Source organism: Oncorhynchus mykiss, chromosome 15 (assembly GCF_057628025.1).
Source record: "Oncorhynchus mykiss isolate SJ-2025 chromosome 15, ASM5762802v1, whole genome shotgun sequence".
NCBI lineage: Eukaryota > Metazoa > Chordata > Actinopteri > Salmoniformes > Salmonidae > Oncorhynchus > Oncorhynchus mykiss.
In genome coordinates, this window is record NC_143036.1 from 86257367 (window position 1) to 86519866 (window position 262500).

At 45.5% G+C, this 262500-nt stretch overlaps 9 protein-coding genes and 1 long non-coding RNA gene across 57 annotated transcripts in view; 6 read left to right on the plus strand and 4 right to left on the minus strand.

Moving 5' to 3' along the window:
* Positions 1-11955: 11955 nt before the first annotated feature.
* Positions 11956-53232, plus strand: cd9b (CD9 molecule b). Of its 2 annotated transcripts, none has more exons than XM_036972733.2 (8): positions 11956-12520; positions 46479-46581; positions 49250-49347; positions 49445-49519; positions 50196-50297; positions 50474-50563; positions 52349-52432; positions 52700-53232. In XM_036972733.2, the coding sequence occupies exons 1-8, from the start codon at positions 12452-12454 to the stop codon at positions 52763-52765; spliced, it is 687 nt and encodes a 228-aa protein (XP_036828628.2). In that variant the 5' UTR covers positions 11956-12451; the 3' UTR covers positions 52766-53232. The 2 variants fall into 2 exon arrangements, with proteins under 2 accessions (XP_036828628.2, XP_090057614.1); XM_090201488.1 differs by lacking the exon at positions 11956-12520 and adding an exon at positions 23628-24424.
* On the plus strand, positions 24894-28455 carry LOC149978223 (uncharacterized). Its single transcript, XR_016487003.1, has 2 exons — positions 24894-27081; positions 27892-28455. It is a non-coding gene; the product is annotated as an uncharacterized LOC149978223 (long non-coding RNA).
* A 1170-nt stretch (positions 53233-54402) lies between the features above and the next one.
* Positions 54403-90754, minus strand: cwf19l1 (CWF19 like cell cycle control factor 1). The gene is made up of 14 exons (XM_090201487.1): positions 89106-90754; positions 88776-88860; positions 88624-88708; positions 88439-88540; positions 87110-87324; positions 86053-86168; positions 85846-85930; positions 83783-83917; positions 80426-80600; positions 80058-80137; positions 79731-79940; positions 75984-76103; positions 62440-62537; positions 54403-56312 (listed from the first exon to the last, which is right to left on the minus strand). The coding sequence occupies exons 1-14, from the start codon at positions 89126-89128 to the stop codon at positions 56168-56170; spliced, it is 1674 nt and encodes a 557-aa protein (XP_090057613.1). The 5' UTR covers positions 89129-90754; the 3' UTR covers positions 54403-56167.
* A 6511-nt stretch (positions 90755-97265) lies between these two features.
* Positions 97266-121882, plus strand: dmtf1 (cyclin D binding myb like transcription factor 1). 7 transcript variants are annotated; one of them, XM_036972628.2, is made up of 15 exons: positions 97266-97572; positions 100710-100816; positions 109978-110057; positions 110631-110730; positions 110837-110913; positions 111007-111164; positions 115625-115657; positions 115736-115845; positions 116333-116561; positions 116926-117077; positions 117663-117833; positions 117961-118040; positions 118146-118304; positions 120626-120923; positions 121005-121882. In XM_036972628.2, exons 2-15 carry the CDS (start codon positions 100711-100713, stop codon positions 121037-121039), a joined length of 1788 nt encoding a protein of 595 aa, XP_036828523.2. In that variant the 5' UTR covers positions 97266-97572; position 100710; the 3' UTR covers positions 121040-121882. The 7 variants fall into 7 exon arrangements, with proteins under 7 accessions (XP_036828523.2, XP_090057626.1, XP_090057621.1 ...); XM_090201500.1 differs by having other exon boundaries at positions 97431-97572; positions 111007-111137; XM_090201495.1 differs by having other exon boundaries at positions 97431-97572; positions 100710-100815; positions 109971-110057.
* A 3531-nt stretch (positions 121883-125413) lies between these two features.
* On the minus strand, positions 125414-145218 carry tmem243b (transmembrane protein 243, mitochondrial b). Its single transcript, XM_036972631.2, has 5 exons — positions 145043-145218; positions 140543-140743; positions 133315-133365; positions 131784-131888; positions 125414-125999 (listed from the first exon to the last, which is right to left on the minus strand). The coding sequence occupies exons 2-5, from the start codon at positions 140633-140635 to the stop codon at positions 125871-125873; spliced, it is 378 nt and encodes a 125-aa protein (XP_036828526.1). The 5' UTR covers positions 140636-140743; positions 145043-145218; the 3' UTR covers positions 125414-125870.
* A 1225-nt stretch (positions 145219-146443) lies between these two features.
* Positions 146444-147778, minus strand: meig1 (meiosis/spermiogenesis associated 1). The gene is made up of 3 exons (XM_090201524.1): positions 147639-147778; positions 146819-147001; positions 146444-146713 (listed from the first exon to the last, which is right to left on the minus strand). Exons 2-3 carry the CDS (start codon positions 146969-146971, stop codon positions 146585-146587), a joined length of 282 nt encoding a protein of 93 aa, XP_090057650.1. The 5' UTR covers positions 146972-147001; positions 147639-147778; the 3' UTR covers positions 146444-146584.
* Positions 147779-147903: 125 nt separating this feature from the next.
* dclre1c (DNA cross-link repair 1C, PSO2 homolog (S. cerevisiae)) lies at positions 147904-175679 on the plus strand. 6 transcript variants are annotated; one of them, XM_090201491.1, is made up of 14 exons: positions 147904-148529; positions 148672-148723; positions 148969-149016; positions 149108-149167; positions 149288-149343; positions 153627-153728; positions 165284-165356; positions 165663-165803; positions 166492-166593; positions 166815-166951; positions 167059-167113; positions 167205-167293; positions 174077-174171; positions 174269-175679. In XM_090201491.1, coding segments are annotated over exons 5-14 (1503 nt in total). In that variant the 5' UTR covers positions 147904-148529; positions 148672-148723; positions 148969-149016; positions 149108-149167; positions 149288-149341; the 3' UTR covers positions 174976-175679. The 6 variants fall into 6 exon arrangements, with proteins under 6 accessions (XP_090057617.1, XP_090057615.1, XP_090057620.1 ...); XM_090201489.1 differs by having other exon boundaries at positions 148307-148529; positions 148932-149016; XM_090201492.1 differs by having other exon boundaries at positions 148390-148529; positions 148827-149016.
* Positions 175675-198077, minus strand: hspa14 (heat shock protein family A (Hsp70) member 14). 4 transcript variants are annotated; one of them, XM_090201502.1, is made up of 13 exons: positions 197487-198077; positions 197124-197204; positions 194901-194983; positions 193130-193178; positions 192578-192680; positions 192156-192351; positions 190225-190386; positions 188740-188895; positions 188313-188415; positions 176625-176837; positions 176380-176541; positions 176196-176263; positions 175675-175836 (listed from the first exon to the last, which is right to left on the minus strand). In XM_090201502.1, the coding sequence occupies exons 1-13, from the start codon at positions 197541-197543 to the stop codon at positions 175758-175760; spliced, it is 1512 nt and encodes a 503-aa protein (XP_090057628.1). In that variant the 5' UTR covers positions 197544-198077; the 3' UTR covers positions 175675-175757. The 4 variants fall into 4 exon arrangements, with proteins under 4 accessions (XP_090057628.1, XP_090057631.1, XP_090057629.1 ...); XM_090201505.1 differs by having other exon boundaries at positions 192083-192351; positions 197487-198002; XM_090201503.1 differs by lacking the exons at positions 175675-175836; positions 176196-176263; positions 176380-176541; positions 176625-176837 and adding an exon at positions 177093-177307 and having other exon boundaries at positions 197487-198054.
* LOC118947720 (uncharacterized) lies at positions 196701-217497 on the plus strand. 26 transcript variants are annotated; one of them, XM_036972758.2, is made up of 5 exons: positions 196701-196857; positions 209557-209719; positions 210312-210413; positions 215041-215166; positions 217263-217497. In XM_036972758.2, the coding sequence occupies exons 2-5, from the start codon at positions 209564-209566 to the stop codon at positions 217395-217397; spliced, it is 519 nt and encodes a 172-aa protein (XP_036828653.1). In that variant the 5' UTR covers positions 196701-196857; positions 209557-209563; the 3' UTR covers positions 217398-217497. The 26 variants fall into 26 exon arrangements, with proteins under 26 accessions (XP_036828653.1, XP_090057636.1, XP_036828650.1 ...); XM_090201510.1 differs by having other exon boundaries at positions 196724-196857; positions 210309-210491; XM_036972755.2 differs by having other exon boundaries at positions 196724-196857; positions 210309-210413.
* A 19820-nt stretch (positions 217498-237317) lies between these two features.
* The window catches only part of shank3b (SH3 and multiple ankyrin repeat domains 3b), a 117433-nt gene continuing 92250 nt past the window's right edge, over positions 237318-262500 (plus strand). For 5 of the 8 annotated variants that reach the window (XM_090201525.1, XM_090201526.1, XM_090201528.1 and 2 more), the window contains exon 1: positions 252937-254056. Coding sequence is in view for 3 of the 8 variants with exons in the window: in XM_090201529.1 (XP_090057655.1) it covers positions 237679-237687 (9 nt within the window). In the remaining 5 variants the exon portion in view is untranslated. Of the gene's footprint in view, positions 237688-252936; positions 254057-262500 lie in introns of those variants that run through there. The other 3 variants (XM_090201531.1, XM_090201527.1, XM_090201529.1) reach the window with 2 other exon arrangements.

The window sequence follows — 262500 nt, forward strand, 5'->3', positions numbered from 1 at the left end:
AACATGAGAGTTCTTTATGGACGGTAGCCTGATCATCCTGACCCTCCTAACCCTAACCCTATAACGTTCTTCTTTATGGACGGTAGCCTGACCATCCTGACACTCCTAACCCTAACCTTAACTCTATAACGTTGTTCTTTATGGACGGTAGACTGATCATCGTGACCCTCCTAACCCTAACCTTAACCCTATAACGTTCTTCTTTATGGATGGTAGCCTGACCACCCTGACCCTCTAAACCCTAACCCTAACTCTAAACCGTATAACGTTGTTCTTTTTGGATGGTAGCCTGACCATCCTGAACCTCCTAACACTAACCTTAACCCTATAATGTTGTTCTTTATGGACGGTAGCCTGACCATCCTGAACCTCCTAACCCTAACCCTAACTCTAAACCATATAACGTTGTTCTTTTTGGATGGTAGCCTGACCATCCTGAACCTCCTAACACTAACCCTAACCCTAAAATGTTGTTCTGTTTGCAGGATAGCCTGACCCTCCTAACACACCTGATCTCTCTACACTATGATATTCAAATAGCGGTCACAAAGTTTGGATAAAGCAACAATAATATTATCACAACACAGTTTGGATAATGTAACCCTGTTATCACAACACAGTCTGGATAATGTAACCCTGCTATCACAACACAGTCTGAATAATGTAACCCTGTTATCACAACACAGTCTGGATAATGTAACCCTGTTATCACAACACAGTCTGGATAATGTAACCTGTTATCACAACACAGTCTGGATAATGTAACCCTGTTATCACAACACAGTCTGGATAATGTAACCCTGTTATCACAACACAGTCTGGATAATGTAACCCTGTTATCACAACACAGTCTGGATAATGTAACCCTGCTATCACAACACAGTCTGGATAATGTAACCCTGCTATCACAACACAGTCTGGATAATGTAACCTGTTATCACAACACAGTCTGGATAATGTAACCCTGCTATCACAACACAGTCTGAATAATGTAACCCTGTTATCACAACACAGTCTGGATAATGTAACCCTGTTATCACAACACAGTCTGGATAATGTAACCCTGTTATCACAACACAGTCTGGATAATGTAACCCTGCTATCACAACACAGTCTGGATAATGTAACCCTGCTATCACAACACAGTCTGGATAATGTAACCTGTTATCACAACACAGTTTGGATAATGTAACCCTGTTATCACAACACAGTCTGGATAATGTAACCCTGTTATCACAACACAGTCTGGATAATGTAACCCTGTTATCACAACACAGTCTGGATAATGTAACCCTGCTATCACAACACAGTCTGGATAATGTAACCCTGTTATCACAACACAGCCTGGATAATGTAACCCTGTTATCACAACACAGTCTGGATAATGTAACCCTGTTATCACAACACAGTCTGGATAATGTAACCCTGTTATCACAACACAGTCTGAAACATTCAACCGGTTTTCCCCATTAAGCAGCGAGTCGGAGTCTGAGGCCTAGCCTTCTCTGGTCTCTACTCCTCCCGTTACGGGGTCTTAGACGTCGAAGCCTCCCACCATTAGCCTCCCACCTCTGACAAACTGAAAACTCTAGTCATTGGCGACTCCATTACCCGCAGTATTAGACTTAAAACTAATCATCCAGCGATCATACACTGTTTACCAGGGGGCAGGGCTACCGACGTTAAGGCTAATCTGAAGATGGTGCTGGCTAAAGCTAAAACTGGCAAGTATACAGAGATTTTTATTAACGTCGGCACCAACGATGTTAGGATGAAACAGTCAGAGATCACCAAGCGCAACATAGCTCAGTGTGTAAATCAGCTAGAAAGATGTGTCGGCATCGAGTAATTGTCTCTGGCCCCCTCCCAGTTAGGGGGAGGGATGAGCTCTACAGCAGAGTCTCACAACTCAATCGCTGGTTGAAAACTGTTTTCTCCCAAAAGATAGAATTTGTAGATAATTGGCCCTCTTTCTGGGACTCACCCACAAACAGGACCAAGCCTGGCCTGCTGAGGAGTGACGGACTCCATCCTAGCTGGAAGGGTGCTCTCATCTTATCTACCAACATAGACAGGGCTCTAACTCCTCTAGCTCCACAATGAAATAGGGTGCAGGCAGCAGGCTGTTAGCCAGCCTGCCAGCTTAGTGGAGTCTGCCACTAGCACAGTCAGTGTAGTCAGCTCAGCTATCCCATTGAGACAGTGTCTGTGCCTCGATCTAGGTTGGGCAAAACTACACATGGCGGTGTTCGCCTTAGCAATCTTACTAGGATAAAGACCTCCTCCAGTCCTGCCATTATTGAAAGAGATTGTGATACCTCACATCTCAAAATAGGGCTACTTAATGTTAGATCCCTCACTTCCAAGGCAGTTATAGTCAATGAACTAATCACTGATCATAATCTTGATGTGATTGGCCTGACTGAAACATGGCTTAAGCCTGATGAATTTACTGTGTTAAATGAGGCCTCACCTCCTGGCTACACTAGTGACCATATCCCCCGTGCATCCTGTAAAGGCGGAGGTGTTTCTAACATTTACGATAGCAAATTTCAATTTACAAAAAAAAATGTTTTCGTCTTTTGAGCTTCTAGTCTTGAAATCTATGCAGCCTACTCAATCACTTTTTATAGCTACTGTTTACAGGCCTCCTGGGCCATATACAGCGTTCCTCACTGAGTTCCCTGAATTCCTATCGGACCTTGTAGTCATAGCAGATAATATTCTATTCTTTGGTGATTTTAATATTCACATGGAAAAGTCCACAGACCCACTCCAAAAGGCTTTCGGAGCCATCATCGACTCAGTGGGTTTTGTCCAAAATGTCTCTGGACCTACTCACTGTCACAGTCATACTCTGGACCTAGTTTTGTCCCATGGAATAAATGTTGTGGATCTTACTGTTTTTCCTCATAGTCCTGGACTATCGGACCACCATTTTATTACGTTTCCAATCGCAACAAATAATCTGCTCAGACGCCAACCAAGGAGCATCAAAAGTCGTGCTATAAATTCTCAGACAACACAGATTCCTCGATGCCCTTACAGACTCCCTCTGCCTACCCAAGGACGTCAGAGGACAAAAATCAGTTAACCACCTAACTGAGGAACTCAATTTAACCTTGCGCAATACCCTAGATGCAATTGCACCCCGAAAAACATTTGTCATAAGAAACTAGCTCCCTGGTATACAGAAAATACCCAAGCTCTGAAGCAAGCTTCCAGAAAATTGGAACGGAAATGGCGCCACACCAAACTGGAAGTCTTCCGAATAGCTTGGAAAGACAGTACCGTGCAGTATCGAAGAGCCCTCACTGCTGCTCGATCATCCTATTTTTCCAACTTGTGTGACACTCAAGTGTTTTAGTACTATATCTCTTGACACAATGATGAAAATAATCATGGCCTCTAAACCTTCAAGCTGCATACCCTATTCCAACTAAACTACTGAAAGAGCTGCTTCCTGTGCTTGGCCCTCCTATGTTGAACATAATAAACGTCTCTCTATCCACCGGATGTGTACCAAACTCACTAAAAGTGGCAGTAATAAAGCCTCTCTTGAAAAAGCCAAACCTTGACCCAGAAAATGTAAAAAACTATCGGCCCATATGGAATCTTCCATTCCTCTCAACAATGTTATGTATACAAAATGTATACGAAATGCTTCAGTCTGGTTTTAGACCCCACCATAGAGACTGCACTTGTGAAGGTGGTAAATTACCTTTTAATGGCATCAGACCGAGGCTCTGCATCTGTCCTCGGGCTCCAAGACCTTAGTGAAACTTTTGACTCCATCAATCACCACATTCCTTTGGAGAGATTGGAAACCCAAATTCGTCTACAAGAACAAGTTCTGGCCTGGTTTAGAACTTATCTGTCGGAAAGATATCAGTTTGTCTCTGTGAATGGTTTGTCCTCTGACAAATCAACTGTAAATTTCGGTGTTCCTCAAGGGTCAGTTTTGGGACCACTATTGTTTTCACTGTATATTTTACCTCTTGGGGATGTCATTCGAAAACATAATGTTAACTTTCACTGCTATGCGGATGACACACAGCTGTACATTTCAATGAAACATGGTGAAGCCCCAAAATTACCCTCGCTAGAAGCCTGTGTTTCAGACATAAGGAAGTGGATGGCTGCAAACTTTCTACTTTATAACTCTGACAAAACAGAGATGCTTGTTCTAGGTCCCAAGAAACAAAGAGATCTTCTGTTGAACCTGACAATTAATCTTGATGGTTGTACAGTCGTCTCAAATAGAACTGTGAAGGACCTCTGCGTTACTCTGGACCCTGATCTATCTTTTGACAAACATATCAAGACCGTTTCAAGGACAGCTTTTTTCCATCTACGTAACATTGCAAAAATCAGAAACTTTCTGTCCAAAAATGATGCAGAAAAATGAATCCATGCTTTTGTTACTTCTAGGTTAGACTACTGCAATGCTCTACTTTCCGGCTGCCCGGATAAAACACTAAATAAACTTCAGTTAGTGCTAAATACGGCTGCTATAATCCTGACTAGAACCCCAAAAATGTATCATATTACTCCAGTGCTAGCCTCCCTACACTGGCTTCCTGTTAAAGCAAGGGCTGATTTCAAGGTTTTACTGCTAACCTACAAAGCATTACATGGGCTTGCTCCTACCTATCTCTCTGATTTGGTCCTGCTGTACATACCTACACGTACGCTACGGTCACAAGACGCAGGCCTCCTAATTGTCCCTAGAATTTCTAAGCAAACAGCTGGAGGCAGGGCTTTCTCCTATAGAGCTCAATTTTTATGGAATGGTCTGCCTACCCATGTGAGAGACGCAGACTCGGTCTCAACCTTTAATTCTTTACTGAAGACTCATCTCTTCAGTGGGTCATATGATTGAGTTTAGTCTGGCCCAGGAGTGTGAAGGTGAACGGAAAGGCTCTGGAGCAACGAACCACCATTGCTGTCTCTGCCTGGCCGGTTCCCCTCTCTCCACTGGGATTTTCTGCCTCTAACCCTATTACAGGGGCTGAGTCACTACGCTTACTGGTGCTCTTTCATGCCGTCCCTAGGAGGGGTGCGTCACTTGAGTGGGTTGAGTCACTGACGTGATCTTCCTGTCTGGGTTGGCGCCCCCCCTTGGGTTGTGCCGTGGCAGAGATCTTTGTGGGCTATACTCGGCCTTGTCTCAGGATGGTAAGTTGGTGGTTGAAGATATCCCTCTAGTGGTGTGGGGGCTGTGCTTTGGAAAAGTGGGTGGGGTTATATCCTTCCTGTTTGGCCCTGTCCGGGGGTATCATCGGATGGGGCCACAGTGTCTCCTGACCCCTCCTGTCTCAGCCTCCAGTATTTATGCTGCAGTAGTTTATGTGTCGGGGGGCTAGGGTCAGTTTGTTATATCTGGAGTACTTCTCCTGTCTTATCCGGTGTCCTGTGTGAACTTAAGTATGCTCTCTCTAATTCTCTCTTTCTTTCTCTCTCTCGGAGGACCTGAGCCCTAGGACCATGCCTCAGGACTACCTGGCATGATGACTCCTTGCTGTCCTCAGTCCACCTGGCCATGCTGCTGCTCCAGTTTCAACTGTTCTGCCTGTGGCTATGAAATCCTGACCTGTTCACCGGACGTGCAACCTGTCCCAGACCTGCTGTTTTCAACTCTCTAGAGACAGCAGGAGTGGTAGAGATACTCTTAATGATCGGCTATGAAAAGCCAACTGACATTTACTCCTGAGGTGCTGACTTGTTGCACCCTCAACAACTACTGTGATTATTATTATTTGACCCTGCTGGTCATTTCTGAACATTTTAACATCTTGGTCATGTTCTGTTATAATCTCCACCCGGCACAGCCAGAAGAGGACTGGCCACCCTTCATAGCCTGGTTCCTCTCTAGGTTTCTTCCTAGGTTTTTCTTCCTAGTTTTTCCTAGCCACCGTGCTTCTACACCTGCATTGCTTGCTGTTTGGGGTTTTAGGCTGGGTTTCTGTACAGCACTTTGAGATATCAGCTGATGTAAGAAGGGCAATATAAATAAATGTGATTTGATAATGTAACCCTGTTATCACAACACAGTCTGGATAATGTAACAATGTTATTACAACACAGTAGTTTGTATTGTATTTGAAACATTTCAGTAATGTGATTGTGCATCAGGAATGTGATGAATAGCCCTTCTCTCCCTCCCTCCTCCTAGCCCCTGTCACATCACACCACAGCCTCTTCAGTCCTGACACTCACCACAGCCCAACTCTAAACAAGGTCTTTGTTTGGACAGACTGCTGCTTTTGGAGGCTGTTGTTGTTTTGGGAGGAACAGAGAAACACACACCACTACACACACCACTATACACACCACTACACACACCACTATACACACCACTATACACACCACTATACACACACCACTATACACACCCCTACACACACCCCTACACACACCACTATACACACACCACTATACACACCCCTACACACACCCCTACACACACCACTATACACACCACTATACACACCACTACACACACACCACTACACACACCACTATACACACCACTACACACACACCACTATACACACACCACTATACACACACCACTATACACACACCTACACACACACCACTATACACACACCACTATACACACCACTACACACACACCACTATACACACACCACTATACACACACCACTACACACACACCTACACACACCACTATACACACACTATACACACCCCTACACACACCCCTACACACACACCTACACACACCCCTATACACACACCCCTATACACACCCCTACACACACCACTATACACACACCGACACACACACCCCTACACACACACCTACACACACCCCTACACACACAAACCACTATACACACACCTACACACACACCGACACATACCCCTACACACACACCACTATACACACACCACTATACACACACCTACACACACACCGACACATACCCCTACACACACACCACTATACACACACACCGACACACACACCGACACACACCCCTACACACACACCACTATACACACACACCCCTACACACAACCCCCTACACACCCCTACACACACCCCTACACACCCCTACACACCCCTACACACACCACTACACACACACCGACACACACCCCTACACACACACCACTATACACACACACCGACACACACACCGACACACACCCCTACACACACATCACTATACACACACACCGACACACACACCGACACACACCCCTACACACACACCACTATACACACACACCCCTACACACAACCCCCTACACACCCCTACACACACCCCTACACACCCCTACACACCCCTACACACACCGACACACACCCCTACACACCCCTACACACACACCCCTACACACACCCCTACACACACAACACTACACACCCCTACACACACACCGACACACACCCCTACACACCCCTACACACACACCCCTACACACACCCCTACACACACACCACTACACACCCCTACACACACCCCTACACACCCCTACACACACACCCCTACACACACACCCCTACACACTCACCGACACACCCCTACACACACCCCTACACACACACCCCTACACACACCCCTACACACACCCCTACACACTCACCGACACACCCCTACACACACCCCTACACACACCCCTACACACACCCCTACACACACCCCTACACACACCCCTACACACTCACCGACACACCCCTACACACACCCCTACACACACACCACTACACACACCCCTACACACACCCCTACACACACACCACTACACACCCCTACACACACACCGACACACACCCCTACACACCCCTACACACACACCCCTACACACACCCCTACACACACACCACTACACACCCCTACACACACCCCTACACACACCCCTACACACCCCTACACACACACCCCTACACACACACCCCTACACACTCACCGACACACCCCTACACATACCCCTACACACACACCACTACACACACACCGACACACACCCCTACACACACCCCTACACACACACCCCTACACACACCCCTACACACACACCACTATACACACCCCTACACACCCCTACACACACACCCCTACACACACCCCTACACACACACCACTACACACCCCTACACACACCCCTACACACACCCCTACACACCCCTACACACACACCCCTACACACACACCCCTACACACTCACCGACACACCCCTACACACACCCCTACACACACACCCCTACACACACACCACTACACACACACCGACACACACCCCTACACACACCCCTACACACACACCCCTACACACACACCACTATACACACACACCGACACACACACCGACACACACCACTATACACACACCCCTACACACACACCGACACACACCCCTACACACCCCTACACACACCCCTACACACACACCTACACACACCCCTACACACCCCTACACACACCCCTACACACACCCCTACACACACCCCTACACACCCCTACACACACCCCTACACACACACCCCTACACACACACCCCTACACACTCACCGACACACCCCTACACACACCCCTACACACACACCCCTACACACACACCACTACACACACACCGACACACACCCCTACACACCCCTACACACACCCCTACACACACACCGACACACACCACTATGCACACACCCCTACACACCCCTACACACACCCCTACACACACACCACTATACACACACACCCCTACACACACCTACACACACACCGACACACACCCCTACACACACACCACTATACACACACACCTACACACACACCACTATACACACACCACTATACACACACACCGACACACACCCCTACACACACCCCTACACACACACCGACACACACCCCTACACACACACCCCCACACACACACCACTACACAAACACCTACACACACCCCACTACACACACCACTATACACACACACCGACACACACCCCTACACACACACCTACACACACCCCTACACACATACCCCTACACACACACCACTACACACACACCACTACACACACACCCCTACACACACACCACTACACACACCCCTACACACACACCACTACACACACACCCCTACACACACACCACTACACACACACCACTACACACACACCACTACACACACACCACTACACACATGCCCCTACACACACACCACTACACACACCTACACACCTACACACACACCTACACACACACCCCTACACACACACCACTACACACATACCCCTACACACACACCCCTACACACACACCACTACACACACACCACTACACACACCCACACACACACACACACACACCACTACACACACACCCCTACACACACACACCACTACACACACACCCCTCCACACACACCACTACACACACACCACTACACACACCTACACACACACACACACACCACTACACACAGCTACACAAACACCGCTACACATACACCCCTACACACATACCATCAACACACACACAAACAAACACTACTACACACACACCACTACACACACACCCCTACACACACACCTACACACATACCCCTACACACACACACCGCTACACATGCACCCCTACACACGCACCTACACACACACACCACAACACACACCCCTACACACACACCACTACACACACACCCCTACACACACAGACCACTACACACACCACTACACACACACCACCACACACACCACTACGCACACACACCCCTACACACAACCCCCTACACATACACCACAACACATACACACACCACTACACACACACACACCACTACACATACACCACTACACATACATACACCACTACACATACACACACCACTACACATACACACACCACTACACATACACACACCACTACACATACACACACCACTACACACACACACACCACTACACATACACCACTACACACACACCGCTACACACACACCCCTACACACACACCCCTATACACAAACACACACACCACTACACATACACCACTACACACACACACACCACTACACATACACCCCTATACATACACACCCCTATACACACACTCACACCACTACACATACACCCCTACATACACACCCCTACACACACACACCACTACACATACACACACCACTACACATACACACACCCCTACACACACACACCACTACACATACACCACTACACACACACTGCTGCACACACACCCCGACACACACACACACACCACTACACATACACACACCACTACACATACACACACATACACACACCCCTATACACAAACACACACCACTACACACACACCACTACACACATGCCCCTACACACACACCACTACACACACCTACACACCTACACACACACCTACACACACACCCCTACACACACACCACTACACACATACCCCTACACACACACCCCTACACACACACCACTACACACACACCACTACACACACCCACACACACACACACACACACCACTACACACACACCCCTACACACACACACCACTACACACACACCCCTCCACACACACCACTACACACACACCACTACACACACCTACACACACACACACACACCACTACACACAGCTACACAAACACCGCTACACATACACCCCTACACACATACCATCAACACACACACAAACAAACACTACTACACACACACCACTACACACACACCCCTACACACACACCTACACACATACCCCTACACACACACACCGCTACACATGCACCCCTACACACGCACCTACACACACACACCACAACACACACCCCTACACACACACCACTACACACACACCCCTACACACACAGACCACTACACACACCACTACACACACACCACCACACACACCACTACGCACACACACCCCTACACACAACCCCCTACACATACACCACAACACATACACACACCACTACACACACACACACCACTACACATACACCACTACACATACATACACCACTACACATACACACACCACTACACATACACACACCACTACACATACACACACCACTACACATACACACACCACTACACACACACACACCACTACACATACACCACTACACACACACCGCTACACACACACCCCTACACACACACCCCTATACACAAACACACACACCACTACACATACACCACTACACACACACACACCACTACACATACACCCCTATACATACACACCCCTATACACACACTCACACCACTACACATACACCCCTACATACACACCCCTACACACACACACCACTACACATACACACACCACTACACATACACACACCCCTACACACACACACCACTACACATACACCACTACACACACACTGCTGCACACACACCCCGACACACACACACACACCACTACACATACACACACCACTACACATACACACACATACACACACCCCTATACACAAACACACACCCCTATACACAAACACCCCTATACACAAACAGACACACCACTACACACACCCCTACACCACTACACACACACTGCTACACACCGCTACACACACACCACTACACACACACCCCTATACACAAACACACACACCGCTACACACACACCCCTACACACACACACCCCTATACACAAACACACACACCCCTACACACAAACCCCTACACACACACCGTTACACACACACACCAACATTCAACCTGCACTGCTCACAGATATGAGGCAGACATCGCAATCATCATCGTCAATGGTGCAGGCTAAACCTGGTCCATGATTACAGTAATACACACGCAAAGGACGGGCTATGTGTGGTATGTGTATCACAGTGCAGTGGGAAGACAGACTCTCTGGACACAACAGGAACCATTGTTCTGGACACTGTCCCTCTGTCCCTGCTTCTCTGACCCTCTATCCGTGCATGTGTGTATGGGTGTGTGTGTGTGTGTCAGGACTCAGACTAAGCAAAGAGCCAGAGAGGCTGATCTGACCTGTAATTTACAGAGAGGCTGATCTGACCTGTAATTAACAGTATGCCTTGTCAGAGTGAATCACCTCAGCCTCACAGACACATATACCGTGTTGAGTAACAACCTGACTAAATCTATAGGACTCAAATCTGACTAGTTGTTCATATTCTGTATATTGACAATAAAAAACCTAAAGAAAAAAAGAATGAAAGAGAAAGAAAGAGAAAGAGAAGGAGCGAGAGAGAGAAAGAAAAAAGTGGCAGACAATTTGTGTCTGAGGTGGGAGTGCTGTGCGCCTCTATATAGGCACCACCACGCACAGCACACAGACAGCAGAGACAAAGGGGGCTGAAGACTTCATCAACTTCCATTCGCCCAACTGACCGGAATCAACAACATTATTATACAGCTTTTATAACAGTATTATAGACGTCTACATCTCTTCATCTGACAGACAGACAGACGGACCATGGCGCTACTGACGGGAGGAGAGACTTGCGTCAAATATCTGTTGTTCGTCTTCAACTTCGTCTTCTGGGTGAGTCTCACTCAATGCAACTCGTTATGACTGAATACTGCGGTTGGGCTGACTAAAAATGAGGACACCTCGGTCCGGACCTCGGACATTTATTCTAATTTGAAAAGTCAATTACAAAAATATATATTTTCTAATAAAGAAAATCAATTATGGCTCAACATCAAAATATTGCTCCTAGCGTAGATCAAAGGTCAGAACGCTTCTATTCTTGATCTGACAGTTCTATCAGCGCCTGCCTCTTCACCAACGAGTGGAATCTTGAACACTGGTTTGTTCGTTATGTTCGCCTGCGTCCCCCGGCTATGCCTCCCGGATTTGCTTTTATAGAAGCACATTCACTACTCTCTCAAACGGTTAAATCCGCCCTCTCGCTGCACAGGCCGAGGGCCTGAGACGTGAAACGAACTGCCCCTGCTTGGAGTCCGCTCAAGTCGGCAGCAAGATACACTGCAGATAGTGTTTGCTTGATACCTGAAAAAAATACAATTTTAAAACCGTTATCATGTTCCTCAAGGAATTCAGTGCCTTTCAGCAGTAGGCCTATGCTCTCTCGACACAGAGCGCACCCAGACTAGGCTATTGTGTTGTCCAATCATACAAACTTTGTAACTGATAGTGAATCAAAAGTCACATGACCGAAGTTGCTAGATAACCACCAATGAATTACAGAATATCTCCTATTTGACAAAATCGAGTTGATGATTATACAGATAGCAGATCAGCTCATGAATAACGTGGAGATGAAGAGAAGAAATTGTTTACATATCAAGGTATCTTAACAGGGACCAACTCTGTTTGAATGTATTTCCATATCTAGGCCTACTGCCATACCGCTTGTTGATCACACATTCTCTACCGACGCTCTCATATGGGCAGCAGTATCAGACAGCACAGAGGAAACGTTATAGTGGTATTGACTCTCTCATATGGGCAGCAGTATCAGACAGCACAGAGGAAACGTTATAGTGGTATTGACTCTCTCGTAAGGGCAGCAGTATCAGACAGCACAGAGAAGCAGAGGAAACGTTATAGTGGTATTGACTCTCTCATAAGGGCAGCAGTATCAGACAGCACAGAGGAAACGTTATAGTGGTATTGACTCTCTCATAAGGCCAGCAGTATCAGACAGCACAGAGGAAACGTTATAGTGGTATTGACTCTCTCATAAGGCCAGCAGTATCAGACAGCACAGAGGAAACATTATAGTGGTATTTTGACGTGCTTTGATCATGCACATTTTGGATTACAGAATAAAGTTAGGAATTTTCAAGTGAGACAGGAGTCAGAATTGTGGGTTTCAGTGGGACTGGGACGATAGGAAAATAGCCTCTATATAAGGCTATATAAAGCTACTACATGAGTCAATCAATAAATAATACACTTGATTTAGGCTACATTATAGCATGCTAAATGTTTCTGATCAGTGATTTAGGCTACATTATAGCATGCTAATGTTTCTGATCAGTGATTTAGGCTACATTATAGCATGCTAAATGTTTCTGATCAGTGATTTAGGCTACATTATTGCATGCTAGATGTTTCTGATCAGTGATTTAGGCTACATTATAGCATGCTAATGTTTCTGATCAGTGATTTAGGCTACATTATAGCATGCTAAATGTTTCTGATCAGTGATTTAGGCTACATTATAGCATGCTAGATGTTTCTAATCAGTGATTTAGGCAACATTATAGCATGCTAATGTTTCTGATCAGTGATTTAGGCTATATTATACCATGCTAAATGTTTCTGATCAGTGATTTAGGCTACATTATAGCATGCTAATGTTTCTGATCAGTGATTTAGGCTACATTATAGCATGCTAAATGTTTCTGATCAGTGATTTAGGCTACATTATAGCATGCTAGATGTTTCTAATCAGTGATTTAGGCAACATTATAGCATGCTAATGTTTCTGATCAGTGATTTAGGCTATATTATACCATGCTAAATGTTTCTGATCAGTGATTTAGGCTACATTATAGCATGCTAGATGTTTCTAATCAGTGATAGATGAGTTACCTCTTCCACCTGTCCAGCCAGAGATCAAGTAACCAAATATACAGACAGAGATTCAGTCAAACAAAATCACATTGATTGATTATCAGACAAGTCACAGGCTTTAGGTCAGAGGTACGCTTGTTTAACATGCTAACAAAATGTTCTGATCAGCGAATATTTCAGCAAACTAGAATAAAGATGATCATTAGCACTGTGTTGGCTTTGGGGTTGGCTTTGGGGATGACCAGTGAGATATACCTGCTGGAACGTGTGCTACGGGTGGGTGTTGTTATCGTGACCAGTGAGCTGAGATAAGGCGGAGCTTTACCTAGCATAGACTTATAGATGACCTGGAGCCATCAGGTCTGGCGATGAATATGTAGCGAAGGCCAGCCGACTAGAGCATACAGGTCACAGTGGTGGTTGGTATATGGGGCTTTGGTGACAAAACGGATGGCACTGTGATAGACTGCATCCAGTTTGCTGAGTAGAGTATTGGAAGCTATTTTGTAGATGACATCACCAAAGACGAGGATCGGTAGGATAGTCAGTTTTACTAGGGTAAGTTTGGCGGCATGAGTGAAGGAGGCTTTGTTGCGAAATAGAAAGCCAATTCTAGATTTGGTTTTGGCTTGGAGCTGTTTAATATGAGTCTGGAAGGAGAGTTTACAGTCTAGCAAGACACCTAGGTATTTATAGTTGTCCACATATTCTAGGTCAGAACCGTCCAGGGTGGTGATGCTAGTCAGGCGGGAGGGTGCGGGCAGCAAACGGTTGAAAAGCATGTATTTGGTTTTTACTAGGGTTTAAGAGCAGTTGGAGGCCACGGAAGGAGTGTTGTATGTCATTGAAGCTCATTTGGAGGTTAGTTAGCACAGTGTCCAAAGAGGGGCCAGAAGTATACAGAATGGTGTCATCTGCGTAGAGGTGGATCAGGGAATAGCAAGAGCAACATCACTGATATATACAGAGAAAAGAGTCGGCCCGAGAATTTAACCCTGTGGTACCCCCATAGAGACTGCCAGAGGACTGGACAACATGCCCTCCGATTTGACACACTGAACTCTGTCTGCAAAGTAGTTGGTGAACTAGGCAAGGCAGTCATTAGAAAAACCGAGGCAACTGAGTCTGCAGATAAGAATATGGTGATTGACAGAGTCGAAAGCCTTGGCAAGGTCAATGAAGACGGCTGCACAGTACTGTCTTTTATCGATGGCGGTTATGATATTGTTTAGTACCTTGAGCGTGGCTGAGGTGCACCCGTGACCGGCTCGGAAACTGGATTGCACAGTGGAGAAGGTACGGTGGGATTCGTGATGATCAGTGATCTGTTTGTTGACTTGGCTTTCGAAGACCTTAGATAGGCAGGGCAGGATGGATATAAGTCTGTAACAGTTTGGGTCCAGGGTGTCTCCCCCTTTGAAGAGGGGGATGACCGCGGCAGCTTTCCAATCCTTGGGTTGAACAGGCTGGTAATAGGGGTTGCGACAATGGCGGCGGACAGTTTCAGAAATAGAGGGTCCAGATTGTCAAGCCCAGCTTATTTGTATGGGTCCAGGTTTTGCAGCTCTTTCAGAACATCTGCTATCTGGATTTGGGTAAAGGAGAAGCTAGGGAGGCTTGGTCGAGTAGCTGCGGGGGGGGGGGCGGAGCTGTTGGCCGAAGTTGGAGTAGCCAGGAGGAAGGCATGGCCAGCCGTTGAGAAATGCTTGTTGAAGTTTTCGATTATCACGGATTTATCGGTGGTGACCGTGTTACCTAGCCTCAGTGCAGTGGGCAGCTGGGAGGAGGTGCTCTTGTTCTCCATGGACTTTACAGTGTCCCAGAACTTTTTGGAGTTAGAGCTACAGGATGCAAATTTCTGCTTGAAAAAGCTGGCCTTTGCTTTCCTGGCCTTTGCTTTCCTGACTGACATGCTGTCGTCGTGGGCTCCTGGGAACTCTTCTTAATCTTTATCTTGGATTGATGCTAAAGTAACTATAGCCTCAAGTCTACATGCTGTGGTCGGCTCCTGGGAACTCTTCTTAATCTTTATCTTAGATTGATGCTAAAGTAACTATAGCCTCAACTCTACATGATGTGGTCGTGGGCTCCTGGCTCTGACCTCACTGTCTTCATCGGTCAATCAGATTAGCCTCGCGTCCTGTTTATAAAATGGGCTAGAATGGATGCTGTTGGTGTTCCACTGACTGCAATGATTGTTGATTTAATCAGGCTAAACCCTTCAAAGTGGCATTAAGAAGGAATAATACTAACATGACTATACATGAGTATAGAGGACGTTACCGTAGTAACATGACTCTACATGAGTATAGAGGACCATAGTAACATGACTCTACATGAGTATAGAGGACCATAGTAACATGACTTTACATGAGCATAGAGGACCATAGTAACATTACTCTACATGAGTATAGAGGAGGTTACAATAGTAACATGACTCTACATGAGCATAGAGGACCATAGTAACATGACTCTACATGAGTATAGAGGAGGTTACAATAGTAACATGACTCTACATGAGTATAGAGGACCATAGTAACATGACTTTACATGAGCATAGAGGACCATAGTAACATGACTCTACATGAGTATAGAGGAGGTTACAATAGTAACATGACTCTACATGAGTATAGAGGACCATAGTAACATGACTCTACATGAGTATAGAGGAGGTTACAATAGTAACATGACTCTACATGAGTATAGAGGACGTTACCATAGTAACATGACTATACATGAGTAGAGAGGACGCTACCATAGTAACATAGTAACTAGTCTAAAGAAGGCCAGTTTTGTTGCTTCTTTAATCAGAATAACAGTTTTCAGCTGTTCTAACATAATTGCAAAAGGGTTTTCTAATGATTAGACTTGGATTAGCTAACACAACGTGCCATTGGAACACAGGAGTGATGGTTGCTGATAATGGGCCTCTGTACCCCTATGTAGATATTCCATACAAAATCAGCCGTTTCCAGCTACAATAGTCATTTACAACATTAACAATGTCTACACTGTATTTCTGATCAATTTGATGTCATTTTAATGGAACAAACATTTGATTTACAAATCAGTCTGCCAGTCCTTTTGACAGTCTATATACTACAAATCAGTCTGCCAGTCCTTTTGACAGTCTATATACTACAAATCAGTCTGCCAGTCCTTTTGACAGTCTATATACTACAAATCAGTCTGCCAGTCCTTTTGACAGTCTATATACTACAAATCAGTCTGCCAGTCCTTTTGACAGTCTATTTACTACAAATCAGTCTGCCAGTCCTTTTGACAGTCTATATACTACAAATCAGTCTGCCAGTCCTTTTGACAGTCTATTTACTACAAATATGTCTGTCAGTCCTTTTGACAGTCTATATAACACAAATCAGTCTGCCTGTCCTTTTGACAGTCTATTTACTACAAATCAGTCTGCCAGTCCTTTTGACAGTCTATATACTACAAATCAGTCTGCCTGTCCTTTTGACAGTCTATTTACTACAAATCAGTCTGCCAGTCCTTTTGACAGTCTATATACTACAAATCAGTCTGCCAGTCCTTTTGACAGTCTATTTACTACAAATCAGTCTGTCAGTCCTTTTGACAGTCTATATACTACAAATCAGTCTGCCTGTCCTTTTGACAGTCTATATACTACAAATCAGTCTGCCAGTCCTTTTGACAGTCTATATACTACAAATCAGTCTGCCAGTCCTTTTGACAGTCTATTTACTACAAATCAGTCTGTCAGTCATTTTGACAGTCTATATAATACAAATCAGTCTGCCTGTCCTTTTGACAGTCTATATACTACAAATCAGTCTGCCAGTCCTTTTGACAGTCTATATACTACAAATCAGTCTGCCAGTCCTTTTGACAGTCTATATACTACAAATCAGTCTGCCAGTCCTTTTGACAGTCTATATACTACAAATCAGTCTGCCAGTCCTTTTGACAGTCTATTTACTACAAATCAGTCTGCCACTCCTTTTGACAGTCTATATACTACAAATCAGTCTGCCAGTCCTTTTGACAGTCTATTTACTACAAATATGTCTGTCAGTCCTTTTGACAGTCTATATAACACAAATCAGTCTGCCTGTCCTTTTGACAGTCTATTTACTACAAATCAGTCTGCCAGTCCTTTTGACAGTCTATATACTACAAATCAGTCTGCCTGTCCTTTTGACAGTCTATTTACTACAAATCAGTCTGCCAGTCCTTTTGACAGTCTATATACTACAAATCAGTCTGCCAGTCCTTTTGACAGTCTATTTACTACAAATCAGTCTGCCAGTCCTTTTGACAGTCTATATACTACAAATCAGTCTGCCAGTCCTTTTGACAGTCTATTTACTACAAATCAGTCTGTCAGTCCTTTTGACAGTCTATATAATACAAATCAGTCTGCCTGTCCCTTTGACAGTCTATATACTACCAATCAGTCTGCCAGTCCTTTTGACAGTCTATATACTACCAATCAGTCTGCCAGTCCTTTTGACAGTCTATTTACTACAAATCAGTCTGCCAGTCCTTTTGACATTCTATTTACTACACATCAGTCTGCCAGTCCTTTTGACAGTATTTCAATCTGAAGGAGGTTTGAAGTGACTGATATGCATCAGAAAGGTATTGGGAAGTTCAGAAGACTCAGGCTGTCATGTTGTCTGATCTTCTGTGTATTGAAGAAGGTCATCAGGCTATCATGTAGTGTGATCTTCTGGGAAGAAAAGAGGAAGGTCATCAGGCTATCATGTTGTGTGACCTTCTGGGTAGAAAAGAACAACAGCCCTAGTTTGGGAAACTCTGCTTTATGACAAAGAAGTGAAAGTGTATTGATTTCTTCCTCTGACTTTCTCACGTCTCCTGTTCTTCTGTTCCTTCTGTGGGTGGAGAACAGAGAGAAAGAGAGGCAAATAGAAACAAGAGAGATTGGAGAAAAAGGAGAGAGAGAGAGGCTGGTGACAGGGAGACAAAGACATTGTTGTTGATTCTCCAGAGTCCTGAGGGAGAACAGAGCTTCAGTTACACACACACCCCTAGAGGTCAACAGTGTGTGTGTGTGTGTGTGTGTGTGTGTGTGTGTGTGTGTGTGTGTGTGTGTGTGTGTGTTTGTGTGTGTGTGTGTGTGAGTGTGTGTGAGTGTGTGTGTGTGTGTGTGTGTGTCATTATTGATGCTACCCTGGTAAACTTGTCACCACCAAGGGGGGAACAAACAGAAAACAACACCCAGCCATGATGTTTCCGTATCTAATCATTGTTATCTTCCATGTCAGGCTTTTACCTTCAATGGAGACCTTTCTGCTAACCCGTTGTTATGGAGAGGTCTTCAATGGAGACCTTCCTGCTAACCCGTTGTTATGGAGAGGTCTTCAATGGAGACCTTCCTGCTAACCTGTTGTCATGGAGAGGTCTTCAATGGAGACCTTCCTGCTAACCTGTTGTTGTGGAGAGGTCTTCAATGGAGACCTTCCTGCTAACCTGGTGTTATGGAGAGGTCTTCAATGGAGACCTTCCTGCTAACCTGGTGTTGTGGAGAGGTCTTCAATGGAGACCTTCCTGCTAACCTGTTGTCATGGAGAGGTCTTCAATGGAGACCTTCCTGCTAACCTGGTGTCATGGAGAGGTCTTCAATGGAGACCTTCCTGCTAACCTGTTGTTATGGAGAGGTCTTCAATGGAGACCTTCCTGCTAACCTGTTGTTATGGAGAGGTCTTCAATGGAGACCTTCCTGCTAACCTGGTGTCATGGAGAGGTCTTCAATGGATACCTTCCTGCTAACCTGGTGTTGTGGAGAGGTCTTCAATGGAGACCTTCCTGCTAACCTGTTGTTATGGAGAGGTCTTCAATGGAGACCTTCCTGCTAACCTGGTGTTATGGAGAGGTCTTCAATGGAGACCTTCCTGCTAACCTGGTGTTGTGGAGAGGTCTTCAATGGAGAGTGTCCAGCTGTAGACTGTAAGGACAGACCCCCAAGACATTAAGCTCATCTACCGAGCTCATGTACAAAGCAGTACACGTTTACTGAGTGACTGATTCAAAACAGTAACATTTTCTGCTAAGAGTACAAATAACCAGACAAATACATTTGCAGACATATTAGATGTGTGTTTACCATCACAAGAGGAAAATAGTGATGTTATAGCCCTGCTAATCACTATGACAACACCACAGTGTCTGTTTCCAATGTTTAAACTAGCCCTGCTAATCACTATGACAACACCACAGTGTCTGTTTCCAATGTTTAAACTAGCCCTGCTAATCACTATGACAACACCACAGTGTCTGTTTCCAATGTTTAAACTAGCCCTGCTAATCACTATGACAACACCACAGTGTCTGTTTCCAATGTTTAAACTAGCCCTGCTAATCACTATGACAACACCACAGTGTCTGTTTCCAATGTTTAAACTAGCCCTGCTAATCACTATGACAACACCACAGTGTCTGTTTCCAATGTTTAAATTAGCCCTGCTAATCACTATGACAACACCACAGTGTCTGTTTCCAATGTTTAAATTAGCCCTGCTAATCATAATGACAACACCACAGTGTCTGTTTCCAGATGGTTGAACTAGCCCTGCTAATCACTATGACAACACAAGCACTGAATATTTCCCACTGAATATTTCTCCCATCCAGAAAATAGCTGATTTCACATGTTCTAGCTAAGTCTGCTAAACATAGTAGCACAAACACGCTGACTGTTCAAAAGGACTGGCATATTGGTGTCTGTCCGACAATGTTTCACGTGAGCACCAAGCCAGTCCATTTGTCTGACAGTCAGTGGGACACACAGCAGCAGCTCCACTCCATGGTAACCATCAACATTTTCATTTCCCTCCATGACGTCCATGTTCTCCACTGTCACTATTCATATCCATGGTAACCATGTTCTCCACTGTCACTATTCATATCCATGGTAACCATGTTCTCCACTGTCTCTATTCATATCCATGGTAACCATGTTCTCCACTGTCTCTATTCATATCCATGGTAACCATGTTCTCCACTGTCTCTATTCATATCCATGGTAACCATGTTCTCCACTGTCTCTATTCATATCCATGGTAACCATGTTCTCCACTGTCACTATTCATATCCATGGTAACCATGTTCTCCACTGTCTCTATTCATATCCATGGTAACCATGTTCTCCACTGTCTCTATACATATCCATGGTAACCATGTTCTCCACTGTCTCTATTCATATCCATGGTAACCATGTTCTCCACTGTCTCTATTCATATCCATGGTAACCAAGTACATAAACTTCTGAAAAGGTTATTATCATGTCATTTGCTTGTTGTGGTGGTAATGACACGATACTTAGAGACGACTATATTTTGTGTAAAAGAAAAGTTACAAATGGCTTATACACATCCAATATGTATTTGGTTTCCATTTATTTGACTCTTTTTTAAACAGGTGCATTACATGTTTTCTGATTAAGATGACTTTTGTAAGTGCAATCGTCACGTTCTGACCTTCGTTCCTTTCTTTTGTCTTTGTTTTAGTATGGTCAGGGCGTGAGTTGGGGTGGGCAGTCTATGTTTGTTTTTCTAGGTTGTTATATTTCTATGTGTTGGGCCTGGTATGGTTCTCAATCAGAGGCAGGTGTCGTTCGTTGTCTCTGATTGAGAATCATACTTAGGCAGCCTGTTTTCCACATTTTGGTTGTGGGTGTTTATTTTCTGTTCTGTGTTTTGTTGCACCGTTCAGGACTGTTCGTTTGTCGTGTTTTGTTTCAGTGTTCATTAAACCCGTTTTAATATGAACACTTACCACGCTGCATCTTGGTCCTCCTCTCTTTCTCCCGACGACGATCCTTACAGCAATACGTAGCAGAATGTCAAAAGTCTGGGTGTGAGACAGGACAAAAACTGTGTAAAACAATGAAATACAGTCATTCAATGCTTTAGAAAATAACATTTAAAAAACATATTGAAAGATATAAAAACAAGTTGAGGATTATTTTAGTCTTAATGGATGTGAAATGAAAAAATCCAAATGAACTTAAAATCAGGTTTTCTAGAGCAGGGCTGGAACAAAAGCCTGCACATCCAGTAGTAAATCTCCAGGAGGCTTAGCTACCTCTATTATCATGTGGCTGGCAGAACAGAGAACTATTGGAGCCAACAAGCTCCTCCTCCGCCTCATCATCACCATAACTGGTACATCTGACCTGCAGTGTTCTATTTCCACCACTAGATGGAGACACTCTACACAGTCTGATGATCTGATCCTATATAAATGGCCTGGTCCAATAGAAACAAGGCCTTCATCTCTATGTGATGGTCTGGTCCAATAGAAACAAGGCCTTCATCTACATGTGAAGGTATGGTCCAATAGAAACAAGGCCTTCATCTACATGTGATGGTCTGGTCCAATAGAAACAAGGCCTTCATATCCATGTGATGGTCTGGTCCAATAGAAACAAGGCCTTCATCTCTATGTGATGGTCTGGTCCAATAGACTACAGCCGGTTCTACCATTTCACAATAGTTATTACTTCTAAACAAAATACCTTTTTGGGTAGATTCTAATACATTTTTATTTCTTTACTTATCTATTGTTCACCCAATACCTTTTTATTACTTAAAAATTGCACAGTTGGTTAGAGCCAGACTCAGACTCCTTGACTTTTTGACTCCTTAACTTTTTCCACATTTTGGTACGTTACAGCCTTATTCTAAAATGGATTAAGTCGAAGACCAAACAAACACGTAACAAAGCACAGGGTAGAAACCCAAAACAAAAGAGCGAGGAATACCTCAAATAAATAACACAAGCGCCCAATGTTTAACATACGGGACCAGATCCGTAATCATCTGCACAATGATTAACATACGGGACCAGACCCGTAATCATCTGCACAATGTTTAACACAGGGGACCAGACCCGTAATCATCTGCACAATCCACAATGGCACGAAAGCCCAAAACACACAGCACAGTTACTCACACGCACCAACGGACATAGTAACAATAATCAACAGCCCAATAGAAACCAAAGGGCACCACTTATTCAAGTAATAATCAGTGGGAATAGGGGACAGGTGTGTGTGATGAACGTTCTGGAAGGATCCGTGACAATAAGGCTGTAACGTAACAGAATGTGGAAAAGGTCAAGGGGTCTGAATACTTTCCGAAGGCCCTGTGTATAGTCTATAGATCAGATCAAGGAACCAAGCGAAATCCTGCCCCCATGGCTGAGGAAGGAATGATATGTCTCCATTTTCAGGTAGTAAGAAAGGTATGTTGAATGCAGGTACGAGGAAAAACAACATTGCAACACTCAGAATCTTGCGTCTGCGTAGAGCTTGTTGTAAGCTTTAGTCGAGCCCCTCCCTTCCTGCTTGACTGACTGACTAACAAAGAACAAGTGAGGTTGGAGGGTGTGGCTCAGGAATTCTCCACAGACCTCTCTCCTTCGTGTTCATTCACAGGTTTCTTTCCGCAGGTTTAACTCTGACTAGACTTCTCTGGGAACCGCAGGTTTAACTCTGACTAGACTTCTCTGGGAACCGTCGGTTTAACTCTGACTAGACTTCTCTGGGAACCGCAGGTTTAACTCTGACTAGACTTCTCTGGGAACCGTAGGTTTAACTCTGACGAGACTTCTCTGGGAACCGTCGGTTTAACTCTGACGAGACTTCTCTGGGAACCGCAGGTCTAACTCTGACTAGACTTCTCTGGGAACCGTAGGTTTAACTCTGACGAGACTTCTCTGGGAACCGTAGGTTTAACTCTGACTAGACTTCTCTGGGAACCGCAGGTCTAACTCTGACTAGACTTGTCTGGGATATTTCTCTCCACCACCAGACCTGTGCTGTATTTTACCATGGGAGTCGTAGGAGGAATCAAATGCATCAAATACCTGATGTTCATGTTCAACTTCCTCTTCTGGGTAAGTGCTCTGAGATATCGAACTTCTGTCTAAGTGCTCTGAGATATCGAACTTCTGTCTAAGTGCTCTGAGATATCGAACTTCTGTCTAAGTGCTCTGAGATATCGAACTTCTGTCTAAGTGCTCTGAGATATTGAACTTCTGTCTCAGTGCTCTGAGATATCGAACTTCTGTCTAAGTGCTCTGAGATATCGAACTTCTGTCTAAGTGCTCTGAGATATTGAACTTCTGTCTCAGTGCTCTGAGATATCGAACTTCTGTCTAAGTGCTCTGAGATATCGAACTTCTGTCTAAGTGCTCTGAGATATTGAACTTCTGTCTAAGTGCTCTGAGATATCAAACTTCTGTCTAAGTGCTCTGAGATATCGAACTTCTGTCTAAGTGCTCTGAGATATTGAACTTCTGTCTAAGTGCTCTGAGATATCGAACTTCTGTCTAAGTGCTCTGAGATATCGAACTTCTGTCTAAGTGCTCTGAGATATCGAACTTCTGTCTAAGTGCTCTGAGATATTGAACTTCTGTCTAAGTGCTCTGAGATATCGAACTTCTGTCTAAGTGCTCTGAGATATTGAACTTCTGTCTAAGTGCTCTGAGATATCAAACTTCTGTCTAAGTGCTCTGAGATATCGAACTTCTGTCTAAGTGCTCTGAGATATCGAACTTCTGTCTAAGTGCTCTGAGATATCGAACTTCTGTCTAAGTGCTCTGAGATATCGAACTTCTGTCTAAGTGCTCTGAGATATTGAACTTCTGTCTAAGTGCTCTGAGATATCGAACTTCTGTCTAAGTGCTCTGAGATATCGAACTTCTGTCTAAGTGCTCTGAGATATCGAACTTCTGTCTAAGTGCTCTGAGATATTGAACTTCTGTCTAAGTGCTCTGAGATATCGAACTTCTGTCTAAGTGCTCTGAGATATTGAACTTCTGTCTAAGTGCTCTGAGATATCGAACTTCTGTCTAAGTGCTCTGAGATATCGAACTTCTGTCTAAGTGCTCTGAGATATCGAACTTCTGTCTAAGTGCTCTGAGATATCGAACTTCTGTCTAAGTGCTCTGAGATATCAAACTTCTGTCTAAGTGCTCTGAGATATCGAACTTCTGTCTAAGTGCTCTGAGATATCGAACTTCTGTCTAAGTGCTCTGAGATATCAAACTTCTGTCTAAGTGCTCTGAGATATCGAACTTCTGTCTAAGTGCTCTGAGATATCGAACTTCTGTCTAAGTGCTCTGAGATATCGAACTTCTGTCTAAGTGCTCTGAGATATCGAACTTCTGTCTAAGTGCTCTGAGATATCGAACTTCTGTCTAAGTGCTCTGAGATATCGAACTTCTGTCTAAGTGCTCTGAGATATCGAACTTCTGTCTAAGTGCTCTGAGATATCGAACTTCTGTCTAAGTGCTCTGAGATATCGAACTTCTGTCTAAGTGCTCTGAGATATCGAACTTCTGTCTAAGTGCTCTGAGATATCAAACTTCTGTCTAAGTGCTCTGAGATATCGAACTTCTGTCTAAGTGCTCTGAGATATCGAACTTCTGTCTAAGTGCTCTGAGATATCGAACTTCTGTCTAAGTGCTCTGAGATATCGAACTTCTGTCTCATATTCTCTCTACTGAGTCCCCTCTTACCTGAGCCTGGGTGGCAGGTAGCCCTCTGGTTAGAGCATTGAGCCAGTAACTGAAAGGTTGCTGGCTCGAATCCCCATCTGTTGTTCTGCCCCTGAACAAGGCAGTTAACCCACTGTTCCTCGGTAGGCTGTCATTGTAAATCAGAATTTCGTCACAACTTCCTTGTCTAGTTAAAAAAATGACCCTCTCTCTTTTGTCACATTCTCTCTTCTCTTTTACAATGTTATCAGCATTTTGGTGGTCAGCTGTTTGTTGACCATAGTGAGAAAAGAGAATGATTAACACTGAGAAGCTAAATCAGACTGGACGAGTGTCTGGTTGTTTCCCTTGGTTGGTAAGGTATCCCTGAGATACTCTCTGTCTGACTGTGTGTGATATATCATCCAGGTCTTATGTTATTATATTTTTTTATAAAGACAGCAATACAAACATTGACATTCATTGTACTGTTGAATGGGATGGCCAATTTAGAGGACAAAAAAAACTTAACTCACACATACACAAAATAAAACTAAATCCTATTAGGTGGTACATGTATAAGAAGACAGCATATAGTCATTACAAGCAGTGTAGTTAAACCCAAAATAAATATTGAGTGGAGTACAGCACAGAGTAGCAGCAGATCGTCAACCCAGTTATGAAGCGGGACCAGACCATTTATCCAGTATCGGCTGACATATTTTGTAAAACGTTGGACTTCTATTGGAGGTATTGTATCGTATCTTTTCATATGTATTACATTCCCTAAATCCCGTAACCACATTTCAAAGGTAGGTACAGTCTCCAGTTTCCAAAATTGTAATATGAGCCTCTTGGCTAATAGAGTACAAAGAGAGACAGCTTTCCCTTCGTGGTTATTCCCATCACCTGTACCAAACAGAGCGGTCAATGGGTCTGGGGCTAGAACTCTATCGAAGGCTCTAGATAAATAATCAAAAATGAGAGCCCATTAAGCCTGTAACTTAGGACATGTCCAAAATAAGTGGGTCAACGTCCCCTCACCCTGCTTGCACCTCTCACACAGTGGTGAGGTGTCCGTCCCCTCATCCTGCTTGCACCTCTCACACAGTGGTGAGGTGTCCGTCCCCTCATCCTGCTTGCACCTCTCACACAGTGGTGAGGTGTCCGTCCCCTCATCCTGCTTGCACCTCTCACACAGTGGTGAGGTGTCCGTCCCCTCGTCCTGCTTGCACCTCTCACACAGTGGTGAGGTGTCCGTCCCCTCGTCTTGCTTGCACCTCTCACACAGTGGTGAGGTGTCCGTCCCCTCGTCCTGCTTGCACCTCTCACACAGTGGTGAGGTGTCCGTCCCCTCATCCTGCTTGCACCTCTCACACAGTGGTGAGGTGTCCGTCCCCTCATCCTGCTTGCACCTCTCACACAGTGGTGAGGTGTCCGTCCCCTCATCCTGCTTGCACCTCTCACACAGTGGTGAGGTGTCCGTCCCCTCGTCCTGCTTGCACCTCTCACACAGTGGTGAGGTGTCCGTCCCCTCGTCCTGCTTGCACCTCTCACACAGTGGTGAGGTGTCCGTCCCCTCGTCCTGCTTGCACCTCTCACACAGTGGTGAGGTGTCCGTCCCCTCGTCCTGCTTGCACCTCTCACACAGTGGTGAGGTGTCCGTCCCCTCGTCCTGCTTGCACCTCTCACACAGTGGTGAGGTGTCCGTCCCCTCGTCCTGCTTGCACCTCTCACACAGTGGTGAGGTGTCCGTCCCCTCGTCCTGCTTGCACCTCTCACACAGTGGTGAGGTGTCCGTCCCCTCATCCTGCTTGCACCTCTCACACAGTGGTGAGGTGTCCGTCCCCTCATCCTGCTTGCACCTCTCACACAGCGGTGAGGTGTCCAGGAATATTTCATGCAGTTTTACTTTTGAGTAATGTAACCTGTGTATCACCTTAAACTGTACAAGGTTGTGTCTGGCATTCACTGAACTGTGGTTTATATTCCTGAGAGCTTCTACTCAGTCCTCATCTCAGAGCTTCTACTCAGTCCTCATCTGAGAGCTTCTACCCAGTCCTCATCTGAGAGCTTCTACCCAGTCCTCATCTGAGAGCTTCTACCCAGTCCTCATCTGAGAGCTTCTACCCATTCCTCATCTGAGAGCTTCTACCCAGTCCTCATCTGAGAGCTTCTACTCAGTCCTCATCTCAGAGCTTCTACCCAGTCCTCATCTGAGAGCTTCTACCCAGTCCTCATCTGAGAGCTTCTACCCAGTCCTCATCTGAGAGCTTCTATCCAGTCCTCATCTGAGAGCTTCTACCCAGTCCTCATCTCAGAGCTTCTACTCAGTCCTCATCTGAGAGCTTCTACTCAGTCCTCATCTGAGAGCTTCTACCCAGTCCTCATCTGAGAGCTTCTACCCAGTCCTCATCTGAGAGCTTCTACCCAGTCCTCATCTGAGATTTCTGAGCCAAGTTCTTGTTCCCAAGCCCTTTTAATAGTGTCTGTGGATACCTCTATGTGGGCCTGTAGCACATCATACAGTCTAGAGACCGACCCTTTTAATAGTGTCTGTGGATACCTCTATGAGGGCCTATAGCACATCATACAGTCTAGAGACCGACCCTTTTAATAGTGTCTGTGGATACCTCTATGAGGGCCTATAGCACATCATACAGTCTAGAGACCGACCCTTTTAATAGTGTCTGTGGATACCTCTATGGGGGCCTATAGCACATCATACAGTCTAGAGACCGACCCTTTTAATAGTGTCTGTGGATACCTCTATGGGGGCCTGTAGCACATCATATAGTCTAGAGACCGACCCTTTTAATAGTGTCTGTGGATACCTCTATGAGGGCCTATAGCACATCATACAGTCTAGAGACCGACCCTTTTAATAGTGTCTGTGGATACCTCTATGGGGGCCTATAGCACATCATACAGTCTAGAGACCGACCCTTTTAATAGTGTCTGTGGATACCTCTATGGGGGCCTGTAGCACATCATATAGTCTAGAGACCGACCCTTTTAATAGTGTCTGTGGATACCTCTATGAGGGCCTATAGCACATCATACAGTCTAGAGACCGACCCTTTTAATAGTGTCTGTGGATACCTCTATGAGGGCCTGTAGCACATCATACAGTCTAGAGACCGACCCTTTTAATAGTGTCTGTGGATACCTCTATGAGGGCCTGTAGCACATCATACAGTCTAGAGACCGACCTTTTTAATAGTGTCTGTGGATACCTCTATGAGGGCCTGTAGCACATCATACAGTCTAGAGACCGACCCTTTTAATAGTGTCTGTGGATACCTCTATGAGGGCCTATAGCACATCATACAGTCTAGAGACCGACCCTTTTAATAGTGTCTGTGGATACCTCTATGAGGGCCTATAGCACATCATACAGTCTAGAGACCGACCCTTTTAATAGTGTCTGTGGATACCTCTATGAGGGCCTATAGCACATCATACAGTCTAGAGACCGAACCTTTTAATAGTGTCTGTGGATACCTCTATGAGGGCCTATAGCACATCATACAGTCTAGAGACCGACCCTTTTAATAGTGTCTGTGGATACCTCTATGGGGGCCTATAGCACATCATACAGTCTAGAGACCGACCCTTTTAATAGTGTCTGTGGATACCTCTATGAGGGCCTATAGCACATCATACAGTCTAGAGACCGACCCTTTTAATAGTGTCTGTGGATACCTCTATGGGGGCCTATAGCACATCATACAGTCTAGAGACCGACCCTTTTAATAGTGTCTGTGGATACCTCTATGAGGGCCTGTAGCACATCATACAGTCTAGAGACCGACCCTTTTAATAGTGTCTGTGGATACCTCTATGAGGGCCTGTAGCACATCATACAGTCTAGAGACCAACCTTTTTGAATGGGGTTCGATAAGGATCAAGCTATCTAATGTAGGACTATTTGGCTTAATGCCATACTGTGAGATTTGTGTCCTTAAGAAATTCCTGATTTGGAGGTATCTGAAATAATGTGTTGTTGGCATGTTGAACTTTCCCTGTAATTGTTGAAATGAAGCTAACTGGCCATCTATGTATAGATTACCAATTGTTGTGAGCCCCTTCTCCCTCCACTGTGAAAACACCACATCATCCAATGCAGGGTGGAAAGCATGATTCAGACAAATTGGGCTGTCAATGTAAAGAGTGGGTATGTTAAGAAAATACCTCATCTGTTTCCAGATCATAAGAGTATGACAAATGACTGGATTAGAGTCATAAGTGTCTTTTTCCACATATTCTGGACTATTAACAAGTGCAGGGAGTGAGGAACATTGACAGGAGGCTTGCTCAATCAAAAGCCATGAAGGCATATAATTCTGACAGATCCCAGGTAAACTTTCCCTCCAGAAAGACAATGTTCAGATTAGCAGCCCAATAATACAGTTTGAAGTGAGGAAGGCCAAAGCCCTTACCTCTATCTTGTACTTGCATAAATGCTTCTTTGAAATTCTGTCTGCCTTGTTATATACAGTATAAATTGACCACGGTTATTGGTTTCGAATTCAGTATACAAGCCACAATAACATACCGACCATTAGGATCTGAAATGGAGGTTTGCCAGGGTTGGATCAGGACAGGTTCTGAATGGGGTTTGCCGGGGTTGGATCAGGACAGGTTCTGAATGGAGGTTCGCCGGGGTTGGATCAGGACAGGTTCTGAATGGGGTTCGCCGGGGTTGGATCAGGACAGGTTCTGAATGGGGTTCGCCGGGGTTGGATCAGGACAGGTTCTGAATGGGGTTCGCCGGGGTTGGATCAGGACAGGTGAATGGGGTTCGTCGGGGTTGGATCAGGACAGGTTCTGAATGGGGTTCGCCGGGGTTGGATCAGGACAGGTTCTGAATGGGGTTCGCCGGGGTTGGATCAGGACAGGTTCTGAATGGGGTTCGCCGGGGTTGGATCAGGACAGGTTCTGAATGGGGTTCGCCGGTGGTTGGATCAGGACAGGTTCTGAATGGGATTCGCCGGGGTTGGATCAGGACAGGTTCTGAATGGGGTTCGCCGGGGTTGGATCAGGACAGGTTCTGAATGGGGTTTGCCGGGGTTGGATTTGAATAGGTTCTGGTATCTAGGTTCTAAGATGATTCTACTGCACCAATGTGAACAATAAAATCCCACTCGTAAATCGTTGTTATTTTGTATTTATCCCTCAGTGTTCTACCTAGTGAGGGTTGACCCCCTGTGTTCTCATGGGATAAGAGCCCTTCTAGTGCACATAGAGTGTCATTAATGCATTTATCCCTCAGTGTTCTACCTAGTGAGGGTTGACCCCCTGTGTTCTCATTGGATAAGAGCCCTTCTAGTGCACATAGAGTGTCATTAATGCTGACCTCTACTGAATACTGTAAGAATGGGGAGATCGCTGAATGTGGAAACAAACTACATACATAACAGGAGGTATTTCCTAACATCGGTTCAGTCTTTACTGTATAGTTAAGCAGTGACCACCAAGTGTTTCCCTCGGGATTCCTACTGTGATGCTCATCCAGTGGATGCATTGACCTTCTGCTTCTTCCGGTACTGGAGTGGTTATTGTTTGCTGGACTCCTGTCCTGAGTCTGCCGTTGGCTCGAGCTGGAGTGGTTGTCTCGCCATGGGACTGAACGGTCATGGCGTGGATCCAAGTAGACCTCTCAGCTACACGAAGAGCACTGGGAGTAATCAGCATCACCTGGTATGGTCCAGTCCACCTCTGCTGGTTCCAATGCTTTGGTCTCATGTCTTTCACCACCAGCCAGTCACCTGGTTGCAGTTTGTGCAGGATCCCCACCAGTGGCTGGGGTAGAGCCGCTTTCACTCTGGGGAAAATTGCCTTCAGAACATTGTTTAGAGCAGTACAATAACTTCATTGTCACAGCCCATAAGTGTCAACTTGTTCTGTGGGAAGGGGGAATTGATCATCCTCATTGGTCTACCTGTCAGAACCTCATGAGGAGCCAATCCAGTGGTTCTGTGGGGCCGCCCTGTCGTGGATATTTCCTTAATTACCAAATGATGAGAGAGCAAATCACACACCAGTCAGAGTTATGCTTAATCTTCACCTTTAATAATAATTCAGCTTTTGCAAAGCATTTTGACTTTCAACAGTTCAGTATCTCTAATGAAAAGTTGAGAGTCCTCAACATAATGGCAACTGGGATCTTTTATAGCAAAGATCCACCCCCCCTAGACGACATGACAAACCACAGGTCTTAGGAACTTACACAAAGAAAGACTTTACTTCAGAGAGGAATATCCCCTAGCCAGACAGCATTGGCTATAAATTATCGTTCAGTTTGGTCACCTAAACAAAGCTCTTATCTCGTTCTTGGTACAAAATGGTACCAAGACATTACCCCCACCCAATGATATATATCAATTGTCATTTTAGACACTCCCATCCCAAATACAACCAATTCTGGACAAGCTCACGGAGAGGAAAGTGAGCCTCTAGGTCGAGAGAGGGAACATAGAATGGTTCCAGACACTGCCATCCTCCTCTCCCTGATGGGAAACATAGGGAGTGGCTGGCACACATACATTGTGGAGCCAAGAGATAATTGGTTCCCCATCAATCATCCCTTCACATGGTTTAAAATATACGTTTACACATGACGACAAGCTTGACCTCTCCCCTCTCTGCGGCCCAAGTAACTGAACCCAGGACAGAGAACAGATAACTGCAAATGGCCACCACTATAGTACAACAAGATACATTCTGATGAGAAGTAACTCACAAGCATATAATGCAAATAAAACATCTTATCTATGTTACCCAACTAATTCTGATTCATCCCCAACAGCCCTCACATGTACATCAGAGCCAGGGGCATCACAGTGACCCAGGAAAGCCCTGTCTCTGCAATAAGCTTCACATTCTTAGGGTCTAGATTTTAGGGTCTAATTAGGGCGTTCATTTAAACTGCCAGATTGCGGCTTATAGCTAGCTACAATGGGTCCTGAGGTCTATCTGCAGAATCTCAGACAAGTTCTGTATCACCAGGTTTACAAAGTGGGAGCCATTGTCGCTGGTTAATTTAGATGGTAACCCCCACCTTGGGATGATTCTTGGCCACTGCCATAGCAGTGGGATGTCGACATGGGAAAGCCTCTACCCACTTGGAGAAGGCATCCACTATCACCAGACAATATTTGTAACCCTGACAAGGAGAGAGTTCAATAAAATCCATCATTATTTGTTCAAATGGTCCTTGAGGGGTCAGATGAGTCGACAGTGGCATGGGAATTCCTCTTCCCATGTTGTTAGTCATACAAATCACATATTTTGCACAAAATTGTTCAGCAAACACAGAAAACCAAGGTACAAACCAAAATATATTTACAAAATCACAACTCCCCCCTTTGACACATGATCCCTTCCATGTGACAACTTAGCTAAGTAGGGGAAACATGAACGTGGTAAGACTGGTAGCCCAGCCGGGCCCAGCCAGAGTTTCTGCACCTGGTCATACAGTATGTACATAGTCGTTTCCACTTCCTCAACTCAACAGGAACCACAGATGATTGCAAGTCAGAGATATCAGTGAGAGAGAAGAGGTTATTTTTTTTATTTTTTTATTTTACCTTTATTTAACCAGGCAAGTCAGTTAAGAACAAATTCTTATTTTCAATGACGGCCTGGGAACAGTGGGTTAACTGCCTGTTCAGGGGCAGAACGACAGATTTGTACCTTGTCAGCTTTTGAACTTGTCAGGGTTTGAACTTGCAGCTTTCCGGTTACTAGTCCAACCGCTCTAACCACTAGGCTACCCTGCCGTTATGATCAGGAAGTTAAACCATCTGTAACACAGGGGCCTCCACGGAGACAGCTGCTGCCTTAGCTGCCAAGTCAGCCATAGCGTTACCTTTGGAGACAGGGTCGGAAGAGTTAGCATGAGCGATGCACTTACAAATAGCAACTTCAGAAGGGAGCCAAATAGCATCTAGTATAAACAAGTTTTGAATGAGAGATTGTCTTACCAGAGGAGGAGGTCAGGAAGCAACGCTGTTTCCACAGAGTACCAAATCATGTACCAAACCAAAGACATATCTGCTATCTGTATAGATGATAGCAGACTGGCCTTTAGCTAATGCTCTAGTGAGTGCAAAGAGTTCTGCTGCTTGGGCAGAAAGGTGGGAGGGTAATTTAGCACTTTCCAGTGTGGTTGAGGCAGTAGTAACCGCATACGCAACCAATGGTTCTCCTTTCTCAGCCATCTACAAACAGTTCCACATGTGTGTTTAGCAAAGGGACATCAGTTAAATCCAACCTTGGTTTAGAGACAAGCTCCACCAGGGCAGCACAGTCGTGCGGCTCTCCATCGTCCTCAGTGCACCTATTCAGGGTCACATGAGACATTGTAAGAAGAACATTCTGATAATACAGCAGTAGAGCTGGTGTTAGATGGGCCGTCATTCTGACAATGGAGGAGTGGAGCTGGTGTTAGATGGGCCGTCATTCTGATAATTTGGCTGGTGTTAGATGGGCCGTCATTCTGATAATGGAGCTGGTGTTAGATGGGCCGTCATTCTGATAATGGAGGAGTGGAGCTGGTGTTAGATGGGCCGTCTTTGCCTGTGAAATAAGAGCATGAACTGCATGAGGCACGTGTACAGTGAGTTCACACATGACAACAATGTCTGCACAAGCCATCACAGCTGCAGTAGCTGCAGCCACAGCTCTCAAACAACAAACCAGACCTCTGGCCACACTGTCCAGCTGTTTGGAATAATACCCAACTGGGCGCTGCTTTCCTCCATGATCCTGTGTTAAAACAGATTACATAAAACCATTTTTCTCACAAACAAAGCAGTTAAAAGGTTTAGACTGGTCAGGGAGCCCCACACAGGGAGAAGTAGTCATGAGTTGTTCCAGTCTGGTCAGAGCAGTCAGTCCCTCTGGTGTCCACTTCATTTTGTCCCTCACAGCCATTTTGTGGCCATAATAAATAAGGTCAGTAAGCGGCTGCACCACCTCAGCATAGTCAGGTAACCACGCCCTACAATACCCTGCCATACCAGTCAATGACATCATGTGTTGTTGAGTAACCGGCTGTGGGACGGAGAGAATAGCCTGTATCCTCTCTGTGCCCAGCTGCCTGCCATTGGGAGTGCTGTCATGACCCAGATACTTCACTGTCTGTGAAACCAACTGTAACTTCTTCTTTGAAACTTTGTGGACAGAAATATCAACAGAGCCGCAGTATCAGTTTCACAAGATTCCATTGAGCTGGAGCACAACAACAAATCATCCACATACTGAACCAGAATGCTGATTCATCCACATACTGAATCAGAGTGCTGATTCATCCACATACTGAATCAGAGTGCTGATTCATCCACATACTGAATCAGAGTGCTGATTCATCCACATACTGAATCAGAGTGCTGATTCATCCACATACTGAATCTGAGTGCTGTCCTCAGGGGGTATAAAACCCTACAGATTTTGCACTAAGGCTAGTCCAACGCTTACTAGTCCAACGCTCTAACCACTAGTCTACCTGCTGGTTACTAGTCCAACGCTCTAACCACTAGTCTACCTGCTGGTTACTAGTCCAACGCTCTAACCACTAGTCTACCTGCTGGTTACTAGTCCAACGCTCTAACCACTAGTCTACCTGCTGGTTACTAGTCCAACGCTCTAACCACTAGGCTACCCTGCTGGTTACTAGTCCAACTCTCTAACCACTAGGCGACCCTGCTGGTTACTAGTCCAACACTCTAACCACTAGAATACCTGCTGGTTACTAGTCCAACGCTCTAACCACTAGTCTACCTGCTGGTTACTAGTCCAACTCTCTAACCACTAGTCTACCTGCTGGTTACTAGTCCAACGCTCTAACCACTAGTCTACCTGCTGGTTACTAGTCCAACGCTCTAACCACTAGTCTACCTGCTGGTTACTAGTCCAACGCTCTAACCACTAGTCTACCTGCTGGTTACTAGTCCAACTCTCTAACCACTAGGCTACCCTGCTGGTTACTAGTCCAACGCTCTAACCACTAGGCGACCCTGCTGGTTACTAGTCCAACACTCTAACCACTAGAATACCTGCTGGTTACTAGTCCAACGCTCTAACCACTAGGCTACCTGCTGGTTACTAGTCCAACGCTCTAACCACTAGGCTACCCTGCTGGTTACTAGTCCAACGCTCTAACCACTAGGCTACCCTGCTGGTTACTAGTCCAACGCTCTAACCACTAGGCAACCCTGCTGGTTACTAGTCCAACACTCTAACCACTAGGCTACCCTGCTGGTTACTAGTCCAACACTCTAACCACTAGGCTACCCTGCTGGTTACTAGTCCAACGCTGTAACCACCAGGCTACCTGCTGGTTACTAGTCCAACGCTCTAACCACTAGGCTACCTGCTGGTTACTAGTCCAACGCTCTAACCACTAGGCTACCCTGCTGGTTACTAGTCCAATGCTCTAACCACCAGGCTACCTGCTGGTTACTAGTCCAACGCTCTAACCACTAGGCTACCTGCTGGTTACTAGTCCAACGCTCTAACCACTAGGCTACCCTGCCGCCCCAGATAGGGGTGTTACAGGGTGATTCTGGACAGGGAATTAAAGCACCATTAGCTAACAAGGATGCATGAACAGGTGTAATACCTGCTATTGCCTCCCTACTGAGTGGATACTGTGCTCTAGATGGATGCCTGGTATCTTTAGGAGTGACTACCATTGGCTCAGCTCCCTTCATTCTACCAAAATAATATTTGTCCCTTGCCCATAGGCATTCAGGGACCCCTCTCAGGAGGGGTGAGTCTTCACTCACCAACATGATATTTGTAGAAAAATAAACCTGATCAACACCATGCACACCCCTCTCAGTTGGTGTTTCCCAACTGAGTGGGTAACAACTTGTCAGTGTGCTGGGTGAATATGTTGACCCATCAGGGTCTAAATGGGCGCCTGGTAGAAAGGGACCCCTCTCAATTGCTCCCCCGCATCTCCCAGTCTATAGTATCAACCAAGCATTTAATCCAAATTCCAGTATCCGGCTATTCTACTCTATCTGATTTTGACAGGGACACGTGGTGAGTTATCCTCAAACAGGTCTTTTTGTGCAGGGGTTAGATTAACCCCTAAATCACAGAAATCACTGCTACAGTATAAACCCTCACACTGCACTGACTCATCCTGTGATGTAGCACACAGCCATTGTTTCTCATAATGGAGATCTCTTGTCAATGGTGAAAAATGGGAGGTGCAATGTAACCCTGCTTCAGACATGAAACTGCCCTCGTGGCCCTAATGGGTTTTGGCCATTGAGAAAACATGAGCAATATTGGGCACCTCATCATCAACATCCCATGCATAATACCAGTTACAAAACTCAGACATTAACATCAATTGCTCCACCTCTTCCTCCTCTTCCTCATGAATAACGGTTAAACCGGTTCGGCCACATGTTATGTTGATGCCCAGTTTACACAGGAGGTCCCTGCCCAACAGATTGACTGGACAGCGGTCAGAGAAGAGAAATTGATGTTGACACTTCAAATCAAATTGATTTATATTAAAGCCCTTCGTACATCAGCTGATATCTCAAAGGGCTGTACAGAAACCCAGCCTAAAACCCCAAACAGCAAGCAATGCAGGTTATATTACACTTCTCCTCAAAAAAGGAGACGGGCAGAGGCATAGTTACCTGCTCTCTGAATGAGAGGCCTGAAGCCCCTACAGCTTTGACTGTTTCACTAAAAGCACCCTCTCTATGCCATAGAGGGTCCAGAATATCCCCATTTATCTGCCATAACCTTCCATAAGGCTCCAGTAGGAGCCTATATATTAGCCTATATATTATTATATTACTATTATATTATTATATTACTATTATTTTATCATATGTCTATATTATTATATTATATTACTATTATATTATTATATTATATTACTATTATATTATTATATTACTATTATATTATTATATTACTATTATATTATTATATTATATTACTATTATATTATTATATTACTATTATATTATTATATTACTATTATTTTATCATATGTCTATATTATTATATTATATTACTATTATATTAAAATATTACTTTTGTATTATTATATTACTATATTAGTAAATTATTATATTTCTATATTATTATGTCTATAGTATCATATTATTATATTACTGTTATATTATTATATTTCCATATTATTATATTATTATATTTCTATACTATCATATGTCTATATTATTATATTATTATATTATTATTATATTACTATTACATTATTATATTTATATATTATTATATTACTATTATATGTCTATATTATTATATTATTATATTTCTATACTATTATATGTCTATAGTATTATATTATTATATTACTATTATATTACTATTACATTATTATATTACTATTATATTATTATATTACTATTATATTATTATATTACTTTATATTATTATATTATATTACTATATTATTATATTACTTTATATTATTATATTATATTACTATATTATTATATTACTATTATATTATTATATTACTTTATATTATTATATTATATTACTATATTTTTATATTACTTTATATTATTATATTATATTACTATATTATTATATTACTATTATATTATTATATTACTTTATATTATTATATTATATTACTATATTATTATATTACTATTATATTATTATATTACTTTATATTATTATATTATATTACTATATTATTATATTACTTTATATTATTATATTATATTACTATATTATTATATTACTATATTATTATATTATATTACTATATTATTATATTACTTTATATTATTATATTATATTACTATATTATTATATTACTTTATATTATTATATTACTTTATATTATTATATTATATTACTATATTATTATATTACTTTATATTATTATATTATATTACTATATTATTATATTACTATATTATTATATTATATTACTATATTATTATATTACTTTATATTATTATATTATATTACTATATTATTATATTACTTTATATTATTATATTACTTTATATTATTATATTACTTTATATTATTATATTATATTACTATATTATTATATTACTTTATATTATTATATTACTTTATATAATTATATTATATTATTCTATTATTATATTACTTTATATTATTATATTATATTACTATATTATTATATTATATTACTATATTATTATATTACTTTATATTATTATATTATATTACTATATTATTATATTATATTACTATATTATTATATTACTTTATATTATTATATTATATTACTATATTATTATATTACTATTATATTATTATATTACTATTATATTATTATATTACTATTATATTATTATATTACTTTATATTATTATATTATATTACTATATTATTATATTACTTTATATTATTATATTATATTACTATATTATTATATTACTATATTATTATATTATATTACTATATTATTATATTACTTTATATTATTATATTATATTACTATATTATTATATTACTTTATATTATTATATTACTTTATATTATTATATTACTTTATATTATTATATTATATTACTATATTATTATATTACTTTATATTATTATATTACTTTATATTATTATATTATATTATTATATTATTATATTACTTTATATTATTATATTATATTACTATATTATTATATTACTTTATATTATTATATTACTTTATATTATTATATTATATTACTATATTATTATATTACTTTATATTATTATATTATATTACTATATTATTATATTACTTTATATTATTATATTATATTACTATATTATTATATTACTATATTATTATATTATATTACTATATTATTATATTACTTTATATTATTATATTACTTTATATTATTATATTACTTTATATTATTATATTATATTACTATATTATTATATTACTTTATATTATTATATTACTTTATATTATTATATTATTATATTATTATATTACTTTATATTATTATATTATATTACTATATTATTATATTACTTTATATTATTATATTACTTTATATTATTATATTATATTACTATATTATTATATTACTTTATATTATTATATTATATTACTATATTATTATATTACTTTATATTATTATATTATATTACTATATTATTATATTACTATATTATTATATTATATTACTATATTATTATATTACTTTATATTATTATATTATATTACTATATTATTATATTACTTTATATTATTATATTATATTACTACATTATTATATTACTTTATATTATTATATTACTTTATATTATTATATTATATTACTATGTTATTATATTACTTTATATTATTATATTATATTACTACATTATTATATTACTTTATATTATTATATTACTTTATATTATTATATTATATTACTATATTATTATATTACTTTATATTATTATATTACTTTATATTATTATATTACTTTATATTATTATATTATATTACTATATTATTATATTACTTTATATTATTATATTATATTACTATATTATTATATTACTTTATATTATTATATTATATTACTATATTATTATATTATATTACTATATTATTATATTACTTTATATTATTATATTATATTACTATATTATTATATTACTTTATATTATTATATTATATTACTACATTATTATATTACTTTATATTATTATATTATATTACTTTATATTATTATATTATATTACTATATTATTATATTACTATATTATTATATTATATTATTATATTATTATATTACTTTATATTATTATATTATATTACTATATTATTATATTACTTTATATTATTATATTACTTTATATTATTATATTATATTACTATATTATTATATTACTTTATATTATTATATTATATTACTATATTATTATATTACTTTATATTATTATATTATATTACTATATTATTATATTACTATATTATTATATTATAGTACTATATTATTATATTACTATATTATTATATTATATTACTATATTATTATATTACTTTATATTATTATATTACTTTATATTATTATATTACTTTATATTATTATATTATATTACTATATTATTATATTACTTTATATTATTATATTACTTTATATTATTATATTATATTATTATATTATTATATTACTTTATATTATTATATTATATTACTATATTATTATATTACTTTATATTATTATATTACTTTATATTATTATATTACTTTATATTATTATATTATATTACTATATTATTATATTACTTTATATTATTATATTATATTACTATATTATTATATTACTATATTATTATATTATATTACTATATTATTATATTACTTTATATTATTATATTACTTTATATTATTATATTATATTACTATATTATTATATTACTTTATATTATTATATTACTTTATATTATTATATTATATTATTATATTATTATATTACTTTATATTATTATATTATATTACTATATTATTATATTACTTTATATTATTATATTACTTTATATTATTATATTATATTACTATATTATTATATTACTTTATATTATTATATTATATTACTATATTATTATATTACTTTATATTATTATATTATATTACTATATTATTATATTACTATATTATTATATTATATTACTATATTATTATATTACTTTATATTATTATATTATATTACTATATTATTATATTACTTTATATTATTATATTATATTACTACATTATTATATTACTTTATATTATTATATTACTTTATATTATTATATTATATTACTATGTTATTATATTACTTTATATTATTATATTATATTACTACATTATTATATTACTTTATATTATTATATTACTTTATATTATTATATTATATTACTATATTATTATATTACTTTATATTATTATATTACTTTATATTATTATATTACTTTATATTATTATATTATATTACTATATTATTATATTACTTTATATTATTATATTATATTACTATATTATTATATTACTTTATATTATTATATTATATTACTATATTATTATATTATATTACTATATTATTATATTACTTTATATTATTATATTATATTACTATATTATTATATTACTTTATATTATTATATTATATTACTACATTATTATATTACTTTATATTATTATATTATATTACTATATTATTATATTACTTTATATTATTATATTATATTACTTTATATTATTATATTACTTTATATTATTATATTATATTACTACATTATTATATTACTTTATATTATTATATTATATTACTACATTATTATATTACTTTATATTATTATATTATATTACTATATTATTATATTACTTTATATTATTATATTATATTACTATATTATTATATTACTTTATATTATTATATTACTTTATATTATTATATTACTTTATATTATTATATTATATTACTATATTATTATATTACTTTATATTATTATATTATATTACTATATTATTATATTACTTTATATTATTATATTATATTACTATATTATTATATTATATTACTATATTATTATATTACTTTATATTATTATATTATATTACTATATTATTATATTACTTTATATTATTATATTATATTACTACATTATTATATTACTTTATATTATTATATTATATTACTTTATATTATTATATTACTTTATATTATTATATTATATTACTACATTATTATATTACTTTATATTATTATATTATATTACTACATTATTATATTACTTTATATTATTATATTATATTACTATATTATTATATTACTTTATATTATTATATTACTTTATATTATTATATTATATTACTATATATTATTATATTATATTACTACATTATTATATTACTTTATATTATTATATTACTTTATATTATTATATTACTATATTATTATATTATATTACTATATTATTATATTACTTTATATTATTATATTACTTTATATTATTATATTACTTTATATTATTATATTATATTACTATATTATTATATTATATTACTATATTATTATATTACTATATTATTATATTATATTACTATATTATTATATTACTTTATATTATTATATTATATTACTATATTATTATATTACTATATTATTATATTATATTACTTTATATTATTATATTACTTTATATTATTATATTATATTACTATATTATTATATTACTTTATATTATTATATTACTTTATATTATTATATTACTTTATATTATTATATTATATTACTATATTATTATATTACTTTATATTATTATATTACTTTATATTATTATATTACTTTATATTATTATATTATATTACTATATTATTATATTATATTACTATATTATTATATTACTATATTATTATATTATATTACTATATTATTATATTACTTTATATTACTATATTATATTACTATATTATTATATTACTTTACATTATTATATTATATTACTTTATATTATTATATTACTTTATATTATTATATTACTTTATATTATTATATTATATTACTACATTATTATATTACTTTATATTATTATATTACTTTATATTATTATATTATATTACTACATTATTATATTACTTTATATTATTATATTATATTACTATATTATTATATTACTTTACATTATTATATTATATTACTTTATATTATTATATTACTTTATATTATTATATTACTTTATATTATTATATTATATTACTACATTATTATATTACTTTATATTATTATATTACTTTATATTATTATATTATATTACTACATTATTATATTACTTTATATTATTATATTATATTACTATATTATTATATTACTTTATATTATTATATTATATTACTTTATATTATTATATTACTTTATATTATTATATTATATTACTTTATATTATTATATTACTTTATATTATTATATTATATTACTATATTATTATATTACTATTATATTATTATATTACTTTATATTATTATATTATATTACTTTATATTATTATATTATATTACTTTATATTATTATATTACTTTATATTATTATATTATATTACTATATTATTATATTACTATATTATTATATTATATTACTATATTATTATATTACTTTACATTATTATATTATATTACTTTATATTATTATATTATATTACTACATTATTATATTACTTTATATTATTATATTACTTTATATTATTATATTACTTTATATTATTATATTATATTACTATATTATTATATTACTTTATATTATTATATTATATTACTATATTATTATATTACTTTATATTATTATATTATATTACTATATTATTATATTATTATATTACTTTACATTATTATATTATATTACTATATTATTATATTACTTTATATTATTATATTATATTACTATATTACTATATTATTATATTACTTTACATTATTATATTATATTACTTTATATTATTATATTACTTTATATTATTATATTACTTTATATTATTATATTACTTTATATTATTATATTACTTTATATTATTATATTACTTTACATTATTATATTATATTACTTTATATTATTATATTATATTACTACATTATTATATTACTTTATATTATTATATTTCTTTATATTATTATATTATATTACTATATTATTATATTTCTTTATATTATTATATTATATTACTATATTATTATATTATATTACTATATTATTATATTACTTTATATTATTATAATATTATATTACTATATTATTATATTATTATATTACTATATTATTATATTACTTTATATTATTATATTATATTACTATATTATTATATTTCTTTATATTATTATATTATATTACTATATTATTATATTATATTACTATATTATCATATTACTTTATATTATTATAATATTATATTACTATATTATTATATTACTTTATATTATTATATTATATTACTATATTATTATATTACTTTATATTATTATATTACTTTATATTATTATATTATATTACTATATTATTATATTACTTTATATTATTATATTATATTACTATATTATTATATTATTATATTACTTTACATTATTATATTATATTACTATATTATTATATTACTTTATATTATTATATTATATTACTATATTACTATATTATTATATTACTTTACATTATTATATTATATTACTTTATATTATTATATTACTTTATATTATTATATTACTTTATATTATTATATTACTTTATATTATTATATTACTTTACATTATTATATTATATTACTTTATATTATTATATTATATTACTACATTATTATATTACTTTATATTATTATATTTCTTTATATTATTATATTATATTACTATATTATTATATTTCTTTATATTATTATATTATATTACTATATTATTATATTATATTACTATATTATCATATTACTTTATATTATTATAATATTATATTACTATATTATTATATTACTTTATATTATTATATTATATTACTATATTATTATATTACTTTATATTATTATATTACTTTATATTGTTATATTATATTACTATATTATTATATTACTTTATATTATTATAATATTATATTACTATATTATTATATTATTATATTACTATATTATTATATTACTTTATATTATTATATTATATTACTATATTATTATATTTCTTTATATTATTATATTATATTACTATATTATTATATTATATTACTATATTATCATATTACTTTATATTATTATAATATTATATTACTATATTATTATATTACTTTATATTATTATATTATATTACTATATATTGTTATATTATATTACTATATTATTATATTACTTTATATTATTATATTATATTACTTTATATTATTATATTATATTACTATATTATTATATTACTTTATATTATTATATTACTATATTATTATATTACTATATTATTATATTACTATATTATTATATTACTATATTATTATATTACTATATTATTATATTACTATATTATTATATTACTTTATATTATTATATTATATTACTATATTATTATATTACTTTATATTATTATATTATATTACTTTATATTATTATATTATATTACTATATTATTATATTACTATTATATTATTATATTATATTACTATATTATTATATTACTATATTATTATATTATTATATTATATTACTATATTATTATATTACTATATTATTATATTACTATATTATTATATTACTATATTATTATATTATATTACTATATTATTATATTACTTTATATTATTATATTACTATTATATTATTATATTACCATTATATTATAATGGATGTAGCAGCCTGAAACCAGTTTTCTAGAAAGTGTGTGTGTGGGGGGGGGGGGGGGGGTAGTCGAGGATAAGTGCCTGCTGGGTATCATTCCCAAAATCTGAACTGTTCTTTACACTGTTTCTAACGTATGTGTGTGTGGGTGTGCATGTGTCAGTTGGCAGGAACAGGAGTGTTGGCCGTAGGGCTGTGGCTGCGTTTTGACTCTCGGACTGAGGGACTGTTCAGTGGAGAGGACTCTCCTTCTGTCTTCTTCACCGGTAAGACTGAGCTCTCACCCCTAACCCCTACACCTTAAATCCAACTTCTCACCCCTAACCATAACCCCTACACCCTAACCCCTACACCATAAAATATCTCCTCTCAGCTAGTGGTATCATCATGTCTGTTAGAAACTCGAAGGTCCACAAATAGGTTTCTAACACACACACACACACACTTAATTCTCTACACAGGGTCAGAGGTCAGGGACAGGGGTCAGGGACAAAGGGGCAGGGGTCAGGAAAAGGGGTCAGGGACAGAGTCAGGGGTCAGGGACAGAGTCAGGGGTCAGGGACAGAGTCAGGGACAGGGGTCAGGGGCAGGGCAAGGGGTCAGGGACAGGATCTGGGAAGAGTCAGGGACAGGGGTCAGGGTAAGGGGTCAGGGACAGAGTCAGGAGTCAGGGACAGAGTCAGGGACAGGGGTCAGGGACAGAGTCAGGGACAGGGTAAGGGGTCAGGGACAGAGTCAGGGGTCAGGGACAGAGTCAGGGGTCAGGGACAGAGTCAGGGGTCAGGGACAGAGTCAGGGTAAGGGGTCAGGGACAGAGTCAGGGGTCAGGGACAGAGTCAGGGACAGGGTAAGGGGTCGGGGACAGAGTCAGGGGTCAGGGACAGAGTCAGGGTAAGGGGTCAGGGACAGAGTCAGGGACAGGGTAAGGGGTCAGGGACAGAGTCAGGGGTCAGGGACAGAGTCAGGGGTCAGGGACAGAGTCAGGGACAGGGTAAGGGGTCAGGGACAGAGTCAGGGGTCAGGGACAGAGTCAGGGACAGAGTCAGGGGTCAGGGACAGAGTCAGGGACAGACTCAGGGACAGGGTAAGGGGTCAGGGACAGAGTCAGGGGTCAGGGACAGAGTCAGGGACAGAGTCAGGGGTCAGGGGCAGGGTAAGGGGTCAGGGACAGAGTCAGGGGTCAGGGACAGAGTCAGGGACAGAGTCAGGGACAGGGTAAGGGGTCAGAGACAGAGTCAGGGGTCAGGGACAGAGTCAGGGACAGAGTCAGGGGTCAGGGACAGAGTCAGGGACAGAGTCAGGGGTCAGGGACAGAGTCAGGGGTCAGGGACAGAGTCAGGGGTCAGGGACAGAGTCAGGGACAGAGTCAGGGGTCAGGGACAGAGTCAGGGACAGAGTCAGGGACAGAGTCAGGGGTCAGGGACAGAGTCAGGGGTCAGGGACAAAGTCAGGGACAGAGTCAGGGGTCAGGGACAGAGTCAGGGGTCAGGGACAGAGTCAGGGACAGCATTGTTTCTGTCCTTTTGTTTCCCGTTTTCTCTGAAGAACTGTCACAGAAAGATGTTCCTTCTTTCTTGCTTGCTTTCCTGCATTTTTTCTTTCTTTCTATATATAACTGCTGTCCAGTGTGTGAGACCTAATAGGGTGGAGGGTGTATCATCATGTCTCCAGAGGGCTGCTATATCACCAGGGTTACAGAGGGCTGCTATGTCACCAGGGTTACAGAGGGCTGCTATGTCACCAGGGTTACAGAGGGCTGCTATGTCAGCTGGGTTACAGAGGGCTGCTATGTCACCAGGGTTAGAGAGGGCTGCTATGTCACCAGGGTTACAGAGGGCTGCTATGTCAGCTGGGTTACAGAGGGCTGCTATGTCAGCTGGGTTACAGAGGGCTGCTATGTCACCAGGGTTAGAGAGGGCTGCTATGTCACCAGGGTTACAGAGGGCTGCTATGTCACCAGGGTTACAGAGGGCTGCTATGTCACCAGGGTTACAGAGGGCTGCTATGTCACCAGGGTTACAGAGGGCAGCTATATCACCAGGGTTACAGAGGGCTGCTATATCACCAGGGTTACAGAGGGCTGCTATGTCACCAGGGTTACAGAGGGCTGCTATGTCACCAGGGTTACAGAGGGCAGCTATATCACCAGGGTTACAGAGGGCTGCTATGTCACCAGGGTTACAGAGGGCTGCTATGTCACCAGGGTTACAGAGGGCTGCTATGTCACCATGGTTAGAGAGGGCTGCTATATCACCAGGGTTAGAGAGGGCTGCTATGTCACCAGGGTTACAGAGGGCTGCTATGTGTGCATGGTGTGTATTCATGGTGTGTGTGTATGGTGTGTGTGCATGGTGTGTGTGTATGGTGTGTGTGCATGGTGTGTGTGCATGGTGTGTGTGCATGGTGTGTGTGTGTGTGTATGGTGTGTGTGTGTGTGTATGGTGTGTGCGCATGGTGTGTGTATGGTGTGTGTGTGTGTGTGCATGATGTGTGTGCATGGTGTGTGTGTGTATGGTGTGTGTGTGCATGGTGTGTGTGCATGGTGTGTGTGCATGGTGTGTGTGCATGGTGTGTGTGTGTATGGTGTGTGTGTGTGTGGTGTGTGTGTATGGTGTGTGTGCATGGTGTGTGTGTATGGTGTGTGTGTGTGTATGGTGTGTGTGTGTGTGTATGGTGTGTGTGCATGGTGTGTGTGCATGGTGTGTGTGCATGGTGTGTGTGTATGGTGCGTGTGCGTGGGGTGTATTCATGGTGTGTGTGCATGGTGCGTGTGGTGTGTGTGTGTGTGTGCATGGTGTGTGTGTATGGTGTGTGTGCGTGGTGTGTATTCATGGTGTGTGTGTATGGTGTGTGTGCGTGGTGTGTATTCATGGTGTGTGTGCATGGTGTGTGTGGTGTGTGTGTGTGTGTGTGCATGGTGTGTGTGGTCCACAGGTGTGTATATTCTGATCGCTGCGGGGGCGTTGATGATGGTTGTTGGGTTCCTGGGCTGCTGTGGAGCCATTAAGGAATCCCCCTGTATGCTCGGACTGGTGAGGATCAATGATGGTGATCATAGAATACAATGATAACATACTTTTCATTGCAAGGCCTCACACCCTGTCTGTCTCTCGTTCTCCCTCTCTCCAGTTCTTCTTCTTCCTGTTGTTGATCTTTGGGGTGGAGGTAGCAGCAGGGATCTGGGGGCTCTCCAATAAAGATACGGTAACACACTCAGAGGCTGTTTCACTGTTTGTTGTTCTTACTGTGGACAGACCATCAGACCATCTATTACAGATCAATACAAAACCTTAGCATCTCTCCATTCTCATGTCTCTCCTCTCCTCTCCTCCTGTCTGTCTCCCCCTCCCCTGTCTGTCTCTCTTCTCTCCCCCCTGTCTGTCTCTCCCCACCCCCTGTCTGTCTCCCCCTTCCCTCTCTGTCTCTCCCCACCCCCTGTCTGTCTCCCCCTTCCCTCTCTGTCTCTCCCCACCCCCTGTCTGTCTCCCCCTTCCCTCTCTGTCTCTCCCCACCCCCCGTCTGTCTCCCCCTTCCCTCTCTGTCTCTCCCCACCCCCTGTCTGTCTCCCCCTTCCCTCTCTGTCTCTCCCCACCCCCTGTCTGTCTCCCCCTTCCCTCTCTGTCTCTCCCCACCCCCCGTCTGTCTCCCCCTTCCCTCTCTGTCTCTCTTCTCTCCCCCCTGTCTGTCTCTCCCCACCCCCTGTCTGTCTCCCCCCACCCCCTGTCTGTCTCCCCCTTCCCTCTCTGTCTCTCTTCTCTCCCCCCTGTCTGTCTCTCCCCACCCCCTGTCTGTCTCCCCCCACCCCCTGTCTGTCTCTCCCCACCCCATGTCTGTCTCTCCCCTCCGGCGTCCCTTGTCTCCCCCGTCTGTCTCTGTCTAGGTGGTGGAAGACATCACAGAGTTCTACAAGCAGACTTACAATAACTACATGAACACCAAGCAGGAGGCCCTGAAGGAGACATTACGCCTCATACACTTTGGAGTGAGTACACACACAACTCCAACATAACAGTCCAGTGTGTCTGTCTGTCTGTCTCTGTCTGTCTGTCTGTCTGTCTGTACAGACACACATAACTCTAACATAACAATCCAGGGTCTGTCTGTCTGTCAAGTGTACAGTGGAACTAAAATTGTGTTGCCTGTGTTTCCCTGGGGCAGCTGAACTGCTGCGGCCTGACAGGCACGATAATTGACAGCGCCAGGGAGACCTGCCCAAAGAAGGAAGGACTGGAGGCTCTGATTACCACGGTAACAAACATAACCCCTGCCGCAACAACTATTTGAGTGACGAGCTATTATATTATAGGGTAGAGGTGTATATCACAGGGTAGAAGTGTATATTATAGGGTAGAAGTGTATATTACAGGGTAGAGGTGTATATCACAGGTAGAAGTGTATATTATAGGGTAGAGGTGTATATTATAGGGTAGAAGTGTATATTATAGGGTAGAAGTGTATATTACAGGGTAGAAGTGTATATTACATGGTAGAAGTGTATATTACAGGGTAGAGGTGTATACTATAGGGTAGAAGTGTATATTATAGGGTAGAAGTGTATATTATAGGGTAGAGGTGTATATTACAGGGTAGAAGTGTATATTACAGGGTAGAGGTGTATATTATCGGGTAGAAGTGTATATTACAGGGTAGAAGTGTATATTACAGGGTAGAAGTGTATATTACAGGGTAGAAGTGTATATTACAGGGTAGAGGTGTATATTACAGGGTAGAAGTGTATTTTACAGGGTAGAAGTGTATATTACAGGGTAGAAGTGTATATTACAGGGTAGAAGTGTATATTACAGGGTAGAGGTGTATATTACAGGGTAGAGGTGTATATTACAGGGTAGAAGTGTATTTTACAGGGTAGAAGTGTATTTTACAGGGTAGAAGTGTATATTACAGGGTAGAAGTGTATATTACAGGGTAGAAGTGTATATTACAGGGTAGAGGTGTATATTACAGGGTAGCAGTGTATTTTACAGGGTAGAAGTGTATTTTACAGGGTAGAGGTGTATATTACAGGGTAGAAGTGTATATTACAGGGTAGAGGTGTATATTATAGGGTAGAGGTGTATATTACAGGGTAGAAGTGTATATTACAGGGTAGAGGTGTATATTATCGGGTAGAAGTGTATATTACAGGGTAGAGGTGTATATTACAGGGTAGAAGTGTATATTACAGGGTAGAGGTGTATATTATCGGGTAGAAGTGTATATTACAGGGTAGAAGTGTATATTACAGGGTAGAAGTGTATATTATAGGGTAGAAGTGTATATTATAGGGTAGAAGTGTATATTACAGGGTAGAAGTGTATATTACAGGGTAGAAGTGTATATTATAGGGTTGAGGTGTATATTATAGGGTAGAGGTGTATTTTACAGGGTTGAAGTGTATATTATAGGGTAGAGGTGTATATTATAGGGTAGAGGTGTATTTTACAGGGTAGAAGTGTATATTACAGGTTAGAAGTGTATTTTACAGGGTAGAAGTGTATATTACAGGGTAGAAGTGTATATTACAGGGTAGAAGTGTATATTACAGGGTAGAAGTGTATATTATAGGGTCGAAGTGTATATTACAGGGTAGAAGTGTATATTACAGGGTAGAAGTGTATATTACAGGGTAGAGGTGTATATTACAGGGTAGAAGTGTATATTATAGGGTTGAGGTGTATATTATAGGGTAGAGGTGTATTTTACAGGGTAGAAGTGTATATTACAGGGTAGAGGTGTATATTATAGGGTAGAGGTGTATTTTACAGGGTAGAAGTGTATATTACAGGGTAGAGGTGTATTTTACAGGGTAGAAGTGTATATTACAGGGTAGAAGTGTATATTACAGGGTAGAAGTGTATATTACAGGGTAGAAGTGTATATTACAGGGTAGAAGTGTATATTATAGGGTCGAAGTGTATATTACAGGGTAGAAGTGTATATTACAGGGTAGAAGTGTATATTACAGGGTAGAAGTGTATATTACAGGGTAAAAGAGTTGTAGTAGTGTGTAATCTCAGTGTGTTGTTCTGTCAGAGTTGTCCATCGGCCATTGACGAGGTGTTCAACTCTAAACTCCATATCATTGGAGGAGTGGGCATCGGAATTGGAGTCCTCATGGTGAGAACAGCCAATCAACTCTCTCCTCTCCTGTCTCGCTCTCTTCACTTTTCTATCCATCCTCCACTCCTCTCCTTCACACCTCTCTTTTCTATCTCTCCTTCTTCTCTCTCCTCTTCCTCTCCTCCACTCCTCTGTCTTCTCCCTCTCTCTCCTCTCCTCCACTCCTCTGTCCTCTCCTTCCTCTCCCTCCTCTTCCTCTCCTCCACTACTCTGTCCTCTCCCTCCTCTTGTCCTCTAATGATATGTAGTTTCTCTTCTGTCCAGATCTTTGGGATGATCTTCAGCATGCTGCTGTGCTGTGCCATCAGGAGGTCCCGTGACATCATGTAGACTCAGACTCTGCCATTCCGTGCACTTAACTTATGTGTGTCTGTCCTCAATAGATGTTAAATGCTCACTAGGTTTGTACTGCCATTCGAGTTAGTTGTCAGTTTTAGGCTGGCAGCCAAGCAGCCAGCCAACCAGCCAGCCAGTCAGTCAGGCTCTACCCTGGATGGAAACTCAGTCTCCTGTGAATGTGTGGAGCTGTGCTGATGTTTCTGGCTGTGTAACAATGTAATCAGTGTATCGTTTCATCACTGTAGAAGCAAAACGCCTTCAAATCTGCCAGAATTTAATCTGTTGTATGTGCTCTAAAAACCTGACTGTTTCTCCTCATATTGCCTGTTTGTTCAGCTACATGGACTGTAACAACTTTATGGCCGAGTACAGATTTTATAAACATTTTTATTGCAACTATTTTGATGTACAAAGATGTGTATTTCTTTGAATTGCCAAATAAAATGAATTAATATGGATGTTAGACTGTGAGTGACTGTGGAGATGGATGTGGGGATTAGATCTAGGGAACAGAACAACTCTCTTCAATGGTTTATGTTCAACTCAACATACCAAACATCTGGTCAGGTCATTGACTTCAGAACAAAAGATGCTTATTGGGATTGTCCTGGAGAAAGGGAGGAGGGCTTTCCGCTAGATGGGCTAGCCGCAAAGTAAAAACGGCTAAACTGTAAACAAAACGTATGAAAACTAAAATGAGCTTGTTTAAGATTACGCATAGTGTTAGCAGTGTGATTAAAATCAGGATGTGTGGCTGAGCCAGCTAGTAGAGCTGCCTCCAGGACAATATTCATCCCAATAAATGGCCAACCAGCAACGAAGTCCCTGGTTAACTAGTCCTTAGAAATATACCCCTGGTGAACTAGTCCTTAGTTAGTACTATACGCCTGGTGAACTAGTCCTTAGTTAGTAATATACCCCTGGTGAACTAGTCCTTAGTTAGTAATATACCCCTGGTGAACTAGTCCTTAGTTAGTAATATACCCCTGGTGAACTAGTCCTTAGTTAGTAATATACCCCTGGTGAATTAGTCCTTAGTTAGTAATATACCCCTGGTGAATTAGTCCTTAGTTAGTAATATACCCCTGGTGAACTAGTCCTTAGTTAGTAATATACCCCTGGTGAACTAGTCCTTAGTTAGTAATATACCCCTGGTGAACTAGTCCTTAGTTAGTAATATACCCCTGGTGAACTAGTCCTTAGTTAGTAATATACCCCTGGTGAACTAGTCCTTAGTTAGTAATATACCCCTGGTGAACTAGTCCTTAGTTAGTAATATACCCCTGGTGAACTAGTCCTTAGTTAGTAATATACCCCTGGTGAACTAGTCCTTAGTTAGTAATATACCCCTGGTGAACTAGTCCTTAGTTAGTAATATACCCCTTATGAACTAGTCCTTAGTTAGTACTATACGCCTGGTGAACTAGTCCTTAGTTAGTAATATACCCCTGGTGAACTAGTCCTTAGTTAGTAACATACCCCTGTTGAAGGAGATGCTGCCCTCTGCTGGTCAGGATGAGCCCCTACAGATGGCTGAGTCATCAGGAAGCAGCAGAGACTTCCATCCTCCACTAACACACAGCTTGCTGGCAAAGCTTTGAGTAGGAAAGAAATCAAGACTCAAAACAAACATACAAAAAAGCTTTTAATCAGGGACCTTGTACAAAATGATGACACTGATTTATCTCCACATTGTGAAAACTACTTTTTCAGACGATTGGATTGAAGTAAAAACAGAGAAGGCAGGAAGTGCATTAATAAGGGAAGATCTCAACTGCACCCTGCGCCTCCAAATTAAACGCCCTTCACAATGTTCAGCATTGACACTTATGTCAGGCCTCTCAAGTTCCCACCCTGATGCTGAGTTTGTAACCATGAGGGCATTTACCAGTTGTGTCGTCATAAATACCAGTGGGACCATTCATGTGATTTGAACTTGTTGAGAATCGTCGATTGGCTAACGGCCAACAAGCTGCGTCCTCCTAAAAGTACAGCTATCATGCTTTTAAACAAATTATAGTTCAAAAACCACTGCTATTTTTAAATAATGTTTTGTTGCATTTAACTGCCTGAAAATGTCCTTTAGTAGGTGAGGTCAGCATGTGGGAGAAGTGGGAGCTCACAATGATAGTTTTCCCACTAGTAATTACCAGTCGGAGGGACATTGAAGTAGATTTAACCCAGTCGTATGTGGCAACTTCCCAGTTGGTTCCAAACGCACCACGACACTGCCTCCAGCACTTTGGTAAAGGGGGCGTGTCTGTAGCATGGGACATCGCCTACTCCGGGGTCATGTGACAGGATGTCACCAAGCACAACACAGGATACATTGGCCAATTCATTTAAAACTTTGGCTTGCTTATATAACGTGGGTACTACCCGTTTTATGAAATGAGAGGAGTTGGTAACGTGGGTGTGGAGCAATTTGACGAGGTGCTGAAAGGCCCTATTCTCAACCCCTGAGAACGGACACATATCCACGCAATAAACCCAAGACTGTAAAAAACATAAACATTGCCTACCTATCGCTCTGAACTTTGGCCCGGTCAGAAACAGCTGAATGCAGACGGGAGGTGGTGTGAATTCTTTGTGTTTCCGTCATGCTACACTATACTGGGGTGATGTGGGTGTCAACATGTTGGAGGTGCTCCGTCATGCTACACTATACTGGGGTGATGTGGGTGTCAACATGTTGGAGGTGCTCCGTCATGCTACACTATACTGGGGTGATGTGGGTGTCAACATGTTGGAGGTGCTCCGTCATGCTACACTATACTGGGGTGATGTGGGTGTCAACATGTTGGAGGTGCTCCGTCATGCTACACTATACTGGGGTGATGTGGGTGTCAACATGTTGGAGGTGCTCCGTCATGCTACACTATACTGGGGTGATGTGGGTGTCAACATGTTGGAGGTGCTCCGTCATGCTACACTATACTGGGGTGATGTGGGTGTCAACATGTTGGAGGTGCTACAGCAGCTATTCTCCTTCTGCGTGGAGACATACTGTTAACGCTTTATCCACAACTCTGTCCATCACCGTTATAATCTACGTTCATGACAAAATGTTCCCAAACTGGAGATTTGAACGATGGAGGATCCTCCGGTTATCACCATCGTACAGAACTAGTTCCCGGCTGCGCCTCACAAAAGGACGGTTTTTGAAATGCGCCAATTAAGATTTAAATTTTGATTACAACGTGCACATAGGCTCTAGTTGTTTCAACGGAATAGACTGAAATGTTCAGCTCAGATTTACTGCAGACATAGGCCTACAACACAGCACAGACTATAGGACTGGTGTTGTTAATCCAGAAGTCCCCGTACCCAACGGTTCAGTATGAAAACGTGTACCATTACACCCCTCCTGTACGGTACAGTGTGTGTCGGTGTTCAGTCTTCCAGTGCAAAGTCGTATGGTTGGAAGTCGTTTCGTAGTTGTTTGCTCAGACCCTCCTCCTCCTCTGGGGTCTGTTTACACTCTCTCCAGTCGGCCCTCTCCGGGATGTTCAGCAACGCCTCGCTGGCCAACACCTCCCTGCACCACACAGAGAGACACACAGAGAGATACACAGAGAGACACACAGAGAGACACGTTAGTAACTGTTTTCAGTAGGGCTGGAATGACCCATATGCGTCCCTGAATCAAATGTTGAAGATACTAGAGCATCAGTCCAGGGACCCCTAACCGATCCAAAACGTAGCATTAGTCCAGGGACCCCTAACCGATCCAAAACGTAGCATTAGTCCAGGGACCCCTAACCGATCCAAAACGTAGCATCAGCCCAGGGACCCCTAACCGATCCAAAACGTAGCATCAGCCCAGGGACCCCTAACCGATCCAAAACGTAGCATCAGCCCAGGGACCCCTAACCGATCCAAAACATAGCATTAGTCCAGGGACCCCTAACCGATCCAAAACGTAGCATCAGCCCAGGGACCCCTAACCGATCCAAAACGTAGCATCAGCCCAGGGACCCCTAACCGATCCAAAGCGTAGCATCAGTCCAGGGACCCCTAACCGATCCAAAACGTAGCATCAGCCCAGGGACCCCTAACCGATCCAAAGCGTAGCATCAGTCCAGGGACCCCTAACCGATCCAAAACGTAGCATCGGTCCAGGGACCCTAACCGATCCAAAACGTAGCATCAGTTAGAAAATAGGTTCAAAGGTCATGCTGGTTCACAATTTTTGTTTGCTGATATTACTTTCTTTCTAGCTTCTGAAAATATCTCTCATCTCAACTGCGTTGACAGTCATTGATCTCCAAGCATGGAACTGCGTTGACAGTCATTGATCTCCAAGCATGGAACTGCGTTGACAGTCATTGATCTCCAAGCATGGAAGTGCGTTGACAGTCATTGATCTCCAAGCATGGAAGTGCGTTGACAGTCATTGATCTCCAAGCATGGAACTGCGTTGACAGTCATTGATCTCCAAGCATGGAACTGCGTTGACAGTCATTGATCTCCAAGCATGGAACTGCGTTGACAGTCATTGATCTCCAAGCATGGAACTGCGTTGACAGTCATTGATCTACAAGCATGGAACTGCGTAGTAGTGTGGTAATGTCTAGAATCCCTTTTGGCCCTAATCTGATATTGGTAGTGGTGTGGTAGATGTCTAGAATCTCTTTTGGCCCTAATCTGATATTGGTAGTAGTGTGGTAGATGTCTAGTCTCCAGGCAATATCAGTAGCCTGACTGTACCTGCTGAACGGGCTTACAGTGGATGTGATTTAGATTGCTCAGGTTCACCATCAGGTTCACCATAGGTTTGGTAGTTTTTCCTGAAACAATCAGTGTATATGGTCATAGACAGGGTAAAGTTGATCATTTCATAACAAGGACAGCAGAAGCAAGAGAAGAAGAGAAAATCACTCTGTCAAAACTTCCAAACAGTCAAAACCATTCCATTTAGAGATGGGGATGAAATCCAAACTGATATTCATCGGCCATGTCATCGCTAATTTGTAAAGGATAATTATTGATACATTACTAATTTGTAAAGGATAAATATTGATACATTACTAGCTCAAACACTTGAAGGTGATTTCAGAACCAGAGTCAGGGGACAAAAAAACAGACTGCATTGCCTCCTAATCTGTAGATGGCAAGTCTCCCTTATGGCCCTAATCTGTAGATGTCAAGTCTCCCTTATGGCCCTAATCTGTAGATGTCAAGTCTCCCTTATGGCCCTAATCTGTAGATGTCAAGTCTCCCTTATGGCCCTAATCTGTAGATGTCAAGTCTCCCTTATGGCCCTAATCTGTAGATGTCAAGTCTCCCTTATGGCCCTAATCTGTAGATGTCAAGTCTCCCTTATGGCCCTAATCTGTAGATGTCAACTCTCCCTTATGGCCCTAATCTGTAGATGTCAAGTCTCCTTTATGGCTCTAATCTGATATTGGTAGTAGTGTGGTAGTTGTCTAGTCTCCTTTATGGCTCTAATCTGATATTGGTAGTAGTGTGGTAGATGTCTAGTCTCCCTTCACTGTTGACGTTGAGACTGGTGTTTTGCGAGTACTATTTAATGAAGCTGCCTGTTTCTCAAACTAGATTTGTTATTTTATTTTACCTTTATTTAACTAGGCAAGTCAGTTAAGAACAAATTCTTATTTTCAATGACGGCCTAGGAACTGCCTGTTTAGGGGCAGTACGACCGATTTGAACCTTGTCAGCTCGGGGATTTGAACTTGCAACCAGTGGTTACTAGCCAAACACTCTAACCACTAGGCTACCCTGCCACCGGAGATAGTCTAATGTACTTATACTCTTGCTCAGTTGTGCACCGGGGCCTCCCACTTTCTATTCTGGTTAGAAACAGTTTGCACTGTTCTGTGAAGGGAGTAGTACACAGCATTGTACGAGCTCTTCAGATTCTTGACAATTTCTCGCATGGAATTGCCTTAATTTCTCAGAACAAGAATAGACTGACGAGTTTCAGAAGAAAGTACTTTGTTTCTGGCCATTTTGAGCCTGTAATCAAACCCACATGTTGATGCTCAAGATACTCAACTGCAATTTTCCTAAGTCCCTCTTTGTGGCACCTGACCACACAACTGAACAGTAGTCAAGGTGAGACAAAACTAGGGCCTGTAGGACCTGCCTTGTTGATAGTGTTGTTAAGAAGGTAGAAACTAGGGCCTGTAGGACCTGCCTTGTTGATAGTGTTGTTAAGAAGGTAGAAACTATGGCCTGTAGGACCTGCCTTGTTGATAGTGTTGTTAAGAAGGCAGAAACTAGGGCCTGTAGGACCTGCCTTGTTGATAGTGTTGTTAAGAAGGTAGAAACTAGGGCCTGTAGGATCTGCCTTGTTGATAGTGTTGTTAAGAAGGTAGAAACTAGGGCCTGTAGGACCTGCCTTGTTGATAGTGTTGTTAAGAAGGTAGAAACTAGGGCCTGTAGGACCTGCCTTGTTGATAGTGTTGTTAAGAAGGTAGAAACTAGGGCCTGTAGGACCTGCCTTGTTGATAGTGTTGTTAAGAAGGTAGAAACTAGGGCCTGTAGGACCTGCCTTGTTGATAGTGTTGTTAAGAAGGTAGAAACTAGGGCCTGTAGGACCTGCCTTGTTGATAGTGTTGTTAAGAAGGTAGAAACTAGGGCCTGTAGGACCTGCCTTGTTGATAGTGTTGTTAAGAAGGTAGAAACTAGGGCCTGTAGGACCTGCCTTGTTGATAGTGTTGTTAAGAAGGTAGAAACTAGGGCCTGTAGGACCTGCCTTGTTGATAGTGTTGTTAAGAAGGTAGAAACTAGGGCCTGTAGGACCTGCCTTGTTGATAGTGTTGTTAAGAAGGTATAAACTAGGGCCTGTAGGACCGGTCTTGTTGATAGTGTTGTTAAGAAGGTAGAAACTAGGGCCTGTAGGACCTGCCTTGTTGATAGTGTTGTTAAGAAGGTATAAACTAGGGCCTGTAGGACCGGTCTTGTTGATAGTGTTGTTAAGAAGGTAGAAACTAGGGCCTGTAGGACCTGCCTTGTTGATAGTGCTGTTAAGAAGGTAGAAACTAGGGCCTGTAGGACCGGTCTTGTTGATAGTGTTGTTAAGAAGGTAGAAACTAGGGCCTGTAGAACCTGCCTTGTTGATAGTGTTGTTAAGAAGGTAGAAACTAGGGCCTGTAGGACCTGCCTTGTTGATAGTGTCATTAAGAAGGTAGAAACTAGGGCCTGTAGGACCGGTCTTGTTGATAGTGTCATTAAGAAGGTAGAAACTAGGGCCTGTAGAACCTGCCTTGTTGATAGTGTTGTTAAGGTAGAAACTAGGGCCTGTAGGACCTGCCTTGTTGATAGTGTTGTTAAGAAAGTAGAAACTAGGGCCTGTAGGACCTGCCTTGTTGATAGTGTTGTTAAGAAAGTAGAAACTAGGGCCTGTAGGACCTGCCTTGTTGATAGTGCTGTTAAGAAGGTAGAAACTAGGGCCTGTAGGACCTGCCTTGTTGATAGTGTTGTTAAGAAGGTAGAAACTAGGGCCTGTTGGACCTGCCTTGTTGATAGTGTTGTTAAGAAGGTAGAAACTAGGGCCTGTTGGACCTGCCTTGTTGATAGTGTTGTTAAGAAGGTAGAAACTAGGGCCTGTAGGACCTGCCTTGTTGACAGTGTTGTTAAGAAGGTAGAAACTAGGGCCTGTAGGACCTGCCTTGTTGATAGTGTTGTTAAGAAGGTAGAAACTAGGGCCTGTAGGACCTGCCTTGTTGATAGTGTTGTTAAGAAGGTAGAAACTAGGGCCTGTATGACCTGCCTTGTTGACAGTGTTGTTAAGAAGGTAGAAACTAGGGCCTGTAGGACCTGCCTTGTTGATAGTGCTGTTAAGGTAGAAACTAGGGCCTGTAGGACCTGCCTTGTTGATAGTGTTGTTAAGAAGGTATAGACTAGGGCCTGTAGGACCTGCCTTGTTGATAGTGTTGTTAAGAAGGTATAGACTAGGGCCTGTAGGACCTGCCTTGTTGATAATGTTGTTAAGAAGGTAGAAACTAGGGCCTGTAGGACCTGCCTTGTTGATAATGTTGTTAAGAAGGTAGAAACTAGGGCCTGTAGGACCTGCCTTGTTGATAATGTTGTTAAGAAGGTAGAAACTAGGGCCTGTAGGACCTGCCTTGTTGATAGTGTTGTTAAGAAGGTATAGACTAGGGCCTGTAGGACCTGCCTTGTTGATAATGTTGTTAAGAAGGTATAGACTAGGGCCTGTAGGACCTGCCTTGTTGATAATGTTGTTAAGAAGGTAGAAACTAGGGCCTGTAGGACCTGCCTTGTTGATAATGTTGTTAAGAAGGTAGAAACTAGGGCCTGTAGGACCTGCCTTGTTAAGAAGGTAGAAACTAGGGCCTGTAGGACCTGCCTTGTTAAGAAGGTAGAAACTAGGGCCTGTAGGACCTGCCTTGTTAAGAAGGTATAAACTAGGGCCTGTAGGACATGCCTTGTTGATAGTGTTGTTACGAAGGTAGAGCAGCACTTTATTATGGACAGACTTCTCCCCATCTTAGCTACTGTTGTATCAACATGTTTTGACCATGACAGTTTACAATCCAGGGTTTAGTCACCTCAACTTGCTCAATTTCCACATTATTTATTATGAGATTTAGTTGAGGTTGAGGGTTTAGTGAGTGTTTTGTTCCAAATACAATGCTTTTAGTTTTAGACATATTTAGGGCTAACTTATTCCTTGCCACCCACTCTGAAACTAACTGCAGCTCTTTGTTGAGTGTTGCAGTCATTACAGTCACTGTAGTAGCTGACGTGTATAGTGTTGAGTGTTGCAGTCATTACAGTCACTGTAGTAGCTGACGTGTATAGTGTTGAGTGTTGCAGTCATTTCAGTCACTGTAGTAGCTAAAGTGTATAGTGTTGAGTGTTGCAGTCATTTCAGTCACTGTAGTAGCTAAAGTGTATAGTGTTGAGTGTTGCAGTCATTTCAGTCACTGTAGTAGCTGACGTGTATAGTGTTGAGTGTTGCAGTCATTTCAGTCACTGTAGTAGCTAAAGTGTATAGTGTTGAGTGTTGCAGTCATTTCAGTCTCTGTAGAAGCTGACGTGTATAGTGTTGAGTGTTGCAGTCATTACAGTCACTGTAGTAGCTGACGTGTATAGTGTTGAGTGTTGCAGTCATTTCAGTCTCTGTAGTAGCTAAAGTGTATAGTGTTGAGTGTTGCAGTCATTTCAGTCACTGTAGTAGCTGATGTGTATAGTGTTGAGTGTTGCAGTCATTTCAGTCTCTGTAGTAGCTGACGTGTATAGTGTTGAGTGTTGCAGTCATTTCAGTCTCTGTAGTAGCTGATGTGTATAGTGTTGAGTGTTGCAGTCATTTCAGTCTCTGTAGTAGCTGACGTGTATAGTGTTGAGTGTTGCAGTCATTTCAGTCTCTGTAGTAGCTGACGTGTATAGTGTTGAGTGTTACAGTCATTTCAGTCTCTGTAGTAGCTAAAGTGTATAGTGTTGAGTCATCCGCATATATAGACACTCTGGCTTAACTCAAAGCCAGTGACATGTCGTCAGTAAATATTGAAACAAGGGGCCTAGACAGCTGCCCTGGAGAATTCTTGATTCTACCTGGATTATGTTGGACAGGCTTAAAGAACACCCCCTGTTAGACAGGTAACACTTTATCCTTGAAAGATGCACATCACTAGTTTTTAGGTTAGATCATATATGGTGTGTGTGTGTGTATATACCTGCCAAACTGCAGAGGGAAGTTTTTCTGAATGCGGTAGAAGAGTTTCTCTCCAGAGTCCAGCTCTACGTAGAAGTACGGTGTCCCTGGAGGAGCAATCTGATAGAAAAAATATATAATTTATTATAACCAAGAATTATCAGAAAATATGTAAAAGCAACTTAACAGTCATGTTACAGTTAACGTCTGGGTGGTCCCGGGAATCCAACCCACTATCCTGGTGTTGCAAGCACCATGCTCTACCAAATGGCCTACAGACGACCACAGCATTACCTTTTCCCAGCATTATCATCTCACAGCATTTTCATCTCATAGCATTATCATCTCCCAACATTACCATGTCCTAGCATTATCATCTCCCAGCATTACCATGTCCTAACATTATCATCTCCTAGCATTACCATGCCCTAGCATTATCTACCAACATTACCATGTCCTAGCATTATCTACCAACATTACCATGTCCTAGCATTATCTACCAACATTACCATGTCCTAGCATTATCATCTCCCAGCATTACCATGTCCTAAGATTATCATCTCCCAGCATTTCCGTGTCCTAGCATTATCATCTCCCAGCATTACCGTGTCCTAGCATTATCATCTCCTAGCATTGTTACCAACTAGCATTGTTACCATCAACTTAAAATGAAATACATGTTTTTAAACTTCAGTTCATCTGAAACATTCCTACAACATGTTCACTCATTAGATGTTGGTTCTCCAATGGAACGTGTTCCCACACATAAATACTGAGGCATTTGGATTGATATGGATTTGATGTTTAAAAATATATACACAGTACAAGTCAAACGTTTAGACACCTACTCATTCAAGGGTTTTTCTTTATTTGGACTATTTTCTACATTGTAGAGTAGTAGAAGACATCAAAACTATTAAAAAAGAAACACATATGGAATCATGTAGTAACCAAAAAAACAAACAAAAAAGTGTTAAATATATTTTATATTTGATTACCTTCAAATAGCCACCCTTTGCCTTGACAGCTTTGCACACTTGGCATTCTCTCAACCAGCTTCACCTGGAATGCTTTCCCAACAGTCTTGACAGAGGTCCCACATATGCTGAGCACTTGTTGGCTGCTTTTCCTTCACTCTGCGGTCCATCTCATCCCAAACCATCTCAATTGGGTTGAGGTCAGGTGATTTTGGAGGCCAGGTCATCTGATGCAGTACTCCATCACTCTCCTTGGTCAAATAGCTCTTACATAGCCTGGAGGTGTGTTTTGGGTCGTTGTCCTCTTGAAAAACAAATGATAGTCCCACGAAGCAAAAACCAGATGGGATGGAGTACCGCTGCAGAATGCTATGGTAGCCATGCTGGTTAAGTGTGACTTGAATTCTAAATAAAATCACAGTGTCACAAGCAAAGCACCCCCACACCTCCTCCTCCATGCTTCACGCTGGGAACCACACATGCAGAGATCATCCGTTTGTGGCGAAATCCTGCACGGAGCCTTCACTGTGCGCTGCCACTTTAAGAGAGCATCAGCAGTAAGGAAGGAGGAAATAAAGACAGCTTTTTTAGCTCTTTGGGGAGGAGCTCTTGGGTGGCGCGACAGTTTGATTGTGTGTATGCTGCAGAAGTTTGGTTTATTTTCAGTGTGTGTAGTTTATAAAGTATTTAACTCAATCATCGGTGATTAAAAAATTACATTATACATTTATTATTATTATTACATTTAAATTACATTTATTAGTATTATTGTATGAGGTATTATTGGTGGGGTTACCCCTGTGCTGTGATGTGGGTTTTATAGGGTGTGTATTCTCTTTTCTCTACACTGGCTATCTGGTAAACAGGCTACACTCTAGGCAGTCTCTTCTGCTGATGTGTGTGGGTCTGGTAGTGGTACTCTCTCTATTCTACTCTTTTCCTTTCGGTTAATACCTGCCTGGCGCCCGAACAAAATCTTTATCTTTACCCCTCTCAAATAAATACCGCTACACGTTCACCTGCTCTGCGTCTCACAAAGACACAGCGGTTGTAAGCACAAATCTTAAATTTGGACAAAAGAACAGATTTCCTCCGGTCTAATGTCCACCGCTCGTGTTTCTTGGCCCAAGCAAGTCTCTTATTATTGGTGTCCTTTTATTGTGGTTTCTTTGCAGCAATTCAACCACGAAGGCCTGATTCACACAGTCTCCTCTGAACAGTTGATGTTGAGATGTGTCGGTTACTTGAACTCTGTGAAGAATTTATTTGGGCTGCAATCTGAGGCTGGTGACTCTAATGAACTTATCCTCTGAGCAGAGGTAACTCTGGGTCTTCCTTTCCTGTGGCGGTCCTCATGAGAGCCAGTTAACTCTAATGAACTGATCCTCTGAGCAGAGGTAACTCTGGGTCTTCCTTTCCTGTGGCGGTCCTCATGAGAGACAGTTAACTCTAATGAACTGATCCTCTGAGCAGAGGTAACTCTGGGTCTTCCTTTCCTGTGGTGGTCCTCATGAGAGCCAGTTAACTCTAATGAACTGATCCTCTGAGCAGAGGTAACTCTGGGTCTTCCTTTCCTGTGGCGGTCCTCATGAGAGACAGTTAACTCTAATGAACTGATCCTCTGCAGCAGAGGTAACTCTGGGTCTTCCTTTCCTGTGGCGGTCCTCATGAGAGCCAGTTAACTCTAATGAACTGATCCTCTGAGCAGAGGTAACTCTGGGTCTTCCTTTCCTGTGGCGGTCCTCATGAGAGACAGTTAACTCTAATGAACTGATCCTCTGAGCAGAGGTAACTCTGGGTCTTCCTTTCCTGTGGCGGTCCTCATGAGAGACAGTTAACTCTAATGAACTGATCCTCTGCAGCAGAGGTAACTCTGGGTCTTCCTTTCCTGTGGCGGTCCTCATGAGAGCCAGTTAACTCTAATGAACTGATCCTCTGAGCAGAGGTAACTCTGGGTCTTCCTTTCCTGTGGCGGTCCTCATGAGAGGCAGTTAACTCTAATGAACTGATCCTCTGAGCAGAGGTAACTCTGGGTCTTCCTTTCCTGTGGCGGTCCTCATGAGAGACAGTTAACTCTAATGAACTGATCCTCTGAGCAGAGGTACCTCTGGGTCTTCCTTTCCTGTGGCGGTCCTCATGAGAGACAGTTAACTCTAATGAACTGATCCTCTGAGCAGAGGTAACTCTGGGTCTTCCTTTCCTGTGGTGGTCCTCATGAGAGACAGGTAACTCTAATGAACTGATCCTCTGCAGCAGAGGTAACTCTGGGTCTTCCTTTCCTGTGGTGGTCCTCATGAGAGACAGTTAACTCTAATGAACTGATCCTCTGAGCAGAGGTAACTCTGGGTCTTCCTTTCCTGTGGCGGTCCTCATGAGAGACAGTTAACTCTAATGAACTGATCCTCTGAGCAGAGGTAACTCTGGGTCTTCCTTTCCTGTGGCGGTCCTCATGAGAGACAGTTAACTCTAATGAACTGATCCTCTGAGCAGAGGTAACTCTGGGTCTTCCTTTCCTGTGGCGGTCCTCATGAGAGACAGTTAACTCTAATGAACTGATCCTCTGAGCAGAGGTAACTCTGGGTCTTCCTTTCCTGTGGCGGTCCTCATGAGAGACAGGTAACTCTAATGAACTGATCCTCTGAGCAGAGGTAACTCTGGGTCTTCCTTTCCTGTGGCGGTCCTCATGAGAGCCAGTTAACTCTAATGAACTGATCCTCTGAGCAGAGGTAACTCTGGGTCTTCCTTTCCTGTGGCGGTCCTCATGAGAGACAGTTAACTCTAATGAACTGATCCTCTGAGCAGAGGTAACTCTGGGTCTTCCTTTCCTGTGGCTGTCATGATGGTTTTTGCGACTGCACTTGAAAAATGTTCAAAGTTCTTGACCTTTTCCCGGATTAATTAACTGACCTTCATGTCTTAAAGTAATGACAGTCGTTTCTCTTTGCTCATTTGAAATGTTCTTGCCAAAATATAGACTATTTTACCAAATAGGGCTATGTTCTGTATACCACCCCTACCTTGTCACAACACAATTCATTGGCTCAAACGCATTGAGGAAATAAATTCCACAAATGAATTTTTAACAAGGCACACCTTTTAATTTAAATGTGTTCCAGGTGACTACCTCGTGAAGCTGGTGGAGAGAATGTGTTCCAGGTGACTACCTCGTGAAGCTGGTGGAGAGAAGGTGTTCCAGGTGACTACCTCGTGAAGCTGGTGGAGAGAAGGTATTCCAGGTGACTACCTCGTGAAGCTGGTGGAGAGAAGGTGTTCCAGGTGACTACCTCGTGAAGCTGGTGGAGAGGTGTTCCAGATGACTACCTCGTGAAGCTGGTGGAGAGAAGGTGTTCCAGGTGACTACCTCATAAAGCTGGTGGAGAGAAGGTGTTCCAGGTGACTACCTCGTGAAGCTGGTGGAGAGAAGGTGTTCCAGGTGACTACCTCATAAAGCTGGTGGAGAGAAGGTGTTCCAGGTGACTACCTCATAAAGCTGGTGGAGAGAAGGTGTTCCAGGTGACTACCTCGTGAAGCTGGTGGAGAGAAGGTGTTCCAGGTGACTACCTCATAAAGCTGGTGGAGAGAAGGTGTTCCAGGTAACTACCTCATAAAGCTGGTGGAGAGAAGGTGTTCCAGGTGACTACCTCGTGAAGCTGGTGGAGAGAAGGTGTTCCAGGTGACTACCTCATAAAGCTGGTGGAGAGAAGGTGTTCCAGGTAACTACCTCATAAAGCTGGTGGAGAGAAGGTGTTCCAGGTGACTACCTCATAAAGCTGGTGGAGAGAAGGTGTTCCAGGTGACTACCTCATAAAGCTGGTGGAGAGAAGGTGTTCCAGGTGACTACCTCATAAAGCTGGTGGAGAGAAGGTGTTCCAGGTGACTACCTCGTGAAGCTGGTGGAGAGAAGGTGTTCCAGGTGACTACCTCGTGAAGCTGGTGGAGAGAAGGTGTTCCAGGTGACTACCTCGTGAAGCTGGTGGAGAGAAGGTGTTCCAGGTGACTACCTCGTGAAGCTGGTGGAGAGAAGGTGTTCCAGGTGACTACCTCGTGAAGCTGGTGGAGAGAAGGTGTTCCAGGTGACTACCTCGTGAAGCTGGTGGAGAGAAGGTGTTCCAGGTGACTACCTCGTGAAGCTGGTGGAGAGAAGGTGTTCCAGATGACTACCGCGTGAAGCTGGTGGAGAGAAGGTGTTCCAGATGACTACCTCATAAAGCTGGTGGAGAGAAGGTGTTCCAGGTGACTACCTCGTGAAGCTGGTGGAGAGAAGGTGTTCCAGATGACTACCTCGTGAAGCTGGTGGAGAGAAGGTGTTCCAGGTGACTACCTCATAAAGCTGGTGGAGAGAAGGTGTTCCAGGTGACTACCTCATAAAGCTGGTGGAGAGAAGGTGTTCCAGGTGACTACCTCATAAAGCTGGTGGAGAGAAGGTGTTCCAGGTGACTACCTCGTGAAGCTGGTGGAGAGAAGGTGTTCCAGGTGACTACCTCATAAAGCTGGTGGAGAGAAGGTGTTCCAGATGACTACCTCGTGAAGCTGGTGGAGAGAAGGTATTCCAGGTGACTACCTCGTGAAGCTGGTGGAGAGGTGTTCCAGATGACTACCTCGTGAAGCTGGTGGAGAGAAGGTGTTCCAGGTGACTACCTCATAAAGCTGGTGGAGAGAAGGTGTTCCAGATGACTACCTCGTGAAGCTGGTGGAGAGAAGGTGTTCCAGGTGACTACCTCGTGAAGCTGGTGGAGAGAAGGTGTTCCAGGTGACTACCTCATAAAGCTGGTGGAGAGAAGGTGTTCCAGGTGACTACCTCGTGAAGCTGGTGGAGAGAAGGTGTTCCAGATGACTACCTCGTGAAGCTGGTGGAGAGAAGGTGTTCCAGGTGACTACCTCGTGAAGCTGGTGGAGAGAAGGTGTTCCAGGTGACTACCTCATAAAGCTGGTGGAGAGAAGGTGTTCCAGGTGACTACCTCGTGAAGCTGGTGGAGAGAAGGTGTTCCAGGTGACTACCTCGTGAAGCTGGTGGAGAGAAGGTATTCCAGGTGACTACCTCGTGAAGCTGGTGGAGAGAAGGTGTTCCAGGTGACTACCTCATAAAGCTGGTGGAGAGAAGGTGTTCCAGATGACTACCTGGTGAAGCTGGTGGAGAGAAGGTGTTCCAGGTGACTACCTCATAAAGCTGGTGGAGAGAAGGTTCTCCCTCGAGTTTTGGGAGAAACCACACTCTTGCTCCGTAAATGCACGTGAGAACTATGCACATTTCTCCCAAACAATATGAGAGAAATCTGACTCCTGCGTTGACATGTCAGGACTGTTCTCTAGGTACTTAACCATGTCAGGACTGTTCTCTAGGTACTTAACCATTCCTGCTCTGAAATGTCAGGACTGTTCTCTAGGTACTTAACCATGTTAGGACTGTTCTCTAGGTACTTAACCATTCCTGCTCCTAGACCTTAGTGCTGCTTTTGATACCATCAATCACCACATTCTTTTGGAGAGATTGGAAACCCAAATTGGTCTACACAGACAAGTTCTGGCCTAGTTTAGATCTTATCTGTCGGAAAGATATCAGTTTGTCTCTGTGAATGGTTTTTCCTCTGACAAATCAACTGTAAATTTCGGTGTTCCTCAAGGTTCCGTTTTAGGACCACTATTGTTTTTCACTATATATTTTACCTCTTGGGGATGTCATTCAAAAACATAATGTTAACTTTCACTGCTATGCGGATGACACACAGCTGTACATTTCAATGAAACATGGTGAAGCCCCAAAATTGCCCTTGCTAGAAGCAAGCATGTGTTTCAGACATAAGGAAGTGGATGGCTGCAAACTTTCTACTTTTAAATTCGGACAAAACAGAGATGCTTGTTCTAGGTCCCAAGAAACAAAGAGATCTTCTGTTGAATCTGACAATTAATCTTGATGGTTGTACAGTCGTCTCAAATAAAACTGTGAAGGACCTCGGCGTTACTCTGGACCCTGATCTCTCTTTTGAAGAACATATCAAGACCATTTCAAGGACAGCTTTTTTCCATCTACGTAACATTGCAAAAATCAGAAACTTTCTGTCCAAAAATTATGCAGAAAAATAAATCAATGCTTTTGTCTCTTCTAGGTTAGACTACTGCAATGCTCTACTTTCCGGCTACCCGGATAAAGCACTAAATAAACTTCAGTTAGTGCTAAATACGGCTGCTAGAATCCTGACTAGAACCAAAAAATGTGATCATATTACCCCAGTGCTAGCCTCCCTACACTGGCTTCCTGTCAAAGCAAGGGCTGATTTCAAGGTTTTACTGCTAACCGACAAAGCATTACATGGGCTTTCTCCTACCTATCTCTCTGATTTGGTCCTGCCGTACATATCTACACGTACGCTACGGTCACAAGACGCAGGCCTCCTAATTGTCCCTAGAATTTCTAAGCAAACAGCTGGAGGCAGGGCTTTCTCCTATAGAGCTCCATTATTATGGAACGGTCTGCCTACCCATGTCAGAGACGCAAACTCGGTCTCAACCTTTAAGTCTTTACTGAAGACTTATCTCTTCAGTGGGTCATATGATTGAGTGTAGTCTGGCCCAGGAGTGGGAAGGTGAACGGAAAGGCTCTGGAGCAACGAACCGCCCTTGCTGTCTCTGCCTGGCCGGTTCCCCTCTTTCCACTGGGATTCTCTGCCTCTAACCCTATTACAGGGGCTGAGTCACTGGCTTACTGGGGCTCTCTCATGCCGTCCCTGGAAGGGGTGCGTCACCTGAGTGGGTTGATTCACTGATGTGGTCCTCCTGTATGGGTTGGCGCCCCCCCTTGGGTTGTGCCATGGCGGAGATCTTTGTGGGCTATACTCAGCCTTGTCTCAGGATGGTAAGTAGGTGGTTGAAGATATCCCGCTAGTGGTATGGGGGCTGTGCTTTGGCAAAGTGGGTGGGGTTATATCCTTCCTGTTTGGCCCTGTCCGGGGGTGTCCTCAGATGGGGCCACAGTGTCTCCTGACCCCTCCTGTCTCAGCCTCCAGTATTTATGCCGCAGTAGTTTATGTCGGGGGGCTAGGGTCAGTTTGTTATATCTGGAGTACTTCTCCTGTCCTATTCGGTGTCCTGTGTGAATTTAAGTGTGCTCTCTCTAATTGTCTCTTTCTCGGAGGACCTGAGCCCTAGGACCATGCCCCAGGAATACCTGACATGATGACTCCTTGCTGTCCCCAGTCCACCTGGCCGTGCTGCTGCTCCAGTTTCAACTGTTCTGCCTTATTATTATTCGACCATGCTGGTCATTTATGAACATTTGAACATCTTGGCCATGTTCTGTTATAATCTCCACCTGGCACAGCCAGAAGAGGACTGGCCACCCCACATAGCCTGGTTCCTCTCTAGGTTTCTTCCTAGGTTTTGGCCTTTCTAGGGTGTTTTTCCTAGCCACCGTGCTTCCACACCTGCATTGCTTGCTGTTTGGGGTTTTAGGCTGGGTTTCTGTACAGCACTTTGAAATATCAGCTGATGTACGAAGAGCTATATAAATAAATGTGATTTGATTTGATTGTTCTCTAGGTACTTAACCATTCCTGCTCGGACATGTCAGGACTGTTCTCTAGGTACTTAACCATGTCAGGACTGTTCTCTAGGTACTTAACCATTCCTGATCTGACATGTCAGGACTGTTCTCTAGGTACTTAACCATTCCTGCTATTACATGTCAGGACTGTTCTCTGGGTACTTAACCATGTCAGGACTGTTCTCTAGGTACTTAACCATTCCTGCTCTGACATGTCAGGACTGTTCTCTAGGTACTTAACCATTCCTGATCTGACATGTCAGGACTGTTCTCTAGGTACTTAACCATTCCTGATCTGACATGTCAGGACTGTTCTCTAGGTACTTAACCATTCCTGCTATTACATGTCAGGACTGTTCTCGGTACTTAACCATGTCAGGACTGTTCTCTAGGTACTTAACCATTCCTGCTCTGACATGTCAGGACTGTTCTCTAGGTACTTAACCATGTCAGGACTGTTCTCTAGGTACTTAACCATGTCAGGACTGTTCTCTAGGTACTTAACCATGTCAGGACTGTTCTCTAGGTACTTAACCATGTCAGGACTGTTCTCTAGGTCCATAACCATTCCTGCTCTGACATGTCAGGACTGTTCTCTAGGTACTTAACCATGTCAGGACTGTTCTCTAGGTACTTAACCATTCTTGCTCTGACATGTCAGGACTGTTCTCTAGGTACTTAACCATGTCAGGACTGTTCTCTAGGTACTTAACCATGTCAGGACTGTTCTCTAGGTACTTAACCATGTCAGGACTGTTCTCTAGGTACTTAACCATTCTTGCTCTGACATGTCAGGACTGTTCTCTAGGTACTTAACCATGTCAGGACTGTTCTCTAGGTACTTAACCATGTCAGGACTGTTCTCTAGGTACTTAACCATTCCTGATCTGACATGTCAGGACTGTTCTCTAGGTACTTAACCATGTCAGGACTGTTCTCTAGGTACTTAACCATGTTAGGACTGTTCTCTAGGTACTTAACCATTCCTGCTCTGACATGTCAGGACTGTTCTCTAGGTACTTAACCATGTCAGGACTGTTCTCTGGGTACTTAACCATTCCTGCTCTGACATGTCAGGACTGTTCTCTAGGTACTTAACCATGTTAGGACTGTTCTCTAGGTACTTAACCATTCTTGCTCTGACATGTCAGGACTGTTCTCTAGGTACTTAACCATGTTAGGACTGTTCTCTAGGTACTTAACCATTCCTGCTCTGACATGTCAGGACTGTTCTCTAGGTACTTAACCATGTCAGGACTGTTCTCTGGGTACTTACCCTTCTCTGGACTTTACACATCCCCTGAAATCTGTGGCGTTAAAGACTCTGGTGGCTATAGATACTCGTTCAAGTGCTGTCTGTAAATCCTAATGTTAGTCAAGACTTATGTTTTTAACGTCATATGTAATTGGACTGTATGTGTGTTTATAGTTTTGTTTACTGTTGTGTCAGTAAGTTGTTTTGTCTGAAACGTTGTTCCCCCTGCTGCTATTGGACCAGGTCTCTCTTGGAAAAGAGATGTTATCTCAATGAGAAAAACCTGTATGAATAAAGGTTAGCTAATAAAACAAAAACCTACAGCTTGGGGTTCGAACCCAGGCTGTGTTACAACCGGCTGTGACAGGGTGTATCCTAGATCTAATAGCTGTATGATATTTAACATGTTGTAGAACATGGTCCAGTATCAGCACCTGTTTGAGGTGTGTGTGTGTGTGTACCTGTTTGAGGTGTGTGTGTGTGTGTGTACCTGTTTGAGGGCTGTGTGTGTGTACCTGTTTGAGGGCTGTGTGTGTGTGTGTGTGTGTGTACCTGTTTGAGGTGTGTGTGTGTGTGTGTGTGTGTGTGTGTGTGTGTGTACCTGTTTGAGGTTGTGTGTGTGTGTGTGTGTGTACCTGTTTGAGGTCAGTGTGTGTGTGTGTGTGTGTACCTGTTTGAGGTCAGTGTGTGTGTGTGTGTGTACCTGTTTGAGGTCAGTGTGTGTGTACCTGTTTGAGGTCAGTGTGTGTGTGTGTGTGTGTGTGTGTGTGTATACCTGTTTGAGGTCAGTGTGTGTGTGTGTGTACCTGTTTGAGGTGTGTGTGTGCGTGTGTACCTGTTTGAGGTGTGTGTGTGCGTGTGTACCTGTTTGAGATGTGTGTGTGCGTGTGTACCTGTTTGAGGTGTGTGTACCTGTTTGAGGTGTGTGTGTGTGTGTGTGTGTGTGTGTGTACCTGTTTGAGGTGTGTGTGTGCGTGTGTACCTGTTTGAGATGTGTGTGTGTGTGTGTACCTGTTTGAGGTGTGTGTGTGTGTGTACCTGTTTGAGGTGTGTGTGTGTGTGTGTACCTGTTTGAGGTGTGTGTGTGTGTGTGTACCTGTTTGAGGTGTGTGTGTGTGTGTGTACCTGTTTGAGGTGTGTGTGTGTGTGTGTGTGTACCTGTTTGAGGTGTGTGTGTGTGTGTGTACCTGTTTGAGGTGTCTGTGTGTGTGTGTACCTGTTTGAGGTGTCTGTGTGTGTGTGTACCTGTTTGAGGTGTCTGTGTGTGTACCTGTTTGAGGTCAGTGTGTGTGTACCTGTTTGAGGTGTCTGTGTGTGTGTACCTGTTTGAGGTGTCTGTGTGTGTGTGTGTGTGTACCTGTTTGAGGTCAGTGTGTGTACCTGTTTGATGTCAGTGTGTGTGTGTGTACCTGTTTGAGGTCAGTGTGTGTCTGTGTGTGTGTGTGTGTGTGTGTACCTGTTTGAGGTCAGTGTGTGTCTGTGTGTGTACCTGTTTGAGGTCAGTGTGTGTACCTGTTTGATGTCAGTGTGTGTGTGTGTGTACCTGTTTGAGGTGTGTGTGTGTGTGTGTACCTGTTTGAGGTCAGTGTGTGTGCGTGTGTACCTGTTTGAGGTGTGTGTGTGTGTACCTGTTTGAGGTGTGTGTGTGTGTACCTGTTTGAGGTGTGTGTGTGTGTACCTGTTTGAGGTCAGTGTGTGTGTGTACCTGTTTGAGGTCAGTGTGTGTACCTGTTTGAGGTCAGTGTGTGTACCTGTTTGAGGTCAGTGTGTGTACCTGTTTGAGGTCAGTGTGTGTACCTGTTTGATGTCAGTGTGTGTACCTGTTTGATGTCAGTGTGTGTACCTGTTTGAGGTCAGTGTGTGTACCTGTTTGAGGTCAGTGTGTGTACCTGTACCTGTTTGAGGTCAGTGTGTGTACCTGTTTGAGGTCAGTGTGTTGGGGTACCTGTTTGAGGTCAGTGTGTGTACCTGTTTGAGGTCAGTGTGTGTACCTGTTTGAGGTCAGTGTGTGTACCTGTTTGAGGTCAGTGTGGGTACCTGTTTGAGGTCAGTGTGGGTACCTGTTTGAGGTCAGTGTGTGTACCTGTTTGAGGTCAGTGTGTGTACCTGTTTGAGGTCAGTGTGGGTACCTGTTTGAGGTCAGTGTGGGTACCTGTTTGAGGTCAGTGTGTGTACCTGTTTGAGGTCAGTGTGGGTGTACCTGTTTGAGGTCAGTGTGGGTACCTGTTTGAGGTCAGTGTGTGTACCTGTTTGAGGTCAGTGTGTGTACCTGTTTGAGGTCAGTGTGGGTACCTGTTTGAGGTCAGTGTGTGTACCTGTTTGAGGTCAGTGTGTGTACCTGTTTGAGGTCAGTGTGTGTACCTGTTTGAGGTCAGTGTGGGTACCTGTTTGAGGTCAGTGTGTGTACCTGTTTGAGGTCAGTGTGTGTACCTGTTTGAGGTCAGTGTGTGTACCTGTTTGAGGTCAGTGTGTGTACCTGTTTGAGGTCAGTGTGTGTACCTGTTTGAGGTCAGTGTGTGTGGGTACCTGTTTGAGGTCAGTGTGTGTACCTGTTTGAGGTCAGTGTGTGTACCTGTTTGAGGTCAGTGTGTGTACCTGTTTGAGGTCAGTGTGTGTACCTGTTTGAGGTCAGTGTGTGTACCTGTTTGAGGTCAGTGTGGGTACCTGTTTGAGGTCAGTGTGTTGGGGTACCTGTTTGAGGTCAGTGTGTTGTGGTACCTGTTTGAGGTCAGTGTGTTGTGGTACCTGTTTGAGGTCAGTGTGTTGGGGTACCTGTTTGAGGTCAGTGTGTTGGGGTACCTGTTTGAGGTCAGTGTGTTGGGGTACCTGTTTGAGGTCAGTGTGTGTACCTGTTTGAGGTCAGTGTGTTGTGGTACCTGTTTGAGGTCAGTGTGTTGTGGTACCTGTTTGAGGTCAGTGTGTTGTGGTACCTGTTTGAGGTCAGTGTGTTGTGGTACCTGTTTGAGGTCAGTGTGTTGTGGTACCTGTTTGAGGTCAGTGTGTTGTGGTACCTGTTTGAGGTCAGTGTGTTGGGGTACCTGTTTGAGGTCAGTGTGTTGGGGTACCTGTTTGAGGTCAGTGTGTTGTGTGTACCTGTTTGAGGTCAGTGTGTTGGGGTACCTGTTTGAGGTCAGTGTGTTGGGGTACCTGTTTGAGGTCAGTGTGTTGGGGTACCTGTTTGAGGTGTGTTGGGGTACCTGTTTGAGGTCAGTGTGTTGGGGTACCTGTTTGAGGTCAGTGTGTTGGGGTACCTGTTTGTGGTCAGTGTGTGTACCTGTTTGAGGTCAGTGTGTGTACCTGTTGGAGGTCAGTGTGTTGGGGTACCTGTTTGAGGTCAGTGTGTTGGGGTACCTGTTTGAGGTCAGTGTGTGTACCTGTTTGAGGTCAGTGTGTGTACCTGTTTGAGGTCAGTGTGTTGGGGTACCTGTTTGAGGTCAGTGTGTTGGGGTACCTGTTTGAGGTCAGTGTGTTGGGGTACCTGTTTGAGGTCAGTGTGTGTACCTGTTTGAGGTCAGTGTGTTGGGGTACCTGTTTGAGGTCAGTGTGTGTACCTGTTTGAGGTCAGTGTGTGTACCTGTTTGAGGTCAGTGTGTTGGGGTACCTGTTTGAGGTCAGTGTGTTGGGGTACCTGTTTGTGGTCAGTGTGTGTACCTGTTTGAGGTCAGTGTGTTGGGGTACCTGTTTGAGGTCAGTGTGTGTACCTGTTTGTGGTCAGTGTGTGTACCTGTTTGAGGTCAGTGTGTTGGGGTACCTGTTTGAGGTCAGTGTGTGTACCTGTTTGTGGTCAGTGTGTGTACCTGTTTGAGGTCAGTGTGTTGGGGTATCTCCATCAGCTCCATGTTCTGTTCCTGCGCCTGCAGCAGGAAGGCTTCTTTAATATCTTCAGTGGTACACTTATCCTCCGGTACTGGTACTACCTGGGGAGGGACAGACTGTTACAGGGGCTGTTCTACCTCCCTGGGGAGGGACAGACTGTTACAGGGGCTGTTCCACCTCCCTGGGGAGGGACAGACTGTTACAGGGTCTGTTCTACCTCCCTGGGGAGGGACAGACTGTTACAGGGGCTGTTCTACCTCCCTGGGGAGGGACAGACTGTTACAGGGGCTGTTCTACCTCCCTGGGGAGGGACAGACTGTTACAGGGGGTGTTCTACCTCCCTGGGGAGGGACAGACTGTTACAGGGGCTGTTCTACCTCCCTGGGGAGGGACAGACTGTTACAGGGTCTGTTCTACCTCCCTGGGGAGGGACAGACTGTTACAGGGTCTGTTCTACCTCCCTGGGGAGGGACAGACTGTTACAGGGGCTGTTCTACCTCCCTGGGGAGGGACAGACTGTTACAGGGTCTGTTCCACCTCCCTGGGGAGGGACAGACTGTTACAGGGTCTGTTCGACCTCCCTGGGGAGGGACAGACTGTTACAGGGGGTGTTCCACCTCCCTGGGGAGGGACAGACTGTTACAGGGTCTGTTCTACCTCCCTGGGGAGGGACAGACTGTTACAGGGTCTGTTCTACCTCCCTGGGGAGGGACAGACTGTTACAGGGGGTGTTCTACCTCCCTGGGGAGGGACAGACTGTTACAGGGTCTGTTCTACCTCCCTGGGGAGGGACAGACTGTTACAGGGTCTGTTCTACCTCCCTGGGGAGGGACAGACTGTTACAGGGTCTGTTCTACCTCCCTGGGGAGGGACAGACTGTTACAGGGGGTGCAAAGGCTTCAGTCCAGTCATCTGGACTAATTAAGCTCTGAATAGCCTATTAGCTGCCCATCTGTCTTCAGTGTTAACTTGAGCCCACTTGCAATTATGTTTACTCAGCAGGAAATGCAGAATGATTGTCTCCTTCTCTATGATCAGCTCATCAGAAAGAGATGAATATATCAAGTTGAAATGAGTGATTATCATGACAACTGATGGGCAGGCTGGCCCTGAGGGGTGAGTGTAGTCTAGTCTACCTGTATCTGGGCAGGCTGGCCCTGAGGGGTGAGTGTAGTCTAGTCTACCTGTATCTGGGCAGGCTGGCCCTGAGGGGTGAGTGTAGTCTAGTCTACCTGTATCTGGGCAGGCTGGCCCTGAGGGGTGAGTGTAGTCTAGTCTACCTGTATCTGGGCAGGCTGGCCCTGAGGGGTGAGTGTAGTCTAGTCTACCTGTATCTGGGCAGGCTGGCCCTGAGGGGTGAGTGTAGTCTAGTCTACCTGTATCTGGGCAGGCTGGCCCTGAGGGGTGAGTGTAGTCTAGTCTACCTGTATCTGGGCAGGCTGGCCCTGAGGGGTGAGTGTAGTCTAGTCTACCTGTATCTGGGCAGGCTGGCCCTGAGGGGTGAGTGTAGTCTAGTCTACCTGTATCTGGGCAGGCTGGCCCTGAGGGGTGAGTGTAGTCTAGTCTACCTGTATCTGGGCAGGCTGGCCCTGAGGGGTGAGTGTAGTCTAGTCTACCTGTATCTGGGCAGGCTGGCCCTGAGGGGTGAGTGTAGTCTAGTCTACCTGTATCTGGGCAGGCTGGCCCTGAGGGGTGAGTGTAGTCTAGTCTACCTGTATCTGGGCAGGCTGGCCCTGAGGGGTGAGTGTAGTCTAGTCTACCTGTATCTGGGCAGGCTGGCCCTGAGGGGTGAGTGTAGTCTAGTCTACCTGTATCTGGGCAGGCTGGCCCTGAGGGGTGAGTGTAGTCTAGTCTACCTGTATCTGGGCAGGCTGGCCCTGAGGGGTGAGTGTAGTCTAGTCTACCTGTATCTGGGCAGGCTGGCCCTGAGGGGTGAGTGTAGTCTAGTCTACCTGTATCTGGGCAGGCTGGCCCTGAGGGGTGAGTGTAGTCTAGTCTACCTGTATCTGGGCAGGCTGGCCCTGAGGGGTGAGTGTAGTCTAGTCTACCTGTATCTGGGCAGGCTGGCCCTGAGGGGTGAGTGTAGTCTAGTCTACCTGTATCTGGGCAGGCTGGCCCTGAGGGGTGAGTGTAGTCTAGTCTACCTGTATCTGGGCAGGCTGGCCCTGAGGGGTGAGTGTAGTCTAGTCTACCTGTATCTGGGCAGGCTGGCCCTGAGGGGTGAGTGTAGTCTAGTCTACCTGTATCTGGGCAGGCTGGCCCTGAGGGGTGAGTGTAGTCTAGTCTACCTGTATCTGGGCAGGCTGGCCCTGAGGGGTGAGTGTAGTCTAGTCTACCTGTATCTGGGCAGGCTGGCCCTGAGGGGTGAGTGTAGTCTAGTCTACCTGTATCTGGGCAGGCTGGCCCTGAGGGGTGAGTGTAGTCTAGTCTACCTGTATCTGGGCAGGCTGGCCCTGAGGGGTGAGTGTAGTCTAGTCTACCTGTATCTGGGCAGGCTGGCCCTGAGGGGTGAGTGTAGTCTAGTCTACCTGTATCTGGGCAGGCTGGCCCTGAGGGGTGAGTGTAGTCTAGTCTACCTGTATCTGGGCAGGCTGGCCCTGAGGGGTGAGTGTAGTCTAGTCTACCTGTATCTGGGCAGGCTGGCCCTGAGGGGTGAGTGTAGTCTAGTCTACCTGTATCTGGGCAGGCTGGCCCTGAGGGGTGAGTGTAGTCTAGTCTACCTGTATCTGGGCAGGCTGGCCCTGAGGGGTGAGTGTAGTCTAGTCTACCTGTATCTGGGCAGGCTGGCCCTGAGGGGTGAGTGTAGTCTAGTTTACCTGTATCTGGGCAGGCTGGCCCTGAGGGGTGAGTGTAGTCTAGTCTACCTGTATCTGGGCAGGCTGGCCCTGAGGGGTGAGTGTAGTCTAGTCTACCTGTATCTGGGCAGGCTGGCCCTGAGGGGTGAGTGTAGTCTAGTCTACCTGTATCTGGGCAGGCTGGCCCTGAGGGGTGAGTGTAGTCTAGTCTACCTGTATCTGGGCAGGCTGGCCCTGAGGGGTGAGTGTAGTCTAGTCTACCTGTATCTGGGCAGGCTGGCCCTGAGGGGTGAGTGTAGTCTAGTCTACCTGTATCTGGGCAGGCTGGCCCTGAGGGGTGAGTGTAGTCTAGTCTACCTGTATCTGGGCAGGCTGGCCCTGAGGGGTGAGTGTAGTCTAGTCTACCTGTATCTGGGCAGGCTGGCCCTGAGGGGTGAGTGTAGTCTAGTCTACCTGTATCTGGGCAGGCTGGCCCTGAGGGGTGAGTGTAGTCTAGTCTACCTGTATCTGGGCAGGCTGGCCCTGAGGGGTGAGTGTAGTCTAGTTTACCTGTATCTGGGCAGGCTGGCCCTGAGGGGTGAGTGTAGTCTAGTCTACCTGTATCTGGGCAGGCTGGCCCTGAGGGGTGAGTGTAGTCTAGTCTACCTGTATCTGGGCAGGCTGGCCCTGAGGGGTGAGTGTAGTCTAGTCTACCTGTATCTGGGCAGGCTGGCCCTGAGGGGTGAGTGTAGTCTAGTCTACCTGTATCTGGGCAGGCTGGCCCTGAGGGGTGAGTGTAGTCTAGTCTACCTGTATCTGGGCAGGCTGGCCCTGAGGGGTGAGTGTAGTCTAGTCTACCTGTATCTGGGCAGGCTGGCCCTGAGGGGTGAGTGTAGTCTAGTCTACCTGTATCTGGGCAGGCTGGCCCTGAGGGGTGAGTGTAGTCTAGTCTACCTGGATCTGTAGGTGTTGGCTGTGGTAGTTCCTCTCAAACAGAACACAGCGCTGTCCTTTGCTCTTATAGAAGGTCCTGACAGCCATCTTGTATCGGTCCAGTTCTTTAACCACCTCAGAGCTCAGTTCCACTACTGACTGGTAGTGACCGATGGGCAGTACCAACACATGCTGAGGGGTTAGACTGCCCTTAGCAAGGGCCAGGTAGCACTGAGGAAAAATACATCAACACAAAATGGATAACTGGGGGCTTCAGAGCCCTTTAAAACAGAACAACCACTTTCTACTATCCGTTGTAATACTCAGACTGTGTGTGTGGAAACTCACATGTGTACCAATGCTGATGACCAGGTGTTTCTCTACCTGAGGGCTGGCCAGACAGAACCAACAGGGACCGCTGGGCTGAGCTGAACCAGACACACAGAGAGAGAGAGACATACATGAGAGGGTGGGAGACGGTGAGGGTGGGAGACGGTGAGGGTGGGAGACGGTGAGGGTGGGAGACGGTGAGGGTGGGAGACGGTGAGGGTGGGAGACGGTGAGGGTGGGAGACGGTGAGGGTGGGAGACGGTGGTGAGGGTGGGAGACGGTGGTGAGGGTGGGAGACGGTGGTGAGGGTGGGAGACGGTGGTGAGGGTGGGAGACGGTGAGGGTGTGTGTGTGTGTGTCTGTGAGAGCGAGGGAGGGAGACTCACGGGGCCTGCGGGGTTGTTTAGGCCTGTCTAGATCAAAGGGCCGTCTCTGACTCTGCCGGTCTGAATCCCACGGCTGTCCTTGATTCTGCCCGTCTCCGTCTGAGGGCCTCTTCCTACCACGCCCCCCTCCACGCTGCTTCTTCCCCAGGTCAAAGAAGAACTGAGATGCCGGCTCCTGAGAGAGATACACACAGTATACAAAACATTTAAGAACACTTTCCATGACAGACTGACCAGGTGAATCCAGGTGAAAGCGGTGATCCCTTATTGATGTCACCTGTTAAATCCACTTCAATCAGTGTAGATGAAGGGGAGGAGACGGGTTGAAGAAGGATTTTTAAGCCTTGAGACAATGGAGACATGGATTGTGTCTGTGTGCCATTCAGAGGGTGAATAGACAAGACAACATGTTGAAGTGTCTGAACGGGTTATGGTAGTAGGTGCCAGGAGCACCGGTTTGGGTCAAGAACTGCAACGTTGCTGGTTCACACTCTCAACAGTGTCCCGTGTGTATCAACCATCATCCACCACCTGAAGCACATCCGACGTGACACAACAGTGGGAAGCATTGGAGTCAACATGGGCCAGCATCCCTGTGGAACGCTTTCAACACCTTGTAGTCCACACCCGACGAATTGAGGCTGTTCTGAGGGCTAAAGGGGAGGAGCAACTCAATATGAGGAAGGTGTTCTTAATGTTTTGTCCAGTGTATATTTACCGTCTGCATTGTCAAAGCGGTGTGTGTTTTCAAGGCTATTTTCTGATAATTATTCCTTATTGGAATTTGGCCTTTAGATCATGAGTGTCCTTAAGTCTTGTTTTAAATGTCTATTCAGCCCCACGGTCTGGCTTGATGCTTTGGCACCGGAAGGACGAAACAGGAAGACGATTTAGAGTTGCCCTCTCCTCTGGAGGGGAATGAGATGTGCTGCCGACCTCAAGGTAGAACGTGTTGGTCTTCCCATGTCCGTAAACCTTTTATAGTTGTTGGCCTTCTACTCTACCATGACCAAAAGTATGTGGACACCTGCTCGTCCAAAATCTCATTGCGAAATCATGGGCATTAATATGGAGTAGGTCCCCCCCTTTGCTGCTATAACAGCCTCCACTCTTCTGGGAAGGCTTTCCACTAGATGTTGGAACATTGCTGCTATAACAGCCTCCACTCTTCTGGGAAGGCTTTCCACTAGATGTTGGAACATTGCTGTGGGGACTTGCTTCCATTCAGCCACAAGAACATTTGTGAGGTCGGGCACTGATGTTGGGCGATTAGACCTGGCTCACAGTCGCCATTCCAATTCATCCCAAAGGTGTTTGATGGGGTTGAGGTCAGGGCTCTGACCAGGACAGTCAAGTTCTTCCACACCGATCTCTAAAAAAACATTTCTGTATGGACCTCGCTTTGTGCTCGGGGGCATGGTCATGCTGAAACAGGAAAGGACCTTGCCCAAACTGTTGCCACAAAGTTGGAGGCACCGAATCATCTATAATGTACAGTGCCTTCGGAAAGTATTCTGAACCCTTGACCTTTTCAAAATTCTTATGTTACAGCCTCATTCCAAAATAAAAACAAACCTCCGCAATCTACACACAATACCCCATAATGACATAGCGAAATCAGGTTCAGAAATTTTTGCAAATGTATTAAAATAAAAAAACAGAAATACCTTATTTACTTAAGTATTCAGACCCTTTGATATGAGACTCCAAATTGAGCTCAGGTGCATCCTGTTTCCATTGATCATCCTTGAGATGTTTCTACAACTTAAATTCAATTGATTGGACATCATTTGGAAAGGCTCACAACTGTCTATAAAAAGGTCCCACAGTTGACAGTGCATGTCAGAGCAAAAACCAAGCCATGAGGTCAAAGGAATTGTCCATAGAGCTCCTAGACAGGATTGTGTCGAGACACAGATTTGGGGAAGGGTATCAAAAAAATGTCTGCAGTATTGAAGATCCCCAAGAACACAGTGGCCTCCATCATTCTTAAATGGAAGAAGTTTGGAACCAAGACTCTTCCTAGAGCTGGCCGCCCGGCCAAACTGAGCAATAGGGGGAGAAGAGCCTTGGTCAGGGAGGTGACCAAGAACCCGATGGTTACTCTGGCAGAGCTCCAGAGTTCCTCTGTGGAGATGGGAGAACCTTCCAGAAGGACAACCATCTCTGTAGCACTGCACCAACCAGGCCTTTATGGTAGAGTGGCCAGACTGAAGCCACTCCTCAATAAAAAGGCACATGCCTGCTGGGGGTGGCATTCAGCAGCAGGGACTGGGAGACTAGTGAAGCATGGTGGTGGCAGCATTATGCTGTGGGGGTGTTTTTCAGCAGCAGGGACTGGGAGACTAGTCAGGATTGAGGAAAAGATGAACAGAGTAAAGTACAGAGAGATCCTTGATGAAAACTTGCTCCAGAGCGCTCAGGACATCAGACTGGGGTGAAGGTTCACCTTCTAACAGGACAACGACCCTAAGCACACAGCCAAGACAACCCAGGAGTGGCTTCGGGACAAGTCTCTGGATGTGGAGTGGCCCAGGCAGAGCCCGGGAATTTAACCCAATCAAACATCTCTGGAGAGACCTGAAAATAGCTGTGCAGCGACACTCCCCATTCAACCTGACCGAGCTGGAGAGGATCTGCAGAGAAGAATGGGAGAAACTCCCCCAAATACAGGTGTGCCAAGCTTGTAGCATCATACCCAAGAAGACCCTAGGCTGTAATCTGACAGAGGTGCTTCAACAAAAGTACTGAGTAAATGGTCTGAATACTTATGTAAATGTGATATTTCTGTTTATTTCATTATAAATTAGCAAACATGGAAACCCATTTCATGAAGCTCCCGGCGAACAGTTCTTGTGCTGACGTTGCTTCCAGAGGCAGTTAGGAACTCGGTAGTGAGTGCTGCAGCCGAGAACAGAGGGTTTTTACACGCTACATGTTTCAGCACTCGGCAGTCCCGTTCTGTGAGCTGGTGTGGACCACCACTTCACGGCTGAGCCATTACTGCTCCTAGACTTCACAATAACAGCACTTACAGTTGAAGGTGGCAGCTCTAGCAGCGCAGAAATTTGACAGACTGGCTTGTTGGAAAGGTGGCATCCTATGACGGTGCCACGTTGAAAGTCACTGAGCTCTTCAGTAAGGCCATTCTACTGCCGATATCAGTCTATGGAGATCGCATGGCTGTGTGCTCCATTTAATACACATGTCAGCAACAGCCGAAATAGACGAATACACTCATTTGAAGGGGTGTGGACATATACTCGTCTCTATACAGTGTCTTAGTTGTTGGCCTTTGTTTAGCATGAAGATCCAAACCCTGAGAGGTTTTCAGATCCTAAGAGTGTGTGTGAGTACCTGGACAGTAGGGTCAGAGAGAGTGTTCTCTCTAACCATCCTGCTGTAAGGGCTCTCAGTGACATCCTGAGGCTGCTTGACCAGTTCTGATGCCTCCATGCTTTTCATCGGGATAATGTTGAAGGCATACAGGTACTGGAGAGAGAGAGAGAGACAATATTAACCCCTAAGCCAGCTCAGATGCCTCCCTGCTCCTCACTATGTTGAACCCATCCTGGTACTAGAGAGAGATACACAATATTAACCCCTAAGCCAGCTCAGATGCCTCCCTGCTCCTCACTATGTTGAACCCATCCTGGTACTAGAGAGAGATACACAGATACATAGAGGTTCTACATACAATATGTCCTTGTTTTTTAAAGAAAAGCAACATTTTTGTCCATTAAAATAACATCAAATTGATCAGAAATACAGTGTAGACATTGTTAATATAGTAAATGACTATTGTAGCTGGAAACTGCTGATTTTTTATGGAATATCTACATAGGCGTACAGGGGCCCATTATCAGGAACCATCCCTCCTGTGTTCCAATGGCACGTTGTGTTAGCTAATCCACGTTTATCATTTTAAAAGGCTAATTGATCATTAGAAAACCATTCTGCAATTATGTTAGAACAGCTGAAATTGTTGTTCTGATTAAAGAAGCAATAAAACGGGCCTTCTTGAGACTAGTTGAGTATCTGGAGAAACAGCATTTGTGGGTTCGATTACAGGCTCAAAATGGCCAGAAACAAAGCACTTTCTACTGAAACTCGTCAGTCTATTCTTGTTCTGAGAAATTAAGGCTATTCCATGCGCGAAATTGCCAAGAAACTGAAGATCTCGTACAATGCTGTGTTCTACTCCCTTCACAGAACAGCGCAAACTGGCTCTAAACAGAATAGAAAGAGGAGTGGGAGGCCCCGGTGCACAACAGAGCAAGAATATTAGAGTGTCTAGTTTGGGAAACAGACGCCTCACAAGTCCTCAACTGGCAGCTTCATTAAATAGTACCCGCAAAACATCAGCCTCAACAGTGAAGAGGCGACACCGGGATGCTGCCTTCTGGCCAAAAAAAAAAAAATATTAAGATGGGCAAATGAACACAGACACTGGACAGAGGAACTGTGGTGTTTGGGGGTACTATTTAATGAAGCTGCCAGTGGTCAACAGCATCCTCCACTACAGAGAGGGGAGTGGTCAACAACATCCTCCACTACAGAGAGGGGAGTGGTCAACAGCATCCTCCACTACAGAGAGGGGAGTGGTCAACAGCATCCTCCACTACAGAGAGGGGAGTGGTCAACAACATCCTCCACTACAGAGAGGGGAGTGGTCAACAGCATCCTCCACTACAGAGAGGGGAGTGGTCAACAACATCCTCCACTACAGAGAGGGGAGTGGTCAACAACATCCTCCACTACAGAGAGGGGAGTGGTCAACAACATCCTCCACTACAGAGAGGGGAGTGGTCAACAACATCCTCCACTACAGAGAGGGGAGTGGTCAACAACATCCTCCACTACAGAGAGGGGAGTGGTCAACAACATCCTCCACTACACAGAGGGGAGTGGTCAACAGCATCCTCCACTACAGAGAGGGGAGTGGTCAACAGCATCCTCCACTACAGAGAGGGGAGTGGTCAACAACATCCTCCACTACAGAGAGGGGAGTGGTCAACAACATCCTCCACTACAGAGAGGGGAGTGGTCAACAACATCCTCCACTACAGAGAGGGGAGTGGTCAACAACATCCTCCACTACAGAGAGGGGAGTGGTCAACAACATCCTCCACTACAGAGAGGGGAGTGGTCAACAACATCCTCCACTACAGAGAGGGGAGTGGTCAACAACATCCTCCACTACAGAGAGGGGAGTGGTCAACAACATCCTCCACTACAGAGAGGGGAGTGGTCAACAGCATCCTCCACTACAGAGAGGGGAGTGGTCAACAGCATCCTCCACTACAGAGAGGGGAGTGGTCAACAGCATCCTCCACTACAGAGAGGGGAGTGGTCAACAGCATCCTCCACTACAGAGAGGGGAGTGGTCAATAACATCCTCCAATACAGTGAGACCTCACCTTTCTCTTCTCTGGGTTGTTGACGGTTGCCAGGGCGATAAATCTGCTGACGTGCTGAGTATTCTCCTGAAGAACAACATGATTCCTACACACACACACACACACACACACGTTAACGCCCTCTACCGCAGCAAAGTGGTAGTATGGTAGTTTATATACAGTGTGAATTACCCTGTAAGGTTGTGTTGTGTGTGTGATAGTGTGTACCTGTAAGGTAGTCTCTCATAGTGAACTCCTTCTACCGCAGCAAAGTGGTAGCGAGGCTTCAGCTTGTAAGCCAGGTGGGAGATGGAAGTCGTTCCACAGAACTTAGTGTTGACTTCCTGAAACAAAGAAAAGTTTAGTTTAAAATAAACAACACTGTTTAGCTGGGTCAAACACACAGCATCTGAGGCTGCTAGCTATTGGGTAGCGGGGCTAGTTAGAGGGTAGTGGGCTAGTTAGAGGGTAGTTAGAGGGTAGCGGGGCTAGTTAGAGGGTTGTTAGAGGGTAGCGGGGCTAGTTAAAGGGTTGTTAGAGGGTAGCGGGGCTAGTTAGAGGGTTGTTAGAGGGTAGCGGGGCTAGTTAAAGGGTTGTTAGACGGAGGACGGGTAGCTAGGTTAGACGGAGGACGGGTAGCTAGGTTAGACGGAGGACGGGTAGCTAGGTTAGACGGAGGACGGGTAGCTAGGTTAGACGGAGGACGGGTAGCTAGGTTAGACGGAGGACGGGTAGCTAGGTTAGACGGAGGACGGGTAGCTAGGTTAGACGGAGGACGGGTAGCTAGGTTAGACGGAGGACGGGTAGCTAGGTTAGACGGAGGACGGGTAGCTAGGTTAGACGGAGGACGGGTAGCTAGGTTAGACGGAGGACGGGTAGCTAGGTTAGACGGAGGACGGGTAGCTAGGTTAGACAGAGGACGGGTAGCTAGGTTAGACGGAGGACGGGTAGCTAGGTTAGACGGAGGACGGGTAGCTAGGTTAGACGGAGGACGGGTAGCTAGGTTAGACGGAGGACGGGTAGCTAGGTTAGACGGAGGACGGGTAGTTAGGTTAGACGGAGGACGGGTAGTTAGGTTAGACGGAGGACGGGTAGTTAGGTTAGACGGAGGACGGGTAGTTAGGTTAGACGGAGGACGGGTAGTTAGGTTAGACGGAGGACGGGTAGTTAGGTTAGACGGAGGACGGGTAGTCAGGAGCTGATGAGGGTAGTCAGGTGCTGATGAGGGTAGTCAGGTGCTGATGAGGGTAGTCAGGTGCTGATGAGGGTAGTTGGAGTGTCTTACGGGGCTGTTGGCGTACTGCCAGACTCCGCGGGGCCACTGTGATGTCAGCAGGATGTCCACTCCTCTGAACTGGTTGTTGCTAATCAGTGGCTCCACCAGCTGAGTGAGGTCTTTAGGAGAGAAGCAGTGAGCTGGAGTCGGATCCTGCTGCCCCTCACGACCACTCACATATGCTATCTGCAGGCCTGACGCCCCAGTGAAAACACCACGACGACCTGACACACATAGTGAGGGAGAGAGTGTGAGTGTGTGAGTAAGTGAGAAATTGAGAGAGATATATGTTGTGGTCAAGCCTGTGAAACAGCAGTGAAAATACAGAGCAGTATTACCCAGGTAGGGTCAGAGGTCAGAGTCTACTCTTACCCAGGTAGGTGATGTCAGTCTACTCAGGGTCAGGGTTAGAGGTCAGAGTCTACTCTTACCCAGGTAGGTGATGTCAGTCTACTCAGGGTTAGAGGTCAGAGTCTACTCTTACCCAGGTAGGTGATGTCAGTCTACTGAGGGTTAGAGGTCAGACAGAGTCTTCTCTTACCCAGGTAGATGATGTCAGTCTACTCAGGGTTAGAGGTCAGAGTCTTCTCTTACCCAGGTAGGTGATGTCAGTCTACTCAGGGTTAGAGGTCAAGAGTCTACTCTTACCCAGGTAGATGATGTCAGTCTACTCAGGGTTAGAGGTCAGAGTCTTCTCTTACCCAGGTAGGTGATGTCAGTCTACTCAGGGTTAGAGGTCAAGAGTCTACTCTTACCCAGGTAGGTGATGTCAGTCTACTCAGGGTTAGAGGTCAGAGTCTACTCTTACCCAGGTAGGTGATGTCAGTCTACTCAGGGTTAGAGGTCAGAGTCTACTCTTACCCAGGTAGGTGATGTCAGTCTACTCAGGGTCAGAGGTCAGAGTCTACTCTTACCCAGGTAGGTGATGTCAGTCTACTCAGGGTTAGAGGTCAGAGTCTACTCTTACCCAGGTAGGTGATGTCAGTCTACTCAGGGTCAGAGGTCAGAGTCTACTCTTACCCAGGTAGGTGATGTCAGTCTACTCAGGGTCAGGGGTCAGAGTCTACTCTTACCCAGGTAGGGGATGTCAGTCTAATCAGGGTTAGGGGTCAGAGTCTACTCTTACCCAGGTAGGGGATGTCAGTCTACTCAGGGTTAGGGGTCAGAGTCTACTCTTACCCAGGTAGGTGATGTCAGTCTACTCAGGGTTAGGGGTCAGAGTCTACTCTTACCCAGGTAGGTGATGTCAGTCTAATCAGGGTTAGGGGTCAGAGTCTACTCTTACCCAGGTAGGTGATGTCAGTCTACTCAGGGTTAGGAGTCAGAGTCTACTCTTACCCAGGTAGGTGATGTTGTCTGCCAGCTCACAGCCGTCAGCACTGGGGAAGAAGCGGAGGGTTTCCTGGCTGGCTGCTCCCAGGATGTAGGTGTGGATGGGAGCTGCAACAACAAAGTCAAAACAATGCCGTTCCTAACTCCAGAACCACAATGCCGTTCCAAACTCCAGACCCACAATAGGTTACCTTTCTTTGCTCCAGATTTGTACTCCTGCCATTCAGCCTGAGCTCCTGGAGACGAACCGAAGAAGTTTCCTACACACAGCAGCAGCTGCAGAGACAATAGGAGATGACATACTGATAGGATGTGCGAGTGTGTTTGTGTGGTGAGGACTTACATCAAACTGCCCGCTCTTCTTCTGGATGGTCCGGACGCGGTTAAACACAGCATTTATGCTTCCTTCTACATCACCACATGCGAGGCTGGAATACATTAAACAGTATTGAAATTGTAGCTAGCTAGTTATGTGCATTATTTATTCAAACAGCAAGTGTACTTTCTCATGAAGAAACTGGACAACTTGACAATCGTAGCCATCTAGTTACCTACACGGCTTGTTGTGGTTTACTCTCACTGCTAGGTCGTTTTATTAGGTTATAACTTTGACCGTTACTACCAAAAGTTAGGGGAAGATAATAAATAACTATGAATTATAACTGTAACTTACATCTTCAACGGTTTCTCCCCCATTACGGCAAAAAGTAGACTCTTGTTGCGTAGTCTGCCAGCTCAGGTCTCTGGGCAGGCAGCTGGAGACGCTGTGCGTCGACAATATTCCTCCCCCTTTGTTGCGGACAAAATAAACCTCCCCATCTTCATAAAACCATTTCTGGTTATTAGTAAATTAACACAGAACCATGCAAACACAACGGTTATTATTGAGCAAATACGTGATTTGTATAGGCACTTTGCCCCCCGACATGATGGAGTTTTTTTAAAACAAAAAAAAATCCTTTATACCGGAAATGATTCTATTCGGATGGACGGACAATCCTCCGGGTAGCCAGATATTTAGTGTTGTCACCCAAATAAATCATAAAGAAATGTCATTTTGTGTTGTCCTTTGGCATTTTGGAGACATGCTTTAGTTGGACACCTTCAGTTTTGAACCAAAGCGACTATACAACTGCCCTGTTGCCTCTCATATCTGGCAACCAATGTCGTCACTGGTTACCACAGCCACAAAGTTATAATTGTCTATCGTAAAAATGCATACTTTTTGTTGTTGCTTTTTGGTCTTAATCTAAAGTCAGATATGCGGTTAACGTTAGGATTACGATTTAAATGAGATACATTGTAGAATTAGGCATGACTGCGTTTTGTGGCTGTGGTAACTAGTGATAACCGGACCAAATACTCTTCTCCTTCCTGAATCCTGGAATTTGACTCTTTCCCGGAGGTGCCCTGTCCAAAACACGAACTAGGTGACCAAAAATAACATCTCAAATTCAGGGGAAAGGCTATCCGGACACCCCTGACCTGCAAAGAATGAGATGTATTTGATTTATCTCGCCAGTAAGCTGACGTGCTAGCTAGTGAACAGTATGTGCTATGACTGACGTTAGTTACACGCACAGCGCCCCGGAAACCGCTCAAAGTCGGTCTGTAATGTCATAATGTAACGTTGTGGCAGAGAACAGCACAAACAACCTGCCTGAATACTTAGTGCTAGGACCACCATGACTGGGTGCATCTCATTCCTAGTAACGTTAGCTAGTTGGCTTTCTTCACTGGTCTCTTCTCCTCTCATGCACTGATCAGGGGCTAAACGCATTTACTGAGCTAGCAACCCCACATGATATTCACAACAAGCTACATGGTATTCACAACAAGCTACATGGTATTCACAGCTACCCTACACGATATTTACAGCTACCCTACATTATATTCACAACCAGCTACATGATATTCACAACAAGCTACATGATATTCACAGCTACCCCACATGATATTCACAACAAGCTACATGGTATTCACAGCTACCCCACATGATATTCACAACAAGCTACATGGTATTCACAGCTACCCCACATGATATTCACAACAAGCTACATGATATTCACAGCTACCCCACATGATATTCACAACAAGCTACATGATATTCACAGCTACCCCACATGATATTCACAACAAGCTACATGGTATTCACAACAAGCTACATGATATTCACAACAAGCTACATGGTATTCACAGCTACCCCACAACAAGCTACATGGTATTCACAACAAGCTACATGGTATTCACAACAAGCTACATGATATTCACAACACGCTACATGGTATTCACAACAAGCTACATGATATTCACAGCTACCCCACATGATATTCACAACAAGCTACATGATATTCACAGCTACCTCAAATCAAATTGATTTATATAGCCCTTCGTACTATGAGGATTCTGTGTTATGCACTATAGCCCGTTACCATATATGTGATTGAATATTATCTGCTGTTGGCTTGTGTGGATGTATGTATGTGTTTTGCAACATAGCTGACTTGAAACATTGTTAACAGTTTCAGGGCCATGGGCCTTTTTTTTAAATTTTTTTTATTTCACCTTTATTTAACCAGGTAGGCTAGTTGAGAACAAGTTCTCATTTGCAACTGCGACCTGGCCAAGATAAGGCATAGCAGTGTGAACAGACAACACAGAGTTACACATGGGGTAAACAATTAACAAGTCAATAACACAGTAGAAAAAAGGGGAGTCTATATATACATTGTGTGCAAAAGGCATGAGAAGGTAGGCAAATAATTACAATTATGCAGATTAACACTGGAGTGATAAATGATCAGATGGTTATGTACAGGTAGAGATATTGGTGTGCAAAAGAGCAGAAAAATAAAAATAAATAAATAAAAACAGTATGGGGATGAGGTAGGTGAAAATGGGTGGGCTATTTACCAATAGACTATGTACAGCTGCAGCGATCGGTTAGCTGCTCAGATAGCAGATGTTTGAAGTTGGTGAGGGAGATAAAAGTCTCCAACTTCAGCGATTTTTGCAATTCGTTCCAGTCACAGGCAGCAGAGAACTGGAACGAAAGGCGGCCAAATGAGGTGTTGGCTTTAGGGATGATCAGTGAGATACACCTGCTGGAGCGCGTGCTACGGATGGGTGTTGCCATCGTAACCAGTGAACTGAGATAAGGCGGAGCTTTACCTAGCATGGACTTGTAGATGACCTGGAGCCAGTGGGTCTGGCGACGAATATGTAGCGAGGGCCAGCCGACTAGAGCATACAAGTCGCAGTGGTGGGTGGTATAAGGTGCTTTAGTGACAAAACGGATGGCACTGTGATAAACTGCATCCAGTTTGCTGAGTAGAGTGTTGGAAGCAATTTTGTAGATGACATCGCCGAAGTCGAGGATCGGTAGGATAGTCAGTTTTACTAGGGTAAGTTTGGCGGCGTGAGTGAAGGAGGCTTTGTTGCGGAATAGAAAGCCGACTCTTGATTTGATTTTCGATTGGAGATGTTTGATATGGGTCTGGAAGGAGAGTTTAGAGTCTAGCCAGACACCTAGGTACTTATAGATGTCCACATATTCAAGGTCGGAACCATCCAGGGTGGTGATGCTGGTCAGGCGTGCGGGTGCAGGCAGCGAACGGTTGAAAAGCATGCATTTGGTTTTACTAGCGTTTAAGAGCAGTTGGAGGCCACGGAAGGAGTGCTGTATGGCATTGAAGCTCGTTTGGAGGTTAGATAGCACAGTGTCCAAGGACGGGCCGGAAGTATATAGAATGGTGTCGTCTGCGTAGAGGTGGATCAGGGAATCGCCCGCAGCATGAGAAACATCATTGATATATACAGAGAAAAGAGTCGGCCCGAGAATTGAACCCTGTGGCACCCCCATAGAGACTGCCAGAGGACCGGACAGCATGCCCTCCGATTTGACACACTGAACTCTGTCTGCAAAGTAATTGGTGAACCAGGCAAGGCAGTCATCCGAAAAACCGAGGCTACTGAGTCTGCCGATAAGAATACGGTGATTGACAGAGTCGAAAGCCTTGGCAAGGTCTATGAAGACGGCTGCACAGTACTGTCTTTTATCGATGGCGGTTATGATATCGTTTAGTACCTTGAGCGTGGCTGAGGTACACCCGTGACCGGCTCGGAAACCAGATTGCACAGCGGAGAAGGTACGGTGGGATTCAAGATGGTCAGTGACCTGTTTGTTGACTTGGCTTTCGAAGACCTTAGATAGACCTTAGACTTTCTCATGATGGAAAAATACAGAATAACATGAAGACAGGAACTGTGCAATGAGTTGGGGGGGCACATTCAGAACGCAGTGTTGCGAGAACAAACTGTCTTTTGTTAGATAACAGGAGCCAGGTGCGAGATAATGTAACAGTACAAATTTTTAACCGTCCCCTCGCCCATACCCGGGCGCGAACCAGGGACCTTCTGCACACATCAACAACTGACGCCTACGAAGCGTCGTTACCCATCGGAGCGATGGGTAACGATGCTTCGAGGGTGACTGTTGATGTGTGCAGAAGGTCCCTAGTTCGCGCCCGGGTATGGGCGAGGGGACGGTTTAAATTTGTACTGTTACAATAACAGTATCGAGCATGAGCGCATAGATATTCTTCACAGCAAGTTACATCTATCAACTGGAGCGCCCGGGGGCTGGTACCAGCTCGTACGACAACAATCAACGATAGGCTGGGTGAGTCTAAACCACGCCCAGTCTCTACTCTGGCTCGGAAGCAGGAACTACTACTGTCATCAGGGTATATTATAATATCTTTGTCAGGAACAAGTCAGTTCTCTGTTTTGCCCTGCGAGGTGGGACAGAGAGCCCGTATATACGAAAATTGCATTTACCACTTGTTGCTTAGCTAATAAAAAATACATAGCATACAATCAATCGGTGACTCATTGTCATATTTATCCTGATACCAGATTTGAATTGACGCAAATCTAACAGTACATCAGCTGATATCTCAAAGTGCTGTACAGAAACCCAGCCTAAAACCCCAAACAGCAAGCAATGCAGGTGTAGAAGCACGGTGGCTAGGAAAAACTCCCTAGAAAGGCCAAAACCTAGGAAGAAACCTAGAGAGGAACCAGGCTATGTGGGGTGGCCAGTCCTCTTCTGGCTGTGCCGGGTAGAGATTATAACAGAACATGGCTAAGATGTTCAAATGTTCAGAAATGACCAGCATGGTCAAATAATAATAAGACAGAACAGTTGAAACTGGAGCAGCAGCACGGCCAGGTGGACTGGGGACAGCAAGGAGTCATCATGTCAGGTATTCCTGGGGCATGGTCCTAGGGCTCAGGTCCTCCGAGAGAGAGAAAGAAAGAGAGAATTAGAGAGAGCACACTTAAATTCACACAGGTCACCGAATAGGACAGGAGAAGTACTCCAGATATAACAAACTGACCCTAGCCCCCCGACACATAAACTACTGCAGCATAAATACTGGAGGCTGAGACAGGAGGGGTCAGGAGACACTGTGGCCCCATCCGAGGACACCCCCGGACAGGGAAAACAGGAAGGATATAACCCCACCCACTTTGCCAAAGCACAGCCCCCACACCACTAGAGGGATATCTTCAACCACCAACTTACCATCCTGAGACAAGGCCGAGTATAGCCCACAAAGATCTCCGCCACGGCACAACCCAAGGGGGGGCGCCAACCCAGAATACCCCACATGATATTCACAGCTACCCCACATGATATTCACAACAAGCTACATGATATTCACAACAAGCTACATGGTATTCACAGCTACCCTACACGATATTTACAGCTACCCTACATGGTATTCACAGCTACCCAACATGATATTCACAACAAGCTACCCTACATGGTATTCACAGCTACCCTACATGATATTTACATCTACCCTACATGGTATTCACAGCTACCTACATGGTATTCACAGCTACCCTACATGATATTCACAGCTACCCTACATGGTATTCACAACAAGCTACATGATATTCACTGCTAACCTACATGGTATTCACAATTACCTACATGGTATTCACAGCTACCCTACATGATATTCACATCTACCTACATACATGATATTCACATCTACCTACATGGTATTCACAGCTACCCTACATGATATTCACAGCTACCCTACATGATATTCACAACAAGCTACATGATATTCACAGCTACCCTACATGATATTCACAGCTACCCTACATGGTATTCCCAACAAGCTACATGATATTCACTGCTACCCTACATGGTATTCACAGCTACCTACATGGTATTCACAGCTACCCTACATGATATTCACAGCTACCCTACATGGTATTCACAGCTACCCTACATGATATTCACAACAAGCTACATGATATTCACAGCTACCCTACATTGTATTCACAGCTACCCTACATGATATTCACTGCTACCCTACATGGTATTCACAGGCTCAGCTAGCTACATGGTATTCACAGGTACCTTCTCCGCTATGCAATCTGGTTTCCGAGCTGGTCATGGGTGCACCTCAGCCACCCTCAAGGTCCTAAATGATGTCATAACCGCCATCGATGAGAGACAATACTGTGCAGCTGTATTCATCGACCTGGCCAAGGCTTTCGATTCTGTCAATCACCACATTCTTATCGGCAGACTCAACAGCCTTGGTTTCTCAAATGACTGCCTCGCCTGGTTCACCAACTACTTCTCAGACAGAGTTCAGTGTGTCAAATCGGAGGGCCTGTTGTCCGGATCTCTGGCAGTCTCTATGGGGGTGCCACAGGGTTCAATCCTCAGGGCGACTCTTTTCTCTGTATATATCAATGACGTTCCTCTTGCTGCTGGTGATTCTCTGATCCACCTCTACGCAGATGACGCCATTTTGTATACTTATGGCTCTTCTTTGGACACTGTGTTAACTAACCTCCAGACGAGCTTCAATGCCAGACAACTCTCCTTCCGTGGCCACCAACTGCTCTTAAATGCAAGTAAAACTAAATGCATGCTCTTCAACCGATCGCTGCCCACACCTGCCCGCCTGTCCAACATCACTACTCTGGACGGTTCTGACTTAGAATATGTGGACAACTACAAAACTTAGGTGTCTGGTTAGACTGTAAACTCTCCTTCCAGACTCACATCAAACATCTCCAATCCAAAATTAAATCTAGAATTGGCTTCCTATTTCTCAACAAAGCATCCTTCACTCATGCTGCCAAACATAGTCTCGTAAAACTGACTATCCTACCGATCCTCGACTTCGGCGATGTCATTTACAAAATAGCCTCCAACACTCTACTCAGACTGCATCCAATTTGCTATCACAGTGCCATCCATTTTGTCACCAAAGCCCCATATACTACCCACTACTGCGGCCTGTATGCTCTCGTTGGCTGGCCCTAGCTTCATATTCGTCGCCAAACCCACTGGCTCCAGGTCATCTATAAGTCTTTGCTAGGTAAATCCCTGCCTTATCTCAGCTCACTGGTCACCATAGCAGCACCCACCTGTAGTACGTGCTCCAGCAGGTATATTTCACTGGTCACCCCCAAAGCCAATTCCTCCTTCGGCCGCCTTTAAAGTGTATAACTGCCTTAATGTTGCTGGACCTCAGGAAGAGTAGCTGCTGCCGTGGCAGGAACTAATGGGGATCCATAATAAACCCCAGGAAGAGTAGCTGCTGCCTTGGCAGGAACTAATGAGGATCCATAATAAACCTCAGGAAGTGTAGCTGATGCCTTGGCAGGAACTAAATGGGATCCTTAATTATAACATGCACACGAGAGAACAAGAGATGGAAAATATAATAAATCATATTCATATTTCAGTTATTTCAGTTTATCTATCCTTTCAAATCCTCTGTTAAAGCCTTATTATATTTACACAAATAAAATCTATTGAATTGTAATACTGTGTCCCTTGATGTATTTTCTCCAAGCTTTCCTTCCAATAAATCACAATCAAATGCCTTATTCCACTTGGTATTTGATGGGATCAGGTGTGTGTCTGAGCTGATTGCCAGCTGCAAATGAGTTAACACAGAATCCTCCATAATACAATATTTAACACAGAATCCTCCATAATACAATATTTATTATTTATCAAATACGTGATTTCTATATACTTTCTCTCCTACATGTTGGAGCTCTTTCAAAAATCGTTTATAGCGAAAATGATTATAGTCAGATGACTGACAATAGAGCAATGTGAATGCTCCGGGTTGCCAGAGAAGTACATTTTTTGCAAATGTATAGGTGTAAAGGTTGTCCCACTACAAAATCATAAACAAATGTTCCATTTTATTTTGTTGATATCCGTTAACAGTTTGGAGACCTTTAGTTTGTTGGACACCTTTAGATTTGAACCAAAGCAAAGATTTATAGCCAATGAGAGGTCAAATACCGGTGAACAACAGGCCATAGAGAGAGATAGAGGACTCATGTTTGTATCTGTGCCATTGTAGCATCTGTGACAGCATGGGCATCGCCATTAAGGCCATCTCCATTTTAAAGTAGTCAATTTTATTCTTCATATGCTGATTGCCTTCAACTAATAGAAATCTCCACCCAGTTGACTAATTTAAAATCCCTCAATGGCAATGTCATTTTTTAAAGTTGCTGAAATGCGACACTTCCACCTATATCAGTGCATTCGTAACACGTTAGGTCAACCATTACGAAACGTATATTGAATCAAATAAGCCTCACATAGCAAATTAGCAATTACCTTTTTTGTTGACCAAATTTGACACTCATTGGCCTCTATATGAACATTTCTCAATTCGTATTCTTATTTATCGTGGACAGATTTCGGGCGAAGTAAAACGTCTCACTTTGCCTCTTACTCTCTGACCAAAGCAACTGAAGAAACTTTGTTTTTCTGACCTTATCTGGCAACCCTCATGCCTTCTCTACCAGAGGGTAGTCACTAGTTAACACAGCCACAAAGTCATAACCCCCGCCTATTTCGACAAAATATCTTCTTAAACTCTGATTTTTAAACTAACACTGCTAACCTCATACCTAGCCCTAACATGAAATGAAGACCTTTTTTTTCACGATTTTTTACGATTTCGCCTTTGTGGCTGTGTTATCTAGCGGAAACCCCACCAGAGTGGTTCTCCATCCTGGCATTTGCCTCCATCCTGGTCTCTCCGAAGTGCCCGGACCAAAAACAGGAAGTAAGTAACAAAATCAAACGTATAATTCAGATTGTGCTTGGGGCTCGATGTGGTAAAAAAAGATAGAGCCAATGATGAAACGGGCTGCAACATAAACACAACACAATAACAGCGCTGAAATGTCGACCCTGCGTAGACACCACAAGCTACAATTTCTGATCTAACATGGCGTCGGAGACTTTTCGCCTTCTTTCATTTAGCTGGCATGCTAGCTAGTTAGCATGATGTGCTATGGCTAACGACCAGCACAGGGCCTGGTTGTGTAATCATGTATACGTTGCTGCTACTGTTTTATCTATCCTGTTGCCTAGTAACGTTACCCCTACCTGTATGTACCTATCTACTTCAATAACCTCGTACCCCTCCCTGCTCATTGACTCTGTACCCTGTGTATATGGCCAAGTTATCGTTACTCATTGTCTATTTATTCCTCATTATTTTGTCACTGTTAGTCTACACCTGTTGTTTACGAAGCATGTGACAAATACATTTTTATTTGATTTAGCCGTTATTGTAAAGCCTCTGTTTTTGACTAAGACACAGCCGTAACTATAAAAGCCTTACTGAACGAACGAGGCTAGCTAAATAATTCGTGTTTTTGCCAAAGTGCATTAGCTAGCTGGTACCACGACAACGACTGGGTGCATCTCATTCTTATTAGTTAGTTGGTGTCCTTCACTCGTCTCTTCTCCTGTCATGCACTGATCTGGGGCTAAACAAGCTACCCAACATGGTATCCACAGGCTCAGCTAGCTACATGATATGCACAGGCTCAGCGAGCTATATGATATGCACAGGCTCAGCGAGCTATATGATATGCACAGGCTCAGCGAGCTACATGATATGCACAGGCTCAGCTAGCTACATGGTATGCACAGGCTCAGCTAGCTACATGGTATTCACAGGCTCAGCTAGCTACATGATATATATAGGCTCAGCTAGCTACATGGTATCCACAGGCTCAGCGAGCTACATGATATGCACAGGCTCAGCTAGCTACATGATATGCACAGGCTCAGCGAGCTACATGATATGCACAGGCTCAGCGAGCTACATGATATGCACAGGCTCAGCTAGCTACATGATATGCACAGGCTCAGCTAGCTACATGGTATGCACAGGCTCAGCTAGCTACATGATATATATAGGCTCAGCTAGCTACATGATATTCTCAGGCTCAGCTAGCTACACAATATTCTCAGGCTCAGCTAGCTACACGGTATTCACAGGCTCAGCTAGCTACACGGTATTCACAGGCTCAGCTAGCTACACGGTATTCACAGGCTCAGCTAGCTACACGGTATTCACAGGCTCAGCTAGCTACATGGTATTCACAGTAGAGGTCGACAGATTATGATTCAACGCCGATACCGATTATTGGAGGACCAAAAAAGCCGATACCGATTATTTTTTTTATTTGTAATAATGACAATTACAACAATACTGAATTAACACTTATTTTAACTTAATATAAAACATAAATAAAATCAATTTAGCCTCAAATAAATAATGAAACATGTTCAATTTGGTTTAAATAATGCAAAAACAAAGTGTTGGAGAAGAAAGTAAAAGTGCAATATGTGCCATGTAAAAAAGCTAATGTTTCAGTTCCTTGATCAGAACATGAGAACATATGAAAGTTGGTGGTTCCTTTTAACATGAGACTTCAATATTCCAAGGTAAGAGGTTTTAGGTTGTAGTTAATATAGTATTTATAGGACTATTTCTCTCTATACCGTTTGTATTTCATATACCTTTGACTATTGGATGTTCTTATAGGCACTTTAGTATTGCCAGTGTAACAGTATAGCTTCCGTCCCCCTCCTCGCCCCTTACCTGGGCTCGAACCAGCAACACATCGACAACAGCCACACTCGAAGCATTGTTACCCATCGCTCCACAAAAGCCGCGGCCCTTGCAGCGCAAGGGGAACAACTACTCCAAATCTAAAAGCGAGTGACGTTTGAAACAGTATTAGCGCACACCCAGCTAACTAGCTAGCCATTTCACATTGGTTACACCAGCCATTAGGCTGATAGGCTTGAAATCATAAACAGCGCTCTGCTTGCAAAGAGCTGCTGGCAAAACACACGAAAGTGCTGTTTGAATGAATGATTACGGGCCTGCTGCTGCTCAGTCAGACTGCTCTATCCAATCATACTTAATTATAACATTATAACACACAGAAATACGAGCCTTTGGTCATTAATATGATCGAATCCGGAAACTATCATTTTGAAAACAAAACGTTTATTATTTCAGTGAAATACGGAACCGTTCGGTATTTTATCTAACGGGTGGCATCCCTAAGTCTAAATATTCTTGTTACATTGCACAACCTTCAATGTTATGTCATAATTACGTAAAATTCTGGCAAATTAGTTCGCAATGAGCCAGGCAGCCCAAACTGTTGCATATACCCTGACTCTGCATGCAATGAACGCAAGAGAAATGACACAATTTCACCTGGTTAATATTGCCTGCTAAACTGGATCAGTAGTTATAACTAGTGATTATGATTGATTGTTTTTTATAAGATAAGTTTAATGCTAGCTGGCAATTTACCTTGGCTTCCACTACATTAGCGTAACAGGCAGGCTACTCGTGGAGTGCAATGGTTAGAGCGTTGGACTAGTTAACTGCGGTTGCAAGATTGGACCCCTGAGCTGACAAGGTGAAAATCTGTTGTTCTGCCCCTGAACAAGGCAGTTAACCCACAGTAGGCCGTCATTGAAAATAAGAATGTCTTCTTAACTGACTTGCCTAGTTAAATAAAATGTCTACAAAAAAATAAAATGTGTGTGTATATATATATATATAATTATCGGAAATCGGCGCCCAAAAATACTGATTTCCAAATGGTTAGGAAAACTTTAAATATGCCCTAATTAATTGGCCATTCCGATTAATCAGTTCACCTCTAATTCAAGCACACAGTTTGTTATATTTGACTCAGTTGAGAGAGATTCACTGATCCAGATCTGGGGCCTCCTTGTGTCCTATTTTCTTGTGTCCTATTTCCTTGTTGTACTGCCCATCTAAATGTGGTCAACTATTATAAATTAATGGCATATCTTTCTTGACACGCATGCTATCAGTATAGTTGAAGTGTGTGTGTGTGTGTGTGTGTGTTTCAGTATGAGCACAGGGGAAGACGAGGACTCGGTGACCCTGGAGTCTGTCAACTCGGTCACTCTCACCCAGGACAGCGACGGCAGCATCATACTACACTGTCCTCCACACGGTAACACACACATTATCTTCCACACGGTAACACACACATTATCTTCCACACGGGAACACACACATTTTCTTCCACACGGGAACACACACATTATCTTCCACACGGTAACACACACATTATCTTCCACACGGTAACACACACATTATCTTCCACACGGTAACACGCACATTATGATGCAGAGTGGTTAGTTATGATGCAAGGTGGTCATTTATAATGCAGGGTGTTTAGTTATGATGCAGGGTGGTTAGTTATAATGCAGGGTGGTTATTTATGATGCAGGGTGTTTAGTTATGATGCAGGGTGGTTAGTTATGATGCAGGGTGGTTAGTTATGATGCAGGGTGGTTAGTTATAATGCAGGGGGGTTAGTTATGATGCAGAGTGGTTAGTTATAATGCAGGGTGTTTAGTTATGATGCAGGGTGGTTAGTTATAATGCAGGGTGGTTATTTATGATGCAGGGTGTTTAGTTATGATGCAGGGTGGTTAGTTATGATGCAGGGTGGTTAGTTATGATGCAGGGTGGTTAGTTATGATTAGTTATGATGCAGGGTGGTTAGTTATGATGCAGGGTGGTTAGTTATGATGCAGGGTGGTTATTTATAATGCAGGGTGGTTAGTTATAATGCAGGGTGGTTAGTTATAATGCAGGGTGGTCATTTATAATGCAGGGTGGTTAGTTATGATGCAGGGTGGTTAGTTATGATGCAGGGTGGTTAGTTATAATGCAGGGGGGTTAGTTATGATGCAGGGTGGTTAGCTATGATGCAGGGTGGTTAGTTATGATGCAGGGTGGTTAGTTATGATGCAGGGTGGTTATTTATAATGCAGGGTGGTTAGTTATAATGCAGGGTGGTTAGTTATAATGCAGGGTGGTTAGTTATAATGCAGGGGGGTTAGTTATGATGCAGGGTGGTTAGTTATGATGCAGGGTGGTTAGTTATGATGCAGGGTGTTTAGTTATGATGCAGGGGGGTTAGTTATAATGCAGGGTGTTTAGTTATGATGCAGGGGGGTTAGTTATAATGCAGGGTGGTTATTTATGATGCAGGGTGTTTAGTTATGATGCAGGGTGGTTAGTTATGATGCAGGGTGGTTAGTTATGATGCAGGGGGGTTAGTTATGATGCAGGGTGGTTAGTTATGATGCAGGGTGGTTAGTTATAATGCAGGGGGGTTAGTTATGATGCAGAGTGGTTAGTTATAATGCAGGGTGTTTAGTTATGATGCAGGGGGGTTAGTTATGATGCAGGGTGGTTAGTTATGATGCAGGGGGGTTATTTATGATGCAGGGGGGTTAGTTATGATGCAGGGTGTTTAGTTATGATGCAGGGGGGTTAGTTATAATGCAGGGTGTTTAGTTATGATGCAGGGTGGTTAGTTATGATGCAGGGTGGTTAGTTATGATGCAGGGGGGTTAGTTATGATGCAGGGTGGTTAGTTATGATGCAGGGTGGTTAGTTATAATGCAGGGGGGTTAGTTATGATGCAGAGTGGTTAGTTATAATGCAGGGTGTTTAGTTATGATGCAGGGGGGTTAGTTATAATGCAGGGTGGTTAGTTATGATGCAGGGTGGTTAGTTATGATGCAGGGTGGTTAGTTATGATTAGTTATGATGCAGGGTGGTTAGTTATGATGCAGGGTGGTTAGTTATGATGCAGGGTGGTTAGTTATGATGCAGGGTGGTTAGTTATGATTAGTTATGATGCAGGGTGGTTAGTTATGATGCAGGGTGGTTAGTTATGATGCAGGGTGGTTATTTATAATGCAGGGTGGTTAGTTATAATGCAGGGTGGTTAGTTATAATGCAGGGTGGTCATTTATAATGCAGGGTGGTTAGTTATGATGCAGGGTGGTTAGTTATGATGCAGGGTGGTTAGTTATAATGCAGGGGGGTTAGTTATGATGCAGGGTGGTTAGTTATGATGCAGGGTGGTTAGTTATGATGCAGGGTGGTTAGTTATGATGCAGGGTGGTTATTTATAATGCAGGGTGGTTAGTTATAATGCAGGGTGGTTAGTTATAATGCAGGGGGGTTAGTTATGATGCAGGGTGGTTAGTTATGATGCAGGGTGGTTAGTTATGATGCAGGGGGGTTAGTTATGATGCAGGGGGGTTATTTATGATGCAGGGGGGTTAGTTATGATGCAGGGGGGTTAGTTATAATGCAGGGTGGTTATTTATAATGCAGGGTGGTTAGTTATGATGCAGGGTGGTTAGTTATGATGCAGGGTGGTTAGTTATAATGCAGGGTGTTTAGTTATGATGCAGGGTGGTTAGTTATGATGCAGGGTGGTTAGTTATGATGCAGGGTGGTTAGTTATGATGCAGGGTGGTTAGTTATAATGCAGGGTGTTTAGTTATGATGCAGGGTGGTTAGTTATGATGCAGGGTGGTTAGTTATAATGCAGGGTGTTTAGTTATGATGCAGGGTGTTTAGTTATGATGCAGGGGGGTTAGTTATGATGCAGGGTGGTTAGTTATGATGCAGGGTGGTTAGTTATGATGCAGGGTGGTCATTTATAATGCAGGGGGGTTAGTAGATCAGACAGTCTTGACTCCCCTATAAAGTCGACTTCAATGTTGAATGCGCTCATGATTTTCCACATGGGAACATGTAAGTTTCCTTCAACTATCAGTCTTTCAGATAGATGACACAGGAACCTTGGTATAAAACTCTTTAGTAATAAAATGCAATTGCAGACAGAGATTCACATACAGAATACCTCATTAGTCTATAGTAAAGATCTGTGTGGCGAAACAGGAGACAACGCTCCTTATAGTAGTTGGTGTGGACAACCTACCGTCAATCATACCTTAACATTGTTGCACTGGATTAGATACAAAGTATCTAAGATGAGTAAAACATGTGCAGACTGTGGTTTCTCTCTCTGCTGCCTCGGCCTTGAGGCTGGGTGACTATCAGCAGGTGCAGGCAGCTCTCAGCCTGAGAACTGAAGCAGTACATCTCCATTTACACAGTACTTTTCCATCACTGCGCATTGCAAGCATCTAAAGGTTATCACATATATACAGTAATCATGGGGCTGGTGTAGTCCCCCCCCGACCCCCAACTAACAGACACGTTGATGTTGGGTATATATACAGTAATCATGGGGCTGGTGTAGTCCCCCCCCCCCGACCCCCAACTAACAGACACGTTGATGTTGGGTATATATACAGTAATCATGGGGCTGGTGTAGTCCCCCCCCGACCCCCAACTAACAGACACGTTGATGTTGGGTATATATACAGTAATCATGGGGCTGGTGTAGTCCCCCCCCCCCCGACCCCCAACTAACAGACACGTTGATGTTGGGTATATATACAGTAATCATGGGGCTGGTGTAGTCCCCCCCGACCCCCAACTAACAGACACGTTGATGTTGGGTATATATACAGTAATCATGGGGCTGGTGGAGTCCCACAGAGGGCAGGGTAAACAGACTGGTAGACTATATTGTCACTACGAATGGTGGACAGAGGACAGGATAGACAGACTGGTCGACTACACTGAGTACACCAAACATTAGGAACACCTTCCTAATATGGAGTTGCTTCCCCCCCCCCCCCCCCCCCTTCCTTTTGCCCTCACAACAGCCTTAATTCATTGGGTCGTGGACTCCACAAGGTGTCAATAGTTCCACAAGGATGCTGGCCCATGTTGACACGCCAATGCTTCCCACAGTTGTGTAAAGTTAGCTGGACGTCCTTTGGGTGGTGGACTATTCTTGATACACACAGGAAACGGTTGAGCGTGAAAACCCCAGCAGCGTTGCAGTTCTTGACCCAAACCGGTGCTCCTGGCACCTACTATCATAACCCGTTCAGACACTTCAACATGTTGTCTTGTCTATTCACCCTCTGAATGGCACACAGACACAATCCATGTCTCCATTGTCTCAAGGCTTAAATATCATTCTTCAACCTGTCTCCTCCCCTTCATCTTCTCTGAAGTGGATTTAACAAGTGACATCAATAAGGGATCATAGCTTTCACCTGGATTCACCTGGTCAGTCTGTCATGGAAAGAGCAGGTGTTCATAATATTTTGTATACTCAGTGTTTATCACTTTTTTAAAAAAATGTAACCTTTATTTAACAAGTCAGTTAAGAACACATTCTGATTTCCAATGACGGCCTAGGAACAGTGGGGTTTACTGGTCTAGGAACAGTGGGTTAACTGGTCTAGGAACAGTGGGTTAACTGGTCTAGGAACAGTGGGTTAACTGGTCTAGGAACAGTGGGTTAACTGGTCTAGGAACAGTGGGGTTAACTGGTCTAGGAACAGTGGGTTAACTGGTCTAGGAACAGTGGGTTAACTGGTCTGGGAACAGTGGGTAAACTGGTCTGGGAACAGTGGGTTAACTGGTCTAGGAACAGTGGGTTAACTGGTCTGGGAACAGTGGGTTAACTGGTCTAGGAACAGTGGGTTAACTGGTCTAGGAACAGTGGGTTAACTGGTCTAGGAACAGTGGGTTAACTGGTCTAGGAACAGTGGAACAGTGGGTTAACTGGTCTAGGAACAGTGGGTTAACTGGTCTGGGAACAGTGGGTTAACTGGTCTAGGAACAGTGGGGTTAACTGGTCTAGGAACAGTGGGGTTAACTGGTCTAGGAACAGTGGGTTAACTGATGTCCTACAGTGTATTTGTATTTCCCCATTACTTCCTGCCAAGGCAGCAGCTACTCTTCCTGGGGTTTATTATGGATCCCCATTACTTCCTGCCAAGGCAGCAGCTACTCTTCCTGGGGTTTATTATGGATCCCCATTACTTCCTGCCAAGGCAGCAGCTACTCTTCCTGGGGTTTATTATGGATCCCCATTACTTCCTGCCAAGGCAGCAGCTACTCTTCCTGGGGTTTATTATGGATCCCCATTACTTCCTGCCAAGGCAGCAGCTACTCTTCCTGGGGTCCAGACATATTAAAGCACTTCCATTACAGATAAAACAGTATAACATTATTACACCACTACATATCTACAATACAACATGTATAAAACCATCATACAACAATATCACATTGTATACATATGCATGTGTCTGTACATTTTGTTTGTGTCTCTTCACAGTCCCCTTTTTAGATCTGATTCTCCTGCTGCATCAGTTACCTGATGTGGAATAGAGTTCCATGTAGTCATGGCTCTATGTAGTACTGTGGAATAGAGTTCCATGTAGTCATGGCTCTATGTAGTACTGTGGAATAGAGTTCCATGTAGTCATGGTTCTATGTAGTACTGTGGAATAGAGTTCCATGTAGTCATGGCTCTATGTAGTACTGTGGAATAGAGTTCCATGTAGTCATGGCTCTATGTAGTACTGTGGAATAGAGTTCCATGTAGTCATGGCTCTATGTAGTACTGTGGAATAGAGTTCCATGCAGTCATGGCTCTATGTAGTACTGTGGAATAGAGTTCCATGTAGTCATGGCTCTATGTAGTACTGTGGAATAGAGTTCCATGTAGTCATGGCTCTATGTAGTACTGTGGAATAGAGTTCCATGTAGTCATGGCTCTATGTAGTACTGTGGAATAGAGTATCATGTAGTCATGGCTCTATGTAGTACTGTGGAATAGAGTTCCATGTAGTCATGGCTCTATGTAGTACTGTGGAATAGAGTTCCATGTAGTCATGGCTCTATGTAGTACTGTGGAATAGAGTATCATGTAGTCATGACTCTATGTAGTACTGTGCGCCTCCCATAGTCTGTTCTGGACTTGGGGACTGTGAAGAGAGCTCTGGTGGCATGACTGGTGGGGTTTGCATGGGTGTCCAAGCTGTGTGCAAATATTTTAAACAGACAGCTTGGTACATTCAGCTTGTCAACACCTCTTACACGAACAAGTAGTGATGAAGTCAATCTCTCCTCCACTTTCAGCCAGGAGAGATTGACATGCATATGTATTAATATTAGCTCTCTGTGTACATCCAAGTGTTCTGTGCCAACTGCAATGTTCTTAAGTCCTTTTTTGTGGCACCTGACCATACAACTGAACAGTAGTCAAGGTGCGACAAAACCAGGGCCTGTAGGACCTGCCTTGTTGATAATGCTGTTAAGAAGGTAGAAACTAGGGCCTGTAGGACCTGCCTTGTTGATAGTGCTGTTAAGAAGGTAGAAACTAGGGCCTGTAGGACCTGCCTTGTTGATAGTGCTGTTAAGAAGGTAGAAACTAGGGCCTGTAGGACCTGCCTTGTTGATAGTGCTGTTAAGAAGGTAGAAACTAGGGCCTGTAGGACCTGCCTTGTTGATAGTGCTGTTAAGAAGGTAGAAACTAGGGCCTGTAGGACCTGCCTTGTTGATAGTGTTGTTAAGAAAGTAGAGCAGTGCTTTATCATGGACAGACTTCTCCCCATCTTAGCAACTGTTGTATCAATATGTTTAGACCATGACAGTTTACAATCCAGGGTTACTCCAAGCAGTTTAGTCTCCTCAACTTGCTCAATTTCCACATTATTCATTATGAGATGTAGTTGAGGTTTAGGGTTTAGTGAATGATTTGTCCCAAATACAATGCTTTTAGTTTTAGACATATTTAGGGCTAACTTATTCCTTGCCACCCACTCTGAAACTAACTGCAGCTGTTTGTTGAGTGTTGCAGTCATTTCAGTCGCTGTAGTAGCTGACATGTATAGTGTTGAGTCAACCCGAAAACAGAGACACTGGCTTTACTCAAAGTCAATGGCGTGTCGTTAGTAAACATTGAAAACAGTAAGGGTCCTAAACAGCTGCCCTGGAGAATGCCTGATTCTATCTGGATTATGTTGGAGAGGCTTCCATTCTAGAACACCCTCTGTGTTCTGTTACCTGGATTATGTTGGAGAGGCTTCCATTCTAGAACACCCTCTGTGTTCTGTTACCTGGATTATGTTGGAGAGGCTTCCATTAAAGAACACCCTCTGTGTTCTGTTAGACAGGTAACTTTTTATCCACATTATAGCAGGGGGTGTAAAACCATAACACACATCTTTCCAGCAGCAGACTATGATCAATCATGTCCAAATCTGCACTGAAGTCTAACAAGACAGCCCCCACAATCATTTTATCATCAATTTCTATCAGCCAATCATCAGTCATTTGTGTATGTGCTGTGCTTGTTGAATGTCTTCTTCCATACTGACTTAACGGAATTCAAAAGTACAATTCTTGTCTTTCATAATTTGGTCCGATATACCTGGATGTGTAGTGTCAGCGTTTGTTGCTGGCATGTCATCTCTAAATTTGCTAATCTTGCCAATGAAAAAGTCATTAAAGTAGTTGGCAATATCAGTGGGCTTTGTGATGAATGAGCCATCTGATTCAATGAATGATGGAGCCGAGTTGGCTTTTGTTCCCAAAATGTAATATAAGATGCTCCAAAGCTTTTTACTATCATTCTTTATGTAAATACATTTTTGTTTCATAGTATAGTTTATTTTTATTTAGTTTAGTCACATGATTTCTTAATTTGCAGTACGTTTGCCAATCAGTTAGGCTGCCAGACTTATTTGTCATTCCTTTTGCCTCATCCCTCTCAACCATACAATTTTTAAATTCCTCATCAATCCGCAGGGATTTAACAGTTTTTACAGTAATTTTCTTAATGGGTTCATGCTTATTAGTAACTAGAATAAGCAATTACATAAATGTGTCAAGTGCAGCATCTGGTTGCTCCTCATTACACACCACAGACCAGCAGCGTCTGGTTGCTCCTCATTACACACCACAGACCAGCAGCGTCTGGTTGCTCCTCATTACACACCACAGACCAGCAGCGTCTGGTTGCTCCTCATTACACACCACAGACCAGCAGCGTCTGGTTGCTCCTCATTACACACCACAGACCAGCAGCGTCTGGTTGCTCCTCATTACACACCACAGACCAGCAGCGTCTGGTTGCTCCTCATTACACACCACAGACCAGCAGCGTCTGGTTGCTCCTCATTACACACCACAGACCAGCAGCGTCTGGTTGCTCCTCATTACACACCACAGACCAGCAGCGTCTGGTTGCTCCTCATTACACACCACAGACCAGCAGCGTCTGGTTGCTCCTCATTACACACCACAGACCAGCAGCGTCTGGTTGCTCCTCATTACACACCACAGACCAGCAGCGTCTGGTTGCTCCTCATTACACTCCACAGACCAGCAGCGTCTGGTTTCTCCTCATTACACACCACAGACCAGCAGCGTCTGGTTGCTCCTCATTACACACCACAGACCAGCAGCGTCTGGTTGCTCCTCATTACACACCACAGACCAGCAGCGTCTGGTTGCTCCTCATTACACACCACAGACCAGCAGCGTCTGGTTGCTCCTCATTACACACCACAGACCAGCAGCTTCTGGTTGCTCCTCATTACACACCACAGACCAGCAGCGTCTGGTTGCTCCTCATTACACACCACAGACCAGCAGCTTCTGGTTGCTCCTCATTACACACCACAGACCAGCAGCTTCTGGTTGCTCCTCATTACACACCACAGACCAGCAGCGTCTGGTTGCTCCTCATTACACACCACAGACCAGCAGCGTCTGGTTGCTCCTCATTACACACCACAGACCAGCAGCGTCTGGTTGCTCCTCATTACACACCACAGACCAGCAGCGTCTGGTTGCTCCTCATTACACACCACAGACCAGCAGCGTCTGGTTGCTCCTCATTACACACCACAGACCAGCAGCGTCTGGTTGCTCCTCATTACACACCACAGACCAGCAGCGTCTGGTTGCTCCTCATTACACACCACAGACCGGCAAATAATCTTTACATTATCAACATATGAATCACTACAAAACTTCTTGTATGACCTTTTGAACCCTATATTAGGTCCAGCCTTTGGAACTTTGGTTTTCCTAGATATGGCTATTATATTGTGATCACTACATCCTATGGATTTGGATACTGCTTTAAAACAAGTTTCTGCAGCATTAGTAAAGAGATGATCAGTACATATTGATTATTTAATTCCTATGCTGTTTGTAAATACCCTGGTGGGTTGACTGATAACCTGAGGCATTCAGGGCAATTAAGGGGACATAATTTAAGTTACTTACATTGTATCTGCCAATGCCCCTAGGACCATGTACATTTGATGCAGCATTAGGATGACTCATTGTCATAATGGAAGGGATGAACTGAGCTGGTCTTGGGTCATTGATAAGTCATTGTTTCTGTGTCAGAGGGAGACGAGAGCTTCGAGGTGACTATGACCGCCACCGACGACAGTGACATTACAGAAGAGGGGGTGGCCCAGATACAGGTACCTGACAAACCCCTCCCACGACCTCTTTCTCTCCTCTCATTCTCTCATTCTCTCCTCTTCCTCTCTTCTCCTCTGATTCTCTCTCCTCTTCTCATTCTCTCTCCTCTCCTCCTCATTCCCTCTCCTCCTTTCATTCTCTCTCCTCTCCTCTTCTCCTCTCCTCTTCTCCTCTCTCCTTTCATTCTCTCTCCTCTTTCTCTTCTCCTCTCATCTTCTCCTCTCTCCTTTCATTCTCTCTCCTCTCTTTCTCTTCTCCTCTCCTCTTCTCCTCTCTCCTTTCATTCTCTCTCCTCTCTTTCTCTTCTCCTCTCATCTTCTCCTCTCTCCTTTCATTCTCTCTCCTCTCTTTCTCTTCTCCTCTCATCTTCTCCTCTCTCCTTTCATTCTCTCTCCTCTCTTTCTCTTCTCCTCTCATCTTCTCCTCTCTCCTTTCATTCTCTCTCCTCTCTTTCTCTTCTCCTCTCATCTTCTCCTCTCTCCTTTCATTCTCTCTCCTCTCCTCTTCTCCTCTCTCCTTTCATTCTCTCTCCCCTCCCGTCCTCTTAATTTTTCTTTACTGTGTGTGTGTAGATCTTGCAGAGTGAGGATCCTCAGAACAGTGAAGAGATATCTCCTGTCAGCCAGGCCTGGTTCACCACCAAGGAGGATAAAGACACACTGGTTAACAAAGGTGTACATACAATGCACATGGAGCTTGCTACATATATCTGTGGGTTTACGCAGGCTGTGATTGGTCAGTGGGCTAACAGAGGCTGTGATTGGTTGTTTGTCTGCAGGTCATAAGTGGAAACAAGGCATGTGGTCTAAAGAGGAGATTGACCTCCTGATGAGCAACATCCAACAATATGTGAAGGTACACACGCACACACACACACACACACACACGGTAAGAGTTCCCACCAGGTGACTTGTGTTAGGGAGTCTGTACTACTTTGTGTGTGTGCAGGGTCGGGGAATGGAGGACCCAGCTGAGATCATCTTTGAGATGTCTAAGGAGGAGCGTAAGGATTTCTACCGCAGCGTGGCCTGGGGTCTGAACCGACCGCTGTTCGCCGTCTACCGACGAGTCCTCCGCATGTACGATAACCGCAACCATGTGGGCAAGTCAGTACTCCCCCCACCCCACACACACACATCATCATAGCACCCCCACATCATCATACCCCCACATCATCATACCCCCCCGCATCATCCTACCCCCCCGCTTCATCCTACCCCCCCGCATCATCCTAGCCCCTCCCGCATCATCATAGCCCCTCCCGCATCATCATAGCCCCTCCCGCATCATCATAGCCCCTCCCGCATCATCATAGCCCCCCCCCCCGCATCATCATTGCCCCCCCCGCATCATCATAGCCCCCCCACACATCATCATAGCCCCACCCCACACATCATCATAGCCCCCCCCGCATCATCATAGCCCCACCCCACACATCATCATACCCCCCCACACATCATCATACCCCCCCACACATCATCATACCCCCCCACACATCATCATAGCCCCCCCACACATCATCATAGCCCCACCCCACACATCATCATACCACCCCACACATCATCATAGTCCCCCCCGCATCATCATAGCCCCCCCACACATCATCATAGCCCCCCCACACATCATCATAGCCCCACCCCACACATCATCATACCACCCCACACATCATCATAGCCCCACCCCGCATCATCATAGCCCCACCCCACACATCATCATACCACCCCACACATCATCATACCACCCCACACATCATCATAGCCCCACCCCACACATCATCATGCCACCCCACACATCATCATAGCCCCACCCCAGACATCATCATAGCCCCCCCCGCATCATCATAGCCCCCCCGCATCATCATTTCCCCCCCGCATCATCATTTCCCCCCCGCATCATCATAGCCCCCCCACACATCATCATACCACCCCACACATCATCATAGCCCCACCCCACACATCATCATACCCCCCCACATCATCATACCCCCCCACACATCATCATACCACCCCACACATCATCATACCACCCCACACATCATCATACCACCCCACACATCATCATACCACCCCACACATCATCATAGCCCCCCCCGCATCATCATTGCCCCCCCCGCATCATCATAGCCCCCCCACACATCATCATAGCCCCACCCCACACATCATCATAGCCCCACCCCACACATCATCATAGCCCCACCCCACACATCATCATAGCACCACCCCACACATCATCATAGCCCCACCCCACACATCATCATACCACCCCACACATCATCATAGCCCCACCCCACACATCATCATACCCCCCCACACATCATCATAGCCCCCCCCCGCATCATCATAGCCCCACCCCACACATCATCATAGCCCCCCACACATCATCATTTCCCCCCCGCATCATCATAGCCCCACCCCACACATCATCATAGCCCCACCCCACACATCATCATACCACCCCACACATCATCATAGCCCCCACACATCATCATAGCCCCCCCGCATCATCATAGCCCCCCCGCATCATTATAGCCCCCCCACATCATCATAGCCCCCCCCACATCATCATAGCCCCACCCCACACATCATCATAGCCCCACCCCACACATCATCATAGCCCCCCCACATCATCATAGCCCCCCCACATCATCATAGCCCCACCCCACACATCATCATAGCCCCCCCCCCCGCATCATCATAGCCCCACCCCACACATCATCATAGCCCCCCCCCGCATCATCATAGCCCCCCCACATCATCATTGCCCCCCCCGCATCATCATAGACCCCCACATCATCATACCACCCCACACATCATCATACCACCCCACACATCATCATAGCCCCACCCCACACATCATCATAGCCCCCCCCCGCATCATCATAGCCCCCCCACATCATCATTGCCCCCCCCGCATCATCATAGACCCCCACATCATCATACCACCCCACACATCATCATACCACCCCACACATCATCATAGCCCCACCCCACACATCATCATAGCCCCCCCCACATCATCATAGCCCCCCCCGCATCATCATAGACCCCCACATCATCATACCACCCCACACATCATCATACCACCCCACTCATCATCATAGCCCCCCCACACATCATAGCCCCCCCCACATCATCATAGCCCCCCACATCATCATACCTCCCGTAAATCATACCCCCCGTAAATCATCATAACCCCGCCACACATCATCAGACCCCCCCACATCATCATTCACCCACACATCATCATACCCCCCTATACATCATCATACCACCCCACACATCATCATTCACCCCCACATCATCATTCACCCCCACATCATCATACCCCCCACCACATCATTCACCCACACACCCCCCCACATCATCACACCCCCCCCACATCGTCAGTCACCCACCCCCCCCCCACATCATCATACCCCTCCCCCCACACACACCATCATATCAACCCCTCCCCCCACACACACCATCATATCAACCCCTCCCCCACACCCACACACCATCATATCAACCCCTCCCCCACACACACCATCATATCAACCCCTCCCCCACACACACCATCATATCAACCCCTCCCCCACACACCATCATATCAACCCCTCCCCCACACACCATCATATCAACCCCTCCCCCACACACCATCATATCAACCCCTCCCCCACACACACCATCATATCAACCCCTCCCCCCACACACCATCATATCAACCCCTCCCCCCACACACCATCATATCAACCCCTCCCCCCACACACCATCATATCAACCCCTCCCCCACACACACCATCATATCAACCCCTCCCCCCACACACCATCATATCAACCCCTCCCCCCACACACCATCATATCAACCCCTCCCCCCACACACCATCATATCAACCCCTCCCCCCACACACCATCATATCAACCCCTCCCCCCACACACCATCATATCAACCCCTCCCCCACACACCATCATATCAACCCCTCCCCCACACACCATCATATCAACCCCTCCCCCACACACACCATCATATCAACCCCTCCCCCACACACACCATCATATCAACCCCTCCCCCACACACACCATCATATCAACCCCTCCCCCACACACCATCATATCAACCCCTCCCCCACACACCATCATATCAACCCCTCCCCCACACACACCATCATATCAACCCCTCCCCCCACACACACCATCATATCAACCCCTCCCCCCCACCCACACACCATCATATCAACCCCTCCCCCCACACACACCATCATATCAACCCCTCCCCCCACACACACCGTCATAGCAACCCCTCCCCCCACACACACGTCATAGCAACCCCTCCCCCCACACACACCGTCATAGCAACCCCTCCCCCCACACACACCGCCATAGCAACCCGTCATAGCAACCCCTCCCCCCACACACACCGTCATAGCAACCCCTCCCCCCACACACACTGTCATAGCAACCCCTCCCCCCCACACACACCGTCATAGCAACCCCTCCCCCCACACACACCGTCATAGCAACCCCTCCCCCCACACACACCATCATATCAACCCCTCCCCCCACACACACCGTCATAGCAACCCCTCCCCCCACACACATCGTCATAGCAACCCCTCCCCCCACACACACCGTCATAGCAACCCCTCCCCCCACACACACTGTCATAGCAACCCCTCCCCCCACACACACCGTCATAGCAACCCCCCCCCACACACACCGTCATAGCAACCCTTCCCCCCACACACACCGTCATACCTCCTCCCCCCACCCACACACCGTCATACCTCCTCCCCCCCACCCACACACCATCATATCAACCCCTCCCCCACACACACCATCATAGCAACCCCTCCCCCCACACACCGTCATATCAACCCCCCCCCCCACACACCATCATATCAACCCCCCCCCCACACACCATCATATCAACCCCTCCCCCACACACACCATCATATCAACCCCCCCCCACACACACCATCATATCAACCCCCCCCCCACACACCATCATATCAACCCCTACCCCCACACACCATCATATCAACCCCTCCCCCACACACACCATCATATCAACCCCTCCCCCACACACACCATCTTATCAACCCCTCCCTCCACACACACACATCATAGCAACCCCTCCCTCCACACACACACATCATAGCAACCCCTCCCTCCACACACACACATCATAGCAACCCCTCCCTCCACACACACACATCATAGCAACCCCTCCCTCCACACACACACATCATAGCAACCCCTCCCCCCACACACACACATCATAGCAACCCCTCCCTCCACACACACACATCATAGCAACCCCTCCCCCCACACACACATCATAGCAACCCCTCCATCCACACACACACATCATAGCAACCCCTCCCTCCACACACACACATCATAGCAACCCCTCCCTCCACACACACACATCATAGCAACCCCTCCCTCCACACACACACATCATAGCAACCCCTCCCTCCACACACACACATCATAGCAAACCCTCCCTCCACACACACAGAGTTTTGGTGGGTTGGTGTGTGTGAGCTGATGTTGTTGTTGTTGCTGTTGCTGTTGTCGTTGTAAAGGTACTCTCCTGAGGAGATCAACAAGCTGAAAGAGTGAGTATGACATCACTTCCTCCTCTAAATGTGTCTCCAGTCCATATGTGCTGCAGTCTGAGGATGTGATGTGTTTAGGCTGAGACAGAAGCATGGTAATGACTGGGCCACCATAGGAGCTGCTCTGGGCCGCAGCGCCTCGTCTGTTAAAGACCGCTGCCGACTAATGAAGGACACCTGCAACACAGGTCAGATACTTTATCCTGGAGGGTTTATGCTTTAGGAAGCAGGTCAGATACTTTATCCTGGAGGGTTTATGCTTTAGGAAGCAGGTCAGACACTTTATCCTGGAGGGTTTATGCTTTAGGAAGCAGGTCAGATACTTTATCCTGGAGGGTTTATGCTTTAGGAAGCAGGTCAGATACTTTATCCTGGAGGGTTAATGCTTTAGGAAGCAGGTCAGATACTTTATCCTGGAGGGTTTATGCTTTAGGAAGCAGGTCAGACACTTTATCCTGGAGGGTTTATGCTTTAGGAAGCAGGTCAGACACTTTATCCTGGAGGGTTTATGCTTTAGGAAGCAGTTCAGATACTTTATCCTGGAGGGTTTATGCTTTAGGAAGCAGGTCAGACACTTTCTCCTGGAGGGTTTATGCTTTAGGAAGCAGGTCAGATACTTTCTCCTGGAGGGTTTATGCTTTAGGAAGCGGGACTTACAGTTGTCTGTGTGTGTAGGGAAGTGGAGTGAGGAGGAGGAGAGGCGTCTATCGGACAGTGTCTATGCCCTGGCGGGTGTGTGTCCGGGCCGTGCGGTGACGGGCGGGGTGTCGTGGGCGGCTGTAGCTGATCTGGTGGGAACGCGGTCGGAGAAACAGTGTCGCTCTAAATGGCTCAACTACCTCAACTGGAAACAGAGTGGAGGGACGGAGTGGACCAAAGACCAGGATCTCAGCTTAGTACACAGGTAGGGAGGGGTCTGGGTGGTGGATGGTGGGTGTCTGGGTGGTGGGGGTCTGGGTGGTGGGTGTCTGGGTGGTGGGGGTCTGGGTGGTGGGGGTCTGGTATCTGGGTGGTTGGTATTTGGGTGGTTGGTATTTGGGTGGTGGGGGTTGGGTATCTGGGTGGTGGGTATCTGGGTGGGGTGTATCTGGGTGGTGGGGTTCTGGGTGGTGGGGGTCTAGGTGGTGGGGTTCTGGGTGGGTAATTACATTTATTAGAAAGCAGAATTCAAACCAGCTTTATTGATGAAAGTACCTTTATCTGGTGTCTACTTCTTCTGGCTTACTCTCTCTCCGTGTGTGTGTGTGTGTGTGTGTGTGTGTGTGCAGGATAGTGGAGTTGGATGTGGATGATGAGAATGAGTTAAAGTGGGAGGAGCTAGCAGGGGGGTGGAGCAGTGTTCGCTCTCCTCAGTGGCTCAGATCTAAGTGGTGGAGCATCAAGAGACAAGTAGCCAATCACAAGGAACTGCCCTTCCACGGTAACACCCCTGGGCCTCACCTCTGACCCTTACCTCATCTTTTCTCACCTCTGACCCGACCCTTACCTTTCCTCACCTCTGACCCTTATCTCTCATCACTCCTCACTTCTAACCCCTTACTCTGACCTCTCCTCTGACCCCTGACCCTTACCTCTCATCATTCCTCACCTCTGACAGCTGACCCTTACCTCTCCTCACCTCTGACCCTTACCTCTCCTCACCTCTGACCCGACCTCTCCTCACCCCTGACGCTTACCTCTCCTCACCTCTAACCCCTGACGCTTACCTCTCCTCACCTCTGACCCTTACCTCTCCTGACCCCTGACCCTTAGATCTCACTCCTGACCCCTACCAACTCATCTGACCCTCTCCTGACCCCTACCTCTCACTCCTGACCTCTGATTCTTACTTCTCCCTCCTGTTCTCTGACCCTTAACTCTCATCACTCCTCACCTCATCTCTGACCCTTACCTCTCCTCACCCCTGACCTCTCATATCCAGTATCAGCAACATGTTTAAATCATACATGTTTACAAACTAGTGATAGTGTTACTACTGCAGATAATACTGTGTGTTTGTGTGTAGTGTTACTGAAGGGTCTTCAGGAGTTGATGGAGACTCAGGTGCCGTTAGGGGCGGGCACTGGGCCAGGTAGCCCTTCCCTGCAGATCCGAGTCACGCGATTGGAGGAGTGCTGTAGCTCCCCCCCCCGGCCCGTCACAGCACTGCAGATCCCCCTGCAGATCACACACCTGGGTCAGTACAGGGGAGGGGAAGTAAGTGTGCGTGTGTGTAGTGACTGGTGTCTCTATCAGCCTCAGACAGTGCTGGTGTGTGTGAGTGGGTGTGTGGGTGTGTGTGTACTGACTGGTGTCTCTATCAGCCTCAGACAGTGCTGGTGCCAGTGACACAGAGACCATCACCCTCAACACTGCTGCTCTGCAGACCTTACAGATCCTACCTGTGAGTTGGATTAGACCATAATATTACCTTGTAGACACAATGTTGATGTAATCCTCTTTTAATCTCACTATGCTATCACAACAATCACTGTGTGTGTGTGTGTAGTCTTTCCACCTGCACCCTACAGGGACTCCAGGGACATACTTCCTTCAGACAGCAGCCAATCAGAGCCTGCCGCTCAGCCTTTCCAGCAATCCCACCGTCACACTGACGGCTAGCTCGTCCCCCTCGTCCCCAGAACACATCATCCTACACAGCCTCTCGGTGAGTGTTAGGGATGGAGCCACATTTACAGAATGGGTCAACTTTCAGTGGACATCCCCATGATTGTCTTTCAGAACCCCTCCTAAAACCCCACTGGTTTAGGTTTGGTTGTCAGTGACATTTAGTTCATTCCCCTGTTTGAGCGACAATTAGAGTTTTTCTTGCTGGGGAACGTAACAGGAAGTAATCTAGTAATTGATTCAGCTTTCTGTACAATAGAAGATATTTAAACCCAGACAGCTTTTAGAGAAACACTTGTGACCGATTATTATAAATAACGTTCAGTCTCTCAGTAATATTATTATAAATAACGTTCAGTCTCTCAGTTATATTATTATAAATAACGTTCAGTCTCTCAGTAATATTATTATAAATAACGTTCAGTCTCTCAGTTATATTATTATAAATAACGTTCAGTCTCTCAGTAATATTATGATAAATAACGTTCACTCTCTCTTAGTTAGTACTATACCCCTGGTGAACTAGTCCTTAGTTAGTAATATACCCCTGGTGAACTAGTCCTTGGTTAGTAATATACCCCTGGTGAACTAATCCTTAGTAATATACCCCTGGTGAACTAGTCCTTAGTTAGTAATATACCCCTGGTGAACTAGTCCTTGGTTAGTAATATACCCCTGGTGAACTAATCCTTAGTAATATACCCCTGGTGAACTAGTCCTTAGTTAGTAACATACCCCTGGTGAACTAGTCCTTAGTTAGTAATATACCCCTGGTGAACTAGTCCTTAGTTAGTAACATACCCCTGGTGAACTAGTCCTTAGTTAGTAATATACCCCTGGTGAACTAGTCCTTAGTTAGTAATATACCCCTGGTGAACTAGTCCTTAGTTAGTAATATACCCCTGGTGAACTAGTCCTTAGTTAGTAATATACCCCTGGTGAACTAGTCCTTAGTTAGTAATATAGCCCTGGTGAACTAGTCCTTAGTTAGTAATATACCCCTGGTGAACTAGTCCTTAGTTAGTAATATACTCCTGGTGAACTAGTCATTAGTAATATACCCCTGGTGAACTAGTCATTAGTAATATCCCCCTGGTGAACTAGTCCTTAGTAATATACCCCTGGTGAACTAGTCCTTAGTAATATACCCCTGGTGAACTAGTCATTAGTTAGTAATATACCCCTGGTGAACTAGTCCTTAGTTAGTAATATACCCCTGGTGAACTAGTCCTTAGTTAGTAATATACCCCTGGTGAACTAGTCCTTAGTTAGTAATATACCCCTGGTGAACTAGTCCTTAGTTAGTAACATACCCCTGGTGAACTAGTCCTTAGTAATATACCCCTGGTGAACTAGTCCTTAGTTAGTAATATACCCCTGGTGAACTAGTCCTTAGTTAGTAATATACCCCTGGTGAACTAGTCCTTAGTTAGTACTATACCCCTGGTGAACTAGTCCTTAGTTAGTAATATACCCCTGGTGAACTAGTCCTTAGTTAGTACTATACCCCTGTTGAACTAGTCCTCAGTTAGTAATATACCCCTGGTGAACTAGTCCTTAGTTAGTAATATACCCCTGGTGAACTAGTCCTTAGTTAGTAATATACCCCTGGTGAACTAGTCCTTAGTTAGTAATATACCCCTGGTGAACTAGTCCTTAGTTAGTAATATACCCCTGGTGAACTAGTCCTTAGTTAGTAATATACCCCTGGTGAACTAGTCCTTAGTTAGTACTATACCCCTGGTGAACTAGTCCTTAGTTAGTAATATACCCCTGGTGAACTAGTCCTTAGTTAGTAATATACCCCTGGTGAACTAGTCCTTAGTTAGTAATATACCCCTGGTGAACTAGTCCTTAGTTAGTAATATACCCCTGGTGAACTAGTCCTTAGTTAGTAATATACCCCTGGTGAACTAGTCCTTAGTAATATACCCCTGGTGAACTAGTCCTTAGTTAGTAATATACCCCTGGTGAACTAGTCCTTAGTTAGTAATATACCCCTGGTGAACTAGTCCTTAGTTAGTAATATACCCCTGGTGAACTAGTCCTTAGTTAGTAATATACCCCTGGTGAACTAGTCTTTAGTTAGTAATATACCCCTGGTGAACTAGTCCTTAGTTAGTACTATACCCCTGGTGAACTAGTCCTTAGTTAGTAATATACCCCTGGTGAACTAGTCCTTAGTAATATACCCCTGGTGAACTAGTCCTTAGTTAGTAATATACCCCTGGTGAACTAGTCCTTAGTTAGTAATATACCCCTGGTGAACTAGTCCTTAGTAATATTGTTAAAAATAATGTTCACACCCATAGAAACTAATTATTATCTGACTTTGAGTGCAGCATGTTTTTTTGTTGTCAGACGGAGGGTCTTTGTTCCAATGACAGCGTCATCATTCAGACGGTCACCTCTGACCACAGCTCTCCAGAGCCTCTTTGCCAATCACAGCTGGTTGTGGAGATGCAGGGGGAGGAGCCAGAGCAGAACTTCCTGATTGGTTCCTCACAAGGCGGAGCCACCGAGACTCCGGAGCCAATGACAGACAGCTTTACTGCCAAGGTCCTGGACTCTCCCTCTCAGGAGCAGGCGGTGGATTCTGGGATAGTGAAGGGGGCGGTGCTTATCGTTTCTCCTACAAATGTCAGCAGCACACTGACAGGTACACTCACACTCACACTCACTCACTCACACTCTCACACTCTCTCTCTCTCTCTCATCCTCCTCTTCTTCTCTCCTTCAGATCTGATCCTGGAGAACCAGGATGGCTCTGACTGACCTGGATGACATCATCACTGATGGAGCCCATCAAACAGCAGAGTGGACATGTCATAATTTTGGACATTATTTCTGATTGGCTGAGTTGGCCATTAAGCCCCTCCCCTTTAAATGTTTTCTTGGGTATGGCAGTAATACTGGTATGTACACCGCCATCAAACCCCAACCAAGAAGAAGTTCTCCTGGGTCAGAGGTGAGACTATGATGTCATTGTGGGCTCCTGTGGGGGCCGGCCTGACCGTGTGTGTGAGAGAGAGAGAGAGTGTGTTGCAGAACGGCTTTTCCAAACGGTCCATTATAAAGACTGCAGCCAGAGCCACAGATATACACTGAGTGGACAAAGAACTTCCTAATATTGAGTTGCAACCCCATGTCAGAAGGCTATAAAATCCTTATTTAACCTGTCTCCTCTCCTTCATCTACTCTGAAGTGGATTTAAGCTGTCTCCTCTCCTTCATCTACTCTGAAGTGGATTTAACCTGTCTCCTCTCCTTCATCTACTCTGAAGTGGATTTAACCTGTCTCCTCTCCTTCATCTACTCTGAAGTGGATTTAACCTGTCTCCTCTCCTTCATCTACTCTGAATGGGATTTAATAAGGGATCCTATCACCTGGTCAGTCTGTCATGGATAGTGTTCTTAATGTTTTGTCCAGTGTCGTTGTAGATTCTCTGGTTGCTCCGCCTCAGAACAGCATCCTACAGTTTGTAGGTCCCAGTGTTTCTGTTGGAACCGTCTGCCTACTGACCACACAAAGAACAGGACAGATTCTCATTCATCTGACACTGTGAATTATATCTGCATTTAGTTTATTTATGTGTAATAAAAACTCCCACAGTTGCTACTCTGGTGTGTTTTAGTACTGCCTGACGATCGTCCGACACTTTATCCCCGGTTATACCTGCTCCTTTGTCCTGATCTTGTCCACATTCTGATTTAACATTTTGAGACAGGTGTTGGCAGGTTTACATTGACCTGGGTTTACCAATATTGTGAAGGGTATTCCTACCCAGGCCTGCAACATTCAGGCCCTACCCTACCCAGGCCTGCAACATTCAGGCCCTGCCCTACCCAGGCCTGCAACATTCAGGCCCTGCCCTACCCAGGCCTGCAACATTCAGGACCTGCCCTACCCAGGCCTGCAACATTCAGGCCCTACCCTACCCAGGCCTGCAACATTCAGGCCCTACCCAGGCCTGCAACATTCAGGCCCTACCCTACCCAGGCCTGCAACATTCAGGCCCTACCCTACCCAGGCCTGCAACATTTAGGACCTACCCTACCCAGGCCTGCAACATTCAGGCCCTGCCCTACCCAGGCCTGCAACATTCAGGCCCTGCCCTACCCAGGCCTGCAACATTCAGGCCCTGCCCTACCCAGGCCTGCAACATTCAGGACCTACCCTACCCAGGCCTGCAACATTCAGGACCTTCCCTACCCAGGCCTGCAACATTCAGGCCCTACCCTACCCAGGCCTGCAACATTCAGGACCTTCCCTACCCAGGCCTGCAACATTCAGGACCTGCCCTACCCAGGCCTGCAACATTCAGGACCTGCCCTACCCAGGCCTGCAACATTCAGGACCTACCCTACCCAGGCCTGCAACATTCAGGACCTTCCCTACCCAGGCCTGCAACATTCAGGACCTGCCCTACCCAGGCCTGCAACATTCAGGACCTGCCCTACCCAGGCCTGCAACATTCAGGCCCTACCCAGGCCTGCAACATTCAGGACCTGCCCTACCCAGGCCTGCAACATTCAGGCCCTACCCAGGCCTGCAACATTCAGGACCTACCCTACCCAGGCCTGCAACATTCAGGACCTGCCCTACCCAGGCCTGCAACATTCAGGACCTGCCCTACCCAGGCCTGCAACATTCAGGACCTACCCTACCCAGGCCTGCAACATTCAGGACCTACCCTACCCAGGCCTGCAACATTCAGGACCTGCCCTACCCAGGCCTGCAACATTCAGGACCTACCCTACCCAGGCCTGCAACATTCAGGACCTGCCCTACCCAGGCCTGCAACATTCAGGACCTGCCCTACCCAGGCCTGCAACATTCAGGACCTGCCCTACCCAGGCCTGCAACATTCAGGCCCTACCCTACCCAGGCCTGCAACATTCAGGACCTACCCTACCCAGGCCTGCAACATTCAGGACTTGCCCTACCCAGGCCTGCAACATTCAGGACCTGCCCTACCCAGGCCTGCAACATTCAGGCCCTACCAAGGCCTAATTGCTTCTGCCAAATGTAAAGATGGAAGCCAGAAATAACTTCCACCGTTTAGTAAATCTATTAGCTGCTCCTCTCTGTCACTCACTCCCTCTGCATGCACTCTGCTCACGGTGGATCAGTCTGTGAGTGGCTGAGAGGTGGGATGGGCTGAGGGGTGGGATGGGCTGAGAGTGGCTGAGAGGTGGGATGGGCTGAGAGTGGCTGAGAGGTGGGATGGGCTGAGAGTGGCTGAGGGGTGGGATGGGCTGAGGGGTGGGATGGGCTGAGAGTGGCTGAGAGGTGGGATGGGCTGAGGGGTGGGATGGGCTGAGAGTGGCTGAGAGGTGGGATGGGCTGAGAGTGGCTGAGAGGTGGGATGGGTTGAGAGGTGGGATTAGAGGTGACGTTTGGTAATGTATTATGTTGTGTGATTGCTTTATATAAAAGTACGATGTACGCTAAAGGTGTAAAAACACCATATATTTGTCCTCTGAAGAGGGGGGTGGGTCAACTATGTGGCATATCAAATAGATGATTAAACAGCATGATCATTACACATGTGCACCTTGTGCTGGGGACAATAAAAGGCAACTCTAAAGTGTACAGTTGTCACAACTCAATGCCACAGAGGTCTCAAGTTGAGGGAGTGTACAATTGGCATGCTGACTGCAAAAATGTCCACCAAAGCTGTTGCCAGAAAATGTGATGTTAATTTCCTTACCATAAGTCATTGTAGAGAATTTGGCAGTACATCCAACCTGCCTCAGAACTGCAGGTGTCGTGTGGTTTGCTGATGTCAACGTTGTGAACAGAGTGCCCCATGGTGGCAGTGGGGTTATGGTATGGGCAGGCATAAGTTACGGACAACGAACACCATTGCATTTTATTGATGGCAATTTGAATGAACAGAGATACCATGGGGAGACCCTGAGGCCCATTGTTGTGCCATTCATCCACCATCATCACCTCATGTTTCAGCATGATAAAGCACGGCCCCATGCTGCAAGGATCTGAACACAATTACTGGAAGCGGAAAATGTCCCAGTTCTTCCATTCTCACAAGACACGTCACCCTTTGAGTATGTTTGGATGCTGTGGATCGACGTGTACGACGACGCGTTCCAGTTCCTGCCAATATCCAGGAACTTCACACAGTCATTGAAGAGGAGTGGGACCACATTCCACAATCAACAGCCTGATCAACTCTATGTGAAGGAGATGTGTCGCGCTGCTTGAGGCAAATGGTGGTCACACCAGATACTGACTGGTTCTCTGATCCACGCCCCTGCTTTTCTGTTTTGTTTTTGTAAGGTACCTGTGACCAACAGATGCATATCTGTATTCCCAGTCAAGTGAAATCCATAGATTAGGTCCTGATGAATTTATTTCCATTGACTGACTTTCTTAGAGTTCATATAACTGTAAATCTTTGAAATTGTTGCAAGTTACATGTAAGGAAGTTTCACAAGACCGTAGCGATAGCTTGGAACAGGAGTATTATTAGAATATGGCAAATTATTGCGGTTTTCACGGGCTACCAGAGGCATGAAACATCACTGGGAGGGCTACCTGAGGCATGAGACATCACTGGGAGGGCTACCTTAGGCATGAAACATCACTGAGAGGGCTACCAGAGGCATGAGACATCACTGGGAGGGCTACCTGAGGCATGAAACATCACTGGGAGGGCTACCAGAGGCATGAGACATCACTGGGAGGGCTACCTGAGGCATGAGACATCACTGGGAGGGCTACCAGAGGCCTGAAACATCACTGGGAGGGCTACCAGAGGCATGAAACATCACTGGGAGGGCTACCAGAGGCATGAAACATCACTGGGAGGGCTACCAGAGGCATGAGACATCACTGGGAGGGCTACCTGAGGCATGAAACATCACTGGGAGGGCTACCTGAGGCATCACTGGGAGGGCTACCAGAGGCCTGAAACATCACTGGGAGGGCTACTGACCTCCTCCGGAGGTAGTCAGGTGCACAGGCAGCACAAGTCTCATCTTTTAACCAATCAGAGCAGCTCTTTTGCCAATACCTGGGTAAAACATCAGAATTAGGCTGACTAAACGCAGCCAAAGTAAAATAAATCATCTGTCAAATAACTTGCACACAAGGAGGGATCAGGAAATCTGGTCACAATGCGTAGACAGTGGATAAGAAACATTTTAATACCATGTGGAGACACTTTTCTGAAAATGTGGGACAATCAGAATGTGGCCAAGAAGAAGACACAGGAGATGCCAGCTATCAACAAAGCTTATGACAGAGGTGCAGGACAACAACTCACAGGCCAGACAGGATATGATTATTTATTGCATAAAATACTAAATAAAAAAGCAACAAATGGTCTGAATAATCCTAAAGTGAAGCTGTGCAGAGCTGAGTGGTCAGATGATCTGTGGAATAGAAACAGTCACTTGACTACGATTGGTGGACAGTCACTTGTCTGGAAACTGTCTGTCCTCCTTGTGCCTGTGTGGAATGTGGGCCCCCCCACCGGAACTGGTTCTGGGCAGGTCCATCATCTTCCTGGTAGAACTGGTTCCACTAGTCCAGTCAGGGACGGTGTGTGGCAGTAAGGGTGAGTAAGGCATGTCCAGTCTCACGTCCCTCTGCCCACATCGTGGTAGTACAGGTTAGCACAGAGACACAGCAGCATGATGGAGGCCAGCATGTAGTAGATTAACTTCCTGAACTTCGGATCCAAGTCCCCCTGCCGGTACCAGACAATCTACAGGAGGAAGACGACAGTCAGCCTAACCCCTGCCGGTACCTAACCCCAAGTCCCCCTGCCGGTACGTAACCCCAAGTCCCCCTGCCGGTACCTAACCCCAAGTCCCCTGCCGGTACCTAACCCCAAGTCCCACTGCCGGTACCTAACCACAAGTCCCCCTGCCGGTACCTAACCCCAAGTCCCCCTGCCGGTACCTAACACCAAGTCGCCCTGCCGGTACCTAACCCCAAGTTGCCCTGCCGGTACCCAAACCTAACCCCAAGTCCCCCTGCCGGTACCCAACCCTAACCCAAAGTCCCCCTGCCGGTACCCAACCCTAACCCCAAGTCCCCCTGCTGGTACCCAACCCCAAGTCCCCCTGCCAGTACCCAACCCTAACCCACGTTCCCCTGCCGCTACCCCACCCCAAAGTCCCCCTGCCGGTACCTAACCCCAAGTCCCCCAGTCGGTACCCAAACCTAACCCCAAGTCCCCCTGCCGGTACCCAAACCTAACCCCAAGTCCCCCTGCCGGTACGTAACCCCAAGTCCCCCTGCCGGTACCTAACCCCAAGTCCCCTGCCGGTACCTAACCCCAAGTCCCCCTGCCGGTACCTAACCCCAAGTCCCCCTGCCGGTACCTAACCCCAAGTCCCCCTGCCGGTACCTAACACCAAGTCGCCCTGCCGGTACCTAACCCCAAGTCGCCCTGCCGGTACCCAAACCTAACCCCAAGTCCCCCTGCCGGTACCCAACCCCAAGTCCCCCTGCCGGTACCCAACCCCAAGTCCCCTGCCGGTACCTAACCCCAAGTCCCCCTGCCGGTACCTAACCCCAAGTCCCCCTGCCGGTACCTAACCCCAAGTCCCCCTGCCGGTACCTAACACCAAGTCGCCCTGCCGGTACCTAACCCCAAGTTGCCCTGCCGGTACCCAAACCTAACCCCAAGTCCCCCTGCCGGTACCCAACCCTAACCCAAAGTCCCCCTGCCGGTACCCAACCCTAACCCACGTTCCCCTGCCGCTACCCCACCCCAAAGTCCCCCTGCCGGTACCTAACCCCAAGTCCCCCTGTCGGTACCCAAACCTAACCCCAAGTCCCCCTGCCGGTACCCAAACCTAACCCCAAGTCCCCCTGCCGGTACGTAACCCCAAGTCCCCCTGCCGGTACCTAACCCCAAGTCCCCTGCCGGTACCTAACCCCAAGTCCCCCTGCCGGTACCTAACCCCAAGTCCCCCTGCCGGTACCTAACCCCAAGTCCCCCTGCCGGTACCTAACCCCAAGTCGCCCTGCCGGTACCCAAACCTAACCCCAAGTCCCCCTGCCGGTACCCAACCCCAAGTCCCCCTGCCAGTACCCAACCCGACCCCCTCCTGCCGGTACCCAACCCCACCCCAAGTCCACCTGCCGGTTCCCCAACCCCACCCCAAGTCCACCTGCCGGTTCCCCACCCCACCCCAAGTCCACCTGCCGGTACCCAACCCTAACCCACGTTCCCCTGCCGCTACCCCACCCCAAAGTCCCCCTGCCGGTACCTAACCCAAAGTCCCCCCTGTCGGTACCCAAACTTAACCCCAAGTCCCCCTGCCGGTACCAAACCTAACCCCAAGTCCCCCTGCCGGTACCCAAACCTAACCCCAAGTCCCCCTGCCGGTACCCAAACCTAACCCCAAGTCCCCCTGCCGGTACCCAAACCTAACCCCAAGTCCCTCTGCAGGTACCCAACCCCACCCCAAGTCCCCCTGCCGGTACCCAACCGCAAGTCCCCCTGCCAGTACCCCACGTCCCCCTGCCGGTACCCAACCCCACCCCCACGTCCCCCTGCCGGTTCCCAACCCCACATTCCCTGCCAGTACCCAAACCCACCCCACGTCCCCCTGCCGGTACCCAACCCCACCTTCCCCCGCCGGTACCTAACCCACACCTCCCCCCGTCGGTACCTAACCCACCTCCCCCTGCCGCTACCCAACCACACCCCCACGTCCCCCTGCCGGTACCCAACCCCACCCCCACGTCCCCCTGCCGGTACCCAACCCCACCCCCACGTCCCCCTGCCGGTACCCACCCCCACGTCCCCCTGCCGGTACCCAACCCACGTCCCCCTGCCGGTACCCACCCCCACGTCCCCCTGCCGGTACCCACCCCCACGTCCCCCCGCCGGTACCCACCCCCACCTCCCCCCGTCGGTACCCACCCCCACCTCCCCCCGTCGGTACCCACCCCCACGTCCCCCCGCCGGTACCCACCCCCACGTCCCCCCGCCGGTACCCACCCCCACGTCCCCCCGCCGGTACCCACCCCCACGTCCCCCCGCCGGTACCCACCCCCACGTCCCCCTGCCGGTACCCACCCCACGTCACCCTGCCGGTACCCACCCCCACCTCCCCCCGTAGGTACCTAACCGGTACACACCCCCACGTCCCCCTGCCGGTACCCACCCCACGTCACCCTGCCGGTACCCACCCCCACCTCCCCCCGTAGGTACCTAACCGGTACACACCCCCACGTCCCCCTGCCGGTACCCACCCCCACCTCCCCCCGTCGGTACCTAACCGGTACCCAACCCACGTCCCCCTGCCGGTACCTAACCGGTACCCACCCCCACGTCCCCCTGCCGGTACCCAACCCCACGTCCCCCTGCCGGTACCCAACCCACGTCACCCTGCCGGTACCCAACCCACGTCACCCTGCCGGTACCCAACCCCACGTCCCCCTGCCGGTACCCACCCCCACCCGTCGGTACCTCACCGGTACCCACCCCCACGTCCCCCTGCCGGTACCCAACCCACGTCACCCTGCCGGTACCCACCCCCACCTCCCCCCGCCGGTACCCACCCCCACCGGTACCCACCCCCACCTCCCCCCGTCGGTACCCACCCCCACCTCCCCCCGTCGGTACCCACCCCCACCTCGGTACTTAACCGTAACCCATGTCCCCCTGCCGGTACCCACCCCAACGTCCCCCTGCCGGTTCCCACCCCCACGTCCCCCTGCCGGTTCCCACCCCCACGTCCCCCTGCCGGTTCCCACCCCCACCTGCCGGTTCCCACCCCCACGTCCCCCTGCCGGTTCCCACCCCCACCTCCCCCTCCCCCTGCCGGTTCCCACCCCCACCTCCCCCTCCCCCTGCCGGTTCCCACCCCCACCTCCCCCCGCCGGTTCCCACCCCCACCTCCCCCCGCCGGTACCCACCCCCACCTCCCCCCGCCGGTACCCACCCCCACCTCCCCCCGCCGGTACCCACCCCCACCTCCCCCCGTAGGTACCTATCCGGTACACACCCCCACGTCGCCCTGCCGGTACCCACCCCCACGTCCCCCTGCCGGTACCCACCCCCACCTCCCCCCGTCGGTACCTAACCGGTACCCACCCCCACGACCCCCTGCCGGTACCCACCCCCACCTCCCCCCGTCGGTACCTAACCGGTACCCACCCCCACGACCCCCTGCCGGTACCCACCCCCACGTCCCCCTGCCGGTACCCACCCCCACGTCCCCCTGCCGGTACCCACCCCCACGTCCCCCTGCCGGTACCCAACCCCACGTCCCCCTGCCGGTACCCAACCCCACGTCCCCCTGCCGGTACCCAACCCACGTCCCCCTGCCGGTACCTAACCGGTACCCACCCCCACGTCCCCCTGCCGGTACCCACCCCCACGTCCCCCTGCCGGTACCCACCCCCACCTCCCCCCGTCGGTACCTAACCGGTACCCTCCCCCTGCCGGTACCCAACCCACGTCACCCTGCCGGTACCCACACCCACCCGTCGGTACCTAACCGGTACCCACCCCCACGTCCCCCTGCCGGTACCCAACCCACGTCACCCTGCCGGTACCCACCCCCACATCCCCCTGCCGGTACCCACCCCCACGTCCCCCCGCCGGTACCCCACCCCAAGTCCCACTGCCGGTACCCCACCCCAAGTCCCACTGCCGGTACCCCACCCCAAGTCCCACTGCCGGTACCCCACCCCAAGTCCCACTGCCGGTACCCAACCCCACCCCACGTCCCACTGCCGGTACCCAACCCCACCCCACGTCCCACTGCCGGTACCCACCCCACATCCCACTGCCGGTACCCACCCCACGTCCCCCTGCCGGTACCCACCCCACGTCCCCCTGCCGGTACCCAACCCCACCCCAAGTCCCACTGCCGGTACCCAACCCCACCCCAAGTCCCACTGCCGGTACCCAACCCCACCCCAAGTCCCACTGCCGGTACCCAACCCCACCCCAAGTCCCACTGCCGGTACCCAACCCCACCCCACGTCCCCCTGCCGGTACCCAACCCCACATTCCCCTACCGGTACCCCACCCCAAGTCCCACTGCCGGTACCCCACCCCAAGTCCCACTGCCGGTACCCCACCCCAAGTCCCACTGCCGGTACCCCACCCCAAGTCCCACTGCCGGTACCCCACCCCAAGTCCCACTGCCGGTACCCAACCCCACCCCACATCCAGTACCCAACCCCACCTCCCCCCAACCCCACCTCCCCCTGCAGGTACCCACCCCCACGTCCCCCTGCCGGTACCCAACCCCACCCCAAGTCCCACTGCCGGTACCCAACCCAAGTCCCACTGCCGGTACCCAACCCAAGTCCCACTGCCGGTACCCAACCCCAAGTCCCACGTCCCCCTGCCGGTACCCAACCCACGTCACCCTGCCGGTACCCACCCCCACGTCACCCTGCCGGTACCCACCCCCACGTCCCCCTGCCGGTTCCCAACCCCACATTCCCCTGCCAGTACCCCACCCCAAGTCCCACTGCCGGTACCCCACCCCAAGTCCCACTGCCGGTACCCAACCCCACCCCACGTCCCACTGCCGGTACCCAACCCCACCCCACGTCCCCCTGCCGGTACCCACCCCCACGTCCCCCTGCCGGTACCCACCCCCACGTCCCCCTGCCGGTTCCCAACCCCACCCCCACCTGCCGGTTCCCAACCCCACCCCCACCTGCCGGTTCCCAACCCCACATTCCCCTGCCAGTACCCCACCCCAAGTCCCCCTGCCGGTACCCAACCCAACCCCCCCTGCCGGTACCCAACCCAACCCCCCCTGCCGGTACCCAACCCCCCCTGCCGGTACCTAACCCACCTCCCCCCGTCGGTAACTAACCGTAACCCACGTCCCCCTGCCGGTACCCAACCCCACCTCCCGGTACCCAACCCCACCTCCCACTGCCGGTACCCCACCCCAAGTCCCACTGCCGGTACCCCACCCCAAGTCCCACTGCCGGTACCCAACCCCACCCCACGTCCCCCTGCCGGTACCCACCCCCACGTCCCCCTGCCGGTACCCACCCCCACGTCCCCCTGCCGGTTCCCAACCCCACGTCCCCCTGCCGGTTCCCAACCCCACCCCCACCTGCCGGTTCCCAACCCCACCCCCACCTGCCGGTTCCCAACCCCACATTCCCCTGCCAGTACCCCACCCCAAGTCCCCCTGCCGGTACCCAACCCAACCCCCCCTGCCGGTACCCAACCCAACCCCCCCTGCCGGTACCCAACCCCCCCTGCCGGTACCTAACCCACCTCCCCCCGTCGGTAACTAACCGTAACCCACGTCCCCCTGCCGGTACCCAACCCCACCTCCCCCTGCCGGTACCCAACCCCACCTCCCCCTGCCGGTACCCAACCCCACCTCCCCCTGCCGGTACCCAACCCACGTCCCCGTGCCGGTACCCAACCCACGTCCCCGTGCCGGTACCTAACCGTAACCCACGTCCCCCTGCCGGTACCAGAAGATCTACAGGAGGGAGATATTTATCCTCTTCAGACCCAAAGAAAGCAGTGTGTACTCACCAGCACCATGGCCGAGCCGCAGGTCAGCAGTATACAGAAAGCCAAGAAGACGTTGAGTGGCCAGGGAGGCAACGAGGGGAACAGGAATGAACTGATCACTGTTACCTAGGGAACACAATCACCACCTAACTGATCAAATTGAAACAACAAGACAAAAGGCCCCTCAAATCAGTGGGTGATTTCCTCACCCCTCATTGGAGGACCTGAAATATTTCAAGTATGTATTCACTCCACCCTTCAGAAGGCCACAGATCACCCTTCAGAAGGCCACAGATCACCCTTCAGAAGGCCACAGATCACCCTTCAGAAGGCCACAGATCACCCTTCAGACATCCACAGATCACCCTTCAGACATCCACAGATCACCCTTCAGACAGCCACAGATCACCCTTCAGACAGCCACAGATCACCCTTCAGACAGCCACAGATCACCCTTCAGAAGGCCACAGATCACCCTTCAGAAGGCCACAGATCACCCTTCAGAAGGCCACAGATCACCCTTCAGAAGGCCACAGATCACCCTTCAGACAGCCACAAATCACCCTTCAGAAGGCCACAGATCACCCTTCAGAAGGCCACAGATCACCCTTCAGAAGGCCACAGATCACCCTTCAGAAGGCCACAGATCAACCCATCTTTCCCAGTATATCATCATTCTACCATTTCCTCTCCCAATTCCTTTTTTTTATTAGGCAAGTTAAGAACAAATCCTTTTTTTTTTTTAAAAAAGCCTTTTTTCTTCCTAATTTCCTGATATCTAATTGGTAGTTACAGTCTTGTCTCATCGCTGCAACTCCCGTACGGACTCGGGAGAGGCGAAGGTCGAGAGCCATGCGTCCTCCGAAAGACAACCCAACCAAGCCGCACTGCTTCTTGACACAATGCACATCCAAACACCATACACCTGACGACCTGGTCAGGGTGCACTGCACCCGGCCCGCCACAGGAGTCGCTAGTGCGCGATGAGACAAGGATATCCCTCCGGGCCAACGCTGGGCCAATTGTGCATCGCCCCGTGGACCTCCCGGTCATGGCCGGCTGCGACAGAGCCTGAGCTCGAACCCAGAATCTCTGGTGGCACAGCGAGCACTGCACCACCCGGGAGGAACCAAGAACACAATGACAACCTAGGAGCAGTGGGTTAACTGCCTTGTTCAGGGGCAGAACAACAGATGTTTACCTTGTCAGCTCAGGGACTCAATCCAGCAACCTTTCGGTAACTAGCACAACGCTCTAACCACTAGGCTAGTGTAGTCATTCATGTTTAACAGTATTACTGTACAGTGTGAGTCCAACTTGTGTGACTTGTTAAGCACATTTTTACTCCTGAACTTATTTAGGCCATAACAAAGTGGTTGAAAACGTACAAAACATTCCAGCTTCTCATTTTTTATTAAAATTTGTAAAAAATGTCTAAAAACACAATACCATTATGGGGTATTGTGTGTAGGTCAGTGACACAAAACTTTGAATGTAATCCATTTTAAATTCAGGCTGTAACAACATGTGGAGACAGTCCAGGGGTACTTACTACAACGAGCAGGGATGTCAGTCCTCCAACCACCAGGTTGATGGCTCTGTCCTGCAAGGGAAAGAGGACATTACATGAGACAAGCCAATAACACACTGTGGCGGTCATGACATTTTGTCAGCCAGTTAGTCATGCAACAGACTGCTGGTCTCACGTTAATTGACCGTTAATTAACATAAACATGTTTAGCATCTCCAGGCCTCCACACATACAAGCCGCTGATTGGAACATCTACATTTTGAAAAGTCTAATAAATATATTTTAATAAACACCGTCACAATAAATCCATTATTGATTTTAGACAGGTTAAAAGAAACATGATGAAGAAAATGTATTTCAGAAGGACAGAATATGAGCTGGTCTACTATATGTTAAAGGGCTATGCTCTGTCATAGGCTGTAGGCTTGTTCATTGGGCTGACAAGATATGCTTAGAAGTCCTGCGTCATTGTTTTACATTTGATTTTATAGTAGGAAGAATATAATTTAGCTGAATAACATAGAAAATGATATTTTTCCCATTCCGGAGCAGAGCCACATATAAAGTGGCTATGTTGAGTGTAAAAGTGTTCACTTGAAACAGATCCTATGCCCTAGATTGAGTTATATGAAACAGATCCTATGCCCTAGATTGAGTTATATGAAACAGATCCTATGCCCTAGATTGAGTTATTTGAAACAGATCCTATGCCCTAGATTGAGTTATATGAAACAGATCCTATGCCCTAGATTGAGTTATATGAAACAGATCCTATGCCCTAGATTGAGTTATATGAAACAGATCCTATGCCCTAGATTGAGTTATATGAAACAGATCCTATGCCCTAGATTGAGTTATATGAAACAGATCCTATGCCCTAGATTGAGTTATATGAAACAGATCCTATGCCCTAGATTGAATTATTTGAAACAGATCCTATGCCCTATTTTTTTTTCTACCTTTATTTAACCAGGTAGGCCAGTTGAGAACAAGTTCTCATTTACAACTGCAACCTGGCCAAGATAAAGCAAAGCAGTGCGACAAACACAGAGTTACACATGGAATAAACGTACAGTCCATAACACAATAGGAAAAACATTTATATACAGTGTTTGCAAATGAGGTAAGATTAGGGAGTTAAGGCAATAAATAGGCTGTAGTGGCGAAGTAATTACAATATAGCAATTAAACACTGGAGTGATAGATGTATAGAACATGAATGTGCAAGTAGAGATACTGGGGTGCAAAGGAGTAAAAAAATAAATTAATACAGTATGGGGATGAGGTAGTTGGATGGGCTATTTACAGATGGGCTGTGTACAGGTGCAGTGATCTGTGAGCTGCTCTGACAGCCGATGCTTAAAAGCTAGTGAGGGAGATATGAGTCTCCAGCTTCAGTGATTTTTTTTGCAATTCGTTCCAGTCATTGGCAGCAAAGAACTGGAAGAAAAGGCAGCCAAAGGAGGAATAGGCTTTGGGGGTTACCAGTGAAATATACCTGCTGGAGCGTGTGCTACTACCGGTGGGTGCTGCTATGGTGACCAGTGAGCTGAGATAAGGCGGGGCTTTACCTAGCAGAGACTTATAGATTACCTGCAGCCAGTGGTTTTGGCGAGGAATATGAAGCGAGGGCCAGCCAACGAGAGCATGCAGGTCGCAGTGGTGGGTAGTATATTGGGCTTTGGTGACAAAACGGATGGCACTGTGATAGACTACTCAGCAAATTGGATGTAGAGTGGTGGAGGCTATTTTATCGCCGAAGTCAAAGATCGGTAGGATCAGTTTTACGAGGGTGTGTTTGGCAGCATGAATGAAGGATGCTTTATTGCGAAATAGGAGGCCGATTCTAGATTTGATTTTGTATTGGAGATGCTTAATGTGAGTCTGGAAGGAGAGTTTACAGTCTAACCAGACACCTAGGTATTTATAGTTGTCCACATATTCTAAGTCAGAACCGTCCAGAGTAGTGTTGCTGGACGGGCGGGCAGGTGCGGGCAGCGATCGGTTGAAGACATTGCATTTAGTTTTACTTGCATTTAAGAGCAGTTGGAGACCACGGAAGGAGAGTTGTCTGGTATTGAAGCTCGTCTGGAGGTTAGTTAACGGTGTCCAAAGAAGGGCCAGAAGGACACAAAATGGTGTCACTAGCAGCAAGAGCGACACAAAATGGTGTCATCTGCGTAGAGGTGGATCAGATAATCACCAGCAGCAAGAGCGACATCATTGATGTATACAGAGAAAAGAGTCGGCCCGAGGATTGAACCCTGTGGCACCCCCATAGAGACTGCCAGAGGTCCAGACAACAGGTCCTCTGATTTGACACACTGAACTCCGTCTGAGAAGTAGTTGGTGAACCAGGCGAAGCAGTCATTTGAGAAACCAAGGCTGTTAAGTCTGCCGATAAGAATGTGGTGATTGATGGAGTCGAAAACCTTGGCCAGGTCTATGAAGACGGCTGCACAGTATTGTCTTTTGTCGATGGCTGTTATGATATCGTTTAGGACCTTGAGCATGGCTGAGGTGCACCCATGACCAGCTCGGAAACCAGATTGCATAGCAGAAAAGGTATGGTGGGATTTGAAATGGTCGGTGATCTGTTTGTTAACTTGCCTTTCGAACACCTTAGAAAGGCAGGGTAGGATAGATATAGGTCTGTAACAGTTTGGGTCTAGAGTGTCTCCCCCTTTGAAGAGGGGGATGACCGCGGCAGCTTTCCAATCTTTGGGGATCTCAGACGATACGAAAGAGAGGTTGAACAGGCTAGTAATAGGGGTTGCAATAAATGCAATGGATCATTTCAAAAAGAGAGGGTCCAGATTGTCTAGCCCAGCAGATTTGTAGGGGTCCAGATTGTCTAGCCCAGCAGATTTGTAGGGGTCCAGATTGTCTAGCCCAGCAGATTTGTAGGGGTCCAGATTGTCTAGCCCAGCAGATTTGTAGGGGTCCAGATTGTCTAGCCCAGCTGATTTGTAGGGGTCCAGATTGTCTAGCCCAGCAGATTTGTAGGGGTCCAGATTGTCTAGCCCAGCAGATTTGTAGGGGTCCAGATTGTCTAGCCCAGCAGATTTGTAGGGGTCCAGATTGTCTAGCCCGGCTGATTTGTAGGGGTCCAGATTGTCTAGCCCAGCAGATTTGTAGGGGTCCAGATTGTCTAGACCAGCAGATTTGGAGGGGTCCAGATTGTCTAGCCCAGCAGATTTGTAGGGGTCCAGATTTTGAAACTCTTTCAGAACATCAGCTATCTGGATTTGGGTGAAGGAGAAATGTAGGTTTTGGCAAGTTGCTGTGGGGGGTGCAGGTCTCTTAGGGTAGGGGTAGCCAGGTGGAAAGCATGGCCAGCTGTCGAAAAATGCTTATTGAAATTCTCAATTATAGTGGATTTATCAGTGGTGACAGTGTTTCCTAGCCTCAATGCAATGGGCAGCTGGGAGGAGGTGCTCTTATTCTCCATGGACTTTACAGTGTCCCAGAACTTTTTGGAGTTTGTGCTATAGGATGCAAATTTCTGTTTGAAAAGGCTAGCCTTTGCTTCCCTAGCTGCCTGTGTATATCGGTTCCTAACTTCCCTGAAAAGTTGCATATCGTGGGGGCTATTCGATGCTAATGCAGAACGCCACAGGATGTTTTTGTGCTGGTCAAGGGCAGTCAGGTCTGGAGTGAACCAAGGACTATATCTGTTCCTGGTTCATTTTTTAAAAAATGTTTAAGATGGTGAGGAAAGCACTTTTAAAGAATAACCAAGCATCTTCTACTGTCGGAATGAGGTCAATATCCTTCCAGGATACCTGGGCCAGGTCGATTAGAAAGGCCTGCTCACTGAAGTGTTTTAGGGAGCGTTTGACAGTGATGAGGGGTGGTCGTTTGACCGCAGACCCATTACAGACGCAGGCAATGAGGCAGTGATCGCTGAGATCCTGGTTGAAGACAGCAGAGTTGTATTTAGAGGGCAGGTTGGTCAGGATGATATCTATGAGGGTGCCCGTGTTTACAGATTTGGGGTTGTACCTGGTAGGTTCATTGACAATTTGTGTGAGATTGAGGGCATCAAGCTCAGATTGTAGGATGGCCGGGGTGTTAAACATGTCCCAGATTAGGTCACCTAACAGTACAAGCTCTGAAGATAGCTCGGGGGGGCAATCAATTCACATATGGTGTCCAGGGCACAGCTGGGGGCAGAAGGTGGTCTATAACAAGCAGCAACGGTGAGAGACTTGTTTCTGGTAAGGTGGATTTTTAGAAGTAGAAGCTCAAATTGTTTGGGAACAGACCTGGATAGTATGATAGAACACTGCAGGCTGTCTCTGCAGTAGATTGCAACTCCGCCCCTTTAGCAGTTCTATCTTGTCGGAAAATGTTATAGTTAGGGATGGAAATTTCAAGATTTTTGGTGGCCTTCCTAAACCAGGATTCAGACACGACTAGGACATCCTGGTTGGCAGAGTGTGCTAAAGCAGTGAGTAAGACAAACTTAGGGAGGATGCTTCTGATGTTAACATGCATGAAACCAAGGCTTTTATGGTTACAGAAGTCAGCAAATGATAGCGCCTGGGGAATGGGAGTGGAGCTAGACACTGCAGAGCCTGGATTAACCTCCACATCACCAGAGGAACAAAGGAGGAGTAGGATAAGGGTACGGCTAAAGGCTAAAATAACTGATCGTCTAGTACGTTCAGAACAGAGTAAAGGGAGCAGATTTCTGGACATGGTAGAATAGATTCAAGGCATAATGTACAGCCAAGGGTATGGTAGGATGTGAATACAGTGGAGGTCAACCTAGGCATTGAGTGACGATGAGAGGTTTTGTCTCTAGAGACATTTAGACCAGGTGAGGTCACTGCATGTGTGGGAGGTGAAACAAAAGGGCTAGCTAAGGCATATTGAGTTATTTGGAACAGGTCCTATACCCTAGGTTCAGAGTTATTTGGCAACTGTAGTTTTGAATGATACAAACCTTAGAATGACCTAGAAAAACAACACATATAGGCTGCTTGATGTGACTAGGCTGTTGATAATTTGAGAACTTTGCAGAGAAAGCTTGCCCTCTGTTCCTTGCCTAAGGCTACACATGCGGTTCTCTCATCAACTGACCATATTGTCACCCATCTGACTATTCGCAATTTAATCTGGTCTTTACTAATACAGTGCATTTGGAAAGTATTCAGACCCCTCAACTTTTTCCACATTGTTAGGTTACAGCCTTATTCTACAATTGATTCAATAGTTTTTTCCCCTCAATCCACACACAATACCCTATGACGACAAAGCATAAAACAGGTTTAGATATACATTTGCTACAATAACAAAATTGGAAATATAACATTTACATTAGTATTCAGACCCTTTACTCAGTACTTTGTTGAAGCACCTTTGGCAGCAATTACAGCCTCGAGTCTTCTTGGGTCTGACGCTACAAGCTTGGCACACCTGTATTTAGGGAGTTTCTCCCATTCTTCTCTGCAGATCCTCTCAATCTCTGTCAGGTTGGATGGGGAGCGTTGCTGCACAGCTATTTTCTGGTCTCTCCAGAGATGTTCAAATCGGGTTGGGCCACTCATGGACATTGAGACTTGTCCAGAAGTTGCACCTTCGCCCCAGTCTGAGGACCTGAGCAGGTTTTCCTCAAGGTACTTTCCTCCATTCATCTTTCCCTCAATCCTGACATCCCCACAGCATGATGCTGCCACCACCATGCTTCGCAGTAGGTATGGTGACAGGTTTCCTCCAGACGTGATGCTTGGCATTCAGGCCAAAGAGTTCAATCTTGGTTTCATCAAACCAGTGAATCTTGTTTCTCATGGTCTGAGTCTTTAGGTGCCTTTTACCAACTCCAAGCGGGCTGTCATGTGCCTTTTACTGAGGAGTGGCTTCCGTCTGACCAACCTACCATAAAGGCCTGATTGGTGGAGTTCTGCAGAGAAGGTTGTCCATCTTGAAGGTTCTCCCATGTCCACAGAGGAACTCTAGGTGATCTGTCAGTGACCATCGGGTTCTTGGTCACCTCCTTGACCGAGGCTCTTCTCCCTCGATTGCTCAGTTTGGCCAGGCGGCCAGCTCTAGGAAGAGTCTTTGTGGTTCCAAACTTCTTCCATTTAAGGATGATGGAGGCCACTGTGTTCTTGGAGCCTTCAGTGCTGCAGAAATGTTTGGGTACCCTTCCCCAGATCTGTGTCTCGACACAATCCTCTCTCTACGGACAATTCCTTCAACCTCATGGCTTGGGTTTTGCTCTGACATGCACTGTCAACTGTGGGACCGTTCTCTCCCAGACTCATGGATAGACATGTTGGAGTATAGGCTCGACCAGTTATGTACCAAAGACATCTTAAATCAGTTTTTTAAAATGTTTTTCTGCCATGTGCAATATGCGATATGTATTGTATAACAGCACAATCATTATTTTAATTCATTTTGGGGGGGGCTCATATACAGGCCTATGAATGAGCTGTCAGATGGTCTATGGGTGTTCTGAATTAATCATCACCTTAGAAAGCACTGTCCATTTCATTGTGTTGGGCTTTGGAACAGCATCCACAACGACCATGTTATACACTGGTTCAACCTGCTGTTGAACTTCTTTCTTCAAATTGATCATCACAGTGAGGTGAATTGTAAAAGCATGATACTGTTGTGATGATAAGTGTTTGATTGTCATTGATGTCAGAGTGGTTAGAGGGACATGGAGCCATTAGGACCTGATGGTTAGAGGGACATGGAGCCATTAGGACCTGATGGTTAGAGGGACATGGAGCCATTAGGACCCGATGGTTAGAGGGACATGGAGCCATTAGGACCCGATGGTTAGAGGGACACGGAGCCATTAGGACCTGATGGTTAGAGGGACACGGAGCCATTAGGACCTGATGGTTAGAGGGACACGGAGCCATTAGGACCCGATGGTTAGAGGGACACGGAGCCATTAGTACCTGATGGTTAGAGGGACATGGAGCCATTAGGACCTGATGGTTAGAGGGACATGGAGCCATTAGGACCTGATGGTTAGAGGGACATGGAGCCATTAGCACCCGATGGTTAGAGGGACATGGAGCCATTAGGACCTGATGGTTAGAGGGACATGGAGCCATTAGGACCCGATGGTTAGAGGGACATGGAGCCATTAGGTCCTGATGGTTGTTAGTGAGTTAGGTACTACCAACGCATGTCCAGAGTGCAGAAGAGGAGACTCAAGACTGTGTGTGTGGCGGTAATATGGTCACCGCAACAGCCGTACACACACACACAGCAGGCGTACCCGAGCAGAGGTTTCTCCAAACAGCAGTCTGTTGTCAAGGCCGCTGGTGCCATATGTTCTGGTGGTGAAATCATTGGTAGTGAAGTCATCCATGGCTCAGCAGCTCCACCCCATGGACACACAGAGGAACTGCATGCTAGTGGCTCCACAGGGGCAGGCCTTACCGGACAGGAAGCAGGGCCAGCCAACCAGATGCCTGACCTGAAGGGTGGGAGGAATAGGAGAGGGAAGTTAATAGCCTGTCCCTCACCCCATAAAGGGACTGGCTAAAACACCCCCTCCCCTACTTCCCTTTCTGATTCCCCCTATTCCTTTACCTCCTTCCTCCTCTCTCTCCTTGATCCCCTCTCATCTCTGCCCCCAGCCCAATCCCAAATCCCCCCTAGACGTTGTGTCATGTTTCTTCTCTATCCCAGCTCCACCCTAGCTCCAGTACAACTCTACCCTAGCTCCAGCCCAGCTCTACCCTAGCTCTATCCTAGCTCTACCCCAGCCCAGCTCTACCCTAGCTCTAGCCCAGCTCTACCCCAGCCCAGCTCTAGCCCAGCTCAGCCCTACCCTAGCTCTAGCCCAGCTCTACTCTAGCTCTACCCTAGCTCTAGCCCAGCCCTACCCTAGCTCTATCCCTACCCTAGCTCTAGCCCAGCCCTACCCCAGCTCTACCCCTAGCCCAGCAGTATGTTACTGCACGGTGCAGAAGACCATTCTAGGCCAGCTCTACCCTAAGCCCTAGCCCAGCTCTACCCTAGCTCTAGCCCAGCCCTACCCTAGCTCTAGCCTAAGCCCTAGCCCAGCTCTTCCCTAGCTCCAGTCCAGCTCTACCCTAGCTCCAGCCCAGCTCTACCCTAGCTCTATCCTAGCTCTACCCCAGCCCAGCTCTACCCCAGCTCTACCCTAGCTCTAGCCCAGCTCTACCCCAGCCCAGCTCTAGCCCAGCTCTACTCTAGCTCTACCCTAGCTCTAGCCTAGCCCAGCCCTACCCTAGCTCTATCCCTACCCAGCTCTACCCCTAGCCCAGCAGTATGTTACTGCACGGTGCAGAAGACCATTCTATGCCAGCTCTACCCTAAGCCCTAGCACAGCTCTACCCTAGCTCTAGCCCAGACCTACCCTAGCTTTAGCCTAAGCCCTAGCCCAGCTCTTCCCTAGCCCTATCCCAGCCCAGCTCTAGCCCAGCAGTATGTTACTGCACGGTGCAGAAGACAATTCTAGGCCAGAGAGCAGAGACTGTTTCCTGTTGCAACAACATTCTGGGTGAAAAGGCAGAATTCCTTAAGCAGCTTTGTGCTCCAAACCCACAAGAAACAAGAGGTCCGTTATGACATGGGAACTAGCTGCTACTCTCTAGCCTCCAGCTCCATCCCAGCCTGGGCTACATAACACATCATAACCCTAAGAGCTGCTGCATGGGATCATGTGAACAGCTACACTGAAAACAACAGCAATCCCCCAACCAGAGTCTAAATGGCCTTGCTAGTTACAAACATTTTTATATATATATATACACACCTTTATTTAACTAGGCAAGTCAGTTAAATATTTTATTTGACAATGACGGCCTACCGGGGAACAGTGGGTTAACTGCCTTGTTCAGGGGCAGAATGACAGATACCTGCCTCCCCAACCTGCCGGGCTACCTGTCGCCCCAACATGCCGGGCTACCTGCCTCCCCAACCTGCCGGGCTACCTGCCGCCCCAACCTGCCGGGCTACCTGCCGCCCCAACCTGCCGGGCTACCTGCCGCCCCAACCTGCCGGGCTACCTGCCGCCCCAACCTGCCGGGCTACCTGCCGCCCCAACCTGCCGGGCTACCTGCCGCCCCAACCTGCCGGGCTACCTGCCGCCCCAACCTGCCGGGCTACCTGCCGCCCCAACCTGCCGGGCTACCTGCCGCCCCAACCTGCCGGGCTACCTGCCGCCCCAACCTGCCGGGCTACCTGCCGCCCCAACCTGCCGGGCTACCTGCCGCCCCAACCTGCCGGGCTACTTGCCGCCCCAACCTGCCGGGCTACCTGTCGCCCCAACCTGCCGGGCTACCTGTCGCCCCAACCTGCCGGGCTACCTGCCGCCCCAACCTGCCCCAACCATGTTAATACGAGTGTAGCGAAATGCTTGTGCTTCTAGTTCTGACAATGCAGTAGTAACTAGAGGTCGACCGATTAATCGTAATGGCCGATTAATCAGTTTTCATAACAATCGGAAATCTGTATTTTTGGGCGCCGATTTGCAGATCATTATTTTTTTTAAAATATCATTATTTAACTAGGCAAGTCAGTTAAGAACACATTCTTATTTTCACCGACGGCCTAGGAACGGTGGGTTAACTGCCTCGTTCAGGGGCAGAACGACAGATTTTCCCCTTGTCAGCTCGGGGGATCCAATCTTGCAACCTTACATTTAACTAGTCCAACACAATAACGACCTGCCTCTCTCTCGTTGCACTCCACAAGGAGCCTGCCTGTTATGCGGATGCAGTAAGCCAAGGTAAGTTGCTAGCTAGCATTAAACTTCTTATAAAAAACAATCATAATCACTAGTTAACTACACATGGTTGATATTACTAGATATTATCTAGCGTGTCCTGCATTGCATATAATCTGACTGAGCATACAAGCATACAAGTATCTAAGCATCTGACTGAGCGGTGGTAGGCAGAAGCAGGCGCGTAAACATTCATTCAAACAGCACTTTCGTGTGTTTTGCCAGCAGCTCTTCGTTGTACGGGAAACCAACTTCGATGGTGGCTGTTGTCGTTGTGTTGCTGGTTCGAGCCCAGGGAGGAGCGAGGAGAGGGACGGAAGCTATACTGTTACACTGGCAATACTAAAGTGCCTACAAGACATCCAATAGTCAAAGGTTAATGAAATTCAAATGGTATAGAGGGAAATAGTCCTACAATTCCTATAATAACTACAACCTAAAACTTCTTACCTGGGGATATTGAAGACTCATGTTAAAAGGAACCAACAGCTTTCGTATGTTCTGAGTGTAACGGATGTGAAACTGCTAGCTAGTCAGCGGTGGTGCGCGCTAAATAGCGTTTCAATCGGTGACGTCGCTTGCTCTGAGACCTGGAAGTAGTGGTTCCGGGCCGCGGCTTTTGTGGAGCGATGGGTAACGATGCTTCGTGGGTGACTGTTGATGTGTGCAGAGGGTCCCTGGTTCGCACCCGGGTAGGGGCGAGGGGACGGTCTAAAGTTATACTGTTACATGAGCAAGGAACTTAAACGTTAGCTTTCTTACATAGCACATATTGCACTTTTACTTCTCCAACACTTTGTTTTTGCATTATTTAAACCAAATTGAACATGTTTCATTATTTACTTGAGGCTAAATTGATTTTATTGATGTATTATATTAAGTTAAAATACGTGTTCATTCAGTATTGGGAAACCAACCGGGCTAAGACATACGGGAAACCAACCGGGCTAGGACATACGGGAAACCATACGGGAAACCAACCGGGCTAGGACATACGGGAAACCAACCGACTAGGACATACGGGAAACCAACCGGGCTAGGACATACGGGAAACCAACCGGGCTAGGACATACGGGAAACCAACCGGCTAGGACATACGGGAAACCAACCGGGCTAGGACATACGGGAAACCAACCAGGCTAGGACATACGGGAAACCAACCGGGCTAGGACATACGGGAAACCATACGGGAAACCAACCGGGCTAGGACATACGGGAAACCAACCGGGCTAGGACATACGGGAAACCAACCGGCTAGGACATACGGGAAACCAACCGGCTAGGACATACGGGAAACCAACCGGGCTAGGACATACGGGAAACCAACCGGGCTAGGACATACGGGAAACCAACCGGGCTAGGACATACGGGAAACCAACCGGGCTAGGACATACGGGAAACCAACCGGACTAGGACATACGGGAAACCAACCGGGCTAGGACATACAGGAAACCAACCGGGCTAGGACATACAGGAAACCAACCGGGCTAGGACATACGGGAAACCAACCGGGCTAGGACATACAGGAAACCATACGGGAAACCAACCGGGCTAGGACATACGGGAAACCAACCGGGCTAGGACATACGGGAAACCAACCGGGCTAGGACATACGGGAAACCAACCGACTAGGACATACAGGAAACCAACCGACTAGGTCATACAGGAAACCAACCGGGCTAGGACATACGGGAAACCAACCGGGCTAGCTAAATCACTTGTAAATAGTCGGCTAACAGCTGGTAGTCGTTAGGCTTGCTAGCTAGTTTAGCTGTGTTGGGCGCTGACCTCGCAGATCTTAATTTAACATTAATTTTAAACACTCATCAAAGCTCACAAAACATATCTACGAGTTTAATAGAAGACGGCTAGCTAGTAAGCCTGCTGGTTATCTAACGGCAGATTGTTACTGATAGCATGTCCGCTAACAATAACACTACTAAGACGGCTCCAATCAGCTGCTCAAAACACCTATTTCAAAGATTGAAGCAAACGTCTACTTTGTTTCAATGTACTTACGTGTCAGAGCATAATAAGAGGTTGTGTTTCAGATGAATATGTGTCAACTACTTGTCACTTATCCAGTGTCTCCAAAACTTCCAGGAGCAAAATGATTCTGATCGGCTCAACCAGAAATTACAGCCGGGCAGCTTAAAGGGAACGTGACAGTACTCTTAAAGGCAAAATATCTTATTACGGCGGTACACATTTCGGCAAGAGTTGACATGATTCAATACAATGTACTAACCTATTTCACATGCATTAATGGGTCTGTTTTAATTGATTTGATGAGTGTAGATTAATGCAAACCTTTTTAGGGACACCATTCTGCAGAAATGTTTATGGAAATCCCAGTGGTGGAAAAAGTACCCAATTTGTCATACTTGAGTAAAAGTCACCCAGTAAAATACTACTTGAGTAAAAGTCAAAAAGTATTTGGTTTTAAATATACTTAAGTATCAAAAGTACATTTCATTGCTAAAATATACTTAAATATCAAAAGTAAAAGTATAAATTGTTGTTTTGAAAATGTATGGATAGCCAGAGGCACACTCCAACACTCAGACATTATTTACAAAACATACATGTGTTTAGTGAGTCCGCCAGAACATACCCAGTAGGGATGACCACGCATTCTCTTGATAAGTGTGTAAATTTCACAATTTTCCTGTTCTGCTAAGCATTCAAAATGTAAAGAGTGCTTTGGGTTGTCAGGGAAAATGTATGGAATAAAAAGTGCAATATTGTCTTTATGGATGTAGTGAACTAAAAGTTGTAAAAAATATGAATAGTAAAGTACAGATACCCAGAAAAACTACTTAAGTAGAACTTTCCAGTAATTTTACTGAAATACTTTACACCAGTGGAAAATCCAGTCGTTATCTTCATATCATATGAATGATCATTGTAGACTTGTAAGTATATTCGTCAGGACCAATACTTAACCTAATTAGTTGTAGTGTTTTACCCACCTGCTAACTGTCATACCAGTTCAGCTCTCAGTCCACTCTAACTGAGCCCCATATCCCCCACAGGAGTACCCAGGAGGATGCAACTTTACACAACATTCATATAGAAATGTATGTTAATAGAATAACCATGAATGTCATGCAGCAGAACATGTGCTCAGCAGCTCTATGTTGTATTTGGGAGTACTGGTATATGTGAATCATAGTTAGTGTACTGGTATGTGAATATCCCTGTTAGGGGGTCAGACTTTAGGTATTTTATTTTGTTGACGGAAATCCCAGTCCTCATACTAACATCACAATATCACATGATGAGGGTGTGATAGCCCCAGTCTATAATCCCCTCTCACACAGTTCAATAGTTCATCTGGATCCACAACAAAACACTCATCAAAAGGACTCTTATAACACACACATACCTCCCATCACAGGTTCACACACATCAGACAGCTTCAGCCTCACACCCTTTATTCAGTGAACTGGTCTACATTCCACAGCTGGGATGGTGCTGCCTTCCTTCCTACAGACGTCTTCTTCAAAAACATGTCAAAAGATATTGGAAATGGAAAAGAGATTGCTGGACACTCCTGACTTAATATGCATAGACCTTCACTTTATGGACTTCCCGGTCTTCACATTCTCTTTTTCTGTTGTAGTAATAGAATGTGTTGTCTCGACGCTGAAGCTTCTTCACAAACCCAGTCTCAGGCCACCTGTCGATCTAAGACAAAGAAGCAATGCCACAGTGACACATTCATCTTGTAGTGAACCAACTGTCAGTGGCAATGCTTTTAGCCAGTGATAAGGATTCATTTAAGTTGTTTACCAAGTTAACTTGCTTTACTTGTTTGTATTCCAGTTCATCTCTGTAGCCTGCCTGTTGGAATCTGTATAAGTTCTCCACCTCGTCAGTCCATTGTTTGGCTCTGCTCATGGACTTTGGCGTTGCGTTGCCATCTAAGTAGGCTGCACAAGACATTATGCTGCAGAGAGGATGTCCACAGGCGACCTACAGGAGCAAATAGTGGGCTCAGTTAGACAAGTTCAAGTATCTCTATATACTGACATGACAGTCATGGACACTGAAATACATAAAGGAAAACTAAATAAACAATAAAACACAATTTTAAAAGAATGGCAATTACATAGTAGGTTATATGGGGAAGGGCATCCTGAATATGAATTAGGTGGCAGAAGTAGGGTAAGGCTGATTTTCTATTTCTCCCCGTCCTCCTGTCCTGGGGGATAGAGAGCAGATGGGTGCAGCAGGTGGTTCTGCCTACCACTTGTCAGATAGCCAGTCTCGGTACAGGAAAAAGTAGAGGGGAGAGCAGGCAGAACTGTTCTCTTAATTCTTACACACTAACCATCTTATTGCCGAAAAAATTGTATCTATACATTTCTTAAAGCTGATTTCAGTTTTAATATTCGTGCCCGAAACCAATCGAATTGAATTTGCACAGTAACGTTGCCAAACGTACAGAAGCTAACTAGCTAACGCCAATATTTGAATTAAACTTGCTAGCACTAGCTTCAGGCTATGATATAATATAGAAGTCACAGTTAGAAAATAGACTGAATCTGGCTAGCTAGCTATACATTTGTTTCTCAATTTGATTAAGTAGCTGATACCACATGTTACTTACAGCTGAACGGGGCAAAACTCACAGATCCAAGAGATGACGAGGAGGCTTGTCTTTAGTTGCCTAGCAACCCAATATTCCTTCCTCCCTTCCCTCCTTCCTTCCTTCTTCTTCTTCTTTAACAATGTGTTGTTATGGTAATTGTCTACTGGTAGCACAGATATATGCTAGCAACCCAACCTTCCTCCTTCTTCTTCTTCTTCTTCTTTAACAATGTGTTGTTATGGTAATTGTCTACTGGTAGCACAGATATATGCTAGCAACCCAACCTTCCTTCTTCTTCTTCTTCTTCTTCTTTAACAATGTGTTGTTATGGTAATTGTCTACTGGTAGCACAGATATATGCTAGCAACCCAACCTTCCTTCCTTCTTCTTCTTTAACAATGTGTTGTTATGGTAATTGTCTACTGGTAGCACAGATATATGCTAGCAACCCAACCTTCCTTCTTCTTCTTCTTCTTCTTCTTTAACAATGTGTTGTTATGGTAATTGTCTACTGGTAGCACAGATATATGCTAGCAACCCAACTTTCCTTCCTTCTTCTTCTTTAACAAGGTGTTGTTATGGTAATACTGGTAGAAAAGATAAATGCTGGCAACGTAGTTATTGTGAGCAGGTTTAAATTCAGATACAATGCTGACAGTGGAAACGTTTTGGCTCCCATCCACTAGGTGGCTTAGCTAACGGCAGCTATTCAAGTATCCCGACCAAAATGCGCCGAAATGTCAGCTAGTCAACGAATGGGTTGAAGTTGAGGAAATTATTGGAGCTAATCTTCAGTCAAAATGAGTTCGTTCGCGGGTCGCATGAAGGAGTATCCCAACATGTCGCTGGATCGGTTTGACAGGGAGAATCTACATGCAAGGGCTTATTTTTTATCTCACTGCCACAAAGGTAAAGAAAGACTCTTTGAGATACAGTGAGAGCCAAACAGCAGTTAGCTAAAGATAACTAGCCAGTATGTGCTCTTAACTGGCACACAGTGGACATGTAACTAGCTAACGTTAGCTCTACTTACATCATGTATTTTCTGCAGATCACATGAAGGGGCTGAAGGGGCCTCAATTGAAAAGAAAGCTGAAATTCAGGTGATATCACGTTTTATTTTGATGGTGTGAAAGTTCAGTGAAACAAAGGATGGCTAACTGATGTTGAAGGTCTAACGTTACTGTCTTTGTTAATTTGTTCCAGTCTGACAGTCAAACTGTACTGTTCATTTGTTCCAGTCTGACAGTCAAACTGTACTGTTCATTTGTTCCAGTCTGACAGTCAAACTGTACTGTTCATTTGTTCCAGTCTGACAGTCAAACTGTACTGTTCATTTGTAACTAAGGAACTGTTGCTGAGCAATCCAAAATATGCCTTCTGGGAAGATCACATAGTAAGTAGTTAATTTTCAAAAATCTTAGTTATGGACCTATTGCTAGGCAAAATTTGTTTTGTATAATTTTGATGTGCTTCTGTTTGTCTAGGTTGCTTTGGAACTGGAGAGTCCCACACTAATCACTTTAATAGACGAGGCTTCAGGAGAGGTACGACACCGGTTCATCATTACAACATATAGATAGAGGGTCATAAGGGCTGATCGCTGTTAGTTTGCTATATGACTGACTCTTTGATGACTGATATTGTGTGTGGGTGTGTGTCCACAGAGAGAAGAACTTGTGGTTACTCTGCTTCCTGCAGGTCACTGTCCAGGCTCGGTCATGTGAGTATTGTGTGTGCGTGCATCTATGTGTGCTTATGTGGTATCACCTAGCTTGTGTTTGTGGTATCACCTAGCTTGTGTGTGTTTCTGGTAATATGACGTATCACCTAGCTTGTGTGTGTTAGTTAGACTTGGGCTCTGAGCCTCGCGGGGGTGCATGCTACGCCACTGTTTCTAACTATCATTTCCCTAGCTAAGATGTACTGACTAAATGATCTCAGGGGTGCAACTCAATATTACAAAGGTGGGTGTACAAACAATAAGAACACCTTCCTAATATTGAGTTGCCTCCCCCCCAATTTGTTGGGGCGTGGACACTACAAGATGTCAAAAGCTTTCCACAGGGAAGCTGACCCAATGATTCCCACAGTTGTGTCAAGTTGGCTGGATGTCCTCTGGGTGGTGGACCATTCTTGATACACAAAGGAAACTGTTGAGTGTGAGAAACCCAGCAACGTTGCAGTTCTTGACTCAAACTGCTGCGCTTGGCACCTACTATCATATGCCATTCAAAGGCACTTAAATCTCTTGTCTTGCCCATTCACCCTCTGAATGGCACACATACACAATCCATGTCTCATTTATCTCAAGGCTTAAAAATCCTTCTTTAACATGTCTCCTCCCCTTCATCAACACTGATTGAAATGGATTTAACAAAGTGACAGTAATACGGGATCATAGCTTTCACCTGGTCAGTCTGTCATGGAAAGAGCAGGTGTTCTTAATGTTTTGTGTACAGGCGCACCGGTTTGCGTCAAGAACAGTTTCCCGTGTGTATCAAGAACTAGTACTGTGTTATTTGTATATATTAGTACCAGTCAAAAGTTTGGACACCTACTCATTCAAGGGGTTCTCTTTATTTTTACTATTTTATACATTGTAAAATAGTGAAGATTAAAACTATGAAATAACACAATCAAAAAAGTGTTAAACAAATCAAAATATATATTTTAGATTCTTCAAAGTAACCACCCTTTGCCTTTGACAGATTTGCACACTCTTGGCATTCTCTCAACCAGCTTCACCTGGAATGCTTCTCCAACAGTCTTGAAGGAGTTCCCACATATGCTGAGCACTTGTTGGCTGCTTTTGCTTCACTCTGCAGTCCAACTCATCCCAAACCATCTCAATTGGGTTGAGGTCTGTTGATTGTGGAGGCCAGGTCATCTGATGCAGCACTCCATCACTCTCCTTCTTGGTCAAATAGCCCTTCCACAGCTTGGAGGTGTTTTGGGTCATTGTCCTGTTGAAAAACAAATGATATTCCCCTAAGCGCAGACCAGATGGGATGGCGTATCATTGCAGAATGCTGTGGTAGCCATGCTGGTTAAGTGTGCTTTGAATTCTAAATAAATCACAAACCAGATGGGATGGCGTATCACTGCAGAAGCTGTGGTTGCCATGCTGATTAAGTGTGCCTTGAATTCTAAATAAATCAGACAGTGTCACCAGCAAAGCACCATCACACCACCTCCTCCATGCTTCACGGTGGGAACCACGCATGCGGAGATCATCCGTTCACCTACTCAGCGTCTCACAAAGACACGGCGGTTGGAACCAAAAATACAAAATTTGGACTCATCAGCCCAAAGGACAGATTTCCACCAGTCTAATGTCCATTGCTTGTGTTTCTTGGCCCAAGCAAGTCTCTTCTTATTATTGATGTCATTTAGTAGTGGTTTCTTTGCAGCAATTCGACCATGAATGCCTGATTCGGGGCGGCAGGTAGCCTAGTGGTTAGTGTTGGGCCATTAACCGAAAGGTTGGTGGATTGAATCACCGAGCTGCCCCTGAACAAGACAGTTAACCCACTGTTCCCCGATAGGCCGTCATTGTAAATAAGAAGTTGTTCTTAACTGACTTGCCTAGTTAAATAAAAATGAAAAAAATCACGTAGTCTCCTCTGAACAGTTGATGTTGAGATGTGTCTGTTACTTGAACTCTGAAGCATTTGTTTTGGCTGCAATTTCTGAGGCTGGTAACTCTAATGAACTTATCCTCTGCAGCAGAGGTAACTCTGGGTCTTCCTTTCCTGTGGTGGTCCTCATGAGAGCCAGTTTCATCATTGCACTTGATGGTTTTTGCATCTGCACTTGAAAAATGTTCAAAGTACTTTACATTTTCTGGATTGACTGACCTTCATGTCTTAAAGTAATGTCGATCATTTCTCTTTGCTCATTTGAAATGTTCTTGCCAAAATATGGACTCTTTTACCAAATAGGGCTATGTTCTGTAAACCACCCCTACCTTTTCACAACACAACTGATTGGCTCAAATGCATTAACACTTAACAAGGCACACCTGTTGATTTAAATGGATTCCAGGTGACTACCTCATGAAACTGGTTGAGAGAATAACAAGTGTGCAATGCTGTCATCAAGGCAAAGGGTGGCTACTTTGAAGAATCTCAAATAATTTAACACTTTTTTGGTTTCTACATGATTCCAAATGTGTTGTTTCATAGTTTTGATGTCTTCACTATTATTCTACAATGTAGAGAATAGTGAAAAACCTTGGAATGAGTAGGTTTGTCCAAATTTTTTACTGGCACTGAGATATACAGTGCCTTGCGAAAGTATTCGGCCCCCTTGAACTTTGCGACCTTTTGCCACATTTCAGGCTTCAAACATAAAGATATAAAACTGTATTTTTTTGTGAAGAATCAACAACAAGTGGGACACAATCATGAAGTGGAACAACATTTATTGGATATTTCAAACTTTTTTAACAAATCAAAAACTGAAAAATTGGGCGTGCAAAATTATTCAGCCCCCTTAAGTTAATACTTTGTAGCGCCACCTTTTGCTGCGATTACAGCTGTAAGTCGCTTGGGGTATGTCTCTATCAGTTTTGCACATCGAGAGACTGAAATGTTTTCCCATTCCTCCTTGCAAAACAGCTCGAGCTCAGTGAGGTTGGTTGGAGAGCATTTGTGAACAGCAGTTTTCAGTTCTTTCCACAGATTCTCGATTGGATTCAGGTCTGGACTTTGACTTGGCCATTCTAACACCTGGATATGTTTATTTTTGAACCATTCCATTGAAGATTTTGCTTTATGTTTTGGATCATTGTCTTGTTGGAAGACAAATCTCCGTCCCAGTCTCAGGTCTTTTGCAGACTCCATCAGGTTTTCTTCCAGAATGGTCTGTATTTGGCCCCATCCATCTTCCCATCAATTTTAACCATCTTCCCTGTCCCTGCTGAAGAAAAGCAGGCCCAAACCATAATGCTGCCACCACCATGTTTGACAGTGGGGATGGTGTGTTCAGCTGTGTTGCTTTTACGCCAAACATAACGTTTTGCATTGTTGCCAAAAAGTTCAATTTTGGTTTCATCTGACCAGAGCACCTTCTTCCACATGTTTGGTGTGTCTCCCAGGTGGCTTGTGGCAAACTTTAAACGACACTTTTTATGGATATCTTTAAGAAATGGCTTTCTTCTTGCCACTCTTCCATAAAGGCCAGATTTGTGCAATATACGACTGATTATTGTCCTATGGACAGAGTCTCCCACCTCAGCTGTAGATCTCTGCAGTTCATCCAGAGTGATCATGGGCCTCTTGGCTGCATCTCTGATCAGTCTTCTCCTTGTATGAGCTGAAGGTTTAGAGGGACGGCCAGGTCTTGGTAGATTTGCAGTGGTCTGATACTCCTTCCATTTCAATATTATCGCTTGCACAGTGCTCCTTGGGATGTTTAAAGCTTGGGAAATCTTTTTGTATCCAAATCCGGCTTTAAACTTCTTCACAACAGTATCTCGGACCTGCCTGGTGTGTTCCTTGTTCTTCATGATGCTCTCTGCGCTTTTAACGGACCTCTGAGACTATCACAGTGCAGGTGCATTTATACGGAGACTTGATTACACACAGGTGGATTGTATTTATCATCATTAGTCATTTAGGTCAACATTGGATCATTCAGAGATCCTCACTGAACTTCTGGAGAGAGTTTGCTGCACTGAAAGTAGAGGGGCTGAATAATTTTGCACGCCCAATTTTTCAGTTTTTGATTTGTTAAAAAAGTTTGAAATATCCAATAAATGTCGTTCCACTTCATGATTGTGTCCCACTTGTTGTTGATTCTTCACAAAAAAAGACAGTTTTATATCTTTATGTTTGAAGCCTGAAATGTGGCAAAAGGTCGCAAAGTTCAAGGGGGCCGAACACTTTTGCAAGGCACTGTATTTCATTCATTCATTCGTACCGTATACCCCGTTATGGTACAGGAACGATATGAAGGTATGAAAATCTGTATATCTCCCAACCCTAGTTTGTTTGTGTGTAGGTTCTTGGTAGAGGGGGCCCAGGGTACGGTGTTGTACACAGGAGACTTCCGACTGGCGAAGGGAGACGCCTCCCGCATAGAACTCCTCCACTCTGGGAGCAGGTACACACACACACACACGTACATACATATACATACATACATACACACACACAGTGGAGCAAAAAAGTATTTAGTCAGCCACCAATTGTGCAAGTTCTCCCACTTAAAAAGATGAGAGGCCTGTAATTTTCATCATAGGTACACTTCAACAGGATCAGTCGTCCTGTAAGTAATATATATATATATATATATATATATATACTGCTCAAAAAAATAAAGGGAACACTAAAATAACACATCCTAGATCTGAATGAATGAAATATTCTTATTAAATACTTTTTTCTTTACATAGTTGAATGTGCTGACAACAAAATCACACAAATTATCAATGGAAATCAAATTTATCAACCCATGGTCTGGATTTGGAGTCACACTCAAAATTAAAGTGGAAAACCACACTACAGGCTGATCCAACTTTGATGTAATGTCCTTAAAACAAGTCAAAATGAGGCTCAGTAGTGTGTGTGGCCTACACGTGCCTGTATGACCTCCCTACAACGCCTGGGCATGCTCCTGATGAGGTGGCGGATGGTCTCCTGAGGGATCTCCTCCCAGACCTGGACTAAAGCATCCGCCAACTCCTGGACAGTCTGTGGTGCAACGTGGCGTTGGTGGATGGAGCGAGACATGATGTGCTCAATTGGATTCAGGTCTGGGGAACAGGCAGGCCAGTCCATAGCATCAATGCCTTCCTCTTGCAGGAACTGCTGACACACTCCAGCCACATGAGGTCTAGCATTGTTTTGCATTAGGAGGAACCCAGGGCCAACCGCACCAGCATAAAGTCTTACAAGGGGTCTGAGGATCTCATCTCGGTACCTAATGGCAGTCAGGCTACCTCTGGCGAGCACATGGAGGGCTGTGCGGCCCCCCAAAGAAATGCCACCCCACACCATGACTGACCCACCGCCAAACCGGTCATGCTGGAGGATGTTGCAGGCAGCAGAACGTTCTCCACGGCGTCTCCAGACTCTGTCACATGTGCTCAGTGTGAACCTGCTTTCATCTGTGAAGAGCACACGGCGCCAGTGGCGAATTTGCCAATCTTGGTGTTCTCTGTCAAATGCCAAACGTCCTGCACGGTGTTGGGCTGTAAGCACAACCCCCACCTGTGGACATCGGGCCCTCATACTACCCTCATGGAGTCTATTTCTGACCATTTGAGCAGGCACATGCACATTTGTGGCCTGCTGGAGATCATTTTGCAGGGCTCTGGCAGTGCTCCTCCTGCTCCTCCTTGCACAAAGGCGGAGGTAGCGGTCCTGCTGCTGGGTTGTTACCTTCCTACGGCCTCCTCCACGTCTCCTGATGTACTGGCCTGTCTCCTGGTAGCGCCTCCATGCTCTGGACACTACGCTGACAGACACAGCAAACCTTCTTGCCACAGCTCGCATTGATGTGCCATCCTGGATGAGCTGCACTACCTGAGCCACTTGTGTGGGTTGTAGACTCCGTCTCATGCTACCACTAGAGTGAAAGCACCGCCAGCATTCAAAAGTGACCAAAACATCAGCCAGGAAGCATAGGAACTGAGAAGTGGTCTGTGGTCCCCACCTGCAGAACCACTCCTTTATTGGGGGTGTCTTGCTAATTGCCTATAATTTCCACCTGTTGTCTATTCCATTTGCACAACAGCATGTGAAATGTATTGTGAATCAGTGTTGCTTCCTACGTGGACAGTTTGATTTCACAGAAGTGTGATTGACTTGGAGTTACATTGTGTTGTTTAAGTGTTCCCTTTATTTTTTTGAGCAGTGTATATTACTTACAGTATAACTACCAAATACTACTTATCATAGTACAATACATAGAACTCCTCCACTCTGGGAGAAGGTACACACATATACTACTTACAGTATATACAGACAAAATGACTACCAAATACTACATAGAAGTTTATCATATCAGAGCTGTGAAGTGGAGCAGAGCATGCTGAGAGGAGTCTAGTGACAAAGTGCCATCCATCCTGTGTTTTCCCACCAGTTAGCTCTTGTTGTGTTAACCATTGCCAGTGTGCCTCCTTGCTGATTTGTAAGTGTTTATGCACTTGCCCACGTTAGTCATATTTAGTGGTTCTGCTAATGAAGTGTTTAGCTGCCGTGAGCTAGCTACTGCAGGCTTGCTAGATCAGCTTTCAGTGTCATATTATTTTGACATTTAGCCCTGTGTTTGTATAGGATAATGTCCCTCAGTACTTTGTTTATATACCCTGTAATTATATAATGTACTTTATATAGATATTTCATTCCAAACTGTTTAGAAGTTTACATTTCAAGATCATTCAGTTGTGTGAGGCTCCCCTTTAATCAGTCACGTTGTATAGCCTAGTGTTGTATTGTCTTGTAGAGCTACTACAGCCATGCTATTGAAGTCACGTTGTAGAGCATTAAGCTACTACAGCCATGCTATTGAAGTCACGTTGTAGAGCATTAAGCTACTACAGCCATGCTATTGAAGTCACGTTGTAGAGCATTAAGCTACTACAGCCATGCTATTGAGGTCACGTTGTAGAGCATTAAGCTGTTACAGCCATGCTATTGAAGTCACGTTGTAGAGCATTAAGCTGTTACAGCCATGCTATTGAGGTCACGTTGTATAGCCTAGTGTTGTATTGTCTTGTAGAGCATTACAGCCATGCTATTGAAGTCACGTTGTAGAGCATTAAGCTACTACAGCCATGATATTGAAGTCACGTTGTAGAGCATTAAGCTGTTACAGCCATGCTATTGAAGTCACGTTGTAGAGCATTAAGCTATTACAGCCATGCTATTGAAGTCGCGTTGTAGAGCATTAAGCTACTACAGCCATGCTATTGAAGTCACGTTGTAGAGCATTAAGCTACTACAGCCATGCTATTGAAGTCACGTTGTAGAGCATTAAGCTACTACAGCCATGCTATTGAAGTCACGTTGTAGAGCATTAAGCTACTACAGCCATGCTATTGAAGTCACGTTGTAGAGCATTAAGCTACTACAGCCATGCTATTGAAGTCACGTTGTAGAGCATTAAGCTACTACAGCCATGCTATTGAGGTCACGTTGTAGAGCATTAAGCTACTACAGCCATGCTATTGAAGTCACGTTGTAGAGCATTAAGCTACTACAGCCATGCTATTGAGGTCACGTTGTAGAGCATTAAGCTATTACAGCCATGCTATTGAAGTCATGTTGTAGAGCATTAAGCTACTACAGCCATGCTATTAAAGTCACGTTGTAGAGCATTAAGCTACTACAGCCATGCTATTGAAGTCACGTTGTAGAGCATTAAGCTACTACAGCCATGCTATTGAAGTCACGTTGTAGAGCATTAAGCTACTACAGCCATGCTATTGAAGTCACGTTATAGTGCATTAAGCTACTTCAGCCATGCTATTGAAGTCACGTTGTAGAGCATTAAGCTACTACAGCCATGCTATTGAAGTCGCGTTGTAGAGCATTAAGCTACTACAGCCATGCTATTGAAGTCACGTTGTAGAGCATTAAGCTACTACAGCCATGCTATTGAAGTCACGTTGTAGAGCATTAAGCTACTACAGCCATGCTATTGAGGTCACGTTGTAGAGCATTAAGCTACTACAGCCATGCTATTGAAGTCGAATAGCCCCCGCGATATTCAACTTCTCAGGGAAGTTAGGAACCAATATTAACAGGCAATTAGGAAAGCAAAGGCTAGCCTTTTCAAACAGAAATTTGCATCCTGTAGCACAAACTCTAAAAAGTTCTGGGACACTATAAAGTCCATGGAGAATAAGAACACCTCCTCCCAGCTGCCCACTGCACTGAAGATAGGAAACACTGTCACCACTGATAAATCCACCATAATTGAAAATTTCAATAAGCATTTTTCTACTGCTGGCCATGCTTTCCACCTGGCTACTCCTACCCCTGTCAACAGCACTGCACCCCCAACAGCAACTCGCCCAAGCCTTCCCCATTTCTCCTTCTCCCAAATCCATTCAGCTGATGTTCTGAAAGAGCTGCAAAATCTGGACCCCTACAAATCAGCCGGGCTAGACAATCTGGACCCTTTCTTTCTAAAATTATCTGCCGAAATTGTTGCCACCCCTATTACTAGCCTGTTCAACCTCTCTTTCGTGTCGTCTGAGATTCCCAAAGATTGGAAAGCAGCTGCGGTCATCCCCCTCTTCAAAGGGGGGGACACTCTTGACCCAAACTGCTACAGACCTATATCTATCCTACCATGCCTTTCTAAGGTCTTCGAAAGCCAAGTCAACAAACAGATTACCGACCATTTTGAATCTCACCATACCTTCTCTGCTATGCAATCTGGTTTCAGAGCTGGTCATGGGTGCACCTCAGCCACGCTCAAGGTCCTAAACGATATCTTAACCGCCATCGATAAGAAACATTACTGTGCAGCCGTATTCATTGATCTGGCCAAGGCTTTCGACTCTGTCAATCACCACATCCTCATCGGCAGACTCAACAGCCTTGGTTTCTCAAATGATTGCCTCGCCTGGTTCACCAACTACTTCTCTGATAGAGTTCAGTGTGTCAAATCTGAGGGTCTGTTGTCCGGACCTCTGGCAGTCTCTATGGGGGTGCCACAGGGTTCAATTCTTGGACCGACTCTCTTCTCTGTATACATCAATGAGGTCGCTCTTGCTGCTGGTGAGTCTCTGATCCACCTCTACGCAGACGACACCATTCTGTATACTTCCGGCCCTTCTTTGGACACTGTGTTAACAACCCTCCAGGCAAGCTTCAATGCCATACAACTCTCCTTCCGTGGCCTCCAACTGCTCTTAAATACAAGTAAAACTAAATGCATGCTCTTCAACCGATCACTACCTGCACCTACCCGCCTGTCCAACATCACTACTCTGGACGGCTCTGACTTAGAATACGTGGACAACTACAAATACTTAGGTGTCTGGTTAGACTGTAAACTCTCCTTCCAGACCCATATCAAACATCTCCAATCCAAAGTTAAATCTAGAATTGGCTTCCTATTTCGCAACAAAGCATCCTTCACTCATGCTGCCAAACATACCCTTGTAAAACTGACCATCCTACCAATCCTCGACTTTGGCGATGTAATTTACAAAATAGCCTCCAATACCCTACTCAACAAACTGGATGCAGTCTATCACAGTGCAATCCGTTTTGTCACCAAAGCCCCATACACTACCCACCATTGCGACCTGTACGCTCTCGTTGGCTGGCCCTCGCTTCATACTCGTCGCCAATCCCACTGGCTCCATGTCATCTAAAAGACCCTGCTAGGTAAAGTCCCCCCTTATCTCAGCTCGCTGGTCACCATAGCATCTCCCACCTGTAGCACACGCTCCAGCAGGTATATCTCTCTAGTCACCCCCAAAACCAATTCTTTCTTTGGCCGCCTCTCTTTCCAGTTCTCTGCTGCCAATGACTGGAACGAACTACAAAAATCTCTGAAACTGGAAACACTTATCTCCCTCACTAGCTTTAAGCACCAACTGTCAGAGCAGCTCACAGATTACTGCACCTGTACATAGCCCACATATAATTTAGCCCTATCAACTACCTCTTTCCCAACTGTATTTAATTTATTTATTTATTTTGCTCCTTTGCACCCCATTATTTTTATTTCTACTTTGCACATTCTTCCATTGCAAAACTACCATTCCAGTGTTTTACTTGCTATATTGTATTTACCTTGCCACCAAGGCCTTTTTTTGCCTTTACCTCCCTTCTCACCTCATTTGCTCACATTGTATATAGACTTGTTTATACTTTATTATTGACTGTATGTTTGTTTTACTCCATGTGTAACTCTGTGTTGTTGTATCTGTCGAACTGCTTTGCTTTATCTTGGCCAGGTCGCAATTGTAAATGAGAACTTGTTCTCAACTTGCCTACCTGGTTAAATAAGGGTAAAATAAATAAAAAAAATAAAATAAATGAATAAATATCAGCTGGGCTAGACAATCTGGACCCTTACAAATCAGCTGGGCTAGACAATCTGGACCCTTACAAATCAGCTGGGCTAGACAATCTGGACCCTTACAAATCAGCTGGGCTAGACAATCTGGACCCTTACAAATCAGCTGGGCTAGACAATCTGGACCCTTACAAATCAGCTGGGCTAGACAATCTGGACCCTTACAAATCAGCTGGGCTAGACAATCTGGACCCCTACAAATCAGCTGGGCTAGACAATCTGGACCCCTACAAATCAGCTGGGCTAGACAATCTGGACCCCTACAAATCAGCTGGGCTAGACAATCTGGACCCCTACAAATCAGCTGGGCTAGACAATCTGGACCCCTACAAATCAGCTGGGCTAGACAATCTGGACCCCTACAAATCAGCTGGGCCAGACAATCTGGACCCCTACAAATCAGCTGGGCTAGACAATCTGTACCCCTACAAATCAGCTGGGCTAGACAATCTGGACCCCTACAAATCAGCCGGGCTAGACAATCTGGACCCTTACAAATCAGCTGGGCTAGACAATCTGTACCCCTACAAATCAGCTGGGCTAGACAATCTGGACCCCTACAAATCAGCTGGGCTAGACAATCTGGACCCCTACAAATCAGCTGGGCTAGACAATCTGGACCCTCTCTTTCTAAAATTATCTGCCGCAATTATTGCAACCCCTATTACTAGCCTGTTCAACCTCTTTCGTATCGTCTGAGATCCCCAAAGATTGGAAAGCTGCTGCTGTCATCCCCCTCTTCAAAGGGGGTGAGACTCTAGACCCAAACTGCTACAGACCTATATCTATCCTACCCTGTCTAAGGTCTTCGAAAGCCAAGTTAATAAACAGATCACCGACCATTTTGAATTCCACCGTACCTTCTCCGCTATGCAATCTGGTTTCCGAGCTAGTCATGGGTGCACCTCAGCCACGCTCAAGGTCCTAAACAATATCATAACCGCCATCGATAACAGATATTACTGTGCAGCTGTATTCATCGACCTGGCCAAGGCTTTTGACTCCATCAATCACCACATTCTTATCGGCAGACTCAACAGCCTTGGTTTCTCAAAGTAAAACTAAATGCATGCTCTTCAACCGATCGCTGCCCGCACCTGCCCGCCCGTCCAGCATCACTACTCTGGACGGTTCTGACTTAGAATATGTGGACAACTACAAATACCTAGGTGTCTGGTTAGACTGTAAACTCTCCTTCCAGACTCACATGGACAAAGGGGGTGTTGTTGGGGCTGTGTTTCTGGACCTAAGGAAGGCTTTTGATACTGTTAACCATGAGATTCTCATCACAAAATTGTCCAAGTTCAACTTTTCCCCCGATGCCTTGAGATGGATGAAATCATACCTTGAAGGCAGAGCTCAGTGTGTCAGAGTGAGCAATGAGCTGTCACCCACTCTTAGCTATGATGTGGGCGTGCCCCAACGGTCAATACTGGGGCCCCTCCTGTTCAGCCTGTACATTAATGATCTGCCTTCTGTCTGTACTGGGTCTGAAGTTAAAATGTATGCAGATGATACAGTGATATATGCATGCAAAGAGCAAACAACAAGCTGCACAAGAACTCACTACTGTAATGGTCCAGGTTACAAAGTGGCTTAGTGACTCGTGTTTGCATCTCAATGTGAAAAAAACTGTTTGCATGTTCTTCACAAATAGGGCAACAGATGCTACTGAGCCAGATGTCTGTGTGTCAGGGGAGAAGCTCCAGGTGGTTTCTGATTTAAGTACCTTGGCATCATACTTGATTCCAACCTCTCTTTTAAAAAGCATGTGGAAAAGGTCATTCAAATAACCAAATTCAACCTAGATAATTTCCGATTTATATGAAATTGTTTGACTATAGCGGTAGCAAAACTGTACTTCACATCTATGATTCTTCCCCACTTAACATACTGCTTGACTAGTTGGGCCCAAGTTTGCTGTATTAAAACCTATTCAGTCTGTCTACAAACAGGCTCTCAAAGAGCTTGATAGGAAGCCCAATAGCCATCATCACTGTTACATCCTCAGAAAGCATGAGCTCCTGAGTTGGGAAAATCTTGTGCAATACACCGACGCATGTCTTGTATTCAAGATCCTAAATGGCCTGGCTCCCCCTCCACTCAGTAATTTTTGTTAAACAGAAAACCCAAACAATGGCAGCAGATCCACAAGGTCTACAATGAGGTGACTGTATTTCCCTTAAGGAAAAGCACCTTTAGTAAATCCGTTTTCTCTGTGAGAGTTTCCCATGTCTGGAATACACTGCCTTCAGACACATAACTGCACCACATATCACACTTTCACAAAATGCATGAAGACATGGCTAAAGGTCAATCAGATTTGTGAACATAATCCCTAGCTGTGTGTTGCCGCTTTCCATGTTGTCTGTAGCTTGTGGTGTGGAAACACTTAGTTGCTTTTATGAATTTTGTCTTGCTGGTTTTTGTTCTGTCTGTATGCTACGTCTTGCTTGTCCTATGTTGTTCTGTCTGTATGCTATGTCTTGCTTGCCCCATGTTGCTCTGCGTGTGCTCACTGCTCAATGATTGTCTTTATTGTAATTGTTTTTAATAACCTGCCCAGGGACTGCAGTTGAAAATTAGCCGGTTGGCTAAAACTGTCACTTTTACTGAAACGTTGATTAATGTGCACGGTCCCTGTAAAAATAAAATAAACTCAACCATTAAGCATCTCCAATCCAAAATTAAATTTAGAATCGGCTTCCTATTTCGCAACAAAGCATCCTTCACTCATGCTGCCGAACATACCCTCGTAAAACTGACCATCCTACCGATCCTCGACCTCGGCGATGTCATTTATAAAATAGCCTCCAACACTCTACTCAGCAAATTGGATGCAGTCTATCACAGTGCCATCCGTTTTGTCACCAAAGCCCCATATACTACCCACCACTGCGACCTGTATGCTCTCGTTGGCTGGCCCTTGCTTCATATTTGTTGCCAAACCCACTTGCTCCAGGTCATCTATAAGTCTTTGCTAGGTTAAGCCCCGCCTTATCTCAACTCACTCGTCACCATAGCAGCACCCACCTGTAGCACGCGCTCCAGCAGGTATATTTCACTGGTCACCCCCAAAGCCAATTCCTCCTTTGGCCGCCTTTCCTTCCAGTTCTCTGCTGCCAATGACTGGAACGAATTGAAAAAGTCACTGAAGCTGGAGACCCATATCTCCCTCAATAGCTTTAAGCACCAGCTGTCAGAGCAGATCACTACACCTGTACAGAGACCATCTGTAAATAGCCCACCCAACTACCTCATCCCATATTGTTATTTTCTTTGCTCCTTTGCACCCCAGTATCTCTACTTGCACATCTATCACTCCAGTGTTAATGCTAAATTGTTATGACTTCACCGCTATGGCCAATTTATTGCCTTCCCTCTCTAATCTTACCTCAGTTGCACACACTGTATGTATATAGATTTTTTTTCTATTGTGTTATTGACTGTACGTTTTGTTTATTCCATGTGTAACACTGTGTTGTTGTTTGTGTGGCACTGCTTTGCTTTATCTTGGCCAGGTCGCAGTTGTAAATGAGAAGTTGTTCTCAACTGGCCTACCTTGGCATGGGCCAACACAGGGCCTAAGGAAAGTATTCAGACCCCTTCATTTTTTCCACATTTTGTTAAATGTATCTAATCCATTTTAGAATGTTTCCTCACATTAATCGATACACAATACCCCATAATTACAAAGCCAAAAGTTGTTAATTTTAGCAAATGTATTAAAAGTAAACAAATAACTTATTTACGTAAGTATTCAGACCCTTTGCTCTGAGACTCAAAATACTGTAGAGCTCAGGTGCATCCTGTTTTTATTGATCATCCTTGATGTTTCTACAACTTGATTGGAATCCACCTGTGCTAAATTCAATTGATAGACAGGTGTGTGCCTTTCCAAATCATGTCCTATGTAAGGTTCCACAGTTGATAGGTAGAGCAAAACCCAAGCCATGAGGTTGAAGGAATCCTCCGTAGAGCTTCGAGACAGGATTGTGTCGAGGCACAGATCTGGGGAAAGGTACCAAAAAATATCTGCAGTATTAAAGGTACCCAAGAACACCATGGTCTCCATCATTCTTAAATGAAGGAAGTTTGGAACCACCAAGACGCTTCCTAGAGCTGGCCGCCCAGTCAGGGAGGTGACCAAGAACCCGATGGTCGCTCTGACAGAGCTCCAGAGTTCCTGTGGAGATGGGTTAACCTTCCAGAAGGACAACCATCTCTGCAGCACTCCACCAATCAGGCCTTTATGGTAGAGTGGACAGACTTTCTAAAACAGTTGTTACACTAAGATTTTTATTTTATTTTATAATTATCCTCAGTAAAAGGCACGACAGCACGCTTGAAGTTTGCCAAAAGGCACCTAAAGGATTCTCAGACCATGAGAAACAAGATTGAACTCTTTGGCCTGAATGCCAAGTGTCACGTCTGGAGAACCAGGCGCCGCTCATCACCTGGCCAATACACTCAGGACCTTAGACTGGGGCGAAGATTCACCTTCTAACAGACCAACGAACCTAAGCACACAGCCAAGACAACCCAGGAGTGGCTTCGGGAAAAGTCTCTGGATGTCGAGTGGCCCAGGCAGAGCCCGGGAATTTAACCCAATCAAACATCTCTGGAGAGACCTGAAAATAGCTGTGCAGCGATGCTCCCCATTCAACCTGACCGAGCTGGAGAGGATCTGCTGAGAAGAATGGGAGAAACTCCCCCAAATACAGGTGTGCCAAGCTTGTAGCATCATACCCAAGAAGACACTAGGCTGTAATCTGACAGAGGTGCTTCAACAAAAGTACTGAGTAAAGGGTCTGAATACTTAAACATATTTAAAAAATTACAAAATAAATTCAGTTTTTGCTTTGTCATTATGGGGTACTGTGATGTCATTATGGGGTATTGTGATGTCATTATGGGGTATTGTGATGTCATTATGGGGTATTGTGTAGATTGATGAGGGGAAAAACAACTTCCTCAATTTTAGAATAAGGCTGTAACATAACAAAATGTCAAGAGGTCTGAATACTTTGAATGCACTGTATGAGCCCAAACCCGGAAAAAATAAATGATTGTGCTGTTATACAATACATGACACAAAAAAAGATAACTGGTATAGCCTAAATTAAACAAATTCAGAGTTAGCCTACAATTATAGTGAATTTGTATTTGATTAGTTTAGTGTTTTATGGTCGAGATGGTTTAATGATGCTGAAGATTCACAATATGTGCCCAGGTGACAAGACAGTGGATTATAGTGGAGATGGTTTGATGATGCTGAAGATTCACAATATGTGCCCATATAGGGCTGTGGCGGTCATGACAGCGTCTCATGGTAATTGACCGTTAATCAACAAACATGTTTAGCATCTCCAGGCCTCCACACATACAAGCCGCTGATTGGAACATCTACATTTAGACAAGTTGACCATAATCCACTGTGATGTTCATGCCCATATTGTAAATCAGCGTCATTAAACCTCCTCGACCCTAAAACTGTCTTGTCATCCGAGCCCTAACCAGCACACAGGAGAGAACACACCAAGTAAAACCTAGGCAATATACAGTGGTCCTCAGTTCCAATGCCAGACAGACAGTGTGCTGTGTTGTTTCAGGGTGAAAGACATCAAGAGTGTGTATCTGGACTCCACCTTTTACGACCCTCGCTTCTACCAGATCCCCAGCAGGGTGAGTGTGTGGGATTCTGAGAGAGCGAGAGAGAGCTACACACAGAGAGAGAGAGAGCTACACAGAGCGAGAGCTAGAGAGAGAGAGAGCTACACAGAGAGAGAGAGCTCTAAACAGAGAGAGAGAGAGAGCTACACAGAGAGAGAGCTATAGAGCGAGAGAGGGGAGAGCTAGAGAGAGCTACAGAGAGAGAGCTACAGGGGGAGAGAGAGAGAGAGGGGGGAGAGAGAGAGCTGCAGAGTGTGTGTAGGAGACGTGTCTACATGCTATCCGGGGGCTGGTACAGGACTGTGTGTGTGTGTTTAGGAGACGTGTCTACATGCTATCCGGGGGCTGGTACAGGACTGGGTCAGTAGGAGTGTGTACCATACAGTGTGGCTGAATTGTAAAGCTGCATATGGATATGAATACCTCTTCACTAACCTGGGGGACGAGTTTCACACACAGGTAGGTGACCAACACTTAAAACCTCTTAAGGATCCCCCCCCTTTTTCAATTTCCACCTAAAATGACATACCCAAATCTAACTGCCTGTAGCTCAGGAAGCAAGGATATGCATATCCTGAAGCAAGGATATGCATATTCTTGGTACCATTTGAAAGGAAACACTTTGAAGTTTGTGGAAATGTGAAATGAATGTAGGAGAATAACAATACAAAGAAAGATAACTTTTTTTTGTACCATTATCTTTAAAATGCAAGAGAAAGGCCATAATGTATTATTCCAGCCCAGGTGACATTTAGATTTTGGCCACTAGATGGCAGCAGTATGTGCAGTTTTAGACTGATCCAATGAACCATTGCATTTCTTAAAAATGTTGTATCAAGACTGCCCAAATGTGCCTAATTTGTTTATTAATAACTTTAAGTTCATTACGGTGCACTCTCAAACAATAGCATGATATTCTTTCACTGTAATAGCTACTGTACATTGGACAGTACAGTTAGATTAACAATAATTTAAGCTTTCTGACAATATCAGATATGACTGTTCTTGTTACTTACAACCTCATACTAATCACATTGGCCTACGTTAGCTCAACTGTCCCATGGATGGGACGCCGATACCAAATAAGATTTATTTTAAACATACACTTTGTTAAGCATGACAAATAATGACACATGATGTGTTGTAGATTCATGTCAAAAGCCTGGACATGTTTAAGAAGATGCCAGAGATTCTGAGTCATGTGACCACGGATCGAGCCACTCAGATCCATGCCTGCCGTCACCCCAAGGTAACGCTGTTACACGCCCCCTTTCTCTTAGAAACCCCTAACCAATGGAAACATGTTGTTGTGTAGGATGAGGAGCCCTAACCAATAGAAACATGTTGTTGTGTAGGATGAGGAGCCCTAACCAATAGAAACATGTTGTGTGTAGGATGAGGAGTCCTAACCAATAGAAACATGTGTGTAGGATGAGGAGTCCTAACCAATAGAAACATGTCGTTGTGTAGGATGAGGAGTTTGTTCCTGCCAGCAGGCTGCCGTGTGGCTCCTCGGCATCAGATGGAACTCCTCTAAGCATCATCAGTATCAAACCCTCCACTATGTGGTTTGGAGAGAGAACACAGAGGACTAAGGTTATCGTCAGGTACACACACTCAGAGAAACACACACACACACTCACACTCAGAGAAACACACACACACACAGAAAAACACATACACATTATCTTACACAGATGTGTAATGTTTTCAGGACAGGTGCCAGTTCCTACAGAGCCTGCTTTTCCTTCCACTCATCCTACTCTGAGGTGAGACACCTGCCTGCCTATCTGTCTGTCTGCCTCGGTCTGTGCCTGTCTGCCTCTGTGTGTGATACTCTTCTCTTCTTCCTGTTTTCAGATAAAAGACTTCCTGTCTTATCTCCAGCCAATCAACATCTACCCCAGTGTCATTCCTATTGGCCGAACTCACGCTGATGTCACGGAGCTGTGAGCCAGTCATCCTCTATACACTGAATGTCTTCTCTACACCGAAACTCCCTAATACCCCAATCCCCAACATGCCCCAACCCCATTATGCCCCAACCCCCATTATGCCCCAAACCCCTAATACTCATACCAACATGCCCCAACCCCATTATGCCCCAACCCCCTAATAACCCAACCCCCCTAATACTCCAACCCCCCAACCCCAATACCCCCCAACCCCCATACCCCAACCCCTTACACTACGAAACAAAGTTAAATGATATAAAGAATGATAGTAAAAAGCTTTGGGGAACCTTAAATGACATTTTTGGGATAAAAAGCCAACTCTGCTCCTTCATTCATTGAAACAGATGGCTCATTCATCGCAACCTACTTGAATTACTTTTCATTGGCAAGATAAGCAAACTTAGGGATGACATGCCAGCAACAAACACTGACACTACACATCCAGGTATATCTGACCATATTATGAAAGACAATAATTGTACTTCTGAATTCCATAAAGTCAGTGTCTAGGAGGTGATTATTGTTGTCTATCAACAACGACAAGCCACCAGGGTCTGACAATCTCGATGGAAAGTTACTGAGGATGATAGCAGACGATATTGCCACTCTTATTTGCCACATCTTCAATCCAAGCCTACTAGAGAGTGTGAGCCTTCAGGCCTAGAGGGAAGCTAAAGTCATTCTGCCACCTAAGAATAGTAAAGCCCCCTTTACTGGCTCAAATAGCCGACCAATCAGCCTGTTACCACCAACCCTTAGTAAACTTCTGGAAGAAATGGTGTTTGACCAGATACAATGCTATTTCACCCTAAACAAATTAACAGACTTTCAGCACGCTTATGGAGAAGGACATTCAACAAGTACAGCACTTACACAAATGACTGAAGATTGGCTGAGAGAAATTGATGATAAAATGATTGTGGGGGCTGTCTTGTTAGACTTCAGTGCAGATTTGGACATGATTGATCATAGTCTGCTGCTGGAAAGACATATGTGTTATGGCTTTACACCCCCCTGCTATAATGTGGATAAAGAGTTACCTGTCTAACAGAACACAGAGGGTGTTCTTTAATGGAAGCCTCTCCAACATAATCCAGGTAGAATCAGGCATTCTCCAGGGCAGCTGTTTAGGACCCTTGCTGTTTTCAATTTTTACTAACGACATGCCACTGACTGAGTAAAGCCTGAGTTTCTATGTATGCGGATGACTCATTATACACATCAGCTACTACAGCGACTGAAATGACTGCAACACTCAACAAAGAGCTGCAGTTAGTTTCAGAGTTGGTGGCAAGGAATAAGTTAGCCCTAAATATGTCTAAAACTAAAAGCATTGTATTTGGAACAAAACACTCACTAAACCCCAACTAAATCTTGTAATAAATCACGTGGAAATTGAGCAAGTTGAGATGGCTAAACTTCTTGGAGTAACACTAGATTGTAAACTGTCATGGTCAAAACATGTTGATACAACAGTAGCTAAGATGGGTAGAAGTCTGTCCATAAGAAAGCTCTGCTCTACCTTCTTAACAACACTATCAACAAGGCAGGTCCTGCAGGCCCTAGTTTCTACCTTCTTAACAGCACTATCAACAAGGCAGGTCCTACAGGCCCTAGTTTCTACCTTCTTAACAGCACTATCAACAAGACAGGTCCTACAGGCCCTAGTTTCTACCTTCTTAACAGCACTATCAACAAGGCAGGTCCTACAGGCTCTAGTTTCTACCTTCTTAACAACACTATCAACAAGGCAGGTCCTACAGGCCCTAGTTTCTACCTTCTTAACAGCACGATCAACAAGGCAGGTCCTACAGGCTCTAGTTTCTACCTTCTTAACAACACTATCAACAAGGCAGGTCCTACAGGCCCTAGTTTCTACCTTCTTAACAGCACGATCAACAAGGCAGGTCCTACAGGCCCTAGTTTCTACCTTCTTAACATCACTATCAACAAGGCAGGTCCTACAGGCCCTTGTTTTGTCGCACCTGGACTACTGTTCAGTCGTGTGGTCAGGTACCACAAAAAAGGACTTAGGAAAATTGCAATTGTCTCAGAACAGGGAAGCATGGATGTTCACAGAGAGCGAATATTAATAAATATTCATGTCAATCTCTCCTGGCTCAAAGTGGAGGAGAGGTTGACTTCATCACTACTTTTATTTTTGAGAGGTATTGACATGTTGAATGAACCGAGCTGTCTGTATAAACTACTAGCACATTGCTAGGACACCCATGCATACCCCACAAGACATGCCACCAGAGGTCTCTTCACAGTCCCCAAGTCCAGAACAGACTATGGGAGGCGCACAGTACTACATAGAGCCATGACTACATGGAACTCTATTCCACATCAGGTAACTGATGCAAGCAGTAGATTTAGATTTTTTAAAAAACCTTATGGAACAGCGAGGACTGTGAAGCATTACAAACATGGGCACAGACACATGCATACACACTAACACACGCACTATACATACACATGGATGTGGTAGTGGTGGAGTAGGGGCATGAGGGCACACAGTAGGTTGTGAAAATGGTATAAACTGCCTTCAATTTGCTGGACCCCAGGAAGAGTAGCTGCTGCTTTGGCAGGAATTAATGGGGATCCATAATAAACCTCAGGAAGAGTAGCTGCTGCCTTGGCAGGAACTAATGGGGATCCATAATAAACCCCAGGAAGAGTAGCTGCTGCCTTGGCAGGAACTAATGGGGATCCATAATAAACCCCAGGAAGAGTAGCTGCTGCCATAATAAATACAAATACCTTAGCCGGCCAACCCCCTTACACCCCAGCCCTTACCCCCAACACCTTAAAGGCGTCAGCATGCTTCAGTTCGTTGGGTTCAACTAGCTGGGTGACCAGGCTAGTTGAACACGGCTAGCTGTACCCGGCTAGCTGAATTCAACACGTGTGCTCCATAAATCCCTTAAAAGACCTTCGCTTGAAAAACATCAATAGTACGGTTTGTCCATTGAGACGCCGTAGCCATTATACACTTCCTCAAAATAATCAGAATCAACTCAAGTTGTCAAAATTAGTCGCACAAATTCACATTTAACTAAAATGTTTGGTGCAGAAAAAAATTGTATGAAAACGAGTTCTCTCGTTGAATGACAATGACTTTATTGAAGAATCCCTACTGTTGACGTAGGGGTCAGGACTACCTGACATGATGACTCCTTGCTGTCCCCAGTCCACCTGGCCGTGCTGCTGCTCCAGTTTCAACTGTTCTGCCTTATTATTATTGGACCATGCTGGTCATTTATGAACATTTGAACATCTTGGCCATGTTCTGTTATAATCTCCACCCGGCGCAGCCAGAAGAGGACTGGCCACCCCACATAGCCTGGTTCCTCTCTAGGTTTCTTCCTAGGTTTTGGCCTTTCTAGGGAGTTTTTCCTAGCCACCGTGCTTCTACACCTGCATTGCTTGCTGTTTGAGGTTTTAGGCTGGGTTTCTGTACAGCACTTTGAGATATCAGCTGATGTACGAAGGGCTATATAAATACATTTGATTTGGTTGACGTAGGGGTGTAGACTTCGGCTCCGAACTTCGGCTTGTCTCCAGAGAAACATTGTGCCTGAGCAGCCAAAAAACTCTGATGTCCAAAACAAACAAACGCCCCAAAATGTTAACATAATACACTGAACAACAATATAAACACAACCATGTCAAAGGTCTGACTGAGTTACAGTTCATATGAGGAAACCAGTCAATGGAAATGCATTCATTAGACCCTAATCTATGGAGGGTATCTGGCGTGGGTCAGAGAACCAGGCAGTATCTGGCGTGGGTCAGAGAACCAGGCAGTATCTGGCGTGGGTCAGAGAACCAGGCAGTATCTGGCGTGGGTCAGAGAACCAGGCAGTATCTGGCGTGGGTCAGAGAACCAGGCAGTATCTGGCGTGGGTCAGAGAACCAGGCAGTATCTGGCGTGGGTCAGAGAACCAGGCAGTATCTGGCGTGGGTCAGAGAACCAGGCAGTATCTGGCGTGGGTCAGAGAACCAGGCAGTATCTGGCGTGGGTCAGAGAACCAGTCAGTATCTGGCGTGGGTCAGAGAACCAGGCAGTGACCACCATTTGCCTCAAGCAGCGCGACACATCTCCTTCAGAGTTGATCAGGCTGTTGATTGTGGAATGTTGTCCCACTCCTCTTCAATGGCTGCGCTAAGTTGCTGGATATTGGGCAGGAACTGGAACACGCTGTCGTACACGTTGATCCCAGACATGCTCAATGGGGTGACATGTCTGGTGAGGATGCAGGCCATGGAAGAACTGGGACATTTTCAGCTTCCAGTAATTGTGTACAGATCCTTGCTACATGGGACCGTGCATTATCATGCTGAAACATGAGCTGATGACGGTGGATGAATGGCACGACAATGGGCCTCAGGATCTGTGCACTCATTGTCATTGATAAAACGTAATTGTGTTCGTTGTCTGTAGTTTATGCCTGCCCATATCATAGCGCCCCATAGTGACAGTGGGGTTATGTTCACAACGTTAACATCAGCAAACCACTTGCCCACACAACACTATAAAAGCTATCTGCCAGGTACAGTTGAAATCACGATTCCTCCGTGAAAGCACATTTCTCCAGCGTGCCGAACTGCAGTCAGGTCAAGACCCTGCTGAGGACGACGAGCACACAGATGAGCTTCCCCAAGGCGGTTTCTTATAGTTTGTGCAGAAATTCTACTGTTTCATCAGCTGTCCGGGTGGCTGGTCTCAGATGGTCCCGCAGGTGAAGAAGTCAGATGTGGAGGTCCTTGGCTGGTGTGGTTACACGTGGTCTGCGGTTGTGAGGCTGGTTGGACGTACTGCCAAGTTCTCTAAAATGACGTTGGAGGCGGCTTATGGTAGAGAAATTAACAAATGATCTGGCAACAGCTCTGGTGGATATTCCTGCAGTCAGCATGCCAATTGCATGCTCCCTCAACATGAGAGCTCTGTGTTGTGTGACAAAACGGCACATTTTAGAATGGCCTTTTTATTGTCCCCAGCACGAGGTGCACCTGTGTAATGATAATTCTGTTTAAATCAGCTTCTTGATATGCCACACCTGTCAGGTGGATGGATTATCTTGGCAAATGAGAAATACTCTAATAGGAATGTAAACAAATCTATTCACAACATTTTAGAGAAATATGCTTTTTTTGATGCATTTGGAACTTTTCTGGGATATTTTATTTCAACTCCTGAAACATGGGACCAACACTTTACATGTTGTGTTAATATTTTTGTTCGGTGTATGTGTATGAACTCTACCGTACTGTTTCGGCTGGGAAGCATGCGGATGTCTTAACCCTTAGACCCAATGCTGTTGAATCCATGACAGGACTGTGGAGAATTAGGCCTGTTTGTGTTTGTGTTGGGAAAGTATTCAGACCCCTTCACCTTTTCCACAGCCTTATTTCCTCATACCCCCATAATAACAAAGCAAAAACAGGTTAAGACATTTTTGCAAATGTATCAAATATTTAAAAAATATGACATTTACATAAATATTCAGACCCGTTACTCAATACTTTGAAGCACCTCTGTCAGATTACAGCCTAAAGTCTTCTTGGGTATGATGCTACAAGTTTGGCACACCTGTATTTGTGGTGTTTCTCCCATTCTTCTCTGCAGATCCTCTCAAGCTCTGTCGGGTTGGATGGGGAACGTCGCTGCGCAGCTATTTTCAGGTCTTTCCAGAGCTGTTCGATCAGGTTCAAGTCCGGGCTCTGGCTGGGCCACTCAAGGACATTCAGAGACTTGTCCCAAAGCCAGTCCTGCATTGGCTTGGCTGTGTGCTTAGGGCCGTTGTCTTGTTGGAAGGTGAACCTTCGCCCCAGTCTGATGTCCTAAGGATCTCTCTGTACTTTGCTCCGTTCATCTCTCCCTAGATCCTGACTAGTCTCCCAGTCCCTGCCGCTGAAAAACATCCCCATAGCATGATGCTGCCACCACCATGCTTCACCGTAGGGATGGTATTGTCCAGGTGATGAGCGGCGCCTGGTTTTCTCCAGACGTGACACTTGGCATTCAGGCCAAAGAGTTCAATCTTGTTTCTCATGGTCTGAGAATCCTTTAGCTGCCTTTTGGCAAACTTCAAGCGTGCTGTCGTGCCTTTAACAGAGGAGTGGCTTCCGTCTGGCCACTCTACCATAAAGGCCTGATTGGTGGAGTGCTGCAGAGATGGTTGTCCTTCTGGAAGGTTAACCCATCTCCACAGAGGAACTCTGGAGCTCTGTCAGAGGGACCATCGGGTTCTTGGTCACCTCCCTGACTGGGCGTCCAGCTCTAGGAAGTGTCTTGGTGGTTCCAAACTTCTTCCATTGAAGAATGATGGAGACCACTGTGTTCTTGGACCTTCAATACTGCAGATATCTTTTGGTACCTTTCCCCAGATCTGTGCCTCGACACAATCCTGTCTCGGAGCTCTACGGAGGATTCCTTCAACCTCGTGGCTTGGGTTTTGCTCTACCTGTCAAGTGCGAGCCTTTCCAAATCATTTACCACAGGTGGACTCCAAGTTGTAGAAACATCGATGATGAATGGAAACAGGATGCACCTGAGCTCAATTGAGTCTCAGAGCAAAGGGTCTGAATACTAATCAGGTCTGACCCTGATGTGAATCAGCTTTCTGTGTAGATGGATTGAATAATTGTTTTCCTCCATTGTAGAATAAGACTGTAACCTAACAATATGTGGAACAAGGAAGGGGTCTGAATACTTTCCAAATGCACTGCATTTGTTACCGTGTGTGTGAATGTGTAACCGTATGTCTCCAGGTTGAAGTCTATGTGTAGGGACGTGTCCTCTTCAGCTGTGATCTACAGACCTCTGGGAACACTGAAACGCACCAGACCAGAGCAGCACACCCACGGTGAGACTCTCTCTCCTGACCACAGCCAGCTATCCCTTCCAACCATCCTTTCTACATTATTTCACTGCTTTGTGATTGCCTCTGTTGTTTATACCAGATGTGGACTGTGCCGATTGGCTGTTTGAGGGGGCGGACCTGGCCCCTGTCAGGAAGAGGGTGATGATGCAGGAGGCCACACCCACAACGCTCCCTAACCGCCCCGACGAACCTCTACCCCTAACACACATACCTCTCATCACAGGAGACTACATGGACTGTACCGAATCTAATGATGATGATGAGGAGGAGAGAGACCTGGAGGAAGAAGAGAGAGGTGGGGAGAGAGACGAGGGGTCTGTGTCTAATTCTGGCACCCCTCCTCCTCGCTGGGAGGAGTTTTTCACCACAGAGATACTGACGGACAGCCAGACCAGCCAACCACACTCCTGCTCGCACACAAGCCCCTCTCACTCCACACTCACAGGCTCCCAGACCCCAGAGCTGTTTGTTGATGACTCCGCCAAACTCCCCTCGCCGTCAATTCCTCTCTCGGTTGGGCGAGGCCTGAGTCAGGCTGAAAGCATGCTCATCCAATCAGAAGACCGGTGTCAGGGAGATGCATTGACCAATCTGGATGCTGGGGGGGAGGAGAGTGGCAGCCACACTCACCAATCAGAGCCAACGGAGTCTCAGGTGTCATCGGACTTTGACATCCCGTCTACGCCGGATTCACACACACCTGGACCAGACGACCTCAGCGATCTGTACAGGAGACTGGCCGCTGGAGAGGAAGTGGTCACCAGGACAGGAAGTCAGTCCCTCTGACCCCATCTACCTCTTTGTATATAGACAGAGGGAAGAGGAAGCGAGACATTCCACCCACTAGTTTCTTCTGATTCATATACAGTCAATGAGCTGAACAGACCAAACCCAGCTGCTAATGCATTGGTGCCTATGGGTAAGCAATCACAGCAGACCGGAACTTTGTGGCCATGATATACAGTAGCTTAGTAATGTCCGAAACTTAACTCTGATCATTCCATCCAGGTGACCACTTTAAAATGGTGGAAGCCCTCAATGTCCAGGTTATATGTAAGAGGAGTCCATCTCTGTTATAGAGTTCATGGTTTTTCAATGGATGATTGTGGGTTCTTGACAATGTCTTCCTCACCCGAAAATAATTGACTTGAAGTTGGACAAAGACAGACAATTGATTAATGCATATATACACGATTTCATGTGTGGGGCCATAGCATTATCTACACAGACCATACCCATGCCCTACTTTGTTATAGAGACACCATAGTCATGCCCTATATACACATGTGCCTGCTGCACACCTGGCCTATCAGGGCCAAGAGAAACCACAGCTACTCCTCGACCACCCTGTGAAATGTTCAGTAGGGAACACAGTAACATAGTCTCTCAATTGGAGTCTGCTCCTGCCAGGCTAACGCAGTTCTGAACTGTAGAGAATAAAGTCTGTTGTAGCTGTTCTGAACTGTAGAGAATAAAGGAACTGAGTTAAACCATAATGTCTTTATTTAAACTTTAAAAGGAACTTCAACAACAAGTATAGTGACATTAACTTGGAGCTCGTGGTGAAATCAGGAGGCTGCTGATATACTGATGGCTTCAGTCTTCCCACTGTTCTGCTCCACACAGCTCACATGGAGAGACCCGTCCCTGAAACACACACAGGTTACACACACACACCAGTCCAAATACAAGGTCCAGTCCACAGCTGAAACACACACACACACACAACGGTCCAAATACAAGGTCCAGTCCACAGCTGAAACACACACACACAACGGTCCAAATACAAGGTCCAGTCCACAGCTGAAACACACACACACAACGGTCCAAATACAAGGTCCAGTCCACAGCTGAAACACACACACACAACGGTCCAAATACAAGGTCCAGTCCACAGCTGAAACACACACACACAACGGTCCAAATACAAGGTCCAGTCCACAGCTGAAACACACACACAACGGTCCAAATACAAGGTCCAGTCCACAGCTGCTGCTGGGTGTTACCTCTTCATGGTCACCACGGCATCAATGTCATGGTTGTCCTCTTTGGTCTCCAGGTCTCTCAGAACAATCTGCAGATAAGAGAGATCTGTTGGTTCTCTGGTGAAGGGGTTGTGTGTGTGTGTTTACGTACCTTGGCCAGTCTCGGTGGTTCTCTGGTGGAGGGGTTGTGTGTGTGTTTATGTACCTTGGCCAGTCTCTCTGGCTGCTCTGTGGTTTTCTGGTAAAGCTCCAGACAGAGGGATGCCAGGCGGCCAGGACCAGACAGGATGTGATGTCGCCGAGCAGGAAGGGGCGTGCCCGAGGGGAGGAGCACAGAGAACACCTCAGCCCCTGTTTCATCCACCTCCTGTCAATCACACAGATTAGCCAATCAGAAGCTACTCTATTAGTCACTGATCTGTGTGTGTGTGTGTGTGTGTGTCTGTGTACCTTGAGCAGAATGTCTGAGACACAGGCTTCCACGGTAACAGACTCTGGGGAGGAGCCAATCTCCCGCCCGACTAGAAGGCCCGCTTCCATCGCTGCGCCGACCGCTATGACCTCATCAGGAGGGGCGGAGCTGAGCAGCTCCACGTCAGCGAACAGATCTTTGATCATCTGCTGCAGCCGAGGAATCCTCGCAGAGCCCCCGCAGAGAACCACCTGGAACATACAATGTTAAACCCCCCGCAGAGAACCACCTGGAACATACAGTGTTAAACCCCCCGCAAAGAACCACCTGGAACACAGTGTTAAACCCCCTGCAGAGAACCACCTGGAACACAGTGTTAAACCCCCTGCAGAGAACCACCTGGAACATACAGTGTTAAACCCCCTGCAGAGAACCACCTGGAACACAGTGTTAAACCCCCCGCAGAGAACCACCTGGAACACAGTGTTAAACCCCCTGCAGAGAACCACCTGGAACACAGTGTTAAACCCCCGCAGAGAACCACCTGGAACATACAATGTTAAACCCCCTGCAGAGAACCACCTGGAACACAGTGTTAAACCCCCCGCAGAGAACCACCTGGAACACAGTGTTAAACCCCTGCAGAGAACCACCTGGAACACAGTGTTAAACCCCTGCAGAGAACCACCTGGAACAGTGTTAAACCCCCGCAGAGAACCACCTGGAACACAGTGTTAAACCCCTGCAGAGAACCACCTGGAACACAGTGTTAAACCCCCAGCAGAGAACCATCTGGAACACAGTGTTAAACCCCCAGCAGAGAACCATCTGGAACAGTGTTAAACCCCTGCAGAGAACCACCTGGAACACAGTTAAAATGGAGAGGGGGGAGTTCTATGCAGGGTGGGCCTGGGAGGGCATATGAGAATATGGTCATCCCTACTGCATGCACTAGGCTGTGTGTTGGAGCGTGTCCCTGGCTATCTATCTGTAATGATGTCTGAGTGATGGAGCGTGTCCCTGGCTATCTATCTGTAATGATGTCTGAGTGATGGAGCGTGTCCCTGGCTATCTATCTGTAATGATGTCTGAGTGATGGAGCGTGTCCCTGGCTATCTATCTGTAATGATGTCTGAGTGATGGAGCGTGTCCCTGGCTATCTGTAATGATGTCTGAGTGATGGAGCGTGTCCCTGGCTGGCTATCTGTAATGATGTCTGAGTGATGGAGCGTGTCCCTGGCTATCTATCTGTAATGATGTCTGAGTGATGGAGCGTGTCCCTGGCTATCTATCTGTAATGATGTCTGAGTGATGGAGCGTGTCCCTGGCTATCTATCTGTAATGATGTCTGAGTGATGGAGCGTGTCCCTGGCTATCTATCTGTAATGATGTCTGAGTGATGGAGCGTGTCCCTGGCTATCTATCTGTAATGATGTCTGAGTGATGGAGCGTGTCCCTGGCTATCTATCTGTAATGATGTCTGAGTGATGGAGCGTGTCCCTGGCTATCTATCTGTAATGATGTCTGAGTGATGGAGCGTGTCCCTGGCTATCTATCTGTAATGATGTCTGAGTGATGGAGCGTGTCCCTGGCTATCGATCTGTAATGATGTCTGAGTGATGGAGCGTGTCCCTGGCTATCTATCTGTAATGATGTCTGAGTGATGGAGCGTGTCCCTGGCTATCTATCTGTAATGATGTCTGAGTGATGGAGCGTGTCCCTGGCTATCTATCTGTAATGATGTCTGAGTGATGGAGCGTGTCCCTGGCTATCTATCTGTAATGATGTCTGAGTGATGGAGCGTGTCCCTGGCTGGCTATCTGTAATGATGTCTGAGTGATGGAGCGTGTCCCTGGCTGGCTATCTGTAATGATGTCTGAGTGATGGAGCGTGTCCCTGGCTGGCTATCTGTAATGATGTCTGAGTGATGGAGCGTGTCCCTGGCTATCTATCTGTAATGATGTCTGAGTGATGGAGCGTGTCCCTGGCTATCTATCTGTAATGATGTCTGAGTGATGGAGCGTGTCCCTGGCTATCTATCTGTAATGATGTCTGAGTGATGGAGCGTGTCCCTGGCTATCTATCTGTAATGATGTCTGAGTGATGGAGCGTGTCCCTGGCTATCTATCTGTAATGATGTCTGAGTGATGGAGCGTGTCCCTGGCTATCTATCTGTAATGATGTCTGAGTGATGGAGCGTGTCCCTGGCTATCTATCTGTAATGATGTCTGAGTGATGGAGCGTGTCCCTGGCTATCTATCTGTAATGATGTCTGAGTGATGGAGCGTGTCCCTGGCTATCTATCTGTAATGATGTCTGAGTGATGGAGCGTGCCCCTGGCTATCTATCTGTAATGATGTCTGAGTGATGGAGCGTGTCCCTGGCTATCTATCTGTAATGATGTCTGAGTGATGGAGCGTGCCCCTGGCTATCTATCTGTAATGATGTCTGAGTGATGGAGCGTGCCCCTGGCTAGCCATCAATAAAAAAAATAAACATGCCGTCTCCTTAATATAAGGAATTTGAAATAATTTACACTTGATACTTAAGTATATTTAAAACCAAATACTTTTAGACTTTTACCCTGGTATTTGACTTGTCATTTTCTATTAAAAAGGTATCTTTACTTTTACTCAACTATGACAATTGGGTACTTTTTCTACCACTGAAATCAGTGGACTCATTGAACACAACATATAGGCTACTGGAGGCCTTCATTGAACACCACATATAGGCTACTGGAGGCCGTCATTGAACACCACATATAGGCTACTGGAGGCCGTCATTGAACACCACATATAGGCTACTGGAGGCCTTCATTGAACACCACATATAGGCTACTGGAGGCCTTCATTGAACACCACATATAGGCTACTGGAGGCCATCATTGAACACAACATGTAGGCTACTGGAGGCCATCATTGAACACAACATGTAGGCTACTGGAGGCCTTCATTGAACACAGCATATAGGCTACTGGAGGCCTTCATTGAACACAACATGTAGGCTACTGGAGGCCTTCATTGAACACAACATATAGGCTACTGGAGGCCATCATTGAACACGACATATAGGCAGGCTACTGGAGGCCTTCATTGAACACGACATATAGGCAGGCTACTGGAGGCCTTCATTGAACACGACATATAGGCAGGCTACTGGAGGCCTTCATTGAACACGACATATAGGCAGGCTACTGGAGGCCTTCATTGAACACAACATATAGGCAGGCTACTGGAGGCCGTCATTGAACACGACATATAGGCAGGCTACTGGAGGCCTTCATTGAACACGACATATAGGCAGGCTACTGGAGGCCTTCATTGAACACGACATATAGGCTACTGGAGGCCATCATTGAACACAGCATATAGGCTACTGGAGGCCTTCATTGAACACAACATATAGGCTACTGGAGGCCTTCATTGAACACGACATATAGGCTACTGGAGGCCATCATTGAACACAACATATAGGCTACTGGAGGCCTTCATTTGACACGACATATAGGCTACTGGAGGCCTTCATTGAACACGACATATAGGCTACTGGAGGCCATCATTGAACACAACATATAGGCTACTGGAGGCCTTCATTGAACACAACATATAGGCTACTGGAGGCCTTCATTGAACACGACATATAGGCTACTGGAGGCCTTCATTGAACACGACATATAGGCTACTGGAGGCCATCATTGAACACAACATATAGGCTACTGGAGGCCTTCATTGAACACAACATATAGGCTACTGGAGGCCTTCATTGAACACGACATATAGGCTACTGGAGGCCTTCATTGAACACGACATATAGGCTACTGGAGGCCTTCATTGAACACGACACATGATAAAACATGCCGTGTTTGACAGCATCTCCCACTTTGATAGTTCAGAGTCTGTGGTGGTGAACATTCCAGAGTGTTCTTTACCTCTAGTGGGTATTTTTGGTAGCAGTTCATCTGTTTTCCACAATGCCACATTAAGAGCTTCATCCACACATTGTGGAGAATAGCCTCTTCTTAGAAACCTATTGTCCATCTCCGCTGCTTTTTCTAGATAGTCCTCTGTGGAGTGGCATATACGACACAGTCTGAAAAACTGGCCTCTTGGAAGTCCTCTTTTTAATGGCTCAGGATGTCCCCCTGTAATATCGTATTTCTGTCTGTTTCTTTTCTGTACAAAGTTGTAAACAGGGTTCCATTTGATTTCTCAATCCACATGTTTGGGTTATTTATTTTATTTAACTAGGCAAGTCAGTTAAGAACAAGTTCTTATTTGTATTTATTTCACCTTTATTTAACCAGGTAGGCCAGTTGAGAACAAGTTCTGCGACCTGGCCAAGATAAAACAAAGCAGTGCTACAACAGAGGAACACATGGAATAAACAAACATACAGTCAATAACAATAGAAACATCTAGATACAGTGTGTGCAAATGTATTAAGGAGGAAAGGCAATAAATAGGCCCTCGAGGTGAAAATAATTACAATGTATCATTAATAGTGGAGTGATAGATGTGCAAGTAGAGATACCCCCTTGCTCTTTTGCACCCCAGTAAGTAATCATATGGAGATGAGGTAGTCGGCTGTGCCATTTACAGATTCACTGTACACAGCCATCGGTAAGCTGCTAAGACAGCTGAAGCTTAAAGTTTGAGGGGGGGAGACTCCAGCTTTAGTGATTTTTGCAATTCGATCCAGTCATTGGCAGCATAGAACTGGAAGGAAAGGCGGCCAAAGGAGGAATTGGCTTTGGGGGTGACCAGTGAAATATACCTGCTGGAGCGCGTGCTGCTATGGTGACCAGTGAGCTGAGATAAAGTATTTGCTAGGTAAAGCCCTGCCTTATTTACTTATCGTTGACCTGGAGCCAGTGGACGACAACAAATTCAAGGTATTGGAGTGGCCATCACAAAGCTCTGACCTCAATCCTATAGAACATTTGTGGACTGAACTGAAAAAGTGTGTGCAAGCAAGGAGACCTGCAAACCTGACTCTGTTACACCAGCTCTGTCTGGAGGAATGGGCCAAAATTCACCCAACTTATTGTGGGATGCTTGTGGAAGGCTACCAGAAACGTTTGACTCAAATTAAACAATTTAAAGGCAATGCTACCGAATACTAATTGAGTGAATGTAAACTTCTGACCCATAATTCTCTACAATTATTTTGACATTTCACATTCACTTAAAATAAAGTGATCTTAACTCGCCTAAGATAAGGAATTTTTACTTGGTCAAGACTTGTGAAAAACTGAGTTTAAATGTATTTGGCTAATGTGTATGTAAACTTCCGACTTCAACTGTATGTAAATGTCATGAGTAATGTAAGATATGTAGACATTATTAAAGTGCCATTATTTAGAGTGGCAATGTTTAATGTGACCAGTGATCCATTTATTAAAGTGGCCAGTGATTGGGCATCAATGTAGGCAGCAGCCTCTGAGTTAGTGGTGGCTGTTTAGCAGTCTGATGGCCTTGAGATACAAGCTGTTTTTCAGTCTCTCGGTCCCAGCTTTGATGCACCTGTACTGACCTTGCCTTCTGGATGATAGCGGGGTGAACAGGCAGTGGCTCGGGTGGTTAATGCCCTTGATGATCTTTATGGACTTCCTGTGACATCGGGTGCTGTAGGTGTCCTGGAGGGCAGGTAGTTTGCCCCCGGTGATGAGTTGTGCAGACCTCACAACCCTCTGGAGAGCCTTGCAGTTGAGGGTGGTGCAGTTGCTGTACCAGGCTGTGATACAACCCGACATGATGCTCTCAATTGTGCATCTGTAAAAGTTTGTCAGGGTTTTGGGTGACAAGCCACATTTCTTCAGCCTCCTGAGGTTGAAGAGGTGCTGCTGCGCCTTCTTCACCAGACGGTCTGTGTGGGTGGACCATTTCAGTTTGTTTATTTTATTAAATTACACCTTTATTTAAATAGGCCATAGTGGCAAAGTAATTACAATTTAGCAATTAAACACTGGAGTGATAGATGTGCAGAAGATGAATGTGCAAGTAGAGATACTGAGGTGCAAGATAAATGAATAAATACAGTATGGGGATGAGGTAGTTGGATGGGCTATTTACAGATGGGCTATGTACAGGTGCAGTGATCTGTGAGCTGCTCTGACAGCTGGTGCTGAAAGTTCATGAGGGAGAAAGGAGTCTCCTGCTTTGCTTTATCTTGGCCAGGTCGCAGTTGTAAATGAGTACTTGCATTGTGCAGACTGCACTACCCTCTGGAGAGCCTTGCGGTTGAGGGTGGTGCATAGACAGGGCTCTAACTCCCCTAGCTCCACAATGAGAGCCAGCCTGCCAGCTTAGTGGAGTCTGCCACTAGCAGTCAGTGTAGTCAGCTCAGCTATCCCCATTGAGACAGTGCCTGTGCCTCGACCTAGGTTGGGCAAAACTAAACATGGCGGTGTTCGCCTCAGCAATCTCACTAGAATAAAGACCTCCTCCATTCCTGCCATTATTGAAAGAGATCATGATACCTCACATCTCAAAATAGGGCTACTTAATGTTAGATCCCTTACTTCAAAGGCAATTATAGTCAATGAACTAATCACTGATCATAATCTTGATGTGATTGGCCTGACTGAAACATGGCTTAAGCCTGATGAATTTACTGTGTTAAATGAGGCCTCACCTCCCGGCTACACTAGTGACCATATCCCCCGTGCATCCCGCAAAGGCGGAGGTGTTTCTAACATTTACGATAGCAAATTTCAATTTACCAAAAAAATATGTTTTCGTCTTTTGAGCTTCTAGTCATGAAATCTATTCAGCCTACTCAATCACTTTTTATAGCTACTGTTTACAGGCCTCCTGGGCCATATACAGCGTTCCTCACTGAGTTCCCTGAATTCCTATCGGACCTTGTAGTCATAGCAGATAATATTCTAATTTTTGGTGACTTTAATATTCACATGGAAAAGTCCACAGACCCACTCCAAAAGGCTTTGGGAACCATCATCAACTCAATGGGTTTTGTCCAACATGTCTCTGGACCTACTCACAGTCACACTCTGGACCTAGTTTTGTCCCGTGGAATAAATGTTGTGGATCTTAATGTTTTTCCTCATAATCCTGGACTATCGGACCACCATTTTATTACGTTTGCAATCGCAACAAATAATCTGCTCAGACCCCAATCAAGGAGCATCAAAAGTCGTGCTATAAATTCTCAGACAACACAGATTCCTCGATGCCCTTACAGACTCCCTCTGCCTACCCAAGGACGTCAGAGGACAAAAATCAGTTAACCACCTAACTGAGGAACTCAATTTAACCTTGCGCAATACCCTAGACGCAGTTGCACCCCTAGACGCAGTTGCATCCCTGGTATACAGCTTGGGTATACAGAAAATACCCGAGCTCTGAAGCAAGCTTCCAGAAAAGTGGAACGGAAATGGCGCCACACCAAACTGAAAGTCTTCCGACTAGCTTGGAAAGACAGTACCGTGCAGTATCGAAGAGCCCTCACTGCTGCTCGATCATCCTATTTTTCCAACTTAATTGAGAAAAATAAGAACATCCCGAAATTTATTTTTGATATTGTCGCAAAGCTAACTAAAAAGCAGCATTCCCCAAGTGAGGATGGCTTTCACTTCAGCAGTGATACATTCATCAACTTCTTTAAGGAAAAGATCATGATCATTAGAGAGCAAATTACGGACACCTCTTTAAATCTGCGTATTCCTCCAAAGCTCAGTTGTCCTGAGTCTGCACAACTCTGCCAGGACCTAGGATCAAGAGAGACGCTCAAGTGTTTTAGTACTATACAGTGCCTTGCGAAAGTATTCGGCCCCCTTGAACTTTGCGACCTTTTGCCACATTTCATAAACATAAAGATAAACATAAAGATATAAAACTGTATTTTTTTGTGAAGAATCAACAACAAGTGGGACACAATCATGAAGTGGAACGACATTTATTGGATATTTCAAACTTTAACAAATCAAAAACTTAAAAATTGGGCGTGCAAAATTATTCAGCCCCTTTACTTTCAGTGCAGCAAACTCTCTCCAGAAGTTCAGTGAGGATCTCTGAATGATCCAATGTTGATCTAAATGACTAATGATGATAAAAACAATCCACCTGTGTGTAATAAAGTCTCCGTATAAATGCACCTGCACTGTGATAATCTCAGAGGTCCGTTAAAAGCGCAGAGAGCATCATGAAGAACAAGGAACACACCAGGCAGGTCCAAGATACTGTTGTGAAGAAGTTTAAAGCCGGATTTGGATACAAAAAGATTTCCCAAGCTTTAAACATCACAAGGAGCACTAATATTGAAATGGAAGGAGTATCAGACCACTGCAAATCTACCAAGACCTGGCCGTCCCTCTAAACTTTCAGCTCATACAAGGAGAAGACTGATCAGAGATGCAGCCAAGAGGCCCATGATCACTCTGGATGAACTGCAGAGATCTACAGCTGAGGTGGGAGACTCTGTCCATAGGACAACAATCAGTCGTATATTGCACAAATCTGGCCTTTATGGGAGAGTGGCAAGAAGAAAGCCATTTCTTAAAGATATCCATAAAAAGTGTTGTTTAAAGTTTGCCACAAGCCACCTGGGAGACACACCAAACATGTGGAAGAAGGTGCTCTGGTCAGATGAAACCAAAATTTAACTTTTTGGCAACAATGCAAAACATTATGTTTGGCGTAAAAGCAACACAGCTGAACACACCATCCCCTCTGTCAAACATGGTGGTGGCAGCATCATGGTTTGGGCCTGCTTTTCTTCAGCAGGGACAGGGAAGATGGTTAAAATTGATGGGAAGATGGATGGAGCCAAATACAGGACCATTCTGGAAGAAAACCTGATGGAGTCTGCAAAAGACCTGAGACTGGGACGGAGATTTGTCTTCCAACAAGACAATGATCCAAAACATAAAGCAAAATCTAAAATGGAATGGTTAAAAAATAAACATATCCAGGTGTTAGAATGGCCAAGTCAAAGTGCAGACCTGAATCCAATCGAGAATCTGTGGAAAGAACTGAAAACTGCTGTTCACAAATGCTCTCCATCCAACCTCACTGAGCTCGAGCTGTTTTACAAGGAGGAATGGGAAAAAATGTCAGTCTCTCGATGTGCAAAACTGATAGAGACATACCCCAAGCGACTTACAGCTGTAATCGCAGCAAAAGGTGGCGCTACAAAGTATTAACTTAAGGGGGCTGAATAATTTTGCACGCCCAATTTTTCAGTTTTTGATTTGTTAAAAAAGTTATAAATATTCAATAAATGTCGTTCCACTTCATGATTGTGTCCCACTTGTTGTTGATTCTTCACAAAAAAATACAGTTTTATATGTTTATGTTTGAAGCCTGAAATGTGGCAAAAGGTCGCAAAGTTCAAGGGGGCCGAATACTTTCGCAAGGCACTGTATCTCTTGACACAATGATGAAAATAATCATAGCCTCTAAACCGTCAAGCTGCATACTGGACCCTATTCCAACTAAACTACTGAAAGAGCTGCTTCCTGTGCTTGGCCCTCCTATGTTGAACATAATAAACATCTCTCTATCCACCGGATGTGTACCAAACTCACTAAAAGTGGCAGTAATAAAGCCAAACCATGACCCAGAAAATATTTTTTTAAACTATCGGCCTATATCGAATCTCCTATTCCTCTCAAAAACAAATTGAAAAAGCTGTTGCGAAGCAATTCACTGCCCTCCTGAAGACAAACAATGTATACAAAACGCTTCAGTCTGGTTTCAGACCCCATAGCACTGAGACTGTACTTGTGAAGGTGGTAAATTACCTTTTAATGGCGTCAGACTGAGACTCTGCATTTGTCCTCGTGCTCCTAGACCTTAGTGCTGCTTTTGATACCGTCGATCACCGCATTCTTGGAGAGATTGGAAACCCAAATAGATCTACACGGACAAGTTCTGGCCTGGTTTAAATCTTATCTGTCTGACATATATCCGTTTGTCTGTGGGTGGTTTGTCCTCTGACAAATCAACTGTAAATTTCAGTGTTCCTCAAGGCTTTGTTTTAGGACCACTATTGTTTTCATTATATATTTTACCTCTTGGGGATGTCATTCGAAAACATAATGTTAACTTTCACTGCTATGCGGACGACACACAGCTGTACATTTCAATGAAACATGGTGAAGCCCCAAAATTGCTCTCTTGGAAGCCTGTGTTTCAGACATAAGGAAGTGGATGGCTGCAAATGTTCTACTTTTAAACTCGGACAAAACAGAGATGCTTGTTCTCGGTCCCAAGAACAAAAGAGATCTTCTGTTGGATCTGACAATTAATCTTGATGGTTGTTCTGTCGTCTCAAATAAAACTGAAGGACCTCAGCGTTACTCTGGACCCTGATCTCTCTTTAGACGAACATATCAAGACAGTTTCAAGGACAGCTTTTTTCCATCTACGTAACATTGCAAAAATCAGAAACTTTCTGTCCAAAAATTATGCAGAAAAATGTATCCATGCTTTTGTCACTTCTAGGTTAGACTACTGCAATGCTCTACTTTCCAGCTACCCGGATAAAGCACTAAATAAACTTCAGTTAGTGCTAAATACGGCTGCTAGAATCCTGATTAGAACCAAAAAATGTGATCATATTACTCCAGTGCTAGCCTTCCTACCCTGGCTTCCTGTCAAAGCAAGGGCTGATTTCAAGGTTTTACTGCTAACCGACAAAGCATTACATGGGCTTCCTCCTACCTATCTTTCCGATCTGGTCCTGCCGTACATACCTACACGTACGCTACGGTCACAAGATGCAGGTCTCCTAATTGTCCCTAGAATTGCTTAGCAAACAGTTGGAGGCAGGGCTTTCTCCTTTAAGCTCAATTTTTATGGAATGGTCTGCCTTCTCTTTCCTTCTGCCTCTCCAGTTGCAACTGTTCTGCCTGCGGCTATGGAACCCTGACCTGTTCATCGGACGTGCAACCTGTCCCAGACCTGCTGTTTTCAACTCTCTAGAGACCGCAGGAGTGGTAGAGATACTCTTAATGATCGGCTATGAAAAGCCAACTGACATTTACTCCTGAGGTGCTGACCTGTTGCACCCTCTACAACCACTGTGATTATTATTATTTGACCATGCTGAACATCTTGGCCATGTTCTGTTATAATCTGTACCCGGCACAGCCAGAAGAGGACTGGCCACCCCTCATAGCCTGGTTCCTCTCTACCCGGCACAGCCAGAAGAGGACTGGCCACCCCTAATAGCCTGGTTCCTCTCTAAGTTTCTTCCTCGGTTCTGGCCTTTCCAGGGAGTTTTCCCTAGCCACCGTGCTTCTACACCTGCATTGCTTGGTGTTTGGGGTTTTAGGCTGGGTTTCTGTACAGCACTTTGTGACATCAGCTGATGTAAGAAGGGCTTTATAAATACATTTCATTGATTGATTTCTGGGTTCCTGTAAGGACCCTGGCAACGCTGTTCTGCACAAGCTGCAGCCTGTGGATGCTTTTTGAGGGGAGCCCACCAAGAAGAGCATTGCAGTAATCTAGTCGGAAGGTGACCTCTCAGGTTTAGAGAGAACAGGAGTCAGGTGATATAATTATTTTTTTTGGTCGGAGAAAGCCAAACTAGCTAGGGATCAAGTCAAACAAGTTGGCACGTCACACACCCCCCCCCCCCCCCAAAAAATACATACTTTTTACTATTTATAAAAAAACATGTAACTATATGTCCAGTATTTACAGAGCACTGTGACATGGCAACTTCCAAACCCATGTTAGGTAGGTCAGGGTTACCTTGTTGATGTCGCTAGTAGAGAGCCCAGTCGTCTCCAGCAGGATTCTGATTGGTTGGACACTCTTGTTGAACAGGGAAGAACACAGCAGCTCAAAACGGGCCCTGAGAAAAAAAGAAAACACACAGCTTGACTTTCCTGTGGCATTGTATGAAGAGGGGGATTGTGAGGGATTGCGCAGCGGTCTAAGGCCCTGCATCGCAGTACTAGAGGCGTCATTACAGACCCGGGTTCCATTCAGGGCTGTCTCACAACCGGCCGTGATCGGAAGTCCCATAAGGCGGCGCATAATTGGCCCAGAGTTATTCGGGTTAGGCAGTCATTGTAAATAAGAATTTGTTCTTAACCGACTTGGCTAGTTAAATAAATAAATAAAAATGCACATTGTGGTGGGTAAGAGAGCAGGGGTTTGTGGGTAGTGTAGTCACCTGGAGATGTTGCAGTCGAAGTCCATGCCGTCGTGTAGCGAGTCAACGAAGCAATTAGCAGAACCCAGCGTGGAGAGAGAATGTTTGGCCATGTCTGCTCCGTTCATCAGCTTCAACATGGCCCGCGCGTTACTACTAACATCCTGTTTAAACGACCTACAGACAGGCAGACAGACAGAGACACCTTTAAAACCAGGGGATCAGATGTAGGGGAATACGTTCTCCCATGTCACCCCGCTGGCTTCCAGTTGAAGCTCGCATCCACTACAAGACTGTGGCGGAGGGGGGAAGCTGACCGGCCGGGTGGAGGGAGGCCGACAGGCCGGGTGTAAGGGGGAGCCGACAGGCCGGGTGGAGGGGGGAGCCGACAGGCCGGGTGGAGGGGGGAGCCGACAGGCCGGGCGTCAGCATGCTTCAGTTCAGCTGGCCAAATAGCGAACCAAACGAGTGTGCTAGCATACTGAACTTCACTTGAAAAATGAAGGAGACGCCAATATAGGCTTCCTTAATTAACTTGACATTTTTGCAGAGGAGATCTTAGTCGCGCAATTTGACATCTAACTAATAGTTTTGTCGTTTTTATCAATGAAAACAAGTCATCTGTCGTTGAATGACAACAAAGACTTTAATGAAGAATCCCTACTATTGACCAATCACCGACGAAGGACTCTTTAGCTCACCTCTAGAAAACCCTCACCGAAGTCCAAAACGTCACCAAATGTGGTCATAATATAATAACCCTATGGAAGTGTTTCAGCTGGGAGGCACGGGGACCTCATCCCTACCTTCGTTTCAGCTGGGAGGCACGGGGACGTCATCCCTACATTCTATGGAAGTGTTTCAGCTGGGAGGCACGGGGTCGTCATCCCTACATTCTATGGAAGTGTTTCAGCTGGGAGGCACGGGGACGTCATCCCTACATTCTATGGAAGTGTTTCAGCTGGGAGGCACGGGGACGTCATCCCTACATTCTATGGAAGTGTTTACAGCTGGGAGGCACGCGGACGTCATCCCTACATTCTATGGAAGTGTTTCAGCTGGGAGGCACGCGGACGTCATCCCTACATTCTATGGAAGTGTTTACAGCTGGGAGGCACGCGGACCTCATCCCTACCTTCTATGGAAGTGTTTCAGCTGGGAGGCACGCGGACGTCATCCCTACATTCTATGGAAGTGTTTCAGCTGGGAGGCACGGGGACGGCATCCCTACATTCTATGGAAGTGTTTACAGCTGGGAGGCACGCGGACGTCATCCCTACATTCTATGGAAGTGTTTCAGCTGGGAGGCACGCGGTCGTCATCCCTACCTTCTATGGAAGTGTGAAAATGGGAGTGCCCCCATCCAAGTGTTCACTGGTCAGAATATGTACAAAATAAAAACTAATTCATCCTGGGGTCTCTATGAACATATTGTGATACCATTTCATGTTGATAAAATGCTGTCAGTTCCACTTGAACTCTGCACCAGGTGTGTGTGTGTGTTACCGTTTGAACTCTGCAGCCAGGTGCTGTGCCAGGGCGCTTGTGAAGCTCTCTCCTCCGATGCTGTGGTCTGTGTGGGTGTTCAGAACCCGGAACATTCCACCATTCACCTGCAGCACCGTCACACTCAGAGACGTCCCACCTAGTTTATACACCAGGACATGGCTACACACACAAACACAAGTTTATACACCAGGACATGGCTATACACACACACACACACACACGGCTGCACACACACACACACACACAACAGGACATGGCTACACACACACACACACACACACGGCTGCACACACACACACACACACACAACAGGACATGGCTGCACACACACACACCAGGACATGGCTGCACACACACACACAACAGGACATGGCTGCACACACACACACACACACACACAACAGGACATGGCTGCACACACACAACAGGACATGGCTGCACACACACACACAACAGGACATGGCTGCACACACACACACAACAGGACATGGCTGCACACACACACACAACAGGACATGGCTGCACACACACACACAACAGGACATGGCTGCACACACACACACACACACAACAGGACATGGCTGCACACACACACACACAACAGGACATGGCTGCACACACACACACACAACAGGACATGGCTGCACACACACACACACACACACAACAGGACATGGCTGCACACACACACACACACACACACAACAGGACATGGCTGCACACACACACACACAACAGGACATGGCTACACACACACACACACACAACATGGCTACACACACCACTAGAGGTTGACGGATTAATATCATTAAACTTTTGATATAAAATCCATCTTAACATAACCGCTAGTTATCTACACATGGTTGATGATATTACAAGGTTAAACAGCTTGTCCTGCGTTGCATATAATCAATACCGTGCCTTTTCATTTATCGTCGAATCACAGCCTACTTCAACTTCACCAAACGGGTGATGATTTAACAAAAGTGCATTGCCGAAAAAAAGCTCTTTGCACAAATGTACCGAACCATAAACATCAATTCCTTCCTTAAAATCAATACACAGAAATATATATTTTTTAAACCTGCATATTTAGTTAATAAATTCATGTTAGCAGGCAATATTAACTAGGGACGGTTCCGTATTTCACTGAAAGAATAAACGTTTTGTTTTCGAAATTATAGTTTTCAGATTTTACCATATTAATGACCAAATGCTCATATTTCTGTGTGTTTATTATGATTAAGTCTATGATTTGATAGAGCAGTCTGACTGAGTGGTGGTAGGCAGCAGCAGGCTCGTAAGCATTCATTCAAACAGCACTTTCCTGTGTTTGCCAGCAGCTCTTAGCATGCTTGAAGCACAGCGCTGTTAATGACTTCAAGCCTATCAACTCCCGAGTTTAGGCTGGCAAAACTATAGTGCCTATAAGAACATCCAATAGTCAAAGGTATATGAAATACAAATGGTAGAGAGGAATAGTCGACGCGTCATAATTCCTATAATAACTACAACCTAAAACTTCTTAACTGGGAATATTGAACCACCAGCTTTCATATGTTATCATGTTCTGAGCAAGGAACTTAAACGTTAGCTTTTTTACATGGCACATATTGCACTTTCTCCTCAAACACTGCATTTTTACATTATTTAAACCAAATTGAACATATAATTATTTATGAGACTTAAATAGATGTATTAAGTTAAAATAAGTGTTCATTCAGTATTGTTGTAATTGTCATTATTACAAACATACATATAAAAATCGTCCGATTAATTCAGTATCGGCTTTTTTGGTTCTCCAATAAATCGGTCGACCTGTAGTTCATACACAAGAAGAAGAAGAAGTGTGTACCTCTTCCCAGAGGGGCAGTCCTGTCCGATGTTCGACCTGTAGTTCATACACAAGAAGAAGGAGAAGTGTGTACCTCTTCCCAGAGGGGCAGTCCTGTCCGATTCCGTAGGCCAGTAGAGCAGCAGCTGGCTCGTGGATCAGCCTCAACACACGGAACCCTGCCGCCTCCGCAGCCGCCCTCAACGCCGCCTTCTGAGCATGTGCGAACTCAAAGGGGACAGTGATGACAGCCTCTGTGACATCAGCGCCCAAGGCCGATTGAGCCGTCTCTATGGAAACAACAATAGATGGGAGGGTGGCCCAGTTCCAAGTGGACCTGTAGTACTACACCCCCACCCCGCTGGAGAGCTGACATGTTTTCACATGTGGAAGTAGTTTGACAATAGTTTTAAGTTGCTCCCTGATAGGCAACCATATTGCCTAGGCCCATTCAATCATCTGGGATCTCCACTAGTGCATAGCCTCAGGGGGGGAATTGGGACAGTGTGTTCTAACCTTTCATCTTGTGTAGGATCAGCTTGGCAACATCTTGGGGAGCCACATGTCTGGTCATCTCTCCAGTCATCTCATACACTGGCTTCTCTCCCTTGTTGACAACCTGAAACACAGCATCATCAGCTTCTCTATTACACAATATCACTCATAACGTAGTGTTAAGTAGTCAGACATGTTAATCACTGAGAACAGTGTTAGGTAGTCTAATAGAGACAGGTATACCAGGTTAATCACTGAGAGTCTAAGAGCCAGGTATACCAAGTTAATTACTGAGAGTCTAATAGGGGGTAGAGGGCTAATCACCGAGAGTCTAATAGGGGGTAGAGGGTTAATCACCGAGAGTCTAATAGGGGGTAGAGGGTTAATCACCGAGAGAGAGTCTAATAGGGGGTAGAGGGTTAATCACTGAGTCTAATAGAGCCATGTATACCAGGTTAAATCACTGAGAGTCTAATAGAGCCAGGTATACCAGGTTAAATCACCGAGAGTCTAATAGGGGGTAGAGGGTTAATCACCGAGAGTCTAATAGGGGGTAGAGGGTTGAAAACTCACAGGACATTTACTCTCAGCTTTATGCGTCTGCACCTCAGGATCCTCAAAACTGCCGACAGGAGGAGAGGAAAAAGGGGAAGAAGCAACAAGGTGAGTTCATTCTCCCTAACCCAACAACGTGAGTGGAGTTCATTCTCTAGAACATTGGGAACATACAGTTGAAGTCAGAAGCTAACATACACTTTAGCCAAATACATTTAAACTCAGTTTCACTATTCCTGACATTTAATCCAAGTAAAAATTCCCTGTCTTAGGTCAGTTAGGATCACCACTTTATTTTAAGAATGTGAAATGTCAGAATAATAGTAGAGAGAATGATTTATTTCAGCTTTAATTTCAGCACATTCCCAGTGCGTCAGAAGTTTACATACACTCAATTAGTATTTGGCAGCATTGCCCTTTTAAATAGTTTAACTTGGGTCAAACGTTCGGGTAGACTTCCACAAGCTTCCCACAATAAGTTGGGTAAATTTTGGCCCATTCCTCCTGACAGAGCTGGTGTAACTGAGTCAGGTTTGTAGGCCTCCTTGCTCACAGGTGCTTTTTCCAGTTCTGCCCACAAATGTTCCTTAGGATTGAGGTCAGGGCTTTGTGATGGCCACTCTAATACCTTGACTTTGTTGCCCTTAAGCCATTTGCCACAACTGTGGAAGTATGCTTGGAGTCATTGTCCATTTGCGGCCAAGTTTTAACTTCCTGACTGACGTCTTGAGATGTTGCTTCAATATATCCACATAATTTTCCTACCTCATGATACCCATTTTATGAAGTGCTACAGTCCTACAGCAAAGCACCCCCACAAGATGATGCTGCCACCCCCGTGCTTCACGTTCGGGATGGTGTTCTTCGGCTTGCAAGCCTCCCCCTTTCTCCTCCAAACATAACTATGGTCATTATGGCCAAACAGTTCTATTTTTGTTTCATCAGACTAGAGGACATTTCTCCAAAAAGTACCATCTTTATCCCCATGTGCCGTTGCAAACCGTAGTCTGGCTTTTTTATGGCGGTATTGGAGCAGTGGCTTCTTCCTTGCTGACCTTTCAGGTTATGTCAATATAGGACTTGTTTTACTGTGGATATAGATACTTTTGTACCCGTTTCCTCCAGCATCTTCACAAGGTCCTTTGCTGTTGTTTTGGGATTGATTTACACGTTTCGCAGTAAAGTACGTTAATCTCTAGGAGACAGAATGCGTCTCCTTCCTGAGCAGTATGACGGCTGCGTGGCCCCGTGGTGTTAATACTTGTGTACTATTGTTTGTACATATGAACGCGGTACCTTCAGGTGTTTGGAAATTGCTCCCAAGGATGAACCAGACTTGTGGAGGTCTACTTTTTTTTTCCTGAGGTCTTGGCTGATTTATTTTGATTTTCCCATGATGTCAAGCAAAGAGGCACAGAGTATGAAGGTCAGCCTTGAAATACATACACAGGTAAACCTACAATTGACTCAAATTATGTCAATTAGCCTATCAGAAGCTTCTGACATAATTTTCTGGAATTTTCCAAGCTGTTTAAAGGCACAGTCAACTTAGTGAATGTAAACTTCTGACCCACTGGAATTGTGATACAGTGAATTACAAGTGAAATAATCTGTCTGTGAACATGTGTTGGAAAAATGACTTGTAATGCACAAAGTAGATGTCCTAACCGATTTGCCAAAACTATAGTTTGTTAACAAGAAAATTGTGGAGTGGTTGAAAAACTAGTTTTAATGACTCCAACCTAAGTGTTAGTAAACTTCCGACTTCAACTGTAATACAGACACTCACCTCCTCCCCAGCACTTGTTTGACTTTAACCACAGTGTTGGCTGCGTTTCGGACACGACCCTGCTTAGCCGCAATCCCTACTATCTGCAGAGAGAGCGAGCGATGAGAGGGAGGCAGATGGACGATAGGACAGATAGAACAGGGAGGTGAAGGGAGGGTTACAGTGTGAGATGACAGCGGGAGGGTTACAGTGTGAGATGACAGAGGGAGGACATCATGACAAGAGATATGATCCTACATGCTCTGTACACCACCACAGTAATAACAGGTTGCTCTATCGTTTGAGGTAAATAATATTAATTATACTTAAAAATATCAAATGTAACATGCAACAATTTTACTGAGATATGGTTCATACAAGGAAATTAGTCAACCACTGGGGAGCCAGGCCCAGCCAATCAGAACGAGTTTTCCCCCACAAAGAGGTTTTATTACAGACTGAAAAAAGCTCACTAACAGGGAGGTAAACTGGCATCTTATTTCAGCTCATGAAACAGGCACATGTGGTTTTTCCATCCCTCACAGTCTGAGAGTTGAGAACTGGTCACGGTTTGCTGATGTCAACATTGTGAACAGAGTGCCCCACGGTGGCGTTAGGGTATGGGTAGGCATAAGCTACGGACAAACAATTGCCGACCAAGGCGAGACTCAAAAACGTGCTCCCAGCAAAACTAGAATAAGCCCAGTAAGCAGAATTACATTGAAAAGACGTGTAAAATAAGTATTTTCCAGACGTTGAAGTTAGATTCAATGAAGGCTCCGAATTAAAAAGGTGAAAAGATATTTTCCGTACCTTTAAAATACATTTTCTAGGACGTTGAAAAATGTTTCAACATCGAGGGGGGGGGGGGGGGGGGGGCTCATTTTTGGTTTTGAATGAAAGTTGAAAACATGTCATTTATAGACATCTATGTTTTGGCCAAATCAATGCTGGTCCATACTGGACAAAATCTGAACCAAACAAAGACATCAGTGATCCAGACCAAAAATCAACGTCCGTGGAGGTTGAAATCAAGACCGGACTACACCGCACCAAATCTCAACCAAACAGACATTATGATTGGTTCAGATTTTGTCCAGACTGGACCAAAAACCAATGTCTGTGGAACTTAAGGCAGGTCCAGACTACACACACACAAAAAAAAAGACATCGCTACCTGTCCATGCTTACTGAGGTGTAGCCTATAGTGTTGCCTGAAATGTGATTTTATGAATGCCCATCTGTGGTAAGCCTACCACCTTTAAAACATCACCAAAAGAGGTGTTTGGAAAGGACCAAAACAAAAAAAAGACCTGGGGCCTTGGGGCCTAATGAATTTATTTCCTTATATGAACTGTAACTCAGTAAAATCTTTGAAATTGTTGCATTTATATTTTTGAAAAGCTAGTCTGGTAAAGAGCTACTTTTGTCTTAAAAGGGGCATTGTCCTATTTCTAAACAGGCTTGAAGGCGTAAGGTAGAATACATGTTTGTATGGTAATAATGAAATTCATTTGTAAAGTGGTTTCTTGCATTATATAATGCAATTTCAGTCACCAATTTGGCCAATTATGTTAGATAATGTCATGTTAGATAAGTGATTTGAGCTTTCGGACAAGTAAAACACCAGTCTTAAAATGGTGAACGTCAAGCCATGCATGAACCATTTTAATTGAAAACAATAAGTAAGAAGTTAATTACTTAATACAGTAAGTTACTTAATTGTTACCCAGAAATGATTTGATATTGGAGCTGAAAACGGCTGCATTGGACCTTTAAAGCGGGAACAGCGTTCAGCGACTATCGTCTTCGCTAGAAACACCTGAAACCTGCACCCTGGCGAAAGACTGAGGGATTTCACAGGTGCTCTGCGCATGCTCGATAGTTAATTAGCGCAGGTCTGTAGTCGTCCATCTGTTTTCTGGAAACACGCACTAACATGGAGATATGTCCGTGTGGGAGCACTAACCTTATCAAGGTGTGTATTAACTTAACCTGGATTATTTATCGCTGATATGAAAGACAAGGTTCTTGTACTTACAAAACCATTACCGCAAGAGACGCATGTTAATGTTCAGACCAGAGCAACAACAACCTACAGAAGACTGCTTCCTTCGATGACTGACAACCGCCTCCGCGAATGTTTATTGTTATCCCGACCAAATTGTATTGGTCCCATACAAATATTTAGCAGATGTAATAGTTGAGGTAACAAACGGTATGTTAGAACTAGTTGTGTGATACCTGTTCCGTGTCTCGGTAAGCCACCACCGCAGGAGTGACTCGGTCTCCGGCGTCATTGGCGACCACCTCCGCTCGGCCATCCTGAACAAAACACAATACTGTCAAAATCCTCCCACCCTGGCTTGGCCGATAACAACAATCATCTCTAAAGCCAAGCAAGTTATTTTAGCGTTAGTTTACTAGATGGCTAACACCGGTAGCCAACTTATTCACTCCATGCTAACATTGTCTAGCGTTACCGGTAACTAACTCATTGTCAAACATGTTTAACCGGATCTTTCCGGACCTCCTAAATATATCGCTTCATAACTGAAAACAGACTAGTCCCACCACCAAAAACATTACTACATGCAGCAACAATACCTTAAAAATAGCTACACAGGCACATGTGTAGCCGAAATGTACTCCTATAGCCGCCATGCTTGTTGAAAAATCACTGCGAAGCTGAACCACGAAGGTTAAAGTTCATTTGACTTTAAACCTATCAGAGTAAAACGTTGCAGGAACTGACTCAATATTCAGCCAATCGGAGATGTTTACTGAAACCAATCAGAAGAGGTCTGGCGTCAGCTGTAGTAGTTTGCAGCAGGTACCGGAGAGTTGCTGCTGTTTTTTATTTTATTTAACTCGGCAAGTCCGTTAAGAACGTATTCTTCTTTACAATGGCGGCCTACCAAAAGGCCTCCTGGAGGGATTGGGGCTGGGATTCAAAATAAACATATAGGAATCTTGTGTAGTAGAGCTCCTCTATAGTTAGTTATAGTTAGACATTCAGTTGGTTCTGTTGTGTAGTAGAGATCCTCTATAGTTAGTTATAGTTAGACATTCAGTTGGTTCTGTTGTGTAGTAGAGATTCTCTATATTATATACAGGGGGCTCCTAATGAGGTTATATACAGGGGGCTACTAATGAGGTTATATACAGGGGGCTCCTAATGAGGTCATATACAGGGGGCTCTTAATGAGGTCATATACAGGGGGCTCCTAATGAGGTCATATACAGGGGGCTCCTAATGAGGTTATATACAGGGGGCTCCTAATGAGGTTATATACAGGGGGCTACTAATGAGGTTATATACAGGGGGCTACTAATGAGGTCATATACAGGGGGCTACTAATGAGGTCATATACAGGGGGCTCCTAATGAGGTTATATACGGGGGGGCCCAGTGAGGTTATATACAGGGGGCTCCTAATGAGGCTATATACGTGGGGGGGGGGGGGCTAATGAGGTTATATACAGGGGGCACCTGATGAGGTCATACACATGGGGGCACCTAATGAGGTTATATACAGGGGGCACCTGATGAGGTTATATACAAGGTGCTCCTAATTAGGTCATATACAGGGGGACCTAATGAGGTTATATACAGGGGGCAGCTGATGAGGTTATATACAGGGGGCTCCTAATGAGGTTATATACAGGGGGCTCCTAATGAGGTTATATACGGGGGGGGGGGGGCAGTGAGGTTATATACAGGGGGCTCCTAATGAGGCTATATACGTGGGGGGGGGGGGGGGGGGCTAATGAGGTTATATACAGGGGGCACCTGATGAGGTTATATACAAGGTGCTCCTAATTAGGTCATATACAGGGGGACCTAATGAGGTTATATACAGGGGGCAGCTGGTGAGGTTATATACAGGGGGCTCCTAATGAGGTTATATACAGGGGGCTCCTGATGAGGTTATATACAGGGGGCTCCTAATGAGGTTATATACAGGGGGCTACTAATGAGGTTATATACAGGGGGCTCCTAATGAGGTCATATACAGGGGGCTCCTAATGAGGTTATATACGGGGGGGGGGGGGGGCCCAGTGAGGTTATATACAGGGGGCTCCTAATGAGGCTATATACGTGGGGGGGGGGGCTAATGAGGTTATATACAGGGGGCACCTGATGAGGTCATACACATGGGGGCACCTAATGAGGTTATATACAGGGGGCACCTGATGAGGTTATATACAAGGTGCTCCTAATTAGGTCATATACAGGGGGACCTAATGAGGTTATATACAGGGGGCAGCTGGTGAGGTTATATACAGGGGGCTCCTAATGAGGCTATATACGTGGGGGGGGGGGCTAATGAGGTTATATACAGGGGGCACCTGATGAGGTCATACACATGGGGGCACCTAATGAGGTTATATACAGGGGGCACCTGATGAGGTTATATACAAGGTGCTCCTAATTAGGTCATATACAGGGGGACCTAATGAGGTTATATACAGGGGGCAGCTGATGAGGTAATATACAGGGGGCTCCTAATGAGGTTATATACAGGGGGCTCCTAATGAGGTTATGTACGGGGGGGGGGGGGGGCAGTGAGGTTATATACAGGGGGCTCCTAATGAGGCTATATACGTGGGGGGGGGGGCTAATGAGGTTATATACAGGGGCACCTGATGAGGTTATATACAAGGTGCTCCTAATTAGGTCATATACAGGGGGACCTAATGAGGTTATATACAGGGGGCAGCTGGTGAGGTTATATACAGGGGGCTCCTAATGAGGTTATATACGGGGGGGGGGGGGGCCAGTGAGGTTATATACAGGGGGCTCCTAATGAGGCTATATACGTGGGGGGGGGGGGCTAATGAGGTTATATACAGGGGGCACCTAATGAGGTTATATACAGGGGGCACCTGATGAGGTTATATACAAGGTGCTCCTAATTAGGTCATATACAGGGGGACCTAATGAGGTTATATACAGGGGGCAGCTGATGAGGTTATATACAGGGGGCTCCTAATGAGGTTATATACAGGGGGCTCCTGATGAGGTTATATACAGGGGGCTACTAATGAGGTTATATACAGGGGGCAATGGTACTGATTTAGTGTGGAGGCTATATACAGGGGGCACCGGTACCGAGTCGGTGTCTGGGGATACAGGTTAGTGGAGGTAATTTGTACATGTAGGTGGGTGTGAAGAGACTATGTATAGATAATAAACAGCGAGTAGCAGCAATGTACAGGGGGGGGAGGGTCAATGTAAATTGTCCGGTGGCGATTTTATTAATTGTTCAAGAGTCTTATGGCTTGGGGGTAGAAGCTGTTGAGGAGCCTTTTTGTCCTAGACTTGGTGCTTCGGTACCACTTGCCGTGCGGAAGCAGAGAAAACAGTCTATAACTTGGAGTCTGGAGTCTCTAACAATTGTATGGGCTTTCCTCTGACACCGCCTATTATATAGGTCCTGGATGGCAGAAATCTTGGCCACAGCGAATGGCCCAGTACATCACACTACCCTCTGTAGCGCCTTACTGTCAGATGCCGAGCAATTGCCATACCAGGTGGTGATGCAACCGTTCAGGATGCTTTCAATGGTGCAGCTGTAGGACCTTTTGAGGATCTGGGGACCCATGCCAAATATTTTTAGTCTCCTGAGGTGGAAAAGGTTTTGTCGTGTCATCTTCACGACTGTCTTGGTGTGTTTGGACCATGATAGTTCGTTGGTGATGTGGACACCAAGGAACTTGAAACTCTCAACCCGCTTCACTACAGCCTTGTCGATGTTAATGGGGGCCTGTTCAGCCCGCCTTTTCCTGTAGTCCACAATCAGCTAATAGTTTTCAAGCCCTGCCACATCCGACGAGCGTCAGAGCCGGTGTAGTAGGATTCATTCTTAATCCTGTATTGACTCTTTGCCTGTTTGATGGTTCGTCTGACGGCATAGTGGGATTTCTTATAAGCGTCTGGATTAGTCTCTCGCTCCTTGAAAGCGGCAGCTCTAGCCTTTAGCTCGATGCGGATGTTGCCATGGCTTCTGGTTGGGATATGTACGTACGGTCACTGTGGGTGCGACGTCGTTGATGCACTTATTGATGAAGCCGATGACTGAGGTGGTATACTCCTCAATGCCATTGGATGAATCCCGGAACGTATTCCAGTCTGTGCTAGCAAAACAGTCTTGTAGCTTAGCATCTGCATCATCTGACCACTTCTTATTGACTGAGTCACTGGTGCTTCCTGCTTTAATATTTCAGGAGGGCATCAGTAGAGCATCCGTTTCTCTTCCACTCCCTTGAGAGACTTGGCTTTGGGGATTTTTTTCTGTAAGGCTATTAAGACTCTATGAAATGGTAACAGCTCTATCAATTTGAAATATGGCACCTCACCTAGATTTGAGTAAAAAGAGGAATTCGGCAAGGTTGTCCTATCTCTCCGTACCTGTTTTTATTAATCACCTAACTTCTTGCAAATTCTTTAAATAATAGTCCTGTACAAAGTATTTCCATAGCTGGTAAAGAAATTATTATAAGCCAGCTGGCTGATGATACTACACTTTTTCTGAAAGACGTTAACCAAATTCCCATATCGATCAATGTGATACAATGCTTTTCCAAAGCGTCTGGTCTATATCCTAACATTAACAAATGTGAACTCATAGCTGTCAAAGATTGTGTGACACCTTCATATTAGGGTATTCCAGTAAAAGAAGAACTTACATATTTAGGCATAACCATTACAAATGATCAGAAGTCTAGAGGCTTACTAAATTTTAACCCTCGTATTAACCCCCCCCCCCCCCCCCCCCAACCCAGAAATAGCTAAATCAATGGCTACAGAGGGACTTATCTTTAAAAGGTAGAGTCCTAATAACCAAGGCTGAAGGTTTCTCTAGACTAACATATGGTGCTCTATCTTTATATCGTGACATTAAAATAAGCAAGGAGATAGACCAGATGCTTTTCAACTTTCTTTGGAGAAACCATACCCATTACATTAGGAAAACTGTTGTAATGAACACTTATGAGAATGGTGGACTGAATTGTCTGGACTTTACTACTTTAAATAATACTTTTAAGATCAGTTGGATAAAACAATTCCTAAGAAGACCCACTTCTATCTGGAATTTTATGGCTCATCATGTCTTCTCTACTTTTGGTGGCCTTAATTTCATGTTGTTTTGCAATGAAGTATTTACAAAGTTCCAGTGAAACGTTCTGCTTTTCATCGGCAGTGTCACGCCCTGGTCTTAGTATTTAACAGGCAGGCTTTCTTGTCATGGTCCTTAATTTATAAACACAATTTTTCTCCACACAGATATTATATATGGAATAATCGGGATATACTGTATAAAAATACTTCTTTGTTTTTAGAATATTGGTTCCGAAATAATATCCTATTGGTGCCAACTGGTAAATGCAGAGGGTTTTTTACTCAGTTATAAGGAATTCTTATCCCTTTACAAGGTCCCTGTAACACCTGAAGATGTTGCCATTTTTTTAGATGCCATTCCCTCGGGTGTTGCTCTGTTATTCAGGAACGTGTCAAGATCTGACCATCAGAGCCTACCTTCTATTGACCCTGTTGAATCAGTAGGAAAGATTTGTTTCTCTTTTGGTCCATTCAACAACAGAGCGATACGAACCTTGTTTCAGCAGGATGTTGTATCTAAATGTCATGCCTTATTGGAATGGATTTATTGATAATATCTGTTGGAATTTTTTGGGGATGTTGCCACACACATACCTACTTGTTAACAAAACTAAGGAAGTTTCCTTTAAAATTATTCATAAATATTATCCTGCCAACCACTATATGAAGAAGTTTAAGGAAAACATCAACTCAAATTGCTCCTTTTGTAATGACCACCCAGAAACAGTGTTGCATCTTTTTGGGCACTGTATTCATGTAAGAAAACTGTGGCAAGACATGAGTAGATTTATAATTGAACACATTTATGAAGATTTTACACTATTGTGGAGAGATGTACTGTTTGGATTCTTTACATACGATATAAATAAGCTGAAACATTTTTATGTAATTAATTTCATTATTCTTTTGGCCAAATTTCATATACACAAATGTAAATGTACAAACAGAAAACCACATTTTCGTAGCCAACAAAATGAAATTGAACTGTATTTTAAGACGGTTAAATGCTCTACTAACAAAAAAGATCTTAGAATTGTAAGTATATGTATGTTCCTTATTAAGGTCCTTGTGTAATTGTAATGTGATATTGTACCCCCTAGCTCGATTGTCCATTGTTTGTAATCTATGTATGCTTGTGTTCCCGCATGTGCTTTATGTATTGATTTGTTGTTAATAAAAATAAAAAATAAAATAAATCAATTACAACACAAATATCCGTTCAGTACACGTTCAAAAGAATTAGAAAGATTTCTGAAACAAGACCACTATTGAAACACAGTAAAATACCTTGTTGTCTTTCCAGCTAGGTGCTAAGGTTGATGTTGTTGATTGGATGCTTAAACAACCTTAAAACTAAAAAGTTTATTTTTATTTTTCCTCTCGCTCCCGTTTCCCATATGCCCTTTGCTGGTAAAAACAGGGGAGGCAAAAAAAACTCTAAATAAAAGTCACACTAAACTGTCAAATATACAGTGAGGCTTGAAAGCTTGTCAAATAAAAGTCCAAATATAGAGCACAGTGTGATTCAAGGGGTTGGTTTACAAGTAGTGCAGAGTAAGGTAGGAGAATGTATGTTTGTATTTCTTCTATATCAATGTCAAGTTAATGTAAACCGTGATCGGCCACACACTCCAGCACAGTAGGGGGCGACATGCACCTCAAAGCGACAATCGGCAGTAGAAACAATAACACAGTGTCCTCCCCATGATGTGAGGCTGGAGTAATGTAATCACTATCAGATTCATAGGCATAGCGGGTATTAATATTGTCTTGTGTATTTCACCTAAATCCTTTCATTAGTTTTAGTTATTTTTTCCATATCCATAGTGTGAGTATCGACTGCTCTGTCATGTATTGCTCTAGCCTGGCTGCAGTACCTTCAAGTCAGCGGCGGGAGTTTCCAGGTATGTGTTCCCCGGTGGGGGAAATGTACATATGGTATAAACGTTTAGAATAAGTACAACTTCATGTACTTGTGATAGTGTATTCAAACATCGTGTTGCTAGCGAGCCTTTTTTGATGGAAATATTATTCAGCTGAAAGAGTTTATCTACCGAGTGGTGCAATGTTAGGCTATCTAGCTACAGTACATACTAGCAGGCTGTCTGTAACGTAGCTGCCCTCCTGCAGGCACTTTGCTCACCACTTCCCTTCACGTTAGGTGTGTGTTTTGTGCCACATCGAGAAGTTCACCATTCATTTTATTCACCGCGGCATTTTCTGAGCTTAACTGACCAAGACGCACCTCCAAATGCCCAAAACCAGTGGCAGTTTCTTTCAACCAGTGGCATATTGGCTTTTTAGGTGAGCGTTGATACCTCTTTGTGATAAGTAATGTCCACTCCCAGCGCTCCTCTCCAGAGTATTGTTGGAGACGTAACGCAGCCGCGCTCCTCCAGAGTATTGTTGGAGAAGTAACGCAGCCGCGCTCCTCCAGAGTATTGTTGGAGACGTAACGCAGCCGCGCTCCTCTCCAGAGTATTGTTGGAGAAGTAACGCAGCCGCGCTCCTCCAGAGTATTGTTGGAGACGTAACGCAGCCGCGCTCCTCCAGAGTATTGTTGGAGAAGTAACGCAGCCGCGCTCCTCCAGAGTATTGTTGGAGACGTAACGCAGCCGCGCTCCTCTCCAGAGTATTGTTGGAGACGTAACGCAGCCGCGCTCCTCCAGAGTATTGTTGGAGAAGTAACGCTAAATAGGCTCAAGATAGCTCCTGATAAAGTTGGGTAGCTGACATTCAGAGCATAAATAGACACGTTGATTAGTCCCTGTTTTACAAATGGTGGCCTACCACATGGATTGGCATTCATAAAATGGCATTGAGGCCGACATGGTAGGCTACACCCCAGGAAGCACGAGGTAACGTATTTTTTTGGTCCTGTCCAGACCTCTATTTTTGTTGCTGGTGTTTTACAGGCGGTAGGCTTACAACAGATATGCATTTATAAAATGACATGTCAGGCAACACTGTAGGCTACACCCCAGTAAGCATGGACATACTCCAATGTCTTTTGGATGTCTTCTTTTGGTGTAGTCTGGACCTGCCTTAAGTTCCACATCCACAGACATTGGTTTTTGCTCCAGTCTGGACAAAAATCTGAACCAATCATAGATGTCTGTTTGGTTCAGATTTGGAGCGGTCTGGATAATCCCTGATTTGGCACAAACAAATGTTGAAAATATGTCATTTATAGACTTACATTCAGAACTGAAAATGAACCTGATTTCAACATCTGGAAAAGACTCCTTTTCAATGTCCTGTAAATGATGTCTTCACCTTTTATTCAGAGCCTAAACTTCAACATCTGGAAAAGACTCCTTTTCAATGTCCTGTAAATGATGTCTTCACCTTTTATTCAGAGCCTAAACTTCAACATCTGGAAAATATGTATTTTCTGTCATGTCAATGTCATTTGGTTCCTGGGACTATTCTAGTTTTGCAGTGAGCACATTTTGTTGCCAGTTTAGTCCCTCCTAGGTCGGCAGAACGGCATAGACCGGCCCTGATTGAATTGCGTGTATTTCACCCACTACAGGTTATGGACACTGAACAACAATATACAGTGGGGAAAAAAAGTATTTAGTCAGCCACCAATTGTGCAACTTAAAAAGATGAGAGGCCTGTAATTTTCATCATATATACAGGGGGTACCGGTAGAGAGTCAATATGGAGGCTATATACAGGGTGTTACGGTACAGAGTCAATATGGAGGCTATATACAGGGTGTTACGGTACAGAGTCAATATGGAGGCTATATACAGGGGGTACCGGTACAGAGTCAATATGGAGGCTATATACAGGGGGTACCGGCACAGAGTCAATGTAGAGGCTATATACAGGGGGTACCGGCACAGAGTCAATATGGAGGCTATATACAGGTGGTACCGGCACAGAGTCAATGTGGAGGCTATATACAGGGGGTACCGGTACAGAGTCAATGTGGAGGCTATATACAGGGGGTACCGGTACAGAGTCAATGTGGAGGCTATATACAGGGTGTTACGGTACAGAGTCAATCCTAGAGTATGAGCTGTGGACTGGAGGAAACAAGTCTACCCTAGAGTATGAGCTGTGGACTGGAGGAAACAAGTCAACCCTAGAGTATGAGCTGTGGACTGGAGGAAACAAGTCAACCCTAGAGTATGAGCTGTGGACTGGAGGAAACAAGTCAACCCTAGAGTATGAGCTGTGGACTGGAGGAAACAAGTCAACCCTAGAGTATGAGCGGTGAATTGGAGGAAACAAGTCAACCCTAGAGTATGAGCTGTGGACTGGAGGAAACAAGTCAACCCTAGAGTATGAGCTGTGGACTGGAGGAAACAAGTCAACCCTAGAGTATGAGCTGTGGACTGGAGGAAACAAGTCAACCCTAGAGTATGAGCGGTGAATTGGAGGAAACAAGTCAACCCTAGAGTATGAGCTGTGGACTGGAGGAAACAAGTCAACCCTAGAGTATGAGCTGTGGACTGGAGGAAACAAGTCAACCCTAGAGTATGAGCGGTGAATTGGAGGAAACAAGTCAACCCTAGAGTATGAGCGGTGAACTGGGGGGAAAACAGAGTACTGTTTAGAAGTGGGATTGCTCCTCCATGGATCAGACAAATTATAGGATTCTAGAAATGACTTGATGACTGCGTCTGATTTTGAAATGACATGGTTGGGCTTCGGTCTAGATCTGTCTAGACTTGGATGGAACACGCAATTGAAATCTCCGCCCAGTTTCAAATGATGAGTTAAGGTCGGGAAGTGTTGCATTGAGGTCAGAGAAAAATGGAGGGAAAAAGCGTCATCCCAATTAGGACCGTAGGGGTTAGCCAGAACCACCGTAGGGGTTAGCCAGAACCAAGCCAGAACCACCGTAGGGGTTAGCCAGAACCACCGTAGGGGTTAGCCAGAACCAAGCCAGAACCACCGTAGGGGTTAGCCAGAACCAAGCCAGAACCACCGTAGGGGTTAGCCAGAGCCAAGCCAGAACCACCGTAGGGGTTAGCTAGAACCAAGCCAGAACCACCGTAGGGGTTAGCCAGAACCACCGTAGGGGTTAGCCAGAACCAAGCCAGAACCACCGTAGGGGTTAGCCAGAACCAAGCCAGAACCACCGTAGGGGTTAGCCAGAACCACCGTAGGGGTTAGCCAGAACCAAGCCAGAACCACCGTAGGGGTTAGCCAGAACCAAGCCAGAACCACCGTAGGGGTTAGCCAGAGCCAAGCCAGAACCACCGTAGGGGTTAGCCAGAACCAAGCCAGAACCACCGTAGGGGTTAGCCAGAACCAAGCCAGAACCAAGCCAGAACCACCGTAGGGGTTAGCCAGAACCAAGCCAGAACCAAGCCAGAACCACCGTAGGGGTTAGCCAGAACCAAGCCAGAACCACCGTAGGGGTTAGCCAGAACCAAGCCAGAACCACCGTAGGGGTTAGCCAGAACCAAGCCAGAACCAAGCCAGAACCACCGTAGGGGTTAGCCAGAACCAAGCCAGAACCACCGTAGGGGTTAGCCAGAACCACCGTAGGGGTTAGCCAGAACCACCGTAGGGATTAGCTAGAACCAAGACAGAACCACCGTAGGGGTTAGCCAGAACCACCGTAGGGGTTAGCCAGAACCAAGCCAGAACCACCGTAGGGGTTAGCCAGAACCAAGCCAGAACCACCGTAGGGGTTAGCCAGAACCAAGCCAGAACCACCGTAGGGGTTAGCCAGAACCAAGCCAGAACCACCGTAGGGGTTAGCCAGAGCCAAGCCAGAACCACCGTAGGGGTTAGCCAGAACCAAGCCAGAACCACCGTAGGGGTTAGCCAGAACCACCATAGGGGTTAGCCAGAACCAAGCCAGAACCACCGTAGGGGTTAGCCAGAACCACCGTAGGGGTTAGCCAGAACCACCATAGGGGTTAGCCAGAACCAAGCCAGAACCACCGTAGGGGTTAGCCAGAACCACCGTAGGGGTTAGCCAGAACCACCGTAGGGGTTAGCCAGAACCACCATAGGGGTTAGCCAGAACCAAGCCAGAACCACCGTAGGGGTTAGCCAGAACCAAGCCAGAACCACCGTAGGGGTTAGCCAGAGCCAAGCCAGAACCACCGTAGGGGTTAGCCAGAACCAAGCCAGAACCACCGTAGGGGTTAGCCAGAACCACCATAGGGGTTAGCCAGAACCACCGTAGGGGTTAGCCAGAACCACCGTAGGGGTTAGCCAGAACCACCATAGGGGTTAGCCAGAACCAAGCCAGAACCACCATAGGGGTTAGCCAGAACCACCGTAGGTGTTAGCCAGAACCAAGCCAGAACCACCGTAGGGGTTAGCCAGAACCAAGCCAGAACCACCGTAGGGGTTAGCCAGAACCAAGCCAGAACCACCGTAGGGGTTAGCCAGAACCAAGCCAGAACCACCGTAGGGGTTAGCCAGAACCACCGTAGGGGTTAGCCAGAACCAAGCCAGAACTACAGTAGAGGTTAGCCAGAACCACCGTAGGTGTTAGCCAGAATCACTGTAGGGGTTAGCCAGAACCAAGCCAGAACCACCGTAGGGGTTAGCCAGAACCACCGTAGAGGTTAGCCAGAACCACCGTAGGGGTTAGCCAGAACCACCGTAGGGGTTAGCCAGAACCAAGCCAGAACCACCGTAGGGGTTAGCCAGAACCACCGTAGGGGTTAGCCAGAATCAAGCCAGAACCACCGTAGGGGTTAGCCAGAACCAAGCCAGAACCACCGTAGGGGTTAGCCAGAACCAAGCCAGAACCACCGTAGGGGTTAGCCAGAACCAAGCCAGAACCACCGTAGGGGTTAGCCAGAACCACCGTAGGGGTTAGCCAGAACCAAGCCAGAACCACCGTAGGTGTTAGCCATAATCACTGTAGGGGTTAGCCAGAACCAAGCCAGAACCACCGTAGGGGTTAGCCAGAACCACCATAGGGGTTAGCCAGAACCAAGCCAGAACCACCGTAGGGGTTAGCCAGAACCACCGTAGGGGTTAGCCAGAACCACCATAGGGGTTAGCCAGAACCAAGCCAGAACCACCGTAGGGGTTAGCCAGAACCAAGCCAGAACCACCGTAGGGGTTAGCCAGAACCAAGCCAGAACCACCGTAGGGGTTAGCCAGAACCAAGCCAGAACCACCGTAGGGGTTAGCCAGAATCAAGCCAGAACCACCGTAAGGGTTAGCCAGAACCAAGCCAGAACCACCGTAAGGGTTAGCCAGAACCACCGTAGGGGTTAGCCAGAACCACCGTAGAGGTTAGTATAGTTAGTATAGTAGTTATGGTATTATTCAGATACATATTGGGATGCCTTGAATGTACACTGTCTGTGTTTTGATTCTGAGGAGGGAGGTGTGCACTGTCCAGCATTGAGAAGCTCACGTTCAATGTATTTATTTAATGGATATGATATAAACATCTACCACTCTAACCCTCACACAACGCTAACCCAACCCTCACACAACGCTAACACAACCCTCACACAACTCTAACACAACCCTCACACAACGCTAACACAACCCTCACACAACGCTAACACAACCCTCACACAACCCTAACACAACCCCTAACTCGGTACAGATCAGAGATGCCGTCTAACGTGGAGATCAAGGCGAGGGTGAGCAATGCGACACGATTGGCGGAGAGAGCCAGCCAGCTAAGCCAATCAGAGGGAACAGTAATCCGCCAGCAGGACACGTTCTTCAACTGCAGCACCGGACGGCTTAAACTACGTAACCTGATGGTACACACACACACATCCCACACCACACCACACCACACACACACATCCCACACACACACACACACACACCACACCACACCACACCACACCACACACACACACACCACACCACACCACACCACACCACACACACACATCCCACACCACACCACACCACACCACACACACACATCCCACACCACACCACACCACACCACACACACACATCCCACACACACACACACACACACCACACCACACCACACCACACCACACACACACACACCACACCACACCACACCACACACACACACACACACACACACACACACACACACACACCACACCACACCACACACACACATCCCACACACACACACACACCACACCACACCACACCACACACACACATCCCACACACACACACACACCACACCACACCACACCACACCACACCACACACACATCCCACACACACCCCCCCCACACTCAACACACCACACAACACACACACACGTAAACACACCCCCAACACACACATAAACACCCCCCCCCAACACACACACGTAAACACACACACATGCTTTGGACTGAAGTTGTATTTGTCCAGCAGGATGGGAGTGGTCAGCTGATTTTCTATGAGAGACCAGATTGTGACGGGCCCAAGGTGTCCAACTACTCTCTCTCTACTACACAGGACCCAGAGGGGCTCAGAGTGAGTAGCTACTCCAACACTCCTGTACCTACTCCAACACTACTGTACCTACTACAACACTACTGTCCCTACTACACAGTGAGTAGCTACTACAACACTACTGTACCTACTACAACACTACTGTCCCTACTACACAGTGAGTAGCTACTACAACACTACTGTACCTACTACAACACTACTGTACTTACTCCAACACTACTGTACCTACTACAACACTACTGTACCTACTACAACACTACTGTACCTACTACAACACTACTGTACCTACTACAACTCTACTGTACCTACTACAACACTACTGTACCTACTACAACACTACTGTACCTACTACAACACTACTGTACCTACTACAACACTACTGTACCTACTACAACACTACTGTACCTACTACAACACTACTGTACCTACTACAACACTACTGTACCTACTACAACACTACTGTACCTACTACAACACTACTGTACCTACTACAACACTACTGTACCTACTACAACACTCCTGTACCTACTACAACACTACTGTACCTACTACAACACTACTGTACCTACTACAACACTCCTGTACCTACTCCAACACTCCTGTACCTACTCCAACACTACTGTACCTACTACAACACTACTGTACCTACTACAACACTACTGTACCTACTACAACACTACTGTACCTACTACAACACTACTGTACTTACTCCAACACTACTGTGCCTACTCCAACACTACTGTACTTACTCCAACACTACTGTGCCTACTACAACACTACTGTACCTACTACAACACTACTGTACCTACTACACAGTGAGTAGCTACTACAACACTACTGTACCTACTACAACACTACTGTACCTACTACAACACTACTGTACCTACTACAACACCACTGTACCTACTACAACACTACTGTACCTACTACAACACTACTGTACCTACTACAACACTACTGTACCTACTACAACACTACTGTACCTACTACAACACTACTGTACCTACTACAACACTACTGTACCTACTACAACACCACTGTACCTACTACAACACTACTGTACCTACTCCAACACTACTGTACCTACTCCAACACTACTGTACCTACTACACAGTGAGTAGCTACTACAACACTACTGTACCTACTACAACACTACTGTACCTACTACAACACTACTGTACCTACTCCAACACTACTGTACCTACTACAACACTACTGTACCTACTCCAACACTACTGTACCTACTACAACTCTACTGTACCTACTCCACAGTGAGTAGCTACTACAACACTACTGTACCTACTACAACACTACTGTACCTACTACAACACTACTGTACCTACTCCAACACTACTGTACCTACTCCAACACTACTGTACCTACTACAACACTACTGTCCCTACTACACAGTGAGTAGCTACTACAACACTACTGTACCTACTACAACACTACTGTCCCTACTACACAGTGAGTAGCTACTACAACACTACTGTACCTACTACAACACTACTGTACTTACTCCAACACTACTGTGCCTACTACAACACTACTGTACCTACTACACAGTGAGTAGCTACTACAACACTACTGTACCTACTACAACACTACTGTACCTACTACACAGTGAGTAGCTACTACAACACTACTGTACCTACTACACAGTGAGTAGCTACTACAACACTACTGTACCTACTACAACACTACTGTACCTACTACAACACTACTGTACCTACTACAACACTACTGTACCTACTACAACTCTACTGTACCTACTACAACACTACTGTACCTACTACAACACTCCTGTACCTACTACAACACTACTGTACCTACTACAACACTACTGTACCTACTACAACACTACTGTACCTACTACAACACTACTGTACCTACTACAACACTACTGTGCCTACTCCAACACTACTGTACCTACTACAACACTACTGTACTTACTCCAACACTACTGTACCTACTACAATACTACTGTACCTACTACAACACTACTGTACCTACTACACAGTGAGTAGCTACTACAACACTACTGTACCTACTACAACACTACTGTACCTACTACAACACTACTGTACCTACTACACAGTGAGTAGCTACTACAACACTACTGTACCTACTACAACACTACTGTACCTACTACAACACTACTGTACCTACTCCACAGTGAGTAGCTACTACAACACTACTGTACCTACTACAACACTACTGTACCTACTACAACACTACTGTACCTACTCCAACACTACTGTACCTACTCCAACACTACTGTACCTACTACAACACTACTGTACCTACTACAACACTACTGTACCTACTACAACACTACTGTACCTACTACACAGTGAGTAGCTACTACAACACTACTGTACCTACTACAACACTACTGTACCTACTACAACACTACTGTACCTACTACAACACTACTGTACCTACTACAACACTACTGTACTTACTCCAACACTACTGTGCCTACTACAACACTACTGTACCTACTACAACACTACTGTACCTACTACAACACTACTGTCCCTACTACACAGTGAGTACCTACTCCAACACTACTGTACCTACTACAACACTACTGTCCCTACTACACAGTGAGTAGCTACTACAACACTACTGTACCTACTACAACACTACTGTACCTACTACACAGTGAGTACCTACTCCAACACTACTGTACCTACTCCAACACTACTGTACCTACTACAATACTCCTGTACCTACTCCAACACTACTGTACCTACTACAACACTACTGTACCTACTACACAGTGAGTAGCTACTACAACACTACTGTACCTACTACAACACTCCTGTACCTACTACAACACTACTGTACCTACTACAACACTACTGTACCTACTACAACTCTACTGTACCTACTCCAACACTACTGTACCTACTACAACACTACTGTACCTACTACAACACTACTGTACCTACTACACAGTGAGTAGCTACTACAACTCTACTGTACCTACTACAACACTACTGTACCTACTACAACACTACTGTACCTACTACAACACTACTGTACCTACTACAACACTACTGTACCTACTACACAGTGAGTAGCTACTACAACTCTACTGTACCTACTACAACACTACTGTACCTACTACAACACCACTGTACCTACTACAACACTACTGTACCTACTACAACTCTACTGTACTTACTCCAACACTACTGTACCTACTACAACACTACTGTCCCTACTACAACACTACTGTCCCTACTACACAGTGAGTAGCTACTTCAACACTACTGTACCTACTCCAACACTCCTGTACCTACTCCAACACTACTGTACCTACTACAACACTACTGTACCTACTACAACACTACTGTACCTACTACAACACTACTGTACCTACTCCAACACTACTGTACCTACTACACAGTGAGTAGCTACTACAACTCTACTGTACCTACTACAATACTCCTGTACCTACTCCAACACTACTGTACCTACTACAACTCTACTGTACCTACTACAACACTACTGTACCTACTACACAGTGAGTAGCTACTACAACACTACTGTACCTACTACACAGTGAGTAGCTACTACAACACTAATGTACCTACTACAATACTCCTGTACCTACTCCAACACTACTGTACCTACTACACAGTGAGTAGCTACTACAACACTCCTGTACCTACTCCAACACTACTGTACCTACTCCAACACTACTGTACCTACTCCAACACTACTGTACCTACTACAACACTACTGTACCTACTACACAGTGAGTAGCTACTCCAACACTACTGTGCCTACTACAACACTACTGTGCCTACTCCAACACTACTGTACCTACTCCAACACTACTGTACCTACTACAACACTACTGTACCTACTACAACACTACTGTACCTACTACACAGTGAGTAGCTACTCCAACACTACTGTACCTACTCCAACACTACTGTACCTACTACACAGTGAGTAGCTACTCCAACACTACTGTACCTACTACAACACTACTGTACCTACTACACAGTGAGTAGCTACTCCAACACTACTGTACCTACTCCAACACTACTGTACCTACTCCACAGTGAGTAGCTACTCCAACACTACTGTACCTACTCCAACACTACTGTACCTACTACACAGTGAGTAGCTACTACAACACTCCTGTACCTACTACAACACTACTGTACCTACTCCAACACTACTGTACCTACTACACAGTGAGTAGCTACTACAACACTACTGTACCTACTACACCACTACTGTACCTACTACAACACTACTGTACCTACTACAACACTACTGTACCTACTACAACACTACGGTCCCTACTACAACACTACTGTACCTACTCCAACACTACTGTACCTACTACAACACTACTGTACCTACTACAACACTACTGTACCTACTACACCACTACTGTACCTACTCCAACACTACTGTACCTACTACACCACTACTGTACCTACTCCAACACTACTGTACCTACTACAACACTACTGTACCTACCACACCACTACTCTCTCTACCACACCACTACTCTCTCTACCACACAAGACCCTGAGGGAATAATTAGTGACTAGTTTAGAGTGGGCTCGAGGTGAGGTGGTGTATATTAATGTGTGTGTGTGTGTGTGTGTGTGTGTAGACTGTGCTGGCTGATTCTCTAGGGGTTAAGGGTGAGGTGAGGAAGGAGAGGAGGCTGTTCCTGGTTGGTCAGACGAGGGTTCACTTGGACTCAGTGGAGGGCCTGGGACACTACATGGAGCTAGAGGTAGGTTCACCTGGCTGGGACACTAGACACTACATCGATCTAGAGGTATGTTCACCTGGCTGGGACACTACATCAATCTAGAGTAGGTTCACCTGGCTGGGACAATAGACACTCCATAGGACTAGAGGTAGGTTCACCTGGCTGGGACACCACATAGATATAGAGGTAGGTTCACCTGGCTGGGACACTACATAGATCTAGAGGTAGGTTCACCTGGCTGGGACACTACATAGATCTAGAGGTATGTTCACCTGGCTGGGACACTAGACACTACATAGATCTAGAGGTAGGTTCACCTGGCTGGGACACTACATAGATCTAGAGGTATGTTCACCTGGCTAGGACACTAGACACTACATAGATCTAGAGGTAGGTTCACCTGGATGGGACACTAGAAACTACATAGATCTAGAGGTAGGTTCACCTGGCTGGGACACTACATAGATCTAGAGGTATGTTCACCTGGCTGGGACACTAGACACTACATAGATCTAGAGGTAGGTTCACCTGGCTGGGACACTACATAGATCTAGAGTAGGTTCACCTGGCTGGGACACTACATAGATCTAGAGGTAGGTTCACCTGGCTGGGACACTAGACACTACATAGATCTAGAGGTAGGTTCACCTGGCTGGGACACTACATAGATCTAGAGTAGGTTCACCTGGCTGGGACACTACATAGATATAGAGGTAGGTTCACCTGGCTGGGACACTACATAGATCTAGAGGTAGGTTCACCTGGCTGGGACACTACATAGATCTAGAGGTAGGTTCATCTGGCTGGGACACTAGACACTACATAGATCTAGAGGTAGGTGCACCTGGCTGGGACACTAGACACTACATAGATCTAGAGGTAGATTCACCTGGCTGGGACACTAGACACTACATAGATCTAAAGGTAGGTTCACCTGGCTGGGACACTACATAGATCTAGAGGTAGGTTCACCTGGCTGGGACACTAGACACTACATAGATCTAGAGGTAGGTGCACCTGGCTGGGACACTAGACACTACATAGATCTAGAGGTAGATTCACCTGGCTGGGACACTAGACACTACATAGATCTAAAGGTAGGTTCACCTGGCTGGGACACTACATAGATCTAGAGGTAGGTTCATCTGGCTGGGACACTAGACACTACATAGATCTAGAGGTAGGTGCACCTGGCTGGGACACTAGACACTACATAGATCTAGAGGTAGATTCACCTGGCTGGGACACTAGACACTACATAGATCTAGAGGTAGGTGCACCTGACTGGGACACTAGACACTACATAGATCTAGAGGTAGGTGCACCTGGCTGGGACACTAGACACTACATAGACCTAGAGGTAGATTCACCTGGCTGGGACACTACATAGATCTAGAGGTAGGTTCACCTGACTGGGACACTAGACACTACATAGATCTAGAGGTAGATTCACCTGGCTGGGACACTAGACACTACATAGATCTAGAGGTAGGTGCACCTGGCTGGGACACTACATATATCTAGAGGTAGATTCACCTGGCTGGGACACTAGACACTACATAGATCTAGAGGTAGGTTCACCTGGTTGGGACACTACATAGATCTAGAGGTAGGTGCACCTGGCTGGGACACTACATATATCTAGAGGTAGATTCACCTGGATGGGACACTAGAAACTACATAGATCTAGAGGTAGGTTCACCTGGCTGGGACACTACATAGATCTAGAGGTAGGTTCACCTGGCTAGGACACTAGACACTACATAGATCTAGAGGTAGATTCACCTGGATGGGACACTAGACACTACATACATAGATCTAGAGGTAGGTTCACCTGGCTGGGACACTAGACACTACATAGATCTAGAGGTAGGTTCACCTGGATGGGACACTAGAAACTACATAGATCTAGAGGTAGGTTCACCTGGCTGGGACACTAGACACTACATAGATCTAGAGGTATGTTCACCTGGCTAGGACACTAGACACTACATAGATCTAGAGGTATGTTCACCTGGCTGGGACACTAGACACTACATAGATCTTGAGGTTGCGGTGTGTCTGTGTTTCTAGATCTTGTTTAAAAAGCTGTTTTTATGAAATGTGTGTGTGTGTAGGTGGTGTTGAGGGAGGACCAGAGGCCTGAGGAGGGGGAGGCGATTGCTCGCAGCCTGATGAAGGAGCTCGGTGTCGGGAATGACAGCCTGGTGACTGGGGCCTACGTGGACCTCTTGCTGGAAGGCCAAGGATAGCAACACACAGTATATGAACCCTCCCTTGCAGGACTAAAACATTCCCATCATGTGAAAGCAACTGGAAAACGCTTTTGGTAATAAAAAATAAAATAGCAAATGTTTGTGTGATGTTTAATATGGTCTAAGGACCTGGGCCTGAGTTTCTGCTAAGATAATATAGGGAGCTGGGTATACTAAGATAACGTAGGGAGGTGGGTTTACTAAGAGAACGTAGGGAGCTGGGTTTCTACTAAGATAACGTAGGTAGCTGGGTTTCTACTAAGATAACGTAGGGAGCTGGGTTTACTAAGATAATGTAGGGAGCTGGGTTTACTAAGATAATGTAGGGAGCTGGGTTTCTGCTAAGATAACATAGGGAGCTGGGTTTACTTAGATAACGTAGGGAGCTGGGTTTCTACTAAGATAACGTAGGGTGCTGGGTTTCTACCAAGATAACGTAGGGAGCTGGGTTACTACTAAGATAACATAGGGAGCTGGGATTACTAAGATAACGTAGGGAGCTGGGTTTACTTAGATAACGTAGGGAGCTGGGTTTCTGCTAGGATAACGTAGGGAGCTGGGTTTACTAAAATAACGTAGGGAGCTGGGTTTCTTCTAGGATAACGTAGGGAGCTGGGTTTACTAAGATAACTTAGGGAGCTGTGATTACTTAGATAACGTAGGGAGCTGGGTTTCTGCTAGGATAAAGTAAGGAGCTGGGTTTACTAAGATAACGTAGGGAGCTGGGATTACTAAGATGACGTAGGGAGCATGGTTTACGAAGATAACGTATGGAGCTGGGTTTAGTAAGATAACATAGGGAGCCGGGTTTACTAAGATAACGTAGGGAGCTGTGTTTCTGCTAAGATAACGTAGGGAGCTGGGTTTCTACTAAGATAACGTAGGGAGCTGGGTTTCTACTAAGATAACGTAGGGAGCTGGGTTTACTAAGATAACGTAGGGAGCTGGGTTTCTACTAAGATAACGTAGGGAGCTGGGTTTACTAAGATGACGTAGGGAGCTGGGTTTACGAAGATAACGTAGGGAGCTGGGTTTAGTAAGATAACGTAGGGAGCTGGGTTTACTAAGATAACGTAGGGAGCTGGGTTTCAACTATGATAACGTAGGGAGCTGGGTTTCTACTAAGATAACGTAGGGAGCTGGGTTTCTACTAAGATAACGTAGGGAGCTGGGTGTACTAAGATAACGTAGGGGGCTGGGTTTTTTTAAGATAACGTAGGGAGCTGGGTTTATTAAGAATACATAGGGAGTTTGGTTTCTACTAAGATAACGTAGGGAGCTTGGTTTCTACTAAGATAACGTAGGGAAATCGGTTTACTAAGATAACGTAGGGAGCTGGGTTTCTACTAATATAACGTAGGAAGCTGGGATCTGCTAAGATAACTTAGGGAGCTGGGTTTACTAAGATAACGTAGGGAGCTGGGTTTACTAAGATAACTTAGGGAGCTGGGTTAACTAGGATAACGTAGGGAGCCGGGTTTACTAAGATAACGTAGGGAGCTGGGTTTACCAAGATAACGTAGGGAGCTGGGTTTACTTAGATAATGTAGGGAGCTGGGTTTACTAAGATAACATAGGGAGCTGGGCTTCTGCTAGGATAACGTAGGGAGCTGGGTTTCTACTAAAATAACGTAGGGAGCTGTGTTTCTACTAAGATAACATATGGAGCTGTGTTTCTGCTAAGATAACGTAGGGAGCTGAGTTTCTACTAAGATAATATAAGGAGCTGGGTTTCTACTAAGATAACGTAGGGAGCTGGGTTTCTTAGATAATGTAGGGAGCTGGGTTTCTGCTAAGATAACGTAGGGAGCTGGGTTTCTACTAAGATAACGTAGGGAGCTGGGTTTCTACTAAGATAACGTAGGGAGCTTAGTTTACTAAGATAACGTAGGGAGCTGGGTTTACTAAGATAACGTAGGGAGCTGGGTTTCTACTAAGATAATGTAGGGAGCTGGGTTTCTACTAAAATAACGTAGGGAGCTGGGTTTCTACTAAGATAACGTAGGGAGCTTAGTTTACTAAGATAACGTAGGGAGCTGGGTTTACTAAGATAACGTAGGTAGCTGGGTTTCTACTAAGATAATGTAGGGAGCTGGGTTTCTGCTAAGATAACATAGGGAGCTGGGTTTCTACTAAGATAACATAGGTAGCTGGGTTTCTACTAAGATAACGTAGGGAGCTGGGTTTACTAAGATAATGTAGGGAGCTGGGTTTACTAAGATAATGTAGGGAGCTGGGTTTCTGCTAAGATAACATAGGGAGCTGGGTTTACTTAGATAACGTAGGGAGCTGGGTTTCTACTAAGATAACGTAGGGTGCTGGGTTTCTACCAAGATAACGTAGGGAGCTGGGTTACTACTAAGATAACGTAGGGAGCTTAGTTTACTAAGATAACGTAGGGAGCTGGGTTTACTAAGATAACGTAGGGAGCTGGGTTTCTAGTAAGATAATGTAGGGAGCTGGGTTTCTACTAAAATAACGTAGGGAGCTGGGTTTCTACTAAGATAACGTAGGGAGCTTAGTTTACTAAGATAACGTAGGGAGCTGGGTTTACTAAGATAACGTAGGTAGCTGGGTTTCTACTAAGATAATGTAGGGAGCTGGGTTTCTGCTAAGATAACATAGGGAGCTGGGTTTCTACTAAGATAACATAGGTAGCTGGGTTTCTACTAAGATAACGTAGGGAGCTGGGTTTACTAAGATAACGTAGGGAGCTGGGTTTCTACTAAGATAACGTAGGGTGCTGGGTTTCTACCAAGATAACGTAGGGAGCTGGGTTACTACTAAGATAACATAGGGAGCTGGGATTACTAAGATAACGTAGGGAGCTGGGTTTACTTAGATAACGTAGGGAGCTGGGTTTCTGCTAGGATAACGTAGGGAGCTGGGTTTACTAAAATAACGTAGGGAGCTGGGTTTCTTCTAGGATAACGTAGGGAGCTGGGTTTACTAAGATAACTTAGGGAGCTGTGATTACTTAGATAACGTAGGGAGCTGGGTTTCTGCTAGGATAAAGTAGGGAGCTGGGTTTACTAAGATAACGTAGGGAGCTGGGATTACTAAGATGACGTAGGGAGCATGGTTTACGAAGATAACGTATGGAGCTGGGTTTAGTAAGATAACATAGGGAGCCGGGTTTACTAAGATAACGTAGGGAGCTGTGTTTCTGCTAAGATAACGTAGGGAGCTGGGTTTCTACTAAGATAACGTAGGGAGCTGGGTTTCTACTAAGATAACGTAGGGAGCTGGGGTTACTAAGATAACGTAGGGAGCTGGGTTTCTACTAAGATAACGTAGGGAGCTGGGTTTACTAAGATGACGTAGGGAGCTGGGTTTACGAAGATAACGTAGGGAGCTGGGTTTAGTAAGATAACGTAAGGAGCTGGGTTTACTAAGATAACGTAGGGAGCTGGGTTTCAACTATGATAACGTAGGGAGCTGGGTTTCTACTAAGATAACGTAGGGAGCTGGGTTTCTACTAAGATAACGTAGGGAGCTGGGTGTACTAAGATAACGTAGGGAGCTGGGTTTTTTTAAGATAACGTAGGGAGCTGGGTTTATTAAGAATACATAGGGAGTTTGGTTTCTACTAAGATAACGTAGGGAGCTGGGTTTCTACTAAGATAACGTAGGGAAATCGGTTTACTAAGATAACGTAGGGAGCTGAGTTTCTACTAAGATAACTTAGGGAGCTGGGTTTACTAAGATAACGTACGGAGCTGGGTTTACTAAGATAACTTAGGGAGCTGAGTTTCTACTAAGATAACTTAGGGAGCTGGGTTAACTAAGATAACGTAGGGAGCCGGGTTTACTAAGATAACGTAGGGAGCTGGGTTTACCAAGATAACGTAGGGAGCTGGGTTTACTTTGATAATGTATGGAGCTGGGTTTACTAAGATAACATAGGGAGCTGGGCTTCTGCTAGGATAACGTAGGGAGCTGGGTTTCTACTAAAATAACGTAGGGAGCTGTGTTTCTACTAAGATAACATATGGAGCTGTGTTTCTGCTAAGATAACGTAGGGAGCTGAGTTTCTACTAAGATAATATAAGGAGCTGGGTTTCTACTAAGATAACGTAGGGAGCTGGGTTTCTTAGATAATGTAGGGAGCTGGGTTTCTGCTAAGATAACGTAGGGAGCTGGGTTTCTACTAAGATAACGTAGGGAGCTGGGTTTCTACTAAGATAACGTAGGGAGCTTAGTTTACTAAGATAACATAGGGAGCTGGGTTTACTAAGATAACGTAGGGAGCTGGGTTTCTACTAAGATAATGTAGGGAGCTGGGTTTCTACTAAAATAACGTAGGGAGCTGGGTTTCTACTAAGATAACGTAGGGAGCTTAGTTTACTAAGATAACGTAGGGAGCTGGGTTTACTAAGATAACGTAGGTAGCTGGGTTTCTACTAAGATAATGTAGGGAGCTGGGTTTCTGCTAAGATAACATAGGGAGCTGGGTTTCTACTAAGATAACATAGGGAGCTGGATTTCTGCTCGATAACATAGGGAGCTGGGTTTCTGCTCGACAACATAGGGAGCTGGATTTCTGCTCGATAACATCGGGAGCTGGGTTTCTGCTCGACAACGTAGGGAGCTGGGTTTCTACTAAGATAACGTAGGGAGCTGGGTTTCTACTAAGATAACGTAGGGAGCTTAGTTTACTAAGATAACGTAGGGAGCTGGGTTTCTACTAAGATAATGTAGGGAGCTGGGTTTCTACTAAAATAACGTAGGGAGCTGGGTTTCTACTAAGATAACATATGGAGCTGTGTTTCTGCTAAGATAACGTAGGGAGCTGAGTTTCTACTAAGATAATGTAGGGAGCTGGGTTTCTACTAAGATAACGTAGGGAGCTGGGTTTACTAAGATAACGTAGGGAGCTGGGTTTACTAAGATAACGTAGGGAGCTGGGTTTACCAAGATAATGTAGGGAGCTGGGTTTACTAAGATAACTTAGAGAGCTGGGTTTACTAAGATAACTTAGGGAGCTGGGTTTCTACTAAGATAACTTAGGGAGCTGGGTTTCTACTCAGATAACGTAGGGATCTGGGTTTCTTAGATAATGTAGGAAGCTGGGTTTCTGCTAAGATAACGTAGGGAGCTTTGTTTCTACTAAGATAACGTAGGGAGCTGGGTTTCTACTAAGATAACGTAGGGAGCTGGGTTTACTAAGATAACGTAGGGAGCTGGGTTTCTACTAAGATAACGTTGGGAGCTGGGTTTACTAAGATAATATAGGGAGCTGGGTTTCTGCTAAGATAACGTAGGGAGCTGGGTTTCTACTAAGATAACATAGGGAGCTGGGTTTTCTACCAAGATAACGTAGGGAGCTGGGTTTCTACTAAAATAACGTAGGGAGCTTAGTTTACTAAGATAACGTAGGGAGCTGGGTTTACTAAGATAACGTAGTGAGCTGGGTTTCTACTAAGATAATGTAGGGAGCTGGGTTTCTACTAAAATAACGTAGGGAGCTGGGTTTCTACTAAGATAACGTAGGGAGCTTAGTTTACTAAGATAACGTAGGGAGCTGGGTTTACTAAGATAACGTAGGTAGCTGGGTTTCTACTAAGATAACGTAGGGAGCTTAGTTTACTAAGATAACGTAGGGAGCTGGGTTTACTAAGATAACGTAGGGAGCTGGGTTTACCAAGATAATGTAGGGAGCTGGGTTTACTAAGATAACTTAGGGAGCTGGGTTTACTAAGATAACATAGGGAGCTGGGTTTCTACTATAATAACGTAGGGAGCTGGGTTTACTAAGATAACTTAGGGAGCTGGGTTTCTACTAAGATAACTTAGGGAGCTGGGTTTCTACTAAGATAACTTAGGGAGCTGGGTTTCTACTCAGATAACGTAGGGATCTGGGTTTCTTAGATAATGTAGGAAGCTGGGTTTCTGCTAAGATAACGTAGGGAGCTTTGTTTCTACTAAGATAACTTAGGGAGCTGGGTTTCTACTAAGATAACGTAGGGAGCTGGGTTTACTAAGATAATATAGGGATCTGGGTTTCTGCTAAGATGACGTAGGGAGCTGGGTTTACGAAGATAACGTAGGGAGCTGGGTTTAGTAAGATAACGTAGGGAGCTGGGTTTACTAAGATAACGTAGGGAGCTGGGTTTCAACTATGATAACGTAGGGAGCTGGGTTTCTACTAAGATAACGTAGGGAGCTGGGTTTCTACTAAGATAACGTAGGGAGCTGGGTGTACTAAGATAACGTAGGGGGCTGGGTTTTTTTAAGATAACGTAGGGAGCTGGGTTTATTAAGAATACATAGGGAGTTTGGTTTCTACTAAGATAACGTAGGGAGCTTGGTTTCTACTAAGATAACGTAGGGAAATCGGTTTACTAAGATAACGTAGGGAGCTGGGTTTCTACTAATATAACGTAGGAAGCTGGGATCTGCTAAGATAACTTAGGGAGCTGGGTTTACTAAGATAACGTAGGGAGCTGGGTTTACTAAGATAACTTAGGGAGCTGGGTTAACTAGGATAACGTAGGGAGCCGGGTTTACTAAGATAACGTAGGGAGCTGGGTTTACCAAGATAACGTAGGGAGCTGGGTTTACTTAGATAATGTAGGGAGCTGGGTTTACTAAGATAACATAGGGAGCTGGGCTTCTGCTAGGATAACGTAGGGAGCTGGGTTTCTACTAAAATAACGTAGGGAGCTGTGTTTCTACTAAGATAACATATGGAGCTGTGTTTCTGCTAAGATAACGTAGGGAGCTGAGTTTCTACTAAGATAATATAAGGAGCTGGGTTTCTACTAAGATAACGTAGGGAGCTGGGTTTCTTAGATAATGTAGGGAGCTGGGTTTCTGCTAAGATAACGTAGGGAGCTGGGTTTCTACTAAGATAACGTAGGGAGCTGGGTTTCTACTAAGATAACGTAGGGAGCTTAGTTTACTAAGATAACGTAGGGAGCTGGGTTTACTAAGATAACGTAGGGAGCTGGGTTTCTACTAAGATAATGTAGGGAGCTGGGTTTCTACTAAAATAACGTAGGGAGCTGGGTTTCTACTAAGATAACGTAGGGAGCTTAGTTTACTAAGATAACGTAGGGAGCTGGGTTTACTAAGATAACGTAGGTAGCTGGGTTTCTACTAAGATAATGTAGGGAGCTGGGTTTCTGCTAAGATAACATAGGGAGCTGGGTTTCTACTAAGATAACATAGGTAGCTGGGTTTCTACTAAGATAACGTAGGGAGCTGGGTTTACTAAGATAATGTAGGGAGCTGGGTTTACTAAGATAATGTAGGGAGCTGGGTTTCTGCTAAGATAACATAGGGAGCTGGGTTTACTTAGATAACGTAGGGAGCTGGGTTTCTACTAAGATAACGTAGGGTGCTGGGTTTCTACCAAGATAACGTAGGGAGCTGGGTTACTACTAAGATAACGTAGGGAGCTTAGTTTACTAAGATAACGTAGGGAGCTGGGTTTACTAAGATAACGTAGGGAGCTGGGTTTCTAGTAAGATAATGTAGGGAGCTGGGTTTCTACTAAAATAACGTAGGGAGCTGGGTTTCTACTAAGATAACGTAGGGAGCTTAGTTTACTAAGATAACGTAGGGAGCTGGGTTTACTAAGATAACGTAGGTAGCTGGGTTTCTACTAAGATAATGTAGGGAGCTGGGTTTCTGCTAAGATAACATAGGGAGCTGGGTTTCTACTAAGATAACATAGGTAGCTGGGTTTCTACTAAGATAACGTAGGGAGCTGGGTTTACTAAGATAACGTAGGGAGCTGGGTTTCTACTAAGATAACGTAGGGTGCTGGGTTTCTACCAAGATAACGTAGGGAGCTGGGTTACTACTAAGATAACATAGGGAGCTGGGATTACTAAGATAACGTAGGGAGCTGGGTTTACTTAGATAACGTAGGGAGCTGGGTTTCTGCTAGGATAACGTAGGGAGCTGGGTTTACTAAAATAACGTAGGGAGCTGGGTTTCTTCTAGGATAACGTAGGGAGCTGGGTTTACTAAGATAACTTAGGGAGCTGTGATTACTTAGATAACGTAGGGAGCTGGGTTTCTGCTAGGATAAAGTAGGGAGCTGGGTTTACTAAGATAACGTAGGGAGCTGGGATTACTAAGATGACGTAGGGAGCATGGTTTACGAAGATAACGTATGGAGCTGGGTTTAGTAAGATAACATAGGGAGCCGGGTTTACTAAGATAACGTAGGGAGCTGTGTTTCTGCTAAGATAACGTAGGGAGCTGGGTTTCTACTAAGATAACGTAGGGAGCTGGGTTTCTACTAAGATAACGTAGGGAGCTGGGGTTACTAAGATAACGTAGGGAGCTGGGTTTCTACTAAGATAACGTAGGGAGCTGGGTTTACTAAGATGACGTAGGGAGCTGGGTTTACGAAGATAACGTAGGGAGCTGGGTTTAGTAAGATAACGTAAGGAGCTGGGTTTACTAAGATAACGTAGGGAGCTGGGTTTCAACTATGATAACGTAGGGAGCTGGGTTTCTACTAAGATAACGTAGGGAGCTGGGTTTCTACTAAGATAACGTAGGGAGCTGGGTGTACTAAGATAACGTAGGGAGCTGGGTTTTTTTAAGATAACGTAGGGAGCTGGGTTTATTAAGAATACATAGGGAGTTTGGTTTCTACTAAGATAACGTAGGGAGCTGGGTTTCTACTAAGATAACGTAGGGAAATCGGTTTACTAAGATAACGTAGGGAGCTGAGTTTCTACTAAGATAACTTAGGGAGCTGGGTTTACTAAGATAACGTACGGAGCTGGGTTTACTAAGATAACTTAGGGAGCTGAGTTTCTACTAAGATAACTTAGGGAGCTGGGTTAACTAAGATAACGTAGGGAGCCGGGTTTACTAAGATAACGTAGGGAGCTGGGTTTACCAAGATAACGTAGGGAGCTGGGTTTACTTTGATAATGTATGGAGCTGGGTTTACTAAGATAACATAGGGAGCTGGGCTTCTGCTAGGATAACGTAGGGAGCTGGGTTTCTACTAAAATAACGTAGGGAGCTGTGTTTCTACTAAGATAACATATGGAGCTGTGTTTCTGCTAAGATAACGTAGGGAGCTGAGTTTCTACTAAGATAATATAAGGAGCTGGGTTTCTACTAAGATAACGTAGGGAGCTGGGTTTCTTAGATAATGTAGGGAGCTGGGTTTCTGCTAAGATAACGTAGGGAGCTGGGTTTCTACTAAGATAACGTAGGGAGCTGGGTTTCTACTAAGATAACGTAGGGAGCTTAGTTTACTAAGATAACATAGGGAGCTGGGTTTACTAAGATAACGTAGGGAGCTGGGTTTCTACTAAGATAATGTAGGGAGCTGGGTTTCTACTAAAATAACGTAGGGAGCTGGGTTTCTACTAAGATAACGTAGGGAGCTTAGTTTACTAAGATAACGTAGGGAGCTGGGTTTACTAAGATAACGTAGGTAGCTGGGTTTCTACTAAGATAATGTAGGGAGCTGGGTTTCTGCTAAGATAACATAGGGAGCTGGGTTTCTACTAAGATAACATAGGGAGCTGGATTTCTGCTCGATAACATAGGGAGCTGGGTTTCTGCTCGACAACATAGGGAGCTGGATTTCTGCTCGATAACATCGGGAGCTGGGTTTCTGCTCGACAACGTAGGGAGCTGGGTTTCTACTAAGATAACGTAGGGAGCTGGGTTTCTACTAAGATAACGTAGGGAGCTTAGTTTACTAAGATAACGTAGGGAGCTGGGTTTCTACTAAGATAATGTAGGGAGCTGGGTTTCTACTAAAATAACGTAGGGAGCTGGGTTTCTACTAAGATAACATATGGAGCTGTGTTTCTGCTAAGATAACGTAGGGAGCTGAGTTTCTACTAAGATAATGTAGGGAGCTGGGTTTCTACTAAGATAACGTAGGGAGCTGGGTTTACTAAGATAACGTAGGGAGCTGGGTTTACTAAGATAACGTAGGGAGCTGGGTTTACCAAGATAATGTAGGGAGCTGGGTTTACTAAGATAACTTAGAGAGCTGGGTTTACTAAGATAACTTAGGGAGCTGGGTTTCTACTAAGATAACTTAGGGAGCTGGGTTTCTACTCAGATAACGTAGGGATCTGGGTTTCTTAGATAATGTAGGAAGCTGGGTTTCTGCTAAGATAACGTAGGGAGCTTTGTTTCTACTAAGATAACGTAGGGAGCTGGGTTTCTACTAAGATAACGTAGGGAGCTGGGTTTACTAAGATAACGTAGGGAGCTGGGTTTCTACTAAGATAACGTTGGGAGCTGGGTTTACTAAGATAATATAGGGAGCTGGGTTTCTGCTAAGATAACGTAGGGAGCTGGGTTTCTACTAAGATAACATAGGGAGCTGGGTTTTCTACCAAGATAACGTAGGGAGCTGGGTTTCTACTAAAATAACGTAGGGAGCTTAGTTTACTAAGATAACGTAGGGAGCTGGGTTTACTAAGATAACGTAGTGAGCTGGGTTTCTACTAAGATAATGTAGGGAGCTGGGTTTCTACTAAAATAACGTAGGGAGCTGGGTTTCTACTAAGATAACGTAGGGAGCTTAGTTTACTAAGATAACGTAGGGAGCTGGGTTTACTAAGATAACGTAGGTAGCTGGGTTTCTACTAAGATAACGTAGGGAGCTTAGTTTACTAAGATAACGTAGGGAGCTGGGTTTACTAAGATAACGTAGGGAGCTGGGTTTACCAAGATAATGTAGGGAGCTGGGTTTACTAAGATAACTTAGGGAGCTGGGTTTACTAAGATAACATAGGGAGCTGGGTTTCTACTATAATAACGTAGGGAGCTGGGTTTACTAAGATAACTTAGGGAGCTGGGTTTCTACTAAGATAACTTAGGGAGCTGGGTTTCTACTAAGATAACTTAGGGAGCTGGGTTTCTACTCAGATAACGTAGGGATCTGGGTTTCTTAGATAATGTAGGAAGCTGGGTTTCTGCTAAGATAACGTAGGGAGCTTTGTTTCTACTAAGATAACTTAGGGAGCTGGGTTTCTACTAAGATAACGTAGGGAGCTGGGTTTACTAAGATAATATAGGGATCTGGGTTTCTGCTAAGATAACGTAGGGAGCTGGGTTTCTACTAAGATAACATAGGGAGCTGGGTTTCTACCAAGATAACGTAGGGAGCTGGGTTTCTACTTAGATAACGTAGGGAGCTGGGTTTACTAAGATAACGTAGGGAGCTGGGTTTACTAAGATAACGTAGGGAGCTGGGTTTACCAAGATAATGTAGGGAGCTGGGTTTACTAAGATAACTTAGAGAGCTGGGTTTACTAAGATAACATAGGGAGCTGGGTTTCTACTATGATTACGTAGGGAGCTGGGTTTACTAAGATAACTTAGGGAGCTGGGTTTCTACTAAGATAACTTAGGGAGCTGGGTTTCTACTCAGATAACGTAGGGATCTGGGTTTCTTAGATAATGTAGGAAGCTGGGTTTCTGCTAAGATAACGTAGGGAGCTTTGTTTCTACTAAGATAACGTAGGGAGCTGGGTTTACTAAGATAACGTAGGGAGCTGGGTTTCTACTAAGATAACGTTGGGAGCTGGGTTTACTAAGATAATATAGGGAGCTGGGTTTCTGCTAAGATAACGTAGGGAGCTGGGTTTCTACTAAGATAACATAGGGAGCTGGGTTTCTACCAAGATAACGTAGGGAGCTGGGTTTCTACTTAGATAATGTAGGGAGCTGGGTTTCTACTAAAATAACGTAGGGAGCTGGGTTTACTAAGATAACGAAGGGAGCTGGGTTTACTAAGATAACTTAGGGAGCTGGGTTTATACTAAGTTAACTTAGGGAGCTGGGTTTCTACTCAGATAACGTAGGGATCTGGGTTTCTTAGATAATGTAGGAAGCTGGGTTTCTGCTAAGATAACGTAGGGAGCTTTGTTTCTACTAAGATAACGTAGGGAGCTGGGTTTCTACTAAGATAACGTAGGGAGCTGGGTTTACTAAGATAACGTAGGGAGCTGGGTTTCTACTAAGATAACGTTGGGAGCTGGGTTTACTAAGATAATATAGGGAGCTGGGTTTCTGCTAAGATAACGTAGGGAGCTGGGTTTCTACTAAGATAACATAGGGAGCTGGGTTTCTACCAAGATAACGTAGGGAGCTGGGTTTCTACTTAGATAACGTAGGGAGCTGGGTTTCTACTAAAATAACGTAGGGAGCTGTGTTTCTACTAAGATAACATATGGAGCTGTGTTTCTGCTAAGATAACGTAGGGAGCTGAGTTTCTACTAAGATAACGTAGGGAGCTGGATTTACTAAGATAACGTAGGGAGCTGTGATTACTTAGATCACAGGGAGCTGGGTTTCTGCTAGGATAACGTAGGGAGCTGGGTTTACTAAGATAATGTAGGGAGCTGGGATTACTAAAATGACGAAGGTAGCTGGGTTTACAAAGATAACGTAGGGAGCTGGGTTTACTAAGATAACGAAGGGAGCTGGGTCCCTGCTAAGATAACGTAGGGAGCTGGGTTTCTACTAAGATAACGTAGGGAGCTGGGTTTCTACTAATATAACGTAGGGAGCTTGGGTCTGCTAAGGTAACGTAAGGAGCTGGGTTTAGTAAGATAACGTAGGGAGCTGAGTTTACTAAGATAACGTAGGGAGCTGGGTTTACTAAGATAACGAAGGGAGCTGGGTTTGTACTAAGATAACGTAGGGAGCTGAGTTTACTAAGATAACGTAGGGAGCTGGGTTTACTAAGATAACGTAGGGAGCTGGGTCCCTGCTAAGATAACGTAGGGAGCTGGGTTTCTACTAAGATAACGTAGGGAGCTGGGTTTCTGCTAAGATAACGTAGGGAGCTGGGTTTCTACTAAGATAACATAGGGAGCTGGGTTTCTACTAAGATAACGTAGGGAGCTTAGTTTACTAAGATAACGTAGGGAGCTGGGTTTAATAAGATAACGTAGGGTGCTGGGTTTCTACTAAGATAATGTAGGGAGCTGTTTTTCTACTAAGATAACGTAGGGAGCTGGGTTTCTTAGATAATGTAGGCAGCTGGGTTTCTGCTAAGATAACATAGGGAGCTGGGTTTCTACTAAGATAACATCGGGAGCTGGATTTCTGCTCGATAACATAGGGAGCTGGGTTTCTGCTCGACAACTTAGGGAGCTGGATTTCTGCTAGATAACATAGGAAGCTGGGTTTCTGCTAGATAACTTAGGGAAATGTGTTTCTACTAAGATAACATAGGGAGCTGGGTTTCTGCTAGATAACTTAGGGAATTGTTTTAACCAAGGGTCATTTAGCTATTTGATTAGAAAGTATTGTACCTTTGTAGGTTTAAAAATTAATTTGATGAAACACTGAATTTGGCCTTACTGCTTATTCCCCACGAAAACCATCGAATCTCAGATTCATGGGAAAACATGAATACAGGAAGTATCTTTGAAGTGTCTGAGAGATACAATAACTTTACATACCTCTTACTACAACACTGCTCCCTCTACCTCCTCTCCTTCCTCTCTCTGCCTCCTCTCCTTCCTCCCTCTGCCTCCTCTCCTTCCTCCCTCTGCCTCCTCTCCTTCCTTTCTCTGCCTCCTCTCTCTGCCTCTCTCTGCCTCCTCTCTCTGCCTCCTCTCCTTCCTCTCTCTGCCTCCTCTCCTTCCTCTCTCTGCCTCCTCTCATTCCTCCCTCTGCCTCCTCTCCTTCATCTCTCTGCCTCCTCTCCTTCATCTATCTGCCTCCTCTCCTTCCTCTCTGCCCCCTCTCCTTCCTCTCTCTGCCTCCTCTCCTTCGTCTCTGCCTCCTCTCCTTCCTCTCTCTGCCTCCTCTCCTTTGTCTCTCTGCCTTCTCTCTTTCCTCTCTCTGCCTCCTCTCTTTCATCTCTCTGCCTCCTCTCCTTCATCTCTCTGCCTCCTCTCCTTCCTCTCTCTGCCTCCTCTCCTTCCGCTCTCTGCCTCTTCTCCTTCCTCTCTCTGCCTCCTCTCCTTCCTCTCTCTGCCTCCTCTCCTTCCTCCCTCTGCCTCCTCTCCTTCCTCTCTCTGCCTCCTCTCCTTTGTCTCTCTGCCTCCTCTCCTTCCTCCCTCTGCCTCCTCTCCTTCCTCTCTCTGCCTCCTCTCCTTTGTCTCTCTGCCGCCTCTCCTTCCTCCCTCTGCCTTCTCTCCTTCCTCTCTCTGCCTCCTCTCTTTCATCTCTCTGCCTCCTCTCCTTCCTCTCTCTGCCTCCTCTCCTTCCTCTCTCTGCCTCCTCTCCTTCCTCTCTCTGCCTCCTCTCCTTCCTCCCTCTGCCACCTCTCCTTCCTTTCTCTGCCTCCTCTCTGCCTCCTCTCCTTTGTCTCTCTGCCTCCTCTCCCTCCTCTCTCTCTCCTCTCCTTCCTCTCTCTGCCTCCTCTCCTTTGTCTCTCTGCCTCCTCTCCTTCCTCCCTCTGCCTCCTCTCCTTCCTCTCTGCCTCCTCTCCTTCCTCTCTCTGCCTCCTCTCCTTCATCTCTGCCTCCTCTCCTTCCTCTCTCTGCCTCCTCTCCTTCCGCTCTCTGCCTCTTCTCCTTCCTCTCTCTGCCTCCTCTCCTTCCTCTCTCTGCCTCCTCTCCTTCCTCCCTCTGCCTCCTCTCCTTCCTCTCTCTGCCTCCTCTCCTTTGTCTCTCTGCCTCCTCTCCTTCCTCCCTCTGCCTCCTCTCCTTCCTCTCTCTGCCTCCTCTCCTTTGTCTCTCTGCCTCCTCTCCTTCCTCCCTCTGCCTTCTCTCCTTCCTCTCTCTGCCTCCTCTCTTTCCTCTCTCTGCCTCCTCTCCTTCATCTCTCTGCCTCCTCTCCTTCCTCTCGCTGCCTCTTCTCCTTCCTCTCTGCCTCCTCTCCTTCCTCTCTCTGCCTCCTCTCCTTCCTCTCTCTGCCTCCTCTCCTTCCTCCCTCTGCCACCTCTCCTTCCTTTCTCTGCCTCCTCTCTGCCTCCTCTCCTTTGTCTCTCTGCCTCCTCTCCCTCCTCTCTCTCTCCTCTCCTTCCTCTCTCTGCCTCCTCTCCTTTGTCTCTCTGCCTCCTCTCCTTCCTCCCTCTGCCTCCTCTCCTTCCTCTCTGCCTCCTCTCCTTCCTCTCTCTGCCTCCTCTCCTTCATCTCTGCCTCCTCTCCTTCCTCTCTCTGCCTCCTCTCCTTTGTCTCTCTGCCTTCTCTCTTTCCTCTCTCTGCCTCCTCTCTTTCATCTCTCTGCCTCCTCTCCTTCATCTCTCTGCCTCCTCTCCTTCCTCTCTCTGCCTCCTCTCCTTCCGCTCTCTGCCTCTTCTCCTTCCTCTCTCTGCCTCCTCTCCTTCCTCTCTCTGCCTCCTCTCCTTCCTTCCTCTGCCTCCTCTCCTTCCTCTCTCTGCCTCCTCTCCTTTGTCTCTCTGCCTCCTCTCCTTCCTCCCTCTGCCTCCTCTCCTTCCTCTCTCTGCCTCCTCTCATTTGTCTCTCTGCCGCCTCTCCTTCCTCCCTCTGCCTTCTCTCCTTCCTCTCTCTGCCTCCTCTCTTTCATCTCTCTGCCTCCTCTCCTTCCTCTCTCTGCCTCCTCTCCTTCCTCTCTGCCTCCTCTCCTTCCTCTCTCTGCCTCCTCTCCTTCCTCTCTCTGCCTCCTCTCCTTCCTCCCTCTGCCACCTCTCCTTCCTTTCTCTGCCTCCTCTCTGCCTCCTCTCCTTTGTCTCTCTGCCTCCTCTCCCTCCTCTCTCTCTCCTCTCCTTCCTCTCTCTGCCTCCTCTCCTTTGTCTCTCTGCCTCCTCTCCTTCCTCCCTCTGCCTCCTCTCCTTCCTCTCTGCCTCCTCTCCTTCCTCTCTCTGCCTCCTCTCCTTCATCTCTGCCTCCTCTCCTTCCGCTCTCTGCCTCCTCTCCTTCCGCTCTCTGCCTCTTCTCCTTCCTCTCTCTGCCTCCTCTCCTTCCTCTCTCTGCCTCCTCTCCTTCCTCCCTCTGCCTCCTCTCCTTCCTCTCTCTGCCTCCTCTCCTTTGTCTCTCTGCCTCCTCTCCTTCCTCCCTCTGCCTCCTCTCCTTCCTCTCTCTGCCTCCTCTCCTTTGTCTCTCTGCCTCCTCTCCTTCCTCCCTCTGCCTTCTCTCCTTCCTCTCTCTGCCTCCTCTCTTTCCTCTCTCTGCCTCCTCTCCTTCATCTCTCTGCCTCCTCTCCTTCCTCTCTCTGCCTCCTCTCCTTCCTCTCTGCCTCCTCTCCTTCCTCTCTCTGCCTCCTCTCCTTCCTCTCTCTGCCTCCTCTCCTTCCTCTCTCTGCCTCCTCTCCTTCCTCCCTCTGCCTCCTCTCCTTCCTCTCTCTGCGTCCTCTCCTTTGTCTCTCTGCCTCCTCTCCTTCCTCCCTCTGCCTCCTCTCCTTCCTCTCTCTGCCTCCTCTCCTTTGTCTCTCTGCCTCCTCTCCTTCCTCCCTCTGCCTTCTCTCCTTCCTCTCTCTGCCTCCTCTCTTTCCTCTCTCTGCCTCCTCTCCTTCATCTCTCTGCCTCCTCTCCTTCCTCTCTCTGCCTCCTCTCCTTCCTCTCTGCCTCCTCTCCTTCCTCTCTCTGCCTCCTCTCCTTCCTCTCTCTGCCTCCTCTCCTTCCTCTCTCTGCCTCCTCTCCTTCCTCCCTCTGCCACCTCTCCTTCCTTTCTCTGCCTCCTCTCTGCCTCCTCTCCTTTGTCTCTCTGCCTCCTCTCCCTCCTCTCTCTCTCCTCTCCTTCCTCTCTCTGCCTCCTCTCCTTTGTCTCTCTGCCTCCTCTCCTTCCTCCCTCTGCCTCCTCTCCTTCCTCTCTGCCTCCTCTCCTTCCTCTCTCTGCCTCCTCTCCTTCATCTCTGCCTCCTCTCCTTCCTCTCTCTGTCTCCTCTCCTTCCTCTATCTGCCTTTAGTCTGTCTCTATCAGAGATATAAACTCAGCAAAAAAAGAAATGTCCCTCCATCAGTGTTCAGACTGTCTGCAATAGGCTGAGAGAGGCTGGACTCAGGGCCTGTAGGCCTGTTGTAAGGCAGGTCCTCACCAGACATCACCGGCAACAACGTCGCCTATGGGCACAAACCCACTGTCTTTGGACCAGGCAGGACTGGCAAAAAGTGTTCTTCACTGTCAGATTCGCGTTTATCATCAAAGGAATGAGCGTTACACCGAGGCCTGTACTCTGAATCGAGATCGATTCGGAGGTGGAGGGTCCGTCATGGTCTGGGGCGGTGTGTCACAGCATCATCAGACTGAGCTTGTTGTCATTGCAGGCAATCTCAATGCTGTGCTTTACAGGGAAAACATCCTCCTTCCTCATGTGGTATCCTTCCTGCAGGCTCATCTTGACATGACCCTCCTGCATGACAATGCCACCAGCCATACTGCTTGTTCTGTGCGTGATTTCCTGCAAGACAGGAATGTCAGTGTTCTGCCATAGCCAGCGAAGAGCCCGGATCTCAATCCCATTATGCTAATTCGATTTCCGCAGGGGCACGGACATCAACTATAGAATCTCTAGTCTAGAGAACGTTAACATATTTCTCTAAGGTTGACCACCAAATGGTGCTAGTTCCACTCTACATTGTGTGTGTGGTGGGGGGGCTTGTTTACCCAGCATGCAGCAGATGACTTGCTGTCTTTGAAGGGTCACCATAGCAACAGGAAACTCTCCCTCCAATGCCCACGCTTGCCTGTAAGCACCTTTTTTCTCTGCCTCACCCCTTCCCTCTCGCTCTTCTCTCTCTCCATCGCTCTCTTCCTTCCCCTATCCCTCTCTTCCCTATCGCTCTTCTCTCTCTCCATCGCTCTCTTCCTTCCCCTATCCCTCTTTCCCTCTCTGCTTCTCCCTCTTGCTCTCACTATCTCTCCATTTCTCTGCCTCTCCTACCCCCTCTCTCTTTCTCTGTGACTCTCCTCTCTCTCTCTCTCTCTCTCTCTCTCCTCTCTCTCTCTCTGTCTCTGCCTCCACCCCATCTCTCTCTCTGCCTCCATCCCCCTCTCTTTCTCTCTTTACCTCTACCTGCCCCTCTCACTACATCTTCTCCCCCCTCTTTTTCTCTTTACCTCTCCTTGCCCCCTCTCTCTGCCTTTCCTCTCTCTCTCTTTGAGTCTCCGCTCTCTCTCTGCCTCTCCTTCTTGTCTCTCCCTCTGCCTCTCCCTTGTCTCTCTCTCTGCTTCTCCTTCCCCCTCTTTTTTTCTGCCTCTCTCTGCCTCTCCTTCCCCCTCTTTTTTCTGCCTCTCCTTCCCTCTCTTTGCCTCTCCCTTCCCTCTCTCTCTATGTCTCCTCTCTTCTTTCCTCTCCTTCCACCTCTCTATACCTCTCCCTGTCCCTCTCTCTGTCTGTCTCTCCATTTCCCTCTCTCTCTCTCTTTACCTCTCTCGCTCTTTACCTCTCCTTCCCTCTGCACTTCTCCTACTGTCTGCCTCCTCTCTCCTTCCTCTCTCTCTGCCTCTCTACCCTCTCCGATTGTCTCTGCCTCCTCTCTCCTTCCTCTCTCTTTGACTCTCTACCCTCCCCAACTTTTTCTGCCTCCTCTCTCTCTCTGCCACTACCCTCTCACACTGTCTCTGCCTCTCAACCTCTCCCACTGTCTCTGCCGCCTCTTTCCTTCACCTCTCTCCTTCCCTCTCTCTCTGCCTCTCTACCATCTCCCACTCTCTGCCTCCTCTCTATGCCTCTCTACCCTCTCCCACTGTCTCTCTATGCCTCTCTCCCCTCCCTCTCTCTCCCCTCTCCCATTGTCTCCGCCTCCACTCTCCTTCCTTTCTCTCTCTGCCTCTCTACCCTCTCCCATTGTTTCTGCCTCCTCTCTCATTCCCTCTGCCTCTCTACACTATCCCACTGCCTCTGCCTCCTCTCTCCTTCCTCTCTCTCTCTCTGCCTCTCTACCCTCTCCCACTGTCTCTGCCTCTTCTCTCCTTCCTCTCTCTCTCTCTGCCTCTCTACCCTCTCCCACTGTCTGCCTCCTCTCTGCCTCTCTACCCTCTCCCACTGTCTCTGCCTCCTCTCTGCCTCTCTACCCTCTCCCACTGTCTCTGCCTCTCTACCCTCTCCCACTGTCTCTGCCTCCTCTCTGCCTCTCTACCCTCTCCCACTGTCTCTGCCTCCTCTCTGCCTCTCTACCCTCTCCCACTGTCTCTGCCTCTCTACCCTCTCCCACTGTCTCTGCCTCCTCTCTGCCTCTCTACCCTCTCCCACTGTCTCTGCCTCTCTACCCTCTCCCACTGTCTCTGCCTCCTCTCTGCCTCTCTACCCTCTCCCACTCTCTCTGCCTCTCTACCCTCTCCCACTCTCTCTGCCTCTCTACCCTCTCCCACTGTCTCTGCCTCTCTACCCTCTCCCACTGTCTCTGCCTCCTCTCTGCCTCTCTACCCTCTCCCACTGTCTCTGCCTCTCTACCCTCTCCCACTGTCTCTGCCTCCTCTCTGCCTCTCTACCCTCTCCCACTCTCTCTGCCTCTCTACCCTCTCCCACTCTCTCTGCCTCTCTACCCTCTCCCACTGTCTCTGCCTCTCTACCCACTCCCACTGTCTCTGCCTCCTCTCTGCCTCTCTACCCTCTCCCACTGTCTCTGCCTCCTCTCTGCCTCTCTACCCTCTCCCACTCTCTCTGCCTCTCTACCCTCTCCCACTCTCTCTGCCTCTCTACCCTCTCCCACTGTCTCTGCCTCTCTACCCTCTCCCACTGTCTCTGCCTCCTCTCTGCCTCTCTACCCTCTCCCACTGTCTCTGCCTCTCTACCCTCTCCCACTGTCTCTGCCTCCTCTCTGCCTCTCTACCCTCTCCCACTGTCTCTGCCTCTCTACCCTCTCCCACTGTCTCTGCCTCTCTACCCTCTCCCTCTGTCTCTGCCTCTTCTCTCCTTCCTCTCTCTCTGATTCCTTCACACTTATCACTCTGCCATACATTTTCTTCCTTTCTTTCTCAATTTTCTAGTTTCCTCTCCTCCTTTCTCCTCCTCTTCTGTTATCTGAGAGTGATGTGTTAGTGTCAGAGAGAGGGAGGGAGGGAGGGAGGAAAGGGGATAGATTGGTGTAGGTCTGGCCCACGCATCAGTGGGAGACTGAGCCTTTCTATCCACACACACACAGTCAGTGTGTCATGCTTGCACTGTGTGGGCTGAACTGAGCATTCTTGCCATACAGTAACGGTACATAGACTGCCTCCTCTTTCCTCTCTCTCTCTCTCCTCTCTTTCCCCTCTCTCTCTCATCCATTTCTCGTTCCCCTCGCTTTCCTCGTTTCCTCTTCTTCTCTCTTTCCTCTCTTTCCTCTCTCTCCATCTCTTTCTTTCTCCCCATCTCTCTGGCTTTCTCACACTCTACATCTCTCTCTTTCTCTCTCACACTCCATCTCTCTCTCCACCTCTCTCTCAGTGTGCAGGCAGAGAAGCCTGGTGATGGAGGATCTGTGTCTCTGATGCTGTGGGTGAGTCTCTTCTCTCTCCTGCATGCTTTCTGTTGAGGGTTGCAATGTGTGTGTGTGTGTGTGTGTGTGTGTGTGTGTGTGTGTGTGTGTGTGTGTGTGTGTGTGTGTGTGTGTGTGTGTGTGTGTGTGTGTGTGTGTGTGTGTGTGTGTGAGTGAAGCAGCTAATGACACAGCTTGCCTCTCACCTGCTGTACCTCTACCTGTCTCTACCTGATTACAGTCGTGACTGAAGCTTCTTCACCCACACGTCACTTTCCCTCCTCCCCTCTCTCTCCTTTTTCCCCTTCTCCCTCTCTGTCCTGCCCTCTCATTTTCTCCCTCTCCATTCCCAAACCAATAAATACTTTTGGTACCTTCAAGATATAAAACATATCATGAGTAATCCACATGACAAGGTTTCAGTATGATGATGAGACTGGTTGAGTGTCAAGATGTTTCAGTATGATGATGAAGACTGGTTGATTGTTTCAGTATGATGATGAAGACTTGTTGAGTGTTTCAGTATGATGATGAGACTGGTTGAGTGTTTCAGTATGATGATGAAGACTTGTTGAGTGTTTCAGTATGATGATGAGACTGGTTGAGTGTTTCAGTATGATGATGAAGACTTGTTGAGTGTTTCAGTATGATGATGAAGACTTGTTGAGTGTTTCAGTATGATGATGAGACTGGTTGAGTGTTTCAGTATGATGATGAAGACTTGTTGAGTGTTTCAGTATGATGATGAGACTGGTTGAGTGTCAAGATGTTTTAGTACGATGATGAAGACTGGTTGAGTGTTTCAGTATGATGATGAAGACTGGTTGAGTGTTTCAGTATGATGATGAAGACTTGTTGAGTTTTTCAGTATGATGATGAGACTGATTGAGTGTTTCAGTATAATGATGAGACTGGTTGAGTGTATCATTATGATGATGAGCCTGGTTGAGTGTGTCAGTATGTTTCAGTATGATGATGAAGACTGGTTGAGTTTTTCATTATGATGATGAAGACTGGTTGAGTGTTTCAGTATGATGATGAGACTGGTTGAGTGTTTCAGTATAATTATGAGACTGGTTGAGTGTTTCATTATGATGATGAGACTGGTTGAGTGTTTCAGTATGATGTTGAGACTGGTTGAGTGTTTCAGTATGATGTTGAGACTGGTTTAGTGTTTCATTATGATGATGAAGACTGGTTGAGTGTTTCAGTATGATGATGAAGACTGGTTTAGTGTTTCAGTATGATGATGAGACTGGTTGAGTGTTTCAGTATGATGATGAGACTGGTTGAGTGTCTCAATGTCTCAGTATGATGATGAAGACTGTCTGAGTGTTTCATTATGAAGATAAAGACTGGTTGAATGTTTCACTATGATGATGAAGACTAGTTGAGTGTTTCAGTATGATGATGAAGACTGGTTGAGTGTTTCAGTATGATGATGAAGACTGATTGAGTGTTTCATTATGAAGATAAAGACTGGTTGAGTGTTTCAGTATGATGATGAGCCTGGTTTAGTGTTTCAGGATGATGATGAGATTGGTTGAGTGTCTCAATGTTTCAGTATGATGATGAAGACTGGTTGAGTGTTTCAGTATGATGATGAGGACTGGTTGAGTGTTTCATTATGGTGATGGAGACTGGTTGAGTGTTTCAGTATGAAGATGAGACTGGTTGAGTGTTTCAGTATGATGATGAGGACTGGTTGAGTGTTTCAGTATGATGATGAGACTGGTTGAGTGTTTCATTATGGTGATGAAGACTGGTTGAGTGTTTCAGTATGGTGATGAAGACTGGTTGAGTGTTTCAGTATGATGATGAGACTGGTTGAGTGTGAAAAACTAGTGTCTAAATGTTTTTGTTTGTATTTCTGATGTATGTTTGAGGGTTATGTAATGAATATCTCTCTCTCACCTCTTTCTCTCAATTAAATTAAATTTAAGGGCTTTATTGTCATGGAAACATATGTTTACATTGCCAAAGTAAGTGACATAGATAATAAACAAAAGGGAAATAAATGAACAGTAAACATCACACTCACAAAAGCACAACATTTTAAAAATAATATAGATATTTTAAATGTTATTACTGGCTATGTACAATGTTGTAGGAATGTGGAAATAGTTGAAGTACAAAAGGGAAGATGAATAAACAGAGGAATATGGGTTGTATTTACAATGGTGTTTGTTCTTCACTGGTTGCCATTGTGGCAACAGGTCACAAATCTCGCTGCACACAGGTATTTCACGTATGGAAGTTTATCAATGTTGGATTTGTTTTGTAATTCTTTGTGGGTCTCTGTGTAATCTGAGGCAAATATGTCTCTCTAATATGGTCATACATTTGACAGGAGATTAGGAAGTTCAGTTCGGTTTCAAATCAAATCAAATCAAATTTATTTGATTTCCACCTCATTTTGTGGGCAGTGTGCACAGCCTGTCTTCTCTTGAGAGCTAAGTCCGCCGATGGTGGCCTCTCTCAATAGCAAAGCCATGCTCACTGCGTCTGTACATAGTCAAAGCTTTCCATCATTTTGGGTCAGTCACAGTGGTCAGGTATTCTGTTTAGCAAATAACATTCCAGTTTGCTTTTTCAACGTGTCAAGTAATTCTTTTTTTGTTTTCTCCTGATTTGGTTGGGTCTAATTGTGTTGCTGTCCTGGGGCTTTGAGGGGTCTGGTTGTGAACACAGCTCGCTGAGGGGACTCTTCTCCAGGTTCATCTCTCTGTAGGTGAGGGCTTTGTAATGGAAGGTTTGGGAATCACTTCCTTTGAAGTGGTTGTAGAATTTAACAGCTAGAATATAATTGTTATTTTGGGGATTCTGGGTAAAGTCCTAATTCTGCTCTGCGTGCATTAGTTGGTGTTCTACATTGTACACGGAAGATGATTTTGCAGTTCTACATGCAGAGTCTCAATTTGGTGTTTGTCCCATTTTGTGAATTCTTGGTTGGTGAGCGGACCCCAGACCTCACAACCATATAGGGCAATGGGTTCTATCGCTGATTCAGAAATGTGTCAAATGTTATGCTCCTTTTGTGTGCATAACAGCTTTATGGAAGTTACCTGTGGTGCTGATGTTTAGGTTGAGGTAGGTATAGTTGTTGGTGTGCTCTAGGGCAACAGTGTCTAGATGGAATTTGTATTTGTGGTCCTTTGGAACACCATTATTTTTGTTTTACTGAGATTTTCTATCAGGGCCCAGGTCTGGCAGAATCTGTGCATAAGATTTAGGTGCTGCTGTAGGCCCTCCAATGGTTGGGGACAGAAGCACCAGATCATCAGCAAGCAGTATACATTTGACCTCAGATTCTAGCAGGGTGAGGCCGGGTGCTGCAGACTGTTCTAGAGCCCTTGCCAATTGGTTGATATATATGTTGAAGAGGGTGGGGCTCAAGCTGCGTACATGGATTTTATAATGTCGTATGTTTTCCCACAACACCGCTTTCCATCAATGTATATACCAGATCCTCATGCCGAATTGAGTCTAAAGCTTTTTTTGAAATCAACAAAGCATGAGAAGACTTTGTCTTTGTTTTGGTTTGTTTGTCAATTAAGGTGTGCAGAGTGAATATGTGGTCTGTCGTACGGTCATTTGTTAAAAAGACAAATTGAAATATGATCAGTACATTGTTTTCACTGAGGAAATGTAGGAGTCTGCTGTTAATGATAATGCAGAGGATTTTCCCAAGGTGGCTGTTGACGCATATCCCGCGGTAGTTATTGGGGTCACATTTCTCTTCACTTCTGTGGATTGGGGTGATCAATCCTTGGTTCCATGTATTGGGGAAGATGCCAGAGCTGAGGATAATTTTAAAGATTTTAAGAATAGCCAATTGGAACTTGTGGTCTGTATATTTGATCATTTCATTGAGGATCCCATCAACACCACAGGCCTTCTTGGGTTGGAGGGTTGGCATTTTGTCCTCTAGTTCATTCATTGTAATTGGAGAATCCAGTGGGTTCTGGTCATCTTTAATAGTTGACTGTTTTATTGATCATGTGTATGTTTTTGCTGGTTGTCCTTTGTTATAGAGCCAATCAGATTGGAGAAGTGATTTATCCATAGATATATACTGTAGTTATAGAGCCAATCAGATTGGAGAAGTGATTTATCCATAGATAGATACTGTAGTTATAGAGCCAATCAGATTGGTGATTTGTGGTTTATCCATAGATAGATACTGTAGTTATAGAGCCAGTCAGATTGGTGTTGTGGTTTATCCATAGATAGATACTGTAGTTATAGAGCCAATCAGATTGGTGTTGTGGTTTATCCATAGATAGATACTGTAGTTATAGAGCCAATCAGATTGGTGTTGTGGTTTATCCATAGATAGATACTGTAGTTATAGAGCCAGTCAGATTGGTGTTGTGGTTTATCCATAGATAGATACTGTAGTTATAGAGCCAATTAGATTGGAGAAGTGATATATCCATAGATATATACTGTAGTTATAGAGCCAATCAGATTGGAGAAGGGGTTTATCCATAGATAGATACTGTAGTTATAGAGCCAATCAGATTGGTGTTGTGGTTTATCCATAGATAGATACTGTAGTTATAGAGCCAGTCAGATTGGAGAAGGGGTTTATCCATAGATAGATACTGTAGTTATAGAGCCAATCAGATTGGAGAAGGGGTTTCTCTCTCTCTCTCTCTCTCTCTCTCTCTCTCTCTCTCTCTCTCTCTCTCTCTCTCTCTCTCTCTCTCTCTCTTTTTTCAAGGGGCTTTATTGGCATGGGAAACATGTGTTAACATTGCCAAAGCAAGTGCACAGTGCTCCTTGGGATGTTTAAAGCTTGGGAAATATTTTTGTATCCAAATCCGGCTTTAAACTTCTTCACAACAGTATCTCGGACCTGCCTGGTGTGTTCCTTGTTCTTCATGATGCTCTCTGCGCTTTTAACGGACCTCTGAGACTATCACAGTGCAGGTGCATTTATACGGAGACTGGATTACACACAGGTGGATTGTATTTATCATCATTAGTCATTTAGGTCAATATTGGATCATTCAGAGATCCTCACTGAACTTCTGGAGAGAGTTTACTGCACTGAAAGTAAAGGGGCTGAATAATTTTGCACACCCAATTTTTCAGTTTTTGATTTGTTAAAAAAGTTTGAAATATCCAATAAATGTCGTTCCACTTCATGATTGTGTCCCACTTGTTGTTGATTCTTCACAAACTAATACAGTTTTATATCTTTATGTTTGAAGCCTGAAATGTGGCAAAAGGTCGCAAAGTTCAAGGGGGCCGAATACTTTCGCAAGGCACTGTATATATATATACAGTGTTGTAACGATGTACAAATGGTTAAAGAACACAAGGGAAAATAAATAAGCATAAATATGGGTTGTATTTACAATGGTGTTTGATCTTCACTGGTTGCCCTTTTCTTGTGGCAACTGGTCACACATCTTGCTGCTGTGATGGCACACTGTGGAATTTCCCCCAGTAGATATGGGAGTTTATCAAAATTGGATTTGTTTTCGAATTCTTTGTGGATCTGTGTAATCTGAGGGAAATATGTATCTCTAATATGGTCATACATTGGACAGGAGGTTAGGAAGTGCAGCTCAGTTTCCACCTCATTTTGTGGGCAGTGTGCACATAGCCTGTCTTCTCTTGAGAGTCAGGTCTGTCTATGGCGGCCCTTCTCAATAGCAAGGCTGTACATAGTCAAAGATTTCCTTACGTTTGGGTCAGTCACAGTGGACAGGTATTCTGCCACTGTGTACTCTCTGTTTAGGGCCAAATAGCATTCTAGTTTGCTCAGTTTTTTTGTTAATTCTTTCCAATGTGTCAAGTAATTATATTTTTGTTTTCTCATGATTTGGTTGGTTCTAATTGTGCTGCTGTCCTGGGGCTCTGTGGGGTCTGTTTGTGTTGGTGAACAGAGCCCAGGACCAGCTTGCTTAGGGGACTCTTCTCTTGGTTCATCTCTCTGTAGGCTGATGGCTTTGTTATGGAAGGTTTGGGAATAGCTTCCTTCCTCTCTCTCTCTCTCTCTCTCTGTCTCTCTCTCCGTGTGTGTGTCTCTCTGTATCTTTCTCTCTGTGTATGTCTATCTGTGTGTCTCTCTCTCTTTCTCTGTGTTTCTCTCTTTCTCTGTGTCTGTCTCTCTCTCTCTCTCTGTCTCTCTCTCTCTCTCTCTCTCTCAGTGTTCAGTTTGAGGGAAGTTTATAGCTGAACCTGTTCTTTGGTTGTCATGGTAACAGCAGGGAGGTGCAGTGAGGTACTGGAATATGGAAAAATGGAGCGTAGGAGCTCTCTATCATCTCTCTGTTTCTCTATCTTTGTTTCACTCCCTTTATCAGTGTTGGGATGACTTGGCCTTTCTGAGGGTAGTGAAGGTTCCTCTAGTCCTGTATGGTAGGAAAGGTTCCTCTAGTCCTGTATGGTAGGGAAGGTTCCTCTAGTCCTGTATGGTAGGAAAGGTTCCTCTAGTCCTGTATGTGTGGTAGGAAAGGTTCCTCTAGTCCTGTATGGTAGGGAAGGTTCCTCTAGTCCTGTATGGTAGGGAAGGTTCCTCTAATCCTGTATGGTAGGAAAGGTTCCTCTAGTCCTGTATGTGTGGTAGGAAAGGTTCCTCTAGTCCTGTATGGTAGGGAAGGTTCCTCTAGTCCTGTATGGTAGGGAAGGTTCCTCTAATCCTGTATGGTAGGGAAGGTTCCTGTAGTCCTGTATGGTAGTGAAGGTTCCTCTAGTCCTGTATGTATGGTAGGGAAGGTTCCTTTAGTCCTGTATGGTAGGGAAGGTCCCTCTCGTCCTTTATGTATGGAAGGGAAGGATCCTCTAGTCCTGTATGGTAGGGAAGGTCCCTCTAGTCCTATATGGTAGGAAGGTCCCTCTAGTCTTGTATGGTAGGGAAGGTTCCTCTAGTCTTGTATGGTAGGGAATGTTCCTATAGTCCTGTATGATAGGGAAGGTTCCTCTAGTCCTGTATGTATGGTAGTGAAGGTTCCTCTAGTCCTGTATGTATGGTAGGGAAGGTTCCTCTAGTCCTGAATATATGGTAGGGAAGGTTCCACTAGTCCTGTATTATAGGGAAGGTTCCTCTAGTCCTGTATTATAGGGAAGGTTCCTCTAGTCCTGTATGTATGGCAGTGAAGGTTCCTCTAGTCCTGTATGGTAGGGAAGGTTTGTCTAGTACTGTATGGTAGGAGAGGTTCTCTAGTCCTGTATGGTAGTGAAGGTTCCTCTAGTCCTGTATGGTAGGGAAGGTTCCTCTAGTCCTGTATGGTAGGGAAGGTTCCTCTAGTCCTGTATGGTAGTGAAGGTTCCTCTAGTCCTGTATGGTAGTGAAGGTTCCTCTAGTCCTGTATGTCTGGTAGTGAAGGTTCCTCTAGTCCTGTATGTATGGTAGGGAAGGTTCCTCTAGTCCTGAATGTATGGCAGGGAAGGTTATACTAGTCCTGTATTATAGGGAAGGTTCCTCTAGTCCTGTATTATAGGGAAGGTTCCTCTAGTCCTGTATGTATGGCAGTGAAGTTTCCTCTACTCCTGTATGGTAGGGAAGGTTTGTCTAGTACTGTATGGTAGGAGAGGTTCTCTAGTCCTGTATGGTAGTGAAGGTTCCTCTAGTCCTGTATGGTAGGGAAGGTTCCTCTAGTCCTGTACGTAGGGAAGGTTCCTCTAATCCTGTATGGTAGGGAAGGTTCCTGTAGTCCTGTATGGTAGTGAAGGTTCCTCTAGTCCTGTATGTATGGTAGGGAAGGTTCCTTTAGTCCTGTATGGTAGGGAAGGTCCCTCTCGTCCTTTATGTATGGAAGGGAAGGATCCTCTAGTCCTGTATGGTAGGGAAGGTCCCTCTAGTCCTATATGGTAGGAAGGTCCCTCTAGTCTTGTATGGTAGGGAAGGTTCCTCTAGTCTTGTATGGTAGGGAAGGTTCCTATAGTCCTGTATGATAGGGAAGGTTCCTCTAGTCCTGTATGTATGGTAGTGAAGGTTCCTCTAGTCCTGTATGTATGGTAGGGAAGGTTCCCCTAGTCCTGAATATATGGTAGGGAAGGTTCCACTAGTCCTGTATTATAGGGAAGGTTCCTCTAGTCCTGTATTATAGGGAAGGTTCCTCTAGTCCTGTATGTATGGCAGTGAAGGTTCCTCTAGTCCTGTATGGTAGGGAAGGTTTGTCTAGTACTGTATGGTAGGAGAGGTTCTCTAGTCCTGTATGGTAGTGAAGGTTCCTCTAGTCCTGTATGGTAGGGAAGGTTCCTCTAGTCCTGTATGGTAGGGAAGGTTCCTCTAGTCCTGTATGTATGGTAGGGAAGGTTCCTCTAGTCCTGAATGTATGGCAGGGAAGGTTATACTAGTCCTGTATTATAGGGAAGGTTCCTCTAGTCCTGTATTATAGGGAAGGTTCCTCTAGTCCTGTATGTATGGCAGTGAAGGTTCCTCTACTCCTGTATGGTAGGGAAGGTTTGTCTAGTACTGTATGTTAGGAGAGGTTCTCTAGTCCTGTATGGTAGTGAAGGTTCCTCTAGTCCTGTATGGTAGGGAAGTTCCCTCTAGTCCTATATGGTAGGAAGGTTCCTCTAGTCTTGTATGGTATGGAAGGTTCCTCTAGTCCTGTATGGTAGGGAAGGTGCCTCTAGTCCTGTATGTATGGTAGTGAAGGTTCCTCTAGTCCTGTATGTATGGTAGGGAAGGTTCCTCTAGTCCTGTATGTATGGTAGGGAAGGTTCCTCTAGTCCTGAATGTATGGTAGGGAAGGTTCCACTAGTCCTGTATTATAGGGAAGGTTCCTCTAGTCCTGTATAAGATTCCTCTAGTCCTGTATGTATGGCAGTGAAGGTTCCTCTAGTCCTGTATGGTAGGGAAGGTTCCTCTAGTCCTGTATGTATGGTAGTAAAGGTTCCTCTAGTCCTGTATGTATGGCATGGAAGGTTCCTCTTGTCCTGTATGGTAGTGAAGGTTCCTCTAGTCCTGTATGGTATTGAAGGTTCTTCTAGTCCTGTATGTATGGTAGTAAAGGTTCCTCTAGTCCTGTATTGTAGTAAAGGTTCCTCTAGTCCTGTATTGTAGGGAAGGTTCCTCTAGTCCTGTATGGTAGGGAAGGTGTGTCTAGTACTGGATGGTAGGAGAGGTTCTCTAGTCCTGTATGGTAGGGAAGGTTCCTCTAGTCCTGTATGGTAGGGAAGGTTCCTCTAGTCCTGTATGTATGGTAGTGAAGGTTCCTCTAGTCCTGTATGGTAGGGAAGATTCCTCTAGTCCTGTATGGTAGTGAAGGTTCCTCTAGTCCTGTATGTATGGTAGTAAAGGTTCCTCTAGTCCTGTATGTATGGCATGGAAGGTTCCTCTTGTCCTGTATGGTATTGAAGGTTCCTCTAGTCCTGTATGGTATTGAAGGTTCTTCTAGTCCTGTATGTATGGTAGTAAAGGTTCCTCTAGTCCTGTATGATAGGGAAGGTTCCTCTAGTCCTGTATGATAGGGAAGGTTCCTCTATTCCTGTATGGTAGGGAAGGTTCCTCTAGTCCTGTACGGTAGGGAAGGTTCCTCTAATCCTGTATGGTAGGAAAGGTTCCTCTAGTCCTGTATGTATGGTAGGAAAGGTTCCTCTAGTCCTGTATGGTAGGAAAGGTTCCTCTAGTCCTGTATGGTAGGGAAGGTTCCTCTAATCCTTTATGGTAGGAAAGGTTCCTCTAGTCCTGTATGTGTGGTAGGAAAGGTTCCTCTAGTCCTGTATGGTAGGGAAGGTTCCTCTAGTCCTGTATGGTAGGGAAGGTTCCTCTAATCATGTATGGTAGGAAAGGTTCCTCTAGTCCTGTACGGTAGGGAAGGTTCCTCTAATCCTGTATGGTAGTGAAGGTTCCTCTAGTCCGTTATGTATGGTAGGAAAGGTTCCTCTAGTCCTGCATGGTAGGAAAGGTTCCTCTAGTCCTGTATGGTAGGGAAGGTTCCTCTAATCCTGTATGGTAGGAAAGGTTCCTCTAGTCCTGTATGTGTGGTAGGAAAGGTTCCTCTAGTCCTGTATGGTAGGGAAGGTTCCTCTAGTCCTGTATGGTAGGGAAGGTTCCTCTAATCATGTATGGTAGGAAAGGTTCCTCTAGTCCTGTATGGTAGGGAAGATTCCTCTAGTCGTGTATGGTAGTGAAGGTTCCTCTAGTCCTGTATGGTAGGGAAGATTCCTCTAGTCCTGTATAGTAGGGAAGGTTCCGCTAGTCCTGTATAGTAGGGAAGGTTCCTCTAGTCCTGTATGTATGGTAGGGAAGGTTCCTGTAGTCCTGTATGGTAGTGAAGGTTCCTCTAGTCCTGTATGTATGTTAGGGAAGGTTCCTCTAGTCCTGTATGGTAGGGAAGGTCCCTCTCGTCCTTTATGTATGGAAGGGAAGGATCCTCTAGTCCTGTATGGTAGGGGAGGTCCCTCTAGTCCTATATGGTAGGAAGGTTCCTCTAGTCTTGTATGGTAGGGAAGGTTCCTCTAGTCCTGTATGGTAGGGAAGATTCCTCTAGTCCTATATAGTAGGGTAGGTTCCGCTAGTCCTGTATAGTAGGGAAGGTTCCTCTAGTCCTGTATGTATGGTAGGGAAGGTTCCTGTAGTCCTGTATGGTAGGGAAGGTTCCTCTAGTCCTGTATGTATGTTAGGGAAGGTTCCTCTAGTCCTGTATGGTAGGGAAGGTCCCTCTCGTCCTTTATGTATGGTAGTGAAGGTTCCTATAGTCCTGTATGTATGGTAGGGAAGGTTTTCTAGTCCTGTATGTATGGCAGTGAAGGTTCCTCTAGTACTGTATGTATGGTAGAGAAGGATCTGTATATCTAAATGGCCAGACAACTCAGTCAGGGAAATACCTTGAAGCTCTGATGTTAGGCGTTAAGAATAGGTACGTTAGTTCAGGTGGGTGGGGTAGTTCAGGGGTTAGGGCTAGGTAGGTGGGTGGGTTAGTTCAGCGGTTAGGGCTAGGTAGGTATGTTAGTTCAGCGGTTAGGGCTAGGTAGGTGGGTGGGTTAGTTCAGGGGTCAGGGCTAGGTGGGTGGGTGGGTTAGTTCAGGGGTCAGGGCTAGGTAGGTGGGTTAGTTCAGGGGTTAGGGCTAGGTGGGTTAGTTCAGGGGTTAGGGCTAGGTAGGTGGGTTAGTTCAGGGGTCAGGGCTAGGTAGGTAGGTTAGTTCAGGGGTCAGGGCTAGGTAGGTGGGTTAGTTCAGGGGTTAGGGCTAGGTGGGTGGGTTAGTTCAAGGGTCAGGGCTAGGTAGGTTAGTTCAGGGGTTAGGGCGAGGTGGGTTAGTTCAGGGGTCAGGGCTAGGTAGGTTAGTTCAGGGGTTAGGGCGAGGTGGGTTAGTTCAGGGGTTAGGGCGAGGTGGGTTAGTTCAGGGGTTAGGGCTAGGTAGGTAGGTTAGTTCCGGGGTTAGGGCTAGTTAGGTGGGTTAGTTCAGGGGTTAGGGCTAGGTAGGTGGGTTAGTTCAGGGGTCAGGGCTAGGTAGGTGGGTTAGTTCAGGGGTTAGGGCTAGGTGGGTTAGTTCAGGGGTTAGGGCTAGGTAGGTGGGTTAGTTCAGGGGTCAGGGCTAGGTAGGTAGGTTAGTTCAGGGGTCAGGGCTAGGTAGGTGGGTTAGTTCAGGGGTTAGGGCTGGGTGGGTTAGTTCAGGGGTTAGGGCTAGGTAGGTGGGTTAGTTCAGGGGCTAGGTAGGTGGGTTAGTTCAGGGGTTAGGGCTAGGTAGGTGGGTAAGTTCAGGGGTTAGGGCTAGGTAGGTAGGTTAGTTCAGGGGCTAGGTAGGTGGGTTAGTTCAGGGGTTATGTGGGTAATGTAGTGTGTTTGTGAATGTGGTTGTTCAGCCAGGAACCTAGGAAAGAGATGGAATGTGTCTGTGTTTTTGTGTTTTTGTGTAACGTAGTGTGTTTGTGTGTAATGTAGTGTGTTTGTGTGTGTTTGTGTGTAACGTAGTGTGTTTGTGTGTAACAGTGTGTTTGTGTGTAATGTAGTGTGTTTGTGTAATGTACTTTGTGTGTGGTTGTCTGGGTTATCTGGGCCTTGCAGCTCCTCCAGTTCTTCCTGCCAAACATCCGTCTCCACGGGAACACAGACAGGAAAGAGGAAGTGTGAGCTAATAGGAAACTTTTAGAACAGGAGGAAAGGGAGGAGGGGAAGACAGTAGGGTACGGTAGGTAGGAGAGGAAAGATTAAAAATATGTCAAAGGATGTGTTTAGGGGTTAGGGTTGTGGTTAGGGTTTAGGGTTGTGGTTATGGTTTAAGGTTGTGGTTATGGTTTAGGGTTGTGGTTAGGGGTTAGGGTTGTGGTTAGGGGTTAGGGTTGTGGTTATGGTTTAGGGTTGTGGTTAGGGGTTAGGGTTTAGGGTTGTGGTTAGGGTTTAGGGTTTAGGGTTGTGGTTATGGTTTAGGGTTGTGGTTATGGTTTAGGGTTGTGGTTAGGGTTTAGGGTTGTGGTTAGGGGTTAGGGTTGTGGTTATGGTTTAGGGTTGTGGTTAGGGGTTAGGGTTGTGGCAGGGTTTAGGGTTGTGGTTATGGTTTAGGGTTGTGGTTATGGTTTAGGGTTGTGGTTAGGGGTTAGGGTTGTGGTTAGGGGTTAGGGTTAGGGTTGAGGTTAGCGTTTAGGGTTGTGGCTAGGGGTTAGGGTTGTGGTCAGGGTTTAGGGTTATGGTTAGGGTTTAGGGTTGAGGTTAGGGTTTAGGGTTGTGGTTAGGGGTTAGGGGTTAGGGTTGTGGTTATGGTTTGGGCTTGTGGTTAGGGGTTAGGGTTGTGACAGGGTTTAGGGTTGTGGTTAGGGGTTAGGGGTTAGGGTTGTGGTTATGGTTTAGGGTTGTGGTTAGTGTTTAGGGTTGTGGTTAGTGTTTAGGGTTGTGGTTATGGTTTAGGTTTGTGGTTATGGTTTAGGGTTGTGGTTATGGTTTAGGGTTGTGGTTATGGTTTAGGGTTGTGGTTAGGGGTTAGGGTTGTGGTTAGGGTTGTGGTTAGGGATTAGGGTTAGGGTTTAGGTTAGGGTTAGGGTTGTGATTAGGGGTTAGGGTTGTGGTCAGGGTTTAGGGTTATGGTTAGGGTTTAGGGTTGAGGTTAGGGTTTAGGGTTGTGGTTAGGGGTTAGGGTTGTGGTTATGGTTTAGGGTTGTGGTTAGGGGTTAGGGTTGTGGTCAGGGTTTAGGGTTGTGGTTATGGTTTAGGGTTGTGGTTAGGGTTTAGGGTTGTGGTTAGGGTTTAGGGTTGTGGTTATGGTTTAGGGTTGTGGTTAGGGGTAGGGTTGTGGTTAGGGTTAGGGGTTAGGGTTGTGGTTAGGGGTTAGGGTTGTGGTTAGGGTTTAGGGTTATGGTTAGGGGTTAGGGTTGTGGTTAGGGGTTAGGGTTGTGGTTAGGGGTTAGGGTTGTGGCAGGGTTTAGGGTTGAGGTTAGGGTTAGGTGTTAGGGTTAGGGTTGTGGTTAGGGGTTAGGGTTGCGGTCAGGGTTTAGGGTTGTGGTTAGATTTTAGGGTTGTTTTTAGCGTTTGGGGTTGTGGTTAGGGTTTAGGGTTGTGGTTAGGGTTTAGGGTTGTGGTTAGGGGTTAGGTTATGGGTTGTGGTTAGGATTATGGGTTGTGGGTTGTGGTCAGGTTTTAGGGTTGTAGTTAGGGTTTAGGGTTGTGGTTAGGGTTTAGGGTTGTGGTTCGGGTTTGGGTTTAGGGTTAGGGTTGTGGTCAGGGTTTAGGGTTGTGGTCAGAGTTTAGAGTTGTGGTTAGGGGTTAGGGTTGTGGTTAGGGTTGTGTTTAGGGTTGTGGTTAGGGGTTACGGTTGTGGTTAGGGTTATGGTTAGGGGTTAGGGTTGTGGCAGGGTTTAGGGTTGAGGTTAGGGTTAGGTGTTAGGGTTAGGGTTGTGGTTAGGGGTTAGGGTTGCGGTCAGGGTTTAGGGTTGTGGTTAGATTTTAGGGTTGTTTTTAGGGTTTGGGGTTGTGGTTAGGGTTTAGGGTTGTGGTTAGGGGTTAGGTTATGGGTTGTGGTTAGGGTTATGGGTTGTGGGTTGTGGTCAGGTTTTAGGGTTGTAGTTAGGGTTTAGGGTTGTGGTTAGGGTTTAGGGTTGTGGTTCGGGTTTGGGTTTAGGGTTAGGGTTGTGGTCAGGGTTTAGAGTTGTGGTTAGGGGTTAGGGTTGTGGTTAGGGTTGTGTTTAGGGTTGTGGTTAGGGGTTACGGTTGTGGTTAGGGTTGTGTTTAGGGTTGTGGTCAGGGTTTAGGGTTGTGGTTAGGGGTTAGGGTTGTGGTCAGGGTTTAGGGTTGTGGTTAGGGGTTAGGGTTGTGGTCAGGGTTTAGCGTTATGGTCAGGGTTTAGGGTTGTGGTCAGGGTTTAGGGTGGTGGTTAGGGTTTAGGGTTGTGGTTAGGTTTGTGGTCAGGGTTTAGGGTTGTGGTTAGGGCTTAGGGTTAGGTTAGGGGTTAGGGTTGTTGTTGGGTTGTGGTTAGGGTTAGGGTCAGGGTTTAGGGTGGTGGTTAGGGTTTAGGGTGGTGGTTAGGGTTAGGGTTGTGGTTAGGGTTAGGGTTGTGGTCAGGGTTTAGGGTTGTAGTCAGGGTTTAGGGTTGTGGTTTAGGGTTGTGGTCAGGGCTTAGGGTTGTGGTTAGGGGTTAGGGTTGCCGTTGGGTTGTGAATAGGAATGTGCTTAAGGTTGTGGTTAGGGTTCAGGGTTGTATTTAGGGTTTAGGGTTGTGGTTAGATTTTAGGGTTGTTTTTAGGGTTTGGGGTTGTGGTTAGGGTTTAGGGTTGTGGTCAGGGTTTAGGGTTGTGGTTAGGGTTTAGGGTTGTGGTTCGGGTTTGGGTTCAGGGTTAGGGTTAGGGTTGTGGTCAGGGTTTAGGGTTGTGGTTAGGGTTTAGGGTTGTGGTTCGGGTTTGGGTTCAGGGTTAGGGTTTAGGGTTGTGGTCAGGGTTTAGGGTTGTGGTTAGGGTTTAGGGTTGTGGTTCGGGTTTGGGTTCAGGGTTAGGGTTAGGGTTGTGGTCAGGGTTTAGGGTTGTGGTTAGGGTTTAGGGTTGTGGTTCGGGTTTGGGTTCAGGGTTGTATTTAGGGTTTAGGGTTGTGGTTAGATTTTAGGGTTGTTTTTAGGGTTTAGGGTTGTGGTTAGGGTTTAGGGTTGTGGTCAGGGTTTAGGGTTGTGGTTAGGGTTTAGGGTTGTGGTTCGGGTTTGGGTTCAGGGTTAGGGTTAGGGTTGTGGTCAGGGTTTAGGGTTGTGGTTCGGGTTTGGGTTCAGGGTTAGGGTTAGGGTTGTGGTCAGGGTTTAGGGTTGTGGTTCGGGTTTGGGTTCAGGGTTAGGGTTAGGGTTGTAGTTAGCGGTTGTGGTTATGGGTTGTGATTAGGGTTATGGTCAGGGTTTAGGGTTGTAGAGCTGTCATTAACCAATCAGTGAGCTCTAAAAGGAGTACAGGATGTCACCATGTCACTTGATTTTGTTGTGGTCACTGAGCACCAACCTATCACTGAGGACCAATATTGCTAGCCTTTCTATTAGTCAGATGTGAGGAGCTGGAGCCGTCCTGCTGGTGGTTAAGGAGGAAATGAGGGGGAAGTGTGTTCCTTCCCACTCCTCCCTCCTCTGGTTTCCCTTCAGAAAGACAAGAGAGTTATCAAGACACTGTAGAGCCCTAAACACAGAGAAGTACAGACTACAGGACTACTACAGACCAGTACATTACTACTACAGACCAGTACCTTACTACTACAGACCAGTACAGGACTACTACAGACCAGCACAGGAGTACTACAGACTACTACAGACCAGCACAGGAGTACTACAGACAAACACAGGACTACTACAGACCAGCACAGGAGTACTACAGAGCCAGCACAGGAGTACTACAGAGCCAGCACAGTAGTACTACAGACTACTACAGACCAGCGCAGGAGTACTACAGACAAGCACAGGAGTACTACAGACCAGCACAGGAGTACTACAGACCAGCACAGGACTACTACAGACCAACACAGGACTACTACAGACCAACACAGGACTACTACAGACCAGCACAGGACTAGTACAGACGAGAACAGGAGTACTACAGACTACTACAGACCAGCACAGGACTACTACAGACCAGCGCAGGACTACTACAGACAGGCACAGGAGTACTACAGACCAGCACAGGAGTACTACAGACCAGCACAGGAGTACTACAGACCAGCACAGGAGTACTACATACCAGCACAGGACTACTACAGACCAACACAGGACTACTACAGACCAGCACAGGAGTACTACATACCAGCACAGGAGTAATACACACTACTACAGACCAGCACAGGAGTACTACAGACCAGCACAGGAGTACTACAGACCAGCACAGGAGTACTACATGCCAGCACAGTAGAGTACTATACACTACTACATACCAGCACAGAAGTACTACAGACCAGCACATTACTACCACAGACCAGTACAGACCAGTTTGGTGACAGTGGAACCAGCAGGATCATTTTGATGGGATCCCAGACCAGAGGTGACTATGATGTCCTGATGGTGTATATTCTCTAACCCTTGTCCACATACTAACTACCCCTACCTAACCCTGGTCCACATACTACCTACCCCTACCTAACCCTGGTCCCTGGTCCACATACTACCTACCCCTACCTAACCCTGGTCCACATACTACCTACACCTACCTAACCCTGGTCCCTGGTCCACATACTACCTACCCCTACCTAACCCTGGTCCACATACTACCTACCACTACCTAACCCTGGTCCACATACTACCTACCCCTACTTAACCCTGGTCCACATACTACCTACCCCTACCTAACCCTGGTCCACATACTACCTACCCCTACCCCTACCTAACCCTGGTCCACATACTTCCTACTCCTACTTAACCCTGGTCCACATACTACCTACCCCTACCCCTACCTAACCCTGGTCCACATACTACCTACCCCTACCTAACCCTGGTCCACATATTACCTACCCCTACCTAACCCTGGTCCACATACTACCTACCCTTACCTAACCCTGGTCCACATACTACCTGCCCCTACCTAACCATGGTCCACATACTACCTAACCCTACCCCTACCTAACCCTGGTCCACATACTACCTGACCCAACCCTACCTAACCCTGGTCCACATACTACCTACCCCTACCTAACCCTGGTCCACATACTACCTACCCTTACCTAACCCTGGTCCACATACTACCTACCCCTGCCTAACCCTGGTCCACATACTACCTAACCCTACCCCTACCTAACCCTGGTCCACATATTACCTACCCCTACCTAACCCTGGTCCACATACTACCTACCCCTACCTAACCCTGGTCCACATACTACCTACCCCTACCTAACCCTGGTCCATATACTACCTACCCCTACCTAACCCTGGTCCACATACTACCTACCCCGACCTCTACCTAACCCTGGTCCACATACTACCTACCCCTAACCCTACCTAAACCTGGTCCACATTCTACCTGACCACACCTAACCCTGGTCCACATACTTCCTACCCCTACCTAACCCTGGTCCACATACTACCTACCCCTACCTAACCCTGGTCCACATACTACCTACCCTTACCTAACCCTGTTCCACATACTACCTACCCCTACCTAACCCTGGTCCACATACTACCTACCCCTATCTAACCCTGGTCCACATACTACCTACCCCTACCTAACCCTGGTCCACATACTACCTACACCTACCTAACCTTGGTCCACCTACTACCTACCCCTACCCCTACCTAACACTGGTCCACATACTACCTACCCCTACCCCTACCTAACCCTGGTCCACATACTACCTACCCCTACCTAACCCTAGTCCACATACTACCTACCCCTACCTAACCCTGGTCCACATATTACCTACCCCAACCTGACCCTGGTCCACATACTACCTACCCCTACCTAACCCTGGTCCACATATTACCTACCCCAACCTGACCCTGGTCCACACACTACCTACCCCTACCTCTACCTAACCCTGGTGCACACACTACCTACCCCTAAACCTACCTAAACCTGGTCAACATTCTACCTGACCATACCTAACCCTGGTCCACATACTTCCTACCCCTACCTAACCCTGGTCCACATACTACCTACCCCTACACCTACCTAACCCTGGTCCACATACTACCTACCCCTACCTAACCCTGGTCCACATACTACCTACCCCTACCTAACCCTGATCCACATACTACCTACCTCTACCCCTACCTAACCCTGGTCCACATACTACCTGACCCTACCCCTACCTAACCCTGGTCCACATACTACCTACCCCTACCTAACCCTGGTCCACATACTACCTACCCCTACCCCTACCTAACCCTGGTCCACATACTACCTACCCCTACACCTACCTAACCCTGGTCCACATACTACCTACCCCTACACCTACCTAACCCTGGTCCACATACTACCTACCCCTACCTAACCCTGGTCCACATACTACCTACACCTACCTAACCTTGGTCCACCTACTACCTACCCCTACCCCTACATAACCCTGGTCCACATACTACCTACCCCTACCCCTAACTAACCCTGGTCCACATACTACCTACCCCTACCCCTACTTAACACTGGTCCACATACTACCTACCCCTACCCCTAACTAACCCTGGTCCACATACTACCTAACCCTACCTAACCCTAGTCTACATACTACCTACCCCTACCTAACCCTGGTCCACATATTACCTACCCCAACCTAACCCTGGTCCACATACTACCTACCCCTACCCCTACCTAACCCTGGTCCACATACTACCTGACCCTACCCCTACCTAACCCTGGTCCACATACTACCTACCCCTACCTAACCCTGGTCCACATACTACCTACCCCTACCCCTACCTAACCCTGGTCCACATACTACCTACCCCTACACCTACCTAACCCTGGTCCACATACTACCTACCCCTACACCTACCTAACCCTGGTCCACATACTACCTACCCCTACCTAACCCTGGTCCACATACTACCTACACCTACCTAACCTTGGTCCACCTACTACCTACCCCTACCCCTACATAACCCTGGTCCACATACTACCTACCCCTACCCCTAACTAACCCTGGTCCACATACTACCTACCCCTACCCCTACTTAACACTGGTCCACATACTACCTACCCCTACCCCTAACTAACCCTGGTCCACATACTACCTAACCCTACCTAACCCTAGTCTACATACTACCTACCCCTACCTAACCCTGGTCCACATATTACCTACCCCAACCTAACCCTGGTCCACATACTACCTACCCCTACCCCTACCTAACACTGGTCCACATACTACCTACCCCTACCCCTACCTAACCCTGGTCCACATACTACCTACCCCTACCTAACCCTAGTCCACATACTACCTACCCCTACCTAACCCTAGTCCACATACTACCTACCCCTACCTAACCCTGGTCCACATATTACCTACCCCAACCTGACCCTGGTCCACATACTACCTACCCCTACCTAACCCTGGTCCACATATTACCTACCCCAACCTGACCCTGGTCCACACACTACCTACCCCTACCTCTACCTAACCCTGGTGCACACACTACCTACCCCTAAACCTACCTAAACCTGGTCAACATTCTACCTGACCATACCTAACCCTGGTCCACATACTTCCTACCCCTACCTAACCCTGGTCCACATACTACCTACCCCTACACCTACCTAACCCTGGTCCACATACTACCTACCCCTACCTAACCCTGGTCCACATACTACCTACCCCTACCTAACCCTGATCCACATACTACCTACCTCTACCCCTACCTAACCCTGGTCCACATACTACCTACCCCTACCCCTAACTAACCCTGGTCCACATACTACCTACCCCTACCCCTACTTAACACTGGTCCACATACTACCTACCCCTACCCCTAACTAACCCTGGTCCACATACTACCTAACCCTACCTAACCCTAGTCTACATACTACCTACCCCTACCTAACCCTGGTCCACATATTACCTACCCCAACCTAACCCTGGTCCACATACTACCTACCCCTACCCCTACCTAACACTGGTCCACATACTACCTACCCCTACCCCTACCTAACCCTGGTCCACATACTACCTACCCCTACCTAACCCTAGTCCACATACTACCTACCCCTACCTAACCCTAGTCCACATACTACCTACCCCTACCTAACCCTGGTCCACATATTACCTACCCCAACCTGACCCTGGTCCACATACTACCTACCCCTACCTAACCCTGGTCCACATATTACCTACCCCAACCTGACCCTGGTCCACACACTACCTACCCCTACCTCTACCTAACCCTGGTCCACATACTACCTACCCCTAACCCTACCTAAACCTGGTCCACATACTACCTACCCCTACCTAACCCTAGTCCACATACTACCTACCCCTACCTAACCCTAGTCCACATACTACCTACCCCTACCTAACCCTGGTCCACATATTACCTACCCCAACCTGACCCTGGTCCACATACTACCTACCCCTACCTAATCCTGGTCCACATATTACCTACCCCAACCTGACCCTGGTCCACACACTACCTACCCCTACCTCTACCTAACCCTGGTGCACACACTACCTACCCCTAAACCTACCTAAACCTGGTCAACATTCTACCTGACCATACCTAACCCTGGTCCACATACTTCCTACCCCTACCTAACCCTGGTCCACATACTACCTACCCCTACACCTACCTAACCCTGGTCCACATACTACCTACCCCTACCTAACCCTGGTCCACATACTACCTACCCCTACCTAACCCTGATCCACATACTACCTACCTCTACCCCTACCTAACCCTGGTCCACATACTACCTACCCCTACCCCTAACTAACCCTGGTCCACATACTACCTACCCCTACCCCTACTTAACACTGGTCCACATACTACCTACCCCTACCCCTAACTAACCCTGGTCCACATACTACCTAACCCTACCTAACCCTAGTCTACATACTACCTACCCCTACCTAACCCTGGTCCACATATTACCTACCCCAACCTAACCCTGGTCCACATACTACCTACCCCTACCCCTACCTAACACTGGTCCACATACTACCTACCCCTACCCCTACCTAACCCTGGTCCACATACTACCTACCCCTACCTAACCCTAGTCCACATACTACCTACCCCTACCTAACCCTAGTCCACATACTACCTACCCCTACCTAACCCTGGTCCACATATTACCTACCCCAACCTGACCCTGGTCCACATACTACCTACCCCTACCTAACCCTGGTCCACATATTACCTACCCCAACCTGACCCTGGTCCACACACTACCTACCCCTACCTCTACCTAACCCTGGTGCACACACTACCTACCCCTAAACCTACCTAAACCTGGTCAACATTCTACCTGACCATACCTAACCCTGGTCCACATACTTCCTACCCCTACCTAACCCTGGTCCACATACTACCTACCCCTACACCTACCTAACCCTGGTCCACATACTACCTACCCCTACCTAACCCTGGTCCACATACTACCTACCCCTACCTAACCCTGATCCACATACTACCTACCTCTACCCCTACCTAACCCTGGTCCACATACTACCTGACCCTACCCCTACCTAACCCTGGTCCACATACTACCTACCCCTACCTAACCCTGGTCCACATACTACCTACCCCTACCCCTACCTAACCCTGGTCCACATACTACCTACCCCTACACCTACCTAACCCTGGTCCACATACTACCTACCCCTACACCTACCTAACCCTGGTCCACATACTACCTACCCCTACCTAACCCTGGTCCACATACTACCTACACCTACCTAACCTTGGTCCACCTACTACCTACCCCTACCCCTACATAACCCTGGTCCACATACTACCTACCCCTACCCCTAACTAACCCTGGTCCACATACTACCTACCCCTACCCCTACTTAACACTGGTCCACATACTACCTACCCCTACCCCTAACTAACCCTGGTCCACATACTACCTAACCCTACCTAACCCTAGTCTACATACTACCTACCCCTACCTAACCCTGGTCCACATATTACCTACCCCAACCTAACCCTGGTCCACATACTACCTACCCCTACCCCTACCTAACCCTGGTCCACATACTACCTGACCCTACCCCTACCTAACCCTGGTCCACATACTACCTACCCCTACCTAACCCTGGTCCACATACTACCTACCCCTACCCCTACCTAACCCTGGTCCACATACTACCTACCCCTACACCTACCTAACCCTGGTCCACATACTACCTACCCCTACACCTACCTAACCCTGGTCCACATACTACCTACCCCTACCTAACCCTGGTCCACATACTACCTACACCTACCTAACCTTGGTCCACCTACTACCTACCCCTACCCCTACATAACCCTGGTCCACATACTACCTACCCCTACCCCTAACTAACCCTGGTCCACATACTACCTACCCCTACCCCTACTTAACACTGGTCCACATACTACCTACCCCTACCCCTAACTAACCCTGGTCCACATACTACCTAACCCTACCTAACCCTAGTCTACATACTACCTACCCCTACCTAACCCTGGTCCACATATTACCTACCCCAACCTAACCCTGGTCCACATACTACCTACCCCTACCCCTACCTAACCCTGGTCCACATACTACCTACCCCTACCTAACCCTGGTCCACCTACTACCTACCCCTACCTAACCCTGGTCCATATACTACCTACCCCTACCTAACCCTGGTCCACATACTACCTACCCCGACCTCTACCTAACCCTGGTCCACATACTACCTACCCCTAACCCTACCTAAACCTGGTCCACATTCTACCTGACCACACCTAACCGTGGTCCACATACTTCCTACCCCTACCTAACCCTGGTCCACATACTACCTACCCCTACCTAACTCTGGTCCACATACTACCTACCCCTACCTAACCCTGTTCCACATACTACCTATCCCTACCTAACCCTGGTCCACATACTACCTACCCCTATCTAACCCTGGTCCACATACTACCTACCCCTACCTAACCCTGGTCCACATACTACCTACACCTACCTAACCTTGGTCCACATACTACCTACCCCTACCTAACCCTGGTCCACATACTACCTACCCCTACCTAACCCTGGTCCACATACTACCTACCCCTACCTAACCCTGGTCCACATACTACCTACCCCTACACCTACCTAACCCTGGTCCACATACTACCTACCCCTACCTAACCCTGATCCACATACTACCTACCTCTACCCCTACCTAACCCTGGTCCACATACTACCTGACCCTACCCCTACCTAACCCTGGTCCACATACTACCTACCCCTACCTAACCCTGGTCCACATACTACCTACCCCTACCCCTACCTAACCCTGGTCCACATACTACCTACCCCTACACCTACCTAACCCTGGTCCACATACTACCTACCCCCACACCTACCTAACCCTGGTCCACATACTACCTACCCCTACCTAACCCTGGTCCACATACTACCTACACCTACCTAACCTTGGTCCACCTACTACCTACCCCTACCCCTAAATAACCCTGGTCCACATACTACCTACCCCTACCCCTAACTAACCCTGGTCCACATACTACCTACCCCTACCCCTACTTAACACTGGTCCACATACTACCTACCCCTACCCCTAACTAACCCTGGTCCACATACTACCTAACCCTACCTAACCCTAGTCTACATACTACCTACCCCTACCTAACCCTGGTCCACATATTACCTACCCCAACCTAACCCTGGTCCACATACTACCTACCCCTACCCCTACCTAACCCTGGTCCACATACTACCTACCCCTACCTAACCCTGGTCCACATATTACCTACCCCAACCTAACCCTGGTCCACATACTACCTACCCCTACCTCTACCTAACCCTGGTCCACATACTACCTACCCCTAACCCTACCTAAACCTGGTCCACATTCTACCTGACCATACCTAACCCTGGTCCACATACTTCCTACCCCTACCTAACCCTGGTCCACATACTACCTACCCCTACCTAACCCTGGTCCACATACTACCTACCCCTACCTCCACCTAACCCTGGTCCACATACTACCTACCCCTACCCCTACCTAAGCCTGGTCCACATACTACCTACCCCTACCCCTACCTGACCCTGGTCCACATACTACCTAACCATACCTAACCCTGGTCCACATACTACCTACCCCCACCTGACCCTGGTCCACATACTACCTAACCCTAACCCTACCTAAACATGGTCCACATTCTACCTGACCATACCTAACCCTGGTCCACATACTTCCTACCCCTACCTAACCCTGGTCCACATACTACCTAACCCTACCTAACCCTGGTCCACATACTACCTACACCTACCTAACCCTGGTCCACTTACTACCTACCCCTACCTAACCCTGGTCCACATACTACCTACCCCTACACCTACCTAACCCTGGTCCACATACTACCTACCCCTACCTAACCCTGGTCCACATACTACCTAACCCTACCTAACCCTGGTCCACATACTACCTACCCCTACCTAACCCTGGTCCACATACTTCCTACCCCTACCTAACCCTGGTCCACATACTACCTAACCCTACCTAACCCTGGTCCACATACTACCTACACCTACCTAACCCTGGTCCACATACTACCTACCCCTACCTAACCCTGGTCCCTGGTCCACATACTACCTACCCCTACCTAACCCTGGTCCACATACTACCTACCCCTACCTAACCCTGGTCCACATACTATCTACCCCTACCTAACCCTGGTCCACATACTACCTACCCCTACCCAACCCTGGTCCACATACTTCTTACCTCTACCCCTGTTGGAGCATGCCCCTAGCTATCTGTAATGATGTCTGAGTGTTGGAGCATTCCCCTGGCTATCTGTAATAATGTCTGAGTT

Bases quoted from the DNA above. Each gene is read 5' to 3' on its own strand.
- cd9b (XM_036972733.2), top strand. From the start codon at position 12,452: ATGGCGCTACTGACGGGAGGAGAGACTTGCGTCAAATATCTGTTGTTC. The intron at 46,582-49,249 runs GTAAGACTGAGC...TGTGGTCCACAG, and splicing joins TCCTTCTGTCTTCTTCACCG to GTGTGTATATTCTGATCGCT. The intron at 50,564-52,348 runs GTAACAAACATA...TTGTTCTGTCAG, and splicing joins TGGAGGCTCTGATTACCACG to AGTTGTCCATCGGCCATTGA.
- cwf19l1 (XM_090201487.1), bottom strand. From the start codon at position 89,128: ATGGGGGAGAAACCGTTGAAGAT. The intron at 88,861-89,105 runs GTAAGTTACAGT...AATGTATTCCAG, and splicing joins GGGGAGAAACCGTTGAAGAT to CCTCGCATGTGGTGATGTAG. The intron at 87,325-88,438 runs GTAAGAGTAGAC...TATGTGTGTCAG, and splicing joins AGACAACATCACCTACCTGG to GTCGTCGTGGTGTTTTCACT.
- dmtf1 (XM_090201495.1), top strand. From the start codon at position 100,711: ATGAGCACAGGGGAAGACGAGGACTCGGTGACCCTGGAGTCTGTCAAC. The intron at 115,658-115,735 runs GTGAGTATGACA...TGATGTGTTTAG, and splicing joins GAGATCAACAAGCTGAAAGA to GCTGAGACAGAAGCATGGTA. The intron at 118,041-118,145 runs GTGAGTTGGATT...GTGTGTGTGTAG, and splicing joins AGACCTTACAGATCCTACCT to TCTTTCCACCTGCACCCTAC.
- tmem243b (XM_036972631.2), bottom strand. From the start codon at position 140,635: ATGGATGACTTCACTACCAATGATTTCACCACCAGAACATATGGCACC. The intron at 133,366-140,542 runs GTACGCCTGCTG...TTTCCCTTGCAG, and splicing joins TTGGAGAAACCTCTGCTCGG to GACAGAGCCATCAACCTGGT. The intron at 131,889-133,314 runs GTAAGTACCCCT...TGTGTTCCCTAG, and splicing joins TGACATCCCTGCTCGTTGTA to GTAACAGTGATCAGTTCATT.
- meig1 (XM_090201524.1), bottom strand. From the start codon at position 146,971: ATGTCTTGTGCAGCCTACTTAGATGGCAACGCAACGCCAAAGTCCATG. The intron at 146,714-146,818 runs GTAAACAACTTA...TCTTTGTCTTAG, and splicing joins AAGTAAAGCAAGTTAACTTG to ATCGACAGGTGGCCTGAGAC.
- dclre1c (XM_090201489.1), top strand. From the start codon at position 148,421: ATGAGTTCGTTCGCGGGTCGCATGAAGGAGTATCCCAACATGTCGCTG. The intron at 149,344-153,626 runs GTGAGTATTGTG...GTTTGTGTGTAG, and splicing joins CACTGTCCAGGCTCGGTCAT to GTTCTTGGTAGAGGGGGCCC. The intron at 166,952-167,058 runs GTACACACACTC...TAATGTTTTCAG, and splicing joins AGGACTAAGGTTATCGTCAG to GACAGGTGCCAGTTCCTACA.
- hspa14 (XM_090201502.1), bottom strand. From the start codon at position 197,543: ATGGCGGCTATAGGAGTACATTTCGGCTACACATGTGCCTGTGTAGCT. The intron at 190,387-192,155 runs GTACACACTTCT...TTGTGTGTGTAG, and splicing joins GACTGCCCCTCTGGGAAGAG to CCATGTCCTGGTGTATAAAC. The intron at 188,896-190,224 runs GTAACACACACA...GCCTGTCTGTAG, and splicing joins CTGGCTGCAGAGTTCAAACG to GTCGTTTAAACAGGATGTTA.
- LOC118947720 (XM_090201506.1), top strand. From the start codon at position 204,256: ATGCCCAAAACCAGTGGCAGTTTCTTTCAACCAGTGGCATATTGGCTT. The intron at 210,492-215,040 runs GTGAGTAGCTAC...GTGTGTGTGTAG, and splicing joins ACTACTGTCCCTACTACACA to ACTGTGCTGGCTGATTCTCT. The intron at 215,167-217,262 runs GTAGGTTCACCT...GTGTGTGTGTAG, and splicing joins GACACTACATGGAGCTAGAG to GTGGTGTTGAGGGAGGACCA.